Source organism: Ammodytes marinus, assembly GCF_949987685.1.
Source record: "Ammodytes marinus genome assembly, chromosome: 15".
NCBI lineage: Eukaryota > Metazoa > Chordata > Actinopteri > Uranoscopiformes > Ammodytidae > Ammodytes > Ammodytes marinus.
Genome location: NC_137219.1, coordinates 9,634,356 through 9,920,498, shown reverse-complemented (window position 1 = coordinate 9,920,498; position 286,143 = coordinate 9,634,356). Strand labels below are relative to the sequence as shown.

General features: G+C 40.4%; 20 protein-coding genes across 24 annotated transcripts; 12 read left to right on the top strand and 8 right to left on the bottom strand.

The window, feature by feature from the left end:
* The first annotated feature begins 30,316 nt into the window (after positions 1 to 30,316).
* On the top strand, positions 30,317 to 39,598 carry lbh (LBH regulator of WNT signaling pathway). The gene is made up of 3 exons (XM_080041930.1): positions 30,317 to 30,531; positions 34,801 to 34,903; positions 37,675 to 39,598. Exons 1-3 carry the CDS (start codon positions 30,503 to 30,505, stop codon positions 37,885 to 37,887), a joined length of 345 nt encoding a protein of 114 aa, XP_079898056.1. The 5' UTR covers positions 30,317 to 30,502; the 3' UTR covers positions 37,888 to 39,598.
* An 8,317-nt stretch (positions 39,599 to 47,915) lies between these two features.
* On the top strand, positions 47,916 to 60,460 carry lclat1 (lysocardiolipin acyltransferase 1). The gene is made up of 6 exons (XM_080041955.1): positions 47,916 to 48,248; positions 52,616 to 52,783; positions 53,222 to 53,420; positions 54,218 to 54,364; positions 56,020 to 56,136; positions 57,639 to 60,460. Exons 2-6 carry the CDS (start codon positions 52,616 to 52,618, stop codon positions 58,163 to 58,165), a joined length of 1,158 nt encoding a protein of 385 aa, XP_079898081.1. The 5' UTR covers positions 47,916 to 48,248; the 3' UTR covers positions 58,166 to 60,460.
* Positions 60,461 to 63,482: 3,022 nt separating this feature from the next.
* Positions 63,483 to 67,083, bottom strand: LOC307262055 (protein yippee-like 5). Of its 2 annotated transcripts, none has more exons than XM_080042793.1 (3): positions 67,015 to 67,083; positions 65,844 to 66,016; positions 63,483 to 65,729 (listed from the first exon to the last, which is right to left on the bottom strand). In XM_080042793.1, exons 2-3 carry the CDS (start codon positions 65,982 to 65,984, stop codon positions 65,505 to 65,507), a joined length of 366 nt encoding a protein of 121 aa, XP_079898919.1. In that variant the 5' UTR covers positions 65,985 to 66,016; positions 67,015 to 67,083; the 3' UTR covers positions 63,483 to 65,504. The 2 variants fall into 2 exon arrangements, with proteins under 2 accessions (XP_079898919.1, XP_079898918.1); XM_080042792.1 differs by having other exon boundaries at positions 66,939 to 67,077.
* A 3,509-nt stretch (positions 67,084 to 70,592) lies between these two features.
* On the top strand, positions 70,593 to 82,790 carry LOC307261668 (phospholipase B1, membrane-associated-like; the record flags this gene model as incomplete). The annotated part of the gene is made up of 43 exons (XM_080042241.1): positions 70,593 to 70,653; positions 70,915 to 70,958; positions 71,070 to 71,133; positions 71,281 to 71,344; positions 71,514 to 71,548; positions 72,089 to 72,155; positions 72,347 to 72,395; positions 72,628 to 72,693; positions 72,791 to 72,856; positions 72,942 to 72,997; positions 73,174 to 73,243; positions 73,353 to 73,460; positions 73,604 to 73,657; positions 74,084 to 74,152; positions 74,524 to 74,598; positions 74,699 to 74,759; positions 74,845 to 74,903; positions 75,254 to 75,327; positions 75,482 to 75,525; positions 76,005 to 76,113; positions 76,252 to 76,303; positions 76,498 to 76,578; positions 77,010 to 77,075; positions 77,191 to 77,291; positions 77,384 to 77,465; positions 77,699 to 77,803; positions 77,913 to 78,008; positions 78,108 to 78,179; positions 78,261 to 78,338; positions 78,464 to 78,524; positions 78,613 to 78,671; positions 79,307 to 79,374; positions 79,473 to 79,516; positions 79,672 to 79,771; positions 79,888 to 79,939; positions 80,045 to 80,125; positions 80,941 to 81,006; positions 81,139 to 81,233; positions 81,499 to 81,580; positions 81,866 to 81,970; positions 82,090 to 82,185; positions 82,308 to 82,382; positions 82,509 to 82,790. 43 exons carry the CDS (start codon positions 70,593 to 70,595, stop codon positions 82,788 to 82,790), a joined length of 3,294 nt encoding a protein of 1,097 aa, XP_079898367.1.
* Positions 82,791 to 84,192: 1,402 nt separating this feature from the next.
* LOC307261482 (serine/threonine-protein phosphatase PP1-beta catalytic subunit-like) lies at positions 84,193 to 97,824 on the top strand. Its single transcript, XM_080042038.1, has 9 exons — positions 84,193 to 84,273; positions 87,855 to 87,986; positions 93,080 to 93,310; positions 93,419 to 93,523; positions 93,663 to 93,734; positions 93,968 to 94,119; positions 95,703 to 95,837; positions 95,946 to 96,046; positions 97,331 to 97,824. Exons 1-9 carry the CDS (start codon positions 84,222 to 84,224, stop codon positions 97,365 to 97,367), a joined length of 1,017 nt encoding a protein of 338 aa, XP_079898164.1. The 5' UTR covers positions 84,193 to 84,221; the 3' UTR covers positions 97,368 to 97,824.
* Positions 97,825 to 99,237: 1,413 nt separating this feature from the next.
* Positions 99,238 to 102,302, top strand: manea (mannosidase, endo-alpha). 2 transcript variants are annotated; one of them, XM_080042361.1, is made up of 5 exons: positions 99,238 to 99,255; positions 100,008 to 100,593; positions 100,763 to 100,872; positions 101,059 to 101,135; positions 101,342 to 102,302. In XM_080042361.1, the coding sequence occupies exons 2-5, from the start codon at positions 100,080 to 100,082 to the stop codon at positions 101,973 to 101,975; spliced, it is 1,335 nt and encodes a 444-aa protein (XP_079898487.1). In that variant the 5' UTR covers positions 99,238 to 99,255; positions 100,008 to 100,079; the 3' UTR covers positions 101,976 to 102,302. The 2 variants fall into 2 exon arrangements, with proteins under 2 accessions (XP_079898487.1, XP_079898486.1); XM_080042360.1 differs by having other exon boundaries at positions 99,245 to 99,463.
* A 4,773-nt stretch (positions 102,303 to 107,075) lies between these two features.
* On the top strand, positions 107,076 to 108,161 carry fut9a (fucosyltransferase 9a; the record flags this gene model as incomplete). The annotated part of the gene is made up of 1 exon (XM_080041784.1): positions 107,076 to 108,161. The coding sequence occupies exon 1, from the start codon at positions 107,079 to 107,081 to the stop codon at positions 108,159 to 108,161; it is 1,083 nt and encodes a 360-aa protein (XP_079897910.1). The 5' UTR covers positions 107,076 to 107,078.
* Positions 108,162 to 112,743: 4,582 nt separating this feature from the next.
* Positions 112,744 to 119,418, top strand: fhl5 (four and a half LIM domains 5). Of its 2 annotated transcripts, none has more exons than XM_080041762.1 (6): positions 112,744 to 112,833; positions 116,756 to 116,936; positions 117,148 to 117,322; positions 117,949 to 118,118; positions 118,217 to 118,403; positions 118,556 to 119,418. In XM_080041762.1, exons 2-6 carry the CDS (start codon positions 116,775 to 116,777, stop codon positions 118,705 to 118,707), a joined length of 846 nt encoding a protein of 281 aa, XP_079897888.1. In that variant the 5' UTR covers positions 112,744 to 112,833; positions 116,756 to 116,774; the 3' UTR covers positions 118,708 to 119,418. The 2 variants fall into 2 exon arrangements, with proteins under 2 accessions (XP_079897888.1, XP_079897887.1); XM_080041761.1 differs by lacking the exon at positions 112,744 to 112,833 and adding an exon at positions 116,475 to 116,567.
* A 776-nt stretch (positions 119,419 to 120,194) lies between these two features.
* On the top strand, positions 120,195 to 128,134 carry LOC307262209 (transforming growth factor-beta receptor-associated protein 1; the record flags this gene model as incomplete). 2 transcript variants are annotated; one of them, XM_080043001.1, is made up of 11 exons in its annotated part: positions 120,195 to 120,882; positions 121,077 to 121,271; positions 121,466 to 121,620; positions 122,501 to 122,583; positions 122,761 to 123,108; positions 123,293 to 123,350; positions 123,428 to 123,571; positions 123,769 to 123,903; positions 123,988 to 124,132; positions 124,788 to 125,200; positions 125,309 to 128,134. In XM_080043001.1, the coding sequence occupies 11 exons, from the start codon at positions 120,195 to 120,197 to the stop codon at positions 125,450 to 125,452; spliced, it is 2,508 nt and encodes an 835-aa protein (XP_079899127.1). In that variant the 3' UTR covers positions 125,453 to 128,134. The 2 variants fall into 2 exon arrangements, with proteins under 2 accessions (XP_079899127.1, XP_079899126.1); XM_080043000.1 differs by having other exon boundaries at positions 124,788 to 125,209.
* Positions 128,135 to 143,470: 15,336 nt separating this feature from the next.
* On the top strand, positions 143,471 to 148,346 carry col10a1a (collagen, type X, alpha 1a). Its single transcript, XM_080043085.1, has 3 exons — positions 143,471 to 143,567; positions 143,957 to 144,101; positions 145,934 to 148,346. The coding sequence occupies exons 2-3, from the start codon at positions 143,972 to 143,974 to the stop codon at positions 147,772 to 147,774; spliced, it is 1,971 nt and encodes a 656-aa protein (XP_079899211.1). The 5' UTR covers positions 143,471 to 143,567; positions 143,957 to 143,971; the 3' UTR covers positions 147,775 to 148,346.
* A 2,886-nt stretch (positions 148,347 to 151,232) lies between these two features.
* On the bottom strand, positions 151,233 to 154,159 carry LOC307261442 (myristoylated alanine-rich C-kinase substrate-like). Its single transcript, XM_080041990.1, has 2 exons — positions 153,822 to 154,159; positions 151,233 to 152,792 (listed from the first exon to the last, which is right to left on the bottom strand). The coding sequence occupies exons 1-2, from the start codon at positions 153,915 to 153,917 to the stop codon at positions 152,217 to 152,219; spliced, it is 672 nt and encodes a 223-aa protein (XP_079898116.1). The 5' UTR covers positions 153,918 to 154,159; the 3' UTR covers positions 151,233 to 152,216.
* Positions 154,160 to 157,851: 3,692 nt separating this feature from the next.
* fyna (FYN proto-oncogene, Src family tyrosine kinase a) lies at positions 157,852 to 175,786 on the top strand. Its single transcript, XM_080042018.1, has 12 exons — positions 157,852 to 158,011; positions 163,991 to 164,247; positions 166,297 to 166,393; positions 167,608 to 167,706; positions 167,946 to 168,049; positions 168,436 to 168,585; positions 168,709 to 168,873; positions 169,855 to 170,034; positions 170,511 to 170,587; positions 171,198 to 171,351; positions 173,473 to 173,604; positions 174,245 to 175,786. Exons 2-12 carry the CDS (start codon positions 164,001 to 164,003, stop codon positions 174,451 to 174,453), a joined length of 1,614 nt encoding a protein of 537 aa, XP_079898144.1. The 5' UTR covers positions 157,852 to 158,011; positions 163,991 to 164,000; the 3' UTR covers positions 174,454 to 175,786.
* Positions 175,787 to 176,748: 962 nt separating this feature from the next.
* LOC307262171 (uncharacterized protein) lies at positions 176,749 to 180,366 on the top strand. The gene is made up of 9 exons (XM_080042951.1): positions 176,749 to 177,125; positions 177,247 to 177,380; positions 177,882 to 178,014; positions 178,173 to 178,369; positions 178,878 to 178,966; positions 179,236 to 179,304; positions 179,457 to 179,561; positions 179,648 to 179,722; positions 179,837 to 180,366. Exons 1-9 carry the CDS (start codon positions 176,779 to 176,781, stop codon positions 180,005 to 180,007), a joined length of 1,320 nt encoding a protein of 439 aa, XP_079899077.1. The 5' UTR covers positions 176,749 to 176,778; the 3' UTR covers positions 180,008 to 180,366.
* A 1,118-nt stretch (positions 180,367 to 181,484) lies between these two features.
* LOC307261667 (uncharacterized protein) lies at positions 181,485 to 206,164 on the top strand (the record flags this gene model as incomplete). Its single annotated transcript, XM_080042240.1, has 38 exons — positions 181,485 to 181,494; positions 183,604 to 183,786; positions 183,883 to 183,966; positions 184,055 to 184,159; positions 184,277 to 184,432; positions 184,889 to 185,032; positions 185,260 to 185,403; positions 185,526 to 185,645; positions 185,758 to 185,862; positions 186,010 to 186,054; positions 186,160 to 186,207; positions 186,307 to 186,333; positions 190,513 to 190,572; positions 190,735 to 190,872; positions 191,077 to 195,630; positions 196,184 to 196,279; positions 197,003 to 197,044; positions 197,162 to 197,206; positions 197,307 to 197,375; positions 197,472 to 197,519; positions 197,610 to 197,654; positions 197,736 to 197,774; positions 197,851 to 197,919; positions 198,252 to 198,299; positions 198,540 to 198,581; positions 198,720 to 198,764; positions 199,050 to 199,088; positions 199,282 to 199,314; positions 199,407 to 199,442; positions 200,008 to 200,052; positions 201,354 to 201,401; positions 202,265 to 202,312; positions 202,461 to 202,502; positions 202,625 to 202,669; positions 202,767 to 202,808; positions 202,900 to 202,944; positions 203,029 to 203,061; positions 203,186 to 206,164. The coding sequence occupies 38 exons, from the start codon at positions 181,485 to 181,487 to the stop codon at positions 203,269 to 203,271; spliced, it is 7,053 nt and encodes a 2,350-aa protein (XP_079898366.1). The 3' UTR covers positions 203,272 to 206,164.
* A 1,605-nt stretch (positions 206,165 to 207,769) lies between these two features.
* fabp7a (fatty acid binding protein 7, brain, a) lies at positions 207,770 to 208,716 on the bottom strand (the record flags this gene model as incomplete). The annotated part of the gene is made up of 4 exons (XM_080042565.1): positions 207,770 to 207,886; positions 208,069 to 208,170; positions 208,262 to 208,434; positions 208,644 to 208,716. The coding sequence occupies 4 exons, from the start codon at positions 208,714 to 208,716 to the stop codon at positions 207,836 to 207,838; spliced, it is 399 nt and encodes a 132-aa protein (XP_079898691.1). The 3' UTR covers positions 207,770 to 207,835.
* Positions 208,717 to 209,769: 1,053 nt separating this feature from the next.
* usp40 (ubiquitin specific peptidase 40) lies at positions 209,770 to 221,281 on the bottom strand. Its single transcript, XM_080041805.1, has 31 exons — positions 220,583 to 221,281; positions 220,409 to 220,476; positions 220,214 to 220,327; positions 219,900 to 220,064; positions 219,624 to 219,770; positions 219,253 to 219,396; positions 218,990 to 219,118; positions 218,713 to 218,817; positions 218,485 to 218,592; positions 218,142 to 218,336; positions 217,844 to 217,979; positions 217,583 to 217,664; positions 217,219 to 217,390; positions 217,041 to 217,125; positions 216,890 to 216,960; positions 215,912 to 216,321; positions 215,671 to 215,824; positions 215,485 to 215,536; positions 214,967 to 215,020; positions 214,650 to 214,738; positions 214,377 to 214,463; positions 214,249 to 214,285; positions 214,008 to 214,072; positions 213,637 to 213,711; positions 213,321 to 213,542; positions 212,816 to 212,934; positions 212,604 to 212,669; positions 212,283 to 212,493; positions 211,907 to 212,002; positions 211,720 to 211,814; positions 209,770 to 211,516 (listed from the first exon to the last, which is right to left on the bottom strand). Exons 1-31 carry the CDS (start codon positions 220,776 to 220,778, stop codon positions 211,408 to 211,410), a joined length of 3,858 nt encoding a protein of 1,285 aa, XP_079897931.1. The 5' UTR covers positions 220,779 to 221,281; the 3' UTR covers positions 209,770 to 211,407.
* Positions 221,282 to 222,244: 963 nt separating this feature from the next.
* Positions 222,245 to 228,845, bottom strand: LOC307262219 (thrombospondin-type laminin G domain and EAR repeat-containing protein-like). Its single transcript, XM_080043015.1, has 13 exons — positions 228,730 to 228,845; positions 227,632 to 227,855; positions 226,965 to 227,323; positions 226,456 to 226,546; positions 226,182 to 226,338; positions 225,927 to 226,052; positions 225,771 to 225,841; positions 225,065 to 225,226; positions 224,751 to 224,952; positions 224,425 to 224,657; positions 222,949 to 223,127; positions 222,732 to 222,833; positions 222,245 to 222,449 (listed from the first exon to the last, which is right to left on the bottom strand). Exons 1-13 carry the CDS (start codon positions 228,812 to 228,814, stop codon positions 222,296 to 222,298), a joined length of 2,145 nt encoding a protein of 714 aa, XP_079899141.1. The 5' UTR covers positions 228,815 to 228,845; the 3' UTR covers positions 222,245 to 222,295.
* A 2,334-nt stretch (positions 228,846 to 231,179) lies between these two features.
* Positions 231,180 to 235,204, bottom strand: sumo3a (small ubiquitin like modifier 3a). Its single transcript, XM_080041961.1, has 4 exons — positions 235,065 to 235,204; positions 234,106 to 234,234; positions 233,853 to 233,924; positions 231,180 to 233,658 (listed from the first exon to the last, which is right to left on the bottom strand). The coding sequence occupies exons 1-4, from the start codon at positions 235,083 to 235,085 to the stop codon at positions 233,596 to 233,598; spliced, it is 285 nt and encodes a 94-aa protein (XP_079898087.1). The 5' UTR covers positions 235,086 to 235,204; the 3' UTR covers positions 231,180 to 233,595.
* A 2,420-nt stretch (positions 235,205 to 237,624) lies between these two features.
* Positions 237,625 to 242,925, bottom strand: pttg1ipa (PTTG1 interacting protein a). The gene is made up of 7 exons (XM_080041989.1): positions 242,689 to 242,925; positions 241,686 to 241,738; positions 241,287 to 241,395; positions 240,525 to 240,627; positions 239,643 to 239,708; positions 238,966 to 239,012; positions 237,625 to 238,507 (listed from the first exon to the last, which is right to left on the bottom strand). Exons 1-7 carry the CDS (start codon positions 242,768 to 242,770, stop codon positions 238,470 to 238,472), a joined length of 498 nt encoding a protein of 165 aa, XP_079898115.1. The 5' UTR covers positions 242,771 to 242,925; the 3' UTR covers positions 237,625 to 238,469.
* Positions 242,926 to 247,472: 4,547 nt separating this feature from the next.
* On the bottom strand, positions 247,473 to 285,935 carry myo10l1 (myosin X, like 1; the record flags this gene model as incomplete). The annotated part of the gene is made up of 43 exons (XM_080042239.1): positions 247,473 to 247,577; positions 247,757 to 247,948; positions 248,061 to 248,237; positions 249,166 to 249,525; positions 249,890 to 250,013; positions 250,169 to 250,305; positions 250,410 to 250,617; positions 250,740 to 250,888; positions 251,012 to 251,160; positions 251,677 to 251,797; positions 251,904 to 252,061; positions 252,456 to 252,650; positions 252,846 to 252,988; positions 253,297 to 253,352; positions 253,881 to 253,974; positions 254,075 to 254,170; positions 254,289 to 254,393; positions 255,139 to 255,280; positions 255,382 to 255,508; positions 255,736 to 256,605; positions 256,724 to 257,024; positions 257,163 to 257,269; positions 257,431 to 257,545; positions 257,673 to 257,797; positions 257,890 to 257,970; positions 258,220 to 258,322; positions 258,767 to 258,849; positions 258,939 to 259,007; positions 259,126 to 259,218; positions 259,616 to 259,682; positions 260,005 to 260,105; positions 260,192 to 260,338; positions 260,572 to 260,690; positions 260,780 to 260,909; positions 261,476 to 261,582; positions 261,734 to 261,818; positions 261,964 to 261,977; positions 262,117 to 262,241; positions 262,759 to 262,893; positions 263,368 to 263,555; positions 264,551 to 264,709; positions 273,879 to 273,977; positions 285,915 to 285,935. 43 exons carry the CDS (start codon positions 285,933 to 285,935, stop codon positions 247,473 to 247,475), a joined length of 6,282 nt encoding a protein of 2,093 aa, XP_079898365.1.
* Between the last annotated feature and the right edge of the window lie 208 nt (positions 285,936 to 286,143).

The following is a 286,143-nucleotide window of genomic DNA, read 5'->3' as shown; positions in this document are numbered from 1 at the left end:
GGGCTTGGCAGCAGAGCTGGCCCGAGGCATAAGCGAACTAAGCGGTTGCTTTTTTTATTTATTTTTTTTTATTTTTTATTTTTTAGTTTGTGTGTTTGATCATATTATGCAAATGTAAGTCATCATACAAAAAAGAAATACAATGTTTTGGTCTGGATAATTAATAGCCTAATAATTGAATCAGTTTATCTGGGAGGTAATCCGAAATTAACTGATCATGTCATGTTCACATCCATGGCATGCACAGTGTGTATTGAGTTCATTTAAACACATTTGGAAATGGGGCTGCCCTCAGTTGCCCATGCACTGTGTATTAGTCTAGCCCAGTGGTTCTCAACCGGTGGGGCGCGCCCCCCTGGGACATTCTACCGGGGGGGCGCGAGGAGGCTACGCTACGGGATGGGAAAAAAAACGTTTTTTTTTTAATTGTCAGCGGCTGCTGCCGTGAGCCGCTGCCCGTTCACGAGCACTCACGGGCAGTTAGTCTCTCAGTAGCCTCCCGCAGCAGTCTCAGCCTGCAGTCTGAGCAGAGAGGAGACACACACAACTCCGCGTTCAGGCTGCACAGCACATTAATCGCAGGTAGCATTTTGAGCTAAATCTGGCCACTTTCCAAATCCTCCGGGCGACTTTTTTTTTGTCAAAAGCGACTAGCGACAAATCTACAGACTTTATATGGTGTTATTGTAAACTTCTGTGGTGTTTGGAGACTCAGACTTGAAAGCACGTATCACTCTACTGTGCTCAACGAGCAGCGGGTGCTGCCGTGAGCCCCTGCCCGTCCAAGAGCACTTACAGGCGGTTAGTCTCTCAGTAGCCTCCCGCAGCTGAAGAGTGACAGTAGGCTGAAGGAACTTTTTACCTCCTGCCCTCTCTCGTCATTCTGGGCAGCATTGATGCAGGAATACCCTCAACTTGGTGACATAGCCTTGAAGATTCTCCTCCCTTTCGCGTCGACATATCTGTGTGAGGCAGGATTCTTAAAAATGACTGCACTCAAAACAAAATACCGCAATCGTGCACAAATCGAGGATGATTTGAGGCTATGTTTATCAAACATTGCGCCAAGAATTGAGGATCTTTGCAAGGCAAAGCAGGCTCAGATCTCACATTAAAATCGCCTGCCTGCAAGCTTCTGTCCAAAATGCAGATGATTACTATTCCAAGGGTTGAAGTGGGACGGCTCCTCAGATAAATTAATAAATAAATAGTAGTGCTGTCAAACGATTAAAATATTTAATCGCGATTAATCACATAAATGTCATAGTTATGTCGCAAATAATCACACATTTGTATCTTCTAAATGTTTCTATTTAGGCTACTATTTTCTTCTCTTCTAAGGAGATTTAAAAAAAAACATTTCCTCAGTGTCTCATTGATACAATCTCATAATTAGCTTTTAAAGTGCACCAGAATGATGCATTTAACGTTAAAATATAAGAAATTTCCGGACCCCAACCCTAAACCCAATGTTCAACTCAAAGGTGCGCCACTGGCCTAGCCCTTGTGATAATAACAATAATAGACTATCTATCTATCTATCTATCTATCTATCTATCTATCTATCTATCTATCTATCTATCTATCTATCTATCTATCTATCTATCTATCTGTGTAGGGTGGTATGGGGGGGGGGGGGGGGTTGTTGTCAGGGCCCAACTGCAATGACCCAGCTTTGGGGGGGCCCAGCTTGCAGAAGGTTGAGAACCCCTGGTCTAGCCTATTTCAGCCTTGTCTGTAAAAAAAGAAAGCTGGACAACAGAGTTCTTCTGCTTCGTTCCTCTCACTGCATTTAAATCCATTCATTATATTACAGAGAAATATGTCCCGTAAAAGAAAAAGAGCACCAAGCCCATCCCAGAGGACCCTCCATAATATTTTATTTTAAATTAATATTTTTATGGAAAATCCATGTGCCTTTCTTCAATAGCTATAATAATAATTCATCCGACCCAGTTTCCTCGAAATTATTTTTTCACACAACATTTCTCAGATTTAGCCTCTTAATTTCCCTCTCAAAGTGCACCAGATTCATGCAATTCACTTTAAAAACTTTAAAAAAATCTCCCGGGGGGGCATACCCCCGGATCCCCCTAGGAGGGTCGGGATCTCAGCTGGCATATATTTGCACCCATCTGGACATTGGATGCACTAGCAGAAAACACTGGGTGTTGGGATAACATTTAACAATGGGCAATAATTTGGGCATCGCTACGATTGGAGAGGGGCCCCCTGATCATATTCCGCTTAGGGCCCCATGAAGGCTTGGGCCGGCTCTGCTTGGCAGGGAGGTAACGTATGCCTGTCCATTGGTGACCTACGTGTAAACCAAATACCTAAGCATGAGCTAGATCAGTCAATAGAAAAATTCCTATGCAGTTGTCACTGTGCAGACTTATATCAAAATATGTTGAATTAAAATATTTTATACTAAAATGTGGAGAAATGGACCTTGGACAATCAACAACAATACTGAATTCCTATATAAATTGGTTGTAAGCTGAACATTTTTGGGGGATTTAGTTACCCTTTAAGGGATTCTATAAGAAAACTGACTGCTGTATTCACTTCTTCTCTTTCTCTTTCTCAGTTTCTGTTCTCACTCTCCCTTTGTTTTTCTCCCGTGTCTCATTCTGTCGAGGCAGTGCTGGAGGAGTAAAGGGAGTAATGTTGGGACAGGTGCTTGATTGTCAGAACACTGACTTACACTGCATTAACAAGTAGTGTAGGGAGGAACAAATGTTCACCGACCACACACACACACACACACACACACATGCATGCTCCACACAGCATATGCACATTACCCGGATGCATCACTGTATTAAACAGTAATATAACATTTTAGACCTTTCACCTCGCCTCCATTCCCATCTTTCCCATGGAAGACACGCTAAAAAGTGAGATTTGCCACGTCATGAGGCTAAACCAGAATCTTATTTGCTCTTTTTTAATGAATGTCAATCAAATCAAAATAACAAAAAAATGTGCAAGTCAAACCCAAGGCTGTTTGAGTAACACATAATTTGACGATAGCCATTCCTTGAGACACATTACAAAGAAAGGAGGTTGTGCCTGGACAACAGCGTTAAAGCTTTTCTGAACATCTGTTGGGCTTTCCTTTGAGAGCCCATAAAGTTTCACCACAGAGTTTTGTGGTGATTTTTGGGTTTTTCTATGTATCCCAATAGGGAGGCAGTAGCTTGTTCACTGAACCGTATTGAGTTCAAAGTACAGAGAGGAGTTTGAGGAGTGTTCAGGACGATGATGTATAGCAGACTGGACCACCAGGGTCATGGCTTTCGTGTACCCCTTTGGTGTCTATGCGTATGTGGGTTTGTGTGAAAAGACACCTCCTCCTAGATAACACGAGAAAAATAATTAATAGTGTTACGTAGTGAATGGATTGTTTTTTATAACAACCTGGTCATTACCTAAATACCGTAATTATGTTTTAATGCTAGTAAAACTAATACATACATACATGTATATTACATAACAAACATTACAATCAGACAGAAAGCAAAGATAAGATTCCACCACAATATTACTCACACCCAGGATGACATCATATTGTCTCATGCAAACAATAACCAAGGGCCTGTTTCCCAAAGCATTGTAACCACTAGATAATCACACTTAACCAAACACTGAAACATTATCACATAATGCAGTATTTTTCTCTGCTTTATGCAGCCTGTGCTGAATGAGAAGTGTGCTACATATTTTCAGCAAAGGTAGGATAATTAAGGGGCATTCCAGCTATTTGGTAAGCACTTTCATTAAGTGTGGAAGCTCCCAAGAGACACATGAGAGTAAAATGGTAAAATGGACCAAAATCAAATCAAGTTTCAAAAACCCTGCTGTCTTACGTTTTCCATTATGCATCTTGGAATTGTTTCTTTTATTAGACCTATCACCTAAAGGCACCAGTATTTTTTTTTAACTGAAGTGTTTGTGTTAGCATCAAATAGGGTGCATCGAACAATTTCCATTATTTTCAATTACAATTCAATACATACATTCACACCCACTTAACACAGTGATTCACCGTGTGTGTGGATGTGAGAAAGTTAACTTCGTTTGAATGTTTCTCATTTCGCTTTCCCAAAAAAGATTGTGCAGTTATCCCCCATATTCAAAAGATAATTTCTTTCAGCTTTTCATTCCAATGTGGTTGTTTTGAACGTATTAACACTTCGGCATCCCCATGTTGTTGTACAAACTTGTTCATTTATAGCATGACCCCAATGTATATGCCCTCTCCTTTCAACCCCACACCCCTAATTTGTAACCCAGTCTTTCTGAAGAAAAGTCCCAAACCCTGATGACATCATCAGCGGCCTGCTGATGATGCCCCTATTTTAAAATGTTATATAGGCTATGTGTACAAAACGGATAAAATAAAGTTTAACAAAATGAAATATTTTGATGCAAGTGCAATAAGCTGAGCGTTGTGTCAAACAGCAACTGCAAATAACTGCCACCTCCGTGCCACCGCAGCGCAGCCTTTGTTCTCCACGGCACCGCGGAGCTGAACACGGTCTCTCCTTTCTCCAGAACATTTTCAGGAATATAACTGTCCAATTATTTCAAAGCAGATGATAAAATTACGTTTATAAAAAGGGGAAATGACACCTGTTACTCTCAGTTAGTAATGAGTAGACTCCAGGTGAGCATGCAAGGTGCTCTCCGCATGGAAAGAAAAGTAAAGAAGAAGCAAGGCTTACTTCAGGCACATTCGCTCCGAGCCAACAACAGTTAAGAAGCCTTCAATAGGGAATATGGGGATAAGATTCAAAAACCGACCGGTGTAACATTCCGTTAATGAGGAATTAATCGTGGTAATTATTCACGGACACAGAATGAGCATTACGCGGTTGGATATACAACTACTAAGTCCAGTGTTTCCCCCAGGTTCACACAGCAGCGGTGCGCTGCCGCTGCTATATTTTTCCCGCCGCTGCTATAAAAATCATTTGCATATCAATTTAGGTTAACATTTTTTTTTAAAAAAAGCCTGTGTCATATCCACACGTCGCCCACGCTCCCACCGGATGGACACTCGCGCAGCTTACCGCTAGGAATGTCTGCTGAAAGTTCTACAGCTCACCATTTTAAGCCATGAATTGATGAACTTGCATCAATGAAAAAGATGTCAGTTTTCTAAAGGGCTTTAAATAGGCCAATATATGTGGCTAAATAGCATGCTTATATTGGTGTTTGATTATGTCAAGTGTCTAACAATGAATGCTAACATTATCTGGTTATGTGTTATGTAGCTAACGTTAGCTAGCAGCTGATAGCCCATCCCTTTTGTTTCCAGTGGTGGCTTTGCATTTCATTACCAATGTACACTGCCATAGATAGTTTCCACCAGTGCTGGGTCATGATCCCTAAAAAAAATTATATTCCATAATAGCTCTTTCTCAATGAACCTGAATGTTGTCTTCTCCTTCACAGAAACAAAATACATTTCCACTAAATTGATTCTAGAAAAGGCACAGATCGGTGGATTTTTATACACCAGAATGCAGGAAATTAGGTGTTAAGTTAAAAATGTTTTGGGGGGTGCCCCCATACCCCCACCAATAATTTGTACCCCCAGATGTTGAAACAAAACCTAGCCTATATGCCCTGTGTGCAGGTTGTTTTACAATATATTCATAGGTATGTTGTTTTTTCCTTTTTGGATTAAAAAGAAGGCATGTCGGTAAACTACATGTCTGGCCCTTATTATCATATTGTAGAGTGGCCCTTTGTGAAAATGAGTTTGACACCCTTGGTCTAATTGATATTTCCTACATTCAAACCACATCACTGCAGCACACATATTCTTATAGTCCAGGTTGTGGCCCAAATAAATGATGTTCATAGCTTGACTGCTGTGCGTTAAAGGGGTGGTGAATGCAATCTTAATTAGAGAATAAATCCAGGCGAACCAAAACATCTCAAAAATAGCTTAGGGACTAGGGTTAATAGGGTTAAACCTGCTTAAGAGTCAGCATCAATTATCCTATCTATAGTAATACACAAGACTCCTTGAATGGGATTTAAGTGCCTATTCTCCTCTCAAAGTGCACCAGATTCATGCATTCAAATTTAAAGGGTACAAAACACTTTTGGCCGGGGGGGGGGGGGGCATGCCCTTCTTATTTTAAATGGTGACTTAGGCAATTTTTTTTGTTACAACTACTACTAGCTTTTTTTCTCTTTTTTTCTCCCCGCCGCAGACCTACTCGATCGGTTTAAATTGTGGCCCGTCTATTTAATTACTTTCAGTGAGGAAAATGTGTTTTAAACTTGTGGAAAAAATCCTTAATATCATATGGCAACTGTGACTGTTTGACAATAAGCATTGGGCGCTTTATTGCGGCGAACTGTTATTCTGCAGACAGATGCGTTGCGTTCTAAAAATAGAAAAAAGTTTAACGAGGAATCGATGGATCCTCGAGGAATGCATGCGATCACACGAGTAGTGAAAACACTACTGCCCATCCCTTGTAGCTACTATTGCACTAAATGGTAACACTTGAATACGTTATGCAAATATGCAACTTGTTTGTTGAAATGTTAATAAATGGGAGCTTCCTCAAGCAGCCATCTCTTTCCCGACATAGCCTCTGTGCACAAACTCTTACATATGGTAATTAAACATTAAAACACCTGTGGCTTATAGTCCAGTGCGGCTTATAGTGCGGAAAATACGGTAAATAGAGCAGGTGTTACCGTTGAGCTGATGAACCCCCATTTATTATTTTTTAGTGGCGATTTAAAAATCGCCACTAAAAAAAGCAAGTTGCTGCTCTGAAATGCAACACCAACTGGAGGTGCAGGCATAAGTGGTAGAGGAGAAACAGATGCACCAACTGTCCGATAATTGTTAATATTAAACCTTTAACGCCTGTCTTGTTTTTTTCCCCCATTAAATAAATACACGTCTGCAGAGGTTTGAATTATTAGAATGTAGGCTATTGGCCCTTTCAGATAACACTATTTAAAAGGGTTTTAACAACTAAAAGTAACATATTTTGCGTTGTACTGTATGACAGATGCGCTTGGCACGAGTGGTCAGCCGTCATCTGCACAAGCCGGCCCATATAAAGCTCCATAGGGCCAGGCGATCACCAGCTGTGAGAGCACCCACCGTCCTGCTCCACCGACTTGGACCATTACTGCCGAGGTCCCAGATCGGAAAAACAAGCCAAAACGTGCCGGTTAATGGTGGAAATAAATCGCTTGCTTTAGCGATCAATGACACATTAAAAGAGAAACTAAATCTCCAAAGTGCATCAAATCAATACAATGTTAAGCTGAATGTTGTGCAGTGTCTTTTTATCATAAAGAGCAGTGTACTACTTGAATAGCCTACATATTTAATACTTAGGCTAACATTTTAGAAGCGATGAATGAATGCAGCCCTCGTGCTGCAGAGTCCCCCCAGCTGCTACAAGACGGAGCCAATGGCCCATACGTAGTCCCATGCAGCGCTCCAAAGTGACCCGTGTGCGCACTATTGAATCTGCGCTCCTACTCACCATAAGCTGCACATTTTTAAATGATTGGTATGTTTATCTCGGTCTGAACAAACCCTGCATTAGTATGATCTACTAACAATTGTCTGACAAAGTCATAGGCTACAGGAACAGCCGGCACTGCAAGTCCATATTGTTTACAAACTTGTATGAAGGTGCTCCCTATCTGCCACAGCTCAACATAGAGAGGATGGGAGGGGTCACCTAGGATGGACTTGAAATTTTCCCTCATCCTCCTCTCCAACACCACCTCCAGACTGTCCAGGTGAAGTCCCACAACAGAGCTGGCCTTTCTCACCAGCTTGTTGAGTCTGTTGGACTCCCCAGCCTTGATGCCTCCTCCCCAGCACGCCCAAGCAAAGAACAGCGTGCTGGCTACCATAGACAGATAAAATGTCTTTAGTAGACTGCCACACACGTCATGCGACCTGAGCCTCCTGAGGAAGAACAGTCTGCTCTGACTCTTTCGGTAGAGGACTTCTGTGTTGTCAGACCAGTCCAGTTTATTGTTGATGTGCATTCCATGTGCATTGTGTACGCACGGTTGATAAATGAGGCCCTATGAGTGGAGAGTAATTACAGTTTCTGTCGCACAGTTTAAGTGCACCAGTTGTCAGCCGTTCTTTTCCTCTTCAATGATTTTAGATATTTTTAAATCAGTTGATTTGCTGCTATTGTTAAACTGAAGTCAAAGCACAAGTCACTTCAGAGTTAGTAGTAGTTATTGCCAGGGGTAAGAGCCAATTTGTGTGCTGTGTGTTTACATTTTATCTATCTTTAAGGAGATTCTTTATACTTGGTGGTATTTTAATACATGTTTGATTTGATAAAAGTTGAAGTGAGCCTTTAAACTCTGCCCGTCGCATGTGAAATCTTTGTGGCTAATTGTGTCCACCTATTCTGTTATAAACAAGAACTTTTGCTCTCCGAAAGTATGTCTTTATTTGTATACCTTAAAATGTTTGTGGTACTCAACTAGGGTTTTACACAGGAACATATTGACTGTTGTGCATGTAAATAGTGATGCAACATTAGTACTGTCTAACAGTACAACACAAGATGTTTGTAGAGATGACGACAAGAATCAGGAGAAGAAAAATAATGCTTAATTAATTTTCTCCGAAACATGTATGTCTCAAAGAATGAGTCACATTTTTGGTGAAAGTCGAACTTGAGGTAAGCCCTAAATGCAAAATAACATTCAATTCCCAGGACGCTTCCATGAGACGTGGTACTTTAATTATCTCCTCTTCAGTGTGGAGAGTCTTGTGCCTGCACACTTTTGTGTGTCTTTGCGACTTTGCATTTAATTGAGTTATTTGCATACAGTTGCAGCAGGGCCTGCTGTCCCATAAGAGAACAAGGCAGCTCATGTATCCACATCTGTTGGCGTCCAGCATGTGCTTATCACGGAGGCACTTGGATGTTACTGCATGATTTTATGTCCCTGTTTGTATTACGTTAGTTGGATTAGTGCAGTTTTTCGGGTGTGTTTGCATCACTCGGAGAATATGTGCATGTTGAATGCATTTGTGAGTCCGAATTCCCCACCCTTTCTCTCTCTTTCTCTCCCTTTAAGCGGTTGTTTGTGTGTCTGCTCTCAATGAATACAGCCACAGGATAAACAGCCTGATAAAACTATTCCAATTAAGCACATATGTGAAGCATAGTGCAGAAAGCGAGAGATGGAGAGTGGGAAAAGAGAGGCCAAAGGGGTTCATAACAAGGCAAAACAAAGAAACGGCAATAGAGGAGACAATAAAGTGAAAGGTGTGTGAAAAAGTAGAGAATGTGAAGGAGATGCGTATCACTTCATTGGCTTGTCTGGGAGACGTGAGGCGCTCCCACGTCCCTCTGCTCTCTCCCTGGGACGACCCTGCTCCCCTCTGTCTGCATTGGGAGAAAGGAAACGGACGAAGGATTTACTGTTGGGTCCTGACTTGTACACATTCCTGGTGTTGTTTTTCTCCCCTCGGCCCCTCGGCCATACCAAAGGCCTCTAAAACAACAGGCTGTCAGGTTGTGACAGCTGGCTTCAAACAGCTCCTACAGCAGCCCTGCACCCATGTTCCCAGCCTCACCATGGAGCTGTGTGCGCGTGTGTATTTGTATCTGCGTTTGCATGGGTGGATATACAGTATATACACACATGTGTGCATTTGTGACTAAGTGGTTGTTTGGCATGTACAGGTGGACGTATAGTTGCTTGTGTCGGTATATGTGTATCTATCAATTTGAGATAAGTAGGACTTAAATCAATGAGACTTAACATTTAAACTCCTTTAAGGTGTGCGTGTTACATCCTAACATACACACGTACATGCACACACACACCCCTCCTCCTTCCCAGCGATGAACCCAGGTGGCAGAGTGGCTTTGAAGCGCTGCAAGCTTTCTTGTGATTTCCCTGGCCTTCCAGGTGTGTGTGGGCTGGCCCGTCTGTCTCAACCAGAGAATGCCTTTTTGTCTGAGCCTTGTCAACCAGGAGAACAGCATTGATCCCCATGACTCTCCCTCTCCTCCCCTTTAGAGAGCTGCCACACCTCCAAGATACTTCCCGGCTTCAGATGTGGGAGCTGGGAGAAACTAAAGCAGTATATAGGATGGAGGGCTAGTCAGGTGGTGGTGGGGCTGGGGTTGGTTGTGGTGCAGGAGGTGGTGGCGGGGATAAGAGCTCCTCTAGGTGAGCAGGAGCAGCCCCTCTTAGCACTAATGGGATAGTTGTTTGCACTCCACAGGTGCTCACCGTCCAAATGAGGTCACAGCTCAAGTGTGGCTCTTCAGAAGTTGAGAAAGGTTGGAATTTCTCAGCTGAGAAGTGGCGGGTCGGAATTAAACACTGAGTCCCAAACAGGCCAAGATAGCAAATTAACTGAGAAAAGGAGCATATAACATATTAAATAGATATTAACACAACTGAGTTACCTTGTCAGCTCTCCCCGGTAACCTGATTTTTTTAACGTTGTGTGAATGGCGTTACATGAAGTAATGTAAAATAAAACCAAAGTAACCAGTGTTTCCCACAGCGCACGTTCCCCTATTGAAGCGGCCAACATCCATAGACTGTATATAAATATAAAAGCCTGCATCTCTGTGAGATCAATGGCCCGTTATGACAGTTCGCCAGTAAACAAGAGTTAAATGAAAAGTTTGCACTGAAAGGATTACAACGTCAGATAGCAACAGGAAAACCCTTTTCAATCACCTGAAAAGAAAGCATCCAAAACAATATAACATACAGAAAGTTAAACAATGAGGATCCACGCACAGCAGCAGCAGAGGCTTATTAAAACCACCAGACCAAAACAAACAACACAACTAACACAGGCTTTTGAAAAAGGTACTTCATACATAAAGAAAAGCAAGCCGCTTTAAGTAATGATAAAAAGTTAGTTGGAAAGAATCTGACAGTGGAATACTTGTCAAACCATGTCAACATTCATGTTAAATGTCCATTTGGCTAAATTGCACACACAGATTAAAACGTGTTAAAAAAGGTAGGCTACTTTGACCGGTCTGTTTTTAGTGCTATGTTATTGAGGTGCACAATACAGTTTTAGCAGAGGGGAATTTGATTACTTTTGCAGAGCCTACAGTTAAATAAACACATTTAGTCTACAAAACATGTTATTCTTAGAATTGAGTCATTCGTAAATCAAAACAAAATCCTTTTGAGGAACCTGGAACTAAACATAAGCCTACCATATGTTTGTCAACAAAACTTTGGGCCCTGAATATACCGTAACTTGTAATACCTTATTCACCGTCCAACCCTAATTCAAGGAAGCCGCTCTTCCTTTGAGGAGTAAACACAACTCTAGTATAGCAAAATCCTACACAGTCACAGACACAGTGTAAAGTATACTTATACGGACACTACATATGTGGAAACATAATCCTGTTTAGGCAACGCAATACACACACACACATTCACTGAAAAAATAAACTAAGTGACATATAAGCCCCCTCAGTTGTGTCATTGTTTTGTGCTTTTGATGGTCTCATGCAGGTATTTTCCTTATGATATTTCCTGTGCTTTTGAATCACTCATTGTGTCCGTCTTTAGGAAAGCCCCTTGATATCTTTTGTTTGTCTCATCCACAGGCATTTACAGTCACGTCTTGTCATCTTTCCTCAACAACAAGCGGGGCCGGTGGTAGCCAGGTGCCCACCCAAATGTGTTTTTTTTTTGTTGTTTTTTTAAGTCCAGACCCACTATCGGACGGAAATGTTCATTCGCTGTCCAAGAAAATGTCAAATAAAATTCAGCCAATTAATGAATAATATATACCATCACAATGCATTGCTTAATTGGGTGGGCAGGACAGCCTGCATCCACCCACCCGCTTATAGTGGTCAGAGGTCAGCGTTGCCAGGTCCGCTTTTTATAAGCGACTTTGAGCTTGTTTCTCAAGAGCAGTCACTGACACGGGGCTTTAAACAGCAACGTACAATGCAATGCACATTTCAGAGTGGCCTTTTATTGTGGACAGTCTAAGGCACACCTGTGCACTAATCATGATGTCAGATCAGCATCTTGATGTGGCACACCTGTGAGGTGGGATGGATTATCTCAGCAAAGCAGAAGTGCTCACTATCACACATTTAGACAGATTTGTGAACAATGTTTGAGAGAAATGGTAATATTGTGTATCTGGAATGAATTTTAGATCTTTAAGTCCATCTCATGAAAAATGGGAGCAAAAACAAAAGTGTTGTGTTTATATTTTTGTTGAGTGTATATTGTACAGTTGGACCTAATACAATGGCCACTAACTTATGACCTGTAGTCATATCGAATATGACTATCACATAGTCTACAAGATAAATTAAAAAGAAATGGAAGATACTGTGAAGAGAGAAAAAGATCCAGAACTGAACATCACAGTTATATATTGACATTTCCACTCATTTCCACACATGACGTTTGCTTAGTTGTTATGGAACCTGCTATTTTTAAATGATTTCAATTAATTATTCCAAGGTCGAAAGTGAACTGTCAAGCTTCTTAACCATGGAACCAACAGCATAAAACTGCTTCATAGGCAGTTGGTCCAACTTGTGGACCTACTAAGAATTTTTTTTAATTTTCATGTCTCCTTATAACTCGTCTAAAAAATATATATTTAAAAAATAAAACAAAGACAGCGGATGACACCATAATTTTACGAGTGCTGCTAGCTGCTTTACTTTAAAATAAAATGTTTTTTGTAAAAAATGTCACAACGTTTATATTGGTCAAGTGCTGGTCAGGATAATCCAGCCACAGGCAGCTGATGTAAACAGTTTTTGGTTCTGGAACGTCAAAGGGTTGGTGCAACTCCTACGATATTTTGCTGTCGAAATGAAAAGAATTGGTTCGCAATTAGGCACTGGCTCCGAACCCGCATTGGGTTAATGGACGAGAAGTCCTAAAATTGCAAGATTTACAGTTCTTTCACAAATTAGGAAACTCCATCTGTTGAAGAAGACAACAGGCGAGTATGTGGCCCTCGAGTGGACAGTGTTTGGTCAGCTCCTGTTTTAAAAAGGTGAAGAATGAACCCTCAAACTTAAAAAAAAGACTGAACCTTGTTTCAAAGGTATACTATTGTGTTCTTCACAGGTAACCTTTATCAAAATGTTACTTTTTGACCTTTGTCTTAATCAGTTTAATAATTTTTATATTTTTATATCATTATTTTACATACTTTAAATTGTTCTCATTAGATATGTACACTCCTGCCACCAAGCCAGTATATGAGCACCTTTAGTGCACGCAGGTTCATCTCTCATTGGCCATAAAGTTACAAGTGATTTTATGGCTGTGTTGCACTACTCTGTTTTCACAAAAGTAAAATCATATATTAACTGGCTCCCATGTCCATAGGGAGTTCAAAGTCCCAGGTCAGCTGCTCATTGAGACTTAAGCAGGGCATTTAAAGTTCAGACAGGAAAAATAGTACTTATAGTAGTAATTGTAAATAGTGTTTTCTACAGTGATTGTACATTCAAATGTGTTTAGAGCACTGGAGTGCACTTTGGAAACTATACTGTGGAATTTAAAAACAATCCTTCAGGCCAGTCTCTCGTCTGAACGATGCTTTAGGCCCGATGACACAGTGAAGACTGAAGTCACAATGGGAGACATCACAGAGTCACGGACTGTAAATGTTAGCTTTAGTTTCTTTTACATCAACAGTTTACCCATCTCTAATTGGAACATGGCCCCCCCCTCCCTCCTCTTTCTATCTAAACACACGCGTACACACATACAGATATGCTAGCGTATTCTGGCATGCACGTACACAGCTAGGGGAATTATGTGAACATCTGGAGGAGCTCATCCAATGCACAGACAAACATTTCCTGGAGAGCACCAAAAGAACCACCAGAGCAGCTTTAAACAGCCCGCCACTGCTAAAACAAACACACAGATACATGCACGCCTCTGGGCTGCAGAGCTAAAGGCAAGATCAGATGAGTGGAGGGGAACAAAGAGTGTCTCTTTGCACACACTTAAGGTTGACTCTCCGGGAACAATAACCGGCTTTTTTCTATGCCGGTGTCTCATCTACACATCGTCATATATAAGTCAGGGTCCCGAGCCAACCAGGACACAGAGAAAGCCAAGTTGCATAGGGACCTTCCCATGAAAACAGTTTCAGTATGTCAGGGTCAGGCTGTCTGACCTCGGACAAGCCCCTCCCTGAGTGCAGCAAGAAAAGACGATCAATAGTACACTACATGTCTACGCATTATTATAAACAGTGTTGTAGATGACATGGGTAGAGAATTACTGGCAATGTCCTGTGTTAATAGCCTCGGATCACAACATTTCCTCCGAAAGGCTTTGTGCCACCTGTCAAATGAAACATATACTGAAAATATTGTACAATATGTAATAGTTTGTCAGGTTACTTTTATCAGTTTAACCTCTGCATATGTCTCGATCTGGCCTCTCTGGTGTTCTTTCCTTGTTCTTTTCCTCCATCTCTCTTTGTTCATCAGACACGCCAGAAAAAAAAGTTTATCATTATCACCTCCTCTCACCTGAGACCTCACCTCTTGCCTCCCCTCTCGCTCCACTTCCTGACACCCCCTCCTTCCCCCCATTGGCCCTTTCACCCTTTCTCTCCCCTGCCACTACCCATCCCTTCACACGTTTTCTTCTAACCCGCCTCCCCCTCCTCCCCTCCCTACCACCTAGTGAGCACATTTCCTTTACTCCCTCCCTGCCAGCAAAGGGGGGGGGGGCAAGCTTTTACTCATTAGCGGATGACCCTTGCCCCCAGGCCACATTTTAAGAGGCTCTACTTGACTCCTGACATGGCCGTCAGCAATCTAAACATGTGCGTTCAGTGCATATAGACCGGGGAAACGGGGGGAAAGGCCAATGTGTATTGATGCTTGGCTCAATGTGCATATGACAGCAGTCTGACAGGAGACAGACAGGTTCACTAACTACTGCGCAGCCTCTGCTGTGGTTCCTCTGTCCCTGGGCCGGACGCTGGCGATGGTTACCCACAATAGAGATGGGGCACTTTCTCTCACTCTTTTACTCCTCATGTGGCCTGTTTGCTGGAGCCCTATTAGCTTTATCACCGATGCGTGTGTTTACTCATTGGCAAAGGTGAAGGGTTTAGGCATAGCGTGTCAGAGTCACTGCGTAATGGTGTCGTTGCTTTTGTAATTGCTCACAGGAGTTGGATGTGGTAAGCTTGTGTTTGTGTTTCTAATTTCATGAGGCAGGATGCGAATGTACATACACTGATTATCTCACTCTTGGCCTCTCTCCCAGTCCCCACCCCACACACACACACACACACACTGTTTGATATAAAAACATCCAATAAGATCTCATTAAAATCACATAGATGATATTTAGTCAATTTTTTTCTTAAACTGACAGTAAAAAAACGCAAAAGAGTTAACCTAAGAGTCAAGCTAACCCGAGGCTCCCTCCTGCCCAGGTCAGTCTTTTAATGAGGAAGCTGACAGCATATTCCCTAAGGCAGGGTGCTGCTACTGTAGTAATAGCCCTTCATTGCTGACAGATTCATGCACACTCCTCGTTTGATGTGGCTCTCTCCTTCTGCTTCAACCTCAGCTCGTCTGCTTTTGGAAAGTTTTTCTTCCAAGGAAAACAGAGCTTTTCAAAGAACAGCAACCGAGCAATTAAGGTCCTCTTTAACCTGTTTACTATGTGGTAATGTGACATACCTCTGGGTGTCTCTGACACTAATATAGACATGTCTGCTCCCAATATGGCAACGAGGGCTGTTATTGTTGCTGATTCAAATAGAGTGTAATCAATAATGATGGTTCAAAGCAGTTTGAAGACAATATGTTAAACTGGAACTATTTTCAACAGCAACAAAATAAGAGGAGAAAAACACCAGTTTGTACAGCCATAGGACAAAAGCATAAGGGGAAGAGAAAGTCTGAATTATTAGTATTTTTTCAATTGTCTCTAATCCCAGAAGTGTTCTTCCCATTTTCTTGTAAATGTTTAAAAATAATTAAAATAATTAGATACGGCATAAAAATGGCTTTTGTTTTGTAACGTTCTGCTTTTATTTAGGCTCTCTGAAAAAACACCTGCAATGTGACTGATGTATCATTTAACTGATTTGAGGTACATGATCTCATAAAAATCAGGCTATGGCATTATCTTAGAAACTCTTTATTTACATTTTCATGTACAGGAATCAAAGCTCAGAGCTATAGAGGAGCCGCCTGTACTCTTTTCACATGCTTTGTGGCAGTAACTATTAATTGATAATAACAAAAAAGTTTAGAAGGGTCTTTTTTCATACAAAAAAAGAAAAAGGATTAAAGCCCCTCCACACACCAACAAGTTTATACAGTCCCATAGCTGGTTGGGGTTGGAAGTCAGAAGTCAGGAACCTGGAGGTCAGGGTCAATGTTTAGCCCTGTAGGGACCTAAGCTGGATGGATGAGAAGGAGGAGGTTGTTGGTGGAAGTCTTGTCTAGGACCTGTCCTCACCAGTCCACCACCCAGCCCCTGTATTTGTACAGGGTTTACTTTCAGCTTCGGCATCAATGTTTAACACAAAAGCCTGCAATACCCAAGCGCTGAGCAGCAATGGCTACATGTGGCAGCCAGACTTCTTCAGTGCGTTCTCTCTTCCCTCCCTTTTTCCCTCCTCCTCCTTCCTTTTCCTCCCACAACCCTCCGCCCCCTCCGCTGCTCCTGCTGTTCCTCTGAAAACATTGTGTCCCATGGCATGAGCAAACATGCTTGGCCATCTTTTCCGTGAACCTGTAAAATGGCAGGACCCCCCTATTTGCAAGGCCCATAAGACATCCCTGCCGCCTTTCAGTGTAAGTCAGAACTGGTGAGACAACAAACCTTGAAGTTGGCTTTCTGTGACCTTTAAAAGGTATTTTAATGGCCCCATCTACCCACTATTGAAATATTTGGTGGGGCAGGGTAATTGTATCTCTGTGAAGTGGAAGACAGATAATCCTGCTTGAAAAGACTACCCTCTAGTGTTTAAAGCCATTATGGCTAACAACAGGGCTTTGAAAGTCTCCTTCCACACTTACAAGGATTAATCACAGCTCAATTAGTGCCATGTTTTCACACCTGAGCTGCATAAAAAGAACATCACAACCTGCTGCTGACTGGAGGCGACCACAAATGATTTAAAGAATCAACAATATATTTTCACGCTGGTTATTCCTACTTGAAGCAACAATAATCACATAGCTATTATCCTACTATGTATATAATTATACATAAGGGGAATTTTATTAGTTCCCTTTAGATGCAGTTGCATAGAAATACATAAGGTGAAGATTAATGACTTTGTTATTTCTTGTCGTAAGTAGGTCACCTTTGCCTGAGCCTTGCTTTCATCCTTCAACTAGATGTAACTAGGTGTTTGCCCGGTGATTGCTTTCCAAACATGGCTGTTTACTCATATCCAAAATATACATCTTGCAGAGACTGAGAAGCTATTGTTCTTATTGTTCTTAATATTACATAAGAACCCCCTCATTTCATTTGAAATGGACTGTCCCTACTGTTTTTCAACTTGCATGAGAGGGCGCAGTTAAAATGAGTGGTGAGTGGCCCCAGCTGGTTTAGCCTACTAAAAACTGAAAATATAGGCTAATAAAAGCAATCAACATATAATGGAAGACAGTCGATGACATACATTTTCTTATGTTATATTAATATGTAATATGTTTACATTTCATACAAACCATAATCATAAGCACAACTCTAACTTTCATTACAGCAAAAAAACAAAGGTCATCAGGGTTACGCTCAGTAAAGTTGTGATGACCCTACTTTGGGAGGAAAACTAGCTGATGTTAGCTAGTTAATTGCCAATGTTATCTGCCTTGTAGCAAGTTTATAGTATTTATTTCACCAATGCTAGACATGCTAAGTCTTGCAGTTGTTGCAAATGTTAATTTCAGCGTAAGCACATCTTGCATGTCGGATGAACTTCCTCCTCAAAGGGATGGCCGTCCGTAATATTCCCATACAGCTGACTTTGACTTTTTCGATGGGGGGGTTCACCTCCTTTTTTCATCATAAACACTGGTTGCACAGCCAACTGCTCACACCAACGAAGGGGTAACGTTACACTACACTGCATACAACCTGAGGGATTCCTCCACTTTCTATCTTTGACGAGTCATATTAAATTGGGGGAAAAACAGCTCATACCGTAGCAGGGCTCCAGACTAACTTTTTCATTGGTTGCACCGGTGCGCCTAACTTTTTCATCTAGGTGCACAAGCATATATTTTGGGTGCACCAAATGAGTGCTGGCCAATTTGGTGAATTAGTGTGATAACGATTATAGTGGCCAATATTGCGATTTGCGATGTGATATAATAAATTAATGATATTATGATTCTACTTGCTTGGTTTTCGAGGGAAAATGTGAGATTATTGATAGTTTTGAAACCCGAAATGGAATATATCAATTTAAAACATATTTAGAATCATTGAAAATATAAAAAATAAAGCATGTAATCGTGCAGCACTACACCCACTATTACATTTAATATGATTTTTTAAGTTTGGAAAAGTATAAATTTTTCAAGGAGTGGTGGGCGATGTGAGCTACTGTAGGCTACTAAAGCAGATAACACAATACATTATTGTGTCTGGTTACAATATGTATTCATTGAACTATTTAACTGCTCATCTCCGTCTCAAACAGCTGGTCCGATCAGCTGGTCGGCTCGGGAGTCAGTCTAATGACAGATGATCACTAGGCAGTTATGATTACTTCGAAGTCAAAAAGAAAAATTATGAAATAAAGGCCTCTCTGCCTCTGTCTATCTGTCTGCCTGACTTTCTCACTGCACACTGTCACTCCAACAGCATATCAAACGGTTAAACATGTACACAAAAAATGTGCAGCCATGTAACCTTTAGAAATTTTTGTAAACGTTCACACCCCTATAGGCTACACATTTGGTTGATGCTGCCCCTTTTTTGACTAAAGCCAGACTGGTGTGGTATTTTGCACCAGTTTCTCTTTTGTATAGAAATCAAAGTTCCAAGTAAAAGATGAAAATAATTGAATGTGATTTAAGTACAGTACGGTTATTTTAATCCATTGAATGAGGAATTGAGGAAAAATACTATACCGTGATTTAAAATAACATATACCATGATATAAGATTTGGTCCATAGCGCCCAGCCCTGGTTGCCGTCATTGCCGCTAATCAGGCTGAGGACAGCCCGTCCCGCTTGACAGTCTACTGTGTTTCACGGCCCATATGATTTTCACGATATCTAAAATGGACGGAATTGGGCATTAAAAACGTAATTGACAGTGGAATGCCACGGAATTTGTCAAATGTTGGTCAAATTATATTTTGGGGGGAAAAGTGGAACTTTTTCAATGTATTAAATAACCATGAATTACCACTTAATTATTAATTGAATTTGTCATAATTAGAATATTCGACTATAAAAGCTGAGTTCCCAGTCCTAGCTTGCACTGCAGCATTATGAGAACTAGAGTTTCCGCGCGCTCTGCGCGCAAGCTCAACCTCTAGTCGGTCGGGAGCTCAATTCCCTGCCCATTTAGGAGTGCGCAAGGAATTATGACAGATGTTTTTTGACACATGTTTAAGTGTGTCATCACTTGTGGTGTGCACTTATGTGGCAGTGGGGAAGTTTGGTGGATGGTAGGGTCAATGAGGGAGTTGTAAATGATCTCCACAACTTCAAAGTTTGTTATGTTTTGGCTTATTTATTAATAAAAAATAGATGTAAAACAGCAATGTTGTTTTGTCAGACCATCTTGATTGTCTCCCACAAAGACTCTCACACTTGTTGCTGGTTTGCTGAAGTCAGTGTACAGCCGGCCGTGTCCTGTGGGGCAGGGACACACCAACTCTTTTCTTCTCTTGTCCTGCAGAAGACACAGGGTCAGGTACTTACCAATCAAAAGAAAGTGCAATGTGAATATGCAAGATGGATTGTATCTCACCTTTACTGATTGTGACAGCAAAGGCCAGGCGAAGGGGAAACTGCCTCTGGATCACAGTGAATAGGAACTACTGGGCCGGTGAGGTGTCCATGGCATGAAGTAAGAATTCTGGCACAATGTTTTGTTGTTTAAGGTGTGGAACCAACGCCATGGTGCGATTGTCTCTTACTGGCAGCTTGAGTCCCTTCCAAGGCCATCCACATTTTCGGCAGCGGTCAACAGTTGGCTATCTTTGTCCTGTGTATGAAAAAGTATTTCAACATTTAAAAACCTCAATAATTTTTACCATGTTAGTGGCACGGCAGCAGTAGGGAAGAAGAGCAGCTTCAAGCGTGGCTTTGGCAGCAGAGGGGCTAGGAACAGCAATGTGTAGAAGTTAGAATCAAAAAGAAAGAGATGGTGTGTGTGAGAGAGAGAGGCACTGGTCAGACACAAGGTAGGCAAAGTAAAGAACCGTAATAGCATTGTACATGTAGTCAATGCAATGAGCTTGTAAGAGGCCATAGTGTAACAGTGAGCCAATATGTAATAATTTTTTGAAATTAAATCCATAGCTAGGCCTTTAATGTGGAAACCGTGGTTGAAATGGCTGAGCGCATAATATAATAACAGTTTGCCCATAATGTTACAACCTAAAATATTTTGTTTCACCAATTACATTATGAAGCAAGCATAATAATTCTCCTTATAGTGTGAGCATTTAATTGCATTATAAAATTAGTCAATTTATGGTTTGACGGGGTAATTGTTCAATGGAAAGTATAGTAGACTATATTTTGATATTGATTTATGAATCAATTTATGAATTTATTGAATCGATTTATGAAGCAAGCATGAGTCAATTTAATAATAACAAACCGCTTCTACAATACTCAAAGCAATAAAAGTAAGTGTAACAACAGCTAAAGGCCAGGACACACCGGTCCGACTACCCGAAAATGGAGTCTGCCGTTTCAGGCAGCTCCAGTCTGCCCGTCGCGGCCAAAAAAGTGCCAAGAACACACCGAGCCGACTATTGAATTTCCGTACGCTCTGCGCTTGCGCGGGACGTAATGTCTCCATAACAGCAGGCGGCGCTAATCTGTATTGTGGCCCAAAAAAATACGGAAGCCGGAAATGATGGGACAACTCTCTAGACCATAAACATAGATAGAAATACGTATTTATATTTATGGACCATAAATAGCACCATTTTTAGCAGAGAGTGTCGAGCATGGTGTCGAGCAGTCAACAATGGTTGATGCATGTGAGTACTCGCTGAACGAAACAAACAAACACATTAAAACAATGGCTAACTGTTATTAGCTGTTTTTGCTACCCGCCTCACTTCCGGGCTTCACTGATTCGCTAGCCCTCCACCAATCACATTGCTCCAAATGAAAGACTGCCCGCGCAATCGGCTCAAAAGAAGCCCAACGACATCTACGACGACCGATGTCACGGCACACACCAAAAAGATTTGTGTCCCCGCCCCCCCGCCCCCTTCCAGACTCTCCGACGGCGATTATCGGGCCGGTGTGTCCTGGCCTTTGGCAGCAACAAACTACAGTGAAATAAAGCACAGGCTTCTGGGGGAGGGGAAGAGGAAGAGGGAGAAGGGGGGGTTAGGTGCGAGGGCGAGATTGCAAATGTATATTGGCTACCTGACGTGGAGAGTAGGCTAATATAACATTTTAGACGGCAGGGCCCTAACTACAGTGAAATAAAGCACAGCATTGTGTGGGGGAGGAGAGTAATATTACATTGTAGCAAGTATTTCAGCAAGTTTGTCGACGGCGGGCCGTTTAGCAAAAAAGTGTAGTGTATAGACATAACGTCTTACCTGGGAGAGTGTGTCGATGCCGGGTCCATGTAAGCCCAGCAGCCGTCGACGAGGGTGGGTCCGTTATCTTAATCCTGCCGTTAGCAACTTTATGTCCGTTATCTTAATCGGGCCGTGTCGACGGCGGGTCCATGTAAACCGGGCCGGCTGCGAGTCCATGTAAGCCTGGCCGGCTGCTGGGGAGTGTCAACGGCGGGTCAACTTTACGTCCGTTAAACTCTAACCTGCCGTACGTCCGTTAAACTTTATGTCCGTTATCTCTAACCTGCCGTTAGCGACTGGGCCGTTAGCAAATGCCGTTTGCGGCCAGCTGCTGGCATTCATGTGGCAGGTATGTGGCAGGTATGATACCTGCATGCTGCTGCGCACTGTGAGACTGCGTGCGCACTGGGCGTTGGCACATGCGCACTGGATGCGTACCAACTGTCGAACAACTGGTGAGACACGCCAGCTATTATAGTAGGCTATTATAGTAGTATGATGTCCACATTCAAATATAACTGTTTAGTTTAGTTTTTTTATTGTTTGCTTTGCTACTTTTCTTTCAAATAAATGTATTGATTTAACCTTCAGTGCATCCTTAAAAAAAATCACACTCTGCCTCCTTCGGCGCTTAAGGTGTCACTTTGGATTGATATGTAGATAAAAATAACATGAATGTATTTTTCCACCAATTTTTTTTTATAACTTTCTTCTTCAACTCGAGTCCTCACCATACAAACCATATTCATCTTTATTTTAAGGATTTTAACCCTTTAAATTCTAGTTGTTTTAGAAAAAGTCACTCGTTTTTTTTAATGGAAAAACACAAAATATCAATTAAAAGCTAAATAATTAGTCTGAATTGGATTTTTTTGAGGGGGATTATAAGAGTGTGATAGATGTAAAAAATGTGCAATGAAATTGATTTGAATGCATTTCTATATTTTTTTATATCTAAGATTTAAAAAAAGACTCACACTCAGCCTCCTTCGGCGCTTAAGATGTCACTTTGGATTGATATGTAGATAAAAATAACATGAATGTATTTTTCCACCAATTTTTTTTTATAACTTTCTTTTTCAACTCGAGTCCTCACCATACAAACCATATTCATCTTTATTTTAAGGATTTTAACCCTTTAAATTACAGTTGTTTTAGAAAAAGTCACTCGTTTTTTTTAATGGAAAAACACAAAATATCAATTAAAAGCTAAATAATTAGTCTGAATTGGATTTTTTTGAGGGGGATTATAAGAGTGTGATAGATGTAAAAAATGTGCAATGAAATTGATTTGAATGCATTTTTATATTTTTTTATATCTAAGATTTAAAAAAAGACTCACACTCAGCCTCCTTCGGCGCTTAAGATGTCACTTTGGATTGATATGTAGATACAAATAACATGAATGTATTTTTCCACCAATTTTTTTTTATAACTGTATTTTTCAACTCGAGTCCTCACCATACAAACCATATTCATCTTTATTTTAAGGATTTTAACCCTTTAAATTCCAGTTGTTTTAGAAAAAGTCACTCGTTTTTTTTAATGGAAAAACACAAAATATCAATTAAAAGCTAAATAATTAGTCAGAATTGGATTTTTTTGAGGGGGATTATAAGAGTGTGATAGATGTAAAAAGTGTGCAATGAAATTGATTTGAATGCATTTCTATTCTTTTTGCTATTTAAGATTTAAAATGTGCCCTCCATTAAGGGCCATTGTACGGCACACAGAATTCTATTAAAACCACACTTTTTGACCCTGCTGCCAAAAGATGAGAGAAACTGATTTTTTTATTATTCTTTTGGTTCCTTGTACTAATGTCTTGACATTTTCCATTTTTTGTGTTTTTTACTAGTTGTTGCTAATTTCACACATATGCCAGTGTTTCAACTACAGGCTAAAATGTAAATTTGCACTCCCTTGCTACTTAGGCCACTGCAGGCCACATGAATACATTATTTGAGATAACATGCCCTGTCTGGGTTCTTCATAATAGCATAGAGTAGTGTATATGTGTATTTCAACAAATATGTATTTGTGAATATGTGTGCCTGTGTGTGTATCAAATAACAGATAGTGAAATTCACATAGAAATACAGCTCAATGTAAATCCATGAAAACTGCATGTTTCGATCCCATGGTTAATTGAGGATAAGTTTGTGAATATGGTAATATTACACATTCATCCTGCTCTTATAACTTGAAATTTTATATTTTTATGATTTTTTCAGATGTTTTATGAATTAAGTCCTGCCTATAGCCTTTACAACTGATAACAATACAAAATGAATCACAGTTCCCTCGTTTCCACTAGGGGTATCTTTGCTCTTCAGGCCTATAAGGATGAAATTCACGCATCAGCTGTAAAATAGTAAAAATGTAAAATTTCAAGGTATAAGAACAGGATGAATGTCTAATATTACCAAATTCATGTATTTAACCTCAATTGACCATGGGATCAACACATGCAGTTTTTATGGATTTACACTGAACTGTTTTTCTCTATGTGAATTTGAGTGTCTGTGTTTGGATACACACACAGACACGCACACACACTTATTTGTCGAAAAACACATCTATACTATACTATGCCATCACTAAGAATACAGAGAGAGCATTTCAGCTGAAACAATTTATTCATGTGGCCTGCAGTGGCTAGTAGCAGAGGAGAGCAATATTAAATCTCAGCCTGTAATTAAAACCAATGGTATATGAGAGAAAACCGATGCAATTTAAAAAAAAACACAAAAAATTTAAATTTTCAAGACATTAGTGCAAAGAAATAAAACAAAACAAAAAAAATCTGGTTTCTATCAGCTATTGGCAGAAGGGTCAAAAAATGTCGTTTGAATGGGAGTCAATGAGGCGCTTATTTGGCCAAGGAGGCTGAGTGTGAGGAAAATTAATATACAGTGCATTATTGTGTAAATTAATGAATTGAGGATACAATTCATAAATTGGTCAGAAAACATTAGCCTTGACCAAATATGAAGCCATTTGCATGAACACAGCCTCAGCAGTTGTGAAATGAAAAACCAAAATGTACCAAAAAGGGCCTAAGATGCACTGAAGGTTAATTGTGGTTGTTCATTACAAGAACAATCATAAGCATTTGAAAAATATGATCTTAGAATTACGAAATAAATTATCTTCATTGGGACATAGTCCTTACTCACGGTTCCTTGGTAGACTCAGAAACTGGTAGTAGCAGTTGTTGGTCCCACAGCACTCCTGAAATTGGCAATTAGGTCCAGGCATCACAGCTGGGTGGTAAGGGAAAGGGGACAGGGAGATGTTAGAATTGGAGTGAAACACACACACAGACATAATATTCTCTATTATATAGTTAGATTACTTAGAAATTCGGGAACATAAAGCTGTGTGATTGACATAGACATGCTCCCCTTTGGCATGCAGCAACTTTTCCAGCCCCTTCATGACAGCAGCATGTGGCAGGTCTCTATACTTTTAATGATAAATGTCCATATAATTATTATAATAATGTCCAGTGTCCATGCTAACTCAGAAAATCGGTGCAAATTGTTTCCCACACTTAGCCCACTCCGTGCTCTACTTACGGGTGAAGTTGATATAGGCTATTAGCTAGCTAACAGCAATCCACTCTTGTCTACAGCAATGCGCCAAGTAGCCTAGTAGAATTTCAAATGAAGCCGTTCTAACCACGGGTCATCGCATTTTTAAGATAGGCCTTCAAACACAAGTATAAAGACAACGGGCTGATAACTCTGAATAATACTGAAAAAATAATTAAACTTACTTTTTTCTCTCGATCTCAGCTCTCAAACCGTCGTTTTGCTCTGTAGTCCCGCCCCTTCCAGTAACCGGGTAGGTACCTTTGCGCTGCACTGATCCTGGCACCGCCCGCCTGCCTGAAGTAAGATGGTCTGGTAGGACCAGGCTAGCTATCCAACAAATGTAATTGCTATATTGTTTTTTGTATTTTGTGTGAACTGAACATATGATGCATTTGATGCCGCTCCATCATCCACCTTTTTCAGAAATTATTGTCTCCAAAATTACTGATTTTAAATGGCATAAGAGTCCTGTGTTTTTAGACTAGCCTACTTGTAGCCAATGGATCAATATCTAATGTAGTTGTACAAGGATGTATGTTTAAAAATGCATTACAAATCTGAAAAGTTTAAATACTTACTGCATTGTGTTTGCTTTGGTCAGTCTCCCACGGTTGCTGGAGGGATGTGTCACACCATCAAGCCTTAACTGTCAAACCAGGTGATGATATTATTGTAGTTAGGACATAAGTCCTGACGGCGGAGAAGTGAGTAACAACTCTTTCCACCTGCTCTGACTCCCATATTTGTGTGAGGTCTTTGTCAAGCTCTTCATTTGTCTCCCTCACCACTGATAGCAGAATACAGTAAATATTTGAGAGACTTATTGCCTGAATTGGATTAATTACGCTGTCTTGGGTTTCTGCAATGCTTCCGGAGAAGTCACACAACATTAACAAGCTGTCAAGCAGTGAACTGACATGGTTTGTCTCAGTGACTTGTCGTTGGTTTGCCTAACTTTATATCTGCGTGTGAGTGAGAGAGTGAGAGTGAGTGTCTTTGCCTCTGTGTAAGCGCACCGTTTGCAAACTTTTAGACTGCACACACTTATAATCTGTGAATGTTCGTGTCCAGGAAGTTGAGTGTGTACGTGTGTGAGACAGAAAATGAATAAGAGAGGGAGACACTGACACAGCAGCAGCATGAGAGTAAGAAAAGGGAGGGGGTTAATGGAGCTTGACTAAACCGAGCGCTTGTACATAAATTGACATGTGCAATTAGGGAGATGTACACAGTCCCCCTGGTCTGTTTAAGATCTGGAATAGTTTCCTAACAGCTTCAAGATGCCCTGTTTTGGCTTTGGTTTCAATCTAAATCGGGTTTGACCTTGTTGAATAATGGTGCTAGTGAAGTTCGCTCTGTTCTCTTTGGCTCAAGTTCAACTCCACACCATACATGACGGCAAACACAGAGCAAAGTTTGGCTTTGCTGGAATCTGATGAATGGTGGATGAGATTCTGAACTGAGCTCGAGTTCCTAACACTGTGATTTTGCAAGGTGGTCTTAAACACTTTTGGTTTTGGTTTCCTGTTTATGTGTTGTTTAAAGATGGAGGGGGCATTAAAACTAGCGTTGCTGAGGGTTTAGCTATAGTGCAACCTCGCCTGGAACCTCTCAAAATGAAATGCTTTGGGCCACTCCACGCTATTTGTATTCAGCTTTGTTTTTCTGCTTTTGTTTTCTGCCTTATCTTCGACAGATGACCCCTTTTTTCACCAAGAGCGTAAGTACCTGCTCAACATTTTAGCGGCCAATCAAGCTTTATTAGAGGCTTTCAGCACTTACGCAGTGAAGAGTGGCAGACTGCAACTCCAGAGGGGCATCACACGGGTTAAAGACATCTGCCAACATCTGTAGCTGTGGTTAACTTTTAATTGTGAGGCCCAGCAAGTGAGCGAGCCGCATGGTGGAGAGGGGGCTGGCAGGCTGCATATTTCAGCCGAGTGTTCACAGAGCATTTTTCAGGCCGGCCATGTGGACTCAATGATGGCGACCAGGGGTGTGCTGTGCTCCTATGAAATATTAAATCTGCTCAGGCCCCCAAGTGTGGACAGACCACCTGCAAGCAAGCGTGGCGTGCGGCGAGCCCAGAGATCAGATGTCCCTCAGCAAAGCACATGCACAAACATACACATGTATGCATGGGGGGCGGAAACTATTCCCTCTAATGTCCCAAAGAATAAACCTGTAGGCCTGCACATGCTTACACTAATGGACACAAACACATACAAGAAAAAAAACTCTGAAGACATAGAAACACTCCAGATCTCTCGAAAACAAGTGAGCATGTCTGCAGATTGCTAGGAGTGAACATTATTTTCAATGAAAATTCTTATGCTTCTCTTACATCTGTTGTTAGCCATGATACAGTGAAAAAATTATTGATTCACCTACGTAGTTGCAGTGAAAAAATTGAATGGTCGCATGGTGGACGGAGATGAAGAAATATAACAGGAAAACAAAAACAGAACGGAAAACGTGGAACTTTCCAGTCCAAAGGAACTTAAGCCTACTTCCAAACGCAGCCAAGAGGACAACGGGTGCTTGTCGACTGCCGTCCCCTTCAGGGCCTCGTTCATTTACGCGTCGTGCAGTCGGTCCTCAGCCTCCCCTCTGCTCCCCTGAGGCATCTCTGCCTGCCCAGATGTGCAGCTGTTTATGTGGAGCAGCAATAAAAGCAGCTGGCCTGCCCTCTACATCCTCAAAGTGAACAGATGGGGTCGCCATTCTCCAAACACACTGCTCTTGATGAAGCGACTGGGTGCTCAGATAATGCAATTCCACTTAGAACAGGTTTAGGTTTATTTTCACAACAAACTGCCTGCTGTGATAATTGTAATGTGGCAAGTTGGGAAATGTTATGTCATAATCCATTTGTTTTTCACCCAAGATTTATAACTTAAAAGAAAGACTTGAACTACCCTGTCGCTAATGTTGAAATTGATATGTTATGGTGAGCATCGGGACAAAATAACATATGTAAACAGAACAACCACAAAAATGCGTGAATATCATATATCATATATATATATATATATATATATATATATATATATATATATATATATATATATATATATATATATATATATATATATATATATATATATATATAGTGTCATTGGTATGGACTGTCATGGAAAAAGTGATACGTTGTTAAGCTGTGGTTGCATGGAAGAACAAAAAAACATAAATGCCTTTTTTGTATGAATGATATAACTTGATCCTCCAAATGACTTCAATTCTACATTTTTCACTTCAATAATACTATAAGAAAACGGCACGCACAAACATTATTAATCCATAATATGATGGTTTGACAACACTGTCTTCAAAAAGCATTTATTTCAACTGTTGATCATAATTACAATGATAAACCAGATATCTTGACTGACTTTGATTTTGAGAAACTAAGCAGTTTATGCCATCAACAATAATAAATTAGTAAATTCAAACTCACCTTGTAACAGCAGCACATATCATAAGGCCCTATGTACCGGTACATCCCTGCCATTTGATAGACACTAGTGACACCCTGTGGTAATTTTATGTCAGTGACCTTTCACAATAACTCAAATAAGTGCATCCATAATTCTAAATGAGCCTACCTCACCAAGAAGGAAACATCTCTAGTGAAGTGCTAAGAATTACTTTTACCTTCAATATAATATTAAATAGAAATCACAACGAATAACAAGAGTAAAATAATCATATAACTTCTACTTGATCTGAATGTCAACTTGTCCTGTCTGCCACCAGCAGTTAGTTTCAGTTGAATTTCTGATGCATTTACAAACTGCCAGACTGCTGTAGCTGTGAGATGCATAATGGGATCGTCTGTAGGCCTATTTGTGGTATTGTCTGTATTGTGTCTGTTGTAAATTGTGTCTTAGTGTCTGTTTATTCTCTCCGCAATATGTTTAATGTTATTGTGCCCCCTCCGAAAAGCTTTTTGGGTTCCCCATTCGTGCATTTTACATTCTAGAAGTGTCAAATTGTGGACATAAAATTGTTTATTAATAATATGATGATGACTTGTGAATAAACTATGATGTAGCCCAGTGTTTATGTCCCCACAAAGGTCTGTCACAAGGTGGCAGTAGAGGCCTACTGGCATTTTCCCATCTGCCCCTTAAAGTAGAGAGCTTCCTGTGCGCACCTGGTTCATCTGAGCCAAATATACAAGACACTGCGTGCTTGGAAAAAAGACAACTGTGCACTTCATAAGGTGTGAAAGTCAACCATGTCCAAGAGGACCTATCCTATTCATTGAATAAACACGCTCAGGTCCTGGAACAATCAGGCTTATTATTATTATACTTTGAGGACATCAGTTTGAAATTCATTAAAAAAACAGTTTGGTTGGACTATGTGTAGTGGACTCTGCGTGATTTGAGCATGCTCTGGTCTATAATAAAAGGTAAAAACTCTGCAGGAGCACCATGCATTGCTAGCAAGACATTGACTTGCCCTTGGAATATATTTGTGAATGAACCCAGGCAGAGGAGCTTTCTCCCTCCTCCTCTTTCTCCTCATCTGGATACATTTCACAGTTCACCTAACAGGCCAATCAGCGTGTTTTGTGTCATTCAAGAGGAGGTTAGCCTGTCAATTTAGTTGCCTTGGAGACTACAAATCAATAGCACCATGCAGTATATTCTTTACCTATTCCCAATGAGCGTGTCCTGTCGCTGCTGTCGTCATCAAGGCTGTCTCAAATGGGGGGGGGGGGGGGGGGTAGAGTCACCTGCACTCTGATTGGCTCCCGCTGATAATGAGCTGCCATTGAGATTTTTCTGGGCTCGTGCAGGGAGGGGGCGTGTCTCAGGCTGAACAAGTACACGCCTCCAGCATAAATACCCAACACAACTGAGGTGACGGTCAGTCACTCTAATTTTTGTAGAAGAGCAGCCTCTTCTCGTGTTCAAAGGCAGTCAAGACTTGTCGCGCAGTGCCTTACGGTGTAGGTGAGCGTCCCGCGCTGCCTTGGAGCGAGCCGAAAAAAAAGGAAAGAAAAGAACATTAAAAGTAGAGACAAGTCAGTGGCTGTAATTACGTTCCCTAATCAGCAGAATTGACAGCAGGTGTGAATTCATGTCTGTATTTTCCCCGCAGATATACTGGTAAGTAGGCTACAGCATCTGTTCGACTTTCGTGTGTGTGTGTGTGTGTGTGTGTGTGTGTGTGTCATGGGTTTGCTTACTGTGTTCTTCTTTTTGTCACTCGCTTAAACAAAAATACTAAATTAAGACTGTACATGTGTTGCATTTTTTAAAGCTCACCAATAATAACAATGAAGTGTACTGTTGTGGTCTGATTGTGATGGTGATTTCCCTCAGTATCGGTAACCTTTGATGCTGCACCCACTCTTATTTCCTTGTAGATGTTGGGTGTTACCCCCCTGAAATTGGAAATATCATAGCACAATGAATGGAGTGTAGCCCCCCCCCCCTTTTTTTAAAAGAAAAGTCCATGCCCTTTAATATCCATTTTCAAGACCCTTTACGAACCAGGAAGCTTGCAAGCTTACTTTGTTGCTTCCTTAAACATCTGAAGGGAATAAGATACTGTGTTAGGTGCTGCAGGTGCAGTGCAATTGGAGAAGGATGGATGCACCCTGCTCCTATCTATTACTAATATCTGTTATCGGTGTACATTTTTGAAAACCCCTGTCTTCGGGCAGTCATTACCCTGTCTCCTTGATTTACTTGATGAGACATGAATAGAGTACATGTTTTGTTTATGTAAGCCCCTCGGTTCCTCCCAGCTCTTTTGTTGCCCTGTCTGCAAGTCTCTTTCAAACATTGTTTTGAGAGCACTGTTTGAAACCTCAGCAGGCTTTTGGCTTTCTGTTTCTAACAGGAAGTTGAGAAGCGACCTCTTTACTGTAACCACACTTTTTTTCTGTGTAAACTTTGCAGTCAATGTTGTGCATCTCCGATCTTTCACATTACTTAGAAATCTGGAAAAGGTGTTTTACGTTTTGTTTTGGGTTAAGTTTTATTACAAAGGTGTGACTAGAAACTCCTTGAGCTGGTGCTGCAGGCTCGTCTAAAATTCTTTATATTTTTTTATTATTATTGTCTCTGCACTCGCGAACAGGAAGACCTTTTTCTCACAGCAGTAGCTGAACATGCATACGAATCGGCAGCCATTGAAAATGTGGTGCCAATCGCTTTACATAATGGTCAATACGATTTTCACCCCCACACACATCAATAAGGTTACCACAGGGCACTGGAGTGGTAACTGATCCATGATGTGTTTTCAGTGGCAGTCTCAACCCACAGGAATCTGGATGCAACCCATTCATTTCAGCACACACATCCTGGGGTTCTTACTCAATCCCAATCACCACCCACATACCTGCAGAGCTGTGTGACTCGGCAGGTGGAAAAGCTCAGCACTGGCACGGAATATCAGCAACTTTGCCCTGTCACCACAAAGGCTGAGATTTATGATGGTGGGAGTAGTATGAACTGAATGATCTCAATAATGCAAGATGCAAATTCCCTTCTTGTGCTGTGAGATTGTTTGTGGAGGCCCCTTGGGCTCCTGTCAGCGCCACTACAGCACAGACGCACAAGGAGCTGGCATGGGCCTTGTATAGTCTTTAGACAGGTGGATGAACCTGGTGTCATGGTTATGTAATGTTTTAAGGCAATCATGTCGGCTCCTGCACTGGTCACGTGGGTCACTTGTCTGCAACTCCACTTGTTGTAATCCAGGGTTACAATTATCACTTCATGTTCTGTTCTGGCTGTAAGCGCTTGATGCCAGTGAGCTATAAATGAAATGCACTGGAAAGGACGTAATTGATTTAACTCTTTGTCAAATTTCATATGAATTGAGCTTTGAAAAATATTGCACAAATCAACTCGCGTATGGCTGCAAACCATTGTTTTCATAATTGATTAATGTCCCAATTACACGTTGATTGTCAAAGATGCAGTTTCCAAATTGCTTGTTTTCTCTGATCATCATTTCAAAACTCAGATGAAATGACCTTTTCTATAATAGGATGGCTAGGGGAGAAAAACCCACCATATATTAGAGAAGCTGGAAACTTAATTTGAAAAATAGTCAAATTGTTGCTTGTTATATTTTCTGTCTGTCACCTTATTATTTGACTTTTTAGTGCTCAACTGTAGTAATCCTACATGCATTTTTGACATATGGTACATGACTGACTGTCTTGTACCTGCTGCCCATCTGTCTGTGCCCTGGCTGGATGTGGGATTAGGAGACCAACAGGTCCAGATATCTGGGTCAGGAGGTAAAGAGGTTTACTGCTATCTACCACACCAGCCTCACACATTTAATCCATCATCTTATTCGGCCTAATGGCACTCTTTGGCATTGACTTTAATTGACTAGTACATGCAGGTCTGTTAACTTATAGAACACTTAACGTCTCCTCGTTAGGAATAAAGTATGACTCTCTTTGAGTGCACACATTGTCCAGCCCTGCTCGACACTTAAAGCACCAATAGATGTGACTGTACTATGCTTGTGTTTGTTTCCTCCCAGGTTGACTTGTTACTTGTGCACCCCCACTTCCTCCTCATTGTGCCCCTTTATGTTTTATTAGGCCGATGTTCTGTTATTCTTAGCCGAGCAGGATGTTTATACGATCCCCGAACAGAAATATGACTGGCAAGGACAGAGTGTTTATCTTTCTGTCCCCTCCCACCTTCTCTTCTCATCTCCTTCTCTGCTCAGGTCTTCACTGTCACTGTCCATCCCTCCGTCCCCTCTTCCGCTGCTTTTTGCATGCCTGCCTCACCCTCTTCGCTCCACATTCAAGGATAAAATAGGTTCAAGAACAGCCCCAGCTTACATTATTTTTCCATGTTAAACCTTTCGTATCCTTCGTCTCCCTTTCTTTTCTTTTTTTTTCGGATATCCGGGTATTGTTTTGGCCAAGTATGCTGTTCTGGCTGAGTGGTGCAGTAAAATTGGTGATTTAGCCCAGAAGTTGTTTGTTCTTGTTGTATTTCAAAGTCATACTATAATGCTAATGTGGTGCTGCACAAGAAGTGTCTCGAAGTCAGCCACCTGTCAATTACACAGAAACTAAACAAAGTTAACATTAGCTACTACTAGTCAACAAACTAAATCAACATGGAGTGCTTTTTAATACTTGTGAATTCAAGCTTAAGAGTTTGCGTGACTTCTTCTTTCAAGAGTTACATAGTCTTGTTTTAAAACAATTTAAGGTTTTATTTGTAGAGCACAGTTGAAATATAAAACGTTTATGTGCAGTGTGAGGGTTTGTCTAATAAAATCACGATAAACTTAGTGTTTTTAGGTTATTGTTGTGCCAGTAAACCTGAAGATGTATACATAACTTATACCAACGGCTTTGCTTATACATTCAGAATGTGTCATGCTGTAATTGCAATTTAAGTAAAACTATTGCAGGTTTTTGAAAAAAAAATTTAATAAAGGGACTAGTTAACTTGTCAAATACTGAAATTATTCAGCATTATCTAATAGATTTTGAAGCAAGGCTGTCTTGACTTGACGGGATGAGTAAGACTGGTGAATGGTAAGATGTGGAAAACGTGTGTACGTAACCACTCCTTATTAATCAGTAGGGTTATTTTTCACCATTCAAAATAATTTCTTTAAGATTTTAAATGAGTCGAGCAAAGCCCACACATCTCTTCTCAAAAGTCCATTGAATTGTATACGTTCAGGATGTGAACCTGTTCTTTTTTTCTTTGTTCTATATGTCCAGTGACCAAACAATCCACAAGCCTGTGGCCACTAACCACAAGGCTTTAAATGGAGACTGTGAGAAGGACGCTCGGCAACTTGTCTCAAGACAGCGTCTGTCAGTCCTGTGACCTCCCTTTTCTTTTTTTTTTAATACTTTATCTTAACGACAATATTGAATAGTAAATGCACTGAACATGGATAAACAACCTCTTGTTACTTTTATCTAAAATGGAAAGTTTGGCCAAGCTTAATGGAACGTAGAGCATCAAGTTCCACCTCAGTCAAATACCACAGTACGCCCCCAGCACAGTCTCACAATGACTGTTATCTTGTTGCTAGTGCAAGAGCACATCATCCTGTATATAGAAAACGGCCACCTTATGCAAGCCACAGCATGAACTGTGCAGCATTGCAGTGCATTAGCACATCCTAGTAGTGCACAAGCTGACTTTGGTGTGTTGTGGTCAAGATGTGTAGAGTATAAACAAAACTATTGAACATTAACATTTGAGACTTTTGACTGTTTCTGCGTCTGAAGCAACTGTCAGTCTTGACAGTTGTTGATTATCATGGCTTTTAGAACACAGAATATAATAGATTTGTAGTTGTCCTTCATATGGTCCATGATTGCACAGTATCTATAATCACAACTTCTTTCCGTCTTGCAGCCCAGTGTTTGTGCCCAGCCGAGATATGACTGAGGTGATGATCAACAGCACCTCCATGGAAGACATGAGACTCAGCCCCAGCAAGGACAGACTCTCCTTCCAGGTAGGACACGCACTCACACAACCATGAAATGCCACTTTTGTCCCTATTCCCTGTCCGTTCATTGTCATGGCTTGGATTGAAGGCACGGGAGTGTGTGTGTGTGTACACTTGTTGTTTGTATGAAAGGCCATCCATTATAAAATGGCTTAACAATGTTTACAATTTGTTGAGCTTACAATTTCTTGTCAATAAGTGCAATGACATAAAATCCATTTGAAAGTGTGTCTAAGCCAAGTAACACTAATTTGACATTTAAAATTGGATGAAAATACAATGCTGAGAAAATGGCATAATTTTCTACAACTTTTTTTCATTCTCTAATATGTTGGTTAGAGGACATTTGAGGATACGGTTGGCTACCACTTTAGATATAAAGTAAATGGTGTAACAAAAAGAAACCCTGTAGATTCAAAGAGATGAGAGAAGCAGCCATCAGGTGGTCTTGACAAGGTGTTTCCAGCATCTTTGTTTTACTGTCAGCTCAACAGGGCCATCTTGGAGACAAAACTACTCAAACACACAGCTGCTTGCTTGGTTTAGAGTCACAATTGTTTTCGGGTGGAAAAAGAATGACATTGCCTGATGGTCTTACTAAATAATTTCATCTTTTACAATAAAATAGTTTAAGTAGAAATATTTTATTAATTTGGACAGGGTATTGGCCTAATGGTTAGTGACGCTGATTTTTAACTTGTGTCAAGGTTTTTAATATAGAAATATTCTTGGAAGATCCACCTGCTGAGGCTTTCACAACTATTTCCTGTTGGCAGATCATTGTTTGATATATGAATGTGTACCTTTTTCATGGCTTGCTAATGCCATGCTGCATGTAGATGTTGACTCGGGAAGGATGTAGACTGACCCAGAGGAAAAGACTGGCTTCCTCACCCCACACTTCACACCCCAGCTGTGAATTTGTCTAAGAGGATGAGAGGGGGGGGAGTGGGTGGGTGGGTGGGTGGGTGGGTGCCCATTCTTCTCTTTTTACACCCTGCTCCATATTTCCTCACCTCGGCCATTTGCCCAAGATCTCTTCCACTCAGAGAAGCACTGTATGCAGCAGTGATGTTGCCACCAGTAACTTCCTCCGTGGGTGTCAGGAGCTTTGACAAAAAAGGTTACCAATAACTTCCAGCTGGGACTATAAAAGGCACTGAAATGAATGTGTGAATATTTGCAAATCGTTACCAATTTACAGAATTATCATCTCAAAAGGCAATGTCATGATTTCGGCCTATAGTGTGCACATGCCTCCACCAGCCCCAGCTCACACCCCCAGAAGATCTGAAAATAGCCAGCATTGTGTCTGGCTGATGTGTCGGTACCTCCTGCCACTGGAAGTGAAACAAGTTATGACGTGTGTTAGCTAGGGGTCAAAATGCAAGGTCACTCACTGCCTTAACTCCCCTTGGAGCTGACGCACTGTAACAATTGGCGAAGCGTGCCAGAAAATGCAGATACAGGCATTAGACTTGAACACAGACATGCTCACAACACACGGTTGCATGCATATAATCACACTAAGTATGGTTTTGCAGACGGTAAATGCTGCAGATAGATGCTTACATGCTTTTATAACAAATTCTCACATTCACAAGGCATATTTATAGCTTTGTCTTTTTCCTCCCCACTCATCTGTCTTCTATGGAATTCATGGAGACTTGAACACAGCTGGATTCCCTCTATCTCTTCCCGGCGTCACAGTCTCTCTCCTGCTTCTTCTAATGCTTTCTTTCCACTCGGCACTATGCCCAGCCAGCGACATGTCTGCCCCCCTCTATGTCTTGGAGTGAAATATGCAAGTCTAAAAATATTCCTCCTCTTTATCCAAACAACAGCAAAAAAAATGCTGTTCTTGGACCAGGAGTGGCAGGCTTGTTCCCTTGGGCCATTTCTCCGGTTCCTGAGAACAGAGGGTCTGAGGTTGATGTCCAATCTTGCCAAGACAGGGAATGTAATCTTTTCAGAATGTCTCATGCCCTACAGTTTAGACCCAAACATTTGAGAGTGCTGCATTTATAAGCAAACTTATCTGGTTACGCAGATAGCGCAGCTTCACTAATTTCATGGTTGTGAAATACGAAGTATTCAACACTAAATGCTGACCTTTTTATAGTAATGTGCGTTTCCATGTATACACCATGTCCCAGTTAACCTTTCAACTTGTGTTTCCAACTTACTGTTGCTTTAAAATGCCCTGATTATACTCTTGTATAATCTTCAGAGTAGTGGGTGATGTGTAACTGGATGAGTTGGTTAGCAGCTATACGAGCTGCTTGCCACAATGCCTTCCAAAACATTTACATTAAACATGATGCAGCATTTCCTACAGGTCTCTTTAAACATGCCTTATTCACCCATACATGCCACTGATATAAATCTTCCTTGTGCAATTTAGTTTTTGGCTAGCCAAGCTAGCTTGGCTGTAGGAATGTGGCCTGTGCAAGAGCAGGTATTGCCAGTAGGATTTTAAGCAACCACTTCCCGTCACATATGTTTAGTCTTCACATCACTTCCTTCACAGTTGTTTAACCTTCTAGTGGTGCCTGCAACACTTCTACAAGGCTCCAGCAAACTTTCTGGTATCCCAGAGGCTACCACACACTGATCAGAAATATGCTCACACATAATTTCTCGCCTTTTTATAATAGAGGATAGCTGACTCTCCTTGCTTGAAAAAGCCAGTCCTGTATTTCAGAAAATGTTTTATTTAAGTCCTGTGGTAATGAACTATTTATAACCAGTATTCTACCCTCGTCTGTCTTTTTTAGATATTCCCCGACCCATCAGATTTTGACCGTTGCTGTAAGCTCAAAGATCGTTTGCCATCCATTGTGGTCGAGCCGACAGAGGGTGAAGTTGAGAGTGGCGAGCTTCGCTGGCCTCCAGAGGAGTTTCTGGTCAGTGAGGAGGAGGAGGAGGAAGAGGAACAGAGTAATGGCACTCTCCCAAATGGACAGCCGACACAGAATTCTCAGCACTAGAGGATGAGCTGTGCATCCACACTCTCGTTCCCTCTTTCTTTCTCATAGACTCTCCCTTTCTTCTACACTGCACCTAAGCGCTCCCAGACATGCATTCAGTGTCTCGAGATGCCTTCTCGATGTCCTTTACACCAAAGCGTCACTCCCACAAGAGAAGCAATACTCACGAGGCAACTTTCTCACACAATGATTTATCCTCCATGCCTGCCAACCCATCAAACGGACGTTAAAAGAACAGAAGGCACATTTCTTACCTACTCTCACTTCCTACCATGCCTACAACCATGTGTCTCGGCCCAGTTCAGACGTCCTGTTGGACAGCGGCAGCTCCGTTCTACGTGGACAGCTCTTACGCTGCAGCAGACTGCAGCTGCTCTGTACTTCACTCCCAAATGGCTGGCGTCATGACCCCAGAGACTTCATAATCGCATACAGAACTAATGTGGTACCTGTGGGGATTATTGTCTAAAGTACAATGTCCATACCTGTGTTAAGCTTCTGGATTGATATGTTAATAATTGTGATTTTCACTGCTGTCAATATATTTGTCTGTTTGAGGGTGAATGTGTTGTGATGTTACTGGGATTTTCTTTAAATTCTCCACAAGATTTGTCTAAATAAAAAAAAAAAGATGAAGGCTTTGGCCAGGCATTTACAGTAAGAAGGCTGCCTGGAATCATTGAAGAGAAGTGAGCAGAAGGCATCATTTATTAAACCAGCATGCTCTGCTATGCTTACGTGATAAATTCATTTGTACAACGGCTTGTTGCTCAGGAAGGTAAAAGTTATGCTATGATCCTCATCACATTGGCCTCCTGTAAGCCTTATGACAAACGGTACTTAGATGACGAAGCAAAATAGTGGAACACTGAGAACTAAACGTGACAGGTTTTTGTTCAAAAGGGCCAAGCTGAGTAAGGACTGAATCTGTATTATTTTTGAAAATAGTTGATAAAGCACTGTACAGACCCAATGAAGGATATGTAAATACTTGTTCCCAATTAGCCAACCCCTGAGGCCTTGTAGAATGCTGATTTTTGTTTGTACTTTGCGTGTGGTTTCTTTTTAGATGGAAACAAACCTAGAATCGCTCCGAGCTGTACACACCTTAACACAAAGTTGACCGTCCCTAGTCTTCCTGTTCTCTTCGAAAATGGCTTTTTGGGCTATTTTGACACTGCAAAGTTCATGTTATGGTGAATTCACACAGAAGGAAGGACAAAGGTCACAAATGAGTAAGGCAATACCTGACGAAACGTTAAAGTCTCTATTCACTATACAATTAGTCTTGTTTGCCAAAAGCTGTGGATGAGAAATGTGTGTTCTCTGGTAGAAACATTTGTCAATGTATTTGTCTGTATTGCAATATCTAGAAATTGGTGTTCCTTTGCTAACTCTTTAAATCCTTACTGTTTGTGGAACAAGTCTAGTCAGCCATTTTGTTAAAATAAATTAAAAAGGTTCACATTTGTGTACACAATGAAATACTGTTAAACAAGCATGACAGAGGTATGTATTTTTGTAATTTCTCAAGTGAGTGGTATTAGGGCTGTGTACAGAACATCTCTTTCTCCTGCCTGTCATCTACAGGTCCCACATTGTTTTTGTAAAGCTCAGGGAGATTAGCCGCCATCTTTCTCGTGTTTTTTTTGTATTTAGACCACTTTTCTCTGAAATAACAGAGGCTGTAAATAAACATTTGAATTTGCTATCCAACTGTGATGAGAGTAATTGGCTGTGAAGAGTTACTGGCATTATTTATGGTATAAGACGAAGGAAATGAGTACTGGGGTACTCCTCTAGTGCATTTAAAGTAGTAAACCTATTGTTTCCAAGAGACTTCACTTCTTTGTTTACTTTCATATTCCTTTATGTGAACCCCCCCCTCCCCTCTCACTTCACCTGCAGTGGTTAGAGAGAAGCAGTAGAACTTCCTGCTCGGCATCTCTCATACAAAATCTCTCTACGAAAAACAGATGCATGTATCAAATACATGTAGAAGCGATAGGCCACATGCAACTTCCTGTCTTCAACTTGCAAACGCACAATGTCTCCTATTCCCGAGCACTGAAAAGCTTTTACCTACATTTTGGAAATGTATAATTATTCTATCCAGCATTTACAAGAACATCAGTTTTGATCTACCAAACTTTGGAAGATTGTAAGGGTATAAAAGTGAGTGGAAGTAACTCCTAACACTCTATCCATACACACTCACCACAATGATACAAGACTAATAAAATGTGGTTGAGTGGAAAACTTCATCGGGGGAACTTGGGGATTAACAGGAATAAACAGAAAGCTTTCTGATCACTGTTACAATGGAATCATCTCAGGTGATTTGCTGTTATGTACTGTATTAGTGACCCACTAGGTCACATTTGATTGCAGGGTTAGTCAGAGTCAGTCAGAGTTGCTGCGGTAGGAACTTTGGGGGCCAAGGGGCCTGATAGATTGGTCAAGGTGGTACTCAAAGGACCTTACGGTGACTTCCTGGAAGGGGAACAATGAACTGACATTCTCTCTACTTCCTTCTTCCTGGAAAAAATTGAGCATTAAAAGTTATTAATACCCCCCAGCCAGGGGTGGCCTTAACGATCTGGGGGCCCGTTTCAAGACCTAGTTTGGGGCCCCCCACTTTTTTTTTTTAAATAAATAATTATTGTGCATGCTCCCCACAAAAAGAAAACAGATTGTAGAATCCAGTTGGTTCATAGACGGTTTATGAGATGATGGGCCACTGGGTGTAGACTCTTAAAGCCCCCCCCCCCCCCCCCACCTATCCAGTCAGGAACACTGACTTTTCCGCACAGATACTGTACATACAATTAATGGTAAAACATCTTAAGGAAGTCAGTGTTTCCCACACGATTTTGGGATACTGTGGGAAAATGTGTGCCTTTAAAATTAAAATGCATCAACCTTGTGCACTTTGAGAGGAACATTTAGTGGCTATATCAAGCCCTGAGATGCAGAAGGAACATTATTTTTCAGATTGTTCTTAAGCAGGCAGCACTCTTTACTCTGCAACTGCAAAAACAGTACAGTAGACTAGTCTGCAGACCCATGTTCTATGATGGAGAGACTCATTTCAGATAAAGGTTGAAAAACTACTTTTTATGAACAGTACAGAATTTACTCATAGAAATCGAATTCCTGTATGTGTGTGGGGGCCCTAAAGGCTCATCATGAAGCCCCTTAGACAGAGCTACCAAAGCTATTTTCTTATGCTTTTGTATTTCTCCCCTACTAGTTGAGGGGCCCATTATGATTTCTTTCCTTATATTTAGGCCATTCCTGTTATTGACAGTGACTGAGCTCTTTGACAATGCGACATGTTACTATGAGTATTTCTGGAGGGCCCCCTGAGCCCTTAGGCCCCTGGGCGAGTTTCAATTGAAACGGGTGAAACGTAAGGCCGCTAGTGCCCCCAGCTGATAATGGTGGTCAGCGGCAGAGTTTGTGTCTAGCCCAGGGAGCCAGTAGCTAGTTCCAAATAGGCTAGAACAGGAATGTCTTTTATCCTTTTTTTTAACAAGTGCTCCTTGGTCACAGCGGAAAATGTCATGAGATCATGGAAAGAAGAAATCAAAAAGAAGTTAAAAAGGGATGGCCACAGTCCTCAGAGAACTTCTGACTGAACTTGCAACCTGCTAAGCATTCATGTGACGTCAGCCAGACACCTCTGAACTTTGCCCTGACTTTCAAATATTACTGGAGAAAACAATAGTGAGAAAGCAATATACTTCAGTTATAATAAAGGGGCATCTGGGGCTATAGAGTACATATGAAAGGAAGCCCCTGAAGCATTTTTTCAGTCAGAGAATTTTGACAATTTGAGCAGCTCCTAACTTCACCTCTTCTGCTTTTCTTCAGCCACTTCTCAGGTCATGAACTCAGATACTGCTAAGGTATCGCAATTAAAGACTCTTTTTTAATTCAACTATTATTTAAAAAAATGTTGATGCCATCTCTTTGCCTTTGACACACAAGCATCAATCTTAAAGCAAATTAAAAAACTAAACCAGTACGCCCTGCTATACTTTTGTGATTACTTCATTGCACATAAAAGGCTTTTTGTGCATTTAGGGCACAGTCATGCTACAATCTTCTCATCACATTGGCCTCTTGAAAGCCTTATTACAGTAAGTCTTACAAAGCAATATACAAGCCAAATTAACGATGTGTAATTACTTGTTTCCAATGAGCACACCCCTCAGGCCTTGCGGTGTCTTGTGCGATTGGTTTTGCTCTGAGCTGAACTCACCTTATCTGAAAACAGCCAGACTTTAAACAACTGTGGCTTTTCCCCTTTACACCTAATTGAACCACTGTAAAGTGAGACTGAGAGCTGAAAGAAATGTAACAGGAGCTCAACATTCATTAAGAAAAGTGAATTTTCATTTACAACACCCAGAGAGAACTCACTTTAAAGCCCTGAAAACCTTTTTTTCCTCAATCAGCCGGCCTCTTTGAATGATGGGATCCTACGCGAACACAACATTTCCAGCCAAATTTCGAGAGTAATTCTTGCATGGGCTCTGTTTGGATCAGGTAACATCCAAGCCCCAACCACAGTGATTTCTACCAGCATCCAATGCGGAAGTGACAAACGTTGCAGTAAATTCCGGTGGCCACTAGGGGGTGATACCAAAAGTGAGCAATTTTTCATTGACTCACTTGTTAAACAGGCCATTTTCACATGTTTCAATGTCTTAATAAACCTATTTATGGGCTGGTCCACAAAACCATTCTAGTCTGTATGTTTCGGTCATGTCTCCATGACAACACTGAGGGGGGTGAATTTTTTTCTAGCAGGCTAGTTTTTATTCTTTTGGAGGTTAAAATGTATGAGTAATTAGGGGCGCCAACTTTTAAGTGACAGCTATCCGCCCGTTGTCCCTCACTTTGCCTCGGAGTTATACGTCAGCTAGATTCGTACAGAGGAAGAATAGAGCCACGGGATAGGAAAAATAATTTTTTTTATCATGCACTAAAGTTGCATGTAAAGCTAACTTAGTAACATGTTATATCTTATTTGTTTAATTCATAGGAAAATTGATATGCTAAGCCAAGCTATGCTAATATAAACTAAGCTAAGCTAAGTCAATCATCTACTGGCTTTGCTTTCATACCTTGCCGACTTTAGAGCGGTATCAATCAACTTATTTAAGTTTGCAAGAAAAAAGAACAGGGATATTTCCTGACTATAACTAGTCTACTACGCTTTATAAATAACACCTATGGGTGTTAATTCTTAACCTTAAATTACTGATTGTTAAGTCATGCTCGTTTTTTTATGTTATGAAGAAATGTCATTGAAGTTTGAAGAGGTTTTAAACTTATGCTGACCTATGAACATCTTCTCAATTTCTTTACTGTGTTAATTCATTTCTTAACCACTCTGCTGTTGGTCTGAGGTGACAGCACTTGTTTTACAAATGGTAAGATGAGTGCCCAGCGAGAGCCACTGAGCACTCAGTGACATACTGTAGGCTGGGGAACGGAGTGTGTCTCGCACACCATTGTTGGCGTGCGACGCAGTATCTTTAAACGCGTGTGAGTGTGTGGGCCTGGCCGTGTATTGAAACTGCTGTCGGAGCCCTCTGGGTGAAGTCACTGATAGCTCTTCTAACTCATTCTTGGAATTCTTTCCAATGGAAACAATCCAATCGCTGATCCCAGTGTGTCAGCAGAGTCTGACCTGCCAACCCCTAAATTCTCCCCGACTCCCAACTATAGTCCACATTAACGCTGTTTCACTGTCGCTCCTCGACACTTAAACTCACACCGACCCCTTCCTGTACCCATAACATAACTCTCTCTCTTCCATCTGGTGTGTCACGAGGAGAAAAATAAGGCTTATCTGATGAACTCTTTTTCCACTCCCTCTCCTCATTTCTTTTCTCCGCTGTAGCTGTTTTCTTGTTCTTTCTATTTTTCGCTCTCACAGACTTTTATCCTGTTCTGTTGTTTCAGCAAGTTTCCCATACTTACATGACAGTAGAAATCTACCCTGGATTCCCACAGGGCAGGTTATGTAACGTAAGTTAACATTTCAATATAAACAGTGCTCTCTGTTCTTGTAACCTTGCTATTTCAATACTGCAACCTTACTGTATAAGCCACCAAGGTTTATTCTGTGTGCATGCGTAACTTTGTCTGTGTGTTTGTGCAAAGCTTGCAAATCTGCACATGGGCTTGGAGGTTTTATGTATAAATGCGTCTGTTATTATGAGTGCCATGTGCGTAAGGGAAAGATTCTTTTCCCATGGTTCCTCAAGTGTGAGAAGAAAGTAGAGCTCTCAGGACATGTAGCAAAAACTCTGTTAGTTATTTATAACCTGTCTGGAGACGGCCCACCATGCGTAGACACATATCTGGCACAGTCGACAAGAGAGGAGCTGGAGGAAGATACGCTGAGAGGCGCGCAGCAAGGAGGCAGGATTAAAAGGTGAAAGGGGTCAGGGAAGAAAACTAAGGATGTTGAGGAGGTAGAGCATACAGAACACCTGCACTGTGACATGGGTAAATCACAGGCTATAGACTTAGTGTATTTGGCCTACTTAGAAAAGAGTTGTTCAGATAAAGTAAAAATGCAAGCACTGCGAAAAATGACAAATGTCAAAAATGTTAACTGTGCTTTCCAAATGACACTACAAACAACCTGGATTTAGGAAAAACAAATGCACAAGACCTCTAGAAGTCACTGAGGTAAGTCATTTGTCATTTGCCTGAATGTATATTTGACATTCAAAATCCCCAAAGCGCCATGTGAAACACCAAACGAGAACATTGTGGACCACAATGTAGTGAGTGCTATTCAAAACAAAGCCTACGTGACTTCACAATTAATCAGAGTCAAGGAGCGCTCTCGATACTCTGCCAAACTGATCTCTGTACCTGCACGTCAGACATAATGCATTATGCTGGACTCCACAACCAAAGCACATATTTGGACCGATGAGTCCAAGCACACTGGGGCTCGTTCTATTTAACAGGATGATTTAATGTACATCCCCATCTCATCTCTCATCTTCTGAAGCTTTGATCCATACAAGTCTACTGTCATCCGCTTTATTCTGTCATTTTGTGTGTTAATTTGCTAAACCACAGCCTGCTGCTCCTCCATAGGCTGTAAATAGACAGGGTATGGCCCCGCCACTCTAATCCTTATTGCCCCTAGGGACTAGACCAGGGTGGAAAAAGGGAGGAAAAACACAGGGGGATAGAATGAGGACACAAGCAGAGAGATAAACACGCAGAACTTGAGATGCAAAACTGGAATATAAGCTTTGTGCCTGTGCTGTTACAGGTGTGAGGCCAAGACATGTCAACATGAAGAGGAAGTGAAGTGAAAGAGAAGACGACTGATGTAAAATCGTCCATGTCCGCTGTTCCAACTACCAAGAAAGCACAAGAGGTCATTAGTGGCAAGAATGTTTAAAAAAACAAACTGAATGATGATTTTTTTCAATAAATACATGTTAAAGTGCTATCAATAATAATAGGCTCCACTGAAAATAAACCAAAACACAGTGTACAGTGCCAAGAAAAGTCGCCCAGTCTCTCCCACGTCGAGTTATGTAAGTGTAATGGCATGTCTAACATAAATGAATGTTGTTGTTCTCTACATTTATTGGTGAATTTGATCCTGACTTTCACCATTAAAAAAAATACATGCATATGCCTTGGCTTACCTCCCATGTCGGTTTTATCAGCAGACGTATAACTAAACCGTGCATGTTTTGTGTTTTTAATGGATTAAAATGACTGATTCTTACCAGAGGGCTTAGATATTTGGAAGGGAGTATAATTAGGAGCACCTGATCAAATTGCCTTTGCTAAATTATCTTGGACAACCATCGTTCATCATGTGGATGGGCCTCTCTTTTTGAAGGTGAGTTGGCACTAAATAAAACTGAAGAAAAAAATGAGCACTTGTTTCAAAGCAAAGTTTTTTCCGTTCCCCTCTGAAGTGATGCTTTGACCCTTGAGAAGTTTATACTGACAAAGCTATACAGTTCACTCAGTCCCTCAGATAAAGTGCATGCCATAGGGAGCAGGTCATGGAAAAGTCTTGAGTTTGACTAAGTGCACTCTCTCTTTTACCCTGTCTGTCAGTCCGTCTCTACCTCACTTGCCACACACACACACCCACACACACACACACACACACACACACACACACACACACACACACACACACACACACACACACACACACACACACACACACACACACACACACACACACACACACACACACACACACACAGCGCACACACACACAGCAGCAGCAGCATTCGTGCACACAGGAGAGAACATGCTCAAATACACTCACATTTACCAATCTGCGCACACACACATCACTGAATGCTGAGGTAATCTGTAACAGTAGAACAGCTCATAACTGTGGGTAAAAGAAACAAATGACACATGCTAGGATGTACACTACTTTAAAAGGCTATGTTGGGGGGAATCAGTCAAGTTAGTATATCATTGATACAACGCTTGAGGTTTGGATGAGTTCTGACTTGTTTAATTTGAGGAACATGAGTTTTTCGAATACTGCAACATGAGCGAGGATTAGTGAGCACCATAGTATTACAGAAATGGACCTACTTCAAGTGACATTTAAAACATGATTTAAAGACTTATATGTCTTTACAAATGTACAGACAGTTTCAATTTACAGACATTAAGTATGCAGCATATATAACAATTTTCTTATCAGTGTAGTGGAGCAGATTTTTCTTGTTCATTGTTATCCTGTTTTAATGATTGAGAGGAGGATTTTAGATTAGTTAAAAGGGAAGTTAGCAATTCTGGTGAATGATTGTCATCAAAATCAATTTTGTCAAAATCTGTGGATATCTCATCACGATCCACCTGTATGTATTTGAAAAAATAATCTGGTGTTAATACACAGCCTAGGCTCTGTAAATAGGTATGTAAACAAAGGGTAGCCACCGTAGCAACAAACAGATTTACAGAGCATAGGCTGTGTATTAACACTGGATTTCAGTGCCCACAGAGTATTGACAATAAGCAGATTGTGAGGAGATATCCACTGATTTGGCAAAAAGTGATTTTGACAACAAGCATTCTCTAAATTGGTTACTCCACCTTTGATTGGATAAATTCACTTTTTAAAATCCTCACCTGGTTACACATATAAATTTAAATGACAATACTGTGATTGATCAACTGTACTTATTAACTTATTTTCTGCTATAGGCCTAGTTAAAATTTTGAGGAAAGACTACTTTATTCTACTGTCATCATTTTAAAGAGACATCTTGTACTGTTTGATCCTCTTCTTTATTTGACAGCTAGAGGAACAAGTTACTTTGCAGATTAAATTATGATTATGTTAAACGTTATTTTATTATTATATAAAAATCGATGTATCATTGTGACAGGTTTAACTGTCAGACCTTATGTAGGCAAGTTACAAGTTAGTTCCCCCTCGGCCAGGTCCAGGTCCAGGTGTGCTGCTCTGACAATAATTGAGCTGTGGCCTTACAATAATAAAGTAATAACTTATTCCACAGGGGCATTATTTTGCATGGGGAGATCCCACTTTTAATTTATAAGGCCTATAATGCTGATAGTAGCCTACCTCTAGACTTTAACATTGATAAGGCTTTGGATGCAGCAGGACTTTACTTATAGTGCAGTATTTTCACATTGTGGTATTAGGAGCCTACTTTGACAACGAATGCTTAGGCCTATACTTCTTCTTCCACCACCACTACTTGCATTTGCAGAGCATGCATGCATCTCTCTATCCTTTTGCACATCTTACAATCACTTTTAGAGTGATTTGACTGCTGTTCAAATTACAACAAATAGGCTACGTAAACCATAGTCACAATCAACATGTGAAATACACTGCATTCCGTTTTCCATACGCTGTTTTGCGGTTTACCCTCCTCACTAAATGTGCGCTGCCTACAGTCTGTGGTGCTTGCACAAACAGCGCCCCCTGATGACGGCTTTGTGAAGGGACAGTTAAGGGGTGACAAGTTAAGATAGTGTTAGCAAAATGGTAAGGCGGCTACAGCTTTTGCTGCATTCATAGTTAGGAACTAAATGCACCCAATTAAAGACAAGACGTCGTTTACTCGGGGTGTCTCGGCTAATATCTTGCGAAAACGTGATTAGGTTCAACAGGCGTCAGCTTTGAGGACTCGTAGCGCATTTCCCGATAAGCTTTGCTAGTAAAGCTAATGACGTTAGCAGCCGCTTGCTAACGTTGCTATGTCGCAACCAAGTGTTTGGACTTACTGGAGCTCCCTAAAGTAGCTCGGCTAAAGCGAACTGTACTTCTGGAGGAGAACAAACAAACACGAAAGGTGTGTATGTTGCATCCGGCAGTACGTACACTAATTGACAATAGTGCATTAGCCGACATAAATGATCATGGTAACGTCGGCTAAGCTTCTGTTAGAATTGGCGAGTTATGTTAGCATTCATGTTGTTGTGAGTGGCCCAACCATAACCTGCAGTGACAGCAGGTAGCGTTGTCTTCATGTCATATATATTTTTAACACATCATAACGCTTAACTATCTTAACAATAACTTCCGCATTAGCCAGTAAATGTTGACTTCAACGACCTTCTCTCCATCTCTCACCTGCCGTGCACTTATTCGCTGGGGTTAAGTAATTATTCACAAAGCAACATGCAAAGGGATGATTATTTACAGACAGGACAGCACATGGAAAATCTCGTTTAGGGCCTGGTTGCATAACCTATTTGCTTAAAGTTAAACTTTGGCTCACCTGTTTTGTCTTACTGGTTAAAGTCCTTGTTTTGTCATTGGCCAGCCTTGGGATTATGGAAATGTGTGCACTTAAAATAATAGTACTATAGCTTTTTATTGGACTAAATCAGATTAAATAAACAAGGTCTTCTAATATGGGTTTGATTTAATCATTCCAAACGCTGGAATGGAAGGTCCATGAAGCAGCCACTGACGTGCACCTTTCTCCTTAACCAATAGGCTTTTTTTTTGTGCAGCTCCAGCTGTTTATTAACCAAAATCCATTCAGACTCATGTACTCAGAAACCAGAAGTAACTTGTGAGTAATCAAAATGTCTTTCCAAGCTAATGCAAAATTGTGTATCCACTCTGGAATTATTGTTGTTAGTGGCAAAAGCAATATTGGCATTTGTTTAAGAACTTCAGAAAACCAGGTTTTATTCTATCTTGATTACAACTTAATAAATTTCTCCAAATCCTATTTATTTTTTGTATTATTTTCAGTAATACATAAAGGCTGTTAAGCGTTTCCAGCTCAATATGACCTCCAGTTGGTCAGTTTGGGGGGGAAAAGGGTCCTATACAGTGTTATTGTGTTTAATTCCTACTACATACATTGAAAGAGGCCGGTCGCTCTTGACATAATGGGTTCAGATTGAGGGATTATGAGGTTGTTAATGCTTGATATTAACCAGCTGTCTATTTTCATGTGTTTAATGTTTTGCCATTTAGCCTGGCTGTTTGTCAAAGGGATATTCGGAAGTTATGTAAGGATTTCTGTGGAACTTTGAAAACATTGTAATAGTTTTGTGACGTTTTTGGTTATTACATCAGGTCGGAGAGTTCAGTTTTTGAGGTTTGTTTTCTCTAAGTGCACTCTAGGTTTGGAAATAGACCTGCACTTAAATTATAAATTAATTATCTCCTTAATTCTACCTCTCTTTTCTTCTCTGTCTGTGCCCTGAACACACACACACACACACACACACACACACACACACATGCGTGTACACCACTTAAGATCATTGTTTAGCCTAGACATGCTTGACCTCTTCACTCTGCTTTGCTCTGTTGGGATGTCTGGTCTTGGCTTAAAGTAAGGAATGCAAAATGATTGCCAGAGAATCCAGACTTGGACTATGAGGAGTATGTTGTGTATTGCATGTGGTGGTGTGTTTGGGGATGTGCTTTCAAGATCATTACCATGGTGATTAAATAAATATTAAAACAATCCAAATGGATGGGAATAACTCACAAGTGGTACTTGCTTTGGAGAATGGAAACATTTAGTTGTTTACTTAAAAAAGTGTTATTTCTCCAGTGTATAGGCCGAGCGGAAGAAACCATGTTTATTCAACACTTTAATGTCCATAATTCCATTCACTTCTAAACATCTTTGCTCTAGGTGTGACCTGGCTTCTTGTAATTATTATGAATAGGCGGGACTGGTTGTCCCAGCAGACACCTTTTTTTTGTGTGTTTGTGCTGACTGAGCAAGCCTAATTTCTCACTTCTCTCATGTCTCACATGTTCCATCGTTAAAACCAATAACCCTTAAATCCTTATTGCCCGTGTTATAATGCAAGCAAACACGATTGCATCATTAAAATGCACCATCAGCCACTTTGGTCTCTGCGGTGAGACTTGCTACGCCACGGTGCCGCAGAGGGTGTCAATGAGGGAAAGATGACGGTAGTGTTGGGGTTGAAGCAGGTATGAACGGATAGATCTTGCAATCATAACAGTAATTAAGTTGGAACTGCACTTCATTTAGGAGTAGAAAACACCTGCTGGATGAAATGACTCCCTGTAGCATTAGCTCAGACTCATTTCCTGCCAGCTCCTATAATGTAATTACTGTTTTTACCCTTTTGACCTTAATCTCAGAGGATTTACTTGTAATTGACTCTGCCAGCACTTACCTAAGTCAAGTGAATCTTATTCTTTGCATTTTGGTTTTCGTTCTGAGCATGCGTGCCATTTTTTCATCCATGTCCTTCTTCCTATTTAAATACTCGCATACAAACAAGATGCAGTTAACTTGAAAAAACCCTTTTAGTGGTTTTCACTGTCAAATCAAGTTGCCATAGCCCTTTATAAAAAGTGTCTCTGTATGTAGAAGTGCGGCATGTGAAAACATCTGACAGTTATTGCTCATGCCATGGCAACTTCAATTGGTTGATATTGAGAAAGTGTTTTTCATTCACTTGCCCCAGTTTTTAAAAGTTTTGGTTCGACTACATGTTAATAAAAAGTGGGCCACTGATGTTCTTACTGGCTGCTTGGATCATTTTAAGGCCCTGCCCACCAAACTAGTTTTTATACTAGCCTGGCCAGCCATACTAGGAATTGCGTAAGCACAAAAACAGGTGCAACAGATTGAACAGAAGAGAGGGAGAGATTCCTTTCAAGCACATTGTCCTGAGAAGGTAAAATAAGTGAAAACAGCTGTTTGTGAATCATTATCACTGGAAGCTGAAGTGGTCACCACTTTGTCATTGAAATGCCAAGGGATCCCCATTCGCATGTCCAGATGAGCCCCTTTCAACGTCATGGACAATTGAAGGTCCTGTTACTTGGTTTTGAATTTCTAAGAAGGATTACAGGCTCAGTTCCCTTCCCGCTGGGATCTAATGACCATGTGGTGTTTCTGTTATGTTGCAGCTACTGTTACGGACACACTTTATAATATTCAGTCCACTTAATGGTTTTACATTTAAGGTTCATCCAGAGAGAGCATTGCAGTATTTTACATTTTTATGGGTGTTTTTTTTTCGAACCAGTAAAAACATCAATTGATTTCAGAATGGGCTCTAAATGTTAACATATATTTGAATTATAAAGATGTACCGGCTTGTAATCAATAATAAGGAGGATAATAATCAAACCACTTCATTCATGTCTTTATCGAAGTGGTATAAAGTTTAGGCTTATCAGTTCAATACGACCGCCATTAGTCTGTTATCATTTCAGTTTTAGTTTCACTCCTACTATCGGGGCCGATGGCATTCAAGATAACTTTAATATATTCAGGTGCATTGGGCCCCTCTTGCGCCATCACAAGTTGAAAAAAAAATCCAATGTTGTCCTGCTTTTAAAATGCTGTATTTTCTAAATAGTACAGCACACTACAATACAACGGTATGGCAGCATTTGTATAGTCTCTTAAAGGAATACTTCACCCATACGGAACCAGCGTTCTATCATTATAAAATAACTATTATAATATAGTGAATGAGGTTTTTCCTCCCTCAGTCTTCCCTTAGTCTTCCCTTGGCCCAGCTGTACTGTTATTCCTGACCAGTAAGGAAACTGTAGGGTTAGACAGTGAGACCATAAAACACTCTTTCTGCCTTTTCTCAGGCTTTTTTTTGCACATTTATACTAAATAGGATCTCCGAGTTCAATACAACTTCATATTCCAACCGGTGAAGTAGGCCTTTAATGTACATGTTGTCATATCACCTACAGTGGCTTTTTTGCTTCAGCGATTGTAGCAGTGATGTTTTACTACCAGGTTTAAACATCAGAAAGATGGACAGTCGGTCAATCCTTTTTAAAAGCACAGCCGCGTTTGATTAAGTGACCATGCAACCACAATTAGTTACCCGCAGTCAAAGGTTCCCCTATTTACATTCCGCACTGGGAATGTCTGACCTGGATTTTCCACTGTTTGTAGGAAAATATGTCAGCGGAACAGGAGAACAGCAGTCATTTCTATTGATGAGACTGTCGATAACCCCATTTGGATCATGTTACAGAGTTGCTCCACTTAAGTTCCTTTTCCATAGTGTCTAATGTCTTAGTCAGGAATACATTCTATAAATATCATCAATTTTGTATCCCCTTATCAACCTGATACTCAACTTCACTTTACTCTTTGACTGCTCCCTCAAACACTATCTGAACTTTGATCTGTACTCCAGCTAATCTGATCCTGTTTTTCTCTCTCCACAGATGGCGGTGTCGGTGCGGGGCCTGTACTTTGTGGTGACCCTGTTTTTGGGCAGTTTCTTCGGCAGTGTCTTCATGCTGGGTCCATTTTTGCCCCTTATGCTGCTGTCCCCCGCTTGGTACCGCTGGATCACTGACCGCATCGTTGCTACCTGGCTCACCCTGCCTGTGGTGTGTACACCAGCTCAGCCGTCGCTTAGCCTACTGCTGTGTGCGCCAGACGGTCTTAAGACACCCGTGTTTGACATACTTGCGATAATCCGTGACATCTGAGCCATATATTAATGCTTCACCATTTAAAATATTTTATTTTATGTGACTTAGTTAAAAATTGTGTCAAATCTTCTTTACAGGGACCACATGAATTAACAGCATTATTAATTTGTTTTCCTCTCGCTCTTGTCTCCCTCTCTCTACCTCATATGTATCTAACCTCACCTCTTCCCAGTCCCTTCTCTCTCCCTCTACATCTTTTTTTAATTGATCATTCTTTTCTCCCCTTGATCATCCACCTTTCCTCCTTGCTCTCTTACACTATGCCTTTCCATTCTGCCTCCTCTTGCACCACTTTATTCCCCCACCATCCCGGCGTCTCTCTCCCCTCTGTAGTCCTTGCTGGAGTTGGTATTCGGAGTGAAGGTGGTGATCACTGGGGATGGCTTCATTCCCGGGGAGCGAAGTGTGATCATCATGAACCACCGCACCCGCCTGGACTGGATGTTCCTTTGGTGTTGTCTGCTCCGGTACAGCTACCTTCGTCTGGAGAAGATCTGCCTCAAGGCTGCCCTGAAGGCGGTGCCCGGCTTTGGTGGGTAAGGAGAGAGTGCCCTTTCCTGTACACACACACACACACACACACACACACACACACACACACACACACACACACACACACACACACACACACACACACATATATATGATCCTATAACATCATATGTTTTTCAAATAGTTAAGGAAATAATCAAAATGACAGCTGAATCTAAATATTAACCGGTATATTGTCAAGTAAATTTTATCTACAAAGTTTAATATTACAAATCATAAATGTGCCTCAAGGGGATTTACACTGTATTTTTATTTTCATGTATGCATGCATTTGTAATATACAGGGAGATGTTTTTGTCATTTTGTTCACTCATTGATGGGGTTTGGGTGGACAAAAAAAAAGTAGAAACACCTGTAGGTGTAATGCAAGTCAGTTCAGTAAGTTCAGCAGTAAAATCAGGAGTAAAAACAGTCACCTAAAAAATTACCATAATCATTAAGTCAATAAAATATATTAAAAAAAAACTGAAAATCATATCCTTCAACCATTGATTAGTTATATTAGACTGTATTTGTCTAGCAAAGTGTGTCTGTTAAACTGGCGATTAAGTGTAGGTTAACATAACCAAAGAAAAGAAAATACAGAAATGTTCCCTGCAAGAAGACACTAGTTGGACAGACCTGATTTTCCATAACCAGTATGTTATAGGGCATATTGGTCGGTTCAAAGTCGGTTCCTTTACTGGGAAACTTAGGTTTGCCTTCTTTTAAAACTGTTTAGTTTGAGCATGAAAGGTAATCAATGACACACCTGAAGACTCTGCGTGCATCTTCCAGGCTGGGCAATGCAGATGGCCTGCTTCGTCTTTATTCAACGCCGTTGGGAGGATGACAAGAAGCACTTGGAGAACATGCTGGACTACTTCTGTGACATCAGAGAGCCCCTGCAGCTGCTTCTGTTCCCAGAGGGCACAGACCTCACTGGTGAGATAAACTATGTTAACACTCCATCCATTCATGGGACAATTTGCCCACATTTCAGTTCAGATTTTCAGAATTACCCACCTTTGCACTGTTATGCAAACACAATTTCCTAGTGATAAGACATAGCCAAATCCCTTGACGCAAACCGCACACAGCCATTTCTGCAAGTATACTCTGATCTTTCAATGTAAGCAACAGCCACACTAGTGTCTAAAGCTGTTACAGATCATGATTTAGCCAATCAAAGACCGGAGTAGCTTTAGTGGGTGCAGCTTAACTTCTCTGTACATACCATGATGAAATGCCAGGTCCAGTGAAGTTACATAATAATTGGCATGCAGATTTAGGGCTTTAAAGATTGTTTCACGTTTGCTGTTGTGTTCCTGTCTGTGCATGTGTGTGTCTGTCTTCTTGTGTGCAATAGTTCACAGTCCACACGTGTGCATTTAAGCCTCTTAAAGAGCAAAGCCGAATTTGACATAGGAAACAAGGGGATCTATACAGTATGTTTTGATGTCTAATGCTGAAGTTCTTACTCTCCTAATACTTAATCTACAGACATACTGTACATATAGACCTCCATCTGCAGGCTCAGGCTTAGGCTGAACCTAAGCCCCTCTAAAAATGTTCATCACCCTGTTTAAGGCTGGTAGAGCTTGTGTAAATGAATGAAATATTGTGTGAGAATGAAAAGCCACAGCTTTGTCTCCGGGTAGAGCAGAGGACTAATCAACAGAGGTCTGTCCTTTTGTCCTTCAAGTCGGCCTGAAAGAGCTACTTACACAGTCTGATTAATGAGTTATTATGATATAGTTTACATGGGCCTGCAACAAGTCCCTGAGGAATATCAATAATTGATTACATATAATGTATGTTATAATTGTACTGTTATAAGAAAATGCAATAAGATGATCAGTCAGATTAGTCATCAGAAAATAACATTTGCAGTTGTGCCTTAACCCATTGATGACTATGGCAATCTAGGATGCATGTCCTTAATGCCTGAGGGTTTTCTGAAAAAATAGTACGAATTGTCAAGTCTACCAAAACCTTAATATCTAAGCCTGTGTAGCACATAGAAACATGAAATAAAATACATTTAAAAGTTAAGGTTCACAGGTTTTATTTAAACATGCTCCCGTAGCGCTTACAAACCAACAAATATTTCTAAAAATCGTCAAAATTAGATGAATTAGAAAATTATTAAATATTGTTAATAAATAGATGCAATGTGTTGTGTGATTTTCGTCAGTAGTCTATAGTTGACCTTGATTCTGCTCACCAAACGCCACTAACTGTTCTGTCGCCGACATAGCTGGCGTATTTTTTTTATTATTTTGTTTTATTTTTTTATTTTTTTGATTGACATGATTTTCGGCAAACCACACAATTTTTGGGTGGTCACGTGGTCTTAAAAAAATCAACAAAACCCACCTAATGTGTATTTGAACCAATGACAGTGCATTCTATGCTGGGAATGCCATGAAAATTAGATAAAGTAATAATGCTGCACGACGCAGCATCAGGCAGGAGAGCCAATGTGGCATCGCGCAGCAGCCGTCATCAATGGGTTAAAATAAAAACACTCAACACTCACAAGTTAAGATGGTGAATGCAGTTGCCTGAGGTTAATCGTGTGTCTATGTCTGTTGCAGAAAATACAAGAGCAAGAAGTGATGTGTTTGCTGAACAGAACAAGCTGCCAAAATTTGAGTATGTGCTACATCCCCGCACCACTGGATTCACCTTCATCGTGGACAGACTACGAAAAGGTCAGGTGTGATCCAAATCAACCCTTTCTGAAAGTGTGTCTTAATTAAAGATGATCCAATTTTTTATAAATTTGATGATTGGCTTTCTAAGGTCAAAGGGAGTCTTTCATCATGATGAAAATATTTTATCTGCTTAACCAAAGGAAAATTACCTGCTTTCATGGCGATAGCATGTCCTGTCATGATTGTGGTTAATCCACTGACGCTGTTCGTGAAAGAAGGGATCATTCTTCGAAGTCCCAGACCTATACTTCACCCTACTGCCAGCCATTACAACACCCCCGTGTTTCTCATGTTTCCCTATGAGCTAATTCTGGCAGTCTTCCAGAGTTCTTAAATACCACCTCTGGCCATGTCGTCTCATCCTCCTCCCGCCACGGATGCTGAGCATGGCACTAACTCCAAGCAGGTGTTGTGAATCAGTGTGATGTCATCAGACTCTGCTAATTCTCCTCCTCTCTCTCTCTCTCTCTCTCTCTCTCTCTCTCTCTCTCTCTCTCTCTCTCTCTCTCTCTCTCTCTCTCTCTCTCTCTCTCTCTCTCTCTCTCTCTCTCTCTCTCTCTCTCTCTCTCTCTCTCTCTCTCTCTCTCTCTCTCTCTCTCTCTCTCTCTCTCTCTCTCTCTCTCTGCATCACTGACTGACATGCTGTGCGTGTTGTGCCCTGGCCAAGTCCACTGTGCTTCGTTCGGCGCTATTTTTATCGTGGCAGAGCTGAGCTGTGCAGGAGCAAACGCTGGCAGGTGTCATCCTGTCCGCTTGATATTTATTTTAGCCCCATGTGTGTGTTGCAAGGACATCGCAAATCAGTGATGATGGTATATAGAGCCCATGGCAGTTTTGAAGGCACACAGGGAGTGAAGCTGTAAGGATAATTAGATGTGTTCCATGTGTAATGGAGCTAAGAGCTGGGATTTTAAGGGTGCGTAACAGAGTTCGAATTACCATTGTGTTCGAGGAAAAGGATGCAAATGGGATAATATTAAGTCTTGTCGTGTCTGAAACTGCGTAGTTTACATTAAAGGGGCTGCGGGGAACTTTCAGTTTTGTTGATTCTAGCGGCATCTTTGGACAGTGGTAGTGTTTATACAACACCAGCACCCGAAGCGTGTGCTGGCAAGTGCATTTGTTTAGAAAGCAAGACAGCAGGATGCACCGCGATTTTTATGTTACTATAAAAAAATTAATAATGGTAATAAGAAGATTGTGAAACAAAGTCAACTTTTGTTCGGGAAAGACAATATGTCTAAATTGTATTGTCTCCGGCATTAATACAAACTATATAAAAATGGGGTTGTTTTCTCTGAATGTCTAGTTTGCTGTTACAGGTCATTAATGATCATCATAGGAAAAACGGGACTGTTTCATAAACATTTAAAAATCCCTCTAATGAGGTCAAGTAAAGAGTTAGTTGAATGTTTTTCTGTTGTTTTGGTTTATCTTAGACTATCAGCAAATGTTTTCCCTTCAAATCTTTTTTTAAATTGTAAATCTCCTTTCCCTAGGAGACAACCTGGATGCCGTCCATGATATCACAGTGGCCTACCCAAAGAACATCCCTCAGACAGAACGCCACCTCATCCTGGGGCATTTCCCCCGTGAGATCCACTTCCATGTCCGCCGCTACCCAGTGGCTGCACTGCCCGCCTCTTCCTCAGACCTGGAGGCTTGGTGCCGAGAGCGCTGGGCCGAGAAGGAGGTTCGTCTGCGGGACTTTTACTCAGGTAATCCCCGGGCCTTCGACAGGGAAGGTGTTGCGCGTGTGCCGCCCTGTAAGACGGAGCTGCGCGTGGCTCTGATCAAAGCAGCCTCACTGCTGTACTGGAGCAGCTTCATTGCGCTGTGCTTCACGGGCCTGTGGCTGTGGGCTCCCTTCAGGCTCTACTGCCTGGTTATGGTCATAGTCTTTATGGCCCAGCAGAAGCTGATTGGAGGGCTGGAGCTGCTGGAGTTGTCCTGCCATCGATACTGGAAGTCCATGGCTGCCGACGCAGGCGAGAAGAGTAAGGTGCTTGATGAGAAGATGCAGTGAGGATGGAAGACAGGGTTGAGTTGACTGGACAATGACAAGATTCCAACAATGCTCAGCCTGAACACTGAGGACTGGTGTCTTGGCCTGTTCAGTCCAGAGGGCTAGAGGTTCCTCTTGAGGGACCCAATGCTCCATGCCTTAGAAGAGGAGTAATGCGTTTGCCTCCTGACAGTATTTGTGGCTTCATTTGAGAAAGCTTACCTTTATGTTGCAGAAGAAAAAGAGGAATGTTATGTACATTTATCTACGTTGGATTCAAGGAATTCATTACATAACGCGTAGGGGTGTCAATCGCTGGTTAAATCACCATACGATATTAGATCGATTCATTGGGCAACGATACAATATTTGCAGAAATAACAAAGTCTGCCGTGATATGACTACGATTTGATTCGATTCAGGCGCCTGCGATTGATATGAGATGATATCATTTAAAGCAACGTGTTATATTTATATCAGCTCACAAAAAAACAACTAAAATATGATTTTACAATATATTCCTGAGCTCTTCCAAATATTTAAACGAAAAAACAATCCATTATTTTAGTCAAAATAGTTTCACACACAGATGTGCATAGAGTTTCTCAAAATAAAAGCATACGACGATATGCATCGACGTTTGGGTGTTCAATCTATGCGGTTTGATCTTTCACCAACAATATCGATGTATCATTACACCCCTAAAAACGCAGCATTTGACCCTTGTAAGTCTCTTCCTGTACAATCACTTTTATTTAGCTTGCTATCGGTGCATTTTATCAGTTTATGTTGTTATTGTTTATTATGGTTGTTAGTTCAGAACCTAAGTGTAGACGTGTGTCAAAAACAATGCTGTTAGTACTTGTTATACTGTTGCCATTTCTTTGAAAGTTGTTTAATTGTCTTCAATGTTGCCCTTTGTTTTATTTCAGTGTCAAATGTTATGAAGCAGAGCCATAGCACAGCCTACCTGCACATAATAACCAATATTCAAATCAGCACTGAAGTCAGCTGGATTATACTCATAGACTAGTTAAATGAATCAGTCAAGAATCCAGTCCATCAAGAATAGCAAGGAAAGAGAAGGACCGATATGATTCCCAGAGAATTATTAAGGAATATACAGGTATAATGTGTACCATTGTTTACCCTTACTGGGTGTAATTACCCTTTTATACAAATTGGGGAATGATCCTTTCCCAGTTAGTCCTTTAGAGATTGTGTGATGATGTTTATTACTGTATAGGTCTCTATACATAAATTGTGTTTTTCTGCTTGTTCTTCAAGTAGCTTTTGCACAAAAAAGCCAAATGTGAGTTAAGTGTGTGCGATTTGAAATAAGAAAGCAAACTGAATTTCGTCCGTCTCATCAGGAAAAAGGTATATTCGCCCATTAGGTTACAAATAACGTTGAGGTAACACTTGTATCCATCACCTCGTCAAGATCAAAGATCTTACCGAGATCTCATGTGTTGATAACTGTAGAAGCAGATGAGCTTTGTGACCTTTCTGGGAATAAAGGGAATGCCTTGTAAAGGCAGGATGTGGGTGGTGCTGGGGTGGAAGAATGTCCTGTTGGGACAACATTACCCCTCGATGTGCAGGGTGGCACAGAGGACCAGAATTGGAGTGGAAACTGGCCCTGAAATCTACCTAATCCTATAGAGCCCCGTAATGCCCACCTCTGCCCGTGTCCCTCTCTAGAGGACTGGCATTGATGCGCCTGCCAAACTCAATTAACAAATGACAGCTGAGAAAGCTAGTCCAATTTGTGCCAAAAAAGGACAGAAATTGAGATTGGAGTGGCGCTTCAACCACTCGTTTAGCCACTGACTCTCCTTGCCGCCCAATACCTTTTCGAACCGAGTTAATTCTGGGTGTCAGGAAACATTTGTTGTCTCACTGTCACACTCTGCAATGTGTGAACTACCTGATCTCACCAACCCTGTTTTGTGAGACACATGTCATTCAGGATCAAAAAGAAAGTTGACTGGAGCGTGTTATTTTTTTAATTATAATTTTTTATAATAATCGTAAGCTCCTATAGTTTTAGTGTAAAGGGGCTGTTGCCAGTCACTGTGATTTTGCTGTTTTAGCAATTGTATCATCACCATGTACTAATTTGCCAAACATGGTACCATGTCACTTTCCCCAAACTCCGAACCAGCTAGAATCTCCACGTATTACACTCTCACTTGTGCTGTTTTCTGTTGCTCATTTTTACGATCACTCTTTGATGCTGGGCCTCTTTAAAGCCACTGTCCTCAGGTAAACACAGTAGACGCTGTTTAGATTCAGTCCCCTAAAGGAGGATATATACATCAAAATAAATATACTATATCACCTCATTCACGATTCCTGTCATTGTCCTTTCAAGTTGTATTGCCATCTTAGGAACTGTTGACTACTGACTTAAATACTGATACTGCTTTTAAACTCATTTGAACTTTTGCTAATGTAATAAATATAATAGCTCAGGTCATTAGATTGACAGTAACATCAGTTGAAAATGTAACACTTGGCTGACATTATATTTGTGACGTTAGTACCTTGCATAGGATTTGTGACCAAAGGTTTTCTTTCATTTATTCATCATTCAAGTCATGTTACACTGTTGTATTTTCATGTTGACATTTCTAGCTGCTGCAGAGTTGCGCTTTAATCTAGAATGTACCATAACAGTCACTACACTGCAGTAAATGAGTCGACAAGACCTTGAATGCTCATGTTACACAACACTCGGGGGGCAGTTATTCTGTTTTGCACACACACACACACACACATTCTAGTCTACCATAGACAACCAAAAAGGTCAGGAGCTTTTGAAGGTGAAGTGCAGTCGCCATAGTAACTAATGTTGACTCCCTTGTCTCCTAGCAACAGGATGTAAAGTGATGTCAATGGAAAGCATGCTATTTTCTCCTGCTGTCAGAAATGATGTCACTCCTTTGTGTGTGTGTGTGTGTGTTGGTGTGTCTGCGACTGAGAGACAGTGTGTGACTGAGAGCGAGAGAAGAGGTGGAAAAGGAGAAGTTTATTTCTATATCCTATATCTCTGCTCTCCTTAGGGGATGGGGAGATAGAGAGAAGGGATGTGTGATCCTGACATCCCGTGAAATCAAAGACAGACAATAGGCAAGGGTGAACTAAAATAGCTGACATGCTCACGATGATTCACTGGCCAATTAAGGGTGCAATTATGCTCCTGGTTCCTTTTTTGGGCCTGGTCTCTACCTTCGCCTAACTTATCTTCTTCATCTGGATATAACTTTGAATTTGCTCTGTTAGGTTTGACAGTGGATGGATAATCCAGACACAAACTAAGTGAGACACAGCTTTCTTTCTTATTATTCAATTTCCTATAAAAGACTACATCTTTGGCTCTAAGGGATATTTTTAATAATTATCAGAGATTCACTTAAGATCCTAAGGAAATCCTGGGTCCCAAGTCGTGCCCAAGAGACCTGTGGAAGCAACTGAAGGTTAGTGGAGAAATAAAGTCTCTCTGTGAACTCTCTCGCACGCACGCACGCACACACACACATACACACACACACACGTAAAGACAATTCCACATCTTGATCTGTGCCAGCCATGTCTATCCAATTGCACATAGACTAATAGGATCAGTAAGGCAGTGTCATTATCCTTATCCGGCTCAATGGAGTCTGCAGATAATCAGGAGGTTGCGAAGGGACTGAGTCACAAACTGAGAACTACTATGAATCATAAAGCAGGACAGTGAGCTCTGTGGGGATGGAGCCCTACCCTTTTTGCCATAAGTCATGCATGTGCAACATTTAAATGGCTCTAGATATGATCATAAAACGATCAATTTTCTTAATCCAGCAATGCTCCAGACAGCTCAAAAATAAAATAAGAAAAGAACAAGTAGGCTAACTGCAGTGGATGCAAAAACAATAGCTGTGACCGGAACAGTTTGTTCTTGTAAACAACCCTAACTCATTTGTGTTGGAGGTACATGTGCTGCTCAGTGTGTTGCGCTTCCAGGAGCGACTGCATAAAAGCAGAACCTTTTGGTGATTCCACCTCTGTGACAGACACACTGACAAAGAAGCCTTCCAACAGGATCAGAGCTATAAATAACTATACGGCAGCACCGCATTTTAAGTGGGTGGATTTGGAGTGAGTCGTCACGGCAAAGAATAGAATATAGAAGACAACCAGGGTTGGTAGTATGGCTATTTGTTTCTGTTACATGGTAGAACCTTAATTCAAGTCACACATACATAACAACACATGATACCAATGAATTGCATATCTCACCAACAGAGCAAAGTGCCACAACCAAAGTCCTTAGACATGACAATTGTAGAACTGTCATCAAGCCCTTAATAGTGCACGTTGGTTGAGTTTTCTTATTACTGTAGGTAAGAAGCTGTTTTTAAAGCCGGTGGGTTTTGTGGCAAGTGGCCTGAGATGCCTCCCAGAAATGTAAGACTGGGAAAGGTGTATTTAAAGGTCTGAGATGATCTTTTTTGCCCGTGGTGAAACACGTTGGAGGTAAATGGTTTCAATTGAGGGGAGGGGGAAGTGGATGATCTTGGAGGCCTTGGAGACAATGCGCCGTAATCTCTTTAGTGAGTGAGTTATTTTTAAACCCGATGCAGTCGAACCTCTTCACCGTGGGCGATTCACAGGATTTGTGGGTAGGATTATAACGGGATTTATAGTTTTGATATGGTATATTTTTGTTTTTTCTTTCACATTTTCTTTCCGTCTATAATAGGGATATATTTATCTGCAAATAATTCTGTTGACTCCATTCATTTTTCTGTTCCAGAGATAAGTATCGCTGTCATGTATTTCCACACTGCAGTGAAGCTCTTCAGACCTTGCCAAGCCGACCAACGTCAGAGGCAGGCAAGAGAGTCAGCATCAAGCACCTTAGGGGACAACGTCTTCAGAGATCATCTTGTCTTGTCAGTACCCTACTGCCACCTAGAGGTCTTAGTTTTTTCTGCTTGTTTTATAAGTGCCCTCCCCTCACTATCAGATCCCTTTATGGAAATTCTGAACATGACAATATTCAAACTCCTACTTTGTAAATCACGAGTGGTTATTTTTAGAAATGTAACTGGTTTAAGGCTCATTTTGAAATGTTAAATACTTGTATCTAGAGTAAGGAGGGCAATATTTTATGATAGCCATGTATTCAAACGCCTTTCCTCTCCTCCAGGAATAGACTGTTTCTGCTTTGGATTAAACACAATTTACATTGATAAAATTAATTTCAATTATAATGCTGTTTCTCTATTACCATTAATGCTGACAGAATAAATATGCTAGGCTACAAATCACTCACCAGACAAAGAAGTTAAACCCAGCAAGACTAATTTTATTTAGAAATCACATCAGAGAAAACCTTGCTTTAGCCATACAAGAAAAACATTTTCTTTCAATCCACAATAAGATAAATGTATCAGCCAATAAAATAATAATCTTATATTGAGTAAAGCAAATAAAAACAATGGTCCATCAATAAAATGGTAAAAGTAAACAAATAATAATATTTTGTCATGGCCATCGACTATACACTGCACAAACTTGGAGATGGTGTCAGTGTCCTGTAAAACCATTACTTTTTTTGTATAAATGATATCCTGCACTTTCTTGCATCATGACCTTGTAAAGGCAAGGCAACACATGAACAGTGTCATTAGTAAAAGCCTGCAGGCATGCACACTCTGAAATGGCACAATGTTGATGCTGTGTCACAACCAACAACAAACAATAAATAAAAATGTTTAAACAATTTGACATTTTGATTTAAAGCTTTGCAGGACACTGACAATATAAAATGGAGGCTCTGGCATAGTCAGAGGACAAAGGCTCAACTTTAAAGACTAATACTAATTAAAGCTTGCTTGGCTTTGTGTTGTAAGAAACAACTCATCTGATGACCAAATGTGCCCCGAGTCTAGGATTATAAAAAGAAAATGGGTCACTGTCCTGATGGTGGTTCCCCACTTGGAGACGGCATCTGCAGTCAACTGTGTTCAAGTAAACGGAGTACAGTCAAACTCAGACTTGAATAAGTCACGTTCAAGTCATATTAGTCAATTAGACATATTTTCAGTGTATCATGTATAACATTGTAATGGATCATTACTGATAAGAGAAAGTCTGCCACTTCTTACCAGTCTGTCTCCCATTGTTGGCTATTTACATGACCCATCCTCTCATAATCCTTCCCTTACGCCAGAAAATGTCTGCATCACATGTCAGACATGTTCCTCCTCCATACAACTGAAGACACACAGCTGGAAAGGTACATGCTCCTCATGCCTCATCAAAGTGACATATTGCTCTTCACACGGCACACCACACAGGCACAAAATCCATGGTAACAGCTGGAAAAGTGATTGAACTTACTTACACTGTTATATCAATTGTACTGATGGTCTGTTTACTGTACAGGAGATCACTTCCACACCATGAAATGAACTGCAATAATTGGACACCAAAGTCACTGTGTGTACATTTGGAGAATGTCAAAACAGATGCAGATCTCAAAATTGCGAGATCTTAATCAAACTATCGTTGTCAAACACAACAATGAATACTTAAATATGACATCAATCTGTGCGGTCCTTACGGTATCATTTCAATGAGAACATAGATTTAAACACTATTATATTCATTACACTACTGGCTAATAAAAAGTAAACAATATAGAAATAACAACTATCATGGTCTTAATTGCTTTCAGTGCTTACCAGTGACAAATACATTGACACAGAGTTGACAACACAGAAGTACAAGCCATTGCAAAGAAGCAATATGTAGTGTGACACCTAGTTCAATTAACATGGCTGTGTTGAGTGAGCTGGTTGCTTTCCCCATGTCTGGATGATGAACACACTCTCCAGTTATCTTAAAAAACTAAAGAACCAGGTGATTTTTTGTTTAATGTGACTGACCATGTCTATTATCATATTAATCTATTATCAAGCATGTGTTTTATTAACCAATTGAAAAGATATGGCACATGCCTTGTGCAGAAATGGCGAAGCGACTGTGTGACCAACGGTGCAACTGCCTATCTGTCACTAACTGTTTTGCGGTGGTACCCTTGGACGCAAAAATGTATGAAGTATTTTGGGGAAGTCTTTTTTTATAGCAAAAATAGAGTTAGCAAACCAATCTTCTAAATCAGCGGAGGTCTAATGTCATAGGCCAGAGACGGGGTTTGAGGGGTGAGGCCAAAACTTCACTGACCACTAAGTCTAGTCTGCAGGTGGTGGTGCACAGCGCAGAGGCAAAGGGCTAAAGGAAAGGGAGAGGAGGACACAGGAGTGAACTTTCCCCCATACAGGTACATCCAATATTAGGGGGCTCATGAGTTGTCTGAGGGCACGTGCTCCTCAAAACCCTCACTCTCCCTAACCAGTGCCCTCTCCAAGATGACACGTCCCTCCTTGTACCGCTGACTGTCCTCGGTGGCAAACTCATAGATCCAACCCAGCTTGCTGTTGCAGTTCTTACAGCTGACATCCCTCACCATGTGTCTGCCGGTAAGCATCACTCTGTCCTGCACCTCGCTATACTGGAGGTTCACCACCTGTGGGGGGGTCGACACACACAGGCACACACACATATTGTGAAGCAGTGGAACTACGGGTATAGTTACTGATTGTGTTTACCCTGTTTGATTTAGGAGTGCGTGTCTCTGTACCTTGTTGAAGAGGAAAGCTCGGCCCGTGGCTCCTGTAAAACGTGTGGAGATCAGCTCGGACCTGTTAGTCAAGATCGTGTCACAGTTGGCACAGGAGAAGAGGCGGGTTCCGCCAATGTGGTCCAGGAAGATGCGCCCCATTGTCAAAACTCTGGGAGTGTATGAGCTCAGTGCTAAAATATGAAAGGAAAAGGAGAAAGGTATTTATTGTTGGAAAGTTAAATAAGAATATGACTACTTTTTGCTTCAGTTCAATCTCTCTTTTCCCTGCCATCTCAAATTTCTTTCTCTAGATCAATGTGTAAATATAAAAAAAATGTTAGGCCTTATTACAAAAAGAATAAAAAATTTAGAGAAGCTCATAATATTTGCGTTGACACTGTTAGAGGTGTATATTAAAGTAGTCCCTTTTGAGAATAATCTTTGTGGTACACTATACTGCCTTTGGTCAATCAACTTGGGGGCAATGTTCCTCCTTCCTTCTCATGGCCCTTCTTTTTTATTGTTATTGTTGTTTGCAATTTCGAGTGTTTTCGACGATTACAGCGGCAATAAAGGTAGTACACATCTTTAATACCACTTTACATACGCATGAAGTGAATGCCAATCAGCAAAAATGGCCTTTTTTAAAAACAGACAACTTCACTTGAAAATATTATGAGCTGGAATTAGTATTGATTCAACTTTATTTTGAGAAGCTTTTGTTAGCTGCCATTGACGTAGGCCTACTAGTTCCCTGCGGTTAATTTAACTGATTTCAACACGTTTTGTACCCGAGTGACTTATCATGAGGACTGCTGACTGTAGATGGCAGCTGAGCTTTGAATGGCGCAGAAAATAAAAGCCCTTCAAAAGAATAATAAAATAACACACCATTAAAAAGATGAACACGTCCAAATAACGGACAAAGGGGGAACACATTTGCTGGTTTCCATCGTGTGTTGTGTTTTCGTTTTTGTTGTTTTTGCTGAGTGTTGTCGAACTAAAATTAACCAAAGTCAAAATAAGCTAACGTAACGTTAGCCGTCCAGCTAATAGCGATAACAACAACAGAACAACATATGTTATGCTTAACTCAAACTGACGGCTTCCTACCTTTTTCAAATTTGCTTCAGTGGCATGAAATGTCCCCGCTAGAAATAATGACACCTGTGTTTTAGGTGTATTTTACCGTCGTCGTCGTAGTCGAGGCTTTGTTGATCTTTTTCAGCTGTTCCTGTCTGCGCTGCGCTCCGCTCGAGGCCAGTATCAACATCCGGTCATGACGTAACATGCGCCGCAGAGAGGGTGCTGGGTGCTTCCTCCACAAGGTGGCAGCAGAGAGCGGGAAAGGCTTCACACACACACACACACACACACACACACACACACACACACACACACACACACACACACACACACACACACACACACACACACACACACACACACACACACACACACACACACACACACACACCACTCATTTCAAACAAATAAGTACATCAATGAACTATATCTGTCAATAGCTGTGTTTCACCCAAACCTGTGCTTTATGTAACCTAGTGTGTACATCTTTGTGTGAAAAAATTATTTGGAGACACTGGGTCTGATGAATTAGAAGCTATTGAAGAAAGACACATGTATTTTCCATTCAACATATCAATTTAAAATAGAATATTATGCAGAGTCCTCTGGGTTGGGCTTGGAGCTCATTTTCTTTTACGGGACATATTTCTCTGTAATATAATGAATGCATTTAAATGCAGTGAGAGGAACGAAGCAGAAGAACTCTGTTGTCCAGCTATCTTTTTTTTCACAGACCAGGCTGAAATAGGCTATAGACTACTGTATCCACAGTGCATGGGCAACTGAGGGCAGCCCCATTTCCAAATGTTTTAAATAAACTCAATACACAATGTATATGGACGTGATCAGTTAACCTCAGATTATCTCCCAGATTAACTGATTCAATTATTAGGTTTAATAACTGTCCAGACCAAAACGTTGTATTCCTTTTTTTAGTGGATGATAACTTACATTTGCATGATGTTGATATTTTTTGATTTTTTTTTTTGGTAACACTTTATAATAACTATCCGTTGTAACTCGTTAATAGATCATTAGTAAACTCTTAATTAAGGATTATTAATGATTTGTTAAGTGTTTGTTAGCAGTTTGTTAAGGATTTATAACAGTGGTAGATAGTTAATAGCTTAATAATTGAATCAGTTCATCTGGGAGGTAATCCGAGATACCGACGAGGCTGAAATAGGCTATAGACTATACACAGTGCATGGGCAATTGAGGGCAGCCCCATTTTCAAATATTTTTAAATAAACTCAATACACACTGTGCATGCCATGGACTTGAACGTGACGTGATCAATTAATCTCGGATTACCTCCCAGATGAACTGATTCAATTATTAAGTTATTAACTATCTACCATTGTTATAAATCCTTAACAAACTGCTAACAAACACTTAACAAATCATTAATAATCATTAATTAAGAGTTTACTAATGATCTATTAACGAGTTACAACGGATAGTTATTATAAAGTGTTACCTTTTTTTTTTGATTTGATTTGATTTAGTTTATTTCAGACATCCACATACAAAACAAAATGAAAAGCATATCAAACACACAAACCCAATTTTGGGCTGGCGGTCGGGGGCCCCAAGCAACCGCTTAGTTTGCTTATGCCTCGGGCCGGCTCTGGGTCTCCTACACCAGAGACGCGGGTGGAGACTTCAAGATGCCACTGAGTCAGTTCAGCTGAGTTTGAGCAACAAAGCCAAGAAGCAGGTGTGTTTTATTCATTTTTTAGTGTCGTTTTATAGGTCACAGTTGGAAAAACAAGGGTGTAATAATACATTTACAGACGGCTCCGTTCCCTTTACCTGCTTCAGGTCCAGGTATTGCAGTATTGTGCAGCATGGCTCCCTGTCCCGCTGCATGACTGATGGAGACACTGTAATAATACGTGGCCATCATTCATGATGTGAGTAACATAAAAGTGGTCTTGATTGAACAGTCACAGCTTCATTCATATTAGTTGAAAAAAGCAATGCTGAAGTCCCTCGAGATATCGACTACATCACTTAAATCACTAAATGTCTGTCAAGATATATACGCACAGACTTTAGGCTACTCATGGTAGTAATGGACAAAAAAACTGACAAACAATAGTGGTGGCACATGTAGTTCTTAGTGGAATAAAGAATATGAAGCTGTAATCATGTGCGAAAACTTCAATCTTCTAGTCTTATGGCAAGAATATACAGACGGATGACAAATAAAAGGAAAAATCAACCAAGGGGTTGAGTGATGAGCATTTTGATGCACACATTTAATCTCATGCCAACACACCACAACATTTAAAACACATAAAAAACTTAATCTGCTGCTTGATGGGAAATCTGATAACTCCACAACATCAAGATAACTTGATGTTTTTTTACCCTCTCTTGATTCCAAGGGTCAGGCTATCTGCAAAGCCAATCTAAGGACAAACTCATAAAGTTGGCTATTTAGCAATATAATCCTATATCATCTCATCTCCATAACTGAACATGATCAGTTAGTTTAGCTTGATTGCTGGTCGTTAACATCATTACCTAACCCTGGCGAAATCTATGAAATACCAGGAAGTTTACGAAGTGTCTTGTGCCATTCAGTCACATTTATTAAAGCATAACTTTACTATTTAAAAACAACAACTTTGCATACAGTATAACAAACATTATCCTTAATATTTGAATTGTTTCTGTCAATACTATTAACGCTGTACATCAGCATGGAACACCTTGTCTATAAAATAGATTTCAAACTTTAATTAACCTCCCTCTTGTGTTTCTGTCGAATTTGGCTGATTTAAATGTTTTCTCTCTGAAAATTGTAGTTAAATGAACAATTTATTGGTACATACTGTATGATTCTATTTATCAATGTTTTGATCTCTTGATCTATCAATCTGATCGATCTTGGGCTCTTGATCATATCTTTGATCATGACACTGGGGAAAATGCAAAATGTCCTTACAGTGTTCAGTGTCATTTTGGTTTGAAATAAGTTGTCGTGTAGTTTTTGGCAGAAGTCCTTTCTTTGCTAATGAAATCGTACCAGTCGCTTTTGACCGGGAACACAACCAAAGTCATTTTGAGTCACTATTTAACATGAACATGAAACAAACAACAAAACAGAAGGATTACAAGGCACAACATTTATGGTTGTTTGAAATGTTACACCCCAATGAGTTTTATTATCAGTAATGTATTCATTTCCCTGGAAAATCACTCTGGTAACAATCACTGTTTCTTCCATTAAATGTATGATAACAAAGATTTATTGATGAATTATCAAGTGTCATAATGAAACCCATAACTGTGACTTTTACCTCACACTGACCTTCCATACTGTATCAGTTTGGTCTGGGGACACATTGACTAGAGAAATGATAGAGATAGAGAGGAGGTGGTCCGATTTGTTATTTGGTTGATGGTAATCCAGATGAAACTGATAAGAAGAAGTTATGGCTGTATGTGAGTATAATAAAGGTCGCAGGGAATGTTTTTCTTTTTACACCAGAAGTTGGTTTCCCTCCCTAAAACTTTGACCTCTTTTGGTAACTCCCCTTTACAGGTACGGTGTCTTTTACAGTCAGTCGGTGCTTACAGTCATTCTTTGAGGCAGAGGAGTGAAAAAAAGAGAAAGGGAATTCCACAAACCCCTTCAGTGAGGAAAGGTGCTCAGTATCCCACCACATCATGACTAGATCTGCACTCTTGATTCTGGCATTCCTTGTTGGATTCTGCGCTCAATTTACAGGTAAAGTAAAGTATTTTACAGTGACATTTTTTAGTCAGGGATCTGTAAATGCAAAAGTGGCATTGTCATTTGATGAGATCAGCATAATTTGGTCACTGAATAGCCAGTGTGCTTATTGTGAACACCGTTCATTTATGCATTTTTTTACCCTTTAGAACTCAGTCATTACTTGTTAACTTTCTGATAAGCTATAGATTTAGATTGATTTACATATCTTGGAAACACATAACGTTTTTTGTTTGTTTCTTATGTCACATTTAGACGCTGTCAGCTTTGATGTACGGAAAAATGAAAAATCAGAGAAGGTATGTCAGTTATCACACTTTGGTGTGATACACTAATCATTTTGAAATACACGTATTGATACATGCTGTTCTGATATGCTATGTCTGAGGGATTGTTATTTTGTTCTACAGACAGAAGGTTACATGACGATACTCTGCTCACCAACACCTGCCCCTTTATCCCCATCCTCTTCAGGTACCGCACTCTCAATAATCATTTTAATATAGTGACCAGTTTGAGTTGCTCAGGCATTATAATAAGGTTTCTAATGGCTTGATCCTTATTTACTCAATACACAAAATTGCTAACATCTTTATTTCCCACTTCTTTTCTCTCCATCAGTTCATACTCTAAGACCTATTGATGTTTCAGCCGTTCATGTCGTGGGAATTCCACTCTCGCACAGGTAAAAAAGATTAAAATGCACAAATAATTGTCAGTAATAATTCAAAAGTTGGAAGCGGCACACAACATAAACACAGCGGCTTCCTGAACTGCTATAAAGCGAGGCTAATGTATTGAAACCTTAAGCAAAATCTCACTCACTCTGTCAACATGTATGTTTGCATCATCAGGGATGAAGCATCCAGATTGGCCAATAGAGTAGCTGGTAAGTCTGTAAACTTCTACGAGTATTTCTACAATCAAGGAAAGATGAAGAAGTGTCTAGAAGAATCTAAAATTCGATTTTTATGCTTGACATTACGTTAATTTATTTGATTTTGTTATAATTTACTTCAATAATCTCGCTATGTCACATTTTAACTTCAGACAAAAACACTTTTTTTACACTACAGGGGGATTACAGTAATCGAGTATGTAGTTGAAAGTATTTAACGTTTGCAGGGAGTTCAGTTTAAGGTTAGGGCCAGTACTGTGTAAAAAGTCGCAAAGCACACTTTGAAGAAACGCTCTCAGATCATCAATGTATACAGCTAAATCAGTTTATCTCTTTCTGGGGATAAGAGAGTTGGCCATAAACGCAGGTTGACCTTGGCAGAACGTGCAACATGAATAGAAGCTTTCACCAGCTTCCCTTATCCCAACAGCGATTACCACATAATGTGCATTCCCCATCGTCTGATTGTATTTTAATGATCTATACACATAGATTAGTTCTATAACATTGTGTCCATGTGTGCTTGAATAGAGCTGCTGTCCATGTTTAACCCTGAAGTGATCGCTCAACATGTGGATGAGACTTCAATGCAGTCCAGGTAAAACACACAGACACACAGACACACACAGACACACACACACACACACACACACACACACACACACACACACGCACACACACACGCACACACACGCACACACACGCACACACGTGTACAGTCATATACATATGAATGCTGTATGGCTGCAGGTGTGTTATAATACGATTGTGTGTGTGTATGTGTTGCAGAAGCTTGTTGGAGGAAGCTGAGGAACTGGCTAGCTCCCTTTCGCATCAGGTACAGTACCCTACAGTAACCCTCTCATACCAGTGCTTCATGTATTTCAAACATTAACATTATCCTGATGAAGACAGTTCTACGCTAAGTGAGTTTGATAATTGATAAATAATAAAATATTTACCACTTTACTTTGGCTAAGACCAAAATATCAAACAGTTTATGGATTACAACCTTTAAGTTCTAAGTTCTAAGTTGTATGCGTGTGTTTTGTTTTTATTATCTTTTTCAGGTGTCAGAGTGGAAGTTTGTCCTTTTATTTGTCTCAGCAGATTCCCTGTGTGCTTGCTCACCACATGTAAGATTTCTTCACTACAACAAAACAATGTTTGATATAGCATGCGTTACATTTGGTAGAGGATGCTAAGAGTGCTTAACTTTTGCTTGCGCTTCAGGTTGCTGTAGATGTTAACGCAGTTGTGCAGGAAGTGGAAGCAGCTCTGCAGTTGTTGCAGGAAAGGGTATTGTGCCTTTTGTTCAAATAGTTTTTGTCATGAACAGATAGAGAAGAAAACAAATAGTTATAGGCTGGTTGTGTTTTTACAGTTGCATCACACTTTAGTCCATGTCGTGGTCTGGACCACAACTCATCAGCCGGACAAGTGAGTGTGTTTTGAATTGTAACTATTAAAAAGCTGGAAAAAAAAACATTGCATAAACTATAGGTACAATAATATGTTGACGTTACTTTTTGTATGTATATTGTCTATAGTGTTGTGATCCTTTTAATTCTAAAATGCATGTGGCAGTGATGTGCTTCCTTTTTGTTGTTGTGCAGGTGTGAGTGTAGGAGAGATGAAAGCATAAACCATCAACTACATAGGGCAACTCTTCTGAAAACACTACAGGTAAAATACATGTAAATGCTGTAAACAGTATTTATGTACTTGTGTCTCATATAGTCTGAATCACATTTGGCCACATACTCGGCTAATATCAGTGTTATCTTGTTTTCAGGATTCTCTGAGTCGTGTCTTGGAAAACCCAAAGTTGCACAGTGACAGAGCAGACTTCTCTGCTGTGCTGCAGTCTGCTCCTGTTATCCTTGAACCCATCTCAGACCCTGTAAGCAATGGAGAGCAATTTAGGCTCGACAATACTGTAACTAAAAGCTGTAAATGTCACACCCTTCCTCCCACTAACAATGCATGTGAAACCATTGAAATGGCTAATGTGTAACTTGCTTTTATCCTTTTGTTTCTTTGTAGGAGAACACATGGTCTGACCTGGACCAACTAGCTGTTCAGCTATGGACGAATATGGTTAGTTGGTATTAATAATACTCCTAAATAAAAATGTGTCCTGCGTTAACATTCGACCATATGACAATACGTCATGCTGAAAACCTTCAACACTGATCAAAATTATGGTCTTACACTGAAATTGACCCTGTGTTGTAAAATGAGTTAACGGTAAAGAGTTATCATATTCTTTCAAAATAAAAGTAAGAAGGTGCCGCGATTGCAGGGAACATTTATTACTATGACGTGAGATTAGATAGGAGATGTAAAGATTAACTGGATGAGATTATCCTCCTCTGGGATGACTTTCTCCAGCTTTGTTCATTCTGCATTTACAGTAAATGCAGGTACAAGAATTGTGCAACCCGCACTATTGGACACTGAAGTGTCATCGGCTACCTTTTAACCTAGTCCCTGATCCATCGTAACTTTTTTTCCTTTCTACAGCTTCAGCCAGCGACAGGTCAGGCAGAGGTCAAGGAGAGTGGATTCATCACTATTCCTTGCCCTACACAGGTGAGGCATCCCATACTATGTAACACAGTCCAGTCATTTGTTGTCTTTCTGGTCTTGACTTACTCGACTTAAGATAAGATAAGATAAGATAAGATAATACTTTATTGTCCGTTTTCACGGAAATTTAACTTGCAGTACAAGCTCCAACAGTTATGAAAACATGAAACAGCATTAAAAACATAAACAACAATGAATAATAAATATGATGGGGGGTCCAGTCCCGCAAAAAGTGGTCATAAATAATATGGGGTTAAAGTCACTTCTTTGCTTTCCTGTGCTGATTCAGTAGGGAGACTGACAAGGGCACAAATGAATGTTTATATTTCACTTTTCTTTTTTCTTTACTTCCTTCTTTTCCGCTCTCATCCTAGGAACGACCTTTCCTACGCACGCTGAGAAATGACCCGACTGAAAGGGAGTGGAAGGCCTCTAATGTAACAGATCCTGTAAGTCTCCACCTTCGAACTCCCGAGTAATAATAATGTGTGAATGCTTTGTCATCAATGTGTGAAGTTAAACTTATGTGAGATCACTGTGTGTTTGCAGGTTATGGGTACTGAAATGCCTTGCACAGACCGCAGTCCCTCTTCCACTACACCCACTTCAGGTAAGATACTGTATGCTTTTTTCTTCTCTTATTCTGCTAATATATTTTGAGAAATGTTGTTCAATCCACTTTACCCTCTGTGTAGTTCATGAACTCAGACCTGCAGATATCAAGGTGGTGGCAGCAGTGGGCGACTCTCTGACAGTACGTTTTTCGCCTCTCCTGCCTTTAAGTCTAAATATATTATAATACAATATATATAATTAAACCTGATATGTAGTATACATACAGAACAGGGCATTTTTGATTTATGTGTGTATGTGTTCATAGTGACATGTGAATTCAACAGATAAAACACAGGTGAAGTGAGAATTAGGGTAAATTATTCACTTAAATTTAAAAAATTGGTGATCAATTCCAACTTTCATGCCAAGAAAATAAATAATAAATATTCACACAGTAGCTTGCGATAACTGCAATACATGCTTCTGGTTCAATAAATATTTGACTCTAATCATCTGGTCTCACTATCTCACATCTGATGTTCACTGAAGGCAGCCAATGGTGTGGGTGCAAAGGCAGACAACCTTCTGTTGGTGATTAATCAGTACAGAGGACTGTCATGGAGGTAAGATAAGCTAAAGCAAACCTTTGTTCTAATTTGGATAGTGTTGAAAAATACGATTAAACACTTGGTTTGTTGATTTTTGTGTGCTGCCTCATACTAACAAGCTGTTTCCTCGTTTTTTTAATGTTTGTCTTCTCTCTTTTTCTTTTTTTAGCATTGGTGGAGATGAGAGCATTACCAATGTGACCACACTGCCAAGTACGTGTGTCTCTTATTTTATCATTCTTTTTGAAGATGGTAATAGCAATGCATTGCATTAAATTATTTAAAAAAAAGCCAAGGCTTTATCTCATCACATGAACATGTCCACCATTGGGAAATGTTAGCATAGATAACATCTATAATTATGGTGTTTAATCAACATCATCATCACAATAATAATAAACTTTATTTCTATAGCGCCTTTTAAAATTAGACTTACAAGTACTTACTTCAAGATAGTGAAAAGATTAACAGAGAACATGCAATAAAACAATTTAAACATAACATAAAACCATAACAAAACTAAATATAAAAGAATTTTGAAATGTTGACATTATAAAATTATTATACAGATGCCAATGTGTACATTGTATGCTTCACTGTCTAGAACTGTCAACTAAATATTTAAGATAATCAGAATGATTTGAATGTATCTACCACAAAAAAGAACACAATCCTGTGTTTGCGCCCTGCAGACATCCTGAGGGAGTTTAACCCCTTGCTGACCGGCTTCTCAAAGGGAATGGGTGACGAGGAAACTCCTCAAGCCTTCCTCAATCAGGCAGTGGCAGGAGCTAAGAGTGGGTCAGTCATGTCCTTTACTTCAGTTTAGTATTACTGACTATTTTACTCATATACAAATACAATCTAACATGAATGTATGGCAAACCAGAACAAAGTGTTTGCCCTTCTTCTCTCTAACCATCAAATCCCTGTTTTCAGTGATATGGTGCGACAGGTGCAAGTCCTAGTGGACAAAATGAAAAATGACTCGGTGAGGCAGTGGTGATCCACATAGAAACACACACACACACACACACACACACACACACACACACACACACACACACACACACACACACACACACACACACAGATATGCTCTTTTGTAACCTTTGTCTCAGTTTTACATCCACAATAAGGCAATAACCAAGTTAACAGTGAACTTTCCCTTTGTTTCTTTTACAGCGCATTGATTTCCACAATGACTGGAAAGTGATCACCATGTTTATTGGGGGCAATGACATCTGTGACTTCTGCACCGACAGCGTGAGCACTCAGATTTTTTACTTACTTGAGCATCCTGCTTTGCCGATTTTCATTTAAAATTACCCTGGAGGACGTTTCAACCAATATCATTATTGATCTATAATCATGCTCCACATCGGTTGTAATGCCTGACAGTTATTCACATATCTACAGACTGCATACACCCGTCCCTCACTCCTGAACAATTTTACAGCTCTTCTCTTTCAAAGAACAGTCCTTTGCACTTATTTCCGTTTCTAACAATTTTTTGTTGTACATTTTCTATTTTCTGCTTATAGTATTGACTTGCTTTTTGACTTGACCTGCTCATCTTCTCTCTGATTATTGTTTGCACCACCAGACCAAGTCAAATTAGACTTACAACGCGATACACCTGAACGTGATTCTGTATTTTATCTTCATGCTTTGGCTCTGGTCTACTTTTTCCACAGATGTTCTTCTCACCCAGGAACGTGGTCGGCCGTATCCGCCAAGCTCTGGACATCCTCCACAGAGAAGTATGTTTTTCATCTTCTTTCATACACACACAAACTTGACTGCATGTACGCAACTTCAAAGACATAATCCAATTTACATGCAGCCTAAGAAACATTTATGTTTTGTATCCTCCAGGTGCCTCGTGCCATCGTCAATCTGATTGAGCAGTTAGACATTGTACCATTGCGTGATCTGCACGACGATAAAAGTTTGGGCTGTCCCACCTGGTTTGTAAGGTCAGCAATCTTTTGGTTGCGTAAGACAAGACGGTTTTGACCAAAAGACAGATCCAAGTTATTATTTAACACGTTTGATGTTTATGTTTCAGTTTAATTTGCCCCTGCATACTGAAGCCTAAAGAGGGCTCCGCTGAACTCCAGAAGGCCAATGACTTCAATGACGCCTATCAGGTATAAGACTCATTGATGCTCAATGGAAGAATATGAATTTTCTGTACATATTCTAAAGCTCTTTATACATTTCTGTAGCTACAAAACCAATTCGCTAGCCTTAATTTGACTTTGAGATCTTGAAAAGTCAATGTAGCACTGAAAAAGTCAGATTTTAAGGACATCATCTTTGTTTAACACTTGTGAACATTTCTTTTTTTATATCTTTATCTTTTGGCTGTCTCTCTGTCCAGCTGGCTATGAGGCAGCTGGTTGACTTCGGGCGATACGACACTCACAATAACTTCACTGTGGTCCTGCAGCCCTTCTTCAGGCAGGTTATCCTCCCCAGGTTAGAGGTGAGAGGTGACACCGCTGAAACATTAAATACTCCGCACGGTGTATCTCAATATATATAGCTATATATATTTTTAAAATTAAAATAACTTATCCCTTTGTTTTGAATAGGATGGCCGGCCTGACCGCTCTTACTTCACGCCCGACTGTTTTCATCTCAGCCAGAAAGCTCACACCCTCATGGCTCGTGCTCTTTGGAACAACATGGTGCGGTTTTACTTTAATCTGAGGATACATTTCATATAATTTGCCGCAGCCTTATAATGATCCGTTATGAAGCACTGACTTTTACTTTTATTTCTTTAGTTAGAAGCAGTGGGCAACAAGACTTTTACACAGGACTTTGCAACGGAAATTGTGTTGAAGTGTCCCTCTGAGGTAACAATTGATTAAAATAAATTACAGTCTTGTTGTTGTTTCAATTATTTTATGTGTATTCAGATGTTTTTTTTTTCATAGACAAACCCATTCTTTAGGACTGCCGTCAACAGCAACTACACCTTTCCAGGCCCTCCACCCACTCCTCCTCCCGTTACAGTAGGTCATACTTTTTGTCTTTCATGCACGGCAAAACGTAATGGCATGAAGTTATTATTTATTTATGATGCCAGGTAATGTATTATAACTATAAATGCCCTAAACTATGTCTCTCCACTCTTTAGAATTGGGGCACTGACTTTTCCTGTGCTAACACAGCTCCATCCAACTCTGTGCCAACTTCGGGTATGTTCTCAAGGTGTTACTTATCGGCATTAAAGGGAAATAGAAAAGGTTAGATTGTAAGAAAGGCTCATGTTGATCTTTTTGTTAGCTCACAGGCTTCGGCCAGCAGACATCAAAGTGGTGGCAGCTCTGGGAGACTCTTTAGCGGTAAGTTAGTAATACACAAGACGTGACCAACAAGTTTGCTGGGTAAACATAATATTCATCTAAATACTTTGATGAAAACGATATCGCCAGCCATTTCACAGAGCTTTCAAATGAATTGTGCAGTCATCATTTTGATTTACTTATAGTATTTATGTCAATATTTTGTCTATCTCTCTTCTATTTCTCTGTTACCCCTTTCTCCTATTTTCTCTCCTGCTGATATACTCCAATCATTGTTATAGTTGTGTAACAAATTATGTAATCATTTTGACAGATGGACTACATTACTTTGCACAAGTCATAAGAATGTATTTTGAAAAACATAGTTAGCTATAGTGGTATTATTACATTATCTTGTTTCATCCATTGTTTAATACATAGCATTTCTCCAAAACCCATGTCTGAGCCATGTGTGATCTATAATGTTAGGAAATAAGTTACTGTGAGTTTGAATAACGCTGGTGTGATGCAATATAAGTTAGTAATGATTGACCCAACCGGTGGGTCGACACTGCTTACTTTTTCTCTAGATAACTATAAATCAAGTTAATGAACAAACTGACAGAGCATTGTCAATTCATTGGGTTGAACTGAGAAAAAAATTCAAGACTATAACCCTCTTTTTCTGCATTCAGACTGGCTTTGGTGCGAAGGCAAATAATCTGCTGCAGCTCAGAACTGAGTACAGAGGGGTGTCATGGAGGTGAGAGACAGCTCAAAAACTATAAACGTATTAATGTACACTGCGTTGTGATCATTCAAGTCATTGTTTGTTTGTTTGTTTGTTTTTCATTAAAACAGCATTGGAGGAGACAAAACTCTTGAGACTGTCACAACATTACCCAGTAAGTCCTGAGCCTGACCTGCCCTGTAGATTTCTGGACACGTAATACACAGTGGTACCACTAGGTCGCAGAGTTGGTCTGTAACAAAGCAGGCATTTTGTCTCTTGTGCAGTCATTTATTATTTATATATATTCATATATATTTTTTACATCAGATATCCTTAAGAAGTTCAACCCTAACATCAAAGGGGTGTCAAAGGGAACAGGGAAAAGGCAGACTGGCTTCAACGTGGCTGTATCAGGAGCAAAAGTAGCGTAAGTCCTGTAACATTTCTTTATGAGCTGCAAGTGGTTCACTTGTACATGTACCTGTATTTTGTGCTCTGTATTAAGCATTTTGTGCACTCATCAAAACCTCTGCTTTCATACAGGGGAATCCCTGGACAGGTCCGACGCCTGATCGATACCATGAGGAATGACCTTGTGAGTTTGACCACCTGGCACTATACTAATGCATGCACATATGCATAATCATTTATGTGCGAGAAAATGCAATGTGTTCCATCTCTCCTTAATTTACGGAAATAGACGGTGGATTTTGAGAAGGACTGGAAGCTGGTGACCCTCTTCATTGGAGGCAATGACCTGTGTCAGTACTGCAATGACCGCGTGAGTTGCTTTATAAGAAGTCGTCACAGCAAATGAAGGTTGATCCAATGGAGGAGGGGCTAGCACCCCCCTCCAGTAAAGACAGTGTCCTATCAAAGCACAGGGGTTAAACATACTATGGTGTTGTGTGATGCCCCGTGCAGAGCCGTCTCATGATATCACTCTCCAAACGGGACCGGGCACCGGAGCTGAATAATCAAGCTTTGTGAAACGGCCCTCCCCCTAATTGTTTTATTGTGCTAGAGTAAGATGAGAGCAGACATGGTTTCTTTTCAATGAGCACATTCTGTCACTTCACCCCCCTCTCTTTGCTCCTCTTTCTCGGCCTCTGTCTGCATTGAACAAGCACACGGGGCACAGTGACGGGCCTTGTTCTCCAAGAGGCATAAACAACGCAGAGGTCAACCCAGACTCTCTTCATCCTGTCTCTGTCTCCCACCCTCCTCCTCTCTCTCTCTCGCTCTCGTTTTGCCTTTCCTTTCCCTTTCTGTCTCTCTGTGCTTTGAAGCAGAATATCAAAGCACCGGCATCAATTTAGGATGAGCTAGGATACTGTGGTAGTGACAGCTTAGGGTTAGCTGTTGCCCTTACGCTCATGCATGCTGTTGCATGGCGTCGGCCCTTTTGGTTGATATGTACTTTTTGGCTACAAACTAAATGATCTTTCACTGAAATGATTCTGCTTTTCTCTGGCTACAGCGGTGAACAGCTGTTAAGGCAGAACAAAACACAGGAGTGTACATGTGTTCACTGTGAATTAATAAACATCACTGTATGTACGTTGTGTGTAATCTTGTTATTCTCTCGGTTGCCAGGCCTCTTTGTCCTATCAGAACTACAGCTATCATATGATGACAAGCTTGGATATGCTCTACAAAGAGGTAAAAATGATGTTAAGGGCTACAAAACAACAGTTGATTATATAAAAAGAAATTCAAACACGGAATAAAAAAGTGACTTAAAATGTGTAGTTTTTCCTCACATTTTCTTTGTTTCTTGCTTTCTGCCTGCAGGTTCCCAGGGCAATTGTCAACGTCATGGAGATCCTGGAAATCGAAGGCCTTCGCAGGATAAAAAGAGATACTCTCGGGTGCAATGTCTTACAACAGTACGCTCATCCATCCTCTCATGCCAAATCAATTCTCAATGACTCAATACCACTGAGTCTAAGGCAGACAGCTCCTTTGAATCAACAGCACTTCTCTCCATATTGATCTAATACCGCTCAATCCAGCAAAGAAACTTTTATTTAACTAATAAATAAATATTGCCTTGTTCTGTGCAAAAAAATAAGCATTATGTATCGGCCATTGACGACTACAAAAGCATTACTTCACCAAAATTAGCTTTTAATCTGCCCTCTTGATCCTCAGGTATGTCTGCCCGTGCTTCTTGTTACCAGGAGAGGATTCCCCAGAACTGGCTGAAATGAAACGGTTCAATCGGCAGCTACAGGTTAGCAGACATGGGCAGCAAGGCCTTTCAGTGTAGTCCTTGTAGACATATGATAGTTAGAACTTTGAAATGAAATCCTTACATAATGCAAATCAATAGATTGTCGATGTCTCAATGTTTTTAACTAGTTGGTTGAAATTCTTGGTGGAAAAACCATAAGATACAAGTATTTGTATACGTTATATCTTAATACATGTTCGCAGGGGATCCTTAACAATGTGAATGAGACACCATTGTTCCATCAGCGTGAGTGTACCATGAGCATTTGTGGCCTTTCCTTTTCAGATTGAGACAGAGAAATTGGTGTACGAAGGCCGCTACGATGGCAGGGAGGACTTTGCTGTGGTCGCGCAGCCCTTTTTTAAGAACACCGCTCTTCCTTTGAATGCTGTAGGTCCTTTGTGTACTGCACTCCCACCTATACAAACATTCACGTTAGCTTTAGGACAGTAACCAACCCTTTCCCTCAAAGCACATAATTCCTATAAACTCTTATGTCTCTTTTCTAGGATGCCAGACCTGACGACACATACTTCTCTGCAGACTGTTTTCACTTCAGTGAGCGGGGACACGCTCACATGGCTACAGCACTGTGGAATAACATGGTGAGTCCGGCAAGGCTAACCAACTGTGTTTGACAGTGGAAAGGGTTTTGGGTCAGTCTCACTGCAATGTAGTAACAGGCTGAGGCCGCTGAGCATAAGATGTCCTCTGTTTTTATCTCTAGTTGGAGCCAGTGGGGGAAAAAACGAATTATAACGATTTCTCAACTGGCAGAAATAGAATCAATTGCCCCACAGAGGTAAGAAAGCTGCCACACAAGCACTTCTCACACAATAACCCCAGTTATATTGTATCTGTAGTATAGGCCTACACTTGTCCAATAATGGGTATGACTGGTTCATCTCTTCTCTCCTGTGTGTTGCAGGAGTATCCTTACATCTTCACACGGGTGAACAGCCTGCCCCCCTCCACCATCACTACACCAGCACCCAACACAGGAAGCACGGCTTCACCAGCAACACACACCACAGCCCAGCCACTCACCTCTGGTTGCACGGACACTGTTCCAGTGTGGCTCGCTGCTGTGCTGGCCGTAACGGGTCTTCTGATTGGCTGGGGGCTCACCTGGCTCCTCCTCTCCTGCAGAGCCAAGAGAAGCAATAAGAATATGATGGCTGCAGTGGAGATGAAGGGCACTGGGTTTTAAAGTGCTACCTACCTACTGTGTTGCTCTGGACTATTGTTGGAAAATGTTAACAAACCACAACTCCAAAAAAACAACCAAATTGTGACATTAACAGTACAAATGTGTTTTCTTTTTGTATAGGCCTAATAACTCATCATAAGATAGCCATGGCTGCTTTGACTGCGGAAGTCAATTATTCTCTCAGAAATTATTACTGCATGCAGAGGAGGAAAAGGTTGATATTTATTTAAACTGTATGTAATGTAAAATACACAAGGCTTGCTTTTGCTAGATAAATAGTTTGTAAGAAAATGTAGTGAGGCATCTTTTTTCTGTTTCTTAATGCCTTTGATTGTAAAAAAATGTTTTTTGAGCTGCTTTTAATAAATTATTTGCAATAATTTAAATAAACTTTAGTCTACTGCTCAATTGACATTCAGACAAACGGGCACCAACCGGCCCTGACAAGTTGTAGCCTGTCCGCCCAGGAAATCATCGACATTACACATTAATAGCATTTATTTTTGAAAGTATAATAAATATCTCACCATACAATAAATTACAAAAAGCAGCTATGCACAAAGGATTTTTCTTGGAGCACAGCACACAGCAGCATATATGTATTAGGCTACCTTAATCATTACCATCAGTGAGATAGCCTGCTCATAAAACATAAAAGGGGTTATTGTACAACCTCCTCATGGTGATAAAAGTAACCGACTGCTTCTGCTAATAAGACCATGTCACGGGGACACTGGCAGAAGGTGCATTTACTCAAGTAGCCTACTGACGTACACAACATATGGTCACTTTAAAATATAGGCTATAGGCCTAATGTATCGGAACAGTGTAAAAATTAGTTAAAAATAGCTCCAGCAGAACTAGCTATAACATTAAAATGCTTCTTAAGACATCCATGTGCTATATACTACAATAATACAGCCTAATATAAAACCGTAAAAGGGGGGATTCTCAGTAATTAAGTATAGGCTACCTTATAGGCCACTGCTGCTTGTGTACTTTTATCAGATTTTAAAAACGGGAATTGTAATTGTAGGCTACATACATTTATATTTTAAATTGTTGTATGTCTCCTGCTGCTATAGGCTCCAAATACTTATCCTTGCTTGCTCTGCAAACAAAAACACCTAGGCCTATTGCGCCTTTTTAATTTTAGATCAATTTTCAAAATAATAGCCTAGTGTTTTCTGTATGGAATAACGTTTTCATAAAAAAAATTAAGACAATATTTATTTATTTTGAAGTGAGTGCATTTATTTTAAGCAAAGAATGAACTAGGTTGGTCTTCTTATATTCTTATAAAGTGAGTTACAGATTGGTTGCTCATCGCTAGTCCATATCGCCTGCGGTTACTGTGTTCTTGACAACAGCGCCCTCTGGTGTCTGCGGGGGAAGTGGAACCTGCCAACAGTGTACCACATCAGTTTGAAGATGGCGGAGGGTGAATTGAACGTGGACAGCCTCATCTCTCGACTCTTGGAAGGTGAACCATTTTTAGTGTTACGCAGAGTTAGTCAATCGTGTTTTAAGCATGATGGGAGTTTTCACTTGAAAACGTAGGAAATGTGTTTGCTAGTGGCGCTAACGTCAGTCGTTACGGTGTATCTATCCCGCTGCTAGCTCGGGCTAACGTCCCTGTTAGCCTGCCGTGTTTATAAACACACTGGTGAACGCCTACGTTGGCTCAGTTCTCGCATTAACAGCTACGTTACAATTGGCAAGTCATTTTATCGTGTCGCAGTCTTTATTTTAGCGTATACTTAAACTTTCTTCTTTGACCTGCACGTTAAAACCTATGGTTGAAACATTAAAATACAACCCAGAATCACTTGTCGTTTGTCTAACGGTTTTAACTGTTATTCATGCGAATTTAACATTAAGCATGCACATAGATTTTAATCTGTACCCTTGCCATTGACAAGTTTAACTTTGGCTCTATATTCAGGGTAATGTAAGTTGTCCTGATAATATAGGCCTAATGTTTAATTTCTATTGGAGACCTGGTTAATCTTACATTATTTACGAACTTTGGACAGAAAATTAAGCTATCGAAGTAGTCCTAAAACACTAACCCTTCTCACTATATCTTAGACAAATAAACTGTTGTGTAGGTTGATTTTTTTTTACTTTTAACTTTTGTGGCTCACTCCTCTCTGGGTTTGTAGGTGTGTTGTAGTGGGCAATATGTGATTCCCTCCTCAAGATGCACACATATAAAATTGTAAATGCCCATCTCGTAGTATTGTACAGCTGATTAACAAAAAATAACAAATTGAATTTAAGTGCAAAATTAGGAAACACTGGATAAACCTTGGGTGTTTCTCTGACCTGTCCACAACAATGTTCACACCAACAGTTTAAAGTATGTGATCTTAGTGTTGTGCTGAGTCACTTTTGCGTGAACTTGCACTTGGTAAAGGGAGTTTTGTGTTGTTGTTTGAGGACCAGGTTTTGTCAGAGAGAGGAGATGTGCAGAAATCCTTTTGTCCTGGCCATCCACCAGCTCAAGAGAGGGCGGGGATTTTTTTTTTCTTTCTGTTCCCCTGTGAAATATAATTTGAGTCAGACCCTAGATCGCTAAGGCAAATTCAGCTGTCCTTGGCATACTTTCCACCAGTGTCTATGTGACTGTTGGAGGGATCATGATGAGACACCATGCCAGCACTGAAACGCAAAGATTTCTTATTTATAGCAATGGCAGGAGACTATCTGTCTTGGTGCAACTAAATAGCTTGTGCTTCTTGCATCACTTCCATTTTTTATTTCCATGTCTCGTACCGAATGCTGAAATAAACAGAATACAAAACAGAAAAGGCCCTTTTCTTATTCTAAAGGGTTTAGTGGAACGATCCGACACAATTGACCTTGCAACTTTAAAAGAAACCAAATTCAGCCTTTCAATTGGTTCTTTTCCGATCATTTTGCCAGTATCCAGCTCGCTTAGTGTACTGTTTTAATAAATCATGTCTGTTATTAATGGATAATAATATTATTCCTAGATGTAACAGAACCAGTTTGGACTTCAAACACACACTGATTTTTGCTGATATTTTCTGTATTTTTCAGCATAGAGTAACCATACAAGGAGAATAAGTTGTGCTGGTGCTTATATTTTCTAAACCAGATCTTTTGGAAGGCAGTGAGGCGTTATTTTGTATCCCAACATCCCATAATAGCTTACCGTATGTTTCGCTCTCTGAGAAAATGCAGTGTTGAGGAAATTGCCAAGTGAGAGTGCTTACTCATTGGGTGTTAAAACTCCCAGACACATGTACAGTCGACACACACACACACACACACACACACAAACACACACACACACACACACACACACACACACACACACACACACACACACACACACACACACACACACACACACACACACACACACACACACACGCACACACACAGGGATTTGGTCTCTGGTGGTTGGCTGCAAATCCTTGTCATTGCCTCATTTTTAGCCTTTGCCCCTCGATGTCCTTAAGTACGTAATCTCTTTTAAAAGTGCCAGCCCGCAGAAAATGCCAACAGTGAAAGGTTCAGTGTTAAAGCCGAGCAGCCTAAGCACCCGAGCTTAACTCACTTAGCCTCGGATCGGGCCCGGCCATTGAGCGAAGAGCCCTACTTCTGCAATTTCATGCTTCACATCATGGACATGAAGCAGTGCAGTTATAGAAGATGGATGATAAAGGGAATTGATGTTGTGTAAAGCAACACTTCATTAAGGGTGGTACAGCCCAGGCCTTAAATAGTTTTTGGCACTCAAGATTCACCATCTGTGAGGAATGGATCCGTATTCCTCGGCTTCACTCACTTCAGTTCTTATAGATTTGGTTGGATTACTTGACAGACGAGACATCGTGAGAGAGTCTGAGCACATTGTGTTAGTAGCAGGTTTATGCGTGGGTGGGTGGGTGTGTGTGTGTAGGTTTATGTTTGTTTGCACAAAAATACATGCACTAAGCTTAATTAATTGCTCACCATTACATCCATTAATCCAAACAGGCAAATATAGGAAAAGTATTTAATGAAACTTCCTCTCTGTCCAGCATGCATTCGTTTCACTAGACTTCGCTATCTTTTATAGGAATCTTCAGTGGGCGTCTAGCTTTGAGGCAATACCAAAATGGTTAGCTATTACATAATTCCTTAGTCATGGATTAGTTCTTCACTTTTGTTTTCTCTGTTGGACAATGGTTCATCTTGACGCAGTGTTTTGATTTGCTTTTTGTGACGCCAAATTGAGACTTAATTGAAAATCGGTAGATAAGTGACGTCCAGTTACCATTTACTATAAACTTATTGATAAAGATATATAGCCAGTACAGTATCTTGAGTGAGTCTAATATTTATTTCATTGGATGTATGCCATTGTTTGTCGCATTAGTCACTGTTTGCAAAGCTTTAATGTCAAGGGCTTCTTTTTCAAAGGAAGCTGCCCTTAGGAGACATTGCACTAAGCACGCCGTCCGGATATTAACTCAAACATAAAATTATAAAGAAAGCAGCAGCTGGCTTTTGAAACTAGATGGAACTTAACTTTAGACGTTTGCAAGTCACATGGTACCATAGCAATAAAGCAGATATGTATAATCTTACTTTTCATATCTCCGACTATTTCAACTGCCCGATCGTAGCCAACGTTTGCAATTCTCACTCCTCTTTTCATCATTGTACAATAAATCCACACCCAGAGCTTTTGGCAGAACCCCAGAAAGTAGGCTTAAAACCAACAGTGCAACTACACAGCCAATAAACCCACACCACTGCTGAAGAGGCAAGCTGCTCTCATAGTCTAAGCAGTGGGTTGCTTAAGTATGGCTGGAACTAAGCAGCTATAAGTAACATAATCATTACGCTCACAGCTCATCAGATTTTTAAGATTGCTTTGTAATTCTACCATCAGTGGGTTTTTTTCCACCCCCTTTGGTGGAAAGCCATTGTATCATGGCCTCATTCTGATGAACTTGATTGTGTGCTGGTGCTTCTGCGCTCACGCCAGACAGTGATGATAACAGTTGTTGATAGCACTGACGGCCTCTTTTCTCTCCTCTCCAGTGCGGGGATGTCGCCCGGGGAAGATAGTCCAGATGACAGAGGCAGAGGTTCGTGGCCTCTGCATCAAATCCAGGGAGATCTTTCTCAGCCAGCCCATCCTGCTTGAACTTGAGGCCCCTCTCAAGATCTGTGGTCAGTGTGTTGTACATTTCTGCCCTGGTTTAGGACTCTTTTTTTTTTGTATCAGTATTTAGTTATTTGCGGTGCATCCGGTTTCTTTGAACCAGAAGTGTTTTAAAACTGGACATAAGTATAGGATATGTGTAGGACGAGCCTGGTTTTCTCCAAAGTTAAGCCAAAACTTGGTTAGTTTTGCTTTTTAATTCATAAAACATCTTAAACCGAGTTAAGGTATTTTCTATTTAAGCATAATGTGAACTGAAAAGTTTAAATGTGTACTTATATAAGCAGCCAGGATAACACCGCCTCAGCCTTGGTCATTTATAGAGTCACTATTACTCTCTTGACTTGACTGTGTATGTTATCGGAATATTACAGTTTAATTCCAAACTAAAAAACAGATTGTGGAACACTTTCTTACAAACCTAATACAAACAGACCCAAAGCACTGCACATCCATTCATTCATTTCATTCATTTTCCTTTATTTAACCTCGAAAGATCAATTGAGGGGTGACCCTCTTTTACAATGACGTCGAGTTTGTACATATACACAATATACAATGAGAATACATAACAAGTTTACACACACACACACACAGACAACAACAATTTAAAACATTCAGATCAATTGAATGAGAGACATAATAGCCTAATTAAAACAGTTACAAGTGTAGAGGGGCTGATTCAAAATAATAATTTTAAATTGGTTAACAGTTATGAGTGTATTTATTTTAATTGTATGTTGTAGGCTGTTCCAGGAGTCAGGGGCACTATGGCTAAAAGCGGTTTTACCAAGCTCAGACCGGGCATAGGGGACATATAACATGAGCATGTCAGTTGAGCGGGTTTGATAAAGCCCATCTGAAATAAGCAGCATTTCTGTCAAATATAGTGGTAGCTTTCCAGTCAGAGCTTTATATATAAAAATATGCCAATGTGCATCACGTCTCTCCTTAAGGGAGGACCACCCAACCTTTTCATATAAAACACAATGGTGTGTATCATAAGCATCTCCTGTAATGAATCTCAAAGCAGAGTGAAATACAGAGTCTAGGAGTTTAAGGCATGAACGAGATGCATGCCGATAAACCACATCACCGTAATCAAGGACAGACATAAAAACTGCCTCAATAATCCTTTTCCTACTGAACAACGGGAAGGTGGCTTTATTCCTATAAAAATAGCCAATCTTTTGTCGGAGACGACAGACAAGATTTTTTATGTGAAATGTAAAAGAGAGTTTTTCATCTATCCAGATGCCAAGATATTTATATTCAGTGACTCTTTCAATATGAGATCCATTATTTGTGTGAATAATAAGATCATTAAAATGTGTAATTCTTGCTCTGGAAAAGCACATATATTTTGTTTTTTCTCCACAAGTGAACTCCTTCTCTGCAGTTGAAATGCTACCCGCTATCACTATCACTATCTGGCCCCCGCACATCACCACACACTCTCACGTGCTTTATCTCTTCCCTCCAGTGTAGCGCTGCGACTGCAAACAACTCCGAGCCTTTTAATATATGTGCGAGTCCTTGAAAAGTACAGTACACAAGCTCGCATATAGGCCCATTCCTACACACACGGTTCATTTGTTCCTGTCCTCATACCAGTTTCCTCCCACACACTTTAACATTGAGATAGTTGTTATGTAGGACTAATGCTGTATCGGCCTCAGATGGCAGCATTTGTATATTAATTTGTAGAAGTAATGAATGTGATAATGTAAAGTCCAGTCAAGTTGATATTTATTTGAGCATTATGTTATCCACATGTCTGATATTGCATTGATCAGAGGGACTGACAGTTTAAAGGCCCTCATCAGTGTAAACTTAACCTTGTCACGTTACTTTAAAATATGCATAAGTTTGAGTTGGTGTTATTAGTCCCCCATGCATGGCTTCTTTCTGTCTCCCCTACTTTCTTTATATTGTTGCTGATGACTTTCCTTTAACCCCACTGCCTTGATGGCAGGCTTTCAAAACACCAGATATAAAGACCAAACAGTCAATGGCTTTAATTATTTACTAAGGCCGCATGGATCAGGTTCTGGGCTCACTGTCTCTCTCACATGTTAACCTTAGTGCCACTGGCAACATTTTGCCCAAGACACCAGCTTTTTTTTATAAATATGCCTTTGTTGACATGACAATAATGGTAATCAAACCCTCATTATAAGGATGTGTTACTTAGACGGTCATCTAAAATAGTTTCTAAAATAACAGGCTGTGCAATCACAATGCTCTGCAAAATAACCATAATAGCACCTCACTGATTCGGAGCAAAATGTTACTGGTTTGCCTGATGAATTAGCTGTAGAAAGACCACAAGCATGTGCGCTGTGTTTACAGTTTTAGGTCAGAGTCCAAAATGATTCCCTTTTAATTATTTTCTGACTACAAGTACCGACTGAAAATTAGTGCTGCAAACAGTTCATAGCCTGAAGATAATGAGGTGAAAACATTTTAGAAAGCACAACAGCATGTTTGGAAGCAAAAGTTAATTAACAAGTCTCCTACTTTGAAGGTGATTTAGAAGTTTTTCAATGTCAAGTCATCTAAATTAAAATGCTGCATATATACATTTTTCCTATATTATATTGTGTCTATATTCTCTTCTTTGTATGAAGTAGATCCTTTTTGATATTTGAAAATTACTTTTATGTCTTTTAATTTCACGGCATCAAGAACAGCAATGGACTATACAGTTAATGGAAAATCAGCCTGCATGCTCAATGTATTTGTGTTTATTTCTTTTCTTTTCATTTTGAAATGTGCTGTAAGCAGTTATTCAGTGTGCTGTGTTTTTATGTGGGTACATTTGGACCAGCTGATTATCTGGCTACACAAGGTCAGGCAACAGCGCATTTGATTACAGCTTTTCTAACGAATAGAGTTGTTTGTTTGTAGAGTTCTGTTGGAGTTCCTTGCTTTATATTGTTTTGCCAAAGCTGAAACAAATATTGGATCATTTAAAACACTGACCTCGGATGCACCGCTATTTTTTTTCTCCTCTTTTTCCCCTTTTTGCTCTGCTTTTTAAACCCCAAATCTTGGTGCTGCTATTTTCGGACTGTTTTGACACCGCAGAGGCAGTGCCGGGTAGATAATTCACTGTCATCGCACAACTCCTTGTGATAGGGCAGACAGGGGAGCTGCCCCATGGAAAAGCCAGTCTCGGTGACACTCACAATTTCATATTCCGTCATGCAGAAACTCTGTATGGACGTGAGGATAGTTAAGAGTAAATGCAACCTTAAGCCAGACAATAATAATTAAAAAAAAAACAGACAATCATTTGGGTAAAGCTAAGGCATTCCTATGGTGTGGGAAAGCAAATAATAAAAATAAAAACTAAATCAGGCTAAATGTTTATTGTCTCATGTCCAAGTCTGTTTTATTGCAAACACAAGCATGAAAAGAGAAAGATATTACTATTTTGCCAGACTATCATTGAAATTATGTTCATAGGAACAAAAAAGAAGTGCAATACTATAAAATATATAATAAAACTAAAAACACTTAACACCTGTGTCGCTACCTTCACCTTTTCACTGTCCAATGAGAAGTTAACATGTATTATAGGGTTTGAAAACAGCAACTCAAGTGATGGGTAGACATTGGTGCGGCGCTAAATATACACGTCACACCTGATGCTGCTTTCAGGCACCCCTCTTTCATTCCGGAATGTGTAATGCTGTATAAATTGGCACACTGATGCGCCAGAATGCGCAATGTCGTTCCGTCAATATGCTGCAATCTCTGCGTAAAAGGGGCTATTTTAGAAACTTCCTGGATTTCACACTGACAGCTTGTATCCTGGACTATGTTGCTGCAACGGATGAATACTTTGACTTGATTCATTGAAGTTTTTTTATATTTTATTTTTAATGTTAAGAATTATGAAGTTGTAACCATTACTAGTACTTGCATCAAAACTTTACATGGCAATCTGGGGTTGCACGTCCAGGGCAAAGTAAATGATTGGCGGTGAAACCCATCCAACTGGCTAAGCATCAAATGGGCACTGAGTGTAAGACAGAGCTTGACGTCAAACAAGCAGAACTATTCCTAAAGTTTGTTTTTGCATGCCATCCTAAGACCGGGGCAAAAATAAGTACAGGCCTTTAGCCATATGGTTTTGGTGCAAGTCGGGGGTTAGGTTTCGGTGCCTAAGTCGCCGACGGCACCATGAAATGGAAAAAATAATAATCATGCTAGCCACTGTCATGATATACATATGCAATTTGTGTTGGTCATTTTAATCTCAAGGCCAGACAGCTGCACAGTTTAATAAGACCTATTTTTTCATTTTAATTTGCATTCGGTGCCATCTTGTAACAAAGCATTGCCATAAAAAGACTGTGGCGCATGAATTTGCCTCCCACTTTGGTCTCGATAAAGCCTGTCATTATTGTGCCGGCCCTTCTGCCCAGGCTCTCTGCAGCAGTCATCTGTGTCTGGAGCACTTAGCCTAAATTAGAGCAACTCTTAGATTGGTGCGAGAGGATATAAAAGGAAGCAGGTCTCGGCTAAGTGATGAAGCTAGCTCCCCTGCTTATGTTAGAGCAGCTCCAACACACTGCTGCCTGACTGATGTCAGAGAGAGACCAGGTTGACCCTGAATCCTGGCAGAGTGCTTTAAATTAAAGTTAGTTTGAGGATGTGTGTATGGGCATCCATTTATTTTGTGTGATTAACCTGGATTGTCAGCATTCTCTCCCTCGGTAGTTCATATCCCATGGGCCATGGCATTGATCTGGTGGCAGTTTTAAAGGCTCATTTTGTGTGCGCATCCTTGGGCTTGCTGCGATAGTCTCTGTAAATCAGAAGGACAGTCGTATATCCCCACCAACCTACATGTCTGGCAGTGTTCTGGAAATCAAAATGGATTCAGAAAGACGCGTGTTTGTGTGCGTGCGTGTGTGTGTGGCGTTTGCTGTTGTATGAAGTCATGCATGTGCCTTTTATTATATGCTAGCATCTTATTATGAACTCTACGTCTTACATGTGTTAATCAGCCAGTCCTTGTGACTGCACTTACAAGTAAATAGTAAATAAAATACCTTTTCCTTCCCCCTTGCCTCTCGCTCCTTTCTAGGTGATATCCATGGGCAGTACACAGATCTCCTGAGGTTGTTTGAGTATGGGGGCTTCCCCCCAGAGGCAAACTACCTTTTCCTAGGTGACTATGTGGACAGAGGGAAACAATCCCTGGAAACCATCTGCCTCCTGTTGGCCTACAAGATCAAATACCCAGAGAACTTTTTCCTGCTAAGGGGCAACCACGAGTGTGCTTCTATCAACCGCATCTATGGCTTCTACGATGAGTGTGAGTAGATAGAAAACTAGCCCTGCACACATACAGTATACATGCATGCTGTCCCGGGGTGACATACATAGTTTGGTTCTAATAATGCGTGTTTATGCTTTCTGCCAGGCAAGCGCAGGTTCAACATTAAGTTGTGGAAGACCTTCACCGACTGCTTTAACTGCCTCCCCATTGCTGCAATCATCGATGAGAAGATCTTTTGTTGCCATGGAGGTAGGAGAATTTCAACTGTTGGCACACATTTCCTCCCCCTTGTCTCAAATCTAAACCAAAACTTTTTGGTACCCTTGTTTTGAAATATATTGGTAGCTACTCCAATCAAAAGTAAGGTCTTTATTTTTTTCTATTTCAGGGCTATCGCCTGATTTGCAGTCAATGGAGCAGATTCGCAGGATCATGAGGCCAACAGACGTGCCTGATACAGGTACACATACTTATTACTGAACATGTTCACTCTGTCTGGATTTCTTTTTGGACCCAGAATCCCTCGTCGTTACATCAGTTACTCCTCTGTCTTACATCAGCAAATTCAGCTGAATCTTTACCACATTCTTCCCCTCCCCCTCCGCAGCCTGTCCGTGCTCTCCTTTCACCACTTTTTCGGATCTCTGTGATTTTTCCTTATCTCCGTCCCTCCTCTCCACATGTGTCTCTCAGGCCTGCTGTGTGACCTTTTGTGGTCGGACCCAGATAAGGATGTGCAAGGTTGGGGAGAGAACGACCGCGGGGTCTCCTTCACCTTTGGGGCAGATGTGGTCAGCAAGTTCCTTAACCGCCACGACCTGGACCTCATTTGCAGAGCCCACCAGGTAATTATGACAGGAAAGCAGGCATCCAGAGAAGCCTGGACATGGAGGGGACAATGCAGGAAGCACATGGCTGGCAAATGAGTCCTGTGAATTTTAATTATAGCTGACCATAAGTTTGTGCGTCATAGGCACGACTAATTATTGTGTATGATGCAAAGACACGAACACCAGAGCCAAACCTCAAATGAATAGACCTACTGCGGCATCAGTGGTGTAGCCAGGGCCGTCGCTCCCTATACGCAGGGTACGCAGAGTGCGTAGGGCACCAAGTTCCTGGGGGCCCCCAACAAAAAATGTTTTTTTATTTTTTTTTATGAAAAAGAAAAAATATATGATCCGGGGGCCCCCCAAAATTGAGTTTTTTTTTTTAAACTTCATGATGATCATTACATTACAAAAAATATATAAATTAGAACAGGCCCATTGTTGTTTTGTCTTAATTGTGCAACCTATCCATGGGTGGATTACTGCACAGGCATACCAGGCACAGGCCCAGGGGCCCAGGGGCCCAAGGGCTCAGGGGGGCCCTTAGCCAGAGATACTGATAGTAACTTTTCATGTTGCATAGTCAAAGAGCTCTGTCACTGATGTCAATAACAGGGTCAATAACAGGGTCCAAAAAGGAATAGCCTAAATATAAGTATACTCATCAGATTGTAACAAGATAGAAATCATCATGGGCCCCTCAACTAGTAGGGGAGAAATACAAAGGCAAGTTAAAAACAACAGCACTACTAGCTCTGTGTAAGGGGCTCCATGAGGGGCCTTGAAGGCCCCCTCACACATACACAAATAAGCTTTCTATGTGTGAATTCTAAATTGTTCATAAAAAGTAGCTATCCACCCTTTATCTGTTGAAATGGGCCCCTCCATCATAGAACATGGATCTGCAGACCAATCTACTGTACTGTTTTTACAGTTGCAGAGTAAGGAGTGCTGCCTGTTTAAGAAAAATCTGAAAAATAATGTTCCTTCTGCATCTCAGGAGTTGATATAGCCTCTAAAATGTCCTCTCAAAGTGCATCAGATTGATAGCCTGGCATTCCCAGACCTGCCACTAGGCGCTGGCAAATTAAATTTGCTGCGCGTGTGGGGGCACCACTGACAATTTAAGCTTAGGGCACCCAAAAGCTTAGCAGCGGCCCTGGGTGTAGCCCCTTATTTCCTGCGGCCATTTCATCGCATTTTCTTTCTTCCTCATGCATTATTTATTATAACTTATTTTAGCTCTCAGTTATTATCTAATGTGTTTGTTTTTGTTTTGTTTTTAAGGTATGAAATGGAGAATGAGAAGCTACTGTTTGAATTTGAGACACTGACAGATGATTTAAAAACGTATCGATTTAAGATAATTGAATTGTCTGACCTTTTCTAGTAATTGATTTAAATGACTGGCACAAGAGTCATTATTGTTTACTTGGCCACAGCTATTTTGGCTCTGCATGGGACGTTTCACATTGATTCAGGTGTAGGTAGTTTTGTCCAGCATGATAGCAAAGTTGGATTGTGAAAGTAGCTGAAGATCTCTTTCTTGGTATTGATCTGTGCAGGCAGAGGGATAATGTCATGTGTACTTCTTACAGGTTGTGGAGGATGGATACGAGTTCTTTGCCAAACGCCAACTGGTCACACTTTTCTCCGCTCCAAACTACTGTGGGGAGTTTGACAATGCAGGCGGCATGATGAGTGTGGATGAATCGCTCATGTGCTCCTTCCAGGTACAAGTTTCTGTTAACTGCCTTTTGATATTTGACTGAACGCATTATTTCAGAAATATCCACACATGCATCTTCTCACTCTCTCTGTTTGTGTCTCATTGTTCAAAGATCTTAAAGCCTTCGGAGAAGAAGGCCAAGTACCAGTACGGTGGTGTAAACTCTGGTCGGCCCGTCACCCCACCCCGCACCGCCCAAGCCCCAAAGAAGAGGTGAACATACAGCCTTGGCTCCCCCCCCCCTCCCTATCCCACCTTCTCACCCTGTCTGTTCCCTGGTTCTGCTTTAACAGCAAAACCCCTGTAACTCCCCTGTATAGCCAAGATACAGGGCTTATCTAATTGCCCAAAACGTTCTCCTGATTTTTCCCCCACTCCACTGACAGCTCTTTTCTTAATGTGTATGTGTACATAAATTTGCTGTGACCAATCTGTTGGATTTTTTTTCTCTTGCCTGTTGGTTGGTATTTTTGATATTATTAACATTAACAGATAATCTTTTCTGTGCTTTTACTTCCGATTGCCATTTGAGGTTTTCTGAGGGTTCTGTGTTGTGTAAGGAAATGCCTTTTCTGTATTGAGAGGCAAAGTGACCGAGTTGAAAGGAATACTTTTTCAGTTTGACAAAAAAAAAACACACAGTAGAGAAGAGATTGAACATTGTTTTGCCTTGATCTCTCAAAAGCCGAGAGAATCCTTCCAATGTATTTCAATGAGACTGAGGTTTCCGTGCAATGCTAAATCTGTAAAGACAAATAATATTGCTCGTATTCCAGTTTAAACACATTATAGCATGTGCGTTGAACTTGCGGTTGTTGTGCACATTTTATATATTTAACCATTTAAAAAAAGCGTACCTCCCCATGGGTAGTAAAGAATGTGAAGAGACCGGTGTGAATGAAATATAGAGGCTAAATCAGATGCTGCTGGCAGTGGACACGCTCTACCCGAACACAACGCCCTCTGGGCATAGTTTCCTCCCCTCTGTTATGCCTCCCTGTGCCTCGACTCCACACACACACAAACACGCCACTCCACACACAGAGCTGATGTCGACATTTTCCTGGGCCTCTTTATTAATTGTTTTCATCAATATAATTTCCCCCGTATATTCCTCTTAATTTGAAGTTAAAGATGCAGAGAGATTTGTGTAGTTAAATCAATGCTCTGGCATTTAACTAATATGATTCACTTATGGTCAGGGTTTTACCTGCAGACATTCTGGATTCATGTTGTACTAAAAAGTGCTTATAAAATTGTACTGTATTCTCTTTGTATGGAGAAACAGAAAGTATCTTAACAGCACTATAGTTTCAGCTTTTTTTCAATGTTTAAAAGACCAAAAAAACAAACAAACAAAATGCAAGCTTCACAAAATGCTCCACTGTGTTTGTAGAGCACACACACCAAACAAACATAATGAAGAAAGTTTGCTCTTGAAAGCTTTTTACATTTAATGCCAGCAAATCCCTCTTTCACAACACCCAATGTTTTCAGGTACAGTGTGAAAGATGGTGGAGTCAGCGGAAGGTGACCGGACCAGGCCGTTATGCCATGTGACAGTGATGCCACCTGGTGTATAAATACAGTAGCACAGTACAAAGTACAAATCAGATTTGAAACCAAACAGCTCAGGATGGGCGCTTCATAACATTGCCAGTACAAAATGTGGTGGCATTACCACAAGGAGGTACTTCAGTTTGAAGGACCAGCGATTAGCCTGGTTGGAAGTTCACTTCAGTCTACTGCAAATGAGACGCAGTTGACCTTTTGTGGTAAACAGTTGCCTCTTACTTTATTTTGCTCTTTGTGGTATTATTATTTCTGTTGTATTTCTATGTTCTCTATTTACATTGTTTACTTTTCAGTCACTTAATTTATTTCCTAATAATGACAATAAGAAAGCAATGAGGTGTTACCAAAAGCTGTTTTGCAATTTGTACAAGTTTGTGTGAAAGTCTATAAATTCAATAAAATGGATGGAAACCAAATGTGTTTTTCATTTATTTTTACTAATGTCTTTGCAAGATGTATATTTGTGCTTTCTATTAGTTAGAGACATTTTTGTGTCTTACCTCTATAACCAACATGGAACTGAGGCTTTACGCAGGGGTTAAATCCGGATAAGTGATTGTGCAAGTATACAGTATACACGTTCAATAAAGCTGTTAAAATGCTGTGTTTTACTGGTAGAAATGATGGTAGTAATTTTCCTCCCATTTTTAATGTGTCAGTCGCTCCAGCGTGACTGCTTATGCAGCTTTGTGAAGTATACGCCTCTTAGCCCATTTCAATGCTCTGTGCATCGGCCCTAAATACAGCCAGAGGATCGGAGGCAGGAGAAAACATGGAGCGCCCATGTGGAGTGCAGACAAGACCCAGGCGAAGAGGATCCACAGTCCAAATTTCAGACAGAGGAGAGTGTAGTAGATGATGGTGTTTCGTGAGCTCAATTTGGCGTCTGCCTGAGGACAATTTAGAACATGTATTGACGATTCCTGCTTTATAACTGTTAACGATATCTGTTAAGTTAAATGGCATAGCCTGTCTTGCCAAACCTGTACATCAGGTACATCCAGAGCAGCATCAGCCATCATCATGTCATCACTGTCATCAGACCTGAGGAACTTGATGGGCAGATAAGGGAGGGCTCTCCTTTTCTTCCTTCTTTGCACAGAAGATTTTCGTACTTGTAGTTCTTCCATTGATAATGCGACTCTTCCTAAGTACACAACACGGGGGTTTGAGCACTTCAAACAACTGTGGCAATCTGTCAAATTTTAACAAGTAAACTAGAAAATAAAGGACAAGACAACAAATAGGCTACTCTAAACAGTAAATCCTTCGGAACAAAAAGCTATGCTGACAGAATAATAAATAGGCCTAATGTAGAATGAAAGAGGATACTCTGGCTTTTTCATAGTGTGTGGAAGAACATACATGTTTTGTAGCCAAGGGGATACCCAGCTGCTGAAAGTCTATTTATCCATTTTAATATTTCATATATTTGCATTCTGCTTCACTCACCCATGGTAGCACTCACCGTGTAGTGCACAGATTGTGCCTGCTGGTGGAGATCAGCACGTTTTTCTTGCCAGTGTTTGCATGTTTGATTTTAGAATGTTTTCTTTTCAAATCGGGAATTTTATATAGGCCTAATCATGTTATAAGTATAGGCCTATACTTTTTTATGGCATCACTTGGTGCGTGAGTATTGTTTGTGTTATACACCTTCCCAACGAAAGGGGGCGACATCACTTTGATTCAATAACTCGTTGACTCGCTGTTGACCGGACAGGACAGAAGCGCGTAAGATCAGATTCATAAAACACGTGGATGGGTCTAGGCCGCTGCTCATGCGCAGTTTGACTGTTTAGAGATTTGTGACGTTTCCGGGATGAGCTACTGGACCAGAAGTGCAGGTTGTGTCCGTGTGTCCCCCTCTTTTGCATCTCATGCAACGCTATTCATTTATCAAGAGTCGTTAGTTTGACTCGGCCTTAACGAACCATTATTGTAAAAAAGAAAAAAAAAACGGTTAAAGCGGGAACAAGTAGCCTAACGTTTTTGACTGTCACGTTGTGTCCCACTCGCTTGTTCTTGGCTGCTTTTGAAAGTTCATCAATGCAGGTATAGCTGATGTAGCTAGCGTTGATAGCTTGTGAATTGTGTCTTTAGTCGTCGCTAAATTGCTGTAGAAACCTTTCTTTATAGGTCCATGGTAGTAACGTGTTGTTTATCATAAGGCTTACTGTCTGTGCATGTGACAGGACTTCCGCATAGTGTGCAGTTATTTCAATTGACGTATAGCTCTGTCTTCGCGTGCCTCTTCTTATGTTTTTTTTAGGATCCCAAAAGTGTTATTGATAATTCGCTGCTTTTCCTTGTCTAGAGACAAAATTAGAATGTAGATCGAGCTACATTCTATAACTGTATCTTTGGCTTTTGGAATGTTAGTTATGAATGCCTATCAAAACAAGATATGCATTCACTGTTTTAGAGATGAAGTCATTAATGATATATCAATGATATTCTGAAAACAGTCGTTTGTTTCAACCCATCTTTGAGTTTGGACTGTAGGCTACTTTAGCTAAAACAAGCAATTTTGATGGTAACATCACTTTGGCTTATGCTGATCTCTGAGCATCTTTCACCTTTTTTTGACCTTTCATAGAGCTGTCCGACAACAGAGCTGCACCGTCCTCTCAACAATGAACTGTGGGAAGCTTCGAGCACTGACTGAAGAATGGCGAGGTTCAGGCGCAGATCTTGCATCACGTTAATTGCTCTGGTGTTGCTTGTGCTCATAGTAACAGTGGTCTTGAAGGCGCTCACACCGGAGGACTCTCCACTCAGCAGCAGTCATGATGGCGAGAAGCTGTTCCCTGAAAGAAAGAATGAGATCAAGGGGGAAAAGGACCATATACCTGATCGGACCAGAATGAATGAAGCCCCTCAGTCAGATAAAGAAGATGCACAGCTGGAAGCCCAGCTGAGGAAGTTCCCTCCTCCAAACTACTACCTCCATACCTTCTACTACACATGGTATGGGAACCCCAAGGTTGATGCTAAATACATCCACTGGGACCACCCGCAGCTGCCACACTGGGACCAGAAGGTGGCTCAGGGCTATCCACAAGGGAGGCACAGCCCGCCGGATGATATTGGGGCAAACTTCTACCCTTCTTTGGGGGCTTACAGCTCCAGGGACCCCTCCATTATAGAGGCTCATATGCAGCAGATGAGAACAGCAGCCATTGGTAAGTCTGAAAGTAACATAACCCTAAATCCAGGACCGAATGCAATCCAACATTATCAATAAATATAAACACTATATGGATAACCGGTTATATTTAAGAACCAATTACTTAAGTGATTTTGTATTTATTCAACTTCAAGGTTTGAACCGTAACTGTGTTTCATTATCAGGCGTCATTGCTGTTTCCTGGTATCCTCCTAACATGAAGGACGATAATGGCATTCCAACGGATGACCTTGTGCCTTTGCTGCTGCAAGTGGCACATAAATACCATATTAAGGTCTGTATGAAAATATGAGTGTGCCGAAAGCCTTTTTATTTTTATTTTTTGGCAGCGAACAAAATGTTTGACCTTCTTTAAAACATCTAATCATTTGAAAATGTAGTGGAATACTTAAAAAAATAAATGCATATAAGAATGTTTTTGTTGTCTTTTTCTGTTGCCATTTATATATTTTTTTTACAGGTAGTTTTTCACATTGAACCATACAAAGGAAGAGATGAAGTGAACATGTTCACTAACGTCAAATACATCATTGACACGTGAGTAGTGCTGTGTTGTTGTTGTTCTTTTTCAGTGTTGTCAGTCAAATGTCAGTGTCATGATTGTACACCACCTGGAAATCCTTCTGTCATGATACATCGCATCAATCAATAATTTCTGATGTTTGTGTCAGTCTTTCTTTACTCCTGTGACACTAGTCTCCAGTCTTTTGGAGTTGTTTACCTTGTTTGTATCCTCTTATCAGATATGGACAGCACCCTGCGTTTTTTAAGTACCGGACAGACACCGGCAAGCTCCTCCCACTCTTCTACGTGTACGACTCCTATCTGATGAACTCGGAGCAGTGGGCCAAACTGCTCAAACACACGGAGAGTAGCAGCGTCAGGGATACCCCATACGACGCCATATTCATCGCGCTGCTGGTTGAGGAGAAACATAAGAGGGACATTGTGACTGCCGGTTTTGATGGCATCTACACCTACTTTGCCACTAACGGCTTCTCCTACGGGTCGACTCAGAAGAACTGGGACACTCTTAAAGCTTTCTGCGAAGACAACAACCTGATATTCATCCCGAGTGTGGGACCCGGCTACATAGACACAAGCGTTCGACCCTGGAACTTCCAAAACACTCGTAACCGCATCAACGGCAAATACTATGAAACCTCGCTCAGTGCCGCGTTACAAGCCAGGCCCGATTTCATCTCTATAACCTCTTTTAACGAATGGCACGAGGGCACTCAAATTGAGATGGCGATTCCCAAAACGAGCCAGACTGTGTATCTGGACTACCTTCCTAATAAACCTGCAATCTACCTGGAAATAACTCGCAAATGGGCCGCGATATTCGGTGGCGAGCGGAGAAAATGGCAGGAATGATCTGACTATGAGCCATAGAAAATGTTCATTCCTGGTTGGGAGAAATAATTCAATGGAAAGTCAATGTTGTAGTAAACAGAAACAAATATGAATAACTGTGAAACAAAGGGTAGAGAACTACTGTCTACATTTTAGCTGATATGTGGGACTTTTGTACTTGTTTAAATTATTTTTAATTTAAAGATGTTTTGTTACTTGGTCAATTATGGATTATAACATTAACTGCATGTCTTACCACCGTCTCCACCACATCTGGTAGAAACAGCATAGGAATGTTTTGCCGTCCTGTAATCTGTGACACATTAAACCTCAGTGGAAATGAATAAAGTTCACCCTGGAAAGAAAGGAATGACGCTGGGTAAACTAATGTGAAAGTCTGTCTCCTTATGCTGCCTCCAACTCTGCCTCAACCCAAAAACGTTGGGAGAAAAAGGCACAAAACCGATCTTGATATTTGAGATGTGTGTTGAGCTAAATTCTGAGATGAATCATAGTGATGACAACCAAGGGAGAGAGTCGACGGGCAACAATCTAGATTATTTATATCTTGAGAATAAATACCCTTCTTATTGGACTAACACCATGGTATGTGTCGTCAAGGTGGCATGTTTCTGTGTGATGTGTCACAGACACTATCACACCTCTGGTTTTATTTTGGAACTTCCTTTTGGAAAACTTCTATTGGAAAAGTTTGATTTCACGTCACTGTAATGATATCAAGATGCAGAGTTTATATAAATACCACACGCATAGGTGGAAATAGAAGTGAATGGTAGACGTTGGAATAATATTTAACACATCCAGCAGTTATAGACCAACATACTGTAATTAATTTGGAGTCGTGTTTCAGAATCAGAATCAGGTTTATTGCCAGGTGTATCAAACAAGGAGTTGACCTTAGCGCATCCCCTTAACCATACAGTAGGCTACATACAGTACTTAAAACTAGAGAAGATAAGTAAAAGCAAGACAAAGAATATAGCCTAGTAGAATATTTACAGTAAAATAATATTATAAAAAAGAAATGTGTGGAAATATCTTCTTTTTTTTTAAAGGAAGGCCTGTACAATTGTGCATGAATGAGCAGTGATCAAAATGTGTAACTTTAAGTGGGCGTCAAAATCCAGAATCTAAGGATTGGAAAGACACTGGCATTTACCAGGCAGAGAGGGGGTCTAATGAAATACGCAATTGCATTGTTGGAATTGGAGGATCCACTTCACTTGGAGCTGGGACTGAAAATTGTGGCATCTCAATGTCTGCTCCTTTGATTTCAACCATTCCTCTTTTAAAAATACGTCTCTCGGAATTCTAAAACTTTATGGAAGTGCAACAGTAAATCTAAAGTGCCCCTTTGAATTATTCATCAATGAGCTAATGGTAATTACTGGCGATGTTAAAGGATTAAGGTTGCTAATAGTCACACTTGGCATTAAAGTGCCTCTTTGTAGAATAATTCAGACACTTAATGTGTACCGAGGAATCAAAATGTTCACAGCAGGAAGTGGTTTAAACTGAACAAGAACATTAAGTATCAATGTGCATTTATTGCTTTGGTTTTGGCCACTAGAATTTTCGGCCTTTAGGATAGTATTAATGATTATTATTGCACTTATTGCCTGTCATCATGTCTCTGTCTATCTCTCAGACAATATTAGCATAGATAAAGTCACATCTCTCTAGGTTGCTATGGATCACCTCAAACTCAAAACATTGGTAGGCCTATGTTTGGCGCCCTAGCCTGAAGCCTTTGAGAGACAGCATGAGGTTACAACACTGCTCTCAGGAAGTGTCTGGCAGAACTAAATCGCATTAGGCTACTATTACTTGTGCTGCTGTCCCGTTATCATCGATCAAGCCTGTAATAGATATTGCTTTATAATTCATACAAATCTCCTGAGATCTCCTTCCAGCGGAGCTGACCTCTGACCAATGAAAAACTTTCAACACAGCCACAACCAAAGCCTGGTGCATTATCATCATTATCAGTGACCTGCGGTAATAGGTCACCACTGCATCTCTGAAAGGCATGTGGCATACAAATCAGCTTTTTGGATAGAGTTGATTGAAGCCAATATAGGGCAAACCTTTTGATCCGCGCTTCCTCGATATAATTCACCTGTTTTTGTTTTTGTTTTATTAATGAGAACCTTAGGCAATTGATGGCAGTGTGTAACATGCACTGACGCTGGACCTCCGCCACAGCCTGCAGCTGCATTGACGGTAAACAGAGCAAGGTAGCGCATGGGCAGCCAGCAGGGAATTATTCCACATCGCCTGACATCCCTGAGCGTCCTATACTATGGCGTCCTCACACACCGAGCCACTAATTCAGTGTGCAGGGTGACGAGGTAGACACTAAATGTGTTTATTATAGCCTAGGTTTCTTTTTTTTTCATGTTCCTTTTTTTCCAGCCATCATTCTATGCGTCGATGTGCAACAGCAACGAGGGGGATTGAGCGCACATTGCTACAGTAGGTACCATCATTCTCTGGGAATCGAGACGATGGATGTGGGCTCATCCGGATCCATTCCTGCGAATACGGCGGACGGGCGCGATTTTTTATTCCAAACGCATCCACATCTTCCGTATGTTGCAAGGTGTCTTTGAAAAGGGTACGGACCTCGGGAGGAAATGAGAAGAAAGGCTATCAAAAGCAGAATTTTGACTCACGCCTATCGAGATGGTGAGTGAAATGCATGGCTATTTTTCCCCCAACGCCTGCACCCAATAGCTGAGCAGCTGTACCTGTTTTCTGACGGCAAAATCTTTGCCAGCTAATTAAAAGCGATCTCCGCAGAGAAATGCCACAAATAATTGTCAGACCGGCGCTTTCCAATTTCCCCGTTGGGATTTTTTTTTTTTTTTACATGATATGTTTACATTTTGAATGCATCGTTTTACACAGTTCATCTTCATAAAGGTGAACGTAAAGGTTTTTTTCTCTACTGAATGTGACTTAGTCTTTTTGATATCCGGCCGTATTTGCGTTGCACTAGGCTACTGTGCATTTTCCTGCAACCTCCTCCACGCTATTATTTATATTCTGCGCGTTTTTGGTGCGCAAAAGAGCGACGGGTTAGGAAATACGAAATATCCCGGTGAGTCTACCAATATTCACATCAACTTCCATGCAGTGTCACGTACGCCAAAAGACAACCATTTTAAACGGTGTCTTAAAGCATCACGTTTAAAAATGACCTTCAGTGCTCGGTTCGTGGAAATTGATTTTCACCTGCATGGATGGAGCGAGCGTCCTTTTACAATCAGTGCCGTGGCCTTCCTCAGAATGCACATAAATCAACGTGAAAATAGCATAGAGAATGTCATTTTGCAGGGCATGAGCGCTTTCCTCTCGCCTTTAGCCTACCTGAACCATGTCAGGGATTTGAAGCACCTCCGTGAATGATTTGTGGTTGCGTTTTTTTGTTGTTGTTGCCTTAATCGAGTTTTTTTAATGAATTCATTCATTTTTAAACGTAGTCCCGCAGGACACTACTCAATCATGCCCCTTCCAGTGTCCCGAATACATCACAATGCATTTGATAGCGCTTCCAGCTATTTCACTTAAAAATCTGGACCCAGTTCTCACATGGATGGAAAGAGGAGAGGAGAATAGCAGCTGTGTGAGCCATGCATAACCCTCTCATGCTAAATACTCTGACCTCAGCACCATCATCACCATGGAGACACTATAACTTTACCAACCGCTGCATGAATGGTCTGATTTTGATATCTGCCTACTGCACACTTCTGCCTTCCTGACACTATTTGTTTCATGTAGGCCTATGACACCAACATATAAGCATGTAAGCATGTGCTGCATACTTTGCAATGCAACGAGATTATGGCAGCTGCTGAGAGAGAGGATTTGCCTACATGAAAATGTATTGATACTGCAAGCCTTTTAGAAGGAGTCACACCCGGTTCATGGACTTTGCATGCGCAGATCTGTGTAACCAAGTAACAGATGGGTGATATGTCATACATATACAAGGGCGGCCTATATCATCCCCCATATGGCATACACAACATATCATGTAAGGAAAATCGGAGCTGGTCTTATTGATTTATATCTGCTTCAGTGATGTATGGAATAATGATAACAGTCACTTCTCGAGGTCTGTTTTGGCACTTTGCGTCTCAATCTGCTTCTATGGCCTCTTTATGCAACATGCACCTGTGTGTGGAGCCTTTCTACTCCACTCAGCCTTAAGATGGCAGCATACTCTTATAATACATACAGTAGAATATGCCAAAAGCAATAACAGCCTGGAGCTTATGTACATGCTTAACAAGCAAATTTGAAAGGAACATCCATGATTAACTGGCAATTTGTTTTTCGATAACCTCAATGTTTTCATAATATTTTCCAGCTTATTTTAAAGACTTGTATGTGGACATGGATCTTATCTCTGCGTGTTGAGTGCATATAACCTCCAGACATGAGACTCCATGCTTTTTTGTAGTAATGTTTGGTTTCTTTTTCTCACTCCCCAGCCCTAATTTTTTCTCTCTGATTCTCTCTCTCTGCTCACGTAAAGGAGGCATCATTAAGAGGACCTGTACCTTCGAGATCGAGCACTCCTCATTAGAACATTACGGGTCATTGTTCTTCTGCGTAAAGGGCAAAGACGCATCTCTTAGCTGTGACCCGCTGATTTTTTTCCATCTATGAGCACTGAGTCACAAAGAAGATCGATCCCACCGTCGACCCGATGTAGGAACGGCTCCCTCCGACTCCCAAAACCTCTACTCTTGTTTGGATTTCAGCGTTCAGTCAGATCCACCAGGTCTGTATTACAATGAATGCGCCTGAGGAGGCAACAGGTTTTTCTTTATGAGCATTGATCCCAAGTGGTGGGTACATTGCGCATGGCAGGGAGTATACCCATTGACTATGAGGCAAGAATAGGAATACTGTGTTCACATGCTGATGCTCACAAGCCAAGTGTATTTAATTTGCCTAGCAATCGATGTTCAGTCAATGATTCAGTATGATAGACATTATAAAGACATGATGAGGTGACTAGTCTAGATGCTGTTGCCTGTTGATCGTGACTTTTCTTCTTTCTTTGGTGTTCTCTTTTTAGGACAGAGTATGCCATCTGCACCTTTTCACAGAATCCTACGACCCCTTCTGCTCGGCACTTTCGTACTGGGATGCTTTGTGACTCTGTTTTTGATGTATTTTAAGCCATCCACCAGCTGGTTATCGGGTCCTGTAGAGTCAACGGTATCCACAGATCGGGTCAAGAACCTTTTCTCCACCAAGAGCGATAAGAACGTGACCACTGTGCTGATCTGGCTCTGGCCCTTTGGACAGACCTACGACCTGGGCGTGTGCAGCTCTCTCTTTAACATCGAGGGTTGCCTCCTCACAGCGGACAGGAGCCTCTACAACAAGTCGGATGGGGTCGTCATCCATCACCGAGACATCTGCACCGACCTGTCCAACCTGCCACCGTACCAGCGGCCGTCCTTCCAGAAGTGGGTATGGATGAACTTGGAGTCGCCGTCGCACTCCTCCCAGCTGCCTGGGATTGAGAACATGTTCAATCTGACTCTGAATTACCGTCAGGATGCTGACATTGAAGTGCCTTATGGGTCCATCGTAGCAGCGGAGGGCGAGGAGGACTTTGTCCCACCGAGCAAAAACAAGCTGATCTGCTGGATTGTGAGCAATTGGAACCAGGACCACGTGCGGGTGAAATACTACAATGAGCTGTACAAACACATTGAGGTTCATGCGTACGGACAAGCCTTCGGAGAGTACATCTCCGACCAAGACTACTTCCCCACCATAGCCGGCTGTAAGTTCTACCTGGCTTTTGAGAACTCCATCCACAAGGACTACATTACTGAAAAACTGTACAACCCGCTGTCTGTGGGGACGGTGCCAGTGGTTCTGGGCCCGGCCAGGCAGAACTACGAGAACTTTATCCAGGGAGACGCCTTCATCCATGTGGACGACTTCACCTCGCCCAAGGAGCTGGCCGATTACCTGCTGCTCCTGGACAAGAATGAGGAAATGTACCTCAGGTACTTTGAGTGGCGGCGGCACTTTAAAGTAAAGAAGGCCTATTTCTGGGCAGAGCACACATGCCTGGCTTGTGATTATCTGCGTAGGCACAAGGAGTACAAGGCATTCAATAACCTTGACAAGTGGTACTGGGGCGGATAGTGCTTTGAAGGGCTTTGCGGTGCTTGTTTAGTTGTTGAAGGCAGTGCTTTAAGATTGTTGTCCTTCACTTAACATGAAGGTTGATTACTGTGCTGTCCTGAATTCCCTAATGATGTTTTTCTATTGGTTCAGTGGCCCAGTGAGACATCCATCTTTTATTTTTATTTGCAAGCCAATTTTGCCAAGCCTTACTTTGCCTCATGTCATTCATTTATTATTTATTTTTATGAATTACAAATGCACTACATTTTTTTGTTATTATTTCAACCCATGTTTTGCTCAAAATGCCCACATTTGCTGCTATTTGTAATGCTTTTTTGTTCTTTTATTAGTGTGAATGTGTGATTGGATGGGTGTTTTTGTTTAAGAGATAACATTCTTGATGCAAGGTAGCTGTTTTTTTATTTCTTAAATATCACGTTTTCACTAAGTGGCACACAGCGTACATTGGAATAGTTTTGGCTGCAGAAGGAGACTGACATTAAAAATGAAAATATTTATGTAATATTTATTCAAGTGAGGCATTATATGATAAGAAAAAAACAATCTCATCTGTGCTAGTGATGCAGTCACCTATGCAGTGTTTACTGAACTCTTGTGTATTTTTGAAATTAAGTGGCTGTCATTTTTTCCATATTTTTGTAAGTTTGCATTTGCACTGCTAATCTAACTATTACCTATCATTACATCTGTTCAGTAAGATAAACGCTCATCATATTATGTGGTTGCAGATAGCACATGGTGATCGTTACCCCGGTAGCAGATGTGACTGCTGTGTGAGAGGGAGGTTACTATTTAAATCATGTTATGAATTGTTCATTGTCACACGGGATGTGTCACATTGCAGCCGAATCCCTTGTGAATGATGGTAGTACAGCACAGAGACTTTATACTGCAATATGAATCTCCTGCACACCTCATTATGTGGCATTCTGGTTTGACATACAAAAGTCTGTCATTTTTAATTAAATACAGCAACAGAGGGGGAAGAGCACAAAATGAACATGTTCCTTTGATTAAACTATCTTGCTGTGCATACTGTACTGTCATCCCACAATGTGACCTTTAATATTTTCAGTGGTGAGGGGATCAGATCAGGTGAGATCCGTGCAAATGTTTGGGACCCCTTCGGAAAAAATGTGAAGTTCTCACAGAATTATACACATTTCTGTCCTTCAACAATTCTTGTTTGGGGAGATAGAGGTTGCATGTAAAAGAAACATATTTCTTTCTGGATTTCCTTTTATTTTCACTCATGTTTACAGTTGTGTGGCTCGCCTGCCAACCTACACCACTCAAGATCACACTTCAAAAAGACAGCTCAGCATCTGTAGATATCACATCACTTTTAAATGTTGTCAGAACCGCTGATACATGAACAATGCATCTCAACAGCACGCAGTAGCTATTGATGATGGTTGGGATTTTACAGAAAAGTAACAAAGCAAAACCATGTCACCATTTTATGCAAGATGAGCTGGCGTCTTTTTGGTCAAAGAACTCAAATGTTTCAGGTTATTATCATTTTGATATTTCTTCACTGTCAAAGGGACCATTGATGTAAATTGGTTATTAGTTATTCTTCTTATTGAATATGGTTCCCAATGCCGTAGTGAAGCCTGTATATAAAACTTGTAATGAACGGAATCATCATCCAGATCAAACCAGCCCACTTCCGCAAACCATTCCTGTATGTGCATACCGAGGGAGCTCCAACATTGTTTCTTTTCATTGGGAAAAGAAACAATGTGTGTATATATTTTTAATGTTTAAAACACTTTGCAACATGCAATTGTTGTCAGGCAGTGAATGTGATTTTCGCTGCGCCTTTGTAAGTAACGGTGCTTCAAAAGGATGTGACTCGAGGCGAAAGGAGAGAGAGAGAAAAGGACAACCTGCGTCAGAGACAATGGTTTTAGTGTTGTTAGGTGGACGTGTTCATCAAGGGAGGCCATTTTTACAGTTCTTTTTTTTAATTTTCTTTATTAGGCGGTTATCCTGTTGGCATGACCTAATAGGAAAAGTCGCCGCCAAAATGCAGCAGAAATCTAGCACTTTTAGTCATGTGGAGATGTGTGACTCACCATGCCGTTGCCTGTCTTAGATGGATCTATTGGGAGTTCAGAAACCGTCATCCAGGACCTCGGCTGTCCCACAGATTAACTATGAAACTGCCACTCATGGTTTCATATTGTACAGTCCAATCTCATGTATGAAAACAAAGGTTTCTTGTCCGATGTGGTTGGTGACTTTAAGGAACAGAAGATTATTTTCCCCCCGTGTTGTCTATTTCATCCTCTCTCCCGTGTTTCTCTTTTTTGCACAAAAACAAAACATGAGGAGCTATGGCTTCTCCGTCCCCTGTCTGAGTCTGTGAGTGCGTCACGGCACCAGAGAGGGAATCTGGATACTGTCTTGACCTGACACTGATTTTGCTGGAGTCTTAAAAAAAAGAAAGAAAAGAGTGTGACGAAATCTTTGTGTGTGTTGTTGAACATGAAGATTTCTCCAAAAATGCTCATTTTCTGCCAGTTCACTGGAATAAGCAGTGACTCAATCAGTACAATTATTTTGCCAAATCATTGTATTTTGCCAAATGTTGTGTTTTAACTGTAGATGTCTGATAGTGTCAAAGAAAATAAAGATATGGAGAATTGAGAAAACGTGAGTGGAGCATGCGTCCCCCTTTTATTGTGAAGACACGGCTGATGATGTATTTCATGGTAACCTTTTGAAATAATCTTACACTGACACCATTTCCTAATAAACATGGACTTGAAAGAAGTATCAATCTGAACATCTAATTCCCTGCAAGGAAGGGATATTTCCAAAAAACTTAAAACTATTCCTTTAAATTTGAGTACTTCCATGATCATTTCACATGACTCTTGTATGTGAAAGTTTGAGTTCTTCAGGTTCAGCATAGTGAGTTGGTCGTTACACGTTTAATATGATGCCCCCCTAATATAAAGTCCTTGCATCTATATCATATTTGATTTCCACAGCTTTTGCCACGAGCTGTTCTCCAGTGCCATGTAATGCAGGCAAAGAGTATAAATAGGGATCCAAAAGCCTTAATAAGTGATTGACGAGAGTGAGGAGAGTATGTTGTGGTGGTTACGCCTCGATCCTCCAACTGTTGTTAGTTACACCATATCCTCACTATAACTCTGGTATTCTCAGTCGCCTTCTCCGCCACATGGAGATGACACATCTTTGTTAACTGCCACTGCTCAAGGCTGCAGGTCAAAGCTTCTAATAAATGTGCATGTTGCCAGGATGGTGGGCGCAAATAATCCATCCATGTCATTTGGGGATTAATGTTAAAATTCAGGTGGCTGTGGGAAATTGTCCCTTTGGTTTTTTAGAACTGAAGACAGTGTGACAGAGGACAGTGTCCTATGTAGTGGATTTGACATTTACTTTGCAAAATACAAAACAAACCCAACTGGAAATTATAACCCGACAGCAGTTTCTCTGTCCTAAACCAGCAGGGGAACATAATGAAGCATTTTAGAGCTTAAACCAAGTAAGCCAAATATCGGTTAATGAAAGTTTAAGATATACCAAAATCAAAACAAAATAGGCAGAACTGTAATAATGCCTAACTAGAAAATACCGCCTGGCGGCCCTGCGAGGCGTACAATTGCTGAACGGTGAAAGTACAGGAGGGACGCAATGCTCTGAAGAAGGTAAAACTCCTAAGAACCTACCATTCTGCAAAAGGGTACCTTTGACCTCTGTCATGTAATCAGTTCACCCTCAAGTCCAAGTGTAAATTTGTGTTAAATTTGGCAAAAATCCCTCACTGCATTCTTAAAATATTGTGCTCACAATGATCTTAACTTTTGACCTATGACATCCAAAAACTTATCAGTTCATCTTTGAGTCAGAGTTGACATTTATGCAACTTTTGAAGAAAATCCCTCTAAGCGTTCTTGAGATATTGTGTTTACAATATGCAAGGTCAGGCTGGCCTTGACCTTTGACCTCCAAACTATAATCAGTTTATACTGGAGTCAAAGTGGGACTTTAATCAGTTTATACTGGAGTCAAAGTGGGACTTTAATCAGTTTATACTGGAGTCAAAGTGGGACTTTTTGGCAAATTTGATGAAAATCCCTCAAAGCGATCTTGAGATATTGCATTCATTAGGCACAAGGTCACAGTGACCTTGACCTTGGACTAATGAGCTCTGAAATCTAATTAGTTCGTCATTCAGTCAGGTTTGACTTTTGTGCAAAGTTTAAAGAAAATCCTTCAAAGCGTTCCTGACATATCGCATTCACAAGAATAGCCCAGACAGACGGATGGACGGATTTACGGATGGATGGATGTACGGATGGACAACCTCCGGTGCGGAGGCATGAAAACCTTTTACCATGTACCTTCTCTATCAGTTCAAGTCCACATGTTGAATCCTAGCAGACACATTAGAAAATGAAGCCCAGATAAGATTCCTGCCAAATTAATAACTTCTGTGTTTTTCCCCCCATTTGCTCATTTGGATCATTTACGGTAAACTAAAGCCAGTTTATTTGTGCTGCACTATTTGTAGACACAGAGCGCATGGAAGACGTTATGTTATTATAACTGGGATTGGGTTCTTGAAAGCTGGGAGGGTTTTTCGGCTTGGAAGCTGTCAGAAGATAAAAGATTTTTCTTGTAGCAGGTATGTAAGAATTTCATTTTTTGCTCTTATTTTGTGCGATATATTGAAGTATGTTTTGTGCTCTGACTTGCTGCTGCCGGCACACAAAGGTAATCAGCAGCCTCGTCTACACACTTCATCCAAATACCAGAAAATCTGTGGGCTGCAGAGGCACCGGATTGAAGAGGAGAACATTTTAATGGGTTGTGCATTCCTAGGAGTAACATTCTCTCCTCTTTAGCGTCGGAGATCATATGTCTGGCTATGTGACAGGCCTCGTCACCCACTCATGCTATGACTCATTTAGTGAGAACAGTGTGGGGGGAGGGTGAAGTCGGTGGAGGCATTACATGGGCACTCACAGGGCCTCCCTGAAGGGGTGTAAGGTTTTGCGAGATGGTAGACTTAGGAGATTGTGTCCCCTCGCCCCCCAGCTACCCCCTATGTGGCTATCCTGTTCAGTCGAAAACGCTGCGTTGAAAGCGAGCTCACCATGTCGCAGAAGAGTGCAAAGGCCCGCTCAAAGAGCCAGGTTTGTGTGAGTCCACTCATTAACTACAAGAGCCGCTCCTCAACTCAGCCCTAATGGATCCCACTTATGCTGTCATCACCATGCCAACCAGCTGTCAACTCTGGTGCGACGAGGCTTTTGTGCTTCAGAGAGATGCAACTGTGTCGCGTTGATCTCTCTCAGTCTACAACAAGTCACCACCTCAAAGGAGCCACCAAAATAAATGCTTCTCTTCTTCTGTGAGAACATTTAATAAGAGAGGGGCAGGAGGGGGAGCCACACTGACACCTTATTGTAAATACTGAATACATTAAGATAAGAGGACACTCGAGTCCAGGTCAAATAAAGGCCTATGTATTGGGGGCTAGACAGGCCGCATACAAAATCTGTTGGCAGCTGCTCACTAGTTGACTTCAGAGGATTAGGCAGGCAAAAAGGAATACGCAAGATCAGCAAGCTTTTTGCCCCGCATGGCTGGCACTGCGTGGTGTACAATTTAATAATCCAAGAGACAAAGACCACCACCTGTTATCTATCAGATAAAAATCAGAGTATGTAATAAAATTACATGAATGGAGATTAATGCTGATGATATAAACAAAACATACAATTGTATCTGCTTTAATCCAGTTACATCATCGCCTAACGGCATACAATTTATTTTTCATGACTTTAATATTATGTTAATACACTCCCAGGGATGATAGTTTTTTGTTTGCAGAATATAGGTCACATCCATGCTGGCTTCAACTCAAATCAGTTTTATTTATATAGCCCAATATCAGAAATAGCAATTTGCCTCACTGGGCTTCACAAACCGTACAGCAATACGACACTCTCCTCTGTCCCAAGACCCTCGACTCGGCTAAAGAACAACTCCCCAAAGAAAAACGTTAAAAGGAAAAAAAAAATAAGAAACCTCAATAGAGCGCCCTCTCCCAGGACAGAGAGACATGCAATAAAGGCCAAGTGTGTCGGAACAACAGAAAAATCACAAAGGAACAATGACAAAAATGATAGTAAAACATATGAATAATGTGGGTGCACCTGAGACAAGCCGTCACCTCTCCACCGGGCAGACATGGCAAGAGGACAAACAGACAACCACAGAGTCAAGCACATGGTTTTACATGGTGACAGATACTGTGCATCTGTCACCAATTATTTTGAAAGACTATAACTATGTTTGTCGTACGGTTGATTCAGGGTTTATTTAAGGCCTGTTGCATTGTGATTTGCAATCGCTGATCTGCTGTCCAGCCGGGAGCAAGAGTACAATGCAGTTGTAATCTATAATCCGGAGCAGCAGATGACTCGGGACCACCCCCTCAGCAATAAGTCGAACCTGAAGGATGGCACGACTTCAAATAAGAAATGTTTGTTTGGGACACTTGAATAACATTTTACGATTGTTTTGTGCTGAGAGCCTTACATAACACACAGCGTGTAGGTCAAAATAACATAGTCTTGCATTGTTCCTCAGAGGTTTGGGTATACCACCTACACACACTGCAGACACATGTTCCATCATTATCTGCTAATCCATAAATGGACTAAATCGTAGTCATTCACAAGGGTGTAACGCTACACAAATTTCAGCACATGGAGTGGTACTGAGTGAGAGAAGACAGAGGGGAATTTGCATTCCTGTCAGCCTCATCCCTGACACTGACCTTCCTGTGTGTGTATATGAGGGATTAGGCCTGTGGGCTGGGCTGGTGGTCTTCTCAGGCTATTTTTATGAAGATGTCCGCCCCCTGATCCTTTTGGAAAACTGATATGAGCACATGCTCCAAGATTCAAATGTAATTAATCGACTGTCAATGAAAGACACAATATGGGATTTTATATTTTTTTACCCAGGTGGAAATGAGAATTTGAACTGTTTCAGACATGTCTTTTTGACATCTACATACACTCTTTATATTTTATTGAGCCAAATATACATACAGACAAATATGAGGCATGGACATTCTATACTGTATTGATTCAGGCCCTACAAACTAAAAATAACCAGGTCGTAATTGATCCAGTTTCAGTCAATTGAGAACCAAAGCAATATCTTTACCACCAACTTTATCAAAACTAAAACAATTAAGGTAAAGGCAAACTGTTATACTTTACTCCTGCTCTATTCAAAACTCACATGCCACTATTTGTGTATGACAGTTAATAATATTCCAATATGTGTATCCTTTGCAGTTCTGGATGCCATATGAACATCGAATTACAACAATAAATGAACAATGAATGAACAGTAAATTAGTTAAGGTTTTAGGTCAAACTTGAGCTTGTCGTGTTTAACACTTCAATATATTTTATTTGGGGAAATAAACAAACAGTAATATATAAAAAAAAATCCTTGGTTAAAACAACTGACTAGTACTAGTTAATGTTAAACCAGTTTAGCGTTATTTTGTTATGGTGTACCAATGTTGATTGTTTTTGAACTCTTTTCCGTGTGTATGCCAGTTATGTACAAATGTGTTTTTAATGAGGTTACAGGCGTATCGCTATCAGCGAGATGGTCACCATTAATCTGTCATTCATGCTCCTCCTGCTTTATTTTTCTGTGGATGAATTGAACACCCACAGCAGGCCCAGCACTTCTGAAGTGCTGCCAAAGGGCTCTCAATAGCCACTGAAAGGCCCTGGCATTACAGTTCAGTACCTGGCACCCACAAAGCTACTGGCGCCTACCTCTTATGAGCCATCTGCAACTGCTTGTTGTATGTAGTGGGCACTGACAAAAGGCCACACGTGTATTCAGACACATCAGTGCATCCAAATAGCCAACTCTCTGCTTTTTGGCATCAATATCCAAACTGATTGTAGTGTTGGATCTGTCTCATCTGTTATTTATGTGTTGTGTGAAATTGAGCAAACATTTGAGCACTTACACTAGTTAGTTATAACTTAGTAGGTCGTCAAGAATTCCAATAATATTCTTTCTAGTATGTACTTATTGCTTTTACGCATTCCTGGACGAAAGCAACAATGGTAAAAAACAAAAGTTCAAAAGTTCAGCGCCCTTAAAAGGTGCAGAATGATGCAGTGGAGCATGTCCATTCTCCCCTAGAGATTACCGCTAATAAACCAGCCAGTATTTATAGAAGATCCCCCACCAGTGGATCCCCATAATCCTGCCTCACCCCTTTTCATCCCTGCCCCATCCCCGTGCCTGGACTGTTCACTCCCTGCAGCCTCACAGCTTCAGCCTCATCTTCGCCCCATATCAACTGAGGTAGAAACCTCTCTTATACAACACTGCTTTTTTCAGATTCTTTTGAAAGAAAGGGGAACAAATACATTTGCTCTGCTTCTTCACTTGCTTCATGAGAGGGGGGAAGAGATTGCTCGGACTATTACAGGGCATTTTTCCATCTTTCTTTATTGTCCAATTTTCCTCCTCCTGCTCTCTTTGACCTGCAGCTAAGAAAAGCAGACAACAATGTCCACCAGCGAGCGCTTCGACTGCCATTACTGTAAAGACTCTCTGCTGGGGAAGAAGTACATAATGAAAGAAGACACGCAGTACTGCACTAAGTGCTATGAGAACCTTTTCGCTAACTGCTGTGAGGGCTGCTCGACACCAATTGGCTGTAACAGTAAGGTAAGGAGGCACTAGTTTTATACTGAGAGAGTAATGGCTTTCATGTCACTATAAGAGTGCATGTTATTTTTATTAACATTATGATGATAAAGGTCAAACATTTTGCCCTGAATTAATTAATTAATCTTCAGATATTCTTCGCTGCACATGAACGAATATGATTTCTTACAGAACATCCGCAGTGAATAAATAATGTGTAAAATATTTGCAGGACTTGTCCTACAAAGATCGCCACTGGCACGATCAATGTTTCAAGTGTGCAAAGTGCAGCCGCTCTCTGGATGAAAAGGCCTTTGCTGCCAAGGATGATTTGTTGCTCTGCACTGAATGCTACGCCAATGATTATTCCTCCAAGTGCAACACCTGCAAGAAAACCGTCATGCCAGGTACAGATGACAACGAGGACTTGGGCTGGACGATATCAACTTAAATCTATATCTTGATACATTATCACATTAACATGAATGACAATGCATGTTTTTAAATACAGACATCCATTATTGATAGTGAAAGTGCATTCTTGGCTTTGGAAACAATAGCTAACAATATGAATGGACACTGCGTCCATGGAGAAGCTGTTCCGGATCTTTCAATCTAAACTCATGATCTCCATAAGTGGATGGAGTTTGCCCAAGATGTAGATGTTGAAGTTTCTAATTTTCTGAGCACTTGAAGGATTATTTTACTGTCCATGTTTGCTAAAAGGTTGAGATTGAATGAACATTCAAGTTATCTACCATGACAACTGAGGAAACTCAGGAGTATTGTGTAAGAATTGTATCACAATTGTGGTGAATCTTGAGTTATAGGTGCAAAAAAGATGGATAAAACTTATATATTTTAAAATAGACACTAGTTGATGCCATTTATTCCTTACACTTAATTCTTTACAAGATTATTTAGATATCTTTGACCTCTCTCTTCAAATAAAGCCAGACTATTTTTGGCGGCAGTGTCTTTTTGACATAGAGGTACCATATGCTGACTAAGCTGCTCTCGTCCCTCATGCCAGGTTCCCGCAAAATGGAATACAAGGGGAACAGCTGGCATGAAACCTGCTTCCTGTGCAACCGCTGCCAACAGCCAATAGGAACCAAATCCTTCATCCCAAAAGACACCGGCTACTTCTGTGTGGCATGCTTCGAGAAGCAATTTGCCTACCAGTGCTGTGCTTGTAAGAAGGTAAGGTTACAGCCTATTGACTGCTGCAGTACAGTCAATCCACCTGACTGGTATTGTTAACGTCACTCACACTGTCTGGATTTGTGTAACCTCTCTAGGCAATCACAACAGGTGGGGTGACCTACCAAGACAAGCCCTGGCACCGCGAGTGTTTCCTCTGCATCGGCTGCAGAAAGCAGCTGTCGGGTCAACGCTTCACCTCCAGGGAAAACTTCCCCTACTGCCTTGAATGCTTCAGCAACCTGTACGCCAAGAAGTGTGTGGGCTGTACCAAGCCCATCACCAGTGAGTCACTCGCTGTGCTCATGTTTTGATTCACTGTGGCACGCACTCATGCATTTCTGCTGCCTTTATTTGTATTCCTGTAGGAACTGTCGGATAAACAAGGTAAAGGTCTTGCTTTAACACATACTTTACATTACATTTAATGTGTGCAGGTCTGGCAGGGGCCAAGTACATCTCTTTTGAGGAGCGTCAATGGCACAGCGAGTGTTTCACCTGTGTGCAGTGCTCCGTGTCGCTGGTTGGACGCGGCTTCCTCACCCAGCGCGACAACATCTTGTGCACCGACTGCGGCAGGGAGAAGTGATCTATCCATGAAGGGGTCCCCTGTAACAACAAGAGCTCATATTCTGATGCAGATATTATGTATCCATGAATATTTATGATAGCTTGCCAGCTACATGAACATCCTCTGATGTTAAAATGCTTATTTTAGTGTTATAAATGCCCTTTGGTGCTCTCACATTGCCCACAAACACCACACACACCAAAGCTGTGATTTAGAATATGCATCTTTAAAATTAGGGAGTAATTGTTCTGTTCTTGATGAATATTTTTTTTGTTTCTTGAAATTACTGACTCGGATAAAATAATGTTGAAAACCTTTTTGAGCAAGTCAATTAATGGATAAGTCAATTTACAAAAAAATTGTAAAATTTCTATTTAAATTCATCCAGTTTAGGATTCGGATTTGACACTTTTTTTGTCTTCTGTACAGTAAATGGAATATCTTTTGATTTTCGACTGTTAGTTGGATAAAAGAAAAGCATTGTGAATATGTTTTTGTGGAAATAATAATATCCCCATTTTCTGAAATTTTCAGGACAAAAATTATTTATTAATAAAGCAGTTAATTGACAATAAAAATCATTGTTTGTGTCAGCCCCAGAACATTTTTCCCCTTGATACAGCTCTGACTTCCATTACGCATACAGAATATTTCTGAGTGTGTGCTTTGGTTATGATTGCATAGAATAAAAATGTATTGATAAAGAGGAAACAAAAAAATATGCATGTTTCATGCTTCTCTCATGTAAAATGCTTTACACACTAAAGATTGTTCAAATAAAGACCTTTCTAAGTGTATGAAATATCATCAGATATCATCCCTATGTCTTATTCTGCTCCATCAATGCCAACCAGAGGTGCAGTCTGCATATATCAGCACAACAAATATAGCTGTGGCGTTAGGTCTGAAACTCAGATCTTTTTATGATCATACTGTCCCCTCTCAGTCACCATTTAGACAATCATTGCCAAAAAGCAAACCTCTGGTTTACCTTTGATGCCCCTTGATCTTGTCGCAACCAGTTCACTCACGTTGTAAACAAACTAAGAGCGGCCATATATGGTTTGTTGAGCAGATAGTTTGCTCTCCTACTTGTCCATTATCCAGTGACCAAACCCACCACTTAGGTCCATGCACAAGCCAAGAAAACAAGTAGCATAACTGTGGGCAACTCAAAATATCTGGCTTCCTAAACATACCTATTGATTTGCTACTCATACAAGTTGGTTTTCTTGGTGAGGGCGGCTGGGTGAGTTGTGTAAGTGTCCTCTTATGGCAGGATGAGCGGTGAAAAATGCTGACATAGATTTCCTGTCAGGAAATGGTCACATGGGAGGTGAAACTACATTACACTTTATGCACTTGTGGAGGAATCAAAGAAGGAAGGGAGAACAGCAGAGAGGTAGGGACGTCTTGTTTTACATATTTCACCTTAGATATGGAACTTCAGGCAGATACTTATTGTATTTTACATTCCAAAGATCAATGATCCTAACATCTCTGTGATGGCTTTTAGAGCATTTACACAAACCCATGTCTATGAGAAGCAAGCGGTCCTAAAAGAAAAGGACAAATCCAGCATCCAGTGCCTTGAGTGCTATGACCGAAATGTATATATAGGTACCAAAGATGCCACAGTCCAGCATCTCATTTTGCCCAGTTTTGCAAATGGAGACCTGAGTCCAGACCATAGCAAAAACAGAGAAGGTAGGGCAAGAAAACTAGGGTCAAGCAACCAAATAGCCCAACTGAGGGCAGTCCCACTTTTCAACCATCTGCTGGTCCTGTGGGACCGGAGCGTTACTGCCCTCAACATGTTCTCCTTAGAGCCTGTACCTACTCTGAAGAAGATCCAGCACGTGTCTTTGTTTGAGGTGTGCGACTCATTGCCCTCAGCCCAGGCCACATGTGTGGAGATGGTGACCTCATCCAGCCGAAGAAAGGTGATCCGAATTCACTTGGTGGGAGTGGACAGGTGGGATGTTGTAAAAGAGATCCCTTGTTTCCAGGACCCTTTGGCCTTGGCAGTAGATGGCTCAATTCTATGTGTAGCTACCAGCGACAGGTATCTCCTCTGTGATACTAAGTCTGGGAGCAGCGAGGACCTTTTCCCTCACAATCACAGCAGGCAGCGCGTCATTGTTACATCAGTGGGACGAGGGGAATTCCTCCTGAACGGGCCCGAATCTTTGGGTAAGAGCTGCCAAAATGTTTATGGTACATGTTGTTCTGCAGGCTGTCAAGCACAGACGTCGCCATGTGTCATTATATGGTTCTTTTCCAAAGCTGCTATACAGTTAATCGCCTCATATCACTCCCCCCATATATCTATCAAGCCAGAGGATATTTGTTTTGTCAAGATATAATTTCCAATCCTCATCCCTCAGGCATGTTTGTGATGAAGACAGGGATATGCCAGCGCCCTCCCCTGCAGTGGCCTCAGGAGGTGCTGGCAGCCGGAGTATGTTTCCCTTACGTTCTAACCCTACAGCCCCAAGTGCTGTCTGTCTACAGCATGGTAGATCAGCAGCGCAAACAGACTGTGAGTCTCAGCGGAGCTAGGGGTTTGCACTCCACGTCAGGTAAACCATGCAACATCAAATCATCGCCTAACCATTGCAGATTGCAGACTAAAACGCTGTCAAATTGTGGTTTTGTACAGGAAAAGCTGTAGCTGTGTCTGCCCCAGTTTGCACTGATTCGGTCAATCATTGTTGAATCGACAGTTCGTACACACTGAGTATATCTGAAAACTAGTAACCAAATCTCCCCTCAGATGGCGTGTTAGTGTTTACAGAGAGAGACATTTTCAGCCTGCGCCTTGTGCCAATCGAAGATCAGATCCAGGCACTAGTGAGGAATGAGAGGGTCGAGGAGGCCTTATTGCTGCTTGATGCTGTACAAGGCCATCGTCCACTTGACTCATACAAGGTCAAATGCACTTTAAAACACATTATTCCCTCCTTTGAGACTAGGTTTCTAACAAATGTGTTCTTCTCAAAAAATAAAAAATCTAAGGATAATGAAATTACACTTTTATTTGTTCTACTTTTTTTCGTTAGCCTACTTGTGTGCATTGGACTTGTATATACATTATATTTCCTCAAAATAAACTATACACAATTAGCAGGAACAAATGTTACAAGATTGGTCTACAACCATGCGACCATGCTCTAAACTCAAGTCAAAATGCAAATGCATGTATGCCAACATTAGTTTAGCGTGTTGACATGCTAACGTTTGGTAATTAGCACTTAACGCAAAGTAACACTGCAACGGTTGGAAAAATTTACCTTTACAGCTATCTGTTCATAAATGATTAGTTTTGACTTTGTAGTATCACTTTGATAGGAACTAAGCCACAATGGAGAACAAATTAGCAAGCTAAACTTTTCTTGCTAACAGCTAACCAGTCTAGGCTATAGTTTAAATGGTCAAAACATACCATTTCTTTCAACAAACATACTTTTCTTTCGGAGGAATATTTATTCTTTTAAAAATCAAATTCAGGTTTAACATATTTATTGCAGATGGTGTCTGAGGTTTAGTGTAATATGTGCATCATCACAATTTACAGCATGTCAGAATGAACATGCTTTTGATATTGTCTTTGGTGTAGACGGGCCTTAGTCTTCCTCATAATATGTCTTATTTTGAATATCTTGAAGTGAAACATGTCTCCCTCGAGATTTATGCAAAGTCAAACAGTCTTCTGCCTCAATAATTTCAGCTCACATATTGGTGCTATAGAGATGCTCATGCAAAGTCTGCCTGGCTTGAACAGAGCTATATATTTCTTTTTCACCAGCAGGAGCTGCAGAAGGCCATCACTTGCCTGGCTGGATTTGTTCATTTTTACCAGCAGGGTTTTTCCCAAGCCAGAGATCTATTCATGTGAGAGTAAAAACCCTTTCCACAACACTTAAAATTCTAAACACGCTACAATGGCCTAAATCACAGCAAATGGTGCAGTAAAATGAGAATTATTTTTAATAGTGAGACGAGACCAATCTGCTGAATTCAATGCTAAACGTATTACAAATCCATTCTCGTTGTTTCCCACTTGAACAGCAAAGGTGAGCTGGACCCCAGAGAAATCATCCACCTCTACCCCGTGACAAAGCCGAGTCTTAGCGACGACTTTAAATCCCATCTGAATCAGGAGAACAAGTGCAGGGATCTCCAGGTGCTCTGGCAAGAGGACAAAAACACAGTGCATCATTACCTGGCTTTCCTTGGAGATTTTCTCAGAGCAGTAAGGGGGACGGAGCAAGGCCTGAGGTGCATTGAGGAGGTGGACTGCGCCCTCCTGAGGCTGTACGTAGAACTGGGAGACAATGAAAATCTGCAGCAGCTTGTGGCTTTTCCCAATGACTGCAGGCTGGACCAGTGTGTTCCTGTTTTGGAGCAACATAACAGGTTAAAATGAATTATTTGTTAAATAGTTGATATGTAATCACACTTACTTATGACACAAGTAATTGTATTGTTTTCTAGTTGAACGACAAAATATTAATAGAAGAAAAGTTTTCAATTCAACATTTGAAACTTTTTTGCTATGGACCTGATTAAGCTGTTATATCTTGCTCTTTATATCTTTCAGATTTTTTGCATTAGGTTCCTTCTATCAAAGCCATGGAAATCAAATTGATGCAATTAAGGTACCTCAAGTCCACAGATTTGATATATAAACTTTATGTGTAAAAGTAGCATGTTGGAGCATGTGGTTTTCTTTCAGACTTGGGTGAAGATTGCAGATGGTCTCTGCAAAGACTCCTCCTGCTCAGATGTCTACGAACACATAGTGTGGACTCTCAGTCAACTGCAGGACAGAGATGCTGTGTGGAAGTTTGCAGACTGGACATTGCAAAGAAACCAAAAGGTTATTTTATTTTTCATTTGTCATGCTTTCAACCTAACTGGAGAGGGCAGAGTTGCACAATACAACCAGGCTATGTGTTACAGATATAAACACACAGCAAAATGCCACCCACTTTATTAACTAAATTGCTTCGCTTAGAAGGCAATTATTGGTAATTAAATGTCCAATAACAGTTATCCCTTCATTTGAAAAAAAAGATAGGTGTGCAGATTTTCAGCAAGCGTCCACCAGATGCTCAATTTGAGACACAAGATGTCCTTACTTTCTTGGAGAAGTACCCACTGGCATTGCTTTTGTATCTGGAGTTCTTAATCCAAGATTTGAACAGTGAGGTGGGTACGGCAGCAGATACATAACCTAATAGCCTGAATCCTTTATTAAATGCACTGACACAAAATTGGTGTAATCTGCCTTAGGAGGAGAGACATCATGACAGTCTGGCCCTGGCATATGTTACTCAGACGCTGCGAGAGGAAGAGGAAACAGATTTGAGCGAAACCAGAGGGAAGCTGCAGCAGCTGCTATGGGAATCTAGATTTTTTGACGTCTCCACTGTGTATGGTGGGTGGAAGCCTTAGAAAATTAATCATTGGTGATTTTTACAAAATGATCAAAGGATTATTTGTGTTAAGGGAATTTGCGTTTTCTAGAACAGAATTGGTAGAAACGGAAGTATGTTTTAATGAGTGTATACTTTTTGTTTTTTACTATCTAAGAATGAGCCTTCATGCCATCATGTTGCACTGACATGTTTCTACAGTAGCACGGAACGGACTAACTTATCAGCATTACACGTTTTAATGTATAGTGGGTGGAAATGCAGCTTCACCTCATTATTTGATATTGTATAAAGTCTTGAGGCGGTGGTGGATGATGCCATCTTTAGCAACTTGCTTCTTGTCCTCGAAGGCCACAGTATCTTCTGTTAATTATTCGAAAGGGAGGAGTAGCAGCGGAGCGTTGCAGTCAAGATTTTTACCACTAGTTGCCGCCAAAATACACCTTTGCTACACACTACACCTTTAAAGGTGGAGTCAGCAATTCTGGAGAATGCTTGACCACTGTTTACAGAGGCTGTGTATTAAAACTTTTTTCTTTCAGTGCACACAGTGTGTACAGATAGCAGATCGTTAAGAGATATTCACCGATTTTGACATATAGGATTTTGACAAAAAGCGTTGTCCAAAATCACTGTCTTTTTTTATTCTCCTTACAGAGGGAGTCAAGTCAACACACCTGCACATAGAGAAAGCGATTCTCCTTGGCAGGGCTGGTGAACACTCTCAGGCACTGCAGGTGCTTGTTCACCAGGAGCGAGACCTCAAGGTTGCAGAGGCCTACTGCTGCAGAGCAGCACAGGGCCGGGACTCGCAGTTCAGGCAGACCCTGCTGCTCACCTTGCTCCAAATCTACCTGAGCTCCGAGGATCTCACCAGTGCTGCAGTGGATCTGCTCAACAACGACCCTCAGGTATTTGCATCAAAGAAGGTCATCCAGCTCCTGCCCAATTCCTGGTCTGTTCAACTAGTCTCCCAGTTCTTAGTTGGATCCCTCAGAGAGGCTTTCCACCAGAAGCGGATGGCAATGCTGCAAAATGCTCTGAGCCAGTCAGAGCTCATGCGGCACAAGGTAATTTGGGTAAGTTTAACGAGATATTTCACTTTTTTTTTAACTCCAGTAAACATTCTTGTTTGTCTTATTTTTCTGAACCCAGTTGCCCTTTCACTCTCTCCTCAGATGCAGGCGTCAAAAACTATGTGCAGACTGGACAGGGGGCAGAAGTGTAAGGTTTGTCAGAGAGACCTTGAAGAGTCACAGTTTGCCCGTAACCTCACTGGTGAGCTAATGCACATAAGCTGCACTGGTTCTTCACCATCATAAAGGTTGTTTTCTTTGCAAATATCTAACTAGAGTATTACTTCTTAATCCTATCATGATTGTGTCTGCTCGCTACATGATTCTCTTTCTAGATTTGACTTGCATCAATAGGCACACTCTGTAAAGGGACTCAATTTGTTTACCTTGAACCAGACACTTTCCCTTATTGGAAAAAAAGGAAAAATACATTGTGTAAATAACCGGTTTCAAAGTGCAAAAGTGCAAGCAGTGCATTTTTAAATTGCGGCATGTCTGAGCCATTTCCTACAGACACTGTGTACAGCAAAAGCTATAAAATGAATTGTGGAGGACATATATTCACTGATTGGACAGTGGTGTTTTACATAGAAACCACCTGTGGTCAACCTGATGACCGGAGGGAATCTAACCATCCTCTATTGCTGTATATAAGCATCCCCACCGACATGGTTTCCAATGGCTGTGTATATTTGTCTGCATAGGGCTGGAAATAGAAAACAGAGAGGCTGAATGGGAGAGACTTTTTTCATTCCGCTCGTGCATTAATATACATTTATGACCCTACCCAAAAAATAAAAATCACACATTACAGGTTTAAAAATAAAAAGCAAACAGGTCGAGGAAGTTCAGAGTTTGTTGTCATTTCTGTTAATTTTACGAGCGACCAAATGACAGGTCTGTGCTGTGTATGGAACATGAAATCAGAGGCCATTTTTACCAACATCATAACTATATCATTAGGGGACATGATATACCAAATAATAACACACACACTCCAGTGTGTCCACATGCACAGTATGGAAATCTTGTAAATAAACTTAAACACATATCATTAAGTTAGATGACACTCCAGATGTATTTGTATGTTTTTGTTGCAATTTAGTCATTAAGGCTAACCATAGCTGAATATTTCTTTATCCTGATGCCTTTTGGGACAGGAGTGAAGGAGACGCCCTAGGGGAGCTGGAAAAGTAACTTGTGCACTTGGCTGGACTGTGCGTACATTTTTGGCACGGGTTTGTGACTAATTGCATTGTAGATAAATGGTGAACAATGAGCGTGTTGGAAGGAGTGATCTGTTTGTGATGCCCTTGCCAAGATAACTTCTGTTCCTCTCTAATAATGATATTTTTTTGGGGAGTGTTTCATTGTTCTCACCAAGGAGAGTGTGTGTTCATTTCATGTTTCATATAGTGTGGGTGTTTTGAAGCCCTTTGAGAGTGTAACTTGGATTAAGGGCTGCAAGAATACACTTAGCTTAAGCTTCGACTTGAATGTTTCACTCTGAGTTTGTAAATGTCACACATCAACATCTGACAGAAAACCCAATAAAACCATATTCCCAGTTTTTCCCTTTCACTTGTTTTTAGGAAAATAGCCTTTTCCACTTCTCCATATCACCGCATTGTAAATTCAAACATTGGCATTTCATTTTGAATCTGCTGTTCATTGCAATCACTCTAAGACCAACAGCAGAAAGGCATCAGTGTGGAGAAAAACAAAAGCATCAACCTCTGTCCTGCTTGCTTTGAGATGTGAAGGAGCCTCCCACAGTTTATATGGACTGACTGTTAGGGCTGCTGCTCTGTGACTGGCCGAGCTTTGGGCCGTGCCTCGTGACCAGTGACCACTGGGTGGACCTGAGGACGGCCTTATGTCCACTCCTCCTTCCTTTCACGGACATGTTCTAGGAGCATTTAATGTTATTTTGAACACCTGTGGTTAAGTTGTGCCTCGAAAATCTGTCTCTCATCTTTGATGGTGACCAACAGCTATAAGTAACTAGAATGTAAAAATATAAAGAAGTACAAGTACAAGTACACCTTCTTCTAACCCAATTTAGAGTCCAGAAAGCCTGTTTGTTGCATTTGGATGCTTTTGGATGGATTAAGATCCCCCTCTCATTGTATGTGACAAGTTGATATTTGTAGTTCCTGTTGATGTGAGAGTATTGCACTTGCAATCTGGAGATCTGTGTGTGAGTAGGCGGGGGCTCTTGATCACTGCAGGGTGCTGGCCAGATGGACATTTTACACATGAGGGAGTAGATTGGATGAAAAAAGGAACAGTTATGGAGGAATGGTCTTGTATCCAGACATTGGTCTCCCATTATAAATATCCGTGCAGCCACAGACTGAAGGCAAGGAGGGAAAACAAGAACATTTCCTTCTTGTGCTTTTCTAAATTTAAGAATAAATGTCGGCTGTCTGGACTGCAGGATGCAATTGTTTACATGTTAACATAGCTTTATCTTGTATGGACTAGGAAGAGAGATATTATGACATGCGTTGGAGGTTTTGCGCTTCAGTTATAGGAAAAGGACAACAAATCCTCTTGAACTTGTTTTATCAGTATGATCTTTCATGACTTTAGCTGTTTTTATATGATAATTGCTTATAACTGTGATTTTGAACTTGTCATATGTTTCATGATTCTGATACAGAACATGATCCAGTACTTGTGTTTTGGCTCTTAACTGTAAAACATGGATAGATACAGTAGAATGGTTTCTAAATTGTATATGCTCTATGTATATATCTGTGATGGGGCCCTCCTAAATCCCAAATTATCCCCTAATAATTTTTGGATTTGTTTTCAGGAGTTTTATATTTTGTTTATATGGTAGGTAAATTGACCTCTCTAGACCCTCATTAAAATCATGGTAAAGAATTACATACTATAAAATGATTTGTAAGTAGAGTATTTTTTGGCAATCAAATATCCCATGTAACATATAAGGGGTGAACTATTCACTTATTTGATGTAATAATTGTGCTTTATGTTCATGTCACTAAGGTGACAGAAATAAAGAAAAGACAATAAAAATACATTATGTTTTTCTAATATTTAACATCTGTGAGTCACTTCTTTGTTTGATATTGATTTAATATTTTATAAAACATGAAGATGTACTGTATATTCCACACTTTGGTACAAACTTCAAAAAGACTTAAGTAAATGGAATGAAATGGATTATGGAAATTGTAGAAGGTACCTCACAAAATAAAACCTATGGGTAAAATGAATACACAATGCTTCTCTGTGCATCATGTATCACATTTATAGTCAAAGCCACAAATGACTGTATCATTGTCCCTTATGACGCATTTTTCAGTCCCTTAGTGGTTGCAATGGAGACAAGGAGAATCCAAATTTGCAACCCTTTTGGTGGCAATAATGGTAAGGTAGCAGAAAACCTAAACGATTGAACTTTAAATCCTGCTTTCCCAGCAAAACTAATTCTATAGATATAGCAGAACGAGTATGGGAATAAATAGCTGAAGAGGATGATCAAAACATATCTTTTTTTAACTCCAAAGGCAACACTCTCATTTTCATGGCGTGCTACCTTGTGGTTTGGCAGAATGCCACTGGGAGAAATGTGTAGGGTGGCCCACTGGAGACACAGAGGGCAGAGACAGTGACCACAGACACCCACCCTGCCCTGCTGCACGGAACCATGGGTTATATACATCATGCTGTATGGAGCACAGAGTCAAGCCATGTCTGCAGGGCTTATATTGTTCACTGTTTACCTCTTTCAGTACTCAAACCTGTTTTCTTGACTGGAAATTTTGAGGAAGATATATGATATTTTTTATTTTGTACATAACTGCCTCTGCCAGAATAATTATCCCTATTACAAATTAGGGTGAAGTGCTTAGGGACTCTAAAATTATCTAAGGAAGAGGTGGTCAGGAAAAGTCTAATTTTTATAATTTATAATTTGAACTCCCACACTTTATGGTCCATTCTTCCACAGTTAAATGAACAAACAACCTTATTTCTTGATCATTATTTCTCTCATTAAACATATTTGTAGCAGTTAGCAGTATGCAACAGGTGTCATACCTTTTTTTAGAGAAAAATATAGTGTTAGATAAGAAGGTCCATGACACTCATGTCTGTACAGAAAATGTGAAGCTACTGGCTGGCTAACTTAACTTAGTATTAAGACTGTAGAAATGAAACACAGCTAGCCTAGTTCTGTTTAAAGGTTTTAATCCACCTTCAAGCAAAAACATCAAAATAGTCATTATAAAAATTGTATAGATCATGATTGGCGTTGATCTTCTCATCCAATGCTAACTCTAGGCAAGACAGCGAATAAGCATATTTATCAATATGTCAACCTTTTCTTTTTTTAAACAGGATCCAGTGATAATACCTCTGCCTTCTACAGGAGAGCAACCTTGAGATGCGGTCTTGGTTAGCAGTATCACACAAAGTTAGTGTAGCGTTAGATTTGGAAGTTCTGAAAAGCCTAAGAGATTTTTCGGATTGAGATTAAAAATTTAAAAAAAGGTTCAGCCCCCCTAACCCACCCCAATCATTTTCATACAGTCCCTTAGGTGAATCTCAGAGCTCCCATTTCCACAATAAACTTGTCAGAAATATCCCCTACATATCAAGCACTACTTTCTCCAACTTGAAGTCACCATAAATAGATATGTTCCTAAATAAATTAAGTGGCATTCGCTTAATTTTAGATAAAGCATGAGAGTTCCTTTTCAGAAAGATTAAGGATTTTTGGCAGCCAGATGTGTTTTCACTGCTCATTCTTAATGAGTATATTTCAGGTACGAGAGTAAAGTACCCAGCCAAAGGCCAAAAGAAAAACACGGGTGGACGACCACAGCTAGACCTTTGGTTGTCCACTTCCGTTTAATTTTTTTAAAATCTGGTGGCAGGTCCAGCACCTTTCATATCTAGACCATTTGGGTTTCTCGAAATAGGAAAAATCTAGAACCGCTGACAGATCTAAAAGTTGGGGTTGTACCTGCAATCTTGGTCTAATTGCTGCTAGTCTATCTAGCAACAACTATTTACCAAATTCAAAACAGTTTTGAATTGCACAACACGCCAGAAAACAAATAAGATGGTGTCACCTTTATACAGCTCAGTGTAAACCCATAAGTCAGTTCATCTTATTTACAAGCACATTTCTATTTCGATATCTAAATTGCTACTATTGTAAATCTTAATCAGAGCATCCAGTTAGTGACAAGGCTATTTAACAAGCTGATGAATATACCACAAAAAAGGCATTATGATCCGTACCGTGTGAAAGGAACATAATTAAAGCTTTGACAACAACAGGGACGTGCGCTCTGCACCATAGGGTCCCTGACAGCTTTTTGAGCTTCATCTGCAAATATTGTGCCTCATGTGGTGTTTGACACTGATTAAAGAGCACTGTACCCTGGGAAAGTTGAGAATGTGGGACTGTGCATAATTAGACATTTAGCACCAATGCTCACCACAGATGAACACACCCTTTCCCACAACAGATAGGCCAGGGAGTTAAAAATGTCCCAGCGCCCCCTGATATGAACCGCTGGAGTCAAAACGCCCTCCCTCTGCTATCTAGGACTGAACTTACTGTCACCCACACAATAATGGCCTATGGGCAAAACCAATACTGACCCCAAAAGGCCTCTTTCAATCTTTGAGATGAAATCCCTGCAATAGGAATCTCAAGTTATCTGTATTTTAGAGAAGAAATTGTAATCATAAACTTGTATATAGCAATCAAAGCTCCAGTCAGAGTTTGGACAAATTAGAGGTACATCGTGTTTTAGCATAGAATAACATTTCTATTTCTACTGATCGAACATCTCTGGACACATTGTACGAAGGATATTTCCAGGCTCTCGTGAACTTTTAAAAACCACTAAACCAAGGAGAATAAAACGATTCTCAGCTGACGTGAAGCTGCATGAAATCTCTGCACTTTGTGGTTTCATGCACCGACACATACCCATACTTGAGGTTATTTCAGGAGTGCCCGAGCATCACTTTGCATCTAAAAAAAAAATTTAAAGAACGACTTCCCAAAAAGTACAAGATGTTCTCTTGCCAAAAAGTACACAGGAAAAGCTAATATTTAAAAATGAATGATAAGTAATGATAAGTGTGTCATACTTTTCTTGATTTCTACTCATTTTAGCTGCTAACTTGGTCAAAAGTGTGTATCGACAAAGTAATTTGGTCCAGTAAATAAGTGCATTTACTAAAGTACTTGAAGGGGAACTCCAAACATTTTACACATCAACGCCTTTTTACAGGTCATAGGGAGAACTATTTAATATGTCAAATTAAAAGTTGTTTAAAGCCTTTTGTGGTTTCAGATGGAGAAGCGGTAAGTCTAATAAATTGCTTTGGTGATGCCACATGAATGGTTCCTGTAGACTTGAGGTCGACCAATACTGGTTCTAAAGGCCAATATTAATATATAAAAATGACCGTCTAGAGCAGGGTAAAGCCGAAAGTTGATTACTGGCCAATATAAACCATGCCTATTTTTTCAGCAGCTATGTTCAGTCTAATGCATTGATAAGGCCATACTAGGATCAACAACCTTATCATGCTCATAAATATTATATAGCACTATTCTATGGAGCCTCCATGCAAAATGTTGAAGTACTTTGCGCAGCCATCAAATAGTCTGACACTAAAATCCCCTGTCGTCAATGGATTTAATGTTACTTTATAGTTTTACCCCACTTCATTAAAAAGGGATATCATGTACTTTTACTCCACATTTATGTTACAGCTATTGTAAAAAAGTTTACCCTAAAAAATATATACTGTATGATGAGTTTATGTAAAACATTGTTTTTTTGTATGAAGAACTAGTACTTTTACTTTTTATACATCATAATAATAATCATCATAATATGTATGTTTTGGACCCAGAACTTTTACTTCAGAGTATTTTTACAGCATTGTGCTGTTAATTTTACTTACACAAAATAATACAGTACTTATTTCGCAGCTGTTGGGTCCTTCCTGCCTCTTAGACTGTCTGTGATGTATGATTTGGTGAATGATGTGTTTAGTCAGCTTTCAGCATTATGATCAAACCATGTGGGTCCAAATACAGCAGTAAATCAGAGACCAGGCTTCATTGTGGTGACAGCATAGTGATTCACAGCGGCCTAAATAAAGCTCTCGAGCTTTCCATTGTCTAAACACCAAAACCAACCTAAGGCTCTATAACATAACGTTGTGTATGCTTAACATGTTGCTTAATTAAGAGGCAAAACCATGGCAACAGCTTCTATTATATGTATGAGTAAACCAGAGTAAAGAAGTCTTTGATCCTATAAAAAAAACTTGGGGGAAGTATATTGTGTTTTCCAATCCTGAGGCACCAGATGCATTGAAAATAACCCTATCCTTAAAGGCCTACTTCACCGGTTTGAATATGAAGGTGTATTGAATTCTGAGATCCTATGTAGTATAAATGTGCAAAACAAAATAAAATCGGTTCATCCTAGCCTGAGAAAAGGCAGAAAGAGTGTTTTTTTAACCCTATATTTCTCTTTCTCGTGACATCACAGAAAGAGAAATATAGGGTTAAAAAAACTTACTTTGTAAATATTACTGTGATGTCACAGTAAAAGACATCACAGTAATATTTACAAAGTAAGTTTTTTTTAACCCTATATTTCTCTTTCTGTGATGTCACGAGAAAGAGAAATATAGGGTTAAAAAAACACTCTTTCTGCCTTTTCTCAGGCTAGGATGAACCGATTTTAAAAAAAATTGCACATTTATACTACATAGGATCTCAGAATTCAATACACCTTCATATTCAAACCGGTGAAGTAGGCCTTTAAGTTCACCATTTCAGCAGGATGACCACGTATTTATTTATTTGGTTATTGATGCTTGCATAAGACCAAACTTGAATTGTGTTTCAATGGAGGTTATATCATTCACACATATTATTTCAACCAAACTATTTAAGAAAATAAAATAAAAAATTCACAGAAATCATTAAAGAAATATTTCACATCCAAGTGAAAGGCTTCAGATGCATAGATAAACTGTTTTTTTTTAAATATCTGGGATGGTTGTGGTCTTTTATGAAAAAAGCTGAAAAATACCCTCAAGCTGTCTGCTTGAAAGAAAACTTGTGTTTGTGCACCTCTGTGTGACTGCACATACCAGTCTTTTTTTCTTTTCTTATCCCAAGGTGATTACTGACATTTACAGTTTATTGCAGCTTTTCATCACTGAGCAGAAAGTTTAAATCGTCTGGAGGAGCTGCACCTCTGCTCTCTGTGCAGACTTGAGAAGAGAACTGATTTCTACAAACTGAGGCTTATTCTAAGCTGTCTGTTGGCAGCTGATGTCAAACTGGGACAGACTGACAGACTGGAGCGACTGGGCTCCTCAGCTTATAATGTCAGGTTTTGGCACATTTCCGACCTTTAATTTGGAGAGGGTGTTTCACAGTCACAAAACCTTAAAGACATAATGGCGAGCGAAAGTATAGCTTACAGTAGCTGCGTGTATACAGGAGTGGAATATAATTTGCTTAATTTCAATGAAGCAAACCACTTGTCTGTGAGGTATGGATGGGACCTAATGCTACAATCAACAGAGGGGCTTCACACTGTGTGTATAAAGTGAAAGTGAAGAGCTGAAATAAGAGTTCAAACATGAAACTAATCTCATTTAGGTTTTGAATATCAATCTTATCATCTGTGAGGATAAGAGTAAATTATGAAATTCAGTTAAAGACAGAGCAACAGGCCAGGATAAACCACTGTCATTAAAAATGGAATGTAAAACCATATCTGGAATCCCAATGGTCACATGAACTTTCTTGTTCAAAATATATTTAACATCCAATCATGAGATCTCATGTCATTATCTCATCATGTCATCTCTCTATTTGTGTCATTTCTATCCTTTTGTCTTACCTAGTGGGTGTCAAAAGTTCCATCTTTCATTATCAACTTTTTTTCCTAGGGCTTCATTTTGTTGTTGCAATAATTGAGATTGAAGTGATCTCAAAAAGATAAAAAGGAGATCTTACTCTATGCGGTTAAGAAAAAAAGACTATTCTGAGCAAAATATTTTTCCTCTGGGCAGCCTAGTGAAAAACCCCAATATTGAGGGATCTTTGTTGTAACCCAAATACATGTTTGTTAAGAATAACTAGAGTTAAACATTAGCGTGTTAGGATTATCAATGCAGTCATGCTGAAATTAGCATTTAGATTGTGCTTTTTAGCACCATTATATAATAATATACTAAATAACTACAAGTCATGAGAAAGTGGGTTTCATTATCTGTGGTTTTGGAATGAAACCATCAACATCTGACTCACCCGACTGCAGTTCCACTCAGCTCTGAGCATTTTAGCATCTACATCATGCTACTTTATGCTAATGGTTCACTCCCACAACTCGTATTGTTGTAGGCATAAAGTTGCAGACAGACAAAGTTAGCGAACATGGGGAACATAATGGAAACCAAAAACTGTTTCCTGAAAGGAGAGTTACTAATGGACTTTGTCTTGGCTAGAAACAAAAATGTTGAAACATACTAGTGACTACGTGTGTAAAAAGGCAGCTGATAGCTCTGCTATCACGTTTACCATATAAAATAGAGGTGTATTTATTTTCTGCACTGAGGCAATACACAACACTGCTACCCTCCTACCAAGAGATGCTTGTATAAATATGCCAAAGGCAACACTGCCTAGGCAACTTTAGACTGACCCTTTTTCCACAAGTCCTTATTTTAGTCAAAAATAAAAGCTTACCCCATCAACATGATTTAAAATCAGTATGGTTATGTAAAAACTGGTTTTAATAAAATAAAAGAATGGATGAATATGTAGGCCTATACTCTAAAACAAATAATTAGTGGAAATGGAAACAGAAGGCTTTGGATTTTTTTTTAAATAAAGTGGTTACAGCCTCCTGGAAATGTCTCAGTGAATGAGATGCAGTCAGCTGCTCAGTCTGTTCGTGAAAACTGTTTCCATCTGGGGGAAAAAGTTTGATCAAAATGTGCTGTCCCTTTATTAAACTTCCATTTGAGGAAGCCATTTAGACACTACTGCAGGAGTTTCCACCTGTCTGTCTGGCTCAGATGGGATTCAAGCAGCAGCCACAGCCACAGTTTAATTCAACCATGTGCTGGTGCAATCTGACCAGACCAATGTAAACACTGTAGCAGGAAAAGTGCACCAATATTAGTACTGTAATTCTCTCTTCCCTCACCACAGGACCTCAGACTTCCACATTTGGAGATTTTGTTTGAAATACAGAACTGTAAATAGCTGAGAAAAACACAAATTGGAAACTCTTCAAAGTCTTTATTATGAGCAGAATTAGCAGTTTGCCTTGTGCCTTCCAGACTTGACTGTCCAGTTCACCAGGGAGAAGGACGTACCTACAGGCTTCAGCCATATCCATTTGGAAAAATGGTATTTACAGTAGCTGCATTATCCAGGAAATAAGGAGATTTGGTACAGGAATTATGGAAGAGATTAACAGAGGCTCTATGACAGGAAAGAAGGTCAGAGACCCAAAATAGTCTTTAGGCCTGTCCTAGGAAGATCTTCCAGCAAGCTGTCATTGCAGTAAAACCTGTACAAGCTGTAATTGAGGGAGCAAGCTCTGGGAAGTGACATTATAATTATTATGTCAGGAGGAAGGGAAAGTTTTACATGTGGATGAGTCTGGTTAACAGGTCTGCAGCCGCGGTCACTTAAGGCAGCTGCAGTGCGCCGAAATTACAGAGCACAATGAGTCACAGTCTTTCTGTGTTAAAGACCACTCGGACGAGCCCTCACAGTAAAACATGCTCTCTCCACAGAGCAAACTGTTGCCTCATCAAAATAACAAGTTCTGTGTTCTGCTTTGCAACACCGGCCCCGCAGACCACCTAGAAGAATTTATTATTTTTGTCATTACGTGCTGATAAACTCAAAGAGAAATGAGAACACTAGAAGTTCACACACAGGAATAAACAGGCCACGCTCATATACGTATCAAGTCATTGTAACAAAATGATTCATCTGGACCCCCCAAGAAGCTACTCGGATTTTCATTTATAGAACTACATTTCCATAGTTTTCATCTCCGTAATGCAGCTTGCTTGATCCAGACAGGATTGAGCCCATCAGCGGCCTCAGCCTTTAACCTTTCCAAAACAAGAAAAAAGCCTTTTTGGTAACAAGTGCATGTAAATGTTAAAAGCTGGAGGATTACAAATGGGCATTTATTTTTTAGTACATCATGCTGAACACAGGAGTTGCGAGCTAAAAAAAGGGGGAGGTTTAACAGCCCATTTCATACAAATGCAGGCCTAATAGCTCCTTTGAAGATGTACTCAACCGTGACTTTTCTTCATGAAAAAGGTTGAATTCACGTGTAATTTCACAGCATCCTGCAGAACAGCATGTTATGTTAAATTTCTGAGTAAATGTCCACAATTTTAGCCCGTGAACTTTTTTACACTTTGACTTCAGTTTTGTTTGGTGACTGCCAGGGACAGTCTCAAATGACCTGTGGTGAGACATCTTTTATAATCATGGTTTCCTTTATGGTGGGTGCACAAAAGATACACGGAAGGCAAGAAATACCCGGGGCCCATGCTGTCAGACAGCTTCCCGTTTCCACATTCAAAGGGCCTCTTGGGGCTCTGCATAAACTCGCAAACTCCAGTGTTTTTGCATTCAGGATCCACCTTTTTGGCGTGTCTCTTCAAAATACCCTGCAAATATGAAGTCTGGTGACCTAAACCCTTTAAACAAACACAACGAGAAGCCAGCTACCGACACGCAGACCATATGGAATGAAACTTCACTTTGTGTGTATTTGTACCGATTTATTCTGGGATGTTCTTCTGTTTGTGGATTACCAATAACACACTCCAAAACATCTGCAGCGAGCCGCTCATCTGAATGATTGTGGGGAATGTTTGTTTTTCTTCATTTCTTCACATAGCGGGCCAATTGCATACTTTGGAAAACACATGAAATGTGTTACATTCTCGACCACATCTGAATTCAATTGATAACTGCAACTGCATAGTTTCTATTTCTATATAACTGAAGAGATAATGCTTCTGACTTTTTCAGTGGTTTGATTGATGTTTCAAGCTTACATTAGTAAAACCACATTTAAAAAAAATTTATTTTGCAAGTAAAAGTCTGCCATTACATTTTTATATAAACAAAAATATGTAAGTATTATCCGGGAAATGTACGGAAAGTATCAAAAGTTCTCATTATGAAGAACGGACCCTGTCAGTTTATTTCTATGTATACTAGTGATTACTGCGCAAATATTCCAGTATAAACAGCATTTGAATGTTGTAGCTTCACGCAGTATGACTATGTTTATAGTAGAGAGTGTAGACAGGATGATATGGTTTGTGTATATTATATAATGGGGAATGATTCTCATTCAGTCTCAATAAGGGCCACTGTTTCTGGCTCTGGTCAGACCATCAGCCCACACAGTGTCCATCAGCCAGAGAAACCAACCCTACAAACCAAGACTCGACCCCGGCATTGTTACGGACACACTGTACATTAAACTCTAGCTAACATCCTGTGGTTACGTCTTATTAAACAAACATCATCGTGTGCAAATATACGTGAACGGTGTGGCCAATAACTAACATTTTTCCTCCTGCACTTATTTGAGAGACAGACATGTCTGTGGACCAAATATAGCGAACAGACACAACACTTGTCTTGTCTCTCCACAACTCATTATATGGTGCAGAGCTATCTATCTCCTCCAGAGAGCAAGGCGACATTGTGTTGTATAAACATTGTTTCTTGGTTGTCACTTTGCATTTCAGACACAGAAGGTGCCGTTCCCCACCCCACACACACACAAACACACATTCCAACTGCAGTATAAGTCAAATATGATTATGACCTTGAAAAGTCAAATATAAATCCACTTCTGCTGTGATGCAGTTAACTCGGTCTATGGAGAGATGTGTGTCTTCACCTTCCTGTCTTTCACAAAGACTTCTTCACACACATTGACTCTTTCTTTTCCTCTTTTTCTTGCATTTGTTCTGAAACGGCTGACACTGCCTGCTACAGACATTGAAACCTGACATTTTCACAAGGCCTGGTGTTGCGGATTTGTCATTATCCTTAAATACAGGACTCCGCCACCTACACTTAAGCACCAAAAATCTCATTCAGTTGGTTTTATTTAGCTTTGATATCTTGAAATTATCCCACAAAAAGCAGATATGCCTGGCAGTCTGTCTTCTGCTCAGTTTTTTTTATTTTTATGTTTTTATACTTTGAGGCGATTTTGAACAAGGGAACATGACCCAGATAATAATGTAATGTTCTAATATAATGAATAACAATCATAGATTATTTTACCCTTGCTGGAGACGAGGTACAAAACAAAGATGAAAAAGTGAATACATGTGTTTTTCTGACCTTTTCACCTTTTCAGCACATTGTGTGGTGTGTTTTGCAGCACCCAATAAACTGTCTGGCAGAGCACTTCAACTTAAATTAGTTTCTGGCAGCCATGCAACTCTGAAACTCTGAATTCCACAAACCGGTAGCTGAGTCAGACCTTTTCCAGAAATAAACTTACAGCAAATTGAACTATGGAAACAGAAACAATCCAATCTCACGGTGGAGATTAAGCAGCACTCGGTTGACTGGCAAAAAGCAAGTTCCAACTTTCTGAAGTGTGTATGACAGCAGCTACATCATGAAGCAAAAATTCAACCACCTTATCAACGTAATCACATAGCAAACTGCATGTGTTTGAAAAAAAGATATGAGATGATATCATTTAACACAACCTCTTACATTTATATCAACTCACAAAAACAACTAATATATGATTTTACCGTTGTATTTTTGAAGCTTTCCAGATATTTAAATTGAAAACAACAACAAAAATTGTGTGGAAATGGTGTCATAAAAGCGTATATTAAAGACTGCGTTAAGGTGTTGTGTCGAAAGGGTTCGATCTAGTCGCCAACAAATCCATATATCGTTCTACCGTATATCGATGCATTGTTAAACCCTTAATGGCAACTCCCTACTTTGCGTGCTATCACATGGTTCACACCAACCATCTCTCTCTCTCTTCTATTCCCCCATTTATCTGCAATGCTGGGGTTTCCTCCTAGAAATAAGCCCTCGTCTCTCTGGCTACCACCACCATTTTCCAGTTACTTTTACGCTTCCGGTTACTCTTTGGGTCCATGTTTGTTTTCAGGACCCTATAATTTCCCCACCAATCACTCACATGGGCCCCCGTCATGTCTGCCATTCATAGAGTTTAAAGTAGCTCTTAGTGGTCCGTGGAGTTTATTGAAACATTAAATTTGTATCCCTGCCGTGATGGTGTATCTTTAGCCATTGCTTTACTCACATGCTCGGTCGGGTCCCCTTACATCAACTGCCAATTATGTTCTCCTCTTGGGTGTGGGTTGTGCATCGGTCGGCATGGCGAAGAAACCAGAAACATCAAATCCTGGCCAGCAGAGCGAACCAAAAACAGACAAAATGCAAAAACCTTTCAACCGAACACTGTTATCATTGTAGAGTACGAGCACAAACATTGCTAACATTGCCAGAAACACTGTCCAGCAGCACTCTCATAGGGAATCCAGTCAAATCTACCAGCTGTTGGCCTGAACAACAAGCAGGACCTCAGAGTGCCAGCTTATGTCCTCTACAGAAGGGTCAGACAAAGAAAATGTGCCCAGTCACAGATTCCCTTGCTTGCAATTATTTTTGTCTGCAGAGACTTTCTTCTCAACAGGTCCCAGTGGTGGAAGGAGTACTTGAATATTGTATCTATATAAAAGTAGCAATACCCCAGTGTAGAAATACTCTAAATAAAACTTCTGCATTGAACAATTTAAAAGTGCAATAGTATCATGATATACTGTATATAAAAAATACATAAAGTACCAACAGTAGAAGTACTCATTATACAGAATGAGCCATTTCAGAATAATATATACAGTATGTTCTATTCTTGGGCAATTATTATTGATGCTCAGTGTGATCAGAGTCACTTTAATGTTGCAGCTGGTAACTAATTGATGTACTGTTGGGAAGCTTTATCTTTGATAATAAAACATTTTTTGTAAGTTAATCATATTTTGTATCAATAATTGGAATCTAAAGATTAGCTGGTAACTGAGTAAGTGAAAAGTACAATATTTCCATCTCGAATGTAGTGTGTTAGAGGTTTAAAGTAGCATTTAAAAAACACTTTAGTAAAGTAAATGTGTAAATGTACTTATTTACTTTCACAACAAACTCAAAAGAACAAAATCTGAACTCAAAGTAAGACATTGTGCAGCTTTCATGAACTTCTCAGTGACTGGGTGTGTCAAGCTTATTTAATGTTATATCAAGTGACTTGAAATTAAAAGCATGTGTGTATTTAACAGTGAGGGTCCCTTGACATTATAAGAGCAAAGCGACGTCACCACCGTCTTTATTTTGAAGGCTGTTCACATAATTCCTAATGGTTATTACAATGACTCCTGCCGACCACATCAATCTGCTGCTGTTCTATAATGGCCTGAGCAGAGAGTGCTCTGCCATGCACTTTCAGAGCCCTCAATTCTTACACTTTAAGCACAAGGACACAGAGTCCGGTGCAAACGAGTGCAGTGCCGTGTTTAGAAAATAAAAAAAATATGCTGCGAGGTTATAAACAACATCTAAATTACACTTTTAATTTAAATTGTCCTCAAGCCAAAGTACACTCTGGTTGCAAAGTTCAGCATGAATGTTCCTGCCACTTTGCAGGCTCTCATGCTGTTGAAGGTTGTTTTTGCTTGTTTATGAATAAGGAGATGGCTCATTTTACCCACAACATTGGACTAGAAACCGAGGATCTCTTTTTCATTGGTAGCTTCAGAAAAACTTGAATAAACTGAGATTATCTGAACATATAAACATATGAAATCCTAACTCCAGCCTCTCTTGCTCTGTCATTTCATCTAAAACAGACTAAATCTGGAAACGCTGGGCACAAGCATAAAGAGATTTTAAAGCAGTGTAATAGATTTTAACACAGAATATCAAAACTGGCAACACAGGAAACACCATAGTGTTCCAGGACAACAGCAATTAAATCAAAACCTTTGCATACTTGTGAGTTATCGGGGAAAAACGATTTTGCTCTGTTGATCAAGCAAGACACCACATGTGCAATCAAAATGAGAAATATGACTTACATTTATGATGCTGGCACCAAAATGATCCTCCTCTTTCTTAAGGTGCACGTGCCACATGTATATAATGTGACATTTGTCTATGATCACACAGCCTAAGGTAGCCAGTCTGCACCTGTGCTGTGAACTGTCGCTCCTATCTTATTAGTAAAAGACAGAATTTCAAACATTTGGAAATGCAGGTCACAAATTAGATTAGATTTTATTTGACAGGAAGAGGAAAGTTAAACAATGCTTGCCAAACATGATTAAGTGCTATAAGCCACGGAAGGTAGCATTTTAGAAAATTGCAGATAATTTGGTCTAATTTAGAAAAAACGGGGGGTTCAAACAAGCTCCAAGTTGTACAATCTTTAATTATACCCCTTGTGAAAGACGCCTGTCACAGTCACGTGTTGTAAAAAAAAAAAAACCCCGCCTCATATAGAAACTTAGTGAAGCCCTCAATCAGGCAGAGGGCTTCGTCATCATCTTTTCTGCAAATATACTCATGTTGTCAGCAATATGTATATACATTATCAGAACACAGGGAGCATAATGGTAATTTGTCCTGGAAGATTTTGGGATGGGAGGGATATGGAGTATCCTACACATTGTTTATGGCTAGTTGTGCATTTGAGAACATGTGATTATTTGGGTGTATGCATTTCCTATGTGGCTGCACTAAAATTGAGAAATTACAGTCGGAGGAGCTCAAAGTAAGCAAGGCAAGGTGGAGGGTGAGAGTGAGGGTGAAGGAAGATAATAATGGAGGCTAGCGGTGATTGAGGAAATACAACATCATGACAGAAACTAACTCTAATTGTAGGAATGGGCCTGGACCCCCTGATGATGTATATGCAAAGAAGGGACCCAAAAATAACTGGTGACCACAGAGGCATGGCCCCTTCTTTGCAGCAGCAGCATCTCCCTCAACCAAGAGGTGCAGTGCCACAGTAAAACCTGCCCTCCGGTGTCCAAACATCAGCACTGCATATGAGGGGCTATCAGACACTGGGTTGCATTCATGAGGCTGCACAGAAACGAGCCCAAATGTCTATTCCAGTGGCTCCTTATATAGTTTTACTAGCTGTTTTGAGGCTGAAACACGTATAAAAAATACACAACTTAAGAAAAAGTGTTCATCCTGAAATAGAGACTGAAATCAAGACCACTTAGTCATTTATTAGCTACAACAACAAGCTGGCCAAATAATACACAAGAAATAAACAAAGCTAAATTTGTGAAAAACTAAATATGCGAATCCCTTAAATTATGTCTTCACAACAGTAATAGATCTAATCTTTTTGATTTCAAGTCTTAGGCTTCTCAAATATCTAGGACTTTTCATCCATGGCACTCTGCACAACCTTTCCCCATCACTTCCCTTGTTTACCTTTTTAAGGCAAGCGTGGAGGTGCCCAGACAGTCAAGAAAGGTAGAGGTGAGCCTCCGCCAGCCGACTAGACAAAAAGTAAATTTGCAGATGAGTCTGGCTGTGTACATCGTCAATGCAAGCTTTGTAAAGCAACACAGGTGCCATTAGAAATCTGAAGTTGTTGTGATATATATACACGTGTGTGTGTAGATGGTCTATATGTGTAGATGGAATATTTTCTGACGTCATATTCAAACACGGGGTCTTTAAACCATTTATAAATATAAAACAGAATAAAACATGTAAATCTGGTTGCAAAATGTTGAATGTAATGGACACAAGGTTGAATATGTTATTGGATTATTATTGGATTAAGTGTATTCCTCCCACAGAGCTTGTTTGTGGTCTTTGTTTATGTATTCTTTTTTTTTTTTTTTGCTTAGAACATGATTATTTTCTCGTTCAGAAGAAGACTGAAATAAGTGATAATCATGTGTCTGGATATTCAAGACATGGAGGCACCCTGATGTGACATGCCCGCTTTGGGCAGATCTGTCTAATTACAGCCTAGCTCTGTGGAGGGAGGTACTTGCGTGGTGGGTTTTCTTTTTCTTTTTTTTTAATGATGCGAGGGGTAGATATGGTATAAATACTCACAATATTGTACTGGAAAGCAGCATATCCTCAGTTGTGCTCCTACCCTAAGGATATACAGCAGCGCCAGGAGCTTACTGGTGTGGAAGAGATTGATTTTACTCCCATTGGATGCTGGTAAGTGGGTTTTCTCTTCCTCTTCTAAACAGCTCCATGCCTGGAGGAGTGTAGTCAACATCTTGGCTTGTCTAGGCCTTGAGTTGTTCCTATGATAGTCTGGAGAAGGAAAGGAGATTTTAATTGACTTGGAGCTTCTTGGATGATATTCAGTGAGTCTGAATGATCCAGGATGCTCTGACTGGACCAAACACCTAGATTTACAGCCAGTTACCTTGATTTAGCATATCCAATTTGTTGTCTATTGAGTTAAGATGTACAGTCTGTACACTTAGTTGAGGATGTTTTAGGCTCTGTAAAATAGCTCAAAATGAGTAAGAAAACCAAAGCATGTGGACACTTTGAACCTTGAGAGTGGTTGTGCTGACCTGCTCGTTTTCCCCCTGCAGATCTGACCTTACAAGATGGATCTACGAGTAGCAAGCCTCCTCCTCCTCACCTTGGCCTTGACTTCGGCCCACGGTGAGCGCTATGTGGTGAAGAAAGTGGTGAAGTCAGCCCCTCAGTACCAGCCCTACTCTGTGAAGAGCCATGGTAAGAAAACACAGCTCTCTACACAATATGTATTTGACTATAGTGCATTTCTCCTTTCTTTGTCTACTCTGTCCCCAAAGAAACATTCCCTCTGAAGTCAGATTTTCTTCTCCAAAGATGATCTTTCCTTGAGCAACATTTCATGACGGCCTTAGCTTACCTTTAAGTCTTCAGCTAGCGAAATTAGCATCTCTGCTGTGTCAAACAGTAGCAGCATAAGCAGCAGGAGAAGAAGCCGGTCACAGTCAGATGCTACTTTTGAAAACTGAACTCCACCTTGCACTGGGACTGCCTTATGCTCTGATTGGCTGCAATAGTGTGCATGCTGATCCAATTACATAGTCCATTTAGATCTAGGATTTGAATAACAATCCTTATTCTCTCAGTGCAGAGCTTTGCAGTTATCTTTATCTAGCAGTCATAGGATTCGATAAATACACCTAACTGAAGTGTTTTTCTGCTTCATTTGTTCTTTTATTCAACTAGTGTAATCACATTTGCTCACTTTTTTACTTTCCGATTTGCTTATCTGGTGCATAATGTTCACTTTATGATCAGCAATCCTGAGGAATCACTCGTGTTATTTTTTTCATTTGTTTTCAGTTTTCTACATTACTTCAATATCTAACATTTCAAAAAGCATAATGTTTCTCATTCAAGTCTTAAATGTTGCCTGTTAATTTGCTTTCAGACACTCACACTATTCCCTCTGCAAAACCAGGCAGAGTCCATAAAATCCATATTTTTAGTATATTCAGTCACGCTGAATAACTTTTTTTATTACTCTTTAAATGTTTTAATTATGGTGTGGTCTTGGCCCACAAAATATGAAATTTAGCTTTTTGTGTATATCAACACAAATGCTATTTTTATTTGAGAAAGTAGCTGTTAGTGAAATATTTTTAGTTTGATGCTGTCAATTACAGTTCAGTCACCCAGCAGTGTGGTTTGTTTGGGTGTGCCTGCTTCACACAGAATTGGAAACATCTGTTTGACTATATCCAAACTCGGGTGCAGTAAGCCAGAGCGCCTTTTAACGCTCAAACACATGTGACCACATAAAGGCAGCAAATAAAAAATCCTTCCTTTTCATTTAGACCTACTGTTTAACAAACAGTCACAAGATGTCTTTTGACCTCTACAGTATAAAAATAGCAATTATATATTTTAATTAAAACTAATTAGAAATAATTTTTATTTATAAATTTTTTACATAAAGTAATGCCTAAATATTAAATAGATGTGTATTATAAAGATATATCCCCAAAAGGCAGCAGGGACTAAATCTACAGTTTAGTTTTTTTAAGGATTTGCAAGTTTTTCGATTTGAAGAAGTATTAAACAAAATTGAGCCAGTGAATATGGCCAATGTCTTCAAACTGAAAACACTTCAAGATGTGTTGCTGGGAATAAAACATTCCCCACCTCCAGGGAGCATTCATTAGTGAATTAAGACCATTAACTAAATTACATTATAATGCTTTTAACATATTTTCCTCCAAAATGAAATGCACAAGACAAATGAATGAGCAATATCCATATGAAACTTATTTATCTCACATTTGACTATTGAACAAGAATGTTGCTAGTCAACAAGATACTGCCAAGACTTATTTATACTCACACAGACACATACCTAGAAGCTCAGCAGTGCATTCATATTCCTGTACCTTTTGTCACTTGAATGGGATTTAATCAGCGGTACTACAGATAAAAGACCCTGTATGTACACAAGTATGTTAATATAAGTACATCATCATACCAACAGCTTACAGTATAACTTCTAGAGTAATAATAGTTTTACTCACTCTACTCTGTTTCTCTCTATACAGTTGTGTCAGTGCCAGGCGAGCCCGGTGCCCCAGGTGAGCCCGGCCCTGAGGGACCTGCTGGTCCTGCTGGCCCCCCAGGCGAGAGTGCTGAAGGTCTCCCCGGACCCCAGGGACCTGCTGGATCTCCTGGAGCTCCAGGCCGCTCCATCGCTGGCAAACCTGGATCCCCCGGTGGACCTGGTAAACCTGGCAGTGATGGTGCACCTGGTGAGAAGGGAGACACAGGAGCCACTGGCCTTCAGGGGCCTAGGGGAGTACCTGGATCTTCTGGAAGCCCCGGACCTGCTGGACTCTCTGCTACTGGCAAGCCTGGACCTTCAGGTCTTCCTGGAGCGATGGGACCTCGTGGAGAGTCTGGTCTGAAGGGACACCCAGGTGTACCTGGCCTGCCAGGTGCTAAGGGTGATACAGGGGTGGGAGCTCCCGGAGCTCAGGGTGAGACAGGAGCTACAGGACCCATGGGCCCAACTGGACAACCAGGTGTGGCTGGAGTAGGAAAGCCAGGGCAATCAGGTATGCCAGGTGAGCCAGGAAAGTCAGGTACCCCAGGTAGGGACGGTGCCTCCGGTCCAATGGGACCAAAGGGACTCAAGGGACACACTGGTGCCCCAGGTGTAGGTGTTTCAGGTAAACCAGGTGAGAATGGCGCCCCAGGTATGCCCGGCCCATCCGGTCCTAAAGGCCACCAGGGACCTGCAGGAGCCACTGGTGCCCCCGGTGTCCCCGGATATGGAAAGCCAGGTGCAAACGGAGAGAAGGGAGAGAGGGGACTGACAGGTAGCACAGGTGCCCCAGGTGCTAAGGGCGAGCAAGGCCCAACAGGTTATACTGGTGCCACAGGTGCAACTGGCCCCACTGGTCCCACTGGACCACAGGGCCCAGTAGGTTTCCCAGGTGATACCGGTGCTGTTGGTACCAAAGGTGACACAGGTGCAACAGGAAGTCAGGGATTGAAGGGACACAAGGGAGATCAGGGAGCACAGGGTTTCCAAGGCAAGCAGGGTTACCCAGGCGCAGCTGGTCCTCCTGGAGCCAGAGGAGCCACTGGACCCACAGGTGACAAAGGTCATGGTGGTGCCCCAGGTACCCCAGGTTCTCCAGGTATTCCAGGCCCTGCCGGACCCAAGGGTCATCCCGGCCGTGCAGGTGAGACAGGTGCTTCTGGTGCTGATGGGGCTCCAGGTCCCAGAGGACCTTCTGGGCCTTCAGGTGCCGCTGGTGCTCCCGGTCTTAAGGGACACCCAGGTCTCCCCGGTCCTTCCGGCCCAGCTGGTTTGGCTGCTAAGGGTGTCGCAGGACCCCAAGGTGCCCCCGGTGTGCCCGGTGAGCCCGGAGCTGATGGAGCAGAGGGTCCATCTGGCCCTGCCGGTCCCCCTGGTCCTCCTGGTGAGGTTGTGTTTGAGAAGGGAATGGGAATGGGAATGAGTGAGGTTATGGTCAAGTCCCCCATGTCTGCTTTCACTGCATCTCTGGCCACCCCCTACCCTGCTGCTGGCAGCCCCATTAAGTTTGACCAGATTGTGTACAATGCTGAGAATCACTACGACCCTGAGTCCGGCATGTTCACTTGCCAGGTTCCTGGCGTCTACTATTTCTCCTACAGCGTCCACGTTAATGGCGCTCATGCTCTGGTGGCTCTATACAAGAATGACCAGCCTGTTATGTTCACTTACGATGAGTACAGCAAGGGCTTCCTGGACCAGATGTCCGGTAGTGCTGTCCTTTTGCTCAACGAGCAGGACACAGTCTACCTCCAGATCCCCGATGAGGAGGCCAATGGCGTCTTTGCCGCTGAGAATGTCCACTGCTCTTTCTCTGGGTTCCTCATTGCTTCAACGTGATAGGTTGATACAGTAGTTCCCAAAGCCAACCAACTAAATTTGCAATCTATTTCTCAAACTAAAGTAAACTCCCTGTTAAATGTTTCCTCAACCAAGCAGACAGGCAGTTCACACTTCTTTGAGGAATAGTAGCATCCCGACTTGAAACTACAAGAAATAGGTGCTTAGAAGAAGGAAAACTAATTTATGAAAACAGGTGATCAGGGATGGGGGAAGCAATCCACAAAGTTACCAGTCAGCTTTTGTAATGGAGACAGCATGTGAAATTGAGGTGTTATAACTGTTGTGTCATTACTTTTTATTTTCCACTCTGTTTCTTTTAAACTGTCTACAACTGGTGACTCTTAATTAAGTGTTTGTCTGTTTGTTTTTTTGTTTTGTTTTTTGTTTCCGTACCTGTTTGTTTTTTTCGTTTGGGTGACCAATAATCTTATTAAAGGTGCACAAATACTTTCTGTGCAATGTGTTATAACTGTTATCCTCATATGTGACTTGAATATTGTGAATTGGTGATGGTCAAATTGACTGTTACAATGAAATAAGTCACCAGAATACTGTCATACAAACACAAACTACCAGCAACATTGTTATATCCCTGAACATGCATTATGTCATGTAAAGCATAATGACCAAAATAAAAAGATGTCTAAAAAAAATGTTTTCCTCAGAATGCACTTTTTTAAAGAGACTCAACTAATCATGAATATCATACTACTCTTTTTCCTGTAGACAGGTGTGTGTGTCTAGGAAATAATACAGAGGGTCAAAATCCACTTTAATCAATTTAACTGTCTTTTTAATGTAGTTATTGCACATGAAACCTGATAAATCCAACTAAAAGATAACCTGCCACCTACTGGGTCATAGGGTTACAGAGCAGTTCAGCAGGGGGTAGAAGGAGGTAGTTTCCAATGTGGGAGCCTGAAAATGAGTCCAGTTTATTTTGTGTCTGACTTTTCACCCTGGCTGCCAGTAATGTCTGCAATATGGTACAAACTTAGATGAAAACATTTCAACGAGCTCTCCTTTACAGCACTGGATTAAAGATTCACTGAGGCACCAGGAAATTATTGAATTTCTAAACTCAGTTGTTAGAAGTTCTGCAAAATATAACATCATTGCTACTAATCTGAAGTAACAAGAGACACTGAAAGTGTTAATAATAGGTGCCAGCATATTAGCTACAACCACATGGACGAAGCATAGCATGATAACAGATATATAAACCATTACTGAACATAAAAATAGTCAATAACAGATTAAAAAAGTTATTATACTGACAAATACGTTACATTAATAAACACTTATTAAATGTTTGTATACCGCCTCATTAGAGTATGTAAAGCATCAATAATTATTTAATTATAAGTAAAATTCCTACAGTCAAAGTATACACAGATTCCCTCTTACTGTTACTGATGTAAGACACGATGTAATGTCGAATACTGTTATAGGCTACTCATATTCAAAAGGTTCCATTGTTTTGGAGACATTTCAAAAAGTAGTGTCAGGTGCTTGTAGCCAAGCTTAATAGTGCCATGTCACAGACAATAGCTTGAAAGGTAACAAAGCATCGTATTTTCTAAGGTGATCTGTGGTTCGTATACAGTATAAGCTTATGTAATCTGCAAAGTAACCAGTAGCATTATCCGTCAGAAAAAAATAAAAGGAGTAAAAAGTACAATTTTTCCTTTTAAATGTAGAGTAAAGTAGAAGTGTAAAGTATCATTAATAGGAAATACTAACTTAGGAACACTTGAGTTAATCTAATTAGTTACTGGTACCTGGGGTTAATGTAGAAAACATTGAGATGATCATAAAGTTTGAATTTCTCCCCACATTATGGCCTCTGGTCGCCTGCTTTGCAGCCAAAGTTCACAAAAGCTACTCAAAGATGCAAGTCTGACTGTGGGCGAGCTGAAAATAGTGAGCCTGTGGTGTGGGGGACAGGGATGGTCCTCTTGCAGGGCAGCTGCCCTTTGATCTTCTCTCGAAGAGAAAGTGAGATGGTGGTTAGGTGAAGGGCCTGAGGGACAGAAGAGAGAGGAAGCCGGTCGGAGAAAATAACCACATGGGATTGCCATCCGAGGGGACTGCCATTCAGAGAGGGCCTGCGGTTAGTGCATGAGGTGGGACAGACAGGAACACAGACGAGGGAGCCCTGGCTCCGGTCGACTCCACAAGCCACACTCCAAATTTATCTGTCACCCTCAGAGCAATATTTTTCACTTTGATACATTTTTGTCTTGAAGCAGCAGGCTCACGTCTCCCCATGTATTTGCATCCATCCATGCTCTTGTGTATCCATCTGTCTGGAAAGAAGCTAACAAAAGAATACACTTTGAGGAAGATGGAGGGTGTTGTGTGGCATGATGGGATACGTCATGGTAATGAGCTGCATGAGAAGCACACTGAAGGCCAAAACGGGCGAAAATTGCTCAACAACCAGACCAAGATGGACATGCAGACCAGGAAGCAGAAATATACATATGTGTAAAACACACCCGCCCTGCGGTGAGCCAAGCAGCAGAACATAGGTTTGCACTGGGTGCAAAGGAAATGGATGTTCTGAAATGAGCATGGGTACAGCTGTTGGTAGCTAAAAACATCCCGGAGAGGCAAACTCTTCTACTTTTAAAAACCTTCTGCTGCCTTTATGGGGTTTGGGGTTTTGTCGAACGACTCCCAACATGTCGATGGGCAAGCACAGGCATCAGTTAAGCCTAAATCAGTGCTGAAGTTGCTCGCTGTACTTACTGAAAACTCAGACACTGTAAAAATGTTTGTTTTAAACACTGTAATTTATGGGGCAAATCCAGCAGCTCTGTGATTGAATCAAACACAGCCCCAAAATGAATCTTGTACCATAATTACGTTGCGGCTGTTAATGATCAAGCCAGTAATTTCCTAAAAATACTGTAGGGCTGTGAGTATATCTAACTTTCATTGCAAACCAGGCTGGTTTAGTTAAAGAAAAACACAAGCGATTATCATATTTTTGGATGTGCTGCCTGGGGCCTCTGAGGTGAAATAATTTAACTATCGTCATTCAGCTCCAATTTAACCACCGATTGGTTGTCGATTTCTCTGAATGTATTTACCAAAAGAACAGTCGCACCATTCCATTACAGAGGCTGTGCAGTATTGTATCTACTTGGTAATGTAATTAAGTTACCACACAACCTGATGAGGAATTTGACTTTGCTACAACTGATTGAAATTCCCGAAAATTACAGATGTTGTGCCATTTTGCCATGGAGTTGCCCAATAAAGCAAAAACAAATTTGTTTTGTATGCTTCTCTACAAATGGACAGATGGAGACTATTCCTGTAAGGCACCACATGAGGGTGCTGTAAAGCAAAGAATCAAACTTCATTTATTCCTCCATGAGCTGTACATTTACTTAAGAGCATTTGAAGTCTGCTGAAAATTATGAATAAATGAGCTTGATTGTCAATTCACACTTCATTCCTTTATTCTTTATCAGTGCTCACAGAAAATAAACACCTATAACCAGATTGTAGGCAATGTTACATTCTATATTGAAAAAAGGTGAAGCCTCCCTATATACAAAGACGCTGTTCAAAGTCTGCACACCTGACCCAGAATCTGTGCTTCCTAGTTTCGACTTTAAGTGGTGTTGTAGTCATCACAGCTTACTGCAAAATTTGCTTAAAACATCTCCCAATTTTATTCAATCTTACAAATGGTGAAAAACAAGAAAACTTCATTTACAATGGGTAATCTGTTAAAAACGTCAGTCATTTAGGTACATCTCAGTCATAAAACCAGTAATATCAAAGTCTATACAACGTGCATTACTACAGAGTTTTGAAATGGTGGAATCTATATGGGAAGTGATGAGCACCTAATATTTTGACAGTTAACTAAATCTAGTTTATTCAGGAATGGTTGTGTCCACAGGAACGTTGAGTTTTTAAAGAGTTGTAAACAACTGTGCACTGCAAAGACAACATTTAAGGACTTGGTTTAGGACTTTGTTCCCTTTAAATATCACAATGTGTCAAATCTTGCAGACACAGCTTTAGCTGCTACATCCAATTGCCCAGCACCAAATACTTTGATAAAATGTCAAATTCAGCAATGTGTCAACACAGTCATGGTTTCATGTAGAAAAAAAAAAAAAACAAAAAAAAAAAACATTCACACTCACAGTCGCACTTTCACACTCACCCACGTCACAAATGCAAGCACCAATGAGCAGTGAGGAAGCAGCACACTCTCTAGTACACTCTCCTGTCCGTCACTGCCAAGGACGTTGCAGTCATTATGGATGAGATGGTTGCAGAATAGTAAACAAACACCAAGAAAAAAAATTAAAGAAACTGAACAAAAAAAAATCCCTGGTTTTAGACAAGTCCTCGCATTCCTTCACACAGGCGCCATCGCCTCCTTCATTCCGGTGTCTCGTTCAGCAGGATTACTCGGCGGCTGCGGGGGCCTCTGCCTCTGGACTGGCTGCCGTCTCTGGCTCAGTAGGGGAAGCTTCAGCTGCTTTCTCCTCTCCTGCTGCTGCTGTTTCTTCTGCCTTCACCTCTGCTTTAGGCTCCTCTGCAGCAGCAGCCTCCTTGGCTCCCTCCTCCTCGGTGGCGGCCTCAGCTGGTTTGGTCTCCTCAGCAGGAGCTTCCTCAGACGCGGCAGTCTCTCCTTCGGCTGCCTCTGCTGATCCCTCCTCTGTCGCCTCCTCGGAATCCTTCTTGGTCTTCTTGAAAGTGAAGCCGCTGAGCTTGAAGGAGGGCTTCTTGAAGGAGAAACGCTTTTTCTTCTGCTTGCCATCCTCGCTGGTGGACGGAGTGCCTTCCTCGGGCTTGGCAGAAGCCTCTCCGTTTGTGGCGGCGGCCTCCGCTTCGCCGTTGGCCTCTGCACCCTCTACTTTCTCGCCTTCTTCCTTTGGCGCCTCCTCAGTAGGACTGCTGCCGTTGGCCTGAACATCAGCCTTGTTGGCCTCCTCTGCAGCCGGAGAGGTATCCCCGTTGGTCTTGGCATGGCCGTTCTCCTGGAAAAAGAAACATAAAAAAAATATATGTCATTCCTGAACATCAGTGTGCCATTTCAGTGAAAAGAAGCTACTCCAACAATTGCCTGTAATCTGACCGAGGCCAACCCATGGCCTAGAAACGAACATGTGCATGCAGCACTAACCCCCTGCAAAATCTGGCATGCTGTGATACTTAATCACATTCAACCACAAGCAGCGACCAATAGGAAAATAGCCCAAAAACTGCAGCAACATCTGTTACTAGGAGAGTGACGACAGATATGTGGCTTTCAGCAGTAGGCTAGTCGGTTAGACTGCAGTGTTGTTTGAATCCTCCAGGTGGCGTTCAATGGGGCGTCTGGATACAATATAGGAATTTTTCCCCCTTTCACCTCTTTAAACGACCCGTGTAGTAAACGTATGCGTTATTTTCATTGTATATACACATCTCCTCCCACTCAGTTTACTTCTTTCTTATTTATCTTTTTACACAATGTGTTGATATCGAGGGATGAGAGTGTGCAAAAACGTGGCTTCTTTCTTGAACCTGGCAACAAAGGCGTGGTATCGTTTGGTAAAAATGGCCATGCCACCAGTGAAAGCAGCAACAGACCCTGGTGCACACATTTCAGCAAAATTAATGCAAAAAAAACTGACAGAATGTTTTGGAAGCAACAGCTTCAGAGTGACTGAGAAACGCTGAAATAAAGCAAAAATGGAAATATGGACTATTGTCTAATGAACTAATCACATTAGTTGTGCAGCTCATTCATATTCAAAAATAACAATTTAAACAAATCACAAATGTAAGGCCTTTATTAAAAAAAACTGTTAATTGTAACAAGAATGCGTTGCAACATACAAAATAAATTCAGCAACGCACTCTCCAGTGAAAATGGATGCATGTGGCCACTTTCCCTGAATGCCGGTGAGCGTGGGGATGCGCTGCAGGGAACATGGAGCACGCCATTGACGCAACACATTGCTAAAACAAGACAAAATCCCCGCTCGACAAATCAAGACTCGAATGACTTAATTGTAAGTTACCTGTCCGTTTGTCTTGGCTGCAACAGCTGCGCCTTCCACCGGCTTTTCCACCGCAGCTTCCTCTTTTCCGGCGGTTTTGGAGATTTGCGCTCCCATGCTTTTGGTGCAACAAAGGAACCCCAACCGATCAAAATGAATGAACAAAGACCGCGAGCTTCCTCCCCAAAAATTCAGGTCAAACGCCGACACCCCCTTCTCCAAGTGAAGCAGAGGAACCAGCCCGAAGCCGAGGTGACCGCAAAGGGACGCGTGAGAACTGGCGAAAAATGTGGCAAAGACGCAAAAAGCAACTAGAATTCTTCCAATTTTTTCTCGAGCGGAGTTTGTAAATGGAGAAATTGGCCCCGCCGTAAATGAGATGCGGAGTACAACGCCCCAGTCCGCTGATGAATGGGTGCTGGGGCTATGACGACAAAGCCGGCCCGTCTCCACCAATCACAAGTCCGGAATCCAACGAGTGGGGGGAGGTCATGAAGTGGGGGTGCCACGGACAATAGGAGATACACAACAACATGGCCAACAACTTGTCTTTAAATCTACTTAAGAGTCCCCCCCACCAAAAAAAGGATATTAATGTTGACTAAAACGATGGCTGAGATTTCACAAAAGGAAAAATGTGATTATGCCATATTCAAATAAACAAGTGCCTATATTGAAAGGTTGGCTCTATTTCTTTTTTTTTAAAACTACAAACATGGCCATCATTTGTTTTTACATGATGACGTTGATTTTGGCCTATATCGTTTTCTTTATAGGCTACATATTAATTCTCTGTATGCTCTTTAATTTCTTAGAGCGCAGGAATTGTCCTTTTGTGTAATCTTAGGCCTACCATATACTATAAGCTACTAAATAACATTGAATATTTAAGCCTACTATGTTGCAGGTTATAAAACAAACCTCATGTTTTTACATCTAATTAAGGGTTAAATGTAGGTATTGATGCAGAAAGCTACAACAAATAGGGTCAAGAGGTTGTTTATCACTTTCAAATTGATGTCCTGTTTTGTACAGCTGAGCTGAGAAAGCCCTGCTCAGCTGTGTTATATCATCGCCCACCCATCCTAACATATGTCTCGCTCAGTAAACAGACGTCCCCTGTAACTATAAGCCCCTGTGCCCACAACTTCCCTCATCCCTCCTCTTGCATAATAGCGTCTTGTCTGCTTGTTGCAGCTGGAGCATCCCGGTGACCCAGATATAACGAGAGTTTATGGCCCCTCCACTCCAGCAGCCTGCAGTGCTCATGGCATCACCACCACCACCAGCCACAAGTCTCCTCTCCCTGCCATCACTGCATGACCCACATCTCCATGGTTACCGGTGCAAAATGGCTCCAAGGAAGGCTGCACGTCGAGGAGCCATCAGCGATCATACTGTAACTCTCAGTTGTGGAGACTCATGGTGAGAGGGAGTTCAGGACTAAAAGCACAGTGCAGACAACAGTTTGAGGATTAGGGTGACTTCTTTCAGCGTCCCTCCCTTCATCAGGCTAACTAGGCCAAGCTCATTGTTGTGATATTTGATTACATGCAAAGCTGTGATTATTATGGTGAATATGTAAAGAAGGGGACAAAGGCACCAGGGCATGAAGTGTTTTCAACAACAGCATGCAAGCGCCAGACATTCAGACAGACAGACTTCACCTGTCAGGAGGATGCTGTAGTGTAGCCTATCATGTCAGCATCCTATAGGTGGAGACAGTGTAAACATGGGATATTACAATCGCACACTGCAGCCTCCACTTCTAAAGATGCACATATTGACAGAAAATCTCAAATGTGACTATAAAAATTCAGTAAGCGTTTCACAGTAAATTATGTCAAATGTAACCTGTGGTGAATTGTGATCCTCAACCAAACTGTCTATGAAAGGTAAATGCATTGTTCTTCAACAACCTGCACACATTTTTCTACATTAAAGTAGGGACAAAAACAAATGTTTCTTACACAAAAAAAAAACCAATACAAATATTTGAAGGATCACAAAAAAACATGAAGCATTTTAAAGATATTCTACTGATAATTTAGTGATTGTGTACTTAAGAAATTAATTTTGAAAATTTTGAAAGTGACTATCTTTTTTTTTTGTATATTTGTTTACTTTGATAAAACGGTTGACTGAATCAAATTCCCTCTCTGGGATTATAAAGATACCTTGAACCTTGATCTGAAACCAAAAATAGGCCCGTCCACTCAAGTCTGTCTAATGAACTGGGGAAAATAAAAACATTCTTTTAAAAACTGGTGATAGACCACCTAAAATTCAGGTCAATACACATAATTTTTAAGCTGAATGAGCTGTTGTCAACAATTTTGATAATCAATTAATCGTCTATATGTCAGTCTAGTAAAAATCAAAAACATTTTCTTTCCCCTGGGTGTTCAATGTGAAGATTTGCAGTTCCCCCCCCCCCCCCTCTTTTACATGATTGTATAAATTAATATCTTTTGGGTTTGGATCTTTGGTTGTACAAATAAAAACATTTTAATATAGGCTACTTTATACTCATAGGCCTACACGTTTCAGTATTTTGAATAAGCCCCCCTAAAATATAGGCCTAAAGACATCCATGTTGGTAAGCTTCCAGTGAGATAAGTTTATCACCTGAATGATACCTGACATAAATAAAATACTTATTGATTGTTAGGACTGGACTTACTCTGCTATTATGTATGTGCCATTCATGGAGGGCCAGCTGTATACAGTTTTAATTCCAACAGAAGAAAAGCATAATTGTAGTTGAAATAAAAACAAATCCACTTAGGCTACCACTGTTGAATATAACGGGATGAAACATGAAAAAAACTAAAGAAGGCTCCATCATTATTAATGTGTAGGCTATTTTTTTGCATGATGTTCTCTGTTTTGAATTCATATTTGCAAAAACTTAACACCATAACGTCGGCCTACAGAGGGATCACTTGAACAAACACAGGTCATTTTCATTTTGCCATAATTTCCCTGTTTTGCAGTCACTTCACAGACGAGGAGGGGCCCCGCTACACATTGTAAGCTGTCATTGGGGGAAAGCGGTGTCAATCACAGCTCTGATCCTCATCAGCTGTACGCAATCACATCTGCGTCAGTACGCACACGGAGAAACCGGAAAATAAAACAGCGTTTGCGGGGCAAAATAAAAGCACAAAAGTTAGTCCTCTAAAACTCCTGTATTGGCAGTGTTTGGGAAGCTACTTTGAAAGCATAGCTTTGAAAACTACCAATTACTTCACACTGGAAGAAGTCGAATTAAGATAGAGAAAAGCTATACCCCAGAGAGAAATCTATTTACAAAAAGGTTGTACTTTTTTTTAGTAGCCTACTACTTTTATAACAAAATAATAACAAAATATACCAGTAATACAAAAAGTCGCATGCCAGCCAAAACACATGATCAAATTAAAATGAATTCCTTTCCTTTTTGGCCCAGAATTACAAAATTGCAACAACAAAAAAATATATAGGCTATATATATATCTAGCCTACTTGCTCCCGATGGTTCAGAGAGCGCCTTGCATGGCAGCTACTGCCATCGGTGTATGAGTGTGTGTATGAATGGGTGAATGTGGTAAGATATGTAAAGCGCTTTGGGGCTGAGAAAATCGGCAAGAAGGCGCTATAAGTCAAGTCCATTTACCATTTTACAATTTGAATCACTATGCAAATATGAATGTAGTTGAACTACCAGCAAGCCACTTCTAATTGTAGTAGGCCTAGTTGATTTACTAGCTTATAGTTCACTACTTCCCAACTCTTGGGTGTGCTTAACACAACCTCACTAGGCCTACTGCAGAATTGTCTATTTAACATTCATACAATTAATTCAGGCTGCAGACATAAGAATTTCTTTTGTGTATGATAAAATACTTTTTATTCGTGTTTTCATCTTTAAACTACTTGTTCTATAATTCTAAGAAGAAAAAAACAATTTTATTTTGACATGATCAACCGGAAGTTGCGTGTATTATTGTGTTGGACTTGACGCTGGTCGCCGTCGTCATCATCTGTACGCACGGCGGCGACAGGAGCCTGAATCGGCAGGGACTGTAGGTCCATGGTATCCCACCGCTATTCTCCCCCAGTGCGAGGAAGAGAAGAAAAAAACACTCATATAGAGTAGAAAAATATCGGCGATTTCCCCCACGAAAGTCCCTCTGGAAACTCTGATGGACTAATCTGATTTTTCTACGGTAAGCACGCTTTTATTTTTTCTTTCCCGTGTTGCATTTCAATTGGTGCACCCGCCTTGTCCCCTATTTTGCGCTGTGGACTGCTAGCTGAATCCATCTCCGGAGAGAGAGAAAGAGAGAGAGAGAAACGGAGAGAGAGGAGATAAATAACACATTGAATCTTGCTGCAATGAAGCCAGTGTTCACTTCTTCAGATGTAGATGCGTGTATTTGATGGCATAAGTTTCACCCTTACAGAAGCAAGGAGCGTGGCTGTGCTCTCGTGATTGTATGATGATGTTTTGCAGTGCTGTGATTGTGGAGAGGGGGCTCTTCTGTTGCAGCAGCAGGGATGGATGCGCTGCAGAGCTGACCACCGAGGCCACACACACACACACACACACACACACACACACACAACACACAACACACAACACACAACACACAACACACACACACACACACACAAAATTAAAAACGTCACAATGGCCCGCAGACAGCCTCCTATTGATTCACCCCAAAATAATTGTCATATGCTTCAAGCTAATTGCATTGCCTCGCTGTTAAGTATCCAATTAAAGCTGTCCTAATCGGGTTATCTGATGTGTCTGGAAGTGCAGCCATCCATCGTGTTGGCAAACACTAGGGATGTTATAAAGTGTGTGTTTACCTGGGAGCCTCATTTTATCATGTGCAATAAGTTGGGCAGCAGCTGTGTGTCGGTTTGTGACAAAGCACTCAGTAACCTGAAGTATCCAGGCTTTCATTGGTCTGTGAATGACTACACGACTGGTGTGTGTGTGTTATCAAATTGGAATGAAAGGAGTTGCATATAATGCTTCATGGACCATGTACACTCCCCCCAGGCCATATTTGAGCCTTGTTATCTGACAAAGCGGCACACAAGCTTGTGACTTATGGATTATAGGTTCATATAACATGTGTCATGATAAAGGTGAAGTATAAGGCTAAACATTGATAGTTTCAGTTTCGCATATGTTAAGATCATAGTTTGGTTCCACGAGTCCTGGTTGTCATCTTCAAATGTCTTGTTTTTGTGCAACAAAAAAGGTTTTTTATGTATATCAGCCAATTGTCACATGGAAGAAACTAACACCAGACTACATCTTTTGCTTTAAAAATTACCTAAACAATTCTCCAAATCGTTGCAAATAATCAATAAAAACTAATCGTTGCCGCACATACTGCCCTCACTTTGCACTTACTTTCAACCCAAGTCTTATTCAGATCTACCAGAACACTTCCAACCTCCATCGCTGTAGACCCAACACATCATTATTTCCAGTGAATTCTTACATTGAACATTGCCCTCCACTGGCACTAGATTTGGAGAAAAAAAACCTTAACACCCCCAGTTGTTCAGTGACAGGCAGCAGTGAGAATCTGCTCTGATATGTTTTTAGAAATAAAATAAAAAGTTAGACTTTTTTCAAATGTTCTCCCAGTTGGAAATTATTCAGCTTCTTGGTAAAAATTTCTCTCACTGAGTGGACATTTACAATGGTCTCAGTGATTTGACAACATGACTTAACTGTGAACATTGTGACACCGAAACACTGTTAGGCTTAAACCCACACGTACTGTATGACGCTCAGCTGTGGGTTTTATAACTAGTACATTCAGTACGTGAAGAATGCTTTGAAAGCTTTTACACTGCCTTTCATTGTGCTGGTAATCTTGTGGCAGAGTGTAATGTGGCCATTGTCTTGTTGTTGATACACTGAATGAACTCAGTTGTGTCCAACACAAGCAAATATTGTAACTATTCAGAGAATGGCAGCCATAAGGAGAGGATTGTTAGAGTTGTACCAAATCCAATGAACGCAGCAGTGAGTTTCATACGCATTCAAATGGCACACAACTGAAAGTGATCCTCTTTTAGGTCATTGCTTTAATGAATGGATCCAAAGTCGTGTTTTTGAGTTAAACAGGGTTGTTGCAAGTGCGGTGCCAGTGGGAGGAGGAGTGGGAGGGTTGACCCTGTTTTGTGCCATGTCAATGATCTGAGTGTAAAGGGTCGACTCCCCACGCTTCCAATTAAACAGAGCTGTCTTGTTAAAGGGTGTGTTGAATCATTTAAAAAATGATTGTCTTCGGGTGAAATTTGTAAGCTGATTCAGGTTAAATAATGAAGGTGTTTTCATAGTTTGTGACAAGTTTAGTGCATACATGTCAAATTTCAAACACCCAAGCTTTATTTTAGGATAACTTCTATAGAAAAGACATATCATCAGGTCAGCTTGTTGCCAATTAAATAGTGGGTACCCATTGGAGCTGAAACCATTAGCCTATTATTTTTAACTCATTTGGCAGTTAGTTAATCTTTTCAGTAATTTTTCAGGCAAAAAAGGGGCAAAAGAGTTGTTGCTTCGCATCTTCGAGAATGTCAGAATTGCAATTAAGAATTATTTTCATTGTCTATTAATCTGAGATTGCATTTAATGATTAATTGATTACTTGTAGTCTATAAGATATAAGAAAATAATAATAACAAATATTTAACATTTTCCCAGCGTCCAAAATGGCCTATTAAAATGTCTTGTTTTGTCTGACCTAAGATGTTACATTTTCAATGATATAAAACAGAGGGCAAACTGTCCTGTTTTAGAAGCTACCAACAGACAATGTTTTGTTTAAATAAATCTACACAATTGATGTTAGTTAACCACCTGTTTATCGTGTAAATATTCCAGCTGTGTAGTGTGTCGACCCCAGGGATCTAGATCATTTCACCCATCGTTTTTTCAGAGTGCACACATGTGTGTTTCTCAGGCCTTACTCACTGTCTCCTGTTTAATCCATCAGATAGCCTGCGTGACCCTGACATGTCTGTGCTTTTAATTTGGTATATTGATCTGGCCTGCTCTACTATAAAAAGCTGCCAGAGGATCTCATTACGGCTCCCAGCGCCATGTGTCTTTGCTGCTGCTGCTGATTAACACTTGTGCCCTCTATGACATCAAAATAAAGGCCATCATATCATAGAAGTTCATTTTCAGGTAAAGCTAGGCAGCTTTGTTGACTGACCTTGTAGCACTAACCCTGTCCCATAACTTTGTGTTTTCGGAGAATACTTTGCTGTCTTAATTTCTCTTTGCCTCCTGATGTGAGGGGAATCTAACAAATACTGTGCAACAGCTTTGGCCAGACATCAAAGACGGGTGTCAGACTGCATCTTGAATGATCATGATGAGGAGCTTTAAAGTGATACCACTGCCTGCCTGTGTGTTTCCAGAGAAAGTCAAATCCCCCCCTGCAATTCCTTATCTTTAGCTACAACCCTGTCCCTTTTGGATCTTCCTTCTCATGGCGGTGGGGTCCTCTTGGAGGCAAGCTGTTCATTTGGGTCTGAAAATAGCGTGACAAGTGATTTTGCAGGCTGAGGAGGTGATCATGCGATACCCAAGCCGTGCCACAGAAAAGGAACAAGCCCCGCGGCCACCATGCCATCATCTGCTTTTTTCTTCTTGGAGTAGGGGGGAAGTGATGCAGGTGTGTGTGTGTGTGTGTTCTCAACTGAAATCATTATGTAGCAGAGCTTTGTCGGATCTGAGGGCAAGTGATAAATGCTTGCAAAAGCTATGATATTTTGACCATGTGACTGATCTGCCTTTTGCTGTGGAATGATTCTGAAGTCCAAAGATGGTGGATTCTTATTGCATTCAATCATTCATTAACTTCAGTGCACATAAACTCTATTCATATGCAAATGTTTACTGTGCGAACACTGTACCAAAAGGGAACATACAGTATGTATATAAACAATACAAGATGGCCTGGTTTCTGTACAGCAGCTATGCTTGCAGAAATGTTAAAGCGATGGTAGTCCCTGGCCTTTTTTAACTTCAAGAGCAGGAAGATTTTCATAATCCCCAATAGGCAGCGCAAAGACATGACGAGGTAAGATCTCCCTCTTTTAATTTGATCCCTCCAGGAGTGGATGCAGTGCTATTTCAATCACTGCACTCAAAGAGAACAGCCGCCAGAAATCAGACCTCACCTGGATTATCCCTGTCAATTGACTTCATATTTCCACGCTTGTGCAATTTTCCAAGAGCTGCACCTCATGATTATAATGGATATAAACAACGAAAGCAAAAAAAAAATGTAAACTATAACCAGTGGAATATTTTTTAGTTCTGTTGTTGTACAGGTGAAGCATGTCACTAGCAGAGACTAACGTGTTTTACCTGCTGAATTGTAGAGAGGGGAGTGTTGTTAATATACCACAAGATACCAGAGGTAGATATTAATGTTGAGGAAGATTATTTGTTATTTTAAGGATTAAGAGGGAATCAGCCGTCTTCCTCCTCCTCCCTGTGTTTCAGTCTTTGGTCTCAGCTTTGGTCTGGGCTTGATGCTACCGCTGGGCTTGTTTCTTTCGGACGATTTAATGGGGTTTTATGGCAGTAATGAATCACAATGATCTCCTCCTCTCTGCAGTGGCCCGTTCTTCTTTTAGTTAAACAGTATGGAGCGAATATAGTCAAGTATTTGTTAGGCATCTATTTTGTACTTCCATACACAGTACTACATACATCGCCTATACCCTGTTGCAGTGCATGTTCACAGTGCGCAGCAAGTGACACATCTGTTTGCACTTTTTTCCGATGTAGGCGTTGGGGTTTCTTGCTAGTAAATATGAAACAGGCTTGAAGGAATTTGGTCCTATACTCTGTAGCTTTTCTTTGTAACCATTAAGTTCCAGTGTCCTTCAGACAAAACCCTGATTCCAGCTCGTTATGGGGATACAAACTAGTTTCCTAGTAGCAAAAAAAAAATAAGTCCATCACAGGTTCCAAGAGCCTGTGGTGACATCGTGAAATGTCTTGTTTTGTGTGACCAGTAGGCCAACACTTAAACATATGTAGTTTATTATCATAGACGACTAAGGAAACCAGAAAATGTTTACTTTTGAGAAGCTGGAACCGGTACATATATTGGTTATTTTGGCTTATCTTGACCTAATGCTTTGTGTCTATCCTTGACAAAAAACTTTTTATATAGATCATTCTTTTCCAATATAAATTAAATCCTGACAGAAAAGAGCCACCACCTGTCGACCAACTGTTCTGTTAATGTGGATCTGAATCTTTTAATCCCAGGTCCAGAGCGGTGCCAGAGTTTCCCTCTTTCTCTTCCGTCTGCTGCAGCCCTGGCTTTTGCCCGCAGCACCACCTCTCTCCATCCACTGCAACTGTAAACAAGTGTGTTTCCAATTAGCCGCCCCGAAGTCAGCTGGCCGCTAAGGCTGATGGGAGACAACAGTGCTGTCAGCCGTGTTGTACCAGATTCATGAGTTTCCAGGGCTTAACAATTGGGGGGCATGGTGAGCCCAAATGTGCATTAGTTCAACTGGGTCTTTAAAGACGCTTAGGCTCTTTTTAATTGGCGAAGCGGAGTGCCTCGCTACTTACAGAAACCGGTTTAGCTCTGCTTTAGTCGAGTAATATGCTCCATCAGCCCCCTCCCTCCTCGTTGTGCGACTGTTAAGGGTCTCCCTTTGTATTTCAACTCTTAAACTGCGAATCTATAGATGTGTGTATGTGTGGCTCCTTGTAAAGAAAACAAAAATAAAGTGCATGCCAACTCGTAAAGGCAATGGCTGGGTGTAAATTCTTCTCGCAAGTGTGGTCGTGCAATAAGAGGGCAAAGTAAACCATGATAAGTAGTGCTGTTAAATCCAGTCGAGTCGAGCTGGATATTCTCTGCATCTCACTCCCAACTTGTACACATATTTACGCGGTGATGACATTAGACATACACTGCAGCTCTGTCACATTATGCTCTTTTATAATTAGTGAAGGAGTTTAATTTCAGCCTAATTAAATGATTTTTCACTAGGCTGTCTGTAACTCTCCGAGGAAGCTCTGAAATAATGGAATATTGAATCATAGTTTCCCCAACGGAGATGGTTTCCAGCTATAATTTTACCCATGCACTAAATTCATCTCTGTCTCTTCCCCTCTCAACCCACAGAGAGGAGAGAATGGGCTGTGTCCAATGTAAGGATAAAGAAGCAGCAAAACTCACCGACGACCGAGAGACCAGCCTCTCGCACCACTCGGGGTACCGCTATGGGTCCGACCCCACGCCGCAGCACTACCCCAGCTTTGGGGTCGCCACCATCCCCAACTACAACAACTTCCACACCGCTGCCCCGCAGGGGGTGACCGTGTTCGGGGGAGTCCACACCTCCTCGCAGTCTGGGACGCTTCGGTCTAGGGGCGGAACAGGTGAGGTTGAAGAAACTCCTTTTAGATAAGTCTATGGATGTATTTAGTCACATGCAAACACAGCTGTTTTAGTAACCAATAGGGTTTAGATGGTCCAGGATTTTCAATTATATTTTTGTGAAACACTTGCACTTATTTAGCACCGTTGACACAATGGAAAAGCCCATTGGCAATTTGTTTAGACCAACATGTAACACTAACACTCTCCATTTGAGATGAGAAGATAAGTACCACTCTGATGTCTGAACACTAAAATCATTATAGGGCTACAGCCAGAAGCTGTTTAATTTAGCTTAGCATAAAGAATGGAAACAAGGGGAAACAGCTAGCTTGTGTCCTATGGTAACAAAATCCTCCTATCACCTACCATATACAATTTATTTCATGCGTACAGGAAACCAAATTGTAAAAAGTTGTGGTTTTACAGGGGGGGGATTCAATGCCTGACTATATCAAGAAATACCTTTGGACAGACCCAGGCTAGCTGTTTTTTAAGATATTTTTTAGGCATTTTTTTCTTTAATGGACAGTTGGGAAGTTTGAGAAGCAGACAGGAAATGTGGGGAGAATGACAACAAAGGTCACTTGTTGGAAAAAAAAGTGGCAACGTTGCGATTCAGTGGCATACGTGGTAACCACTTGGCTACCAAAGTGCTCCAGCTGGTTGTATCTTTATATTTAAGTTACAGACATGAATGTGGTAGATCCATTTTCTCCTCTGACTCTTTGCAAGAAAACGATTATGCGTATTTCCCAAATGTTGAACTGTTTCTTTAAGGCAAGGTGACATCGTAAAGGAAAAATCTTAAAATATGTTGCTGTCATTAAACAGGGGTCAAATTACAAAACAGTGCAATTAAAAGTGGAATAATATGTCAGTCTAAAGCTGGAAACTTCTCTGAGGACCACTCACTGTCTGACTCACATCCAATATTAAGTAAAAATGCTAATGTTACAATAATATATTAGATGAAGTGAAAGACATTTCTACATTTTGTGTTGCTACTATTTTCCTCCTTTTAATCCAACTAGATATGTGATTCTTCTCGTGTGTTAGCTGATTTTGTGGTGCCGTGATAAATTCATTGTCTGTGCAGAAGATAAATGTCCACTGGCTAAAAGTTAATGGAAAACAGAGCAACCTAAATTATCGCTGGGACTCTTCTTAGGCACATCTGACGACCATAAAGATCAGACGTTGTGCTGAATAGTGCAGAAGTGTTTCCATGGTGGAGAATTGGGCTTTCATTTTTTTTTAGATTGTAAAGATACAAGTGGTGTGAGATGCATACATTGACAGTATCTTCTTGCTTTGACGTCAACTACTTTGGGCGTTTTTTCACTGCAGCACTGATAAACACACTGCATTTGTGGAGTCTGCAACACCAGCTGACCAATAAGAAATGACTAAGGTTATAAAGAGATGAAAAAAAAACTAGGCCAAAGCAGAGCAGAAACCTCATCTGACCCTCTCTTTGAGGACGTCAACACGTTTCCCATTGAGACAGTGAGCAGTTGAGGTCATTTGGAGGACACTGCACTGAGAGGGAAATGTGCTGTTCTTTATTGCAGCATTGTAGCTCTTGACTGTCGGTGGACGATTCAGATCAAATCAGAAAATGAAATCATTTTACAGTTTCAGGCTTATTAGGAGATACAGGGACTCCAGGGCCGTTCCAAATCACATCAGATACATTTGATTTGGTCTCAGCATTCTTAGAGGCTGAGGCTTAAAGTCAGATTCAGAATAACTGTTTTAATTATTTGCACTTTAAACCTGTAATAATTGATTTTTTTATGTTGTTTGCCTCTTGGGGGAGAGTGCAACAAGCAATAAACACAAATCTGAAAAACAATAATATTGTGAATTATGAGAATTTGAAGATTCTATTGTACAACAGCAGTTTGAATGCAATACAAAAAAAGATGGGAGTTATCATTATTAACAGCCCATGCATGAATCCAACAGTAAAAATCTGGATATAATACTTACTTGAGGAAAATGTTACCATTCTAACTCTAAGCACACACTTTGTGTTTCTACCGCAGGGGTGACTCTGTTCGTGGCTCTGTATGACTACGAAGCCAGGACTGAGGATGACCTCAGCTTCAGAAAAGGGGAGAGGTTCCAGATCCTCAATAGCACGTAAGTGTGAAAACATCCGCATGGCAGCTTTAAGCGTGGCACTCATGCTTTACTTCTCAGCTGTCAAAAATTTCTGAATGCTGGCAGGGAAAATATCTCTGTGTTATAACCCTGACCTGGCTTATGAAGGGTTAAGTTGCATGTAATGTCTTACCAGAGTTGTCATGTTTTAGTGACAGATGGCATCATGGAAATAAAATATTTAAGTTTAGGGTGTGGAAATAGTGATATTATTGCTCTCCTTTATCTGTGGTATGTCAAGACTTCATTGCATGTTTTAAAAGTCGTCCTCCTTCACTAGACTAAAATTAGAATTCTCTTATGTGGAAGTAAAGATGAGCAACAATTTGCTGCTGTTTTGAATATTCTGCAATTTTTTTTTAAATGGTGATCAAATAGTTTTGAGACTTATTTATTACTTCTTAGCTTCAGGACTGTGGGTGGGCATGACTGACATCTGAGAGCTCGTGTTTGGTGAAAAACTGTTTCCATTTTGTTTTGGGTTTCCCCCTTTCAGCTAAATCTGAACCAAACCTTATCCCAAAGCTAGTTATATGCTACGAAAATCAAACATACACAATGTTTTTTTCCTATTTTAACAGGTCCATATACCGTTGGTAATGGAATTCGTAATTAGCTGTTGAGCTTTGGCACAATAAAACTGTCACTTCTGTCAGTCAGATACTGGTGTGGTCCTTACTCTAAAATACATTAAGACAGACTGTTTGCTTACTTTTCCTCTCCTTGCCTACGGTGTAACAGCGGCTCTCTGCTTGATGCTGTCAATCAAACACAAACACTGAAGCCCCTCCAGCCAGCTGAGACGAAAAGAAGCATTTCTGATATTTCCATAAAGACCTTTTTCTTCTTTATTTTTCAAGATAACTACCTATTAACAATATATTAAACTACATGTTTACAATTGTTTGACCACAAGGAGAGATGACTAATTGTGATTTCAGCTGGACTTTAAAGAGATGATTCCCTGGAGCTTAAAGGGCCCACGCATTAGAAAACAACTGCTTTAAGCACTTCACTTAGCTCTCAAAGAAAAAACAGCCAATATACCCGATCATCATGTTTATTTGGGCCTGTCTACATAATGATTAAACGTTGATGTGTTTCTCCATCCTCCCATCTCTCTCTCTCTCTCTCTCTCTCTCTCTCTCTCTCTCTCTCTCTCTCTCTTTCTCTCTGTTTCCTTCTCTCCTCAGTGAGGGAGACTGGTGGGAGGCTCGTTCTCTCACTACAGGTGGAACCGGTTACATTCCCAGCAATTACGTCGCTCCGGTGGACTCCATTCAAGCTGAGGAGTGAGTTAAAAAAAAAACGTTTATTTATAATAGCAACAACGCATACACGCACACAGTCTCTTAGGCACGGCAGCTTTATTAGCAGAGAGCATATCATACATATTTGAGAAATCATCGTTTTGCCATTTGTCACATGTTGCAAAGTGGAATGTATGGTAGGAAAAAAAATGAATAATTGAAAACATTTTGTCCCAATACTCCTGTCCACAGTTTGATATCGTCTTTTTTTTCCCCTGCAGCTGGTATTTTGGTAAATTAGGCAGAAAGGACGCAGAGAGGCAACTGCTCTCCAACGGCAACGCCAGAGGCACTTTCCTCATCCGTGAGAGTGAAACAACCAAAGGTACTCTTGATTCGAGCAGCAGCCAATGAGGTGACACGTTGAATGCTTTTAGGAGACGGATAGAGATGTTTGTGATTAAATAAACATTAAGGAACACTTTACTGAAATGTGCCACGTGGCAGTAGAAGCAGTTTATTTATAGACAAACTTCAGACAAAGTTTGCATCATAAAATCCAGGTTAATGTGTCATTATCGTCATAGTTGCTCAATATTCATTACACTAAATATTTTGTATAATGTGCTTAGTATACACAGATTTAAAAATACCTATCATACACTCTCACATGTTCTCTAATCTCATGTTAAGACCATGTTGCTTAAGTCTTACCAGAGATTTGGCTCCAGTTTACATTTCCCTAATTTATCGTTATCGTCTGTGTTCCAGGGGCATACTCCCTTTCCATCCAGGACTGGGATGACATCAAGGGAGACCACGTCAAACACTACAAGATTCGCAAACTGGACAGTGGAGGCTATTACATCACCACCAGGGCCCAGTTTGAGACTCTCCAGCAGCTTGTGCAGCACTACTCTGGTGAGACTCTGCTCAAGCTGTATAAAAACGCCCTGACACGATAGACCATGTGTCAGCTTTCCCTATGATTTATTTTATACAACTTTATCATCATTTAACATTTAAATTGCATGCACCATCCAGCCAGGGCTGCAGGGCTGTGCTGTCGACTGATTGTGCCGTGCAGCAAAGGCATGCCCCGTCTGACCGACCTGTCCGTCAAAACCAAAGACGTGTGGGAGATCCCACGGGAGTCGCTGCAGCTCATCAAGCGTCTCGGCAACGGCCAGTTCGGAGAGGTCTGGATGGGTGCGTATGACTTTTTGGCGTCCCTCTTTTGGCACAAGTTAAGAATTGGACAGCTGTCAGCGGTATTGCAAAATGTATTGTGTGTGTGTTGGATTATTTAAAAGTAACACCCATGTTAATGTTACCCACAGGGAGTGTTTTGCTTCTAGTGATGTCATTTAGGAATTTGGACTAGAGTGAGAATTCTGAAAAGATTTGTGATTGGATTTAGGATCTGGACGAGCCTGTAAACCAGTTAAACCTTAGGAATACATGGTTACTGTTATGTTTGTTTAGATTTCTGTGAAGGGGAGACTCATCTAAACTCAGTTCAGACACATGCTGATTGAGTTCTGTAAAACTTAATCTGTCCCACATTGTACAGTGAAATGATCCATGTGTGTCTGATTTGCTGAGATCAGAGTACCACAAACATGTATTAGGTGAAATCCTAGGATGGATTTTACTTAATTCAAGGTTTTCAACTTGAAGCAATATTGTAGTCTCTAATATCAAAGCTAAATTAATGTACTGGAAACCAGTCAAACATTATTTTTGATATCCTTATCGGTACCCTGTATGCTAGGACAATGGAACTGTGTGGACTATGATAATTACATTTAGCTGGGAGACTTTTGGATTTGGATTTGTTCTATGTGAATACATTTACTTTTCTAGATGTTCTTTATATAAATGTTGTTTGTGTTACCTTGTTGCACCGCACCTTCCCTTCCTAATCTTTATATTTGTTGCCAGTTATTAGCGATACACAGGCAATAATAATATCAAGGTTACTGATAACACCACTGGATTTTGACATCACTTTTATGCAACTTCATGTCCCTCCACACTTTTCACATTTCTTTGTTTCAAACAAGACATCATATTTTTTCAAATGCTGAATAACTCCCTTTATAATTATGTAATACTGCTAAAGCAAAAATGCTAGTCGCTGACCTGTGGAGAATTACACTTGAACAACCTGTTTTCCTTTCTGGTCAGGCTCGTGGAACGGCACCACCAAAGTGGCAGTCAAGACCCTGAAGCCCGGCACCATGTCGCCCGAGTCCTTCCTGGAGGAGGCTCAGATCATGAAGAAGCTCCGACATGACAAGCTGGTGCAGCTCTATGCCGTGGTGTCCGAAGAACCCATCTATATCGTCACTGAGTACATGAGCAAAGGTAGAGGCTGCTTTAAAATAGACACTTAAAAAAAGACAGTATGAATATTGCATAAATGCTTTCCTGCACACAACTACGCCGTGTGTACATAATTTATGCATCTGTGGACAGTGCAGTATGGGTCCCACTTCATAGCATGGCACTGCGTTGCATGTGCTCATGACAATACTTTGATGCAAACAATTTTATTCTCGCGATACAAAGAAAAATTGTGGTTATACCATAGATAGACTGTGTATAAATATTATACAGGAGTCATTTTGTTCAAAGACACAGAGAAACCACAGTTGCCATGGCAATAATTAACAAATAAAAAATCTAGCCAAGTGTAACGTGTGGCAGGAATCCCAGAGCTGATGTCACATTAGCAGCTATGTTTTGCTTCAGTTGTGCCCTAAATCTGAGTTAAACTGCTGAGGACGATACTAGAGGACAGAAACTGACACATTTTTCATCTGTTCTTTTATTTCTTTTAGGGAGTTTGCTAGACTTCCTTAAAGATGGAGAAGGACGAAGCCTCAAACTGCCAAACCTAGTGGACATGGCAGCTCAGGTACACTGCTCAAAATAACCTGCAATATTGATGCTGCACACTGTGGATTTGTGACCTTAGCACAATAAAATAGACTTGTTCCCCACTAAGAACTCGATTTGCTTTAATTCCCTCAAGCTGTTACCACTTTTTTAGTGTAATGTCAGTGTTGTACATTTACAGCTTCTTGAGTTTATGTTAAGTTTCATTAGGCAACATCATACTTCAGCAGACCAACATTCTGCGTTGTTTGAATTTGTGGAAAGTGCATAAGCACATTGCATGTAGCACAGGGTAATTTACCAGTTTGATTGTCATGTGATTGCTTTATAATCAGACCAAAGAGACAACAGAGTATCTAAAGCTAGTAATTTGGCTCTACGGTTTCATCCCTGCTGCTGAGTCGATAAGTAATTATACCTGACACTGAAGTTTATTTTGCAAATATAGCGAACCTGTGGATTTTCAGTTGAGAGATTGTCCTCTCTATTTCAGCTCCCTACCTCCCTTTTTTCATATTTTTGAAATGGCAGTAAATCTACGTAAATAGTCGTGTTTAGCACATATTGATTAACCTTGAAACTATTCAGTGATATGACGTTCACTGGGAAAAAATGACTCAATTTCCCAGGTGGCAGCAGGCATGGCATACATTGAGAGGATGAACTACATCCACAGAGACCTGCGCTCCGCCAACATCCTAGTCGGGGAAAGTCTGGTGTGTAAAATCGCTGACTTTGGTCTGGCCAGGCTCATCGAGGACAATGAATACACAGCAAGACAAGGTAAGCTAGACGGATTGAGTTGGTCCATCCATCACTATGTTTATGTGAACATTTCCTAAGTTCTAAGGAACTACTTATTAGTTTCATACTACTTTTTTTAATGTGGTTGTTTACCATCAAAATGTTACAAGCCCACAATCTTCAGAGGAATATGAGTCACATCGACTAAGCCACAGACTGAGCACCACGATGCACTGACACTGATATTCAAGCAAGAGGGTCAAATATTCAAGACACAATATTATGACAAAATAGTATATCCCAATTGTTTGCATACTGCATGCAAAGTACATACTTTTTAAGAGCAGCTGCAGTATGTAGTACTGTGAAAAATTTGAAAATTGCACATATATAAGCAAGTTAACGGCTATTTTTTTTCCAATTGGTTAATTTAACTACCTTAATTCAGTAGCAATTACACTTTTAATATAAACTCGCTGTTTTGTGTTTGTATTTAGTGTGATTTGTTTTAAAGACACTTTTTGTCCACAAAGGGATTTTTTAAAGTTGTATTTACAGGACTATATGCACATTCTGGCCGTGTCTGAACTGCCATACTAGCGTCCTACATCCTACATACTCATGCATACTCTCTACTCAAAGATCGATTGTGTATGCGAGCTGCGTCTAAACGTTCTCAGTTGAAGTATACTCAAGCAATGAAGAATTTCTTCTTCTTCTTATAAGATTCAGGCAGTTTAGACACTCTTAAGCTTATAACCGCCCTCTACAGGTTAGATATTGAACTAGACTTTTACAGTCCTGTGTTCATCATCTGTGTTTTAGACCTCTTGTTTTATAATAATGATGTTTTGAGGCGGAGGATCCCTCCGACGCTCTCTGTCCGGCTCATCAGCACTCAGCTGTCTGTGAGTTGAGCTGGACGAGCCGCGGTGTATGGAACAGCGATCTGTTCTAATCTCTCTCCACTATCAGACTCACAACACTCATTTCACTTAGTAACTCTAATGTTGTTAGGTATTTATCTTCATCTCTTATCTATTGTAAGAGTGCATGAATGACTGCACGTACAGTTGTCAGATCACGAAACCCCAAACAATGTTGTTGCCTAGCAACTTGCTCGAAAATATTTCATTTTCCTGGGCGGGTAGAATTGACCCAGTGCATTGTGGGGCGGTTGAGTAGGAAAAGTATACAATCGATTCATACCCAAAATCTTCCCGGAAGTTAGTACTCATCCGGGAATTTCTCACATACCCAAACTCGCATACCCAACCGTCACATACTCAAACTGAAGTCAAAATGAGTATGAGTAGGACGTTAGTATGGCAGTTCAGACACGGCCATAGATTCACTTAAGCCTTGTGTATATATCTGTTGACTTTAATTTTTTCTGTAGTATCCTCTAAGTCCCCAACCACAGCATTCTCTGAAAACCTCATTGTTAGAGGAAAACGTTGGCGGGCTGGCAAGATGACTTGTTCCACTCAGTTCAATTCCAAAATACTTTTTACACACACTGATACACACACACACTGATACACACACACACACACACACACACACACACACACACACACACACACACACACACACACACACACCTTTTCAGAATAACTACTGTAAATGAGTTTGTCTTGATGACACCAGTGGAAAACAGAAGCACTTGTGGTTAGGGCATGGCACAAAGACAACAGAATATCCCATTCACACACAGTGAAAACAAAGTGAAGGAGTTAAGACAGAGCACGCGTTGTACACAAATATCAATCTATCACTGTGTATCTCATTGGAAGATTGAGGAATAAGCCTGGATCAGTCAAACATTTCCTACCCTTACCGGTTCAACAGATGTGATCCGGACTCCGATAGTTACTTTAACAAATGAGTGGCCGAACATGTTGACAGTCATTTTACATGTTTTTACTTGTTCAGGGAGTAATAATGGAATCTTTCAGCTTTTTTTCCCCCTGGTGGGATGTTTGACGTGCCCTCATCTTTCTGCATTAAGGAAATCAGAGAGGAAGGAAATAGTCATACAGGGGAAACTGACCTACTTACTCCTTCTGCTGGTGTGGCAACATTGAAATAACGAAAGAAAATGTTTGCAAATGTTTTGAAAATTAAAACTCAACATATATCTGAACTTTTTTGTTAAAGGTGCAAAGTTCCCAATAAAGTGGACCGCTCCCGAGGCTGCCCTCTACGGGAAATTCACCATCAAGTCAGATGTGTGGTCGTTTGGCATCCTGCTGACAGAGCTGGTGACCAAGGGCAGAGTGCCCTATCCAGGTGAGAGACTTTCATGCAATCATTGCTCGATTCCAGATGATTGCTTGTGTTTGCTTAATGTAGATTGTGTGTGAAAAAGTGTTCGCGTCTTCTGGGAAATTAGCCATCGTTCTGTCTGCTAGAAAATGAGTAGCACGTTGCATAATGTACATTACATTTTGCATTATGCAGAGCAATGTTCCCAGATGGCTGTGTGAACATGTGAAATGTGTTCCTGTTTATCTGCCATACACATCCTCACAATATATTAAAATCAAATGTTCCGTTTCTTTAAAAAACACAGGACGGATATGGATTGAACAGAAGATACACAGATTTTCTTAGTATTCATTTGGATCCATTCTATTATTAAGCATGGAAATAAATACCGATCTTTTGGAACAGTATACAGTTTTTTAAAATAATGTAATGTTAGCTAAGCTGAGCAAAGGTCAGAATATTAGCTTTTTTTAGCTTTCAACACCATTTTTGGTCTTCATTCTACAAGTCTGAGCTTGAATTATTTTGGTATGCATTTTGTTATTCATTTTTTCTGACATTTTGTTTCTGTTAATGCAGAAACCTCCTACATTACAAAGCAATGGAATGACCTCATGAAGGATGCACATTTTCCTTAATTTCAATGTGTTCCTCTCTTCAGGCATGAACAACCGCGAGGTGCTGGAGCAGGTGGAACGAGGCTACCGGATGCCTTGCCCTCAGGACTGCCCCACGTCCCTGCACGAGCTCATGGTGCAGTGCTGGAAGAAAGACCCGGAGGAGAGGCCCACCTTCGAGTACCTGCAGGCCTTTTTGGAGGACTACTTCACTGCCACTGAGCCTCAGTACCAGCCGGGGGATAATCTCTGAGCACCGCCTGCCTTCATCTCGTGTCATTTTTGCCGTCATTTCCACCAGAGGGAGCCAGACTTCCACCTTTTCTCTCTCTCTGTCATCCTGTGGCTGTAACGATCTTAAAAAGCTCATCGACTGACACACTTCTTGACTTCCAAGCTTCACACAAACAGGGACGACTGCTGCTCTGACAGCGAGCATACAGACTATCAAATCAAAGGATGTTTTTATTGATGACTTGAAGAGTTAAAAAAAAATGACTGCCATCGATGAACAAGATGAGTCGTGTTGTGTAACTTGTACCTAGTGTAAATATAAATTGCTTGTTTACTTATCTCTCTTTTTTTGTTTCATTTTATATTACTTTTGATATTTTGAAAATGTGTGGGTTTTCATTTCTTTTTTTTAAATCCAAGGTCAAAGTTATTTCTGATTAACAGCCTGTAAAAAAAAATGTGTGAGGCTCACAGTTGGTAACAAACATGCGACATAATAATCGTAGGAATGGTAATAGTTAGTCGTCGTTGTTCGAAGTATCTCAGAAATGTTCCTGGAAGTCCACGACCTTTTTTTACGAGGTTAATGCAACAATACTGCTCTCCTCTTCTCAAGGAACTTAGATGTACTATAACACCTGTTCTTGCCTTTTCATGTTTAGTAATATTCTTATAATGTAAGGGAATGCTTCATGCTTTCTACACACTAACTTATTTCATCATGGACTCTTCCCCCTGCCCGAACTTATATGCCATCGGCACTAATATTAAGTGCATTCATCTCATTTTAGCTTCAGCCAGTGAGTTTTAGATTGGCTTAAATTAACTATGAGTTCTGGTTCTTGTAGTTGAAAAGGAGGCTGCACTTCCTGTCCAACTACGAACATTCTGGTCAACTGCTTATAATGCCGGCAATATTTTTAAAATGTATGTTGCAGTGTTGTATGGCAGCAGGCTGTGTAAGAATTCAGCATAGTCCTTTTTACGCTTCAGCAGCCAAACATACAAACAAACTGCCAATCACATGACGGGAATGAAGGACGCTTACCTGTGTTTGTCCCCCGCACCCCAAAATGTGTATCATTTCGGTCAGTCTTAGTGTAACGTTAAGATTACATCATTACGTGATTTTATTTTATTTTTATTGTGAAAATCTGCAGCTCTGACTGACATTTTTTTCATCCTCCAAGAATTACTATACACCATGTCTGTGTGTATTTAAGTTGATTTTCATTGTATCACTTTGTGTTCCCATATTCTGTAGTTATACAGAAAAACAACTGTTTCTGTCTCTGCATTATTTATTGTTTCTGTCTGTTACTTGTACACAATTGTTTTTGAAATAAACAATCTTGCCATCATTGTCCTGTGGATTTACCACTTTGAAACAGACCAACACTGAACACTTCCCACCACCACAGGTTTGTATGTTTTTTTTCCAGCCCCAGGGTTTAAATGACACCATAAATCAATTACCTAATAATAATAATAATAATAATAATTTTGTAAATACACGCAGTTGGCATGCCTGCTCTTTTAACTGTGATTATGTTGTTCCCCCTCGGTTGAATTTCACACCAACACAACATGACTGAACTCAGAACATATGCAAATCCCTTTGTAGGTGTCTACCAAGCAAATGGATAGCGGCCAGCTGTGTACAGAATAGTGGATTGATCTTTTATTTGTGTTAGTGTACTTCTTTTTCCTCATCTTGTGAGTTTCTCTCCTGTGTAAAATCATTTAACTGTTGAGATTATTTTGTGAGACTTTGTTTGACTATAGCCCCATTGTTGGGGCCATTTGGAGAGATACTGTATGTGTATGTCCTTGCGCCACTCTTACTCCTTCAGATGAAAGATGTATTTGAGAATCATTTTAACAAAACCTTTTTGAAAGGTAAATTGAAATGAATCCTCCTCAGCTAGTGTAGCCTGGCTGATCTGGCTGAGCAACACAAAGACTGCATTCTTGTTTCTGATTGGATGCTGCTGAAGTATGAAGAATTTGCATACAGCAGGTTGTAACACACACAAGCCTCTGCACCTACAGGACTGTAAAGAATCCAGCAGCGAACAGGTAGGTCATTGTTACTTCTTTCCTCTTGGCCAGGTACATTCTTACTTTATGTAAACATTTGTTTCCATGTGCTATGTGCCTTATAATTAGGAACTACATGTGAAATGATTTTCTGTGAGTAATTGTCTCAGATTGTGCATAATGTCTAACTATATTTCAATATTTTTTTGTTTTTTCTTCTAATTCATGAGGATCACTAACAGCTTTTTCTGCTTCTGTTTGCACATGGAGGAATATAGGCTATGCTGAAGTAACCTGGTTTAAGATGGACAACTCTGAAAAGGCACCAGATCTGAAAGTGTTTTCCACCAAAACAAAGTCAGAAAATTCACTTCCACTTCTGAGCCCCAAACTCACTGTTAAACAACTATTTCAAGCCCATCCGCATCACGATAGATTCACAGCAACCTGTTGCATGGAGGCAAGTTATTTCTGCCAAAAAAGCCCACTTAGAGTCGGACAAGTGAACCAAGAAGGTAGAGGAGCGACTCTGTGCCAGTATCGACCTCCTGATGGCTGCTGCCCACATCCTGCAGAAACCAGGGAGGCTGGTGCAAGAGGAAAGGGCTGTGGTTGTGGATCAACCGGGTCTGCGAGCACTGACACAACTAGGTGACTGAGAAATGGCCCTGTGTTGGTGTTAGGAAACGGATCCTAATGATAAAGTATAATTTGGATGCTCTTCAAGATTAATTTGGGGTAAAATATTTGATGTATATATCTTTATATGCAGAGGGGAGGATGAATACAGATCTCACCCTCAGAGTGATGAGGAGGATCTGGAGCCTCCCCTGCCGCTAAGATCTGATGAAGAGTGGCAACACAGCAGTCCCTTTCTATCTCCGCACCACTACATGCACAACTATGGTAAGGGAAATTCAATTCCTCCCTATAATGCATGAATGACAATCTCAGTCAGGACTCTTTTTTTTCTTTTTAGGCATGAAAATATATATTTTCCAATATGTATTTTATGTATTAGGGGAAATCTATTTACTACATATACTTTTTGCACTATTATGTCTCTTTGCACAATTTGTCTTAATTCATTTTAGATTATCCTTTTAAAGTGTCCTACTAAATATACTTTTCTTGTGAGTTTGTTAGAGGGAGCCTGAGATTGACTGCTCCTGTGTTTGTTGCGCATATAATAAATAAAGATCCTGAACATGCATATACAAGAAAACAACTTTTAAATAGCTGTCCATTGTCATCAGCAGCAGTTATATTTTATTATTTTGTAAAAAAAAATAAAAAATGTGGGTGGTCTGAATGTATTGGAGAGGTCAACCTCCTTCCTTCTAACCTGTGTGTCTTTTTGAGGGGATGTTTCTGCCTCTGAACTGCTCATCATGTGCTGTCACATAGAAATGTACAACGGTGTCAGATATCATCACTCTGCAGCAGAACAGCACTACAACTTCAACCCAGTCAACAGTTACCCACCTCAGCCATGTCACCACTTCGCTCCCTGCCGATCCTGGGACGATTCCCAAAACTGGTATAAAAAAACAAATAAAAAAACCTCAACCAGTAGCACACACGGTTCTCTCCACTGTTAATTCTCATGAAAAAATGCTAGGTGTTGCAACGGTCTCTGCCTTGCATATTGGCTGAGACCCATCACATGTCTATCTCTTCTTTTTCATGCTGCTTCAGGCTCCCTCACCATGGTAACTTTCTGAATGAGTGCTTGGCTCAGGGAAGTGTCTCGGTGAATGTCCCTCAGTTCTCCGTTCCCCCTGTAGCGGGCGTGTCGCAGGTCAGCGTGATGAACCCGAACTCAGCTGGAGCAGAGGCCTCCACCTCACATCCACATGACAAAATAAGAACCATCAGTCTGCCTGATGAGTGCCGTGAGTCATTTGTTTACTTCCTCATTTCTAAAGAAAGGTTCTAATGTTTTAGGGATAAATATGGAGCTGCCTAAAGGCTATTTGTCTTCTTGCCATGTAGTTTCAACAGGGAGTAGGGTGTGTTATTATTGTATGTTGTATATCAACCGGAAACCCCTTTTTACTGTGTTCTTATTTTTGAAGCTGTTGAATGTGGTGTTGCACACTGTAACATTTCTATAATAATACAGTAAATCACTATATGGACGAAATATTATGAACCACTTTAGTGATATGTAGTCCACCGCAAAGGAGAAACGTCATTTTGCCTGAATAAAAATGTTATATACTGTATTTGAACTAAAATTCTGATTCAGTTTAACATACTATGCATTTCGGAGCTTTTACAGATATCTCTATTCTCTTTGGTCCTTCAGTTTAATTGACTAATATTAAACTAGCAACAGCTACAGATGGATGAATTCTGCAATGAATTTTGATTTTTATGATCTTTCTCTTTTCTTCCCAGGAAATATTTTTATCACTTATTCTCTGGACATTTCTTCAGAGATGGTCCCCTTCGTAGACTTCCTCACAAAGCAAGGTTTTCGACCAGCTGTAAGCTACTTTCTCTTCAATTGAAAGATGTTCTTTTTTTAAATAGACTCCTGTGAACATGATTTGATTTGAATGATTTGATTTGAATATTTTATTATTGTGTCATGCATTAGCATGCCCAGCCCACAAGGGCTTACAAGACACCATTATAAAACACAGACAGACCAAAAACCAAAAATAGATGCTAAACAATACTAACATTAACGATATAAACCATCCTGACGTTTCATTTGATAGTTCACTTACAACCTTGAATTACATTTTTACAGATAGATATATTTGACCACCCCGTCAGACGAATGGATATCAACAAGTGGAAGGACAGTTACCTGAAAGATGTGAGTGTACTCTTGAGTTAATGTACATTTTTTAAATTGCTATATTATCACATCAAATCTTTGTAAATAGTATAACTAGATAATTGAATCAATATTCGACAGCAGTGAATGTCTAATGTGTGTGTGTGTGTGTGTGTGTGTGTTTTTAACAGCCATCAACCCTGATTATCATCGCCATAAGTCCAAAGTATAAGGCAGATATTGAAGGATCTATTGTGGATAGCCATGGACTACACACTAAATATATTCACTCTATGGTGAGAGCTCTTTGAGACAATGAGACATAATTTAAAAAAGAAGAATTTCCTAAAATGTATTTAAATTTGAAATCTAATTTGGTCAGATGCAGAATGAATACATCCAACAAGGCAGCTTGAATTTCAGATTCATACCTCTTCTTTTCCTCAATGCATCCCAGGTCAGATACGTTTTTTTTTCTTAACAAAACTTGTTTTTTGTTTTGCAGTAACTGATTATATTTTTCTTTTCGCAACTATTTCTCTCCCCCTTAAATCTTTCTCAACGACACCAGAAGTGTGTACCAAGTTGGCTCCAGAACACACGTGTTTACCGCTGGCCGCAGGACACTGACGATTTATTGCTTCGACTGCTCAGAGAGGAGAGATACATTCCTCCTCCTGTACCTATGGAGCTCACCCTCATCATCAGGCCTGTGGCCTCCAGCTTTGCCACAACACTCTAAAACACACCTGTGTTTAATAAAGTATGTTTTCTGTATGTACCTATTCAAGGAGTAAATAAATATTGGATAAATTGCTGTGCAGTTTTGTAAAGACATTCATGTTGCCCCGAGGAGAATCTCAATGACTTTGGTGACCCTCTGACTTTTCCTCTTGCGCTACCAGGAGCTGTATTTGTGGGATTCAATTGACATGTCTCAACATGTATTTAATTGGCCTGAATGTCATGATATTTAATACAGACACAATTTTCCTCCTCAGGGAGGACATTTTAATGGGTTTGCTGATCCCTTGACTTTTCATCTAGCGCTGGCATTTAGCTCAAATAATTTCAGTGACATTAAAGCCTCACTGGCATGTATACTCCTCGTCTTGTTTTTGAATGTTATCCAGGGAAAATATGCTTATTTTTTTACTTATACACCTTGTAAACTGTCTCTAGTCTATATTGTACCTTACATATTGTATGTAAATTGCTCAAATATAGCAGTTAAAGCTGTTTCAGGTTGCTAAAGAGTCACAAGATGGCGCTGTTTTTTTTACACATGCTGGACCTTTATATTCGGTTCATTGGTGAGGTAGCTTATACATTTGGAAACATTGAAGCTGCCATATGTGAGACTCTAAAAAGAAAGTGGTAAGTTATGAGATCGAAAAACCTTTAGCCACAAATGTTCAGAAGTGTATACTGCTGCTGGACAGTGACACATTTAAAAGGACAATTTTCCATCTATGATGTCTTTTTCCACCTCTTGGACATTGGATTTGTTGCAGTTCAGTGGGCAGACTACATTGCCCCACCAGTAGAGGTCTGATCTCTCTCTCTCACACACACACACACACACACACACACACACACACACACACACACACACACCCCACACACACACTCCACACACACACACACACCCCTTCAACCGCCAAAAAAGGCCTGCCAGAGTGGCTGGTGTGCAGAGCCTCAGCTAAGAATAACCTGGACCTTCTGGGGGATAGAGTTACCTTGAAGCCTCTCTATGCTGTGCTCTGACCTATACCCATGTGAGGCACCAATAACATTGGGTGGGATATTCTGTCTGTTGCCCCTCACCCTACCCAGGCCTCTGCTTAGCTTGGCTCTTTTCTTACTCCTGCGTTGCGACGCTTTGCTTCGCCCACCGTCCCCAGACCCCCCTCTGCAATGCTGCCACACTGGCAGCTCCAAATTCCCCAACACCTGTAAATATTCCAGTTTATCTCCTCCATTTTCTTTTTTCTTTTTAATCTTGGAGAGGATCAACCTGTGGAGTACATGATTCAGGAAGCTGAAGTGTAAATGGAATAATTTAATGACCGGGAACTTTTTTTGTATTTATTTTCTTACTGACAAGTGGACGCTGATTGGATTCATCCTAAAGCTGTGATCGTTTTTCATTCACTTCTGCATGAGGAGGCTCTGCCCCGAACAAAAAGGATAATACCTGAAATTGTCTCCATATCACCATGGCTGGAGGTAGGACTGAAGGTACACCTGCATCAGCTCAGAAATAAACAACCCTTACTGTTTGATACATCACCGAAGACCTAAACTATTTATGATATGTAATAAAGAAATGGCATGTTTTGATAGGGTTTGTCTGCTTAGAAAAATGTGTTGGAAGTCGGTTGCTATAAATACTGGCTATCATGTAGCCAGAGTATTAGTCTCTTGTGACGGACATGACTGCTGCTGCAGCTGACCTCTGGTTTTCCAACAACTTTTTTTTTCCTTTGCCATTTAAAAATAACCCTACTTCTTATGAGAACTGTTCAAACAAGTTGTGCTTTTACCAGCACATCTTTTGTTTGATTAAGCTTAAGGGCTTACATGAGTTGGTAGTTTTCTTGTAGAATCAGTTTACACTTGTTGTGAAATACTGACATCACCTGTTCTTCCTGCATGATTCAGTTGATTGAAGGGACTATTTGAGTTTTTTCATTATCCAGCATTTGTATATGAGGATGTGAATCATGAGTCAGGCATGCTCTGAGTTCATTCACAGTTACAAGGTGTCTTTGACACTTTGGCACCGGGTCCAAGTTGGAAAGTACAGCAGTGTTGCTTCACTCTATTTGTTGATAGTGACAAGGACGTCATTAAAATCCATCACAAGGCATTTCTGACATACTTAACAGGTGGGAATCATGTGCATATATGTTGGGATTACCTGTTTACGTTGGCAAACAATTCCTGTCTCTCAGAATCTTTAATCGGACAGAAATTCCAGGTACATTTTTGTAGATTAGCATATAACACTCTCAATCAATTTCTGTCACTTGGGTGTCATTTGATAAGGTCAGACCCACCATCTCCAACGTTTGAAGTTTAAATCCCTCTCTTTGCAAAGGAGATATCCTTCACCTGGTTTAGCTGAATGTGTAGATGATGAGACAGCAGAGGTGGCTATGAAGGACATTATTTTCTCAAACATACCACAGTCAATTATTTGACCTTTGCAAAATGCTACAGTGTTAAAGTTACAAGTTGTTGCTGTTATTAAAATACATAGGGGAATTGTATATTTCTGTTAAAGCTAATTGCTAATCTTAGTTTGTTGCTTACAAGATAATATCTAACACGATTGCAAACACTTTTCTTTCCCTATAAAGTAATATGTTTTTACTTATTATTTACTGAACCACGTCCTCAATTAAAGCCCCTAAAAATATATCTTCTCCATCCATTTTTTACTGTGAGCAATGTGGTCAGACATGAAGTTAAAGTTGGAAAACGTTTGTTTTTTTGTCCGTATTTGTGAGGTGAGTCGGGCGCAGAATTAAAAAGGTGTTATATTCATTTATATTCATATCTCCTCGTGCCAATCTGAGTTCAAAAACCTTTGGATCAAAATCTCATGTTAGTTGTTTTGTTGTAAGCTGTCATTTCTAGGCAAATGTGATGAAAACAAACCGACACAGTCATGAAGAATATTAGCTGAGTTTTTGAGTGATAAACTCTTATTTTGAGATGTGTAGTTGTGTTTTTTTCTGATTTAGGCATGACAATTGATTTCTAAGGTTTTAGAGTTGAAAAAGAAATCTGATGGAAATATATCAGCCAATGCTCTTTTCACAGATGCACATAACATAAACTAACATATTAGGTGAATTATCTATCTATCTAGTATCTATCTATCTATCTATCTATCTATCTATCTATCTATCTATCTATCTATCTATCTATCTATCTATCTATCTATCTATCTATCTATCTATCTATCTATCTATCTATCTATCTATCTATCTATCTATCTATCTATCTATCTATCTATCTATCTATCTGATTATGTTGAGTAGGACACACTCATTCCTCTCTACTTATAGGCAAAGCGTAAAGTAAAAAAAATAAGTAAAATACCTTTCTCAATGCACCTATGAATGTTGTCTTTTTCCAATGAATTACAAAGTTAACCTGCAAACCACTGTAGAGAGTTATATACTGTTAAAAAGGTGGGGGGATTATACCAATAGTTTTACATTACTGACTTTAAAAAGGACAAATCAAAAAACTTTAGTGTAGTCAAAGCAAAGTCTGAGTTTTGAGTTTTAAGAGAGACTTTAATATATTTTCTTTAACATGAAGGACCCTCCTCTGCAGCCAGTGGGTCCACTGGAGCAGCAGCACCACAGGTGAAGTCCAATGGTCTGGGGCTCCTTGGTAAGCTGAAAGTGTCTGCAGAGCTGCTGATTGCCCTGGCTGCTCTCCTCTCCTGGGTGGTGGTGGGAGTGGTGATGTTTGACTTTGTGGAGTACAAAGCAGTCCCTGGTGAGTCACAAATATTTTTAAAAAGGCATATTTTTTAATAACTCATTCCAATCATCAGATATGCATAGTTATCTATACCTCTGTTATTAATCTCAGACATTCAGCAAATTATGACGGACCCTGTGCAAGCTGTAAACAACGCTGTTGATGAGGTGTCCAGTCTACTCAACAAGTTTCAAGGTACATAAGAGAGACAGCATAAATGCCTCACATTTTTGTAGTGTTGTAATTATACTGTATGACTCTAACTTATTTTTTGGCTCCCTAGAATGTGCACCTGATTTAAGTGACCCCAGGTCTGCTGCCATTTACGCTGCTGAGGAAATAACGGAAGCAAAAGATGGGTTTGTTCGCTATTTTTCAGATGAAGAAGGTATGAAAACACACTCCTATAGTACTTAAGAAAAACTGTTTGTGCATATACTATATGTCATATAACTATAACTCCAATTATCTCCATCTCACCCCCCCCCCCCCTAAAAAACTACAGGGAACTTCTACCTCAGCTACGTAGACCCCGTGGTCATTGGTAGAGGAGCTTTCCATTCAACTAATGATTTCATGAGTGGAATCGTGGGCGCCCTCAGGGACACATTGTGTGCCATTGTGGATACTATATTGGATACTATATTGGATATAACTAAAGGTATGTACTTCATATTGTTATGCTAATTTTCGTCTGTCTCCCATTTTTATTAACAAGAAAATAACATGAAAATGTATTCTAATTAGCGGAGTAAAGAAGACATTATCATAATCATTTGATCCATTCAAGCAAAACTTCAATAACTTCAATAATTTGATCATTTATTCATTAATATCCCTCACAAATGTCCTTGTTCTTCTCAGGAGAACTTAATCTTAGCTACATTGACCCTGTGTGCATAGGCAGAGGTGTCTACAGTGTTACTAATGAAATCATCCAGGATTGGCTATGTGCCATTCTGGACTCTATTCTGAATGTGGTGAAAGGTATTTAACATCTCTCTAACCTATAACCTCTAACATTTTACAATTCAAATCTACTTAACATAGTGTCAGTATTGATTTCATGCATTTTCTCTTTGTACTTAGATTTTTTTCTGTGTTTTTTTCTTCTCAGGAACCATTGATATTAGCTTCATGGATCCAGTGTTGATCGGCAGAGGTTTTTTCAGTGTAACTGATGACAGTGTGAGTGGAATAGTGGGCTACCTCCAGGGCTGGCTCTGCTCCATAACAGACGGCATACTGGACATGACAAAAGGTAACTGACTCACATTTTCACATTTGTGTTGCGCATGGATCAATATAAATCAACATTATTAATACTCAATAACTGTAACTACTTTCATTTTTTGTTGTGAAAATGATTCATTAGTGGACAGTAGCTTTAACTGTGTGTATTTAACTGCCTTATCAAATGTCTGAATAACAGAAAAAGGATTTGTAGACTCACTGGAGTTTGACTTGATTGTGTGTTGTTCTTCTCAGGAACCACTGATGTTAGCTTCATTGACCCTGTGGTTATTGGCAGAAATGCCTTCATTGTTACTAATGACTTTGTGAGTGGAATAGCAGCATACATCCAGGGTGTGCTCTGTGCAATCCTGGATGTAATACTTGACACAGTTCAAGGTAAAGTATCTGACATAGTTTTTAACCATAACCTAATCTTTGTATGTGTGGGCCTATCATGTATACTCTGCTATAGCTTGCTATCTTTAAACTTTTCACTTCGACTTTTTTGTGTTGATCAGACATCCAGAACGCTGTGGGATTTAGCCCCATGTCAGTCCTGAAGAGAACGGCTGAAATTACCACAGAGCAGATAAACATGCTTGTGAGCTACTTCTCCACAATGCTGATCGGAGAACAAGGTCCGGTGACATGTTACATATATGTTGTGACTACCTACCTACGCCTGTCTCTCTAGAATTAGAGAGAGGAGTGAGCAATGGTAACTGACTTTGTGGTGTGCTGATATTTCAGGGATCATGCCTGAAGTGTCCATTGTCGAAGACGTAGCGTCGGAGCTCACAGACAAGACAGATCTGCTCTTGGCCTACATGTCGAGCATGCTTGTTGGCGAGCAAGGTTAGCCTGTTAGTTAAACAGGAAATAATTCCAACTCAAATGTGTCAACGCTATTCATGTGGAAAGATAAAAACACAAATATACTTGGAAAAATATGCTGATACCATGACGCACATATTTTATCATATTTTCTTTCTCTTGTTTTAGGTGAACCTGTTGCCACACCGGATGTAAACGTAGCAACTGAAAAAGGTTTCCCTTTTTATTACAGTCTTGATACATTTAACGCATCCTACTAACCGTGACTCCAAATTAAACCCCATTTGCATAACATGTCTTTTTCTTCTCTTTGTTTAGATGAAACTGAAGCTTCCCCATCTGATATAAATTTGGTACGAAGGAAAGGTTTGTAATGATAATATTTTTCCATTCTCACTTGCTTCAACACAAAAAATAATTTCTTAAATAACAAAGCTAATTGTCTTTTATTTTGTTGTAATGTAGGTGAATTTCTGCCTCCTATTGAAAAGGGTAAGAAAAACATAATATCTTTCAGAAGTGCACTGTAGCATTTTTGTTCGGACAGGTGCAATGTGTGTTACGAACAAAAAGCAGCCTTGTATGCACGTTTGTGTCGATTTGTGAATGAACTTGTCTCAACTTTGCCTCGCCGCTCTCAATGTAATACAGCGAGCCTGAAGTGCGTTCAACTTGTTTGTCTGTTTTTCATTTATCAAATTATAGCATGAAAAATATGCATCATAACCACAAATACTTTTATTGTACTTATTTATGCAACTCAGTTGAATTGGATTTAGTGACTGCATCGTTTCTCTTTTTGTCTCACTGACAATTAGTTGGATGTAAACATTCATTCAACTCTGCATTCATTTGTCTTTTCTTACCATTGAGTCGTTTTTCTAATTTTACTTTTTTTTTGATTGAATTTTTATGATGTATTGCCTTTAATATTTGTCCTTTGGAGTTGCATTACAGTATTGCCTTCTCCTGCATTGTCCAAGCATTTTCTGTATGATTGATTGACCAACTGCAACCTGTATTACACCTTTTTAAACCTCTGTAATATCCTGTATGTATCTGGAAGACAACTGTTTTTGTGTGGAATAATTCATTAAAATGTTGCACAGATTCATACAAGTCTACACCACATGTTTCAAAAGTTAGCCGCCAAATATAATTGACTCAAATTACTTGAAGTGGTAAGGTTTTGAGGGAAATAACCTTATAATTGAACTGGTCGACATTTTGCTGTACTATAACGAACCTGGGCACTTTAGCTAATTTTGAATGAATCCCGAATACATAGTTCTGCCATGTTATTTTAATATGCACTAGAATAGTCCCCAAGAAATGTAATAGTTTGTGCTATTCGAGGCGATTGGGAAAATGGGGTTAACTGCAGCATGTGGTGTGTACTTTAGAATGCTATGAATGTACATTATCATCGTTCCCATTTCACCCCCATTAAATCCCCTCTGTACCTAAAAACAAAAGAAAATTTGGAGCTGTAGGTCAGATAAGATATGTCACATGGCTTGATAATACAGTTGCAGAGATCATGCAGGCTGCCAAAGATGAAGCTGCAGCTGCTGCAGACTTAAGTGAACCCACCGACTCAAAGATGGAAGAGGAGGAGAAGGAGGAGGCTGAAGTTCCCACTGAAGTTGCCAGTGAAGCCGATGTGAAAGAGGCAGAGGAACATGATGGTATTCATAAGTTTTTTCTTTAATTGTCACATTCATTAGTCAGGTACAAGATCGATTACAGGCACTAAATTTGTACCTATCATACCACTAGTGAAACACGTTGACCTTGAAGAAACAGAACATGAACCATCACTGGAAGACGATGGAGTCCTTGATGATGACAGCGAAAGGGAAACGGAACTGGAAGAGACAGCAGAGGAAGACGAAAATAAAACACAGGAGGAAGATCATGATGATGGTACAGAAAAGGAGAAGGAACTAGGAACAGGGGATGATAAAGAAGTAGAGGGAGATATTAAAGCAGAGGACATTGTGGTAGAAGAGGAGGAGGAAGGAGAAAAGGAGGACGAGGAAACACAAACAGGAGAAGAGATGGATGAAGATGAGGAGGAGGAGACCAAAACAGAAGATATGGTAGAAGAGGAAGATAAGAAGGAAATAAAAACAGGAGCAGAGGTGGTAGATGATGTGGAGGAGGGGGCAGAGGAACATTTGGTAGAAGATAAGAAAGAGGAGGAGGAACTAACCGCTGAAGAGGTTTTGATAGAAGGGAAGGTGGAGGAGGAGCAGAGAGAAACAAAAACAGGAGAAGTGTTGGTAGAGGAGGAACATTTGGTAGAAGAAGATAAGAAAGAGGAGGAGCAAGAAGAAGATGAAGAGGAGACCAACACTGAAGAGGTTTTGGTTAAAGGAGAGGAGGAGGATATGGTAGAGGAGGAAACCAAAACCAGGGAGGAGATGGTAGAGGGAGAACATTTGGTAGAAGAAGATAAGAAAGAGGAGGAGCAAGAAGAAGATGAAGAGGAGACCAACACTGAAGAGGTTTTGGTTAAAGGAGAGGAGGAGGATATGGTAGAGGAGGAAACCAAAACCAGGGAGGAGATGGTAGAGGAAGAAACAAGAACCAGGGAGGAGATTGTAGAGGAAGAAACAAGAACCAGGGAGGAGATTGTAGAGGGAGAACATTTGGTAGAAGAAGATAAGAAAGAGGAGGAGGAAGAAGAGGAACATGATGATGAAGAGGAGACCAACGCTGAAGAGGTTTTGGTTAAAGGAGAGGAAGAGGAGATGACAGAGGTGGAAACCAAAACCAGGGAGGAGATGGTAGAGGAAGAAACAAGAACCAGGGAGGAGATGGTAGAGGGAGAACATTTGGTAGAAGAAGATAAGAAAGAGGAGGAGGAAGAAGAGGAACATGATGATGAAGAGGAGACAAACGCTGAAGAGGTTTTGGTTAAAGGAGAGGAAGAGGAGATGACAGAGGTGGAAACAAAAAAAATTGAAGAGATGGTAGATGAGGAACATTTGGTAGAAGAAGATAAGCAAGAGGAGAAGGAAGAGGAAGAAGAGACCGATGCTGAAGAAGTTTTGGTTAAAGGAGAGGATGAAGAGATGTTAGACGAGGAAACCAAAACCAGGGAGGAGATGGTAGAGGAGGAGCACACCAAGGAGGATGAGGAAACAACAACCGAAGGAGCTGCAGTGGAAGAGGAATCGTCTGAAGACGATTTTGTGGAGGAGGAGGAGGAGGAGGAGGAGGAGGATGAGGAGGAGGAGGAGGAGGAGGCAAAAATAGAAGAAGAGGCTGATGAGGAGGAAACTGATGATAAAGATCTTCAAGTTGATGAAGACAGAGACAAAGAAGACATTGAAATTACTGACACCGATGTCAAACATGAGCAGGAGACTTTCCACCTGGATGTTGAAGAGGCTTTAGAAAAGGAGAGGGAGGTAAGACAGAAGACTGAGGTGGATGAAGATGATGAAAAAGAACTACAGCTTTCTATCCAACAACTTGATGTTAGAATTGTGTCAGTTGAAAAACTTGAAAATGCCAGCATAGTACCTGCATCTGATAATGTGGTGGAGGAAGAAGAAACAGTGGTTCATGACCAAGATGAATACGTCGACATCCTAGATGATCATGATGAAAACAACAACAACAACAGTGACAGTGGGAAAACTGAGCCCAAACGAAAGAGAAAAGTTCATGTTCCCTTCGTGAGGCTCAGAAGAGTGGGTTCCAGAGCTGAGCACCTCAGCAAGCATGAGAAAGGTACACCCACAACCATCACATAGTTTTCATAATTTGTTTTCATTATCAGGTGATGAAAATATCTCGAAATTGTGTGTGTTCATAATGATGAATGAGGAATGACATCATCTTTACATTTTCTTAACATGTTTTCAAATGACTTCTTGAATGCTTTATGACTAGTTGGTTGTGAAATGACGAGGGCCTAACATATGTTGGTTAAATGACTGATGTAACATGTTTCATATTTTAATTTCATTGTTTTTTTGTTAATATTGTGTCTGTTCATTTGTTCAATCAGCAAGCAGAGCCCAAAGTTTTAAGTTTTTACATAATACAACCAAAATGTTGGATAACTTTTAAAGAAGCAAATATAGAGACATTTTTATAAGATCGTAACTGATTAAAGTTGTGAATAGCTGCGTGGAAATATGGACTTGGAAATAATAGGAAAGGGAAATAACAGCTTCTTTTGATGAGTTCTTCTCAATTTGATGACTCAGGAAAGACCGATCTATTTTCAAAGTGATGAGTGTGTACTTCAGTGTTACTGCTTTTAACCTAACAGGCTTTGCCTAACAGTGAGCATGTGTGGCAGCTAGATGGAGCTAACAGGCTGAGGAAAATATTGGTTCAATTTTGGGAACAACAATCTGTTGCACTATTCACTGTCCCCCTCATAGTACTTATTGAAAAATGCTGAATTATTATTACTGTCTGTACATTTCTGTATTTAGCTCCAAGGCCGGATTTTGTTAACATTTTAATATTATCTAGCATTTGGTTTGTTTTTGGTTTTGATTTTATGTTTTTAGCTCTGCAGCGCTTCTATTACTTATTTCAGCATGATTATTTGTCAAGGTGACTATACAACAGGTCAGATGACTAGTCAGTACTGCACTGTTATGCACAGTTAATTTTTAACTATTTCTGTATGATATCATTTAGTTCTCCACGATGTAAAGGAAAGACATGCAGTAGAAGAAATAAAAGATGCCGTTATCAAAGGTAAATTGGAAAACCTGTGCACCTCATGTTGCTTACTCCTAACACCAATTTTATATTTCTTAATGTTCTAATTGAATTCATCAGTTGGAATAGCAACAATAATGTGCTCTTTCACAAGAACACTAGACAGTTTTGCATATAAAGATTTATTGTTGCTTACAGACCTTAAAGCAACAGAAACTGAAAAGGAGGAGGAAAAAGAGGACGACAAACTTGACAAGCCCGCACTGACAAAACCTAAAAAAGAAAAACGCAGGGAGGAGATCAAACCCCTCAAAATAGAACAAGAGAAGCCCAAAGGTAATGACATGGCTGCTAAGTTTTGTAGGATACATTTTTTAAATATGTCAAAAACAACCTGCTATTACATAATAGAAAAACTGTTTCTCCAAAGAAATATTTATGTTTCATTAACCTAGTTTTACAGTACATGCACATGAACCTGTGTCTGTTTGGGACAACATGCAGTACATAAAAAACTGACACTTTGCTGATTACTTTTAGATGAAGAACCGAAAAAGGAGACAGAATCAAAGCCTTCAATAGACAAAAAAGAAGAAAAGAAAGAATTAGAGAAGCCAACCACAGTACAGAAAGAAGTCAAAAAACCTTCCAAAGAGGAGAAGGAAGTCAATAAACCCCATAAAGAAGAAATGGAAGAAAATAAACCACATATAGAGGTGATAGATGTCAAGACACCTACCAAAGAAAAGAAGGAAGTTGACATACTACTTAAAGAGAAGGAATCATATAAACCTCCCAAAGAAGAAAAGAAGGCCCAAAAACTCCCTAAAGTTGAAGAAGAAGTCAAGAAACCATCTAAAGTGGTGATAAATATTAGGAAACCACTGAAAGAAGAGAAAGAAGTTAAGACACCACCTGAAGAGGAAAAAGAAGCTAAGAAACCCCCCAAGGAAGAGAAAGAAATCAAGAAACCAATTAAAGGGGATACAGAAGTCAAGGAGTCTTCCTTAGAAGAGGTAGAAGCCAAGATACCTCCCAAAGAGGCGAAGGAGGCCATGAAAACACCTAAAGAAGAGAAGGTAGTCAAGAAACCAATTAAAGAAGGGAAAGAAGTCAAAAAACAACCTAAAGAGGAGAAGGAAGCCAAGAAACATTCTAGAGAAGAGGTGGACGTCAGGATACCTCCCAAAGATGAGAAAGAAGCCAAGAAACCACCTAAGGAAGAGGTAGAAATCAAGATACCTCCCAAACAAGTTTTGGAGGTCAAGAAACCCCTTAAAGAAGAGAAAGAAGTCAAGAAGCCTTCCAAAGAAGGAAGGGACACCAAGCAACCACATACAGAAGAGAAAGAAGTCAAGAAACCAACTAAAGAAGAGAAAGTAGCCAAGAAACCTTCTAAAGAAGAGGTGGAAGTCAAGATACCTCCGAAAGATGTGAAGGAGACCAAGAAACTAACTAAAGATGTAGGAGTCAAGAAACCTTCCAAAGAAGAGCTAGAACTTAAGATACCTCCCAAAGAGGAGAAGGAGGCTAAAAAACCACCTAAAGAAGAGAAGGAGATCAAGAAACCAATCAAAGAGGAGAAGGAAGTCAAGAAACTAATTAAAGAAGAGAAAGAGGTCAAGAAACCAATTAAAGAGAAGGAAGCACAGAAACCACATAAAGAAGAGGTAAAAGTCAAGAAACCACTAAAAGAAGAGAAAGAAGTCAGGAAAACTTCCATAGAAGAGGTAAAAGTCAAGATACCTCCCAAAGAGGTGAAGGAGGCCAAGAAACTACAACAAGAAGAAAAAGAAGTCAAGAAATCAATTAAAGAGAAGGAAACCAAGAAACCACCTAAAGAAGAGGTAGGAGTCAAGAAACCAATCAAAGAGGAGAAGGAAGCACATAAACCACCTAAAGAAGAAGTAGAAGTCAAGATACCTCCACAGGAGGTAAAAGAGGCCAAGAAACCAATTAAAGAAGAGAAAGAAGACAAGAAACCTTCCAAAGACGAGGTGGAAGTCAAGCTAACCCCCAAAGAGGTGAAGGAGGCCAAGAAACCACCTAGAGAAGAAATGGTAGTCAAGAAACCACTTAAAGAAGGGAAAGAAGTCAAGAAACCTTGCAAAGAAGAGGTAGAAGTCAAGATAACCCCCAAAGAGGTGAAGGAGACCAAAAGACTACCTAAAGAAGAGAAAGAAGTCAAGAAACCACCTAAAGAGGGGAAGGAAGCTAAGAAACCTCACAGGGAAGAGAAAGAAATCAAGAAACCTTCTAAAAAAGAGGTAGAAGTCAAGACAACTCCCAAAGATGTGAAGGAGATCAAGAAACTACATAAAGAAGAAGAAGTAGTCAAGAAACCCGCTAAAGAAGAGAAGGTAGTGATGAAACCCCTTAAAGAAGAGAAAGAAGTCAAGAAAACTTCCAAAGAGGTAGAAGTCAAGATACCTCCCAAAGTTGTGAAGGAGACAAAGGAACTACCTAAAGAAGACAAAGGAGTCAAAAAACCCGCTAAAGAAGAGAAGGTAGTCAAGAAACCACTTAAAGAAGAGAAAGAAGCTAAGAAACCTCACAGGGAAGAGAAAGAAACGACGAAACCTTCCAAAAAAGAGGTGGAAGTCAAGGCACATCCCAAAAATGTGAAGGAGACTAAGCCACTACCTAAAGAAGTGGTTACGTGGTCCTTGAAGACACCACTTAAAGAAGAGAAGCCACCTAAGGAGGAGAAGGAAGCTAAGAAACCTCACAGGGCAGAGAAAGAAAATGAAAAACCTGCCAAAGAAGAAGTAGAAGTCAAGATACCTCCCAAAGAGGTAAATGATACCAAGAAACTACCCAAAGAAGAGAAGGTAGTCATGAAACCCCTTAAAGAAGAGAAAGAAGTCAAGAAACCTTCCAAAGAGGTAGAAGTTAAGGTTCTTCCCAAAGATGTGATGGAGACCAAGAAACTACCTAAAGAAGAGGTAGGAGTCAAGAAACCCATTAAAGAAGAGAAGGTAGTGAAGAAACTACTTAAAGAAGAGAAAGAAGTCAAGAAACCTTCCAAAGAAGAGGTAGAAGTCAAAATACCTCTCAAAGAGGTGAAGGAGACCAAGAAACTAACCAAAGAAGAGAAGGTAGTCAAGAAACCATTTAAAGAAGACAAAGAAGTCAAGAAACCAATTAAAGAGGAGAAGGAAGCACAGAAACCACCTACAGAAGAGGTAGAAGTCAAAATACCTCCCAAAGAGGTGAAGGAGACCAAGAAACTAACCAAAGAAGAGCAGGTAGTCAAGAAACCTTCCAAAGGGGTAGAAGTAAAGATACCTGCCAAAGATGTGAAGGAGACCAAGAAACTACCTAAAGAGGAGGTAGGAGTCAAGAAACCCACCAAAGAAGAGAAGGTAGTCACGAAACCACTTAAAGAAGAGAAAGAAGTCAAGACACCTTCTAAAGAAGAGGTAGAAGTCACGAAACCTTCTAAAGAAGAGGTAGAAGTCAAGATACCTCCCAAAGATGTGAAGGAGACCAAGAAACTACCTAAAGAGGAGGTAGGAGTCAAGAAACCCACCAAAGAAGAGAAGGTAGTCACAAAACCACTTAAAGAAGAGAAAGAAGTCAAGAAACCTTCTAAAGAAGAGGTAGAAGTCACAAAACCTTCTAAAGAAGAGGTAGAAGTCAAGATACCTCCCAAAGATGTGAAGGAGACCAAGAAACTACCTAAAGAGGAGGTAGGAGTCAAGAAACCATTTAAAGAAGACAAAGAAGTCAAGAAACCAATTAAAGAGGAGAAGGAAGCACAGAAACCACCTACAGAAGAGGTAGAAGTCAAAATACCTCCCAAAGTGGTGAATGAGACCAAGAAACTAACCAAAGAAGAGAAGTTAGTCGTGAAGCCACTTAAAGAAGAGAAAAAAGTCAAGAAACCTTCCAAAGAGGTAGAAGTCAAGATACCTCCCAAAGATGTGAAGGAGACAAAGAAACTACCTAAAGAGGAGGTAGGAGTCAAGAAACCCACTAAAGAAGAGAACCTAGTCATAAAACCACTCAAAGAAGAGAAAGAGGTCAAGAAACCTTCTAAAGAAGAGGTAGAAGTCAAGATACCTCCCAAAGAGGTGAAGGAGATCAAGAAACTACCTAAGGAAGAGAAGGTAACCAAGAAACCACTTAAAGAAGACAAAGAAGTCAAGAAACCAATTAAAGAGGAGAAGGAAGCACAGAAACCACCTACAGAAGAAGTAGAAGTCAAGATACCTCCCAAAGAGGTGAAGGAGATCAAGAAACTACCTAAGGAAGAGAAGGTAGTCAAGAAACCTTCCAAAGAAGAGGTAGAAGTCGGGATACCTCCTAAAGTGGAAAAGGAAGTCAATAAACCACCTAAAGTAGACTTGAAACGATCTAAGGAAGAGAAAAAAATAAAGCCTCAAGAGGAGAAAGAGACGAAAGAAGTAAAGAAACCTAAGGAAATAAAATATTTGAAAAAACCCTCTCAGGAGGAGAAGAAAGAAAGGGAGCCACCTAAGGAAGAGAAAGAAATTAAGAAACCAGCGAAAGAACAACTGGAAAAAGAGGTTGAGAAGAAAGAAGCAAAGCCTTCCAAGGAAGACAAAGAAGATAAAATGCCTTCTGTGGAGGAAAAACCTCGCAAAAAAGAGAAAGAACCAACTAAGCTTAAAGAGGTTACAAAGGTGAAAACACATCTTGAAGAAAAAATACAACCAAGGAATATATCCAAAGAAGAAAAGGAACAAGAAAAACCAACTAAAGAGGCCAAAGAAGTTAAAGAGCCTCCCAAAGAAGAGAACAAAGCAGCAAAGCCTACAAAAGAAGCATTAGAAAAGATCTCAAAAGAGAAGAAACAACCAGTTAAGTCTTCTAAAGAGCTAAAGGATGGGGGAAAGCAAGAGAAGCCTTCCAAAGAAAGGACAGTACCATTACCACACTCTGAAGAAAAACAAGAACCAGAGAAACCTTCCAAGGAAAAGAAAGGAGTTAAGAAGATTCCCATGGAGGAAAAGGAACCAAAGATCTCTAAGGAAGGAACAGAACATAGTAAGCCTTCTAAAAAGGAGAAAGAAATCAAGAAGAGTCCCATAGATAAAGAAAATGTAAAGAAGAACGACACCAAAACAGGTACGGACGGGCTAGCAATATAATTTTTTAGCAATTACGCAAGATACATTTACTCTTCCCCTGTGAACCATCACCTTACGGTGGAGATGTTTGTGTGTCCCCATGAACCTTGTGGGCTGTGATATTGGGAGCCTATGGCTCCCGGTAGGGTCTCCAATTGCAAATGGTCTCAGGTGAGGGGCCTGACTAAGAATGGTTCATAAAGACCTTATGGACTATAAAGGCAAAAGAGTTGTGACTGGTGGAAGTCTATAAGGGTACTCCATAGTTCTGCTGGGAGAATTCAAAATGCACATCGGCAATGATGGAGACACCTGGAGAGTGGTGATTGGGAGGAACAGCCTCCCTGATCTAAACCAGAGTATTTATCAATACCATTTATGTTTGCAGAGCATTTTGACAAGTTTTGTATTGACAAAGCTCACAACAAGTTGTTTAAATATTAGTTGTTGTTTTGCTCTCATAATTCATAATTCCGCAAAAACCTAAATTAAATGAAAAAACCCTGCATTTAACTGAAATCATAGTATAATCTTTCTGCTGTTCATTTCAGCTGATGAACCCAAGAGGGCAGTAAAGATGCCAAAAGTTGTGAAAAAGCAGATAGTTCCTGTCCTAAAGAAGGAACATCTTAATGTTACAAAAACAGGTAAGTAGCAGTTCACTTCCATGAACAATAGGAAATTACTGAATCTTTACACATGTATCAAAGGGAATAAAGAGTAGTTTAAACTGATGTCCTACTAATAACACTAGAACTTAAAGGATTTACATGATGATAAGTACCTGACATATCAGGCGACAGATTGAATAGCACCATCTTTTAACCTTGTGTTGTCCTTGTCTCACGCAAGTTATGGTTGGCATAGAGTAGCCATGACCTAGCCATGATGAGCTAATCATCTTCTTTTTTATGTATATATTGTTAGATTTTTTCACTAGTAGCAGCTCACAAGGAGCCCAAGACGGAACCACAGCAAAAATCTAAACCTGTTACATCAGGTAATGCAAAGACTCAGTGATGCTATAGAGAGTTTTTTTTATAAATAACTCAAACACACTTAAATTACCCTATTTATATCAATGAGGCTAAATAAAATAGACATTTCTCTGTAAAATGCAACAGCACAAAAAGCTATTGATCTTTCTGTTAAATCTTTTTTTTAAACTGTCAAACTGAAAATGAAGACCTTCATGAGGGCAGAATGTACAGGAGTGATAGTAAGTGTTCATTAGTTTAAGATAGGTGTACCTAATAAAGTAGTTAAGCAGACATTCCTCCTATGAGGAAAACTTTAAACTCCCGAATTGTTGTCTTAGGATTTTCCAATTGCAATGTTGCACTAACTTTTTGTCCTACTTTGTTATGCAGAGGCTCCAAAGGAAAAGGCCAAAGCAGCCCCTCCAAATCGAGGTAACACACCAATTATACGTTTTTAAGTTACAATAATGTTTTAATTACCAATGATTTATTGTCGCAATGGATATAATACCATCCTACTGTAAAAAACATTGTGTTTTTGACACGCAGAAGTTGCTGCTAAAGAAAAGGCCAAAACAGTAACCTTGAAAAAATGTAAGAGTTTTGCATTTCATAATTTACATAAAAATATCAAACTAACTTCATCTTGAACTAAAATAACTTGTGTATTACATTTGTTGCTTTCTGCTCACAGCACACGAGGGCACTCCCAAAAACGCCTCTCTGGTGAAAGAGAGAGTCAAGATAGTGCTTGTGAAAAAAGGTAATTTGTATTGGTTGAGAAGTTTCATTGGTTTCAGATCCTTTCATGTTAAGCAAGTTGATGATTCTAAGCTGGCACCTATATGTTCTTTTCTAGAAGTCAATGTGCCAAAAGAAAAAGTCAAAGCAGTCCCTGTAAAGACGAGTATGGCACAATTTAACCATTTTAAAGGTCAAAATGGTAATGATGTTGTATGTTTTGCATACTGAACATTGTGTACTATGTTTTCTTCAGCAGCTGAGGTTTCAAAACAGTCCAAAGCAGTTCTGGCAAAGAGGGGTAAGAGGGATCTGTGTATTTAGCTTAATCATTCCAATGTATCAAGTTATCATTTGTAAAGACAAACCTTTTTTTCCAAAGAACTTGCTCCACTCAAGACTAAAGCAGCAGTCGTTAAAGGTAAGAAGACGCAAATGGATTTAACGTTAAAAAAAATGGTTGATTTTCCTTCTCATTCATTGTTTTTTTTCTACAGGGGCAGAAGTGTTGCACAAAAATGTGTCACTATCAAAGGAAAAGGTCAAGGTGGTTCCACTGAAGAAAGGTGCATCTGTTTGTTTACATTGCTGACTTGAATATTTTTATGCTCACCACTACAGTGTGCCTTTATTATTCAATGCAAACTGCTCAGCATCCATTTACAAGTTTGTAATTTAAACAATTTCAAAACTGTTATTTTTTGCTTTTAATTTTGAATTTTAGTGAATCTCTATTTATTTATTTTTTAAACACTCAACCCATGCGTTTTTCTATACTTTTTGCCATGCAGTAGCCGCATCAATAAAGGCTTTTTTACTTTTTTCAATAGGAGTGCCTTGGTGTTTTCACTGTTTTGTGACTCAACCCATCTTTCTGTCATATTTCCTCCTTTCATAGTGCCAATAACTCCAAAAGAGAAAGTCAAACCAGCACCGACAAAAAAAGGTGATTAAAAGCGATTAAACTAGTTTGAACAAACACATCATACATGATTAATTTTATTTAGATATATTATTTTTTATTTTTTATTTTGACAGTGTGATTATTAAACCACTTGTAGTCTAAATGCTTGATTTACGTGCCAGTGCCAGGCATTTAAGTATGTAAATAAACTGCTTAAATGAGCTTTAATAACGTGGGAATTACCAACTTGTCGGAATGTTTTGTTTTTATCTTTTTCTTTAGAAGCAGAGGTTATCAAGGAGAAGAAAGCCGAGCCAGCAAAAGGTTTGCATGTCTTAAGTGTTTTTATGAATTTCACAATGTATTTGTCTCTATTTCAAATATTATCAGATTGTGGTTTTGTAACAGTGGTTTCTCTGTGGTTTATCACATTAGAATTAATCGGGCTATGTATTTTTCTAGCACCTGTTATCAAAGCAAAACGTAGATCTGCTGATAAAAAGAAAGGTATGCAGCCTAAGTGTGTTTCTGTAGTGATTTAGTAGCTGGTTGCTAAGTGTACTGCTGATGAAATGCTCATCCCAGCTGCATGCTATTGCCACACAATAAAAACACAGCTCAAAATGGCAACGGTTACCCAATATCAAAGAAATTAAATATGTGATATCCCAGAATTTTTTGTTACTTTTGTGACAGGTGAACAAACTGACACATTGTATGGGCGTTAAGTGTTTTTTAGACTTGTAGCTTTTCAAATAGAGTTATTGTGATATTTTTCCTTTTTCACTGTAGAAGCTGTTGACAAAGAGAAGGCAAAAACCTCCAAGAAAGGTAGTGTTCAGTTATACTTTACCACCTCCCATAGAATAAATACATGTCCAGGCTAGTTTGTTATGCTTGATTAGCAAACATCTCAATCCGGTCTTTAAAAAATGTGATTTAATTTAATTGTTTCGTTCATCAGTACGACTGTCACAAAAAGCAAGAATCACCATCCTGCATATTTTGTCTTCTTTCTCTTTAGAACCTGAGGCCAAGCCAGCTCTGGCCAAAAAAGGTAATGCAGATATAATCCATCATTATTTGGTAAAAAAGCTAACTATCCTTTACGGTAAAATTTTACATAATTTTATCCTGTGATATAATCAGCACCTGCAAAGGAGAAGGCAGCTACCGAAAAGAAAGGTAAATATTATCATCGACAAGACATAGTATTTCAGATTAATATTTAGTTCCAAAAGTTAAAATTGTATTCCACTTGAATAAGTTCCTTCTAAACCAGTGGCTGAAACACAGCAGGAAAACGTCCAATCTCTCCTAAAGAGGAACGGTAGCCGGCTGCTGATTTGCTTGCAGATGATTTTCTGGGGTTGTAGATTATTTAAAAATATATATACTGTATATATATATCATCAACACTCAATGGGCAGTTTATAAGGTACACATATCTAAAACAACAATACAGCAGTAAATGGAAGTTATAATGTTCAGTTCTTGTTGAAAGTTTTAGGGAGTTGATGATTCAACAATAGGATGATTTTGGAGGCTGTAGTTTATGATGCTGTTGAATTGTATAAGGTAAAACAATTATACTGCATTTGTCTTAGAAAGGTCCACCTAATGAACTGGCAAATGAGAGTATATTATAGTGCTGTAATATTCCTAAAGCAACTATAACTTGTTATCACACTTAATAACAACAAAACTATTTAACGCTTATCAATAAACGCTTACATTCTTATTTACTCAGAGCCCAAAGTACCAGAGGACAAAGTGAAACCAGCTGTTACAAAAGGTACAAAAAAACAACAGTGACTTCTCAAATTACATTGTCATTAAAAGTAACAAATACATACACTTTAAGATACATTTTTGTTGCAAACCCCACTGCTCTATAACTACAGCATTTTCCTTTAATGAGCACAAATGTCAAACATGTATTGATTGCATTTCCTCCCTGATGGCTCAGCTTTGTTGAGGAAAAAGGCCAAACCAGTCCATGTGAAGAAAGGTACATTAGTGGTGCTTCAGTGGGAGCAGTAATCCATATAAACAGTGTGGGATTGTATTTACAGTTTGGTGATCTAGTCCCACAATGTAGGTCACAGTATTCTGTAAAAGCTCTAATTGGGTCGCTCACTAAGGGAAAGAAGCACTTTGCCTATGTGACACTAAATCATTGTAGAGGACATTATGAGAGTGAACAGGGAGTGATTTATCTGCAGCAGCTCCATTTGCAAACAGCTGTTTCCATGCAGTGATGCATATAAATACTGAGTGCTTGTTTGGATAGGTGTAGCAGGTAGTTCTGCAAAGTGCTGCATAACAAACGTGAAAAATGTGTCTTCAATGTTGAAATGTGGTTCGGAAGAGGTAAAACTAAATGACATGCCTATTTTATTTATCTTAACATATAAAAATGCACGTATGAAAGCACACTTTAGATCATTGTTTTGCAGAAATGCCCAAATCAGAAGCTAATGGGAAAGCCACAAATTCAGTTTCTGCTCAATGAAGATCACATTTTTTTCACTAATAGGATCATTCTAGTTGTAGCTTTGCCACAACCTGCTTTAAGCTTTTAGAAATTAGATATTACATTTCACTGTGCCTCAAGTTGCAACATATGGAAACCAAGAATGACTGTGCTTGCAATTATTTTTTTAATGCCAATATCTTGTGATAAAGCAGAGCTTGTTTTCTCCGGTCAATGAGAAAACATAATATTCTTCTCTCTTATTACGTATTATGTTAAATACAGTTTTTTTTACATCATGGGTTAATTACCTTGTTATCTCGAGTCAACCATCATTATCACAAAAATTTGTTACCTCTTGAGTTCATTATTTCCTGATCTCAAGAAAACAAAGCTCATTTTAATGATATTAATCGAGTTCTCAATAATCTTGTGATCTTGAGAAAAAGGGCAAGTTAGTTATTTTTTACATACATACATAATGGCATTAAAAGTTAAGCATGGCCATCCTCGGCTTCCGTAGAAATATGCAATGTCTTGAAATTAACTGTTGGGGCTTTAATTATCAAGCTCTGTCTTTCCGATTGTCCATTTCTTACGTTTTGATTTCCCTTTTGCAGAACCGGAGACTCGTAAAGAAAAGGACAAACTCACTGCAGTAAAGAAAGGTAGGGTGTCTGGAACAATAACATCTATTATTCTACATATCACCGTCATTTAGAGCAGGTTTATATGACTCAAGAACCAAAGTGCTAACAATCCAGTACATTTTACAGTCTTTAATCTACATATGCTGCCAGCAATTACTGCCACAGATTTTTTAAAGAGCAGTATGTTTTATCAATTTCTTCCTTAAGATTCAGCCATTTCTAAGGAAAAGACCAAACCAGTCCGTGTGAAGAAAGGTACATGTGTGTAGATTTAGTAGTGGCAGCAATTCATTTAACCAGTAGTGGTAATCTGAGTACAGCATGTCATCTGATTACAATCTATAAAAGTAGAAGCTGCTGAAGAATAAGAATATGTTCTTGCCGAATGTGAGTGTTACAATCTAAATTGAGATTTTATTCAGCAAGAAAAATATTCTGTAATAAATCTTAGATTTACTGACAATCATTGACAGAATACTAGAAAATTGATTTTTGTCTACAAATCTAAAGCTTATAGACGATCATTCTAATGAAAGTTTGGTAATATTTTCCAGTATCTTGCATGTAAGTACAGTAGTTTTAACATCCCTAAAAATGTTCTTGGTGGAGATGTGTTCAACGTTTGCTCTGCCATGGGATCTTATTCATGTATTTTCAGAACAACATGTATATCTTTTTGAAAATATGCTACAGTAAATAAGAGAGCCAACAACTCCGTCATCACAAAAATATGCACATGCTGCACTGGCTTACAACTGCAACAAAGATAAAGTCAATCTTAAATTTTGCTGGGAGACGATAATTCTGAAACCTTCTTTTGCCTGGCAATGAAACAATGTTGTAATTCCCCTTCTTGTGTTTGTTTAATATTTGTGAAACAGAGCCCAAGGTTTTAAAAGAAAAGGTCAAACCCAGTGCAACAAAGAAAGGTACCTCATACAGTCAGCTTTGAGTAGTGTTTAATTACATGAATAGATCTACAATAATCCAAAAATGTATGGAAAACACCTTGGCAAAATACGAACAAAATTGGACAATATTGAAAAAAAAATATTTGTAACTCCTTGTGATTTACAGCAGAGGACAGAGTTCTTAAAGAAGCAGCGCCTTCAAAGAAAGGTATGTTATCTACTGTAACGTTATGACCAAACAAACAATTTACTCTACCCGTGCTAATGCACACTGCTGAATAACTCAATGGACAAAAACAACCTTCTTGATTTCTTAACTTTTTTTTTCAGAAAAACCTGTTGAAAAGAAGGCAACCAAAGAAGAGAAAGCTAAAGGTATCATCAAATCCAGAAAAATGTCTGTACGCCAGAATCTATAGTAGAAGCAGCTTGAATTGTTGACTAATAATAGTTATTAATCTTCCATTCACAGTGGACAGAGTTCTCAAAGAGATACAGAAGCCTGCAAAGAAAGGTATCGATATTTGCTTAGCAATTCAATTCTGAGTGTTTTTTTAAAAGTACATCATTACTTCTTATTTCAAAAAATCTTCTTTTTGTTGTAGAAAAAGCTGCAGAGAAGAAAGTTGCCAAGGAAGAGAAAGTAAAAGGTACTGTATAGGGATGCCGTCATATAAGGTAATGTTACACTGTATTGTTTTATGGTTAACATTGTGTTCTCTTTTTCATTGCAGAGCCTTTGCTATCAGACAACATTCTCATGGAGGGTAAGTACAAGTTCCCCTTCTCACAGTGAAAAATCCTCTGAGAGAGCCAATAGTAGAGAGTTGAGGAACATACTGTATAGGCTGTACAGTTATACATTCTGCTGTCCTGTGACTCCCTATGCAGATGAGATGCCTTACTTCCAGTGCTTCTTTGTGGACGAGGAAGAGGCTCAGTTTCCGTTCTACGCCTTCTCACCGTTTCAAGTTTGAATCATCAGTCTGAATCCAGTCTGAGGTTTACGATTTACTCAAATCACCGATAACGACAAGGTCACATCACATCACCTCATGCCCCGTAGCTGCTGAAACGCAGCTTGCCTTTTACTGCTGTTGGACAGCAAAGGATGATGGGTGATTTAAATGTGATGGACCGATTTTATTTTTTCAAATTTCCAGATTTGGTTGAGCTCTCATACCAAATATATGCAAGTGTCATTCCTTTTATCTTTTTCTTTATTTTTAAGGCTGTGTGTCTGTTCAATTATTTTGAAAGGTGGATATCATGAGAGCATTTCAAAGTAAGATATACATTTTCTGGTTAGTTAATTTAGGTCTTTACAGCAACACATGTCAATACATGAGAAGGTGCATTTTTTTAAGGAAAGAACATAGTGTAGAATATGTCCAAATACACAGTAAACAGGGTACAAATATAGCCACATTTGCTGATTCAAGGGGTTGAATTCCTCTAAGACCATATTTACTTGAAATGCGGTTTGTACAATAATTAAACATACAGTTTTATCCTCAGTCATCTGTGTTATTTCATCTTCTGTCTTCTTTGTATTGTAGATGGCAACGTTTTTAATCCTGCTTTCAACCCTTGAATCATCAATTGGGCATTTACAATATTAATGCATTATGATTTATTTGTATTATTTCAGTCGTTTCGAAATAACTTTTCACACATATTCCTGTTTTTTCTCCAATGGGTACGAACAAGGAAAGTTGTTTTTGTTTCAGTCTACTTGTTAAGTGTCAAAAGGAATGACCATGCACTGTATATGAGAGCTCCCAAATGTTTAGATGAAACACTACCTATAAAGTCTTATTGAACTGTACACACGTGCACCAGCTCCTCATTTTGTCATCGGTGCTAGAAAAAAAAACTCCACAGTCCCAACAAGGTTTGAGTTCAGATTAAGCTGTTCTAACTTTAAGGTATCAGATTTGTTCCATAATAAGATTATGTGATACTACTTGTGGGAGAGTTCAAGTCTTTTCTTGCACCGATATCAAAATATGTTTTTCAAGTTGGGAAACTAAAAAATAGGGCACAGGTGACGATTTATTTATTTTTGACAGTAAAAAAAGGGATTGGCTGCTGTGGCTAAGAGCAATTCCTTGATAGACCAAAACCCCGCTGTAACTAGCCACTAGTCAGTGGCTTTTTGACAGGGTGTACAAAACAATATATTTTTGCAAACTTGTTGAGCACATCTTGTTGAGCACAATATTTTCACAAACTATGAAGTTCCTGAAAATATTTTAGAAAGAAAGATGTTCCAAGTTGACTTCATAAAGCATTTGAAAAGTATCATCTATGTTATGTTTCTTAACATATTACATGGCAAAGCATATCTCATATTAGTACATCTTGGTAACAGGTGTCTTATTAGAGATTATGAGTATCCTGTGCATGTGATGTTACATGATTTCAGACTTTGGTCAGAAATGAAATCCAAGTCATGTGTTTGAAATATCTGAAGAATGAGGACAAAAGAGCTGCAAGGTCATATTTAACAACCTGAATGTTGCTAACGTGGCTACATCTGTGCGTCATGTGACTGGGTGAATGACCTCAGACGTAAACTGGTGCATTCATTTTCAGCCTGTACCAGCTGCTGTTTACATATGGTTCTTGAGATTTGGCTCCATATGATGCATAGAACACAGTTATTACAGCTTGTGTCACTAATCCCAAATCTGATGAAAAATAATCCATTTATATTTTTTTATTGTTAAAATAATAGAAACACACTTTATTAGTTCATAGATGGTGCATTAGACCCTCTGTAGCTCACAGTGAGCTCAGGCTCCAGTAACTGTACTGTAAAAGCTTGAGTCGTATGGCGATGCGCCTCTATCACTGGTTAAGTTATGATGTGGCTTAGTCCCATAATGATGGTGTCTTCGATTTTTTCTTATATTATTGTATTTTTAGTAAAGATGATGTTGATTGTGTAGAAAAACAGACATTTTCATTCACAGAGACAAAAGAAAAAATATTTGTTTCAATCATGTTAATTTCAATTTGCAGACCCACTTTAAACAGTTGAACATGTGCAATACATACATTTTTTAATTTTTTCAGTTATTAAAAGACTGTATGTTTGTCGGAGAGACCTTGAAAAGTGTTTGCATGACGTGTGTGTTTCCGTTTTATGCTCTCAAATGTTTTTGTGACATTTTCTTCCTCAACTTTGAGAATGGTATCACTAAATAGCTACTTGAATATATTTGACACCGATAAATGACATTTGTCCCTCAATTGTGTTTCTAACATGACATAAGTATCTCACCATTCATTACTGGAATAATCTCACTGTAAATAAATAGTCAAATAAATGGAAAGTTTTATCCCTGAACAATTGCTACTGAATCTGATCTTTAACTCAAATTAAAATTAAATTGTTTACCATTTGTCAATTACATTGTCCTTATACTTGTGAATAGCAGAGATTTGACATGACAACATAGCAATGCAAGTGTTTCTTTTGTACTTTTTGTCTTTATTTTAAGATCTAAAGATTTGTATCACTAAGACGTCATGAAACGTATGGTGTTTTACTCCCTGGCTTCAGTTGTATAAAATCACCACTGACATATTTACATATTTATGTTATTAATCCTAACATTGTAAGTTGCATTCATTTTAAAACACCTTCCCATGTAATAGTGGATTTCTAAGTCCAGATATTTTGATAATCTAGATCATCCTCCCATTTCATCATTATAAATCATCAGGCTATTCTCATCTAAGATTAGAGTTGTCTAATGCTGGATGTTACTGTATCACTGGATAATTCTCCATAAATCATTGATATTGGTAGAATAAAAGCAGGAATCTGTATTATAGCCAACATTCTCCTCATTGTTTTGATTACACATGCAGTATTTTGCGAGAGTTTCATGATTTTTTAAATACTGAGGTAACAAAGCCAAATTCCAACACCACAGATCAACCCATCAAAGAAACATCTAGACTGGCCACCAGCTAAACTCTGTAGAATTAAACTACTATTTCAAGTTCTCACAACATTTTAGGTATGTATTAATATGTTAGTGTGGTGGATAATAAATCCCTTGATTTAATTTTTTTTTTGCCAAACAAAAACATAATAAAGTTGATAAAAGATTCAATAAAGGAATTACATCATGTATTATATGTGTGTTGTCATTGCATTTTAAATCCCCTTCATATCTTAATGACCTCACATTCCTCAGTGAGTGTATGATGTTCATGTGTTGGAATGGGAAATGATAAGGGTGAGACAAAACGAAGAGGATGTACACTGTACACAAGAGGATGGTCCCACTGTATTTCTCTAATGAGGCCAGAGGAAGGGGTTACTACAGGTCAGTTTACACCACTGACACAGATTCCACACAAAGACTCCTGCCGCTCTCCTGGGAAGTGCACTGGGGACAGTAGAAGCTACACCAAACTATTACCTCTCCACTTATCTCCAGAGTGGACCGTGCTAAGCTCCCCCGTTCTCAGTGGCACTGTGACATACTGTGACAAAAACTATTGTCTTCTTTCACCCCAAATACTTATGCAAATGTTGTTCCTGGTTTTGTGAGAGTAGGGGCATTTTTGGCATACTGTAACAAGAGCATTAAGATACATTTTAATTTAAATTAATTCAGGGGGCAACGGCCAAATGAATTCCACTCTAGTTAGCACAGTTTCTTTGTGTTGCATACTATTCATAGGTGGCCAGAAACTTGTGCTGAGATGAGAAGAATGGCCACTTGTAGTCACATTGCTCAGTAGGCTGGTCACAGCACAGGGAGGCTTTAGCTCAGCTTATTAGAATATGGGAAAGACTAAGGATACATTAGGGAGTTTCAAACAGTGTCCTCATTTCACAAGGTGAAAGATGATAAACCCCAACAGGTGACCACAAAGATGTGTGCTTCTTGTGGGATACACCTTGTACAGTGTCCCCTCTTATAATTGTCTGTCATCAGTCTTGCCAGCAGCAGCTTTCAGGGTTGGTCCACAGTCCATCGAATGATGCCTCTGCGTAATGATCACACCACAAGTAAAAGCGGATTATCCCGAGGCAGTGTGACATCACCCGCCCCACCCTCTCCACCACTCTCTGACCATCTGGGGGGGGGGGGGGGTTACTACAGGACATTCATTCCCCTGAGTTCAATGGTCACACAGGCTGCTGCTGCTGCACTGCCGGCTCTGGCCTGCAGCTGTCACCTGGAACTGACCCATCACAGGGAGAGCACTGTTCCCACGGTTTAGGATTTTGAAAAGAAATGTAGACAATTGAAAAGAAAAGAAGAAACATCCCGAAAAAAGAGTTTAGTCAAGCAGTTTATTTTTTTCCCTTCCTCACATGTGATACACACAGGACCTTCACTGTTTTCATTTCTTACAAAATACGTATCTTGCAAAAGATTCCCCAAACAACAAATCAAAAACAAATCACTCCATGATGTAAAAACATTTTTGTTAAAAAAAAGGGGAGAACACCATGTTGATTGCTCGTAGTGCAGTGGGATTATTTTCCAATTCAAGTGGATGGCGAAGTTAGGCTTTCTCATATGAGCGGACTGCCTGGACTCCTTCAAAATTCAAAGTCTGAGAGGCAGAGAGGAGAAAAAAGCAAAAGACATTTTAGCTATGGGAAAGAAAATAAATTATACATTCTGTGTATGATGCAAGTTAAAGTGCAGCGACAAACTTTTAAATGTAACCCAAATTACAGGTAGTCTACAAAAAGTTGTTCACTAATCATGCTCCATCATGTTATTTCTTCTTACCATCACCATCTTTCCATCCTTGATTTCTCGGACGAATTTGGTCTCCTTGCCGTCCCACTTTTGCACTTGCACAAGCTTGTCTCCATCCATGGTGAAGGTCGACTGCAGACACAAACACACAGCATCATATAAACCATTTCAGCCTGAGCAATTGTAACAGTGAAGGCTACACCCCGACTTTCACTCCGCTTACTTTGACATGTCGGTCATCAGGCGTGGTCTCATCAAACTCCTCTCCCAGCTTGGAGGAGACCTCTGTGTTCCTGAAGGTGCTCAGGGTTTTCAACACCACTTTGTCCCCGTCCATGCTGATCACTACTGTCGGTTTGGTGACATTGCCCACCTGTCTTGTGGTAAAACCCACACCTGTAAACAAATAAAGAAATACATAAATAAATACAACTGTTTTTTGTAATTTATTATTTGGGACACAAACTAAGACAATGGCAGCCATTTATTTAAGTCATTTTCTTTCTTTTTTTAGAGCAAAAATAAGCAACTTCTATCCACAAACACAACATAGCTCTCACACCACAATGATGTCTTATTTCAAGGAATAAAATTAATTATCTTACCAAGTGATTTCATGTATTCGTCAAAGTTCTGGCTGTCGACCAGTTTCCATGTAGCGCAGAAAGCATCAACCATTTTTGCAGATGTAGTTGGTCCAGGTCAGTATCAAGACTTCAGACAGCCTCTGTTGTCCCTGCAGTAAATCTCTCAGCGTGTCCGCCCGTTCATTTAATACTGTGACACAGGGCGGGCACTCGGACTGCAGCGCGAACGCTGATTGGACCTTCCGGACGTGTCGTGGGTTGTGATAGGTCATCGTAAAATGTGTGACATTGTATGAATGAGGAATTTCACTGTAGCCTACTGTTGTCTCGCGCCCTATGCTCGCGCCTTAAAATACAGTTTATTTTATTGATTTTTATGCAAAGACAAATACAAGCAAAATATATGCAGTATTTGCAGCATAATAGGCTACGCCTACTTGAAGTACCAAAAGTAGGCCTACTAATTTTTAAGGATGGCCCATTATTATTGGCTAGATATATTATTGTATTACAATTATTGATGCATTATTGTGTAAGCATCACTTCAATGTTGCTGAAATGCTTTGTGTCAAGTAGTTTGTAAGTTTTCCCTACTAGGATCAATTAAGACCTTATTGTAGCCTTTATATGTTTGTTGATGACATTTTCTAATATTAATATTATTTTATTAGATAATTTATTTAACTTTAATGTTGCAGCAAGTAAGGGTGGAGCTATTTTAATTACTAAATGTACTGCTGGATAGCCTGTGATTTTCAACTTTTTCCAATTAGAAATCTAAAAGTCTTATTAGAATTTTCTTGATTCTTGGAAAATCATATAAAGGCTTGCATCACTTATTAGTGTCTGATTCGGTTGCAAATGTAAGCACTGAAATGTATTCATGCCCATCAACATCATACAATTATGGGTTCTGTTTTAAAGATTCAAACCAGGTTTGGTTTAATAATTATTACAATTTCATGTTGTGACATATTTAATGTATCCTGAGTGAGGTGGTTAATTTAATGTCCAGAGTAGAAGGGACATTTAATTTCAAATCACAAATGTAATTTTCATCCTCATGGTGGCGCTAGAGGAACAGTCAAGGGATGACCAAAGTGGCTCAGCTTAAGCCTAATTAATATATGACTACCAATTACTTCTGTATACATTTATTATTGATAAAATACTTCCTGCCGATACAATCTGACGCATTTACAAACAGATGTCCACTGTCATAATACATTAGGTCAGTTCTTATCCTTAACATCAACGTTGTAATCAATATCACTAGTAAATTAAACCATATTGTACAAAATGAAAGTTCACTATTGCTGAATATATCTTCTGTTTTCCTGCATCTGCTTCCAAAATAATGTTTTACTTCTTAAATTATTGGCACTGATTAAGGCCAGAGAAAGACATGAAACAAAACCTGCAAGCAGCAAATAAAAAACTAGAACAAATCAGATTTACCCCAGCCCCCCATCCCCTCCTACAGATAAGATGTTATTTTGTCACCTTTATCTTTTAAAATAAATGATCTACAAGAATAATTTGCAGTTCCCTGAAGTTCACATATAGTGCATGCAAATGAAATGTTAGATCTCCCACAATGAAAACTCATGTACAGTCCCGGGGATCTTTACTTTCACATAATCAAACCGAATAGTAACAGAGAGGAATTAAATGTTGTTATCATATTAATTTAGTGCTATGGATGGTCACGTAACACAATCCTAATTTTAAGAGCTAAAGAGGGTGGATCATGTCCAATAAGAGAAAAATAAACAAATTTAACCTTTTATAGAATAATACCAGAGGTGAACAAAGGCAGACATATGCACATCATAAGTCATTAAATCAAACTATGTTTAACTACTATAACACTTATTTTAACCGTAGTTGTCGACTAATAGAGCCGTTTTATGTTGGGTTAGGTTATGTCAGGGCTACGGAGGTAAAATGAGAGAGGAAGAGAGCGAGGTAGGGAGGACAGAGCAGCACTCAGGCTTTTCCACATTAAGGCCCATCTCTCCTCTCTCTTATCAACCTAAAACATGCCCATCATCCATAGCAAATATTTTTCTTCTGGCCCCACAGTGACAGGTTTATCATAAAAATTAGCATCACTGAAAACAAGTTGCCTAATGAGCAACAATGAGACTTAATGATTTGAGTTGATTTCTTACTATAGTGGTATGTTTTACAGGACAATTTGACAAGCATGCCAGAATTATGAGTAGATTTTTTTCATCAATGTTGCTTCAGTTCATACAAAACAATATAGGCTATGAGATAGAAACTCCTGGTAGTGAGTCAGCATATATAAATGTCAGCCTTGAATATATATTAAAACACAAAGTAGAAAACCGTTATCTCTGAGCTGATACTTGAGTATATGGTTACAAATAAGCTACTGATCCATGCAGCAACAAATCTGTTTTTGTGAAGGTCACAACAACTTCAAATATCTGCAGAAAATAAAATAAGCCTGAAGAGGGAGGAAGCAAGATAACAAATCCAGTTTTGAATATAACTAATGCAAGTTCTTCCTAAATGGCAAATTAAAGTGCAAAAATGACATTCCGTTCTTCCTGCAAATGAGTCAGACAAATGAGGCAGGAATTAATTTCGAGTTAGATTTGAAAGATGTGTGGAGAAAAAAAGGAAAAAATAAAATAAAAATGGCACAAGACTGGCATCAAGTGGATTGTCCTATATGCAACATGGCAGGCTCTGTGTTTCAAAGGTAGTTCTGGTTTGTCTTGTCCATGCCCCCACCCATAGGAGCAGGGTGCTATCTGAATACCCCAACGTTGATTGATAGCGCCACCTCTGGTTTCCTGGATTTGGTTGATTCAGTCTTCTTCTGTGGTCCTATACCATCAGAGCCTGCAGCCTGCCCTCTGAAGAGGAGCGAGAGAAAAAACATTTCACCTAAGGATCTTTGACTAACTGAAACATTTTCTAAATGATAAGTGCCATAAACAAAACAATGGATTTTTTTCTGTTCAAGTAGTTAATATCTAGAAAGCCATGATCACAGTTATTAAACCACAACAGAAGCATATTCTTTGCTGCTGCATGCATCAAAGTGAAGAAGTCTCACCCTTTCCTCCGCTGCTCTGCCAGCTCTCTGAGCCTCTGCTGGCCCTGCTCATCCTCCAGTGTCACAAAGTCCCTGTTGTTGTCAATCAAAAGATTCTAGGGGAAAATATTAAGAACAGATTCAGTGTTTCTCAAACAGGTAAATCCAAAACTGATACATTTTTAAACCAACAGGGTTTTATCAATACCTTGATTCCAACTGTGTCGCCATCTTTGAGATGAAATGGTGCTCCCAGTAATGATTCCGCCTTTTTCTTCTTTTTCTTTTTGGAAACCTGCTGGTTCTGAAATAAAAAGTTATAGGAAATATTATTCATGGATAACATTACAATGATTAAACAACAAACAAGAATATATTATACAGAGATATTTGGATAATTTCCTTCCTAATAATAATCCCACATCTGTCCTCATGAAAAGATGCACTGAATGATCGAGTCGACTCCTATCGTTAGCCACTCTTTTCATGCAGTCAACATTTCTATCGTGCGAGACAAAATGTATGGATTCCCCTAACACCTTAAAAAAAGTTTGCGCTGTAATAAATGACTCTTCTAATCTTACCCAGTTTGAGATTTCTTCCCAGGTGTGTTTCTCGGGCTGGTGTTTGGCCAACAGCAGAGAGTCTGGGGAGAGGCCATAGTGTGCAGCCAGACAAGAGCGCAGCGAGCGAGGAGAAGAGTCACGGGATGCATCCCAAACCAGCTCCTCTGGAGGGTAGAAACACCTCTCCCCTGGCACTGCCATTTTAACATTCAGCAGCACTTCCTTAGGGCTTCGCAAAAAGTATATTAATAATTTAACAGATAAATAAAACAAGGGTAAATGATTGGGAAAGATAGTATCATGTAAATATCAGAACACTATTGATCTCCCAACCCTTACCCAAGATCTTCCTCTTTTAGCAGCTGTTGCACACAAAGGTCAGTACCACTGGTCAGCTTCAACTTCCTGATAGGAAGAAACCAAACAGAATCTTCGGGTCATATCAACAAGCGATGATGAAAGCATTTATCATTTATAAACGGGATCTGGAGCCCATCAGTCACTCACATATAAATGGGAATAAAACCCTGTGGAAGGAAAAGTATTTGCACCTGAGTGTTGATTGTTGTCCTCTGAGGATACGTGCGAGCCTCCGCTCCTCAAGATGCCACACACGCATAAACGCAGTGCTTGGCAGACACACATCCTGAAGGGCCGGCAATGTCAACACCTGACACACAAGTTAAAAAAAATAAGCGTAAATTGAAAGTACAATTTATCTCCTGGCCTCATTGTTCAACTTTGTCCTTATAAACAGCACCAATTGTCTATGAATGAAGAAAGTAATATTTCATTACAAAACCAAGAACTGACTATGAAATGGTCATCCCATTAAAAAATGACAGATACAATGTCTTTATGCATTCTCTATCTAACTGTAAATGGAGTAGCGTTTCTCAATGTTGCAGTGCTAGATTTGTTATCTGCTTTCTAAGTAAGGAAGACTGAAAACAACTGAAGTCCAAGAGGATTAATTAGGGGTCTTTGAGGATTACCTAACTTGGTACCGTACAAGCGACTCCTGCCTTTCACGCACACATAAGCTTCATGCGCTACCTGAGTCTTCAGATCCTCCAGTGTGTCCTCGTCCGATATCTCCACCTGTCCTACACTCCTCAGCTCGACCATGTTGACGGTGAACCTTTCACCTGCACTCATAACTTCCCGCGTTTGCCCCTCACCATTCCCGTTCTCAGTGTGATTCAAATCAGTATCCATGGAAACAGATGAGTCGTTTCTGGGATCCAGATACAGCCACACAGATAGCTTAAGAAAACCCTGACAGAGAAAAAGGCAACAAGGGCTACAGACAGAGGTATTGTTTTAGAATATAATGAATGAATCTCCAGACAAAAACAAAACATCTAAGTACCTTTGGAGGAAGTTGTCCTTCTGTGACGATTAATGTATCTCCAGTGTTTATCTTCAGCTCTAACAAAGAGGCATCCTGGGAGTAAATGGTTGTCGTTAACATCTGGACTAACATTTGAAGGAAAAAAAAACCCACCAATTCTGATATACTATACCAGTTGGCTATTTTCATCAAAAAACACAATAACTTCCAGGCTAACATACTTTATTAGTTTACATAGCCTGGTGTGTACACCTTAATAAATAATGTTTTTAGCAACATGAATCTTATCGTTCACTGTTGAGTGTTTAGTTAACGTTCGGACATTTTCTCCTTTTGAAGTAAAAGGAGTATCTGTAAGACATGTTGTTTACACTACAGTTTGCTCGCACCTCATCCATAAGTGGTTCTCCAACCTCTTCACACCAATCAAGCCTCCTTAAGTGCCAACAGGTGCCTGCAAACACACATTTGAATGACATTAACTAACAGATATTGCACTAAAGTACGCTTACAAATAAGGTTACAGTCTTACAGCAGCAGGAAAAACCAACACTCTATTACACAGCAGCACTCAATACACAAATGTTGAGACTGTAAAGAAACAAACAACAGGAAAAAATGTACATTTACCATCAAGTCCAACTGCATCGAGCATTGCCTTTAAACACTGCAAATAAAAAAAATGCAAATACATTTGAAAAGTACACATTGATGTGACTGAATGTTTCACATTATGAATAAATTACTTTTTGACTCACCTCTTTGACACTACAAGTGTTCTCCACAATTATGTCCATCTCCATGCCAGCAGAGGGCGCTGTGCCCACACAGAAGTGCAAGAAAAGCTGAAACGGCAAAGAAATAATCTCACAATAACAACATCAAACAAGCATTTTAAATGCTTGTGAACTAGATGTGTGTTAAGATGTAGGATGGGAAAGGTTTGCTGGTACTTAAAGGTTCAGTTACCTCCACCTGTGCAGCTGCAAGTACAAAGGACTTATTGAAGGTTTCAAATAAAAAAGACACACCTGTGATGCCTTGGGGGCATTTCCCGGACAGAGAGTCAGTGTGGTCATGAGTCGCACCCCTGCATCCCGAACACTCAGCTCCTCACACACTGTTAGGTAAACCAGGGTAAGACAAAGTGCACTTAGTAAATGTGTATTAAAACTTCAAAGACAGATAATGAGAAGAAAGATTACAAGCAGGGGGAGTACCTTTAAAGATTTTTATGGAGGGGGCATTGAAAAGGAATGCTTAATATTTTGTTCAAATGAGGGGGATTTCCAGATCTAAGTTATATACATCATTAAAAATCACCCCCAGGTAAGAAATGACACAGTACCTGGAGGAAGGAGTTTCCCTGTGCAGTCCACCTGTCGCAGACAGTACTGTAAACCTGATCAGTAAACAGAAAAGACAAAAGTTGATATAAATACTTACACAAGAATATAATGATTCTAAACAAAAGACATGTTTTGTGATTGCTTGAACAGAAGATAATAATATATTTAAAGTTGGAAGGTCCTCATCATAAGTATATTATGCTTAATTATCTTCTATGTTAACTATGGTTAACACAAAGCAGCCCAGCCTCAACTTTTAACAGTCCAGTAAAATGTGATTTTATATTTTGAAAGATACATTTATGTTTCGCCGGTTAATTTTATCATCTAAATTGGAAGAAACTAATTATCTATGGACATGAATGAAGCTCTTATCTTTTATTTGTTCAATCATATTCAGTTTTAAATTAAAAAGTGTATTTTACACACGTAAAACGCATTGGTTCAATTAACTTTGGTGTACTTGAGGTATGAAACCCGTCGCAGACACGGTTATGTTAAACACTGAGCAGCTTGCCTGGAGGTAGCTGTAGCTCCTCTATGGTCCTCTGTTTCACCTGACACAGCAGCTGTAAGAGAGACATATGAACATTTGAATTAAAAAAAATAAAATTTGGCAAGAACAATGTGATGCATAAATAGAGAGACAAAGAAGAGAGAAGAGACGAGAACAGACAAATGCAGCAGCACAACAACTACTGACCATATTTCCTGTGGCAGGAACCTTGATCTTCTTCCTCTCCTCTTCTTTCTCTCCCTCTCCTCCTCCGACTGCATGTGGTCGAAACTCCACCTGCAGCCAGCGGCAGTCAGACGGCGTAGTCACGGTGACGACGTCTCCGTTTAGGATGAACACGCTGAACAAAGTTACGAAGACAGCATTGAAATAGAGTAAAACACCTACAGTAAAACAATATGTACACTCGTTGCAGGGGATATTTTACCTGCTGTCGAATGACTGTTGCTCCAGCACTAAGAGTGCATCTCCGTCTTTCAGTGACAGCTCCTTTAGCGTCCGCTGCATGTCATCGGGGGGGAAGACCTTCCATCCACTTGCCCCTCCCCCCTCCCCTGCCCCCTGCTCTCCTCTCTTAGCCCCCTTATGCTCCTGGCACAGCACACTTTCATTAGGCTCTCCCAATGCTGCCCTAACCTCCCCAAGAGTCACGGCACCTGCAAACCCTCTCGCCTCCCTTTTAAGCCCTGGGCCCCCATTTTCAAAACCCCCTCCTCCCTCCCCGGACAGCATCCCGTCCTCCACCTCCAGATCCCCATCTTCCCCCAAAAATGGACGAACTACAGTCAGCAGCACTGGCTCCCACTCAGCTCCAGTTAGGACAGTTGCACCACAGACCTGAGGAGATCAAAAACCAGTAAACTACTGTATGTAGGATTTTGTAAAGTGAATGGAGTTTAGTTTACAAGAATGACAGAGCATTGGGCTTCATGTAAGAACCATCATTTTATTCTCAGGTGGCACAAACGAGACACTTCATAGAAATGTAGTGGTGGTTCAGTGGTATAACCCCTTGACCCCCTCCCATGTACAGTAAGTAATAGACTGTTTTGATTTTAGCAGGGTTGTATAGCATCTAAAAATGTCAAGCAAGTGGTTCTTTATTACTGTCAAACGACTGCTGCTTTGGTGATACCTCATTGGCAGCTGTATTCATATGTTTCTTTTTATGACAGCTGACAGTTCAATTTGTTATCTGTCATGTTCTAATGTCCATTGAGATGAAGTTCTGTGTTGTGTAATTGTTCTTTTTACTCTTGGATGTCTTAGTTTTTTTGGCAAAGCCATGTACGACAGGTCTGTGCAAATAGAGTTGATGACTGTGAACAGCAGTACAAGGAAGCCTTACAGAAAAAAGTAGGATTTAAAATGAGAAAAGTTGTTGCATGACTATGCCTTTCCTTACCTCTCTGCCGTTCCACACAAACAGGTCAGAGTTTGTATAAATGCCTGCACTGTACAGGGAGACGCTGTCATCTGCAAAGACAAGAGTGTAGTTACAACATTTGTGAAGCCTCTTTTATCCTCTTGAGGTTTCTTGAATTTAAGTGTCTCACCTGTAAGCGTATTGTAGAGGTGTAGACCTGCAGGAAGACTCTTGCCCACAGTGAGAGCCATATCCCCTTCCCACAGTTCCTGCATCTGTATAAACAAATGCACAAAATAGCTAATTTCTACCTGTCTTTGCAGCATTTTCAGAAACACAACAGCTGGTGTTTTTGGAAATCAAGTTACCTGATAAATAGCTAATCGAAGATCCCCCACAGTCTTCCTACGGTCAAAACTCATAGGGGTGCTCTCGTTCTGCTCTCTGCTGATTGGTTGTAGGGCCCCATTTTCTAGCCTATAGCGGGGTGCCAGGTGGAGACGCAGCTCGACAGTGTTATTAGTGGCTTCAAACTCCTCGCTGTGAAAGAAACATTGTTGACTGAAACAAATCATCTATGTAACAAACCAGTTTTTACATAACTGTCTTGTTTTATCTGAGAATTGATCTTCGCTAATTAAATAGCACTGAAATGTCACACTCATTCAGAACCTAAGTAACAGCTCAAATGTAATAATCAAGTAATATCTGGATGTGTGTTTGTTTCTGTACCGTGTTTTCTGTAGTCTGGTGTTCTCCTCTTGGGCCATTTGAATAAGGTGAAGAGGAACTTTGTATTGAGGATTGTTGAGAGCTGTAATTGTAGAAACACATACACACTTTAATAGATAGATGAATCATCTAACTCCTTCACTTATGTGTAATTGAGGAGAAAAATAGTAATAAATGATCAAAATGATTAACCGATTCACTGTTTCATTTAATCAGATAACCCCAATTTCAAATCACATCACTTAATGGTGTGTCCATTACCTTCACTGGGTCTGTGCAACTGGGTTTTTCTGTAAAACAGCATGTATGCGCTCTCTTTGCCCTGGAACTGCTTTTCTATGTCAGACTCCCTGATGGAGGTCACTGCAGAGTCGTTAAGGTCAAACCAATGGCTCCCCTGCAGACAGACAGAAAGGTCGAAACGCCACAAGAAACAGACATCAGCAAGCAATCACAAGATGTCTAACAAGAACCGTAAGGTCTGTCATTTCCTTCAAAATTCTTCACAATGTAATTTTAGACATCGAATCCTGTAAATTGTGACTGCTGCTACAACTACCCCTTCCTCTGGCTTCTGGCCTGGTCCTGGCAGTTGCTCAGCAGCTCCTGGGTCTGGAGGTGTTGAAGGGTCAGAGTTAGTGGTCTGCTCAGCTGGGCTGGGGTGCTCGGTCACAGGGCTTGGCGGGTTCGCCTTCAGTGCCACTCGAGTACCATTGGACACCAACAGGAAAACATCATTGTGGGACTGCAGGAACTACAGCAGAAGACAAAAAAGTTAACAACAATTATTGGTATGTGAAATTAACAATAAACCTTTATAAACCCATATCTAATCCAGCTGCAATAATCTGAGGTTTAGATTAAAAATGAGAATATCTTAAAAACAAAGAAACCAAAAATACCTTTCCTATGGGACCGTAGGGTTTTCTGAACTTCTTGCTCCAGGATGAACCGATCTTATCCATAAGTTTCTGTCCCAGCTGGTCCAACAGGACACTCTTTGATGGCTCCTAGTGGACAGGAAATTAACAGCACCTAATTATTTAAACATGACTTTCAGCACAACACAACCTTTATAAACTAAACTAAATTATGTCAAAGGAATCTCTTAGATTGGCTGTGGCTATTACCTGGGCAATAATAGCCGTGAGGACGGATACGGGGTCATCCTCTTGTAGTTTTTCCTTGATTTCCTCTTTGTGTTTCTTCTGAATCTTGGGTTTACGTTCCTCCTCCTGAAAACAAAACAACAGAGGTGATGCCTTTCCCGATGCACACACTCATAAACTTGCAGATTATGATACTTTTACACTGCAGACGCTAATGCACATCAGATAAGTCTACCAATCTGAGTATTAGCAATAAGCAGTTTTAAATAGTCATTTATTCTATTTTAGCCGTACTCACCGGCGGCTCCCACTGGCCGAGCTGGTCAATGTCCCTGATATAAGCATGGTAGTGGCCACCATAGCAGCCGCCCTTGTGGATAATCACAGAGAACAGTTCGTAGGAGTAATCAGAGTCCTCTCCATCTGTCTGCAAGGGAGAAACACATACAGTAATAGACAAATTATTAAGACATCTAAGTGTAACAAAGCCTTCAAGGTGAGGCTCAGCGCAAGTCTGGAAAACAAGAATACACCACAGAATAATTAAGCGAGGCTAGGTACCTGTTCACAAAATGGCCGTATGTTGATGGTCAGGGGGAAACCGTAGCGTCCCGTCTCTTTATATCGCTCAAATTTGGCAAAGTCAAAGCTAAATCTCAGCAAAGACATCGTCATAAATGGAGGGAGCTTCTTCAGCTTGGCAGACTAAATGAAAGTAAAATAAGAAAGGTTAGAAACATCAAAAAATAATATTTATAGAAAAAATTAATTTAATTTAAAAGATCTTATAGATCTTGTTTTAATCCCTTTTTTTTAGTTAAATGGTTATGCAAAATAAATGTCAGGGGAAAGAAGATTTCTAATGTCTGTAAAGGTTCACCGCGATATAACCCTTTTTATTGTGTTGTCTTTGGCTGAAAACTGGCACTGACCTTGGCAGCAGTGACCAGCCTGTCACACTGTGCACAGCGGTACAGGTTATTGCCCTCAAACAACTCCTCCTCCACAAACATGTTCCACAAAGCCTCCTCTAGGCTGGACACGCCACAAACACACGCCGTCAGGTCCAGGAAGTCCTCCTAAAGAGGAAACCACACACAAGAAAAAGAAAAGATTTATTCCAAGGGGATATCATACTGAGCCACAGACAAACAAATACTTCCAACTGTATAAAAAGAGCCAAGTCAGAGTGGCACACATGGACACACCTGTCTCTGGCTGACGTTGCCACACTCCTTGCAAACAATGCTGTTGACAATGGTCCCATGGTACAGCCGGTGGATCAACGTACTACCAGCGGTGTCCACAAGAGAGTGCTCCAACGCACTGAACAGAATTCTGTTTAGCTCCTGGACATCATGCTGATTTGTTCCCTAAGACAGGACAACAGAAGGAGGACCAAAATTAGTAACATAAAGATGCTGCATCCCAGATATGACTGGAAGACAAATCAATTGCTAAAATGGGAAGTGTCACCCGAGCCTCCCTTTTGTCCTTTTAACTGTCAAAGATGGACACTGACCTCACTGCTGTTCCAGCCAAAACTGTCTGTAAGGTTTGCGGTGGAGGCACTCTGCTGGTCGACAAGCAGCAGACTGGCAAACAGTCTCTGTAGCTCCAGTGGGATCACTCTGACCTGAGGAGAGGAAAGAAAAAATACACATAAACATGCATGTCATACATGTGTGGTTACACCTACTAAAGTACAGGCGCTTACTTTGGCCCCTGGTTTCTCTTTGTCCTCAAGGCATCCTAATTCCTCTGGCCCCAAACTGAACAGCTCCTCTGCAAAGACACACACCAAACCATGAATAAGAAAATACAATAATCAGTTAAACGCTCCTCACTCATCCCACTCCCAATAGCAATGTGTCCCTTTCCTTAGCCTTACCTCTGAACTCTGGTGTGAAGAGCAGAGTCTGAAGCAGAGAGTTCAAGTAGCAGGTTCCCCCCTGGTTCTTGATGCCGCACAGATTGCTCCTTCCCCGGGGAGGAGGCGGCTCATCTCCCGCCCTCGCGACTCTCCCCCTGGAAGAGGATGAAGAGAAGCCTTCCTCTTCCTCTTCTTCGAAAAGGTTCCCAAACATGTTAATTCACCTTCGTTTTCTCTCAGTTGTGCCGGTGCCTCGTAGTAAACAGGTGTGTGTCAGCACTCCGGTGTTCCCTCTTGCTATCTCATCTTGGTCTTGCCGAGTTCTCTGTTGACAATGGCCGGACTGACTCTGAAGTAAGAAGACTTCACCGGACTGAACATAGCGACTTTTACCGGATATATGGGCGTTTGACTCGCAGTTACGTTGTTTAGCTAGCCTGTCACGCTAACAACGGCAGTTCAATGGCAGGCCAACACCGATGAGCAGCTTTGACAACTCAGCGAAAATGGAAGAAAAAAATCTGACTGTCTGTTACATTCACGCTCTGTGTCACTACGACAGGAACAAAACTGGCGTCTTCCCAACGAAACACTAACGAATAATTTGATCGAGCTATTACTCGGTGTAGCTTCCGACACCCTCTCTTTTTCCCTCTGTTTGTCTTAAAACTGGTAACAAACGAAACATAAATAAAAATACCCTCGGTGGACTGTAGGCCGCCATGTTTCTTCCTGGCAGAAAATCGAGTGGTGCATTGTGGTACTTGTAGTATCACACTAGATGAACGCTCTCATTAGAAAAGATAGATAAGATATTTTCATTACCTGGACAGTGCTTACAAACATGTCAAGTCTGGTTTATTGTAATTACAGAAAATTAGATGTCACTCTGTGATACAGCTATTAAAAAAAATAATGTTTAACAGCTATATTTCTTTTAACACCTACCAGGATTGTAGCTATAAATAGGCTACATTTCCAACATGTATAGTCTTGAACTCATGGGGTTTGAAGTCCTTCTGCAACAAACATGTTTAAGGGTTGATGGTGTTTATCATGGTGTTTATAGATGTTTGTTGTTATGTGCCCAGGGCCATGCATTCATGTTTGCATACCAATCAAATACCTCACTACCTGTAGTTGATTAGCCATGAAATTACTTGTCATAAAAACTAGTGTACTTTCGGTCCTGCAGGGTGTTTTTGCCACCCTTGTTGGTTCACCACAAGCTTTAAATGAACAACACAAAGAAGATTAGCCAATGCACAAACAACTCCTATCTTGCATTTAGTCTGATTTATTGTAATTTCAATAAGTTACTGTCAGTTTTCATATATAATTCACACAGTCACAGGGAAAAAACAAAACAAAAAAACAATCAGTCCAATTTTCTATAAGATAAAACACATTCCAGTAAATAGACAAAATGTTAAATATCATTAATAATACATGTTTTTACAGGAAATAGAAATAACATATAAAATCTTCCTCAGGTTGTTAAATCTCCTAAACTTTTCAGAAACAATACTAAGGACATGACGTTAATGGTTGCTATTGCCCTGACTGTATGTAAATTGTGAGCAGGCAAAGCACTGTAGAAGCCCTTTTACTTTAACACACTCACATGCTCTCATACATTACTGCAAACATTTTGTCACACAGACCCTTCCAAAGAAGGACAGCATACAGACACATAAATATAGTAGCAAAACTACATGCACGCTCTCTTGCCTAGAAGGTTTTCAGCTTGAACACTTTTGAAAGAGGGTCTTTGGCGCTTGAGTAGATCAGGTATGATTCTCCCTTAGAGCTGAAGAACTCCCAGTCACTGCACCCAATTGTTGGGAGCCAATGAACGGGAACGAAGCCTTCATATCCCTGCCACCTAACAGCAAACGGAAAAGGAAGTGTCAAATCAAAAAGGTGTATTTGCATCTGCTTAACAGAGGCATCTAAAATTAGCAGTCAGTCAGTTCCTAGTCTCGCAAAGCCATGACCAAACAGATTCCTCACATGTCAAAGTGCAAGTTCAATGGTCTCGCTCAAAGAGGAAAATAAATCTACATTACAACAGTGTATAGGTGTGTCTCTGTGCTATAAGTTAGAGGGCAGACAGAATGGATGAATTATTTCACAGTGGCAGGGGAGTTGTTGACAAGTTGAGTACCTGTAGAGAATGCTGTTGAGAGAGTAGGATTCTCCGTTATAGGAGTTAGCGACGACCAGAAAATATTCCTCCCCAAGGCTGAAGAACTCCCAGTCCACTGCACTGGAGACACACAAAGGTATGCAGCCATGACGATGACAGGTTATTACACAGGAAGTGTTTTCATGCACCTGGGATACTCAGGGGATACTATAGTGTTTGCACATCCGTGGGCTACCTGTAGGTGACAATATCCTGGAAGCGGACAAACACCCTCCCAATCATGTCCAGTTCGTAGATAGTGGAGTTGATGGCGTAAAGATTGGTTCCGTTACCATGAAATCTGTGTCCATTAGCAACAACTAAGAAGACTCTGCTGCCGATTTGAAACATTTCCCAGTCTGTGGCGCAGAACGTCTACGTGCATGAGGGAGAAAAAATTAATTGTGTTTAAAAATAATAAAAAACATATTTAAATTTTTTGGACATCTCTAAATGTAAGGTACTTTTCAAACATTTCAAATTCAAGGCACTTTTACCTACCTTAGTATATTTTAGGAAATATTGTACTTTTACGTTTTCCCTCTAAACTCAAATCTGATGGTTTAGATAAATGTTTGAGTTTCAAAAAAGGTCAAATGACTATTTCACAAATCAAGTTAAAATTAAAAAAGAGGGCATCAACCATGAACCACAATGAGAAATGTCAAAAAAATTCAAACAAATTTCATGGTACATTTTATTTTCTTCCTTCATACCTCATTAATAATTTCATGACCCCATAATGACCTGTTTATCTTGTGACCCTTTGAAGGAGGCTTGACCTACAAAATAGTTAGCTCCACATTAGCTTCAACAGTATTGCTACTTAGACATTTTTGCATCACTATTAATTACTATTATAATAGATCACGAAAAGAGGCAATTTTTCTATGAAGTGAGTACCTTTACTTTTGATACTATAAGTATATTAAGCTGATGGCACTTCTCTGTTTTAACTTCAGTATGACATTGTATGTTACTGTTAATTGTTAATTGTGTTTTAAACATTGTTGCAGTGGTACTTTTACTTGTGAAAAAAAGCTAAATTCAGTCATTTCTGGATGATTTTACAAGATCAATTTCCATCTGCCCCAAGGTGGTGTTAAGAATCCTCACATCCAGCTGTGGAGTTCCCCTAAATCATCTTCTTATGGTTTCTCATGTGACTATCAATGTGTCAACACTCCCTTCTCATATGTGGCTAGATTCAAATATATGATCAGCTATCAGTTACAAGTCAAAGCGCTGCTATCGTTCAAGCAAATCATGGCAAACCACACACTCTATTTTTGTCCCTGTCTTAAATTTTCCTTGCATCCCATCTCTCTTTCATTACTCTTCTATCTCTCCCAGTTTGTATTCCCTTCCTTCTGTGTGTACAGACAAAATTGTTTTTCATAGTCTACTCATCTTGCAGATACAGATCTCATCAGAGGAAATCAAACACTAGCTGGTGAGAAGATAAATGGTATATGGAAATCCCAAAAATGTAAAGTGCTATTAAACCCAATCTCAAACCATGATCGAACACCTGCTCAATTTACCTCATTTTTGGGTTGGTATGTTTTTTAAAAGATCAAGAGAGTAAGTGATATCAATGTATCTTTAGTATTTTCAGGCATTTCTAAAAGGGCAGTTACGCATTTATTTTGTATTCTTTTTCACCACATACCTTGATTGTCTGAAACACCCGGAAGCTTCCATCGACCCAAACATAGATGACTGAGTCTACAGAAGTGGTCTTTCCATCAAAGGCATTTGCGACCACCAGGAAATGGTATGGTCCAACTGTGAAGAACTCCCAGTCATAGGCTCCTAAGGTCGGCAGCATTTGGTGAACCTCAAAAGACTTTGTTAACTTGTTCCATATGTATATCACACTGTTTATAGTGTGATTATTATCACCTGAAAGACAAACCGGTAATAGAGTTTTTTTTTTTTTTGCGAAAGTCATCCCAGTAATTCTAAACGTTATCGGATATTTGGTGGCGAGTTTACCTTGTCTATGATTGGCCACAGCAAGATATGTTTGTCGATTGATTTGAAAGGCCTCCCAGTCTCGTGCACAGTGGGTCTGCAGAGTCTGGAACTGCACAAATCGCTTCCTTTTTTTACTCCACTTGTAAATCACAGAGGAGTCCGTCTCTGATACTTTGTTAACACGCTTCTCTCCCCCAGAGTTTGACACCACCAGAAATGTCTAGATCATGGAAGTAAAAAGATCACAAAATACACAATTTTTAACAGGCCCTGGGTAAATGCATGTGCTCAATTCATAATCCTTAGCCCATCTCTCTTCTTTTTAGTCATACCTTCTTGCCCATGCTGAAGTGTCTCCAAGCCAATGCTTCATACGTGCTGATATTCTGGTAGAGCTGGAAGCCAGTTCCACTCCAGAGATACACAGCAGAACCAGAGGCTGTTGATTTATGAGCCATAGCAGCCATCAGGCCCATGCCAGGTACCTGAAACACCTAAAGATTGGATAAAAGAAACGCTATGTTAAAAAAAAAAATACTCCTCAACCTTTTCAAAAAACATATTGTGTAGCAGAAGGAAAGCTCAGGATGGAAAATGAAGGCTACATGAGATTTTGTGCAAATATGTTATCTGCCAAAACAAACCGAGCAGATTGCATTTCAGGAATGGACAACTTTCTACCAACAGAATTAAAATTAAAGAACCAAAACTAAGTTCTCTCTAATTCCCAATAGTTTTGTTGTTGTGACGACCCCTTAATACAAAGCAAATTCTACTCATTATCCCTTGTCCCAGGATGATAATGGGTGATTTCTGTGCAGTCATTGAAATGCAATTTTCCCCTCACAGATTTTCCCCTCTAAATATTTTATAGAGGTCTAAATAACCCGTTGTGTGATTGGCAATATCACTGTTGGGAGCCCCATGGTCTTGAAAAATTTGATTTCCCTACAAATGACAATAGCCTATTAGTCTTCTCTGGTGCCTATCCTTGCAATGTAGAAACAACTAATACACATAGAGAGATTTTAATGATACCTCTACGTCATGCGTCTCTGAGCTGGTGGTGAGAACCTGGTGTTCCAACACGTAGTCCAGTCGTTTATGATCTGAGAAGATGGAGAGGTGAGACTTTTGTAAACTTTTCAACCGAAGCTGAGCTCATGAGTGGATGGTTGATGTCCAGATTCTCACCTTCTAGCACAGCAATCCACACTTTCCCATCACACAGGTAGAGGCCTTTCTTAAGCGGATTGAACCACATCTGGCCTTGTAGAAGCTCTGAGCACGACCGCTGCAACCCCACTGACACTCGTTCCTCTGTTTTTGACAAATCGTGATGTAAAACACATAGACAATCAAAGTTGCAAGGACCTAGAAATAGCATATACAGTATAGGAAAACACACACATCATTCAAAATGTATTGTAAATTGCGTGTGCAAGTTACCATAGGAAGTCACATGATTGTCACCCTCCCTGCCTATGACGGACAGGTCTGAGAGAAGTGGTGGTACCGACAGAGCTGCTAGTTGGGGGTCGGAGGAGGGGCAGACATGATGGGTGGCATCCGAACCTGGCACCAAAACCAGCTGTCGCAACAGACCCTGGACACGGGGGCAGCAGATAAGAAAGAAAACGGTTTGACGGTTGTAGAGAAAACATTGGTTATCAGCTTATTCCTTATTAAAGTTATAGTGACAAGGAAATATGGTAAGTCTAACCGAAAACAAGCCTTTCCATCTCCCCCGACTGCCAATGTGGAATTTGGATCCGTGAATGTTGAGGTCTGAGGGGAAAGGCCTGGAGGGAGCACTGTTCGACATAAAGAGACATCATTATTTCTAATAGCTGTGGTAAGTTGATTTTTCTTCTACAAATGAAATAAAAGTCTCTGTAATTAAAGAAGTCTGCCCGCCATTCTTCTATTTATAGGACTGAGACAGAGAATGTATCATATAGGCAATGCACGGGTTCTGATCTTCCTGCCTTCTGTGCGCCAGAGGGAGTTTCCACTAAAAGCCATCTATCACATTCTGTCAGGCCACTGTGATATGGCTGCGGGGGAGCGAGCAGATTTGGATCGGTGCCATTGTATTGTGGTGAAGGATCTACTATACCCTCAAGGGGACTCAAAGGGAACAGGAAGAGAGGATGGTGGGAGACAGACAGTGTACCCACCCCATGAAGGGAACACAGACAAAAGCAGCCAGGTACTCAAGAAAATACTTACATTTCCACAGGGGATTTGCAGTCCACAGTAAGCCTGACATGATGACCATCAACGGTTAAAACCAAAGTGTGCCACTGGTTATCAGCCAGTTGGGGTCCTCGAAGCACCATGTGCTCCACAACCCCTCCGTGACCTCGAAAAAGGAAGTGCAGACGTTTTCTCGAGATCCTCAGACCCAGAATGATCCCTCCGAGTTTTTCATTACTGGAGACTTGTTTCTCCTTCTCCCTCTCCCCAGGTTGCTCCCTCTCTTTATTCCTTTCCGAAATTATCCCTTTATCGTTCTCCAATTCTTTCACCACCGTCGCTATTTTCTCTGCTTTTTTTGACTCCATCAAAGAAAATATATATTCATTTTTCTGAAAGGAAAACAGGAAAAACATTCAGATGCACTGTGTTTGACATGGGTTGAAAGGGACAGAGTACATATACTCAAGTACAATTTTGAAGTACTTTTACTGTACTTAGAGTTGCAACAAATGGTCGAATAATCCATTAATCTGCTTCATATTGGGCACTTTTTACTTAAGAAATACTTTAATAAGCATTTTGCAAGCAGGACTTTTACTTGAAACAGAGTATCTTCTCACTGTTATATAGCTACTTTCATTTGAGTGCAGATTCACATTCAGTTCCGTCAGTGTTTCTAACAAATGCAGAAGCTCACCTTGTGTGCGATATCAGTGACTTTCAGTGTCACAACAAAAGAGAATTCTTTGGGGAAGAGGTCGCAGTTCACCAGCACCTCGGAAGAGGGAAAGCTCATGGCGGTATGTGGGCTTGAGAAATGTACCCCCCTCACCCCACCAGACTCCTTCATGTGCACCCCTGGTACAAGTTTGGAGGGGTCTCTCTCCAGGACAAAGGACAGAAGATCCAGGGGGACCAAATCTGCAGACAATAGGTAAATAAAGAGGTCAGGACAATTGCTTTACTGTTCAAGCTTTTGCTTTGTATGCAGAAATAGCTATACTATAAACTAGCATTTCCCAACCTTGGGGTCGGGACCCCCTAATGGGGGTTACATTCCAGGGGGAGATATTGTACCTTTTAATCCACAGCAGTTATCTGACAGCTTATACTCACATTACAAGTAGTTCTGCTAACACAATATTGCATCAGTAATAATATCCTGATTATGCTTTCATACTTTGACATTTTCAATGCAGGACCATTACTTGTACACTGCCCATAAATTAGACCAAAGGGTGACAAGTAGGCCTAGCTTTGTTTTGAGGGCACACACATTAAAAAGATTAGCACCAACTGCTACAAACTATTAACCCCCGCCCTGGTGTGTGAGAAATAGCCCTGGGTGGCGGTGCAGCAATAGGAAGTTTTAGGAGGGGCTGTCATTAAGAAAGACATCCTTTGGAAAAAAAGGAATAATGGAAGAGAATTACTCCGCAATTGATGAGGCATCACAAAAACATGCACTCCATTCGTCCCGATACTCTGATGTTTAGGATTGTTGTGGAATCCTAACCACATCTAATGTCTGTACTTGTTTGTGGATGTTAATGTAAGTTAATATTGCACGCAATACTGCACACACAAACACTCCCATCGCACTGTAAGCAGAAACAGACAGTTGGAATTATCTGAAAGAATTTTGGCTGGAGGGGTTTCCCAGGTTTCTAGATGAAACCTTAAACCATTCACTGAATAATCATTAACAGAACATCAGATCTGTCGAAGTGAGCTGAGGTAATGCAGAGTGAAGCTGAGGTTTTGAGAGTTAATACAGAATAAAACGGTACGATACCTGTACAGTGTCTCCATGTGTCTGTGGCGGTGTCAGCGACGCTAAACCCCAAGAGAAGGAACTGCACAAGTATCAGCAATGACATCACAAGAAGCCTGTATGGTTCAGTTGCCAGCTGGTACTCATGTCTCCACATTGAATTGTATTTTCATTGGAGTTGTCTCTATCTCAAGTGACAACACGCACCGGTTGACTGTATGTTCTTCATGTTGATACAAGTGAGCATTTTCAGATCTTAGTAGAAATCTAAAGTAGAAATCTAAAGTCAACACAAGTCACCAAAGCTATCTAGGCTACCTAGGATCCACATGCACTAGGGTAGTAGAAGGAGACAGTCCCAGAGCATCTGTGCTTAGAGAGGAATCCATTCATCGGTGTGGACAATCCTGCACCTGCAACTCCTTTTAAACACCAGAGCCATGCAAATCACTTACCAGCCCGTCACTCATCCTCCCTCAACCGCCTCTAAAGACCTGCCAGAGGGGTTAGCTGCTCAACTCACACTGTGTGTGTGTGTGTGTGTGTGTGTGTGTGTGTGTGTGTGTGTGTGTGTGTGTGTGTGTGTGTGTGTGTGTGTGCGTGTGTGCGTGTGTGTGTGTGTGTGCGTGTGTGTGTGTGTGTGTGTGTGTGTTTTCATGGATTGACTGAAAGACAAGCAGACATCAAATATTTGATTGTAATGATTTTTAAAATGTATGTCAAAGTCCTCCAAACATTCACTACATTAAAAGGGCCTTAGGAAGTAAACAAATGTCTCTTTAATTCAAGGGCAATCTAAAAAAAAGAACAGCAACAGAACATATGTGACCTTTGATCCACTAATGGACAGATGGATATGATGTTAGCTGTTATCCCTTAGTTTACCGTAGAAACTGAGGTATGTGCACAAACCCAGCTGTGATATTTAAGTCTTAAACCGGGATTATTACTTGTTGAAAATGTAGGACAGTGGACACTGCAATGGCAAAGTACTAAGAAAGCTTTCAAAAGGAAGTGCAATTAATAACTTTTATTATATTTATGTTTACGTGCTTAAATTGTGTAAATCACAGATATTTGACTTTCAAATACTTTCCTGGCAAGTCTCCAGGGAAGCTTTGATTAACCATGGTCACCCAACATTCGACCCCACTACAAATAACTTATAGTAGAATAATCTATAACAATGAAAGATCTAAAGTCTATTTGAGCCTGGTTTGTAGGTAACTAGGCAAACACAACATAAACAGAGAGGTTTTGGGAGCCGTCGGTATCTCTCTGCTTTTGTCAGATCTCTCTGAATTCTCTCATCTACCGACTGGAACATTTACAATGCAAATTCACTTTGTCTCTCTTCTCGCCCACGTTTACAACGTAGACTGCACAAAGATCAGGATACGAGATATTACACATTCATTAATCTTTCTTCCTTCCAGGCATGGCATAGGGTGTTGGACTCAGAAGGATCCATTCCGTTTGGATACGGCGAAGTTAATGTAGATTGTCCTCTCATGTGCCTGTTTTTCCTAGTTTGACTCATCACCTGCTTCCATAAGTCATACTGTCTGTATCACTGTTCACAATCAGTCAGTGAGATGAGATCTAAGGCTCGAAATCAGGCATTTTTTTATATAGTACACCATTGAAATTAATACACTAGTTGAAATAATTATCAGACTTGTCTACAGATCTTTTATATTACCTGCTTCACTTAATTTAGTGTTCTTTTAATTCTTTGACTAGTCCAAAGTAAATTTCAGCACCACCTTTGAAATGTTATTTGAACTTTTGCTGTTCAACCAATGTCATGTCTAAATTGAATACATAACTTGTTTGTCTTACTGTTTTGTTATAGTTTATTTTTAGATTGTATTCATGGTTGATGTCAGATATGTTTTGAGTTTGTTTTTTGTGGATACCTGGCCACGTGTGTTGTGTGTAGCTTTATTTACAACACAATTAACCCAAAACAGAGACATGAGATCATCATAGTTCACTGGCACCACCTAGCTGTTGATTTATATATGTTTTCCAAGCCACACGTGGCGTTCCAATCTTTACATAGTACTTGCATGCACTTCTTTTTTTAAACATGCAAGAGGCCACATTGGGATCTGCAACCCTGGCTTACATAACGAACCACACACACCAACCACATATAATGACAAGTGAAAATATTTTACAGGTCACCAGGCAGCAGTGAGTTTAAATGGAGACCCAAATAACACAGGGTCACTTTGCCTTAACCTATTTGTTTAAGACATGCATGGGATTTATTCTTATTAATTTAAGAATACAATTTTATAAAATAACTGACATGGGTAAGTCCTGTGTAAAATAAATATTTTTTACCCCTCTCCTCATCCTCAAAATATCTCCAGGGGTAATTTTAAGCCATTTCAAATAAACATTTCAGTATCTCACCCATATTTGAATACACAAATCGAAAAAAGGAAGCACATGACGGCAAATCTGAGTACCAAACTATATTTATTGTATACAGTAGTAAAAGACCACAAATAATGTACAAATCAGTAGAGAAACAAATAACTTGACAAGACCTGTGCCCCGTTCTTCGTACATTGCGTAGATCAGCTTGTACGTTAGCTGGACCAAATTATCTTTGTCCGGCTTACCCGGTTCTTCAAATGGAAGTGGAAGGCTGTCTTGATAACTGTGCTCTTATTTTGTGGGTCAGGAAAAGATGAACCCATAATTACTCCTTGTGACTGGCTTGTGCAGAGGCATCACATACAGATTTGGCATGACTGTACGAACAAAAATGCTTGTTAATGGATGGAGGGGATGTGGGTAGTCCTCAGATTGTATATTCATTGGGGGACCAGCGAGGACCCCAGTGAATATTTGCAGGTGGCAGTACAGTAAAGCTTTTTATGTCAACCATTTAGAAATGTTTACTGGCATAAAAAAATACAAAATGAAAAACATGATGTATACTACAATGTAATTACTGCTTTAAAAAAAAGGGACACCACTTTTCTAAAGTGGCCTAGTAAAACCACATTTAAGCCTATGGGAACACATCTTTAACAGTAAGGGAGACTAAAGAAACTTGACAGTCACAAGGCCAATTACAACTACAGCCCATATTGCATCATTTGAAATGTCTCAATGCAAGAATTGTATTTATATTGAAAATGTCGAACACTAGTTCCTACTTTTTATTGCTTTGGATTATTTTGTTGTACTCGTCAGTATGTAGGACAATTTAACTCAAAACCTGTTCAGTTGTGACGACATGGATCAATCGGAAAATTCATAATAAAAGGTATAGCCTTATCTGTAAATAATTTAAATTAGGTAAACTTAAGTGTGCGTGATAAGCTTGTACAACTGCAGGCTTCAAGCTGAAAAATCCAAGCTCATGTCAGGCCATCGACATTCAAATCAAGCCAACTCGGTCATCTGCGTTCAAAGAACGGGGTCCTGTGGGTACAGAACACTTAGCTCCCAAACTGCATTGGTTGGCTTCCTGATATGCAACAACCTACATGCATGCATCTCTGAACCTTTAAAACTTTGGAAACAATAATCACTTTTGATATCTTTATAGCTTGCAAAAAAATGCAGTCAGGCTTGTTGAACAAATAGCCTGCCACGTCTGCCTTTTCACACAAACAAGGAAAAAGCTCTACAGTTGAAACAGCAGTGAAAAGTGTCTTCAAAAAGTGTTAACAAAAACATACTGACTTTTGTTTGATATTCCTATTCAAATTGGAAGCTGCTTCCCTTTAACACGCATTTAGAATCAGTCGTCCAGTCAGCTTACATTCACAAGCGCAAAACAGAGATGGGACAGCTGAGCACAAAACAGCGTTGAGGAATGACCTTCCAGGTATTCTAACTCACAGCCCACCTTCCACTCCCCCCGGCAAATGAAAAACCCACAAGCAGGGCCACTTGTAAGGAACAGCAGAGGGCCTTGTCACTGGCCCGCATCATCGGAAAATGGGGTTAAGAAAACCAAAACAAGGTGATGTAGTCCATCTTAGGAGGCTATCCTTACACAGCTAGACCCCAACAAAGATGCACATCAATGGTGAAGAAGCCAATGACATTAACAACCATAAAATGTGAGCATTATGACCTCGCAGTTTGCTTTTGGAGTGATCCCAGCACATCAAATATGGAACAGAAGTTCGGTCTTAGGAGTATTGGTCCAAGCCCCACAACATTTTTCCAACATCCACTTTAGATACTTCTGTACAGGAAAACAATGGGTGTTAAGTCTTAAAAAAGGAAAATCAAAAAAACAAAAGAAAAATTGCAGAACTCTTTAGCAAAAGCACCTAAAACGCAGAGAATTAAAATAGCTGTTTGACAAGAAGAGCAGGAGTCAGATACTGCTTCCACTTCAAATAAGTTTCATGCCCACTGACTGACTTGTGACCCCGGGTGTCAAAAACACACAGAGCCTCGCATTCGCCCACACCTTCCCCGCATGGATGAAAACCGTGAAAAGACTACTGGATACTAAAGCTTTCAGCCGACAGTGAATGAGAAGCACTGGCAGACCAGGAACAGCTTGCGAAGCACTGTTGGTCCAATTACAGTCTGCGGTGCCAGAAGGGAAATGTTGTCCTGATTGGGCCGGCAGAGAGAGACTGCTGACACGCACAAAAAGTTCAGTCCCGGTTGAGACAGTACACAAACAGCTGAGGAGTCCCCCCCACGCACGCACGCGCAAACACACACCTGACGAAAAACCATGACAGACCATGTTAAACTGAAGAAATCATAATAATAATGATAACAATAATTATAATAATAACAATAAAGGCTGAGAGGAGCAATGGGGAGGGACAAGACAGTGGAGGTGGTTGAGGGTGTGGTTTTGAGGGTGGCCGTCAATGAGCTGGGGAGGGCTTAGCAGAGCCCGCCTGTCTGCTGCTGGAACACATCTATGGTGTCTTCGTCTTCCATCTCCAGCTGAGAGGAGCAAAGGAGAGAGGGGAATCAGTTACTGTTGGATTAAAACACACTACATAAGACTATTCAGGAGACGCTGAATGTCTGAATTGAGAGCACTTACAACTTGTGAGAGGTTTCTCTATCATGTTATTATGAAGTAAAATAAATATTTCAGAGGAAGCTTACAGAAAAAAAATTGCACAATTGCTTACCTGTGAAGGCGTATCCGTCTCATTGATAGGCTGGCCATCAAATCTGAACCTGATCTGCCTTATTGAGAGTCCCTGCAGGAGCGAGACAACATGCATGAAGATGAATCCATGTGCACAGGACTTAATGGTGCAGGTGAAGTTTGCAACTCATGGGGAGGTTGAAAAGGCTTTAAAGCAAATCCCCAAATAATTACAAGCTTTTGGAGAAGAAGAAATGTAAGAGCAGTCATTTGGCTTTGTTGTTTCCGCTCACCTGTCGTTCACAGTACGCCTTCATTAGTTTGCTGAGGGGTGTGTGTCTTTTGATTTTGAACTGGACCACCGACCCATCTTGCCCTGCAACCTTGAGGTTGATGTGATCGTTCTCGGTCTTTACTCCCTCCTGCAGAGACAAACTGTGTTTAACATCAAGGAAACCTGCACAAGTTTTGAGGTAACCGAGCACGTCCATTATACTTGGGAGTTTACACTAGTCACATAAACACATAAGCACTGCTGCTATCAAAGTTACCGGACATACAGACACAAACTTTAAGAGGGAATTTCACAATAAAGCTATCTGGTGTAGGTGTAGGCTACATGTAAACAGTTATGTACATATTTTAATCGAAACAAACTTAGATTAGTGAGGACAGTGTGTACAGGTTACAGCATGCTGTTTGCCGGGCAGTCACAGATGCTAACATGGTAGCATGGGTAGCTCCGGGCTATTCCCTTTAAGACCGCCGATGAGTTTAGCTGCCGGCTAACGCTGCTAGCTGTTTTGTTTGTGTGTCCAAAAAACCGGCGACACATTAGAATCAGCAAGAACAGCACGGCCAGGTCAGTTTTTACACGAGTGCGTCACCCTCGTTAGCGCTCTTTTGTCGCTGCGGTATTCGCGGCGTTGCGGACATAACGTGGTCCCGTTTCGACAAAGAAAAAAATCCGCAAATGACAATCATGGTGTAATCTGTAATTTCTGGTCACAATATTCGAGACTCCAGTTGGTATGCCACATTCGTTTCTGTTTTCATGCGCGTGTTGTCTGAGCGCCTTTAAATGTGACTGTGGCTGTGCGGATACTCATTCATTTGCGAAACAAACACTGCGCCGATTCAGAGAAACGTGCAAACCAGGCCATTTTATATTGCACATCTGAGAAATGGTTTGGCAGGCGCTCGGCTGAGCCATCACTAAAAATCTGAAGCTCTGTTATGCATCATATCTTACCTTTGGCTTTTCCTCTGACATCCTGGCTTTATTTCGTGTGCGGGTTTTCAGAATAAGCGGTTAATTGGGCTTTATTTGTCTTTCTGCCGCCTTCTGTCCTCGCTTCTCCTCCGCTGTCGGGTGCGCGCTTTGGACCGCTGCCGCAAATAAGCGATTGGATCGGAGAGGACCACGTGACTACTAAACCGCGGGGGCGCGGACACGGGAGCGAGCACCTTTTCAAAATACTCGGTCACGCGAACTGAAGAACCTGTGAATGTAGGCCTAGTAGGCCCTCAAAAAAAAGAGTAGGCCTAGTAGTAGGCCTACTCTCTCTAGAACAATACACTGCGTAGCAAGCCACCTTTGCATGTATTTGTTTTAAAATTTTACCCACACACATAGGCTATGACTATAAATGATGTTGAATTAAAGGTGGAGTCAGTGATTCTGGAGAATGTTTGTTGCCAAAATCAATTTGCCAAGATCAGTGAAAATCTCCTCACAATCTGCTACCTGCAAGCCTACTGTGTGCGCACTGACAAAAACTTGTGTTAATACACAGCCTTTGCTCTGTAAACAAATGGTGCCCACTAGCAACATGCCCATTTACAGAGCCTGGGCTGTGTATTAACACTGGATTTCTTTTCAGCGCGCGCACACACAGTACCGACGGTAGCGATATAGGACAAAAAGTGATTTTGAGAACAAGTGTTTTCCAGAATCACTGACTCCACCTTTAAGTCACAAAAAAATCAAAACGTAAAAAAGTGCAAACAATAGTTTCTTGTGTAAATCTAGATATATTTTTTTTTTAAATCAAGAAACCAAGTAGCCCACTGCAAGTCAAGAATAAGAAATATTAAAACATTTATAAAATATGTTTCAAAATAAATATACACAGTAGGCTATAGTATATTCAGTTTATGGTTTTAAAATGAAAAGAGTTGCAGTGTTTCGAAATTAAGTGGTTAGAATGTGCAAAATATTGTCCAAGAAATGTGCAAATGTTAGGGGACGGGGTCGGCCATTGTTTTTGATTTCTGATTTTCTTTTGCGTGCCTCCAAGTCCTGGAGGCTACAGGTACTGATGAAGAGAGGGCAGATTGCAGCCTATCATCTTCTTAGCAGAGCAAGCGAACCAGATGGTGATGGAGGCCGGTGTTCAGCTACCACTTGAGGTCTGAGGTGATATTGGTGGCAGTTATAGCCTAATGAGGATGGGGTCATCAGCAAATGTGATGAATGGAGGTGCAGCTGTTGGTGTCCAGGGATACGACTGGAGGGAAATGAAGCAGCCTTTAGGGGAACCGGTGCTGATGGTCCAGGAGTCAGACAGAAGTGATTCCCCAGCTTGAAGGGCTGCCTCCTGTCAGTGAGTAAGTCTGTGATCCACCTGCAGGTGCAGTCAGTCATGCTCAGCTGGGAGGTCTTGTCAGGATTGTGGCATGTGTAAAGTGAATGCCCTTCATGAACCTTCTCCTGTATTTGTCTAAATCATGTCAACGCATTTCTTTAAGATATTGTAGAGAGAGATTACCCAGCCTGACTATACATTTGAAAGAGGACAATGTTCCTGCAGACAGCCTCCTGTTGTTCTGGGTCAGCCTGCCCCACCCACGATTATATATGAATGTATATCTCAAACCTGTCTGCCTCCCAACCTGTCTCCCCCCCTTTTCCCCCACCCAGCTTACCTGTCTCCTACCTCCCCCACCCTTTCCTGTCCCTCCTATGCAGATCAACCTGACCCCTCCCATGTTTACAATAACAATGTATGTAGAACTGTCTGCCTCTTCAGCCTGTCTCTCCTCCAAACCCACTGTTAGACGCCTCCCCCCCTGGGGGGCAAATGTTCCTTAAATAGCTGACGATTTAAGGAAACGTTGTCACTCCTTGCAACATACTTACATGTGTTGGAACTAGTGACCACTCCGCGGAGTTTCTTGCTATTGATTGAAAATAAACCTTTTGCTTTTACAAACGTATCATTGTGCTTGTTTTCCTCACCACAATATGTAACACAGTAAATGTAAAAATATAGTCTGTTGTAATCACTGTAATGGTTCAACAGTGTTCCTTCTGTCATACAACTTTATTTCCTTAAAATTAATTGCATCTTTTCAAAAAAATAAACTCATTCAGCAATGTCAAATATTGTATTAAAGGTGCTCTGAGGAACTTTCAGTTTGGGTTAATTCTTGCACCCCATTTGGACAAAAGCGGTAGTGTATGACAAAGGCATAAAGAAAAACTGTATAAAAATAGCATTATTTGCCGTTAAATTTAATTTATGTGATCAGGTCAAACTAAACACTTTCAGAAATATTTAAAAGTTCCCCGTAACACCTTTAAATTAACAGGATATTTCTGGCCGTTGATTGTTATTTCATATTTTTTAAATATCATATTTAGCCACTTATGATGATGAATCCTAATCAGTGTTTAGTGTAAAATATAATAACTAGCCTTCAGTGGACAACCCCACATGTTCTTCAGACTGTAAAGACCTTTGATTTGGTCTTTTTAGCATTTAATTTAATTAACTTCTATTTGATAACTCAGGAGTCAGGACACAAAATATAAGTCATACGTTTTATTTCATTCAAGAACAATGGAATCAAAACTCAATAAAAATCCAATGCAACTGAAGTTTTATTGGGCTTATTGGGTTTCTTCACAGGAAGTACTAGCAAATGTAGAATTAGGTAGACTTCAATCGTATAAGGATCAGCAAATATAACATAAGTTAATAATTATAAGAGTAGGCCTACAGGAGTGAAGATTTAATTTTTGACCTCAAAGTATGAAACTATATTTTCCAAACTTAATACATAAAAAAATTCTTGTCAGTGCAACATACAGCACTAACAAAGAAATGCATCCAACAAGTACATTTCAGAATAGGAATGATTAAATTTGAAAACAAGGATAAATCACACAGTACAAAAATAGGTTTATCATTTTATGCATCTCTCTAAATCAGCAGAAACTCCGAGCTAAACAGATTAACTCTTAAAATGTGCAGATTGTCTCTTAACCAAAAATAAATTGTTCAGTAACAAAGTGGATCCTTTCCAGTCGGTGCAATTCACCATAAGATTTAAGCTAATAAATAGTGCAAGTAGACTGATGCTATAGGAGCCCCAGGATACACTACAACAGTCTTTAAAATCACTGCTGCTACATGTGTTTATTGCATTTGGTTACAGCATTGAACACAACATGCCTGTTCATAGGCTGAAGGAAGTTGAGACTGTCCATACAAAACTACTATCACTTCTCTGAAATAGTGTTAAAGTGAATGTTAAGTCAAGTCTACTCTAACAACCTCAAGACAGGTTGGTGCTAATGTCGTGAGAAAGATCAGAGTTCACGGGAATAAAACAGAAGAGTCATGGTGTAGATTTCAGCTCATGGACCCTCTCAGGCAAATTTGGAATATGGGTTTTGCCCACTTAGACCTGAAGAAACAAAAAAAAACTATCAGTAAAATGAATTCTCTGATATAAAAAGAAGTGTTTGATGTTATGGGGAATACATGTTATTGTTTTCTTAATGAGAGTTAGAGGTGATGATTGATATACCACGCAAACTCAAGTCTGTCAGGCTTAGCTTAGCACAAGGATTGGAAAAGAAGAAAACAGCTAGCCTGACTCTTTCTGAAGGCAACCAAAGGCGCCTATGAGAAAACCTAAATAAAAACGTATTGACAATATATAGCATATGTATCCAGACACCAAAGTGACTGTCTAAACAAAACTACTTCTTTAATAGTCTCTATGAAGTGTAAACAGGGGATCTATAGCTTACCCTAATTGTTCTGTGTTTATCTCAAAGGAGCAGAAAGACATATCTACTGTATGTTAATATATGCAAATGTCTATGAAAAATAAATGAAGAAAAGAGTGAGGACGCTCACCATATTTACTCCTGATTTCGTTGTGTCGCTGTCTCATCTCTACCTTCCTGCAAGGACAAAAACATTTTCCTCTGAGCCACACAACGACTGATAATATTACCAAAACTCCTAAAAAGCTTGTGGTCACAAACCAGTTGTCATTCATCAGTGTTGCTCTTGTGTTGTGATGTGAAGTAAAATTATATGGGTTATGACGAACAATGCAACAAGAGCAGCTGGTGTCCTCTAGCTTGTAATCAATGAGACAAACTTACACATTGAGACTATTAAGAGATTATGTGAAAGCACCAACACAGGGTAAATGTTAAAATGTGTTTTTGCGGACAAAAAAATGGTATCAGCTATTATTAACTGTAAATGTATCTTTATGAATGCATGTATTGTGTGTATGAACTCATACTGTAAGGGCAAATACAAAGATATTATAATTCACTTCTGACCCAGTCAAATTAATTTGCATTAAAAAGGCATTGCCACGACTTAAACATTGGACAAGCAGTCACAGTCCACCAATAGTGATTGAGTCATAACAGTGTACAGCTTCATCAGAATGTGTAACACACAAGCTGAAAGTGGTGATAGATGTAGCTATAACATACAGTTACAAATGATGAACCATGTCAGGCTTGAAAACTGTGTTACACACTCATTGTTTCATTGACAGAACATCATCTCACCTTTCCTCCTGCTTGGTTCTCGTCTTATCGGCATTCCTCTGCATCTTGGCCTCGAACCTTTGGGATCTGACATACAAACATAAGTCCAAGGTTAGGTGTGTGGTTGGATAGGTAATTAAAAAGAACAGAGTGTGTGTGTGTGCGTGTGTGTGTTTTTGTGTGTGTGTGTGTGTTCTTGAATGTGTTTCAAGTTCACAAACTTTAAAAAAGGTAACTACACCCAAGTTTGCAGAAATGTACATCAGTTGACCCAATATCTACGCATGATTTGACCAGAACTTCCCCGCAAAGTATTGTGATCACAATCACATGACATCATCTTGCAATGAATTCCAATTTTTAAAAAAATATTATTAAATATTATTAAATACTATTAGGAAAAACCAAACTCATACCACCAGAATAACCAACCATCTGTGACAATAACTGTGTACGTAAACTACCCTTACCTACACAACTTAACCACTTTTAGACTTATACCTACCTAACTATCTATTCTAAATATTGTGGTATAATGTTCACAACCCATACATTAACAACAAAACCTGGTATACTTCTTGTTAAAACAGTCACTATACTACTCATGAAATGTGATTTTGGAATGACTCACACTCAGACAGTCAAAAAAAGACACAAGAGTACAATAATATTAGTGTTATGCTGTCCCAGTTGTTAATGCAACTGTATATAATTATTTAGTTCTTGCCTCATGTCTAATGGCAAGAAGCAAGAAAATTGCAAACACTATAAACACACAGCGAAAATACATAAGCCATGTCTGAGCTTTTTTACCCTACTTAAGAGTTCATTGTGTAAGCTATATAAATAAATACATCTACTATGAGATAGATTAAAAGACAGGTTTAACCAGATCTCACTTACCCAAAGTTCTCACACTTGCAGCAGCAGAACAGGCAGACCAGGAAGGCGATGATGATGACTCCACCGAGCACCGACAAGGTGATTATCAAGATCTGGAAGTTCACTGCAGACGGAAGCAGAGGAACACAATGATAAAGTTATGCAGGAATCCACAGTCTCAGATCTACCCTGAGATAGAAGTACATTTAGTTACATTATATAAGTGTTCAACCTCTGTCTTCAGCTCTTTTCTAACTTATTGCCTTTCTCACAGACATCATCCTTTTAAAATCATTGTATGTATATCGTCAGGTGACTTTAGTTAACCACAGCGCTCTGAACCATTTCAGAGCGTAATGTTGCTTTATTGTAGTGTTAGTTTACAGTATGGTCTGCAGTGGCTTCTTTGGCCTAAATAGATTATACAATTCAAATCAATCATGCAAAAGGAACATACCCTTTTTATATTTTTTCTTTGTACAAAAATTATTTCTGTTACCAAACATAAAATGTTAACTAAATTATAAGACATTTTCTTCAAGGGACAAGAAATGGCAAGTTTTTCGTATAACTACACCAAAAGCTCTTAGCTTCCTACCTCTCCTGCACAGGCCTTTGTTTACTTAAATCAATGTAGCTATGCCTGAGTATATGTATATAAAACAGTGATTGTGAATATGGGAATATCTTGTGTGTACATAATAAATATTTTATAGGCTATTGTTTTTCTGTGCAAAAGAAAATATCTTGTATGTGTGTGTTTGTGCGTGTGCACTCTCTTACTCCAGCAAAGGCCCCAGCGTGCATCATTCAGCGGGCAGAGTTTATGTGGTGGAAGGATAGTGCTCACAGGATATGTAATACAGGACTTTGTTTTGATGCACCACAAGCACTGTGGAAGAAAAAATCAAAACACATTATGACCTCTATACTATCTGCACAAACAAGACTCCCCAGGCATCAGGGCAAATTTAACACACACACACACACACACACACAGAAAGTCGAAGGAGGGGGGTAGGAATGGAGAGAACAGTTACTCCTCAAACCTGTCTAACAGGTGTGCAAATGGAGGAGGAGCCACTGGCCCACAGTTCCTCCACCTTCCCAAAAAGCACACACTGTAAACCCAGAACAAGAATGAGCTCAGCAGAAACAAAACATTTTCCTCTCAGGACTTACCGTCACGTTACTCAAACACTCGTCACAGTTTGTTGCATTCAGCTTCTCGCACGCTGTGTTTAAGAGAAAAAAATAGTCAGATAGTGAAGTTAAAACACGGAAAACAATCCAAAACAGGAGGGAAATTCCTAAGTAAACTGGGTCAAACATGATGTCTTGATGGCATGATGTATGTACAAACGTTTTGCCTCACAGGAGAGAAGTACAAATGATTAATATTGGAGAGATTAGCTGGGGGAAAAAACATAATTAGACCCAGATTAATTGAGGCCTGTGGGTTCGTGCTCACTGGGGTTTTTGTAACTATAGGGCTAATCCTCCTGGGATATTTTTTCCATGGAGACACAGCTCAGTAAACACACAGACTTCAGACCACTTATATTATAATCATCAGCACTACACAGGACTGAGGTTTAATGAAACAAGGTATCATTCTTGGTGTGGTTTGTAGCAATTCAAAACAATCAAAATGGGGCCTGTGAAATGAAATTAAACTCATTGTCCCTGCTGAGAGTTTTCAACAATACATAAACAAACACAGGTACAATTACAACAGTAGGATCCCTTTGTATCCAGCCTTAATGTGTAGCTGTATACGATGAAAGGAAGCTTTAACCTGGGATTTTCTGAATTCTGTTGTGATAAATCTTCAATCAAAAAATGTAAACAATTATATTGTAATTCATGGCCAACATAGCGAAAAATTAAGTATTTTTGGATTACTACATTTATTAAATCAATTGTATTTTGAAAACACCAGAGAGCTAAACAAAAAATCCCTAGCCCTTAAATAGATCTTTATAAAAACAAATGATGGTAACTCAGGGCCAAATAAAAGTTTAAATAAATCAGGTGAGGAGTTTCTATCATTTGCATTTTACCTAGAGCACAGAAGAGAAAAAACGATGACGCAACCGAAAGCAATTAAATGAGAAAGGGAGAGCTTATTTTTAGCAGCCATTATTTCGTTAGTCACCACAGAGTTACTGAATTCCACTCCTACCTGTGCCAGAAGACTCGGAGAAAACCGTCGCCAAACCGAAGACAAGCAGGAGAACGGGGAGTAAAATACGCGAATCCATCATCCGACCACTTTTTGATTACCACCAGACGTTAATCCTCAGACTTTCTTTATCTTTCGTTTTAGAAGATTTAGAAAAACTTGTTAAGTCAGGAAGAGGAAATGTTTTGGCTGCTTCGACACAGCTGAAACTCGATAAGTGAACTGGCCGAGAATGAACCAAACGTTGACTCCTGACGCACGCTCATTACGCACCACAGACAAAGGAGGGGAAGGCGTGGTGAGCGCCTGAGTGCGTTTTATTCTTCTTGCAGGTAGTGGTGAGAGATTAATTAAGATAGTCTACTTAACTAAATGCATGTGTCGATTCAGCAATGTAAAAAGACTCAATTGCAAGCAAAAGTCCAACATATGGTGGACTCAAAAAAGTAGCCTACAGAATGAATGGTAGGAACTCAGTCTGAAGTAAATGGCTCCTCTGATATTGGCCTATATGGGAGCACTTGTAGTGCTTGAATCAGCATGAAACTCTCCCAGTGGAATAATCAATACAAACAACTGTGTTTGAAAATAGTTGTTTCTTTTATAGAGGATCTAAGACACAAGCCTATTAATAAGCCTATAAAATCAACTACCCTGGCCCGTTTTGACACACATGTAATCACAGGGCTTTAGATATGTGCTGCTAAAGGTGGATAGCTAACAATAAGGGTGTTTGAAAACTGAAAACACAATCTGCAGCTGTAATCAAAATGTTGGATTTGGATGAATTCAGCAACTGTAAAAAATGAAAAAAATTTAAAGTTATAGCCTACTATATTTTTTTCCTCCAGCTTTTTATTTGTGTGTTCGAATTGTGTAAAATGTGTGCATCATACAGTTCCAAGGTCTTTCGCAAGTACATCTATTTCTGTAATTTTGGGAGTAAGGTAACGAGTGAGTGACTTCTGACGGATAAAAATTGTACTTATTTTTATTTAAGAGCTCAAATCAACTTTGATCGTGAGATATATCCGTTGATGTCGTTGGTGGAGATCTTTAAAACAAACTATTTCTATGAATACACTGCTGTAATGGAATAACTTTTTCGAACTTTGTGTTTGTAAAATTTGAATCAATACACTTAAACTGGATGGATATGACATTTTTAAATTTAAATTTATTTTTAAGCAGCATTTTATTGTTTTAGCTGGTTTAGCCAAAGCTAATTTTAACAATATTTAGATTTATAAGATCTGCAGGGGTCATCAGATGATTCATAGAAGAAGAATCAAGTCTTTAATCAGATTTTTGCTCTTTTTGTGATATGCTTTGATCCTCAAACAGGAATTAAAATTAAGTCATCAGAACACTATAGAGAGGAAATCACACTTACTTTACTTAAATAAATATCCTTAATAACTCTTCTCTGCTGTTTAGAGTCAAAATAAATTCACAAAGACAACACAAAATAGAGGACAATAATTCCAATAATTTATTAAAGCATAATTTTGTAAAGCCAGTTACAAATAAAAAAAGAACAACACACATATCTCTCTCTTTCTCTTTTTTTCTTTTTTAAACAAGCACTATGTAATAATGAGAATAAGCATAACATAAGATAAGAATGGGCCCCACTCTGGCCGCCTGCGGCTGATAACAGGACCCTTTGTGATGAAGCTGCCCTTTGGAAACTGATATGCGATCGGATACTTTAAAATCTAACTTTGAAACAATTCATTGTTCTCTTTAGCAAATACGCTGATCACATCTCAGAAACTTTGGGGGCAACTTCCTCCTACTCAGTGTAATATCAGTGACAGACAGAACCATAGATATAGAATAACCAGAACAGACAGCCCCAGGTTCCTCGTTAATTATGGCTTGTGGGTTACGTTTTAGCCAAAACTAAAGATAACCAAAAGTTCAAACTGGAACCTGTGAGTGAGTTCTGTTTATTCTAACTCTAAAGGCAGGATCCCAGTGGGTTGTGTGTATGCAGCCAGGGCTGTAGCTACCATTGAAGGACCTGAGGTCTTGTCCTTGGGTATTTTTTTAAAAGACATTTTAGCAAAGCAAAAACAATTTACAAAAAGTATAGATAGTGGATACTTTAAGACAGATTTTTTTAAATATTTTAGATGCAATTAAAAAGTAAATATCTGCAGGGCAGGCCACATAAATAATTTGCTAATTTCTCACCAAAATAGTATTCTGGTAATGTGGGGGAGGCTTTGAAACATAATTTAAACCCTGCTGGAACACAACATCTTTAGGTTCCTTAGAAGAATAACATTTTGTCACTGACTAATTTGGATTCATGACCTCTGTGTTTGTAATATCATAGCTACAGCCCTGTAGCATTCCAGATAGACAACAATTTCCCCTTAATAAGTTCAACTTCACTTAAATATCTGACCTGAAGAGCAGAAAATGATAACTATGTTGCTGGCAAATATTGAAATTGTAATTGACACATCTAGGTTAGAAACTTTAGCTTAACCATTTCAAATTAATTAGACCGTATTTTGATTTTAGACATAATTTTCTGTGCTCATTAAGAATTTTCCCTGGGAAACAGTTTTTTTTTGGTGTCAAACATAAGGGCAAGCTGTGGTCTACCTGCAGTGCCACAGAGTCAGGTGATATTGACAGAACAGTGACATAACTTTCAGTCCAAAAACTAATGCACACACCCAAACGCACACACACAAATACACCTAGCAGTGATGACTTTCAGCATTGCCAGTGCACAATTGAACCATTTACGAGCCCATATCATCACAGTGTCTTTATCTGCTCCTTTCCTCTTACACTGACATTGAAAAACTCCATTATATTGTTTGATACATTATCCTCCCAAGCCCCCTTTGCAATAACATATATATAAATAATTGACCCATTACCCTCCCTCACAACAATCCCATGCTTTTCCCTTCAATTCACAATCACAACACCATTCTTTGCAAAGGTTAGTCATTAATATATGTCTTATTTCCAAGGAATACACACTCAGTAAAATCACTTCTCTTTTTCGCATTTCCCTTTTCTTTTTCAAACTGCTTTTGGATTACACCGTAAATACACTCTCCAACGCACACGCACGCACGCACGTGCACACACACACACACACACACACACACACACACACACACACACACACACACACAGCAGCATTCCCGACACAGCACTTCAGAGTGGTTAAGATAGCGGGGGCATACAGTAATAATAGTGCTATCAGTAATACAAGTCACATGTTCATAAACAGGTTGGAAACACAGAAGGACTGGAACTCTGGTGCATTATCGTTCAAGTCACTGAACTGAAGTAAAGAAATTAGATTAAGAAATCGCATAAGCAGACACGCACATACAGTATTGCATGGCTCCGATTAATGCTGCAGAGTGAGTCCCACACACAACAATGGTAAATTCATCAAAACACTGTGAAGACGTCACATGACCACCATAGCGGTCAGTATCATTATGGTCTTTGTGTTTTTTTTACTATAAATTATTATATCTCTTTATGAGTCACATTAATGGCACAGCCAGTGAATGATATACAGGATGTTGGCATCGTATTCAGACATACAGTGGTCGTTATTAACACCATTCACTTGCATGTCATTTTACACGAGAGGCGTCACATTGCATTTAGTATGGAACCTATATACTGTACAGTGCGGTGGCCACCATAATAACTCTTATAATGTGTGATATACAGTACAAAACGATACAAGTTGGTTCAGCTTATGTGTACATGTATGTGAATATACAGTAGATATATGCAGTGTGTGTTATATGTAGACATAGATAGGGAAATGTTTTGTCTCATAATATTCTTGATATTGTTATCCTTGTGGATCATCGTCACGACTTTCCACGCCTGGAGGATATTCTTTGATATTTGTTCAGAAACATTTTAAGCCACTTCCTTTGGCTGTGCTCGCTTCTTGTTGCCACACGGTGGCACTGAAGAGCGAGTAAGTGAACACATAAAGTCGGGCCGGGGCGCTCGCTTATCCCTTTTGGTAGTCCTTGACAAGAATCATCAACGAGTCCTTTTTTATTTTCCCTCAGACACAAAGAGATGTATTATCGCTGACGTTGCAGATAAACGACACAGAGATAGAGAAAGATAAAAAAACAGATAAAAAGCAAGCAATAACAAGAATTCAGCATTAAAACTTAATACCAAACAAAGGTGCAACAGGAGTGAGGACACAAGAAGAGAAAGAGAGAGAGAGACTCTGAAATTGGAGGGGTGAGAAAGTAACATATCTAACTGAAAAAAGTGTGGCTTTCTTCTATCTGGCAGTGCACTGAGGGGAGAACGGAGGGGGCCCCACCTGGGATGGGACTGGGACTGGGCGGCTGAGTTGTGCTTGTTTTACTGAGTTTTGTCGGAGCGTAGAGGAGTTTGGATTGTGCTTGAACATCTACATGCAGGACTACAGCTGATGGGGAGGGTTATGTATTTGAAAGGGCCGTCCCAAAGTTACAGGTTTTCTATGTCATGCTCATTTGTAAATAAGACCCCTAATCCCCTATCCCAAGTGGAACCTATAGGCCATGAAGAGTGTGCGTTTTGGCTCCTGTGTCCACTTCTATCTCGATTTTACCCCTCCCCCACATTTCGATCATGGACAGATGATCATCCACCATTCTTGCTTGGACTTTGAGGATTAGCTGGTTGGTGTGACTGCCTCCATCAAAACCAACCAGCTAATGCAGTGGGGCGGATGCCACTAGACCAAACCCAGTGCTCTGGCTGGCTGCTGGCGATCACGTGACACAGGAACTGGCCACGCTGGTCACCGACATGATGCTGCAGCGTTTCTTCACCACCATGCTGATGTAGGCCCTCATGATCTTGGTGATTTCCATGACCTAAAGGGAGAAAAACAGGTGGTGTTGCATTGTTAAATCCCCTGATACATGGCTGAATTGATGTGTGGTTTACTAGGTGATAACGTGTTGGCAAAGGTAAAGGGTAAAGGGTAAAGTAAATATGAAAAGGAAAGAAAAAAAGAAAAAGAAAAGAGGAATAACGAGTAGTGAGTTCTCACCAGTGGCGTTTCGAAGAACATCTCCCTCTCATCCACGATGATCTTGTAGGTGCACGGCTGTGAAGCCCCGTAGAAGGTGATGTGTACGTACTGGAAGGTCTCCAGTGGCTTAGGTTCTCCTCGTTTATACACCGATAAGTTATCAGCACTCACACTCAGCCACAGGTCGTGAGGGAAACCTCCCTCTTTACACTGAGGAGACAGAGGAAGAGAACAGGAAGAGAGCAGGGAGAAAGAAGAGGTTACTCGACAGGTATTTGCAAAAATCTCTGAAATCAATCATTTCCTCTGTTATTTTTCTAACCTCCACATCAAACAGAGTTGATCCATATCCAGGCCACTCCTTGATAATGCTCATGTATTTGAGCATGGCCTGATGCTGAGGCATGCCCTGCAGCCGAGTCCACTTCTCCAGAACGCTGGTACGAGTGGCAGACGTCTCCTCCTTCACCCACATCTCCAGCATCTGTTCCTCCTCCACCTGCAAAGACACACAGGTCAGCCCATCATTGGAGAATAAGTATGTAAAGTTATCAATCAGTCAGTCAGTCAGTCAGTCAGTCAGAAATCCAGTTTGTGGAGCGGTACATCTGTCACATCCGTCAGTAAACCAGACTGATTTGACTGAGCTTTTGGGAATTCAGCAGAGTAAAGAGATCCATCATGTCGGACATGTTGCCATGATGCGGAACTACAGCTTTGGAAACACAGCTCCTGGAATTGGTATCACAGGACAGCTATGACCAAATCAGAATAATTGTTTCCTTGGGGACTAATTTAAAAAATGTGGGAAAACATATTTGAAGACTCCCCAATTCACTAAGACTTCCTTGGCTTCCACAAAGTCAGTACCGGTAATTATATTTACATCAGCAGAGAAACATTGTTTTGAGTCAACATTACATTGCATTTGTATTGACAGTCTCTCTAAAAAAAAAAAAGTGTTACCAGTTAACATTGCTATCTGTTTTTAAAGAAACCATATCTGGTGTTTTAGTTTGTAATTTTTTTTTAAGATTATTTTTGGGCATTTTTACTAGATTAGATACAGAGTTGAAATGGGGCAAAAGGGGAAGAAATGCAGAGAACTGCTGCGAGGCCTGAGCCTTTAGGGGGACGGTCTAACTACTACACCCCCCTTAGCTTGTCATTTTTGAATGCATGCAGTTTAAATTGTTTGACACATTTTAAGTTTCTCCGTTAGAAGCAGCCATTGTTGTCCATTCATTTCCATTCCATATGATAATAAATAAGTAGACTTGTGAAACTTATATATCATAATATTGTGTAATAAATAATATTAGTATAATTTGACTGCCAATATCACATTACAACTTTTAAAAGTCTGCACTTTACAGTTGCCCAGTAGTTAGTTGCAATGTAAAGTCCTTCACTTCCACCACACTGACCTTCTGCTTCTTCAGTGAACCCGTCTTGAAGCTTCTCCTCAGGGTTCCATCCAGGAAGCTCGGCGTCTTTCGTTTCTCTGCTCCTGGCGGTGCTCCTCCCTGTCCCCCTGCCGTACCCTTCCCATCCCCGGTTCCCCCTCCTCCACCACTAGCCCCTCCAGCGCCGCCCGCCGCCCCCACGCCCGGCTTGGTGGAGTGGATGATGCGATTGCGGAGGCGTATGATTGGATAAACGCTCCCGAGGCTCCAGCCGGCCCGACCTGCCCCGTCAACTTGGAGGTACTGGAGACGTAAGGCGGCCAGGTGCTGCAGGGTCTCCTCGGAGGCCGGGAAGTGACCACTTATCAGAGACTCGTGGGCCTGAGAGAGAGAGACAGAGAGAGAGAGAGAGTATTAAATGTATGTCATTCATCATGTATTATCTTTTATTTAATTTACAGAAAGGAAAATAAGATAACGATGTTATACGAGTGAGAAATCTGTCCACTACAGTCAATATGCAATCTGTTTTCTTGGTTTGTGCCATCCCACACAGATTCTACCTTGATAAACGATAAGGATTTTTGAAATGAAATCAAAACTCAAGAGTAATTAGCAATGCTTTTAATGTTCAGAGGAAAATAATGGACCCCATTTATGTTGGGAGAAAGTAAATGAACAATTGATTCCTTTTTCTGAGTAACATAACAAAACAATCTCTGTTGTGTGGTTAGGCAAAGCTCACCTGCTCAAACATGAACGCAAACTCCACTCCTTCCTTTGGCATGCTCTCCACGTCCAGGAAGCAGTAGAGCTTGAAGTAAAGTTTCCATTCTCCCTCCTCCTCTTCTTCTTCACTGCCTGCCAGTCTGGGGGAAAAAAAGAATACATACAAGTGTTGTAACCATAATGACCAATACAATTCCCATCGTACTAGTTGGTTGAAAATCACTCTAAATCAGTATTTAGACTATATTGAAATTGAGTCCATGAAAACGACTGACTGGTATAGAAACTGAAATACCTCTCAAATTTGGCCAGAACATCTGCCACAATCACTCTGCTTTCCAGCGCTCGGTCCGTGGAGGAGTTGTGTTCGAACAGAGAAAACAGGTTCTTGCTCTCCTCCATGGCCAAACCTCTGATCAGCTTCTCCACAACCTGCAGCAGAATCAATAAAAAAAAAACACTGGCCCGTTTGTAACAGTTCACCCATTAGGGATAACATTAGTGTGTTTTGTATGTGTGAGTATTTGGATGTGCACCTCTCCAGCCGTGGTGTGTGAATTGATGGAGATCTTGCAGGAGCCTCCGCCGTGGCAATAGACGGTGGTGCTCATCTCCTGTCTCACCAGCAGGGCGGCGATCTCCTCCTGAGAGGGAACAAACTCACGACTCTTGGTCTTCTTCAGGGATTCCCCGATGAAAGTGGCGTAGCGCTCGATGTCTGTGCCGGGAAAGCGCTCACGTACCCTGAATCGGAATACGTTACACATTTTATTTCACTAAGGAAATATTGAAAGCATGATACGTAATGCAGACACACACGCACACACACACACATAAGACACACGCACAGACACACAAACACACACCTCTTGAGGTGGAAGCGGAGGTATCTGAGAATGGCTCGACTGGGGAGGAAGGTGCAGCTCATGCAGGTGAGCAGATGCCAGTGTGCCCGATTGGCCGGGCTGTTAGGCTGAGGCACGTGATTGGTCTGTTTGATGACCTGAGAATATACCTGAAAATCACAGACAAGGAGATGACTTCAGAAATCTAAAGTTTTACCCAACATTCAAATTAAGACAAATTCATTCGAAAATCGAGTAAATAAAAGTACTGTAGAGTTTTCTTGACAAAGTACCTCGTCCCTGAGAGGGCGCAGGTCCTGGCAGGTCTGCAGGATGCCCTGAATGATTGGCACCGTGTCCGCCAGCGTCTCCATCTCCTGCAGTGAGTTGAAAACTCGCACCGCCTCATCCTGCAAACTGGCGTAGCCCTGCTGCCTTTGTACTGCACACGGAAAAAGATACAAAGTGAAAAGAAAAGTGTGAAAACAGACAGAGGATATAGCTCTTTGATGACACTAGATATGATGATAAAGCAATTAGGTGCATGCAGATATCTAGAAGTGTGATGTGTACTGTGCAGCCTACATAAAAGAGAGACAGCATGATAACAATTTGAAAGTCCATCTTGATAGATTTTTTAAGGATGGAATGTAACATATTTGTCAAACTCTTTAATGAAGGTAAGTGATATTTAGTAATTGAAAATTTCAATAAATCCAAAAATGCAACTTCTTCCTAACGGAGCATTACTGCTTACAGCTGTACGGTGTGTTGCCATAGTGGCAGTGGTGAATTGTGGGAAAAACTGAGCCCTGAATCCGACTCCAAAGTGTGAATTAGGAAAATAGTTTTATGTTTTTTGGCATATTTCAGACTACTAAATCTATGACAAAAAGTGTGGATATTAGCAGTCCCAAAGTCATTTTTTAAGGGTGTGGGTTTGCCGAGTGTTACTCACAGATATTGATCTCTCCATACGGGAGCGGCAGCAGAGGGGAGTGCAGAGGATGCTGAGTGTATCTGAGGATGGGGTTCCTCCTGTACATCTGCTCCACAATGTCCGGGTTCACGCTGTTCTCCTGAGAGGACACGGAGAGAGATCCAATTTATCTTACGCGTAAGGTTGTGTCAACGGACCGTTAAATTAAGATTTAACCGGGAATATCTCTTCTGCGTTTGTTTCACCTTGATGTCTCTGATGAGCTGCAGAGTGGGAGTTTCTATGGGAGTCTTGCTGTCTATGACTCCCTGTATGGCAGCTGTCCACCTCATGGCTTCGTTCAGCATCTTGGTGTAGAGGCGGTATGAATGCTTCCTGCCGTAAACGATGATGTTCCAGTAACCTGTGAAAGCGTTAATTTCAGCATTTATTACCAAAAGATTTAATAAAAAATAATATCACTGAGGGATTTCTCAACATTTCTTTTAGGCGCTTCTTGGGATTTTTCTGAGCACCTGAACTAGTGTCGGGGGGGGGGGGGGGGGGGGGAGACCAGTTTGTAAAAGAATGCAGTCAGATACAGCGAGAGTTTTGTGGAGCTGATAGACTTTATCAACTTTGTGCCAACTTGTTTGGCGATGGCTTGAATGTAACCGACATTCATTTATATATAAAAAAGTTACGCACTATAGCTTTAAAATAACAACTCCTTACATCTATTCCCTAACCTCCTACGTCTAATAATCCCTCATTAAATTAGCCCTTTCTGCCTTCATCCTGCTTTTCTGTCTCCTCACCCGTTTCCCTGTGCACCCGTTCGTCCGGCTGGATGATGGAGCAGAGGGAGTTGAGGACAAGAGTTCCCATCTTGGAGGAGTTTCGCTCTGCGCTCTTGTAGTAATCCAGGGAGCCGTGGGTCAAAACAAACCAGCGCTTCTTCAGCTTCAGGGAGGTGCTCTTAGCATTCGTCTTCATTTCCTTTTGGAGCCAGCCTGAGAGAAAGAAGTCGCCAAATACCAAGTCAACTGACGCTCTCCTCTAAGCCCCAAACTTTATATGTATCACCATTTATAACTTTTATTATGCTGATAAAATTCAAAAATGTCCAAAGGTGAAAAAAAATATTCTAATAAAGGAGTGCATGTGAAGGTTTATACACACCCCCTCCAAATCAACCCACGTCTCACCTCTGACAAGGAACTCCTGGCCGTCTATCCTAGCGTCTCCTTTGGGTTTCTGCAGCAGACTGATCCAGTGATGCATCTCCTCCGGCGTGTCGCTGTTGCAGTGGATCACACGGTTGGCCGTAATGATGACAAAGGAGTTGGGCCTGCATAGGTGAAATGATAGGACGTTTACATAAAAGACCCCACCTTCAGATACTTGAAGATTCTTCTCTGTTGTGCGTCATATACTCAAATGTAGCTGTTTTTCTGTAATGCAAGCTTTATTCACATTGCATCATGGTCTGTTGACTCAGTAAATTATTGTCATGTATCACTTGGAAAACATTAATCAGCTCTCTTTTATTTGAAGGAACTGACATCGAAAATAACTGTCCTCTAACTTCAATAGACATAAAAAACAAAACTAAAAAATAACAAAATGGTCTCTTCACATACAAAGGATCCAACTTACCGATCGGGGTTGTCTGAAGCACAAACGGAGTCAATCAGCCCCACATCAAGAGTTCCCTGAGGGGATGTAAGGAGAACAAATCAAAAAATGAGTTAATGTTACACGATCGCTTCTACAGTGATTACAAAGTTGTCTAATTTAACACAAAAAAACATTAATTTAGCATAATGCAATGAAGTTGGATGAAGAGATATTTTGCATATCGTGCAGTTCAAGACATAAAAAAGTGTTGCAAACTAAATTGAGTTATCACTTTTTCCTTCTGCTCCACTACATTTAACTGGGGAAATATTCTACCTTTAATTCCAGCAAATCCATCTGAAAGCTTACGTTATTTTTTACATTTTCAGATTTTTGCAGGAGTAATAATGATCAATTGATATTATATTTAATACTATAACAGCAAAAGATGGCATTTTCAGTGCTTTTACTTTTAGGGTTTAAAACTATTTAAACTTTATAATAACTTAATTAAGTACTTCATTAGTACTTTTACTTAAGCAAAGAATCCGAATACTTTCTCCACCAACGCTTAAAAAAATGAAAGTTGTAAAGTTATTGTGATCTTGTGTTTAGATACTGACCACAGCGTTCTTTGGGTTGGCCTGTTCATGGGACATCTCCATTAGCTGCTCAGGAGTGCACACACGGACCATACTTAGGACCTTAAACCATCCACTGCAAAGAAAGACAGTTCCTCTGTTAGAGTACTCTAATCTAGAGTATATGAATCTACTCATATGAAAACAGTAACTTGTAGCTCATGTCTTCTCCACACCTTGCATCCTCTGGTGACTCAGCAAACACCTGGTAGGTCCTCTCCTCCGTCACTATGTTCAAGGCGTTCTCCTTTTCATGATTGTCCACGATCTCCCTGTTTATTACACAATCAGTTAATGCGTCATCTGAGAAACACTGAATAAGATAGCGTGTTTGTGGTGTTTTTTTCTCAAATTTTATGTTGTGTTTTTTTAGCTTCCTCGAGATCGTACTTGGCAGCTCTGATGTCAATGGTTCCCTTCAGCTTCTCCTCGCTGTCGTTGTCGTAGTACATCAGTTTGTTGTCCCTCAGGACAAACCAGCGCATCTTCCAGTTTCTGAGGCAGAAAGGGACACAATGAAAACGAAGGCCACGACAGTCGACTAGAGTATTAGAAATGTGACAACATTAAGGAAACATATTGGACATAATTTCTAACTGAATTAGAATGACATGTTGGATGCAAGTATTCACAAAATCTCAGTTGTGTAGTTTAAAAGCTGTACTTAACGTTTTGTAATTACCTTTTTGATTGTTAAGTAATTTCTTTCTTTAAATGTATTTATTATTATTATTTTTAGAACATTGTGTGTAGGGTTATGATTAAACTATACAAAAACAGAAAAAAGCATTAGACAATACTTTAAACCTCCAACTGTTTACTAAAAAACTAAAATTTCGGTAAATTCATAGTGCATCAGCAATATGTGTGACACTGACTTCTTTCAGCATGGCAGAGCGTTCAAAGCTTTGGGGTAAACATACACATGAACACCTCAACAGAACATACAGACATACTCATTCAAGACAGATGGTACCTCACATACTTTACTTTCTTCAATGTGCAAGACAATCTTTTTAACAATCCAGCTCCCTAGCCAAACGGTTTATTTCATGCACTACGTTATTGGCCTTTATGTGAAAATTACAACAGTTTTTAAAGCATTGCTTTTCGTAAGATGATTGTGCATTTTAAACTGACTGTAAAAGTGTGTGGCTGACCTTATTAACCCATGCATCACAGCATAATCATTCAATTTCCTTTGATTAGCATGCAGGTTTCACTCAGTAACAACTACAACAACCTCCGTGAGAGAGTGGAGAGGCCTCCTCCCTTCTTGTACAGCCAGCCAGACTTGAGAGACTCCTGCTTGGACCGGAACCACATGAAGGTTTCGTCCTTCAGCACGCACCAGCGTCTCCTCCATGGGATCATCAGACCAGCTGAGGGAGCAGAGATTGACACGGTAGAACTCAAAAAGTGGAGATGGTTTAACTTCAAAACTAGGATAGCCGTTAATACGGTCATACAATATAGTACCCACCCTTCATGTAGAGGTAGCCATGGAAATATGGCGGTCCATTTCCATTAAACAAGGTCACTCTGCCATTGCCCGTCACTTCTTCATCAGTGTCCATCATGCCATCATGTTCATCGTCACTGTCTGCATACTGCAACATCAAACAAAAGGACCAGTTAGTTTTTTTGAATTTTTTTAATGAAAAACGGACCAAAAACTTTTACAAAAAAAGTACAAACAGTACAACAAAATGACCAGATTTATACACAATATTGAGTAAAATTCCAAAAAGTGTAAATTGTTTCGCTGTTTAGCTGCTCATACATATCTGCGTGCACGCGTGTGGTGGTGATGATGCGTGTGAGTGTGTCTCCTCACAGAGTCTGAGCTGCCTCTGTAGGACTCCATGCTGGCGTTGGTGCACGTGGACTTCCGCGGGTGCTCGTCGTCCGTCGGGGCGGCGCTCCCCCGGTTGCTCCCGGACACGGAGCTGTCGTCTCCCGCGGTGACCGAGCCCTCCTCCTCCTCCTGGTCGTAATCCGACTCGGTGTCGGCCGGCATGCTGTAGATGGGCTCCTCCCCGTCCCCCAGGCTCTCCACCATGCTCACCTCCCTCTCCTCTTTCTTCTCCTCTCCTGTGGGAGGCGGAGGTGGGGCCAGCCCGGGTGGAGGAGGAGGGACAGAGCAGGAGCCATCTCCAGGTGAAGGGAGGGGAGGAGGGGGCGGAGGAGCAGGTATCCCAGCAACAGGCACGCCGTCCACGTGCAGAGGAGGAGGCGCAGGAGGCACCGTGCCCTCCGCAAAGGCAGGCGGCGGAGGAGGGAGGTGAGCGAATATCTCCTGATCCAAAGGAGCGTCTGTCTCCGCGGGAGGAGGGAAGTCAGGCAGAGGGATGCACTCATCCTCAGCATGAAAGCCCTCGTCTACCTCCTCCTCTTTGGACGCTCCTCTGGTGGCGGCGCTCGCCGCTTTGGGAGCTTTGGGAGCTTTGGGAGCCTCTGCGGCGGGCTTCTCTGCGGCCGCTCCCAGGGAAGGATCCACCACGCCACTGAAGTTGAGGAGGTCGATGAGCTCTGTGGCCTTCCGCGAAGCCTCCTTCTTCATGCGTTTGATCTCGGCGTCGCGCCGCAGCTGCAGTTCCTGCTTGGAGGACTCACACAGCTGGGACACCTCGTCCTCTCTCTTCTTCTGCAGGCGCTCGATCTCTCGCTCCAGCTGCAGGATCTCCTCCATCTGCAGGGCCTCGTCCTAGAGGGGAAGAGAGCAGAGGAAAGGAGTGCTATCAAAGAAGCTGAGGAAAATAAACAGTGACTGCTTGGTTAAATTTTTTAAGTTTTTTATCTGTATTTGAAAAATAAAATTGTACCGAAGGATCGTCAGTTGCCTCTGATGAATTTGCCTTTGTCTCTCCTCCGACAGCCGCTTCTTCCTGCTCCCCATCGCCCGGCGTCTTCTTCTCTCCGTCCTCTTTCTTCTTCTCTTCCTCCTCCCTCTTCACCTTCTCCGCTCTGAGCTTTCGAACCCGGGTGCGCGCCACCTGACCTCGCCGGTGCCTCTGCAGCACCAGCGCCGCCTTGCGCTGCTTGACGAAGCGTCTGTGTTGGATGTGCTTTCTGAAGTGTTTCTGGAGGGTGACCACGCTGGTTCGCACACGCTTGAAGTGCTTTCTGTGAAAAGAAAAAAAACAAAAAACATAATACAAAGTGACCAAGAACCAGCACACATACCTTTTGTAACCGTCATAGAGGTACAACTGTGTACGTGAATGCCAAATGAAATGTCAGTTCCTATTTGGAGGGTCTTACTTGGCAGAAAAGGTGAGTAGGTGGGCTCGGATGATCATGGCAGCTTTGCGTCGGAGTTCATCCCTGTCTTTCTCTATACACTGCTCCAGAGACTCCTTCAGAAACACCTGCAGAACAAGGGTGAAGGGTTACCAGGGGGACGTACACAAATCAAATGATAGATAATGTTAATCACGGATATTCACCTGCCGGTTTTGTTTCAAAACTTCTTTGATATCTATCATGATAGCTTGAGTCTTAAAGGGTTGTTGCCAAAAACTCATTTTACCTTGGTCTTGCCCAACTGCCACTCTTTCTTGGTCTTGTCATATTTGGTTAGAATGTCTGTGCTCCGCTTCTTATCGTCTCCTGCTAGTGCCTTGTCTTTCCAAATGATCTTATACCTGGCAGGCATAGAAGAAGGAAGACAACATGTGATAGACAACATGAGAGAGAGAGAGAGAGAGAGAGAGAGAGAGAGAGAGAGATATGGGAAACATCACAGGGAGGGTGACACACAGAGATACTGACCGTGAGAAGAAATCTTTGAAGGTCCTGCGGACAGGGAACCCAGCCCGACGGATCTTCACAGTCTCCAACATCCCAGAATACCTCAGCTGGTTCAGAACGACCGCTGGGTCAAACACACTGGGATTCTACGAGAACAATGACAAAGGATTATTTAACATTAAAATATACAATACTTAAACAGTTGATCGAAATCTCACTGATACAGAAACAGACTGACCTTTTCCATGTTGGGTTTAATGCAGCGAATGAAGAAAGGGTTGGATACGCTGAGAGTGGCCATGAGAGAGTGGAGGGAGTCCTGAGGAGCCGGAGAAAGAAGATTCATTTTCTTATGCCTTTTGAATGGCAGTGACCACATTTTACCGAGCACAGGACATTTGAAGGTGAAATATGACGGCCATTTTTGCTCATATCTGACATACTTAAGAAGACTAAGCCTTTCCTTTTATCCAGAAGTATTCTCTCAGTTCTCTGTGGCACTGACCTACACGCCTTGTAATGAGTCGCCTGTAATGTTGGGTATCAAATAATCTCAAGCATCACTCACCCTGAACTGGGAGCTCACGGTGGGTTTGCGTCGGGCTGTTCCCATCTTCTCCTCATTGTTTCTGCTGCCGACCTTCTCGAACAAGTCATAGATGAAGTCCAGTCTGAGAGGATAGAGAAAGGCCGTGGGATTACACACCTACATACTGTATAATGAAGTTTATGTCATCTGAAAAATGGCCTTGATCAACAAGAAAAAAAGTGTAATGTGAAAATCCACTGGAGCTGATATAGAAAAATACTAAGCAAAGTATTAACTGTTTCCCTCTAGTGTTTGTATAACTCACATTAATTTGCTTGCAGGAGATTTTAGATGAGTATTTGCAGTGCTTTGAGGGATTAAATGGCCTCCAGACCTGTTTGGTTCTTTCAGATATGGTCAGAAATGCATTTCTACAGGTTTTCATTCCCTGAAAAGTTGACTATAAAGTCAAGATTGTAACAATGGCAGTTGGATACTCGTCATTTTAAGGGTATTGCTCAATACAATCTCAAACTTGTTTCAGTCCTCATGGTTAACTATTTTTGAGTGTGTCTGAATGTCTTGCCTGCTGTCTTTGAGCATGTTCAAGATGTCGTCTCTGAAGGTGTCTCTGTTCTTCTCCAGGATCCCTTTTGCATCGTACAGGACCTGAGCAAAACAAATTATTCGTCAATCTCCCAGATTTCCGCACAATAACGGTTGACATGAAGGGATTGAAGTATGTGTAACTAACTCACCTCTCCGGCGTAATGTTTGATACCGAACTGATGGTCAGCAAGTCTGGGCTTGGCGTAGTAAGGGTTTGTCTGCAGAAAAACAGAAAAAAATAGCACAAAAAAAAACAATAAATTGTGATGTTGAATTACCAGCACACAGCACATTTTCTGAACAACGCACGCAGTTTTCTGCAAGCAAATAACTCACAGAGTGTCTGCTGTGCAGCTTCTCCAGCAGAGTGAAGTCTGTTCCTTTGGGGAATCGACTCTCTTCATTCACCAGAGCCAACAAGCCAAGTTTCTAAGTGTGAGAGAGAGAGAGAGAGAGAGAGGGGGAAAAAATTTAAAGAAAAAAAAACATCATGTTATTGCATCAGCTTTATCAAATCAGCACCACTTTCTTAGACATCCAGTCCATCATAATCAGATCGGCCTCCAGAGAGCGTCTAGGGCAGGCGTCCAACGCGGCTATTAACTGACAGCAAAGTAGCTTTTGTTTCAAATTACTTCTTCAACCCCACTTTGGCTGTGAGTAGATTGTAAAGAAGTACATCTTTATCTTATAGTAATTACACCAACATTGCATGGAAATAATGGAAGATTAGGTTGGAAACATTTGCTGCACCAACAGACATTATTAGACTTTATATATATAGCACTTTATAGGCGTTACGAATTATGAAGAATCAATTCCCTACCTTCTCTATAAGGTCCAGACACTCTGCGTTGTCCATCCAGTCTATGGCGTCCCACTGGACACCTTCCCTGTGGAGAGTAAAAGCAAACAATTACACTGATGTTCGGTAAACTGAAATATAAACTGGTTAAAAACAGAAACTTGTATAAAATCTTTGCATAAAAAGTGATTGAAACAACAAATGAAAAGGAGTAAAGAAACCAAAATCATGAAAAACAATATTTCTGGAGACAGAATTGCATTATTTGCAGATTATTGTTTGGACCCAATGTTTGTTTTTAAAGTAGATTTTTTCCCGTTTTTTATAGTTTATTGTTTACTAAGTTAACTCACTAACAATGTAACCCGATATGTTAGTATACTGTAGATATACTGGATGTAGAAATGCACCTGTTGTACTCAAGCTGCTCCAGGGAGAAGATGTGCTTGTTGAAGTACTCCTGGAGTTTCTCGTTGGCGTAGTTGATGTTAAACTGCTCAAACCGATTGACCTGGAAGCAGAGACACAAATCTATATCTACACAGATCTGACTTCGACCTGCTGGTATTTAGAGAGAAAACATCTCAAAGCACTTACCTCAAAGTTCTCAAAGCCAAAGATGTCGAGGATTCCAATGGATTTGAAGTTTTCCTTCCCCTTGATCTTCTGATTGATCTTGAGGATGATCCAGGAGAAACACTGGGAATATAGCGCCATGGCAACAGAGTCCCGGGAATCCACCGCCTGCAGCGATGAGGAGGAACGACCGAGGGAGTGATTGAGTGAGTGAAAAGGCCAAGATCAATCAAGACGGGAACAATAAATGTGTGTGTGTGTGTGTGTGTGTGTGTGTGTGTGTGTGTGTGTGTGTGTGTGTGTGTGTGTGTGTGTGTGTGTGCGTGTGCGTGTGCGTGTGCGTGTGCGTGTCCGTGTGTGTGTGTGTGTGTGTGTGTATGTGTGTGTGTGTGTGTGCTGACCTGCTCTATAGTGAGCGGGGAGCAGATTTCTTCTCCTCTGAGGATTATGGAGCGCTGAGTCAGGACTTCAGACAGCTGGAAGGTGTCCAGGCCCAGCAGCTCGCTGGCATTAGTGGCCACTGGAAGACGGATAAAGTGGAGTTACACTTCAACATTCTAAAGTTTGTTTTACTATTTATTACATCACTTAACGCGTGCAACAACTGACCTTGCTTGGTGGTGATCTGGGCTCCTCCTGCAGTCATGAACTCCATGTTTCCCAGCTGTAGGACTCCTGAAAGCAGCTTGAACATGTCCCTTATCTCCTCCTCTGAGAACTCCAGCACCTTCAGGGCCTCCTACGCAGAGGAAAAGCACAGAACAAAGAGATTAGGTGCTAATTGCAGGAAAAGGTTCAGTCATCATCTCAGTGAGAATAGGAGAAAATGAAAAGGATTAGGATGTGTTTTCAGATTTTTCCACTATGTGCACACATACAGAGGAGACTCAAAATCTAGGATGGAGTGCAAATGATTTCTTTCTGTGTTTTTTTATGTTATGTATGTAAAAAAGTAATTTGCAGGCTGCAAACATCCCTATAGGATTTGAAATTAGACCTCTAAATCGGTTATTCATGGATAAAACACCCACTTTCAGATTGCAGTTTTTGTCCTTCTGGATGCCTTTGTGGTCATTCATATTTGGGGGATCTGTTTATTTCCTGCTAACAAATAGACTAACAGGAATAAAAAGCAACCTCCTCGGTAGGGCAGGGATTACCATGATCGTGTTGGAAGGTCAGAAAACCACAATGTGGCTGATTTAAACATACAATACAGACACTTTTTAATTTGATAGTTTAAAACTCTGATCTAGACAAAGACTGGACATGGGGAGAAGACAGAGTATATATAGCTGTACTGACCATGACACTGTTAAACAGTTCTTTGTCATTTAGGCTCTTGTCCTTCATACATCCCGATTGGTTGAGGTAGTGGAACGATTCGGGAGGGTCCTCCAGGAAGTATTGGCCTGATAAGAGGAAATTAATATAATGTCAGTGAGACAGTGGGAGAGACGCACGCCAAGAAGCGTCACTGCCCCATGTAGATGTAGTCTGTTTGTAACTGTACATTGAATTATGAATGTTTGAATATTTGAACATTTCTATGCTTCGGCTCACTTTTATGCTCCTTGTTAGCTCCTGCCAGAAGAGCGTAGAAGATGTGGTAGTTTCGTTCTCCGGGGTTTTGTCGTACCACTCGGTTCTGCAAAATAATACATTTTAAATAAATGCACCAAAGCCATTATTAACATTTTATTATGACTCGCAATGTAAAACTGACGATCAATCCTATTAATCCAATTAATTTTTAAGTTGTTATGACCAGGCTGAGGCAGACTTCTTCTCACCTTTTCCAGTAAATCTGAGAGGTAAGAGTCAAGGAAACAACAATTGTTCACAAATATACTCCTTAAGCAAACCTTTTCCTTTGAAAAAAGCTGATACGAATTCTGGTACATCTGATACAAATATACTTATTTGGTATATCAATTTAAGGATACAGTCGTAGACACAGCCTCCCTGGATGTTGCCGCCCTCAGAGAAGTGGAGTTGGATGAATTTCCCAAAGCGACTGGAGTTGTTATTGTAAACAGTCTTAGCATTCCCAAACGCTTCCATGATGGGACTGGAAAAACACTTGCAGTTAGAGCATTCTGTCATGCCTGCATCAATCACTGTGAGGTGCAGAGCTTATTAATTATATGTTTCTCCAAAAGAAACATTGTTTTACTGGATTCTACTTTTCAATGGATATCTGACTGAGAAAGCATTTTCCAGCAATAGATTACGTAAAAAAAAAAACAAGATTACAACATTCTATTTTTACTATGGGAGTTGACCATACTCCCCCTGTGACCATTGTATGTTCTACGTTGTACAGGCCATGGTGGCAAACCAGTTTCCCCGTTGGGGATCAATAAAGTAAATCCAATACAATACAATACAATACAATTCATTGCTCATTGGAACTTTTGGCTGCAGACTTGAGACTTATGATTTAGGTTTAATTTTATATGACTCCCTAAAGGCTAGTCTTGATTTAAGATTTGAAAACAAAATCTTTCAAGTCAAGTGTTAACCTGCCAAAATACTCGAACAGTAACAAATGTGGAGCATTTCAAATTTTTACATCTCATCTGTACCTGCTCTGCACAATGGCCTGCTCCACCCGTGTAGATTTCTCTGATGGAACACTCCCGGTTGACTTCTGGCTCATCACAGACAGGAACTGCAGCAACAGCTTAGTGCTCTCTGTCTTCCCTGCCCCCGATTCACCACTGGAGTCCACATAAAAGACGTACACACACACACACACACACACACACACACACACACACACACAAACACAATCTAATTAAGTGCACCGTGACCTTCTCTGACATTCCCATATTTCACACTGGTCTGGTCGTTAAATTGATACTGAGGTTCGATAGCTTCAGAGACGTTGCTTTAGCTCTGAGTCTGAAAGCATGACAAGAAGTCCAAACCAACACGATCAAGACAGTTAGCCCAGGAGGGGTTAACCAACATCAGTGGGTTTGTGAGTTTTTTATTTTTTACTATTAGGGATACCGCTCATTCATGTCCAACACCAAGGCAGATGTCATATCTATAGTAATTCCTCCTCCAGTCCATCATCAGACAAAATATAGGATATCAGAAATAGATGACTGACAGATGTGCAACCGCAATGATTCAAGGTACACCTTCTAATTTACTGTAAATGAGATACCGGCATGGTAGAAACTAACCTGATGAGGACACACTGACTGTCATGGCGTTTCCAGATGCAACGGTAGCATTCATTGGCCACGGCGAAGATGTGTGGAGGGAGCTCCCCTATATGGTGCTTGGAGTACAGGTCCACCCTCTCTGGGTCATACAGACCTGGGATCTGCTTGTAGGGGTTGACGGCCGCCAGGATGCTGCCGATATTAGTCTGAAAAACAGTCAAGAAGTGACGCTTCAGGTTTGTTCTCTTTATCATTTCCTTTAGCTTTGTGTATCTTATTTTGTTGTAATATTTTTCCTCTCATCTCTGTTTAGAATATACAGACATGAACATGCAAAGGCGCCACTAACATACAGTACGCAACAACAAGCTTTCAGGAACAGTCTTGTGCTGACATTGATCAGACATTGATGGATCGGAGGATAAGCGAACACAGAAGGCTGGAGATCTGAGAGTGGGAGTGACGAGTGACAAGGTATCGTGTTTTTTGGTTTTGTTTTGGAAAGGCTGAGGTTAAATCAGAGAGATGATGGATTTTCATTCTGAGCTGTTTATGCTGAAACAGTCACACCACTTCCTATCCTCCGGCACTAAAAACCTTCAGGTCAGCATGCCTTACATCGTGTCATATTTCCCTGTCGGTGCATTTCGTGTTCTACTACATACATATCAAACCATGCTGAAGGACACGGACACACTTGAACACACAAGCACACAGTGACACAGAAAGCTGACCCCTCACATTGTAAATTCTTATGATCAGTTTAAGGGAAATCCCTATATGGACAATATTTCATCATCTAGATCAGCTTTCATTGGTCCGTTGTCTGGTAATCTTTCAGGTTTACAGGTTTTCAGTCCTTTCGAAACCTCTGACTTTCAACGCGCAATCAATGTGTGATCAAAATTTACCATTATTTGGTCTTGGTCATAATTAATTCCTAACAATATCCATCTTATAACCACAAACATAGACTTTGGTATTTTAAAAGTAATCAGTTGTCATGACTGAGTGAGATTTATTACTAAAACCATTCACTTTGTTGGTTGCACTGCAAACAGACAGACAATTTCTTCCTTCGCTCTATGCCTATTCCCGACATGGGTCTGTTAAGATGTGTGTTTCTATTTACAGTAAAGCCTCATATAGCAAAAATTACTGGAAAAGGGAGTATTACATGTATCTGTCTGAATGCACTTACATAGATGTTATCCTTCTTGTAGCGCTGGTAAAGGTTGTACATGATGGCGGCCTCGTGTAAATCGGCCAGCGCTGACATGTCCTCCACCCCGTCGATGCTGGACTGGTGCATGGCTGACACCCGCTCCCTGGTGACCTCGGCCGTTGGTATGTACAACACCTGGAAAACGACAAGACAGAAAGACAAAGTCACTCATTATCCCTCTCAAAATTTGTTGAATTACATGTGTTTTATCGTAATGAAAGGTTGTAATATCCCCGTTTTTGTGCACATTTACTTCAACCATACTCAAGAATTTTACAAAAACAAGGTAGGAAGCTCTACTTGGATCTGACAACTTTGTAAACAACTGCAGGTTCTCCTGGTGGAGGGTCACCCATGTCCCCAAGAAGGGGAATAAAATCAAAAAAATCAAGGCACATGCAATGACGTATAATGATTCACTTTTACTTTTACATAAGAGGCCCAGAATAGGTATTGAAAATGTTTAACCTGTCTTCATTATTGGCCATAAAACAGTGGCTGGACAAAAAAAAAGTGCCATTAGAAGTTCAGAACATGAACTGGGAATAAGATGTTTGATAAAGTTGGAACCAGCAAGTTGAGCTTTTCTTGACTTATCACAGGCATTAAGGAAAACCTTTTATTCTCTTCTCGAAAAAAGAGAGTTAGCTTAGCTTAGCACCTTCTGAAATGAGCTGGACTATTTCTCTTTGAACACAAAACCCCCATAAAAATGATACTTGTCGTTATTAAAAGTAACTTCTTATAAAATATCAGACACAATGTGATAATTAGAAAGGGGTTGGTGGGTTTATTTTGTCACATTGGGACAGAGCCAGGTTAGCTGTTTCCCTCTGATTCCAGTCTTTATGGTAAGGTCAGCTAACCGGCTGCAGACTGTAGCTTCAAATGTACAATATACATACATGATAGTATTAGTGGACATAAACAGTATATTAAGAGCTGGTAACTGCTGCTGACTGGAAAAACAAGGTATCTCATTCAGAGGAAGCCAATGCGTTCACACACAGCTTCAAAAGAAGATGCCAACATTGCCATGGTCTCTCTATTTTTTAGCATGAGCTGCTCATTGTGATGCAACATGCCGAAAGTCCACATAATGAGAAATACGGAGCTACATGGCTATTTTTCTGAACACAGCCCGATCCCATCTATGTCTTCTGTCACCATGGTAACTGGAGAGTATAGGGGGGCAACATGGATAAAAGAAGCAAAAGACTAAGAAGAAGAAGAAGAAGAAGAAGAAGAAGAAGAAGAAGAAGAAGAAGAAGAAGAAGAAGAAGAAGAAGAAGAAGAAGAAGAAGAAGAAGAAGAAGAAGAAAAGGAGGAGGAGCAGGAGAGGATGAGAGACAGTGGGCACAGTTCTAGTCTGACAGGACGTGACAGGTGAAAGCAGCTTGGCGTGTATTCATGTCGCACACACATACTACGCTACTACTCACAGTCCATGCATGTCTGGACAGGACATAATTGTCAGTCTATTACAGCATAAAGATTTTTCATTCATTCCAGACAAATCAACTTGTCTAAGAATAGAAACCGCCAGCCTTTTAAAATACCGGGTCACTATTATGTCAGCTCAGAGACTCACAGATTCACCCTCTGTGTATGTGTGTGTGTGTGTGTGTGTGTGTGTGTGTGTGTGTGTGTGTGTGTGTGTGTGTGTGTGCGTATGTGCGTGCGTGCGTGCGTGTGTGTGCGTGTGTGTGTGTGTGTGTGTGTGTGTGTGCGTGCGTGTGTGTGTGTGTGTGTGTGTGTGTGTTGCTGTAGCAGATGTGTTGGAAGTATATGTTGAGAGAGGGGCCGCGCTGTTGGCATTCAAACATCCTGCTCTTAAATAAATCTATTTCACTCCAGTAACGCTGCCTTCCACTGCACAAAGCTGTTGCGTGCAGACAAACAACGGAGATCGGACTGGCTCACATTGTTTGCCAACTTGTCTGCAAGTAGGCCTAAAACGTAGAATGAATAAAAGTCCATTCTACGTAATGCAGTTTGTGCTCTCACGCTCTGTAGAAGTCCAGACGTCGTGTTAATTCTCATGTCGGTCTAACCCACCGCTAACCTTTTCCCGCAGTCACTCAGCTGTGATGAAATGACCCAATTATCTCTCGTCTTCCATTAGAGAGAGCATAACTCATGTGTATTTCATTGCCTAAAAGCTCTTACCATCTTCACCATGACCCCACTTGGTCCACTTGACTCGTTGTCCTCACCTTTTACAACTGTGCTGCTCAATCAGGGCACTGACAGGTTGTTATCCTTGGACAATTACACACATATTACAGCCAGGGTCGATATCAACGGAATATATATATAAGAAGTCCTTGACAGAAATATTTCTTCATTTAATCTATTAACAACTTTGAAAAAAACAACCACTGTGTGCGCTACCTGCTTGGCACTCAACAGCAGGCTGAGCAGACACAGGAAGCAACTAGCCAGAGATCATTAAAGGAGCTTTTAGCAGCTATATTCCAGTTGGTCGAGAAACAAAACAGGGCCAAAAAAAAAGCGAGTGAGTAATGTACTCCAGACAGGGACCCAAACACGACTCCAAATGCATATTTATGTTGCTCTGTGTCTGCTTGATGTGGATATATGCAGCTGTTTGCTGATTAGTTGATGATATGTCAGTGTTGTGTTCTTTTTCAAGACACCGATAATCAGTTAATTAGTGTAACTTCATGCTGTTCTCAACCTTTAATGATGAGTCGGGGGCCCCAGCATCTTTTACATTTTCATACACATGTTTACGTGCGTATGTTAATGTACTTTTTGTGTGTGTGATGTGCAAAGGAGACATGCTTTTCCGAGTGATGAGACGCATTAAAATGCCTGTTAGTCGTGGCCTGGACAACATGCATCTCTTATTAGCTGTTTTACAACGAGGAACTGTTCCTGTGAGAACAGAAATTTGATATACAAAAATAGTTTTAAATAAGGCTTTTCTCTCCCTCTCTCTCTACCCCTTTTCTCCGAGTACTTGCCCTGTCAAATCTTTCTCTCCAACTCTCGCTGTCTGAGTGCCTTCAAGTCTCAAACGTCACTTCTCAGTCTCTCTCATTTTGCTTTCTCTTTGTAAGCCACTCTTCTTTCATCCCTTCCCCCTCTTTTGTCATTTGCCTCTTTTTTCTCTCTGTTCTCTCTGGCTCATCCTCCCTCACATCGTCCCACTCTTCATTAAATTACCCATCTCGCACTGCATTCCCCACATTTCCACCTCTGCAACCTCCTTTTTTCGTCTTACATTTTTTCTCTTTTTATTGCTGGTTTCTTTTCGTAGCATAGATGTGTCTTTCTGCCTCATCTTTATCTTTCTCCCTGTGCACGCCCTCACGCAGACACACTTTAAACGTCTAAATGGCTCAATCTGAGCCCCCCTTCCTGTAATTATAGCTTTACTGTGAGCCAATTCAATCAGAAAGTCAAGTATGCCTTGTAAATTATAGTGGGACAGAAGATACGGCTTCACACACACACACACACACACACACACACACACACACACACACACACACACTAACAACAGCACGTGTTAATGCAAGGAAGGACAGTTAGACTATGGACAATAAGAACACTTAATAATGGTTTTATTGTACACATAGGCATTTTTGTTTGTTTTGAAACCCTAACCTTCAATATGAATGTTATTATTATTTAGATGTAAATTCAGGTTTACGGATTCAAGGTCATAGAGATCACAGACTTGCAAGAGAAACGTTTTTAGTGTCTTCAAAGATAAACTATTTGTCTTGTAGTTCATTGCTTATGTCTTTCAACCTCCATGCCCACAGTCTCTCTGTAGCTTTCTACTATCAATGGATATATGGCATCATCTGGATGATTTTCTCAGCTCCATCCGGAGTCACAGAATACATTAACCACCTAAGTGTTTTCTAAGTACCACTCCTCATGATGATTGCACAAAATATGTGCAGTGTCCCTTTAAAAAGAAAAAAAATATCTGCATCGGTGGTCTCTCTGAAAAAAGAAAATCCATGCACATTAAACAATAAGATTAAAGCAAATACATGTTTGGGCTGCAGCTTTGGGTTTTTCACAATTGCCTCTAATGCCAAAGCTGCTTTCAAATATGAAGTCCTTAAACAGCAGATAAAGAATAAAGAGATGTTGAGGGGAAAACCCAATGGGACAACCCAGATGCAGACGATTCAGAGAGAGTGGATGCTGCGCTGTGAGAAAGTGTGTCAACGCTGAAATAAACTGAATACTGTTCTGGAACTGAAATTCAACGCAGCTGAAGTGGAAGGGGGAAAGAAAGGTTTCAGCAAACGTACTCTTCTTCCATTGCCCTCTGGTGGGTTTTTAATTCACATGCGCAAACATGTAGGCTATTGTATGAGAAGCACACACACCCACGCACACACACCACTACCCAGAGTCTTAAATGGGATGCTTTGTATTTAATAATTCATAATTGGAGGAAGAACAGTAGAAAGACATGGAAATAATGAGAGAAAAACACTAAGAGAGAAATACCGACATACGTAGACTAAAAGAAAGAGAGACAGAACTAATAAGAGCAATGTAAAAAGGAGATGACTACTGCAGTGCATCTCTCTCACTTTTGGACATGAATTGCGAGAGAGGAAGCTTCTTAAAGGATAAGGCTGGTGTCAAACTGAATTTTTCCTATGCCCAAAAACCAACAAAACATTAGTCTGTCCCCTAAATACTCTCCAACTTCTTTAGCTAGTCTGTGCCATTCACCCGAAAATAAAACCATTACTGAAGATATTATCTATATAGGAAAGGGTTCACAAATATCAGAAATATAATTTTCTTTATCAAATGTTTTTTTTAAATTTCCTCAACTAGCTCTTCACTCAAACAGGAGTAATACTGCCTTTGTGTATGACAATTTTCAGCTGTGGATTAACGCACCATAGTGAAAGTAGGTCTACTTTCAGCAAGTGGGTGGTGTATGTGGGATTGACTTAAAAGTAGACACAAAGGGTCTATTTTGACCAACAAAAACATACATGTTACAGTAGTAAAGATAAATAACCAAAATTAGCACATGCTAACACTCTAAACGATGGTAACCAACTTAAACATTATAGCTAACATTGGATTGTTTGCATCCTGTCAGCATTTAGATCCATGAACTACAGTACCTTAATACTAACGGAGCTGCTAGCATTGCTGTAGATTTACTAATGGATGAACAAAGGAACCAGCAATATTATATTTCGATACGTGTTGGTGGGATTTGGTTGACAAGAGATTTGTTGACAATATTTACACGCGTTGCATTGTGACCGTGCTTTCTTCGCGCTAATCTCATAGCCTATGGAGCGGTCCTCCGGTAAAGCCCTCTGATGTCTGAAGCTGCTTAGCATGATTCAGGATGAGAGCCAGGAGAGACAAGCCTCTTCATCTGACTTCACATATTATCAGCAGCCCGAGTGAAGAGAGGGGGCGAGAGAGATGGAGAGGGAGAAAGCTGTGGGCACAGTGACCTATATATTCTGCAGACCTCTTTTCAGTGCAAGGATCACACAGCTACCATACACACCTGGATCGCTCCGAGTCCTTACTGACCTTGGTTTAAACCTGGCAGACATCAATAGGTCAGATTAGGAATGGGGAGGATGTATTTTGTGGTATTCGAGTATATTAGAAGCAAAATGAGCAGCTGTGTAGAGAGCAGTGCCGGGCAAGTCACTATGTCTTTAACATTTGTCATTTGTCAACATTACTGAGAACAGCTTTGAGTTGATGAATCAACATTAAAAAAGAGAAAATGCTACATTGAAGTATAATCATCATTCAACATATATTGTTTCCATTCAGCTCGCTCAAAGTTGCATGTACATGAAAAATGTAACAGTACAGCTTGAAAAGGAGGAGAGGTTAACAGGCTTTCAATCTGTTCATGCATTCTCTGCCCTACAGCACCCATGCACAACTCCTGTTATATGTCTTAGTCTTTTAGGATTACTTAAAAAAGTTCACAGATAAGGGATACTGCAGTGAGACAGGGAAGGTGAGAGACAAACAGGAAAACATATCAGTGTTTTTGTGTGCCAGTTTGACAGATCCAAGTTAATCTCATTATGTGATACTAAGCGAATGAGTAACCACGGGGTCCTCCGAGGGTTATAAACTAGGAAACTGTGAAGAGGAATGTGGGTCAGGAGGATAGCACTCCCAAATTAGACAAAAATAAGTTGCATTTCTGCACTTATCATTAGGTGCATTTGACAGAGTGTGTGACTGTATTTTTTGCATGTGCATGTGTACTTGAGTCATTTTATGGTTGCACAAGGAGTAAGGCAGCCCTGCAGCATGTTCTGCATGCTCGCGTGAGCACTCGCCACGGCTTTCACGCTAGCGACAGAAATCCAGGTCACATTACACACACTGGCCATAACTCATCCCTACTGTAACCTGTGTGTGTGTGTGTGTGTGTGTGTGTGTGTGTGTGTGTGTGTGTGTGTGTGTGTGTGTGTGTGTGTGTGTGTGTGTGTGTGTGTGTGTGTGTGTGTGTATGTGTGTGTGTTTTGTTTGTTTGTTTGTTTGTTTGTGTATATGTAGAAATACAAGTGTGAGTATTTATTCCTTGTTCCTAATTGATCAACTTGATTACTCTCTTGATTAATCATTGTGTCTTTAAAATGTCCATTATGTTAATGTGTTCAAGCTGCCTGTTATGTCCAACTAACATTCAAAGGTTAATCCGAGAACATACATTTTTAACGTGCAACATTCAGTTTGTTTCCTGCTTAAATCTGCCATCAGTAAATTATTAATAATACAATAACATCTTATACGCCAGTAGGAGATCTGTCTAATCAGGGTCACTGTGAAACTACCTGTTCATTACATTATCCTAATACCATCTATTTGCTCTACTGAATATTTATCTTTATCCGGTTCTTTGCTGACCCAGTTCCTCCACAGGTTCATTAAAATTTCATCTAATCTATTGTAATCTATTCATATTGTCTATGCATTGAGCTGAACAGACTTAGGGAAGAAAACAAACCTTGGATCATGGACGAGCTATTTGAACATCATCCAAGGTATGACCAATCCAGTGAGATTGGTTTTAGCTGTTTGGTTTTAACGGTGAACGGTTTACTTGAGGGAGGATTTCTGGCTTATTTGCTTCCAGTGCTCCTCTGGACCAGGTTATGGAAAATTGATTAATCACTGCATCACTGTCAAAAAGGGTCTGTGATCGATAAGGTCTGACAAAAGACATTTGAGTTTGAAAAATGATTTAGGACTCAAACTTGAACTTGTCTACCTTGAGATTTACTGTAGATGCCAACTGTCTTCTACACTATAACATCGCTGTGGTATCATGTTAAAAAACAATTGAAAGATACAAACTACAGTTAACTTAAATGAATGGTTTTGATGTTACACAGGTGAGCAGCAGGACACACCTAGGTATGTTTCATGAGAAGTCTCTAGTGAAAAATAAAGGACTAAAGATGACTATGAATGATGCAAAGGCATACTGTATACCCCTGGTAGTTGTGAGCAGTGCTGATTTGACATGCAGGCTTGTAGTTCTGCAGCTGCAGCATTTATAACACGGAATTGGTAATGTAGTGAACTGGGTCAGGGTCTGTAGATTACTGAATCAGAATGACGTGGAAGCTGGGGAGAGAATATGCCAAAGGAAACTAAAATAAAGGCAAAAAAAAATTGTTGTTACATTTTGAATGTTTCGAGTTCTACAAGCCATAGAGGCAATACTATTTGCTCTATTTCTTTCAGCTACTTCATTCTTTGGGTGTAGTGTGCATCACTAGGCTGTATGGGCCCTGGATGTCAAAAAATATGTATGACAAAGAACAGGAGAACCAGGGGCAAATCCACAGGGGGTGATGGGGGAACCTGGAACGTTTTGCAAGGGTCAGATCCTGTTGTAACAGGGTGAAGCCCACCCATCCTGCTGATTCTCTCAAATATTCACCATCTCCTGCAGAGCTAACATTTAAACACCCACACACAGCAAGCGGAGAAGGCAGGGCAGAGGGAGGCGGGGGACAAGCCGGATGGGGGCTGGGGAGGTTAAGGACATTCATAATCCAGAGCAAAGAGAATGCCTGCTCCTATAACCAATCCTCTATTTTGGGATATGCCTGTCTGTTGTCCCTGCTTTGCCCCCAAGAACAAGAACCGCCGTGCAGCTACATGAAAAGGCGATGCTTTTAGAGCAGCATTTGGCCCCTTTGATGTCTTAAGGCAACGAGACATGAATTCACGGTCGTGGACGTGGATGTTGTTCGGGGCGATAAAGTGAGGATTGAGACTCTTGAATTTGGGCTACATAACAACTGTCTATTATTAGCTCCAACTAAACACTGCCAACTGGAGCGCAAGTGTGTGTTTGTGTGTGTGCCAGACGCAGTAAATCCAAAGGTCCACCGGCGTGTGCATGCCCTTGATCTGATACAGATTAGATAAGCACACGTACACACACACACACACACACACACACACATACTCATAATGGGATTTAAACATTCAATTCCATTATTTTGGCAGTAGATGTGGTGTTAAAGTGTTACGGCTGGTGCAGGGCAACGGTGTCCTGACATCCGAGCATGTGCATGTGTGCACCCATAATGCTCTCCATCTATTCTAGCTCTCCTCTGGAGGCTGAATGTGTGTCAGAGATGAATTTTGCATATGTATGAGGAGGAGGAAGAGGACGAGGAAGAAGAGGAGGAAGTGGAGGAGGGGGAAGGAACTAGGGCAGGAAAGTGGAGCATCATCATCATGACCAAGAGTTTATATTGATCCACACAGGAGAGGAGAGGAACCTGCACAGCTGATTCAACCTTCACTCTGACCTTTATCCGGACTAACTAATCCACAGGGCCAGATGACACATTACAAGCAGCTACTGCAGCTTCCGCTCAACAGTAATCTCATGTAGACACTTTATATTTCACCAATACTGCCTGGTTTACGTAAACTAATTCAATATTTTTTTAACCAAAGATTTTGGAAATATCAGAATAATTTCCATATGTTCAAGATAAACATTTTAACCAAGTCAAAACAGATGGTTTTCCTCCAGTAAAAATGAATAGATGCTAAATACCCCAACCGATCGTGCATCTTTATCCAATAAATGAGCCAGGTTAATCCAATTAGGTTTTTATCCTGGTGCACATACAGCAATCCATCATATCTCACATTTCCAGCTCTCAATGCAACCTTATTCTACCCATACGGTGTTATGCTTTGTAGTACATACAGGCATACGTGCATGATCAGAAAAGGCATGTGTATGTGTGTGTACATTTCTTACCTCTCCATAGTCGGTTGTGACGATAAGAGTTCCATCTCCACAGGAGTTGACTGTGGCGGGAACCAGCTGCTCCTTTTCTCTGACCCAAACACGGGCCCCCTGGATCACAGAAAAACACAGAGGCTGAAGTTAAGCTACTGTATGCAAACGGTACAGGGGGGGGGGAGGTACATTTACAGTAAAAGGCGAAGTGTGAGAAGTGTGTCACAGTGAATCACACAACAGCCAACATTATGTGGACAGCAGCTGATATGATAATGATTCCATATAATAATCTAGGTTGCCAGCGTCCTATGAAAATCTGTCAAATAAAATTGTCTTGTACATGAGCGATGTAAGTGTTAAGATGAAGACAAAGGACAGCACTATGAAAAGTGTTGTTACTGTAAGATAATACATTTGTGTAAAGGTGCTAGTATATTCCATCAGAAGTGCTTGTCAGACAGTTTCAGTAAATAGCTTCGAAACCCCCATATATACAACACGTCGTATAAATTAGTTCTGTTCGAAACCTAACCCGACCCTTTACTTGTTAGTCAAGGGTTGGGTTAGTTTCACATACAACACGTAACACAGTATGAAAGTAATGAGTGTGCATGGGTGCACAGGAATATTTCACAGATGTGTTTAATGCAAGGTAAAGACTTTAACATCTGGAGTTTCCACCAATGTATAGCAACAATGTTTGACATCTGTCCGTATGTGTATGTGTGTGTGTGTGTGTGTGTGTGTGTGTGTGTGTGTGTGTGTGTGTGTGTGTGTGTGTGTGTGTGTGTGTGTGTGTGTGTGTGTGTGTGTGTGTGTGTGTGTGTGTGTGTGTGTGTGTGTGTGTGTGTGTGCGTGTGTGTGTGTGTGTGCGTGTGTGGTTGGTTCAGGGTCAGAGGAAGTGTGCTCTTCCTAGACCTTTCCACACAGACAAAGCCCTCTTTCACACAGTCGCTGACCTCTGACCTCTGGTCCCTAAAATGGGGCACAACATAACAGAGGGGGGAAAAGAAGGGGAGGCAATCAACAAGACTGCTGAATTTGAGTACAGTAAAGAGATGAACCACAGTGTATTACACCAACACAATCATTTCTATACAAATGACTTCTGACTCAAATATGTAAGGGGTTACGCGTCATCAAAGTGTGTTACTTGTTTGTACGATCTTGTTGAGGGAACAACATAATTACTGGATTTTAAAGCCTGAAAAGGTGTCACAGGCCCTGAAAAGACTCCATGTGCCACCAGATGTGTAAATCTGAATGAACCGAGCAGAGGAGGGGTGGAGATGGATTGTTTTGGCAACCGATAGTGCCTCACCCCCAAGCATTCCCTGACAACTTTTATCTATTTCATTTTCCTCTCCTGCTCTCTTCTTTTTGTTGGTCTTTTTCTTGCACTCTCAATCTAACACAGGTACACACTGATGATAGTGGAAAACCAGTCATGCCCCAGGCTATGGAGTCGAACAGGCAGAAATCCCTCTCACACGCATACAGAATACTATATATACACACTGTTGGGAAGCTCAAGGTAAGACTTAAGGGGGAAGAATGTCTGAATGTGTTTGGATACAGGCTTTAACAATAACGGCTTTTGACGAACATTAACTCTTCTGTAAGTGGAAGAGGCAGGAATGAAGATACACCCAAAAATGCACATTGTGCTGTTCTATCCATATGGGGACCTTTCCTTGACTTTACATTAACTTACCGTAATTAAATTATCATTTAACATTTGACTGTTCATATGTATATTGCATGACCCACATTTCCCCAAAATTGTTCAAATTGTACAACGTGAACCAAAAATACGAATTTGAATACCAGCTGCATTATTGATATATCGTTCCAAAATGTATTTTTTTATATGAAATATCAAATTAGCTTGTGACATTAGAGGTCCTCTATTGCCGGCATGAGGTTTGCATTTGTGTTTCAGAGCGAAATCTCTTGTGAAATTCGGTATGTACATTTATCTCCCTCTGAGGATTTATTGTAGTAGCTTTGATGATTCCTGACTTTCCGTCTAGCACCATCATTGAGCGAAACTTTGTCAAACACCTGCCGAACCATCAGCCTCAGATTTACTTTGTTAATTGGTATCTCACAGATATTAGCATACTAATAAGATAAACTCACAGATACTTTGCACATCATTACATATCTCCATTGTGTGTTTTATGTATAATATCTGGATAAACCTCATTATGAGCATCTTCTGGGCTTCCCTCATTGAGGACATTTAAGTCACTGCATGGCACATTTAGTGTAATGCTAATTCACTCCAATCTCAGCATGGACAAGCCTCATGCATCTAGAATCACTCTGACAACTGAAAAATTAAACAGCCTCCACTGCTCTCTCTCTCTCTCTCTCCCTCTCTCTCTCACTGTTGTTCTCTCCTCAGCAACTCTCTATATATAGCCCCCCCCCTCATCCCTCCTCGAGCTCCTATCCTCTCTTCTCTCTCTCTCCGCACACAGTCAGCCTGTCTCGTCCCTATCTCCGGCTCGTCTGTCAGATTCCTGCACACAGAGCCATTGTTGTGATGTTGGTGCCATGACTTGACCTAATGACCCCCACCACCCGGCCTAAGGCTCTATGCTCACAGTTCATCAGTGTTTCCCTGCTTGATGTTTTTAATTGATAGAGAATGACCTAGTATGACCCCGCTTAAACCTCGAACACCGGTCATTTAGCACTATTCCTGCAGCACACTCGTAGCACATGAAAACATGAATGTATTGGTCTCGCTCTCTAACTGTTCTCCTGTTAAAGTAAATTGGTCTCTAGGCCCAGATCAATGTACTGAGCCAAATCTCTGGAGCCAATGTAGCAAATGGGAGACGAATGGGTTATAAATTACCTTCCAGCAATACAACCTATGCTTGGTGTCCCCACCCCCCTCGCCACTATCTATTACCGACCCAGACAGACAGGATTGACCATGCATGACAACAAACTCCGGTGCTTTATGTGTGCTGAAAGCTGCATGTACGGTGAGAACACAGGTTAAAAGCACGCTTCCACATGTCTTTCCCTGTCCGTTTTCTCACCATCTCTTCTCTGTGAAATTCAAACCAAACCGCAGTCACACACACACACACACAAATACAAATCTTGGCCCGTCACCTTTCGTCATGCTCCATTACCTCAATTGTCACTTTAGCCTATAAACATGACCCCTGACCTCCCATCTCACACTAGTGCTCTGAAAGTTGAAAGAGTAGCAAGACAACCTGCACGAGGAATGCTACTAAACTAATCTATTTGTGCAAGTTTAGACACAATAATCAGTGCCTTCAGCAGTAGTTTCATAATGTTATTTCATTCTTAGCGGATGATTACCAAACTAAAATCTGACACTGATAGTTGAGCCTGTGAGATGCAGTCCATACAAATACTGTAATACTGTACTTTTTGTGTTCTTTAAAAAAAAATGTTTTATTGTTAGTCTTCTTTGTTTGATTTGCTGACAACATAGATAACGAACATGATGCCTGTAAACTCTCATTTCTTGGTTGCTAAGACATCCTCAGTAATCCCAACAAAGACAGACGGTCTTTGAAGTTTTTTTTACAAAGCAATAAAGTCAAGGGCATATTCAGTGAGGAAAAGTGTCTATGAAAGCAATTCCAGTCCCCGGAATTTGATTTTCATATATACCGTACAAGTTTGGACAGAACTCTTTGGAAGGAAGGAAATCTGCAACTTTAGTTGAAAGTCACGTAACGATTGTGTGAATTGTAATTGATGGATAAATTATCCATAGGATCAAATTATATGGTTGGATAATATTATTATTTTTCCTCTGAGGCCCGAGGCATCTATGCAGAGCGAAGGTCATGCAGGGTTGATTATACCAAGAAGGAAAAATTGGAGAACTATTTAGTAAATCCTGACCATCTAATTATCTTTCATTGTTGAGCTTATAAAAGAGGGTATCCCCAGAGCATTTGGCCCAGACGCCTGAACAGCTTAATGTGTGTGTGTGTGTGTGTGTGTGTGTGTGTGTGTGTGTGTGTGTGTGTGTGTGTGTGTGTGTGTGTGTGTGTGTGTGTGTGTGTGTGTGTGTGTGTGTGTGTGTGTGTGTGTGTGTGTGTGTGTGTGAGATAAAGGCCTTAACTGCTCTGGCAATCACGTGGCCATCCGTGCCATTTGATTGAGGCATCGCCCTGGAGTTAGACTGATAAAGGTCCCCAAAATGGTACACGCAGATATACACCATATATAACTCTGGGTCAGGACACATCTACTGCTGATGTGATTATTAATATTCAAATAGGTGTTTGCTTCAGCTGAGATGGGAAAAGAAAGAGAAAATAAACCAAACAATCAGAATAAAAAATGAAATACCACAGAATATAATGTCTGATGCAACATTTTCCCATTTTCAAATGACATTTAGGGGATAAAAAACAATGTAGGCAATATTAAAAACAGTGTTGTGGTGTAAGCACTATGGCTCTAGCTTGTTCATTGCTTTGTTGCATTTTGTGAAACACAAGAGTACCGCCGATGGATAGGGCGCATTAGTATAATGACGATTTTTTTAAGCACAATCGATGCTTCAAACGGATATTGTCAGAATTATTATTGTTGCACAGTCTTAAGGCAGCTTTTGAGTTTACAGAGAGTCTAGCAGATCTGTGATAGGCTAAATGCTAATGTTAGCATGCTCACAATGACAATGCTAATACTCTATATGTTAATGCGCAAGTACAATTTGTATAATTTTCACCTTTGTTACTTATTGTGTGAGCATGCTGACACTTGGTAATTAGCACTGCACCACTGACTAGCCTACAGGTGAGGATGATTGTAATATTATTACTTTTGAAAGTATTCTGCCATTAATCAATAGTTGATTTGGAAAAAAAATGGCTGACAACTGTATCAGAGAAGAGGAGACGGACACAACAGAGAAACATATAGAAAGGTTAAAAGTAGAGGAGGTCGAGGAACACCCAATGAATAAATGACAATGGACACAGCTGACCAGGAACACTGAAGATGGACATGCTTGGGAGGATCACTGGAGACTCAAAGGTCAGGGGTGCCATTTACAAATGGCTTTGAATGTGTGTGTGGCTGTCTGTCTCTCTGCCTGGCTGCTTCAGCAAACTCATTAACTGCTGTCACTTCTACCACAATGTAGCACTTGATATACATCCAAGACTCATAAAACACAACCAGCCATTATTAATTCAACAACATCTTTGGTCCAGTCTTTTCTCAAATCGATCCTCTCCTTTCCTTTCTGTGTTTGGGCACTTTGTGTGACACCTTAAGCCCAAAATCTAGTACTGTGAGTGCAAAACCAGCCATCAAGCTCTACCAAGCTTGTTCTTATCAACCTCAATTATCTATCTATCTATGTGTGTGTTGTCTATTTCTTGTGTTGTATGTTTTTTAAATGGACCTTGACCTTGAGTCTAATAATAAAAGTTGATGATTATCTACCTTCACAGCCTCTGTTCTGTCCCTTGCAATGATGGAAGTCTTATAAAAGCGGGGCAGTGGGTGTGGTTTTAAGTGCTTATGTGAGTTACAGTAATCAGGCGAGAAGGGAGGGGGGTCTCTGGTCTATATGGTGCTTGTCAGTCATATGGTGGGCTAGCTTCTGTAATTTATGTTATATCGTGCCTTTGTTTGTTCACAGGCTAAATCCAATCTGGTGTTATACTGGTTTGATCCCTTCAGTTTAAGATGCAGAGATGCACAAATGTTGTTTCTGCCACCCATCAATGGCAGAATCCCATTGGACAGAGGTCAAGGCAGTTGTCATTCAGCCCTGTGAAGCAATGGCTGTGATGGAGGCTATCATATGAAGCAGGTGAGTTTTGGTGGATGTGCCTTGCTGGAACAACCTTTTTTTCTCACATTACTGTGATAAAGCCCTCTGATCCATCTCCTCTGTAGTTCGGCCTCTTGCCAAGGACCTAAACTGTGTCAACAATAATCCATTAAAGGTGATAATACAATCGGGACGGCAAGGCTTTCAACAGATTACGCCGGCTGGACGAGGGACAACAACATGTGTTTATGTGTGGGGGAGTGGATGTGGGTGGGTGTCACCTGTCCTTTATGAGTCACATCTGTCAGTGAAAGAGATTACAGTTGAAATTCAACACTGAAGGACTGACACAAATAAAAGATATTTTCATTTCTGGTCATTTCTGGTACAGAGGATGTCTTCTAAAATCATCTCACGTAACACTGTCAAACTTCATTGCGGCTCCATCTGAAATCTCAGCATGTTACCCCATGATTCGGTCACATAACGTGGCGAGCCTCGGGAAAAAAACTCAAAACTTTCTTATTGCAGGTTTAAATGTATTTTTGGGATCATGTACGTACTTTCTGCGCCGAATTATCAAATGTTTGCCCAGAGCAAAAACTTGTGTTTAAATCCAACATTTCCACACAATACAACCCACTGCTGGCAAACAGGTAGAAATGTTTTTTAAGCCAAAAAAGCCAACAAGGCATCAGGTCAAAGCCCTTTCACACAGAGCTAATGTTGAAACAGAAGTGCTATGAGTATTACAGTAACTGCATAAGTGCATCATGTTCTTTACTGTTATCCTGATTATCAGAAGCTTTAAACAGATAACCTTTTAACTGTTCCCAAGCTCCAAAACAAACATAGTGTTGGTTTATCCAGAGTTATCCAGATCAGAGTTTACTGCTAAATTAAGATAAAGGCAGTAGATAGAAACATCTGTTAATGTTATTTTGTGTGTGTGTGTGTGTGTGTGTGTGTGTGTGTGTGTGTGTGTGTGTGTGTGTGTGTGTGTGTGTGTGTGTGTGTGCAGGCGCGAGTATGGGTTTGTACAGCGCAAATCCTCTTTGAGAGGCCAGTTTTGAACAGTCTGCTAATTATCACATTCTCTCTCATCTCGGATTAAAGTACAGTCACACAACCCCACCCCCACCAGCACCATGGCAACAAGACTCCACAGCAACAGTGTAGAAACAGGGCACCATGGAAACAGCCTCCCTCCTCCTGAGCAGATGCTGGGAGATGGTTTTCAGGTGGAGGGGACTGTGGGGTCTTCTGTAGCCTACTGTATCATTTTATTTTTACTTTACCGTATTGCATTTAATTTTATCTTTTATAATAGCCGTATGTATTAATATATTGTGGATTAGTTTTAGACTTCAGTCAAATTTGTGTCTTTGGTTTATAGACTATATAGACATAAAATGAACTTTGACCTCACAAAATGGAAAAAAAGGTCAACGTTTTAAGTGTATAGCGATCAAAGATAAATAGCTTAATCTTCCAGCTAGGTGATATGTAATGCATAATGTGTATCTTCTACTAATTCAAGTTCACTCACCACAAAGTTCAATAAATAATCGAATAGTAATATGAAGGGCTAACACAATCAATCTATTCATATTAAATCATTTTAACAAAAAAAATAAAAACAATATTTCAAATTAATTGGTTCTAGATTGTCAATATAAAGGATAACTTGGTTAGACAAAACAAGACATTAGAAGACTTATTTTTGGGTTTTAAGAAATTGTACTAGCAATTTTTAAAAACACTATATAGACTTATATAGACTCGGGATAGACAAATTAAGTGACCCAATACAATAAATCAAATATCTTCAATGAACTATAAAATAAATATGTATTGTTATACTTAATAGTATCAAGCTAATTGGGATTTTTAATTTAGATATCAATTTTCTGTTATATTGTCAAGTCCCATAGCATCCCTTTTTACAGGAAGAGTAGGATTCTGGGAGATGCAGTTTTTTCACATACTGTAAAATAGGTCTTGTACTTTTTGACTCAAACCTACACATGCAGAAGAAGCAAGAGAGCAGAGCAGCACAGAAAGTGGTTGGTTGACTGAGACGCAGCAAGCGAATGGCCACAGGGGGAGAGAGAGCTTCAGAGGGAAGGGTAAAAAGGGGATAGAGAGAGAGAGAGAGAGAGAGAGAGAGAGAGAGAGAGAGAGAGAGAGAGAGAGAGAGAGAGAGAGAGAGAAGCAAAGCTGATGCAGCTCCTGAGCAGAACAAATGCGTTTGGTGCTGCTGAATATAGGTCACACATCTCCAGTGACTGTTCCCTTTCCTCCATTGAACCAGCCTCCTGCATGGTGCACTTCATGTGAAATCCTGCATAATTTGGACCTTAATCAATGGACTAGATTTCCCTCTAAGCTTTTTTTATTACGTCAGAATGCATCACACAAAAGAATGGGCTGAGTTTTGTGCTGCAATTAGAAAACACCTTCAATACTTTGAGTTCAAACATGAAAGCTGCTTTGGGATTTTTGCTCCCATGAATGTTTCAAGGCATATACTGTATATACAGTATATACAATCAGCCATACTGAAGCATCCAAGTCATTAATATTTTACTGCATAGCACGTTATTTGCATGGAAAAACCTCAGCATGAGAAAGCTTTTCAAAGCTCTATAACTATTCTCAGTAGTTAACTTAGGGTATGTATTGGCCACTCAGCAGATTGCAGTAGTAAATTGTTTTTTACAACCCTTTCAGTTTATACAGACTAAGGAAAACGCAATGAAGAGAAAGAGCAGAGGACGGTTGACTGGGCAAAGATAGGACAGAGAATGAGGCTATGAACAAGCCGATATGATACAGAGACAGCGACAGCAGGCCTGAGATAATGTGTCAAAGCTGTCCTTTCCAAATTCACAAGAATCTGACATTACGGTTATCAGCTCATGGTGGCTGTTTACCTGTAATCCAGTCCAGATCTATCATGTAGGCTATACAACAACACAAACACAAAATGTCCCCCCAGAGGAACAAATGTCATTCCTTTTACTCAGACACACACAAAGTTAACAGACATTCAGGTGTTGAGAGCTGGTATGCCTACCTTGATGCACATCTCATAGCCAATGTCTACTGAGTTCACAGCAAGGATAAGGATATTAGTTGTTGCTAAATATAGACTAAATATAGTAACTGCTATTTGTGACAGCATGCACAGTAGCTAACTTGGGGTGATGACTATATTTCGAAACTCCCAAATCGTGATCCTTATGTGTCCCACCACACTTACATGCACGTGTATGTGCTAATGCAATTACTATAGGCATTGACATCAGGATGGTGGACAAATATTTAAGCTTAGCTTAGGATGCATGCAATAGCGTCATTTAACACCTTGGATGCCATTAACACAGCATTTTTGTTGGCAGGTGTTGGAGCTGTTTAGGAGAGACAGACCATCTCTTCAGCATTACAGCTGTTATTCACTCATATGGCTTTTTCTACCACAGCTACACAGATAACTCCTAACTAATTATTTATTTTTCCCAGTCTGAAACACAGGGAGTAGCACACATCTCTGCCTGTCTGCCTGACATCCCTCAATGGATGTCCACACACTACTTGAAACACAACCTTGACAGGATAGATCCTGTTTTCCTTCCAGGTAAGGGCTCTCCCACCCAAGACATTACTATTACCATTGGCAACCCTTAGGTAGCCCCTACCCAGAATGCTAGGAACCTGGTTGTGACATTCGACGACCAACTCTTACTTACCACCAACATTGCTGCAACAACCAAATTGTGTACATACATGCTGCACAACATCATAAGGATACGTCCCCTTCTAATCCAGAAGACGGCACAGGTTGTGGTACAGACTCTTGTAATTTCAGGCTTGGACTACAGCTGCAACTCGCTCCTGGCTGGTCTGCCTGCAAGTGCCATCCGACCTCTGCAGCTCATCCAGAATGCAGCAGCTTGACTGGTCTTCAAACTACCTAAGTTCTCTCACCTACACCGCTCCTCCACTCCCTTCACTGGTTACCAGTGGTTGATCGCATCAACTTCAAGACACTGGTACGAACCATAATGCGAATGTCTCAGATATTTTACATCTAGGACATGGTTAAACCTTACACCTGCCTGTCCACTCCACTCAGCATTGGCCAATCGCTCCCTCACTGTGTCATCAAGGTTTAAAACCGGCACATTTACAAAATCACATATTACAAAAATAGAGGCTATGCTGCTAACTCTTGATACTACTATCACTTTCTGTTAACTTAGCTTACTAAATCTATGTATTGCAATCTGCTTACTTTACTTATTTATGAAGGAACATTTGTAATGTCCCTTTAGGTTTCTCATCATCACCTCTAACTTTAAGTAAGCGGTATGTAGGCCTATGTTGTTGTTTTTTAGATAAAGTGATAGTATTTAGAGCACATAATGGCTCTAGAACTTCCATATTCCACTACTAACCGATCCAGCTTGAATTTGAAGGGATTTTACAGTAGTCTACTGCCACCTGACATTTCATGCATGGCTGGTCGGCCAGCTATCATGTTTTCTGCCTGGGTTGAGAGGGAGATGGAGAGAGAGGTCAGCTGTTCACTCTCTGTGGTTTAAGGCAAAGAGACAAGTAGTCAGTAGGAAATGCAGGGTTATAAGTTTGAAAGGGTGGAGCGATGAAGAAAGCATAGGAATGGAACTATGGTGGATGTTGGACCTCCTGAGAGGTTTGATAACCCAGCAACCCCATTGTATGAAGTCAGGTTTCTTGGTATCAGATAATGCAGCAAGTGCTGGTCTGCGGGCACTGAACATCATAACTCAATAAGTCACTCCATTTTCAGGTCTCACATAGGCTTTCAGTCTGTTCAGTGTGGGGCTGCAGGGTTGGTGATGTGGTGGTCTGTGAATCGATGCTTTGATCAATATATCACAGACAGAATGATGGGAAATGGAGCAAAGGGAGATGGATGTTAAACACACACTTAGCTGCTGCTGTATGTTCATCCGAAACAGTTGTCATAAGTATGTCATATAGCCTTTATACCCTTTTTAACTATTGGTTTGACACCAAGATTCAGTGGTTCACACCTCTGCATTCCCCAGCAACAGGGAGAAAATGAGGAGGCTCAGACACCGGAGCTCACCACGACCCTGATCGCACATTTACCCACACATCCACTCGCACACACATATACATGGCATGACATCACTGCCAATGTGAGAGGCATTTAAACCCATATCAGATTAACTTAAGAGGGGGAGAGGATAAGTAGCTTGGAGAGGACGGATATTGGCATCAGAGTCGGCTGACAAGATTGTGTGTTGTTGATATGTGTGCATGTGCGATTGAAGGGTGTGTGGACCAAAACATAATTGAAATTAAGGGAGGGGGAAGAAGTAAAGAGCCAGGTGGGGGAGGGATGCTGTCAGTCCACAATGGAGACCCTATATGGGGGGAGACTGAAGAGAAAGCCGGGACAGTAGGCCTACTCTGGATCTGAATGGGGTGGGAAAAACATATCTCTCGGTTTTGCATGTCAAATAAATCCCAGGATGATGGAAGTAAAAAGCCTATGATGAGGTTTATCCCAGCAGGCACTGGAAGAATACTCAGTAGCTATGTTGAATTATTACCCACTTTACCTAATATTCAATTCGATACCATGTGTCAACCATTTGTCTCCCTCCTATATTACCTATTCTATCCAAACACACATATCCATCCCTCCTCCACCCATACCCACCCATAAAAATCACACAGAAAGGGTCTTTGAACAGCAGCATGCTGTGGGAGGGCTGTTGCTTGCTGCAGGCCAACACGGTCTACCCTCCGTTAACAGATTGGCTTTAATCCGAGAGCCAGCTTTATGGATGCAAAAGACCGTGTCAGCTCTGGTTTGGCCAAATTATTTGCGGCTCTGCTCTGAATTAATTCACGAAGCTGGCAGACAGGCCCTGGTGTTCCGCAGTGACAATAAAATTAACGGAGAGTTTGGTTCATTGTGAATCGATAAAGACGTGCAGTAAAGGCACAGGCCTATATTCCTGGTGGGTTACGTTGGGAACGGTGAGGGACCGTCCCAGTCGACGGAGGCAAAAGCAACACCTGCCGTACCAAGCCCGACGTGAATCAAGAGAATCCCAGTCAAAGCATCATGCAACATATATCCTATAGGGCGTGCATCGGCGCAAAATGTAGGCTACAGCTCTATCACGCATAACCTGTCATTAAACATCGTAGGTGACACATATTCTTACCTCCGTAAAAAACGCCTCCATCCTCCAGCCCTACTCCTCCCAGACGACGCGCGCCCGGCCCCGCAGAGCGCAGACACCGGCTCCGGTCTCCGGTGCGCAAATCTCGCCAAAGGAAGGGTGAGCGTTTTTATCGAGATAGGAGAAAGGTGGTGGTGCCTGTGTGCTGGCGTTTCCCATTCACCGAGCGTTTGTCTTCATCTCCGAAATGGTTCAATTGCTCAAACACACC

Bases quoted from the DNA above. Each gene is read 5' to 3' on its own strand.
- LOC307262055 (XM_080042793.1), bottom strand. From the start codon at position 65,984: ATGGGGCGCATCTTCCTGGACCACATTGGCGGAACCCGCCTCTTCTCC. The intron at 65,730-65,843 runs GTACAGAGACAC...ACCCCCCCACAG, and splicing joins GAGCTTTCCTCTTCAACAAG to GTGGTGAACCTCCAGTATAG.
- sumo3a (XM_080041961.1), bottom strand. From the start codon at position 235,085: ATGTCAGAGGAAAAGCCAAAG. The intron at 234,235-235,064 runs GTAAGATATGAT...TTGTCTCTGCAG, and splicing joins TGTCAGAGGAAAAGCCAAAG to GAGGGAGTAAAGACCGAGAA. The intron at 233,925-234,105 runs GTGAGCGGAAAC...TCGCTCCTGCAG, and splicing joins AGGCGTACTGTGAACGACAG to GGACTCTCAATAAGGCAGAT.
- usp40 (XM_080041805.1), bottom strand. From the start codon at position 220,778: ATGTTTGGGAACCTTTTCGAAGAAGAGGAAGAGGAAGGCTTCTCTTCA. The intron at 217,665-217,843 runs GTAATGGACACA...CTACAATTACAG, and splicing joins GTTGCACAGACCCAGTGAAG to CTCTCAACAATCCTCAATAC. The intron at 216,322-216,889 runs GTAAGGAAAGGC...TGATCTCCTCAG, and splicing joins TTGTGTGGAACGGCAGAGAG to GTCTGTGGTGCAACTGTCCT.
- LOC307261442 (XM_080041990.1), bottom strand. From the start codon at position 153,917: ATGGGAGCGCAAATCTCCAAAACCGCCGGAAAAGAGGAAGCTGCGGTG. The intron at 152,793-153,821 runs GTAACTTACAAT...TTCTTTTTCCAG, and splicing joins CAGCCAAGACAAACGGACAG to GAGAACGGCCATGCCAAGAC.
- lclat1 (XM_080041955.1), top strand. From the start codon at position 52,616: ATGGCGGTGTCGGTGCGGGGCCTGTACTTTGTGGTGACCCTGTTTTTG. The intron at 52,784-53,221 runs GTGTGTACACCA...TCCCCTCTGTAG, and splicing joins CCTGGCTCACCCTGCCTGTG to TCCTTGCTGGAGTTGGTATT. The intron at 53,421-54,217 runs GTGGGTAAGGAG...TGCATCTTCCAG, and splicing joins GAAGGCGGTGCCCGGCTTTG to GCTGGGCAATGCAGATGGCC.
- col10a1a (XM_080043085.1), top strand. From the start codon at position 143,972: ATGGATCTACGAGTAGCAAGCCTCCTCCTCCTCACCTTGGCCTTGACT. The intron at 144,102-145,933 runs GTAAGAAAACAC...CTCTCTATACAG, and splicing joins CTACTCTGTGAAGAGCCATG to TTGTGTCAGTGCCAGGCGAG.
- LOC307261482 (XM_080042038.1), top strand. From the start codon at position 84,222: ATGGCGGAGGGTGAATTGAACGTGGACAGCCTCATCTCTCGACTCTTG. The intron at 93,735-93,967 runs GTACACATACTT...TGTGTCTCTCAG, and splicing joins AACAGACGTGCCTGATACAG to GCCTGCTGTGTGACCTTTTG. The intron at 94,120-95,702 runs GTAATTATGACA...TACTTCTTACAG, and splicing joins TCATTTGCAGAGCCCACCAG to GTTGTGGAGGATGGATACGA.
- manea (XM_080042361.1), top strand. From the start codon at position 100,080: ATGGCGAGGTTCAGGCGCAGATCTTGCATCACGTTAATTGCTCTGGTG. The intron at 100,873-101,058 runs GTCTGTATGAAA...TTTTTTTTACAG, and splicing joins CACATAAATACCATATTAAG to GTAGTTTTTCACATTGAACC. The intron at 101,136-101,341 runs GTGAGTAGTGCT...TCCTCTTATCAG, and splicing joins GTCAAATACATCATTGACAC to ATATGGACAGCACCCTGCGT.
- pttg1ipa (XM_080041989.1), bottom strand. From the start codon at position 242,770: ATGATGGATTCGCGTATTTTACTCCCCGTTCTCCTGCTTGTCTTCGGT. The intron at 239,709-240,524 runs GTAAGTGAGATC...TTTGTATGTCAG, and splicing joins TGCAAGTGTGAGAACTTTGG to ATCCCAAAGGTTCGAGGCCA. The intron at 238,508-238,965 runs GTGAGCGTCCTC...TTGTTTCTTCAG, and splicing joins CGAAATCAGGAGTAAATATG to GTCTAAGTGGGCAAAACCCA.
- LOC307262171 (XM_080042951.1), top strand. From the start codon at position 176,779: ATGGACAACTCTGAAAAGGCACCAGATCTGAAAGTGTTTTCCACCAAA. The intron at 178,967-179,235 runs GTAAGCTACTTT...ACATTTTTACAG, and splicing joins AGCAAGGTTTTCGACCAGCT to ATAGATATATTTGACCACCC. The intron at 179,305-179,456 runs GTGAGTGTACTC...TGTTTTTAACAG, and splicing joins AGGACAGTTACCTGAAAGAT to CCATCAACCCTGATTATCAT.
- lbh (XM_080041930.1), top strand. From the start codon at position 30,503: ATGTCTGTATTTTCCCCGCAGATATACTG. The intron at 30,532-34,800 runs GTAAGTAGGCTA...TCCGTCTTGCAG, and splicing joins TTTTCCCCGCAGATATACTG to CCCAGTGTTTGTGCCCAGCC. The intron at 34,904-37,674 runs GTAGGACACGCA...TGTCTTTTTTAG, and splicing joins AGGACAGACTCTCCTTCCAG to ATATTCCCCGACCCATCAGA.
- fyna (XM_080042018.1), top strand. From the start codon at position 164,001: ATGGGCTGTGTCCAATGTAAGGATAAAGAAGCAGCAAAACTCACCGAC. The intron at 167,707-167,945 runs GTGAGTTAAAAA...TTTCCCCTGCAG, and splicing joins GACTCCATTCAAGCTGAGGA to CTGGTATTTTGGTAAATTAG. The intron at 168,874-169,854 runs GTGCGTATGACT...CTTTCTGGTCAG, and splicing joins GTTCGGAGAGGTCTGGATGG to GCTCGTGGAACGGCACCACC.
- LOC307262219 (XM_080043015.1), bottom strand. From the start codon at position 228,814: ATGTCATTGCTGATACTTGTGCAGTTCCTTCTCTTGGGGTTTAGCGTC. The intron at 222,834-222,948 runs GTAGCCCACGGA...GTGTGTCTCCAG, and splicing joins CAGGATATTGTCACCTACAG to TGCAGTGGACTGGGAGTTCT. The intron at 222,450-222,731 runs GTACTCAACTTG...GTTTGCTGTTAG, and splicing joins CTCAACAGCATTCTCTACAG to GTGGCAGGGATATGAAGGCT.
- fhl5 (XM_080041762.1), top strand. From the start codon at position 116,775: ATGTCCACCAGCGAGCGCTTCGACTGCCATTACTGTAAAGACTCTCTG. The intron at 116,937-117,147 runs GTAAGGAGGCAC...AAATATTTGCAG, and splicing joins CAATTGGCTGTAACAGTAAG to GACTTGTCCTACAAAGATCG. The intron at 117,323-117,948 runs GTACAGATGACA...CCCTCATGCCAG, and splicing joins CAAGAAAACCGTCATGCCAG to GTTCCCGCAAAATGGAATAC.